This window comes from Excalfactoria chinensis, chromosome 1 (genome assembly GCF_039878825.1).
Source record: "Excalfactoria chinensis isolate bCotChi1 chromosome 1, bCotChi1.hap2, whole genome shotgun sequence".
In the NCBI taxonomy this organism is placed as follows: domain Eukaryota; kingdom Metazoa; phylum Chordata; class Aves; order Galliformes; family Phasianidae; genus Excalfactoria; species Excalfactoria chinensis.
This window is the reverse complement of record NC_092825.1, coordinates 182,894,103-183,167,009: the sequence shown is the minus strand read 5'-3', so window position 1 is coordinate 183,167,009 and position 272,907 is coordinate 182,894,103. Positions and strand designations below refer to the sequence as shown.

General features: G+C 54.2%; 21 protein-coding genes across 56 annotated transcripts in view; 12 read left to right on the top strand and 9 right to left on the bottom strand.

The window, feature by feature from the left end:
* Positions 1-1,954, top strand: part of LOC140260551 (olfactory receptor 52K2-like) — a 2,818-nt gene extending 864 nt beyond the window's left edge. The window contains exons 2-3 of one of the 2 annotated variants that reach the window (XM_072353032.1): positions 448-573; positions 844-1,954. In XM_072353032.1, the coding sequence (XP_072209133.1) occupies positions 505-573; positions 844-1,833 (1,059 nt within the window). In that variant the 5' untranslated portion in view covers positions 448-504 and the 3' untranslated portion in view covers positions 1,834-1,954. Of the gene's footprint in view, positions 1-446; positions 574-843 lie in introns of those variants that run through there. The other variant, XM_072353041.1, reaches the window with a different exon arrangement.
* Positions 1,955-8,832: 6,878 nt separating this feature from the next.
* RRM1 (ribonucleotide reductase catalytic subunit M1) lies at positions 8,833-27,690 on the bottom strand. The gene is made up of 19 exons (XM_072341042.1): positions 27,554-27,690; positions 27,331-27,419; positions 23,164-23,341; positions 22,708-22,808; positions 22,069-22,128; positions 20,609-20,648; positions 19,628-19,790; positions 18,718-18,859; positions 18,481-18,564; positions 17,729-17,890; positions 17,175-17,254; positions 16,481-16,682; positions 15,466-15,615; positions 14,557-14,778; positions 13,571-13,647; positions 13,134-13,269; positions 11,449-11,544; positions 10,431-10,619; positions 8,833-10,103 (listed from the first exon to the last, which is right to left on the bottom strand). Exons 1-19 carry the CDS (start codon positions 27,570-27,572, stop codon positions 9,921-9,923), a joined length of 2,373 nt encoding a protein of 790 aa, XP_072197143.1. The 5' UTR covers positions 27,573-27,690; the 3' UTR covers positions 8,833-9,920.
* A 3,385-nt stretch (positions 27,691-31,075) lies between these two features.
* On the top strand, positions 31,076-37,501 carry LOC140257989 (sodium-dependent proline transporter-like). The gene is made up of 15 exons (XM_072347851.1): positions 31,076-31,141; positions 32,389-32,587; positions 33,290-33,421; positions 33,515-33,663; positions 34,294-34,343; positions 34,441-34,579; positions 34,649-34,783; positions 34,911-35,014; positions 35,142-35,266; positions 35,356-35,468; positions 35,838-35,972; positions 36,075-36,174; positions 36,440-36,558; positions 36,667-36,840; positions 37,367-37,501. Exons 1-15 carry the CDS (start codon positions 31,076-31,078, stop codon positions 37,499-37,501), a joined length of 1,875 nt encoding a protein of 624 aa, XP_072203952.1.
* Positions 37,502-37,954: 453 nt separating this feature from the next.
* STIM1 (stromal interaction molecule 1) lies at positions 37,955-73,876 on the bottom strand. Of its 9 annotated transcripts, XM_072327077.1 has the most exons (15): positions 73,235-73,476; positions 62,884-63,017; positions 60,179-60,293; positions 58,345-58,456; positions 57,390-57,505; positions 52,945-53,122; positions 49,959-50,136; positions 48,321-48,488; positions 47,605-47,705; positions 46,840-47,075; positions 45,459-45,539; positions 43,887-43,953; positions 43,575-43,645; positions 42,739-42,757; positions 37,955-39,631 (listed from the first exon to the last, which is right to left on the bottom strand). In XM_072327077.1, the coding sequence occupies exons 1-15, from the start codon at positions 73,341-73,343 to the stop codon at positions 39,112-39,114; spliced, it is 2,205 nt and encodes a 734-aa protein (XP_072183178.1). In that variant the 5' UTR covers positions 73,344-73,476; the 3' UTR covers positions 37,955-39,111. The 9 variants fall into 9 exon arrangements, with proteins under 9 accessions (XP_072183178.1, XP_072183175.1, XP_072183179.1 ...); XM_072327074.1 differs by lacking the exon at positions 42,739-42,757 and adding an exon at positions 73,860-73,876 and having other exon boundaries at positions 43,575-43,953; positions 73,235-73,440; XM_072327078.1 differs by lacking the exon at positions 45,459-45,539.
* A 1,145-nt stretch (positions 73,877-75,021) lies between these two features.
* Positions 75,022-80,187, top strand: RHOG (ras homolog family member G). The gene is made up of 2 exons (XM_072327073.1): positions 75,022-75,134; positions 78,221-80,187. The coding sequence occupies exon 2, from the start codon at positions 78,240-78,242 to the stop codon at positions 78,813-78,815; it is 576 nt and encodes a 191-aa protein (XP_072183174.1). The 5' UTR covers positions 75,022-75,134; positions 78,221-78,239; the 3' UTR covers positions 78,816-80,187.
* PGAP2 (post-GPI attachment to proteins 2) lies at positions 75,380-92,989 on the bottom strand. 11 transcript variants are annotated; one of them, XM_072327062.1, is made up of 7 exons: positions 92,874-92,989; positions 91,244-91,418; positions 89,152-89,404; positions 86,862-86,968; positions 82,016-82,124; positions 81,839-81,936; positions 75,380-75,466 (listed from the first exon to the last, which is right to left on the bottom strand). In XM_072327062.1, the coding sequence occupies exons 2-7, from the start codon at positions 91,406-91,408 to the stop codon at positions 75,395-75,397; spliced, it is 804 nt and encodes a 267-aa protein (XP_072183163.1). In that variant the 5' UTR covers positions 91,409-91,418; positions 92,874-92,989; the 3' UTR covers positions 75,380-75,394. The 11 variants fall into 11 exon arrangements, with proteins under 11 accessions (XP_072183163.1, XP_072183162.1, XP_072183166.1 ...); XM_072327061.1 differs by having other exon boundaries at positions 92,870-92,970; XM_072327065.1 differs by having other exon boundaries at positions 86,874-86,968; positions 92,870-92,970.
* A 451-nt stretch (positions 92,990-93,440) lies between these two features.
* Positions 93,441-126,029, top strand: NUP98 (nucleoporin 98 and 96 precursor). 3 transcript variants are annotated; one of them, XM_072327054.1, is made up of 33 exons: positions 93,441-93,575; positions 95,079-95,183; positions 95,713-95,814; positions 95,936-96,115; positions 96,789-96,928; positions 98,138-98,245; positions 98,859-99,042; positions 100,085-100,248; positions 100,806-100,943; positions 101,412-101,469; positions 103,201-103,293; positions 103,559-103,699; positions 104,182-104,315; positions 105,363-105,550; positions 106,178-106,294; positions 107,133-107,437; positions 108,520-108,633; positions 109,307-109,445; positions 109,737-109,914; positions 110,831-110,995; positions 114,558-114,734; positions 115,352-115,505; positions 116,218-116,635; positions 117,092-117,321; positions 117,609-117,878; positions 118,477-118,634; positions 119,402-119,545; positions 120,264-120,406; positions 120,836-121,057; positions 121,870-122,111; positions 123,229-123,383; positions 123,802-123,913; positions 124,789-126,029. In XM_072327054.1, the coding sequence occupies exons 2-33, from the start codon at positions 95,111-95,113 to the stop codon at positions 125,004-125,006; spliced, it is 5,364 nt and encodes a 1,787-aa protein (XP_072183155.1). In that variant the 5' UTR covers positions 93,441-93,575; positions 95,079-95,110; the 3' UTR covers positions 125,007-126,029. The 3 variants fall into 3 exon arrangements, with proteins under 3 accessions (XP_072183155.1, XP_072183154.1, XP_072183153.1); XM_072327053.1 differs by having other exon boundaries at positions 101,412-101,496; XM_072327052.1 differs by having other exon boundaries at positions 101,412-101,547.
* Positions 125,057-130,152, top strand: CHRNA10 (cholinergic receptor nicotinic alpha 10 subunit). 2 transcript variants are annotated; one of them, XM_072327055.1, is made up of 5 exons: positions 125,057-125,480; positions 127,924-128,078; positions 128,597-128,751; positions 129,090-129,622; positions 129,695-130,152. In XM_072327055.1, the coding sequence occupies exons 1-5, from the start codon at positions 125,057-125,059 to the stop codon at positions 130,150-130,152; spliced, it is 1,725 nt and encodes a 574-aa protein (XP_072183156.1). The 2 variants fall into 2 exon arrangements, with proteins under 2 accessions (XP_072183156.1, XP_072183158.1); XM_072327057.1 differs by lacking the exon at positions 125,057-125,480 and adding an exon at positions 127,193-127,259 and having other exon boundaries at positions 127,933-128,078.
* Positions 130,153-132,158: 2,006 nt separating this feature from the next.
* Positions 132,159-134,679, top strand: LOC140247407 (ecto-ADP-ribosyltransferase 5-like). Of its 3 annotated transcripts, none has more exons than XM_072327058.1 (5): positions 132,159-132,246; positions 132,492-132,579; positions 132,906-133,620; positions 133,752-133,846; positions 133,987-134,679. In XM_072327058.1, the coding sequence occupies exons 2-5, from the start codon at positions 132,532-132,534 to the stop codon at positions 134,545-134,547; spliced, it is 1,419 nt and encodes a 472-aa protein (XP_072183159.1). In that variant the 5' UTR covers positions 132,159-132,246; positions 132,492-132,531; the 3' UTR covers positions 134,548-134,679. The 3 variants fall into 3 exon arrangements, with proteins under 3 accessions (XP_072183159.1, XP_072183161.1, XP_072183160.1); XM_072327059.1 differs by having other exon boundaries at positions 132,216-132,246; positions 132,790-133,620; XM_072327060.1 differs by having other exon boundaries at positions 133,752-134,120.
* Positions 134,680-135,225: 546 nt separating this feature from the next.
* Positions 135,226-136,170, bottom strand: LOC140264196 (NAD(P)(+)--arginine ADP-ribosyltransferase 1-like). The gene has a single exon (XM_072359785.1). The coding sequence runs from the start codon at positions 136,165-136,167 to the stop codon at positions 135,226-135,228; it is 942 nt and encodes a 313-aa protein (XP_072215886.1). The 5' UTR covers positions 136,168-136,170.
* A 13,365-nt stretch (positions 136,171-149,535) lies between these two features.
* Positions 149,536-150,477, top strand: LOC140263886 (NAD(P)(+)--arginine ADP-ribosyltransferase 1-like). The gene has a single exon (XM_072359202.1). It carries the CDS (start codon positions 149,539-149,541, stop codon positions 150,475-150,477), a length of 939 nt encoding a protein of 312 aa, XP_072215303.1. The 5' UTR covers positions 149,536-149,538.
* Positions 150,478-152,724: 2,247 nt separating this feature from the next.
* Positions 152,725-153,621, top strand: LOC140263993 (NAD(P)(+)--arginine ADP-ribosyltransferase 2-like). The gene has a single exon (XM_072359406.1). It carries the CDS (start codon positions 152,728-152,730, stop codon positions 153,619-153,621), a length of 894 nt encoding a protein of 297 aa, XP_072215507.1. The 5' UTR covers positions 152,725-152,727.
* A 596-nt stretch (positions 153,622-154,217) lies between these two features.
* LOC140260230 (ecto-ADP-ribosyltransferase 5-like) lies at positions 154,218-156,734 on the bottom strand. 3 transcript variants are annotated; one of them, XM_072352330.1, is made up of 5 exons: positions 156,647-156,734; positions 156,313-156,400; positions 155,278-155,992; positions 155,114-155,146; positions 154,218-154,911 (listed from the first exon to the last, which is right to left on the bottom strand). In XM_072352330.1, the coding sequence occupies exons 2-5, from the start codon at positions 156,358-156,360 to the stop codon at positions 154,883-154,885; spliced, it is 825 nt and encodes a 274-aa protein (XP_072208431.1). In that variant the 5' UTR covers positions 156,361-156,400; positions 156,647-156,734; the 3' UTR covers positions 154,218-154,882. The 3 variants fall into 3 exon arrangements, with proteins under 3 accessions (XP_072208431.1, XP_072208417.1, XP_072208426.1); XM_072352316.1 differs by having other exon boundaries at positions 154,218-155,146; XM_072352325.1 differs by having other exon boundaries at positions 154,218-155,146; positions 155,278-156,108; positions 156,647-156,677.
* Positions 156,735-158,459: 1,725 nt separating this feature from the next.
* Positions 158,460-159,401, top strand: LOC140256564 (NAD(P)(+)--arginine ADP-ribosyltransferase 1-like). The gene has a single exon (XM_072345150.1). It carries the CDS (start codon positions 158,463-158,465, stop codon positions 159,399-159,401), a length of 939 nt encoding a protein of 312 aa, XP_072201251.1. The 5' UTR covers positions 158,460-158,462.
* An 877-nt stretch (positions 159,402-160,278) lies between these two features.
* On the bottom strand, positions 160,279-162,774 carry LOC140255019 (ecto-ADP-ribosyltransferase 5-like). 3 transcript variants are annotated; one of them, XM_072342288.1, is made up of 5 exons: positions 162,687-162,774; positions 162,353-162,440; positions 161,312-162,026; positions 161,148-161,180; positions 160,279-160,945 (listed from the first exon to the last, which is right to left on the bottom strand). In XM_072342288.1, the coding sequence occupies exons 2-5, from the start codon at positions 162,398-162,400 to the stop codon at positions 160,917-160,919; spliced, it is 825 nt and encodes a 274-aa protein (XP_072198389.1). In that variant the 5' UTR covers positions 162,401-162,440; positions 162,687-162,774; the 3' UTR covers positions 160,279-160,916. The 3 variants fall into 3 exon arrangements, with proteins under 3 accessions (XP_072198389.1, XP_072198370.1, XP_072198380.1); XM_072342269.1 differs by having other exon boundaries at positions 160,279-161,180; XM_072342279.1 differs by having other exon boundaries at positions 160,279-161,180; positions 161,312-162,142; positions 162,687-162,717.
* Positions 162,775-165,902: 3,128 nt separating this feature from the next.
* LOC140261615 (NAD(P)(+)--arginine ADP-ribosyltransferase 1-like) lies at positions 165,903-166,847 on the top strand. Its single transcript, XM_072355230.1, has one exon. It carries the CDS (start codon positions 165,906-165,908, stop codon positions 166,845-166,847), a length of 942 nt encoding a protein of 313 aa, XP_072211331.1. The 5' UTR covers positions 165,903-165,905.
* Positions 166,848-167,393: 546 nt separating this feature from the next.
* On the bottom strand, positions 167,394-169,916 carry LOC140255000 (ecto-ADP-ribosyltransferase 5-like). Of its 4 annotated transcripts, none has more exons than XM_072342246.1 (5): positions 169,829-169,916; positions 169,495-169,582; positions 168,454-169,168; positions 168,290-168,322; positions 167,394-168,087 (listed from the first exon to the last, which is right to left on the bottom strand). In XM_072342246.1, the coding sequence occupies exons 2-5, from the start codon at positions 169,540-169,542 to the stop codon at positions 168,059-168,061; spliced, it is 825 nt and encodes a 274-aa protein (XP_072198347.1). In that variant the 5' UTR covers positions 169,543-169,582; positions 169,829-169,916; the 3' UTR covers positions 167,394-168,058. The 4 variants fall into 4 exon arrangements, with proteins under 4 accessions (XP_072198347.1, XP_072198357.1, XP_072198332.1 ...); XM_072342256.1 differs by having other exon boundaries at positions 167,394-168,322; positions 168,454-168,629; positions 168,702-169,168; XM_072342231.1 differs by having other exon boundaries at positions 167,394-168,322.
* A 2,733-nt stretch (positions 169,917-172,649) lies between these two features.
* LOC140261905 (NAD(P)(+)--arginine ADP-ribosyltransferase 1-like) lies at positions 172,650-173,594 on the top strand. Its single transcript, XM_072355846.1, has one exon. The coding sequence runs from the start codon at positions 172,653-172,655 to the stop codon at positions 173,592-173,594; it is 942 nt and encodes a 313-aa protein (XP_072211947.1). The 5' UTR covers positions 172,650-172,652.
* A 3,275-nt stretch (positions 173,595-176,869) lies between these two features.
* DGAT2 (diacylglycerol O-acyltransferase 2) lies at positions 176,870-196,422 on the bottom strand. 2 transcript variants are annotated; one of them, XM_072327049.1, is made up of 8 exons: positions 196,306-196,422; positions 186,656-186,775; positions 186,354-186,461; positions 185,701-185,771; positions 181,279-181,483; positions 179,509-179,683; positions 178,820-179,022; positions 176,870-178,238 (listed from the first exon to the last, which is right to left on the bottom strand). In XM_072327049.1, the coding sequence occupies exons 2-8, from the start codon at positions 186,657-186,659 to the stop codon at positions 178,084-178,086; spliced, it is 921 nt and encodes a 306-aa protein (XP_072183150.1). In that variant the 5' UTR covers positions 186,660-186,775; positions 196,306-196,422; the 3' UTR covers positions 176,870-178,083. The 2 variants fall into 2 exon arrangements, with proteins under 2 accessions (XP_072183150.1, XP_072183151.1); XM_072327050.1 differs by lacking the exon at positions 196,306-196,422 and adding an exon at positions 191,222-191,419.
* Positions 196,423-204,678: 8,256 nt separating this feature from the next.
* Positions 204,679-223,090, bottom strand: MOGAT2 (monoacylglycerol O-acyltransferase 2). 2 transcript variants are annotated; one of them, XM_072327046.1, is made up of 7 exons: positions 222,878-223,090; positions 222,033-222,138; positions 216,993-217,171; positions 208,347-208,551; positions 207,588-207,762; positions 207,229-207,428; positions 204,679-205,930 (listed from the first exon to the last, which is right to left on the bottom strand). In XM_072327046.1, the coding sequence occupies exons 2-7, from the start codon at positions 222,124-222,126 to the stop codon at positions 205,776-205,778; spliced, it is 1,008 nt and encodes a 335-aa protein (XP_072183147.1). In that variant the 5' UTR covers positions 222,127-222,138; positions 222,878-223,090; the 3' UTR covers positions 204,679-205,775. The 2 variants fall into 2 exon arrangements, with proteins under 2 accessions (XP_072183147.1, XP_072183149.1); XM_072327048.1 differs by having other exon boundaries at positions 205,786-205,930; positions 207,233-207,428; positions 222,878-222,969.
* A 5,038-nt stretch (positions 223,091-228,128) lies between these two features.
* On the top strand, positions 228,129-262,499 carry MAP6 (microtubule associated protein 6). Of its 3 annotated transcripts, XR_011902649.1 has the most exons (5): positions 228,129-228,936; positions 249,672-249,885; positions 250,913-251,109; positions 256,552-256,797; positions 256,979-262,318. XR_011902649.1 is itself a non-coding variant. In XM_072327045.1 (4 exons), exons 1-4 carry the CDS (start codon positions 228,242-228,244, stop codon positions 262,393-262,395), a joined length of 1,176 nt encoding a protein of 391 aa, XP_072183146.1. In that variant the 5' UTR covers positions 228,129-228,241; the 3' UTR covers positions 262,396-262,499. The 3 variants fall into 3 exon arrangements, 2 of the variants coding, with proteins under 2 accessions (XP_072183146.1, XP_072183145.1); XM_072327045.1 differs by lacking the exons at positions 256,552-256,797; positions 256,979-262,318 and adding an exon at positions 262,326-262,499; XM_072327044.1 differs by having other exon boundaries at positions 256,552-262,318.
* Positions 262,500-272,907: the final 10,408 nt, after the last annotated feature.

Here is a 272,907-nt window from a genome sequence, read left to right as displayed (position 1 = left end):
CTGCAGGTGCTGCAGTGCCTGGCCCTGGGCTGGGAGCTGCTCTGTGCTGCTCTCACCGGGTTCCATATGAGCAGTGCAAACTGTGTCCCGGATGGTGAGGGGAAAGGCAAAGTCACACAGAGCAGACCTAGAGATGGACGGACCTGAGAAGAACCTGAGCTGCACCCCGAGGAGCTGGGTGGGCTCCCACTGCATCCCAGAGAGGAGGGGCTCCGAGAGCAGCGGGCAGCACCTCGGGGACCCCAAAGGCAGTGCAATTTTGGATGCACAGGGGGGAAATAAAGGTTGTATTTAAAAGAAATGAATAAATGGCAATCTTGTAGCTGTGTGGATAGCAATCCTCCCATGCTGTGATTCAGTTCCCCGGATCCATCCCTGCAGACACCTGAGGTCAGGGCATGGGGCTGTGAGCACTGATGGAGCTGTGGGTGTCTCTGTGCACTGCAGGGGTTGGAACATGCGGCCTTCGGGGGTCCCTTCCAACTCAACTATGAACTCACTGTGATGGGAAGTGCCTCTGTGGGTGAGCGTGGGAAGCCTGGACAGGGGGCTGCAGCTGGAGGGAGCAGACAGGTAAGAGAAGTGTGTGGTTATAACGGTGGGGATAGGAGCACCTGGGGCACTTGGCACTGGCTGCTGCTTGAGGTGTTGTTCCTGTGGCTGCAGTTCCTCTCTCAGCTCATGGACACAGCGGGAAGCACCGACCGCAGCATCCATTTAAAAACCTGCCTGTGTCTAACAGGTTCTGAAGGGTTTCCCCACACGGGGTGATGCTGAGCGAACGCAGTTTTATGGCCAACGAAATGGCAGCAAAAGCCCAAACTTTCTGTCTGTGTGTTGCAGGGAACTAAAGCCAGGAGCCGTGCCATGCCAGTCCCCAACCAATCCAATGCCACTGCTTTGCCTTTTCTCCTGACGGGAATCCCTGGCTTGGAAGATGCCCATGTGTGGATTTCCATCCCGTTCTGCTTTATGTACATCATGGCCTTGCTGGGAAATGGCACGATCCTGCTTGCTGTGAGGCTGGACAAGGATCTCCACAAGCCCATGTACTATTTCATTTCCATGCTGGCTGTCATTGACCTCATCTTTACAACTGCTGTAGTTCCCAAGATGCTGGCTGTATTCTGGCTGGGCTCCAGAGAGATTGCTTTCCAGGCATGCTTTACCCAGATGTTCTTCATCCACACCTTCACTGCCGTGGAGTCGGGGGTGCTCCTGGCAATGTCCTTTGATCGATATGTGGCCATCTGCAACCCCCTGAGGTACGTCAGCATCCTGACCAGCGCACGCACCACGCAGATAGGGCTGCTCTCTCTGACCCGGGGAGCTGCCGTCATGATGCCTTTAATGTGCCTCCTCACCAGCCTACCCTACTGCAGGGACAGGGTCATCCCCCACTCCTACTGCGAGCACATGGCCGTGGTGGAGCTGGCGTGTGCCGACCCATCTCTCAGCCATCTCTACAGCATCGTTGTGGCAACGCTGCTGGTCGGGATGGACTCGGTGTTCATCAGCTTCTCCTACGGGATGATCCTCAGGTCGGTGCTGAGGCTGCCATCCCGAGCGGCACGTCTCAAGTCCCTCAGCACCTGCGGGTCCCACGTCTCCGTCATCCTCCTGTTCTACACGGGCGGCCTCCTCTCCATGTACCTGCAGATGTTCTCTTCTGGTTTGGCACCTTACGCCCAAGTCCTGGTGGCTGATTTCTATCTGACGCTCCCTCCTGTGCTCAACCCGCTCATTTATGGCATGAAGGTGAAGCAGATCCGGGATGGGATTTTCCAGCTGCTGGAGCGGTTGCCAGGACTCGGGTTCTCAGATGCTCACTGAGGTGGTGCGGATGCTGAGCCAGCAAGGCATGCCCAGCAAACTGCTGCCCCTGCCTCGTGCTCTGTGTGTCAGTGAACTGACCCCATCTTTCTGCAGTGACTGCAAAGAGCCACTTTGAAGGGCCAGGAGACAGGAATGGCCACAGCTCGTTTCAGGAGACAGCACTACTTGCTAGTTGTGCATAGAGTGCCTGCGGGTTAAACCTGCTTTGGAGAGAGGGCGGGTTAGGCAAGAAACAAGAAGAAAACAGCTCCTGTAAAACGTGGTGCTTCCATCCATCTCTGCTCGCTGCAGTGCCTGCCCCCGGTTCCTCTGGACTCACCCAGCTCTGCAGAGCCCTGGCCACGCTCTGATAGCAGCAAGCAGACCTGAGCCTTGCAGACCAGAGGAGCGCTGTGCTGGGCTGCTCCTCCCCAGGGGTTCTGCACCGCTCCGGGTCGAGCTGCACGAGGCTCCTGCTGCCCATCTCTCCGCTGTAGGGTGAACCAGGCAGAGAACCATGGAATCATTAAGGCTGGAAAAGCTGCCCAAGTCCCACCCCAACCCACCCCCCGGCCATGCCCCATTGCTCCCAACATCCCCAGCCCTGGGGCTGAAGAATCCCAAGGACTGAGCCCCTTCCTTATTCACTGAGGAGTCTGCAGGATGAGCTCAGTCACCGCCAGCAGCAATTGATAGACACATCATGGCGCCAGTTCCCCTCGTGACACCTCCAACTATTAATCACACGTCACACATTCATTTGTCATTTCTCCTTTGCGTGCAACATCCAAAGCCAACAACAGCTTAACCCCGTGGCCGCTGGACCTGGTTGGATCCCTAGCGGGTTCTGCTGCTCACAAGCAGCCCCTGAACCAGCCCTGCTCTCTGCTGTCCCTCTGAATCAATGTGTTTTAACCCCAGCCAAGTGAGCACTTCCCAGCAGCACGTCTTACATCACACGCAGGAGGTGCTGTCCGGACCGGGGCTGCAGGGTTTGGACACCAAAGAGGTTTTCTCCTTTCACTTCTGCATTTTTCAGCCCCCGGCCCTGGGGATACGGGAAGGTGCCTTTAATCCTCACAGACCTCTGAGAAGTTTGGGCTCAGCTGTTGTTTGTCACACATCACAGCCGGATGCCAGGGGACACACAGCCCCAAAACAAACACACATCCCTCTGCAGAGGGGAAAAACTGCTGCAGGGAATGGAATGGAGGCGTCCCAGAGCCGCCAATGTGCCCTGCAGAGCTGGGCTTAAGGAGGAGGGGTGAGGATGGGGGCTGGCAGCACAGAGCAGGACCTTCAGGCCGGGGCTCCCCTCGCAGTGCAGTGGGGGCTGTGGGGATGTGGGCTGCTCCCCGCATAAGCAGCCACCGACTCACAGCTCCCCCCAAGAAAGCAATGCAGGATCCCCAGCACAACGGCAATGCCGCTAATTGGCCCCACCAGCAGCAGCCAGCAGTAATCAGCCCTCCTGTGACCCGTGCTGTAATTACCGTCCAGCTCGTTAGCGCTAATTGGGCCGCTCCCAGGGAAAGAAACCTAGTGAATAAATAAATATAAATAAACAAAGTTTAGTTGTGTTTAATTCTGACTTGTTCAAAAGCTCGGAAAGAAAACAATGAAGCCCCAAAGCACCATGAAGGGATGCTGGTGTCCCCAGGGCTTGGGGACAGCACGGGGCTGATGATGGCACGAAGGCAGATCCAGCCTGGTCCCTCAGCAGGCTGTGCTCATCTCACATCATCGCAGCCCTGCGCTCTGATGCTCCATAGCAAAACCCTGTTCCTGTCTGATGGTGGGCTCAGAACACGCCTCCCCCCGGGGGAGCTCTCGTGGTGGGGCTGTGGGGACACAGAGGGGGGTGGTGTGGGGGCAGCCCCAAAGGCTCGCACTGAACAAGGACGATTTCATGGCTCTTCCAGACAGCTGCACCACAGCCAGCTCTTATCCTTCTGCATCCCCAGCGCTGCTGTGCTGAGCATCCCCGCTGCACCCAGCACCAGCTGCCCTGCAGCCCTGCTGCGACACCTCCAGGGCCGTGGAGGTGGCAGTGTGGGCTGAGCGCATCCCTCCCATCCAAACTGCTGGACTGGGACAAGTGCACCGGGTCCAAGAGGGGCAGACAGGGCTGGATGGCAGCAGTCAGGGGTAGAGTTTGTACTGCAATATGTGTCCCATTTTCTGCATCCTCCTGTGCAGGTGCAACCCTGGGTGTCCCGGGTACCCTCAGGGCTGCACTGGGCTGTGCCAGCCTGAGCCCTGCGAGTAGGAAACGGAGCCTGGCCGGGGGGCGAGGGGCAGAGCAGCTGGTGAAGGACCTTGGCAATGGGCAGCGCTCGGCGGCGAGCATCCTCCGTGCCGCCCCGGTGCCGTGCATCCAGCTCAGTGCATCAGCCTGCAGTCTAACGGCCCTGCACTGCCATCAGCCTGCAGTCACCTCCCTGCGGTGCCACGGCCCTGCACCGCCATCTGCCTGCAGCGCTATTGCCCTGCAGTGTCCCCTGCCTTGCGGTGCCATTGCCCTGCACTGCCATCTGCCTGCAGTGCCGCAGCCCTGCACGGTCAGCTCTGCATCACTCCACACCGGATCGGTGCCACTGCGGGGAGATGGCAGTGATGAGGTTAGCGATGGAAAGCTGCAGGGGGTGGCAGTGCAATGGGACCTATGGGCCCTGCCTGCAGCATGGGGCTGTATGAGCTGCCCCAGCGCTGAGTGAGCTGCCTCCTTCCATACCTTCCCCATCCTTCCTATTGCTGTGCTGCGTGACAGAGGGTTAAATGCAAACAGCACGAGGTCCCCCCAGGACCCACAGACCCCCCCTCTGTGTGGGTGCTGCCCTCTGGGGCCGTGAGACTGCAGCACCCAGAGCTGGAAGCAAAGCAAAGAGGAGCTGGCAGGGCTGGGGTCGGTGTGGAAGAGCCAGCAGTTCTCCCCCTGTGCTTTGGAGAGCAGCGGGAGGCGTTTGTTCATCTCAAATCCTCAGCGGAGAATTAATGAGCGCCTGCCTGGCATTGAGCAGCAGCAGGAAAAGGAACACTGATGGCTTCTTCCAGCCACGGCAGCTCTGGGGCTGTGCATGGGAAGGGTCAGGCCCTTTCCCTTTGGGAGGGGATGCTTACAAACCCCAACCAGGACCTGCTTTTTGCCCAGGCTGTTCTCTGATGTGACTCATCCAATAAATGACTGCTGGCACATAGACTGGAGATGGGGTATAACCCACTGAGGGTGGATCCTAATGACTCCTGGCCATGGGAATGGGCCCAGCCCAGCAGCTGGCAAAGCAGCAGCACCCCAAGGCAACTCAGGAGGAGCTGGGACCTGCCAAGGAGCAAGGAGAGGAGCGGGTGGCATCAGGCAGCACCGGCAAGGGGCACACAGCTGGATGCTGAGGCTCAGGAGCAGCCAGGTTTGCTGTGCACATTAAGGGCCTCATCTCACCCTGCGGGGCTTGATGAGATCAGCCAACAGCCCGCGGCTGGGAGGCGTCAGCAGGACGGAGGGACATCCAGACCTCCTCCTGACAGCCAGATTGCTGCTGACAGCCTTAATTGTAGCAGGGCAGGAGCTGCAGCCCTCGCTGTGAACAGCCTTGAGGTGTCCTAATTAATAAGGCTGCCTCGAGCATCCCCAGTGACTCACAGGCTCTGAGTCCTGCTCCGTCCATCCCTCGCAGAGCAAAGCTGTCACCACGGCCTCCGCAGCTGTCAGAAACCCCAAGGAGACCCTCGTGGGGCCCAGCCCACACGTGGCCGTGGAGGAACACATAACCCTGCAGGAAACACGGCTGCTTTCCCTGCCAAAACCCCACACGTGCCGCCGTGAAGCCAAGCTGCCCCCAGCACCGTGCTGGAAGAGCCCTCAGATAACTCCTTCCCTTCCCCTGGGGCACAGCCGGGGCTCTGGGTACAGCTGCACACAGAGATCCCAAGCCCAGGAACGGCTTTGATTGTTGGCCATTGTCAAAGCACAGCAGGGACCACAGCAGCAGCCCGATGCTGCAGACAGCCCACCTGTAACACCCAGAGCCTCGTCAGGTTCCGTGTCAGTCTGCCACGAGCCAACAGCCACGAGCAAGTGCAGAGGAGCCCTGTGTGAAGATGGAACAGCTCTGTGCGGGCAGCAGCCACTCGTCACCATGGAAATGGAGCCTTGAACGCATCCTAGCAAAGGAGGAGAGCAGGCTTTGATGGCGCGAAGTTAATTGTAAAGGCAGGTCAAAGGAAAGGAAAGCATTAAGAGGAGACTGGATGTACCCAAACGCGCAACTCCCAGCTTCTCTGGACCAGCTGAACACTGTCAAGCTGTGATTCCCTCTCCGTGCTCAAACCGCCCCTCCAAGCATCCAACACAGATTGAGAGGAAGGATTCAGGCTGCCCAAACAGCCTCCCTGCACAGGAGGGAACAGCACACAGCGGGCTGCAATGAAACCTGCAATGAACAAAGGGCAAAACACACAGAGCTGCTCATCCCGAGCTCTACTTATTCACCAAAGGCACCTGCATTTGTATAGCACACAGATACCGAGTGTGCTTCAGAGCCACAGCAGATACTTCTGCTCCAACACAGAGCAATCTGAGATCTCTGCTCCTTCCCTGGGTCAGACCTGGATCTGCATTCAGAAGTGGGCTATAGGGCTGCAGTACTCACCCATGGCCAGAATGCATCACGCAGAGCTGAGTGGGCTGCTCCAAGCCTTCCTATTCAAGTGGGTGGAAAGCAGCAGTGGGATCTGGGCAGGGGCACACACACCTTTCTGTCTGCAGCATCAAAGGCTTTGGGTTCTGGCTGTGTGTCGTTTTTCCTTTTGAAAGAAATGTTTTGGTCACAGAATCCACTCAAAGAATCACACAGGCTGGAAAAAGACCATCGAGATCGTGTGTGAATCACTTGGGTCTTGATAACCACAACCAGCCAAGGGGAGGTGGGATGGAGTGGGGCCACACAGCAGAGATCTCGAGCAGGGAAAACATTGTCCTCGGGCAGGAGAAAAACACTAAAAACACTGCTGGGGTGAAGAAGGGAATAAGCAGCGGGGTGGACAAGCAGTCAGAGGTTTAAATAACCCAGGCAGGTCCAGCTCAGGCTTTAGGAAGGTGTGAGGCTCTAGGAAGATGAATGCTGGGCAGAGACGTAGGCACTGCTCTGTGTTTTCGATCTGATATTCCTCAACAGCATCAACAAACAGTTCATTGGGCACCTTCTTTAGTAAGAATGCGATACATTCCAAAACACCTGTTTTAAAATAGGAACATCAGACAAGGAGAGCCCTTAGGGGGAACCGCGAGCTCCGTGCTTTCCCACTGCATTGCAGCTGCAGTCGAGAATCACAGCTACACTCGGCTGCCTTAAATTAAGACGCATCAGCTCAAACACACATAGAGGCGATGAAGAAAGGCTGGGAGGTGAGAGCTGCAGCAGCTCGGTGTGGCTGAGCCTGAGGGCTGCACTCACCCCAGGGCTGGAGCAGAATTCAGATCAGTCTCATTGGGAAGTGGAACTGAAGCACTGCACACAGACCTGGAACTGAAGCACTGCACACAGACCTGGCGATCCTCAGCTCTGCAAGTTGCAGCTGCAGGCTCAGCACCAGGTTTGGGCCGGATGCTGCAGTTGCTCCTCCCCACGTGCAGGACCCCACACTTGTCCTTGTTGAGCCTCACTGGGTTCCTCTCAGCCTCTGACAAAGAAGTAAACCTGGACATTGTTTCTGGCAGAAAACAAAACATGTATAAGCATGCTGGGAATAAAACCCTCTCCTTTAGGCTCCAGGCTGCCTGCTGGACACTGCATCACCCACCAGTGAAAGCAGGAAGGACAGAAGGAACCCAAAGGAGTGATTGCAGAGGATGCAACTTCCCAGACCCCCAACCCAGCTTCAAGTTGTGCACCACAAAACCTCATGGAACAATGGTATGGGATTAGGTGGGATCAGGATTCAGGGTCCCTCTAGATGACCATCATTCGACTGTAAACTGAACCTGGGGCAGTGAAACCCTCTGAGCAGCAATGCTCCTGGGTTATGCAAGGGCTTTGCTAATGCAGAGCTTGCAGGCAGCTACCCCAGACCCTGCACAGGAGTTTGGATGCACAGCAGCCTGAAGAACACTCCTGGCTTCAGTGCCACTGAGAGCTGCTCAGGTGCTCCAATGCTGTGAAGGCAGAGCCAGGACAGAGCCCAGGCTGCTCCTCATCAGCCCCAGCTGTCCTGGTCCTTCAAACTGCCTCTGGGTCTGACTTGTATCAACTGTAACCTGGGGGCTGCTTCCATTATTACCAAGAGGCGTTTTTGTTCTCTGCAGCCCGGAGCTGTTTCCTAGAGCTCATCAAGCGGGGAGATGTTAAAGAAGGAAGGAGCCTCCTGAAGTGCTGCTTCAGTTCAACTGCAGCTGAGTTAACAGAAACCTGTGTCAGAAAAAGAACTGAGTCAAACTAACCCTGCTGAAGCAGTGACAGATTGCTTTCCTGGCTACTGACAGCAGGTGGGAGATGAAGCTCTCTCTTCCCCCAGGAAATCAGGTCAGGCTTTAAGTAAGCGCTGATTTCAACAGCTCTCACTTTTGGAAGCACCTCGGAGAGGTGGCAGCAAAAGCAAACTCCAAGGATAGGGACTTGTAGAGTGCAAAGCCAATAGGGAGCTACTCCTGGTTTCATGTGGGCTCATCAGCGTTGTGCCGTCCAGCTACAGGCCACCCCAAACCTCTCCTTGCAGTGCTCAGGAAGTAAAGGCGCCTCATAAATGGGAGCAGAAGAAATGGAACAAGTGCTGGAGAAACAAGACACAAGGGTCCAAACCTTTTCCACTGGCACAGACACAGCTTCGCTCCATGAGCTCAGCCCACCGCCCCTGCACGTTACTGAAACATGGACGTGGCATTACATGGCCTTACTGTCAACCCAAACATTATGAAGGACAGACACCACGCTGAGCTCAGCAGGGTACCCAAACACAACAGCAGCCCTCAGACACGGAACTGTGTGCAGTAGGTGCAGGGCTGACCAAAAAAGGCTCCTGTCTCCAGCTGCTACAGGACAAGTTTAATCAAAATACCCTTCCCAAGATGCCGCCCTTCGTTCCTTTGACATACCACATTTTATTGAGCTTTGTGGATTTGAGAGTTAGTTGTATGGTACAATCATTCAATAAATATTTAAGAACCGGGTGATGAAGCCCCATGGCATTAAAGCAGGGAATTAAGTACATAGAGAAGTAAAAAATAGGTTTCTAAAACTTCAAGTAACCAGCTGGGGTTGGGTGAATGAATGCAGCGCTTCAGAAGAGATGGCGTGTGCACCTTCAAGGCTCTCTGCTCAAGGACAGCAGGAATTCTATTACCAGCAAACCGATAGAAACTCAAGTGGGTTTTCAATGCAGAATGGAACGCAATGCAGCCATTCTGCCATTTCCCGTTCAGGGCTGAAACGCAGAACTAACTGAGTGCAGTGCCCTCCATGCAGGCTGAGCAGCAATGGAAGCCTCCAAGCTGCAAGGCACCCACCACCATTCTGCATCCTGGCAGAAGGAAGAGCTGGAGACGGGGATAATCGATGGGAGAAGGGCCTCACTGCTTGATGTGCACACAGCATCTTTTCAAGCTCAACTTCAATTGAAGCTTTGCCAAGGCAGGCTGCATATCAGGCACACCACACACCCAGCATAGGGTTCTTTCCCTGGTGTTTTATCACAGCATTGGAGAACACGTCAGCCAGGTTCAATGCTGTCTCTGGAGACGGAATATGAGTCTTTAGTCAGTGAAAAGAAGTATCTCCAGTCCCAAGGACAGACCTGTAAGTGGCATCAGCACTTTCCCTATCTGTTCAGGAAAAGCCCTTCCTATAGGGTTCAACCCAAGACCAGGCAAGAGGACTTAGGTTTCCAGGAAGCCCAGCTACAAAAGCAATATACAAACTTCTTATGCACTCTACCCATACATGTGCACCAACCCCTAATTCTCAGATGGGGAAGCTACCATACACTGCAGCCATCACCCTCCTGCCACAGGTCCAGCAAGCTCCTCCGCCCTGAAGTGACACTAAATGCACCTATCTATCTCAGATGGGATCCACGGGGTGGAGCAGCTCTGCTGGCGCTGCAGGGCCGGCCCGTTAGGAGCCGCACATCATGCACTCGTCGCGGTTCTCCAGGGAGCAAACCATGGCTGCTTTATTCCTCTCCTTCTCTTCCTCAGAGGCCTTCTCCCGCTCTCTGAGTTTCTCTTTGTTCAAGGTGAACTGGATGGGGTTAGCAGCTGGCTTTGTCCTTAGGTAATACATGCCAGTCTTCAGACCCTGCAAAGGAAAAGCACAAATCCAGGAGCTGGAACGGGCTGGCAAAGTGATACAGCCAAAAGGAGCTGCTGAATCTGCCCTCCTGCAGGCCACGCCACTGCAAATGGCCCACAGTGATGCCTTGTGGGCACAACTAATGGGAGCGATGCCACACCATCTGCAGCTTTATTGCTTAAGAGAGACATCCCACTGGTAACACTGGATTCTTGGCAGGAAATGGTCGTTTACCCTTCTAAGAGTCAGCGAGGCCAATGAAAAGCACTCGTCAAGCCCCATTTTTACTCTCTTGTTCCAAACGAACCTCCCAGCCAGCCCCCCCCCCCATACCTGCTTCCACCCATAGAAGTGCATGCTGGTGAGTTTGCCATAGTTGGGTTCTGCGATGTGGATGTTGAGAGATTGGCTCTGGTCGATGAAAGCTCCTCTGTCCGCTGCCATCTTGAGGACAGTTTTCTGGGAGATCTCCCACACCGTCTTATAGAGCTGCTTCAAGTCAGCAGGGATCTCAGATATATTCTGAAAGGAAGAGTTTTTCAATGCAGGACAAGCCGTGACTGCTCAAATGTTCACATTCATGCCTACAAACCCTTCACAAATCACTGATGTATCACAGTATTATTCCTGCAGCTGCAGCTCCCTCACTGAACCCAAACACTGGGGGTCTGAAAGCACTCGAGCACAAAGAAACCTCGCTTGCTCTCAGAAGGTGGTCTATGTTGGAGAACTCAAGAGAAAGAGCTGCTTTCAAATAGGATGTTCATGTTTCATCCTAAATAGCCGTGAGGCTTTTCAAGCACTCCAGCACTCCCACTCATGTCCAACTGCACGAGTAGGATGCACTTTTTTATAGCGTGCAGCTCCAAACACAGCAGCACTTCAACCCCCAGAGCACAAATAATCCACCCCATGCAGACTCTCCTACACACACCTTCCAGATCTGGATGCCATGGACTCAGCTCCTGCCTCAAACCCACTTGCTGCTACAGAATTACCCCTCCCCAGTCTCTGTGATAAAGGGGAACCCAAACAGTTGTGGAATCCGCATGAAGCAAAGCAGCTCAGCTCTCCATTTGTTCAAGTAATAATTAGCTGCATATTTCCATTGGAATTCTCTGTTCCGTGAGCAAGTTCCAGCAGGAACAAATTACAGTTCGGGCACATTCCCTCAACTTTATGAAGGAAATGTTCCAGACCGAGGCTTCTCCTCCCAGGCTGGTTGAGTCATTCATGCACAGCAGACCTTAAAATCACTACATAGCAAACCTGCCCCCAGCTGTCCCACCAGCATTCCTCATGCTGGAGGGAGTCCCAGCCGTCCTCCCCCCCCCCTCATTTCCCTGCATACCTGGATGGAGCCATTGTGGGCAATGATTTGGTTCTTCATCTCCTCATTCCACAGACCCCTCTCCGTCAGATCTTTCAACAAGTGTGGGTTCACAACCTGTAAGCAGCAAAGGCCAAGGAATGAGAGCACTGTATGCTCTAAGCTACGTGCCCTGCCTTACAGCACAGATGCACCTCCTAGAGGAGAAAAATCCACACCAACATGCAGAGAGATTTTCCAACATCTACACGAGACCTCGTGCAGCACAGCCAAACTTCCATTCCCCAGTTAGCACTAAGCAAACTTCTGCTTGCTGGGACTGCTGGGGTATCTCTCCAGAAGCCCTGCACCTCACTCAAGCAGCAGAGGCTGTCAAGTTCCAATTAAATGGATTGTTTTGTCCCAGAGAAAAGCAGCGTTTCCTTAAAATTCTGCATACTCCATTAGCAGCCAGCACACAGTCCAGGCACACTGCTTACAGGTTCTCCTCAGCATTTTTGGCTTTGGACATAAAGATCTGACTGAACTGAGTACCATATAACAGCCTGGGTTGCAAAGGCCCACAGTGCTCATCCAGCTCCAACCCCCTGCTATGTGCAGGGTCACCAACCAGCAGCCCAGGCTGCCCAGAGCCACATCCAGCCTGGCCTTGAATGCCTGCAGGGATGGGGCATCCACAGCCTCCTTGGGCAACCTGTTCCAGTGCGTCACCACCCTCTGCATGAAAAACTTCCTCCTCAGATCCAACCTGAACCTCCCCTGTCTCACTTTCAAACCATTCCCCTTGTCCTATCACTGCCCACCCTCACAAACAGTTGCTCCCCCTCCTGGAAGACTGCATAGAGGAAATGGATCTGGGAGTATTGATTGATGCTCAGCTGAACATGAGCCAGCAGTGTGGCCAAGAAGGCCAAGGGCATCCTGGTTTGCATCAGAAACAGCATTGCCAGCAGGAGCAGAGAGGTGTCCCCCTGAACTCAGCTCTGGTGAGGCCACACCTCGAATGCTGTGTCCAGTTTTGGGCCCCTCACTGCAACAAGAAAGACATTGAGGCCCTGGAGCGTCTTCAAGGAAGGGCAACAAAGCTGGTGAGGGGTCTGGAGCTTGTGATGAGCGGCTGAGGGAGCTGGGATTGTTCCGTCTGGAGGAGGCTCAGGGAGAGTCTCATTGCTCTCTATAACTTCCTGAAGGGAGGTAGCTGTGAGCTGGGGGTTGGCCTCTCCTCTCATGTAACTGGTGATAGGACCAGATAGGCTTCAAGCTGCACAAGGAGAGGCTCAGGCTGGACATTAGGAAATACTACTGCTCTGAAAGAGTGGCCAGGCACTGGAATGGGCTGCCCAGGGAGGTGGTGGAGTCACTGACCCTGGGGGTGTTCAAGGAACGACTGGATGTCGTGTTGAGGAACATGGATTAGTGAGAGCTATTGGTGATGGGTAGATGGTTGGACTGGATGAGCCTGTAGGTCTTTTCCAACCTCGGTGATTCTGTCATTCTGTTTATACGCTCCCTTCAAGTACTGGATGCCCACAATGAGGTCTCCCTTGAGCCTTCCCTTCTCCAAGCTAAACAAGCCCAGTTCCCTCAACCTTTCACCATAGGAGAACAGTCAATCAGTAGGCTCCATTTTGTCTTTTCCAATGATGAAAGTTATTGAAACTACAACTACAGAAAAGCTCTTTGGCAAAGCTGCCTCAAGTGCTTACCTGGAACTCTCCTGAAAGGACCCTGCGGGTGTAGATGTTACTGGTGTAGGGCTCAATGGATTCGTTGTTGCCCAGGATCTGAGCAGTGGAAGCAGTTGGCATGGGGGAAATGAGAAGGCTGTTTCTGACACCATACCTGGCAACGAAAGCCATGAGTTAGAAAGCTTCAACCAAGGGAGAAAGGAGAGGAAAGACCCAGGAACAATTCAGAGCTTCTCAGCTCACACACACAGAAATCTCAGCTAGAACAGAGCCCATGGGGTGGGCAAACCCTGCATGAGGCCACAAAACAAATACAGCCATCCACAAAGAAAACCTATGAGAGGAAGGAAATACCAGGGAAATATATAGGGCTATTCTTGGCAGCCAACCTTTTGTCTTCAGTCACAACATATCCGATGCAGTTTGCATTTAAACCTAACCATGCAGTTACTCACTTTGCAATCTTCTCCTTTAAAGCCTTCCAGTCCCACAGATCGGACGGGGTGACATTCCACATGTCATACTGGAGAATCTGAAGAACACAAATTATTTTCTCTGTACTTCATAAAGCACGCTGTAAATCGACCTGCTATTCTTATTAACTGTCTCTAAGGTTCAGTCTCAGCCAAGCTCCTGTATCATCATCTTTTAATGGCATGGAAGGGCCCCCAGCAGAGGCTGAAGCTTTTCTTTTGTCTTCCTCTTCACCCAGATTTACCTTATGCGTTTCTTAATAAAGTTCTTGACTTTAATAGTCAAATGATGGAAGAAATATAGCACATTTTGCATTGATGTATCCCTGTACTCCGCACTGGTGAGGCCTCATCTCAAGTGCTGTGTGCAGTTTGGGGCACCTCAGTACAGAAAGGACATGGAGGTGCTGGAGCAGGTCCAGAGAAGGGCTTGGAGAATACGGCCTATGAGGAGAGACTGAAGGAACTGGGGCTGCTTAGTATGGGGAAGAGGAGGCTGAGGGGAGACATGATTGCTCTCTTCCAATACCTGAAAGGTGACTGCAGCAGAGCGGGGCTGGTCTCTTCTCACTGCTGACAGGTGACAGGATGAGGGGAAATGGCCTCAAGGTGCACCAGGGTAAGTTTAGGTTGGATACCAGGAAAAACTTTACAGGAAGGGCTGTTAAGCACTGCAATGGGCTGCCCAGGGAGGTGGTAGAGTCACCATCCCCGATGTGTTTAAAAACCATTTGGATGTGGTGCTCAGGGCCATGATTTAGCAGAGGGCTGTTAGTTAGGGTAGGATGGTTGGGCTGCTGCTGTTGGACTGGATGATCTTGAAGGTCTTTTCCGACCTGAGCAATTCTGTGATTCTAGGATTACAAAGCTTCAGTCACACCTCTCATTCTGTATCGAAGCCCACAGCCAACCACACAACCTGCATTTCAAAGCCTTGGCCCTGACACAGGACACTTCCTGGCACTTACCCCTTTGCTGACAGGAGAACCCTCATACGTTTCGTAAGGCCCTTGCTCCTGGGCCAGCTCACAGCTAGCTTCCAGAGCACCATAATAAATGGTCTCAAAGATCTGCTGGTTCAGGCGCTGCGCCTCAGGACTTTCAAAGGGGAACCTCATCAGGATGAAGGCATCAGCCAGACCCTGCACACCAATGCCAATGGGACGGTGGCGTCTGTTGGAGCGCTCCGCCTGCAGGGGATTCAAGCAGAGGGAATCAGTTCTTGAGCCACGTGGAAACAAAGTAAGTTGGACGGAACCTCTTGAGGGAACTCTGACCTCCTCCTATCGCTGCACTCATTTTTATTGGCAGTCCATTCTGCTGCAATGATCCAACTGTGAGTTCCACCCAGCTCCCCACTGCTCAGTGTTTGGTAAGGCCCAGCCCTGCTGCTTGCCTTTCTGTGCCCCTGCAGAGCACGTAACTCTGCACCCCCTCCCCCTTTAAGAACTTCCAACCCTCCATCTTCCCTTCCACAGAACTATCCACATGCTCTCCCAAACATGTATGAAACCCACAGCTCAAGGCTGAGTTCCAGGCTCATCCCCTCTGTTCTGCAGCCCACTTCATGCCTTGTGCTGCTCGTTGCTTTATGAAGCCCACACACACGTAAACAAACCCAAACTGCAGAACCATCTCAAGGGGAAGCTTTTACTACAGGTGCTTCACTAAGGAAGCAGCCTGGAGGCTGAAGATGCCACAAACAAGAGGTCACAGCTGCAGACAGGCAGCCATGGGAGCCCCCAGCTCTGTGCTCTACAGAATCCCTCACTGATTCCTTCTGCCCAAGACCAAACTGGGACTGCAGAGAGCAGCAGGGCCTCTGCCACAGCTCCTGGGTTGCTGCTGGCTCCATAGCAGCGCAGCACAGCACTCACCTCTGGCACAGGGTAGTAGTTGATGTCAATGATTTTGTTGAGGTTTCGAACAATCACCTTAGTGACTTCAGCCAGCTTCTTGAAATCATACGTGTGCTCTGAAGTGACGTACATGTTGAGGGCTATGGAGGCCAAATTACAAACTGCCACCTGTGGAGAGGAAAACATTGAAAACAGTGTGCCAGCCAACACCCCGTGCAAAAGACACACCACCTCAATTCCAGAGCATGCTCTCTAGCCAAACAAAGCGGCAAGCAAGTTAAAAGGCTGCAAAGACACAGTTCTCACTTGTATGCTTCTTTACAGGCTGGAAAAAGGATAATAGCAATTCAAAAAGACTTAGTTGATACCAGTATCGCCATAAAAATCCTAGCCTGTAAGCTTTCCTTCCAGAAACTAAGCCCAACTGCTTCTTATTAGAATCAGTAGATGATCTCCATGAGATCCAGAGTATATCAGAGCACCGTACATATGCTTTTTTAACAACCACTTCATTTCCAACCCCAGGATAATTGGAACAGCTCAGCTCAGCTCGGGCAGCAGCAGCTGATGCTTTTAGTTTTAACAGCCTCAAGAGCTTAACTGCACTAGAAACATCCCATGTTGCATTAGCACTAACTCATCTCTGCATCCTTCCTGTACTTCTGTTAGCAATGCTGCAGTCCAAGCACAGCAACTCCACAGAGCACCTAAATGAGACGGAGAACTGGGAGGCGATTACTATTGAAGTTCAGGTCTGGAGGTAAGACATGCTCACACCATACCTGCCCACATGCCACAAAGCTCGTTTCTCTCTCAAGCTGACAGAGGTTTGTTTTGATGGGTACCTTGTTTTTATACCAAATCCTCAGCAGGAGTTGGAAAGGAGGGGACACCTCCCCTCCCCACACACACATAGATCCAATGGAAGAGCTGTGCACACTCAAGTCAAAACGTCCCCATGATTTCTCCTTAGCTACCTGCTCCCTTCCCCAGCCAAAAGTTGGTTATGTTCTAAAATATGCTCTCCTCTTACCTCATCTTTGCTGGTATACTCCACTATTTCTGTGCAGAGATTGCTGCATTTGATGGTCCCCAAGTTCTGCTGATTGCTCTTCCTGTTGCAAGAGTCTTTGTACAGCATGTAAGGCGTGCCAGTCTCTGTCTGCGATTCGATGATGGCGTACCAGAGCTGCTGGGCCTTCACCACTCTGCGGACACGACCTTGCTTCTCATAGCTGCAAAGGGCACACGGTGCTTTGGTGACTCCCAGACTCTCCAGAAGCAGCACAGGAATCAATCCTGTGATTCTATGATCAACCTACTCATTGGGTTCCCAAGAAGACACAACTCAGCTCCATTTCAAATTAGCCAGCAGAGCCTGAACAGCAAAGTACTGAGACTGTTCTGGATCAAGGAAATAGGAAGCTTTCCCTACAGCACCCTACACAACTCGCTCAAAACAGAACCACCTACTGCTTTCAGTAGGAACCATTTCAGAACTTCACTCTAAAATAACCTTTCATACACACCCTATACTGAGCAGCTCACATTTGGAAGGAGCAGTAATGGGATATCCCCATCTGTGCCATCGCTATCACTGTGATAACTGAACCGAGCAGCCTCTTCTAAGCCAGCGTGACAGCCCTGTGCTTTGGCTCCCAGATACCAGACAAGGGCAGCTCTGCAATCAGATGGCCATTGTATAAAAGCCTGCTCGCTTTCCTTACCTCTCATATAGTTTCTCAAATTCCTCTCCCCACACCTCATCTAGGCCAGGACACTCATTTGGGCACATTAAAGACCAGTCCTGTAAAAGAAGGAAAAAATACTCCAAATCTGTAGGTGCCTCATTAATTAACAGCATTCAACTTCATCAGCAGGTCCTGCCGTAAACAGAAACGTGACAGCTCACATTTCCCATCCTGAAAAAGCAGGAGCCAGCTTTTCTAGCAAGCACAGGGAAGGCGTTTACTGGAATAGTCTGATCTATTTAAAAATCAATTGTATGAAACTTTACGACAGACTTTTAATCCTGAATCAAGGAATAACGAGCAGTCAGATGAGGATCTAATTACTGAGAAGACTTTGATGCTATATGAAAAACATTAGGCATGTAAGTACGTAAGTGATTAAGCCCTGAAGCAGAGTATCCCACTGGAGTTCTCCACTTGCACAACCTAGTGCTCAGCTGGGGTACAACAACTTCCTCAGCAAGAGCTCTGCTTCTGGGACAGCTCTGCACCGCTTTGTCAACCTACTCTGCACTCAACAAGCTCCTCACCTGGTTGGTTTCAACCCTCTTCATGAAGAGATCAGGAATCCAGAGGGCAAAGAAAAGGTCTCTGGCACGTTGCTCTTCTTTCCCAGTGTTCTTCTTTAAGTCAAGAAACTCAAAGATATCCAGGTGCCACGGCTCCAGGTAGATGGCAAAAGCCCCGGGTCTCTGATACAGACAACGCAGTCAAGATCAGAACAAACCATCCTAAAAATGAAACCTCCCAACTTGTGCACACAATACCTTAAACAAACTAAAATCAGACCGATAGCCTCACCAAGGTAATTTCAATGCACTGTTTTGTATTACTGTTGCTCTCATTGGAGCCAGGCCATGCTACCAGTTTCAGGTTCTTAATGAAAATAATTTCCTCTGTGTCAACAGAAGAGCTTGATAATTCCTAGATTTACCTACTGAGCCATCCCTCCATTGGCTTCTGGACTACCTGAATGCAAAGGATGCAGAACAAGAAACCTTCTGCAGCCTTACAGCTTGATTCAATTCAAGCAGTGATTGATAACCTCTACAAGAGATGACCTTAATGCACATATCACACAGCAGACACATAGCAGAAGATAAACCTGCATGATAGAACACACAGAGAACACTAGACTATCCACAAGGAGGGAAAGAAGTCCTTTTACTAATAACGTGTCAACTACCACCGCATCACTGATGTCACCATTTCACCTTCACAGGTGCACCCTCCCTCTGGTGTGGATCCCCTCTTTCCCCCCAGTTTAATGGAAGGCCATTACCTTGTTACCACCTTGATCCACGTAGCGAGCAGTGTTGTTGTACACCCTCAGCATAGGAACAAGTCCATTGGAGTTCCCATTTGTCTGTAGAAGCACAGGAAAACCACCATTAGCAAAAACCAAAAGCAACTTTCAGCCATCAGCAGAACTCCTGTCTTGTGTTGCTGGAGAGAACCATCACTGCAGCCATTTCCCCACAGCAGGTTACTCTGCTGCATTCACCATCTGCACACTCACCCCAGCAATATAGCTGCCTGTGGCGCGGATGCAGCTCACGGCCAGCCCGATCCCACCAGCAGACTTGGAGATCAGGGCACACTGCTTCAGAGTGTCATAGATCCCCTCAATGCTGTCATCCTTCATGCACAGCAGGAAACAACTAATGAAAACAAACAGCTTTAGTACAGAAGTGTTAAAATAAAACCGACAAAAATCTGTAAGTATTTCATTAGGGCCGCAGAAAAATGATGGCAGATTCTGTAACCTTAACGTGCCATGCAAAGAACTTTGCTCAAGCCTTCATAAAAGAAAATCACAGCTCCTCAATTCAGAAGCTGTGACAGCATTTCATTGGAACAGACCCAGCCTCCACAACTTGGTCTTCCTCCAGTTACGCACTAAGAAAACTTGGAATCACAGAATGGTTTGGGTTGGAAGGGACCTCCAGGATCATGAAGCTCCAACCCCCCACCACAGGCAGGGCAACCAACCTCCACATTGAATACCAGCCCAGGCTGCCCAGGGCCCCATCCAAGTTTCAACACCTCCAGGGATGGACGGGGCATCCACAGCCTCTCTGGGCAGCTGTTCCAGCACCTCACCACTCTCTGTAAACAACTTCCCCTGACATCCAACCTCCATCTGCCCTCCTTCAACTCCAAACCATTTCCCTTGTCCTGCTGTTATCTGCCCTTTCACAGAGTTGACTCCCCTCCTGTCTGTAGGCTCCCTTCAGGTCCTGGCAGGCTGCAATGAGGTCACCCTGCAGCCTTCTCTTCTCCATGCTGAACAAGCTCAGCTCCCTCAGCCTGTCTTTGTATGGGAGGTGCTGCAGCCCTCTGAGCATCTTTGTGGCCTCCTCTGCACCCTCTCCAACAGCTCCCTGTCTTTCTTGTTCTGGGGCCCCAGACACTGAAGCCAAAGGTACCTGGAGAGCTGTGGCCGGTTGGTGCCTGCGTTGAACAGCGTGGGTGAGGCGTGGGTAAACCACCTTTCCGACAGAAGATTGTAAGTCTCAATTGCAGCATCGATGTCATTTTTGTGGATTCCCACTGCCACCCTCATCAACATGTGTTGAGGACGCTCAGCAACTGGACACAAAGCAGAAAAGGGAGAAAAGAATGTCACGGTTACATTACAATGAGTTCGGGCTAAGGGAACAAGATGCGATGTGCAATGGACCACTGAAGGGCTGTATTTTTCACAGGCCCATAGAATAGCTCGGATTGGAAGGAGCCTCAGCAGGCCTATAGCTCAGGAGTGAGCTCAGAGGATCAGAGCATCATGCTCAGCCTTGGAGGACTCCAGGGCTGAGACCACACAGCTCCTCACCACAACCTGTTCCACTGCTCTCATGAGCAATCCAATATCCAAAGCCAGCACCTAATTGCTCTCTATATTCATTATATTACAATTAACATCTCCATCACTGGTGTCCTGGGATTGTCAGGCTAAGGGCCTGCAGTGACAGGCAGTGATAGCACAGCAGCCCTTTCAAGTTACACTCATTTACAAGTGCATAGCATTATGGAAGAGGTTGTCAGACAGAAACCAGTATATCCTACATAACCAGAGCTTTCACAGCCCTGGGGTCTATCTGACAGACAGGTGAAGCCGTCCAGGCCACACAGGCATCATTTGGAACACCCCTGTACACTTGCCACAGTGCCGCTCTTCAGTGATCAGCTGTTGTTCATGCAAGCACAGCACAGCCACCAGAAGGATGGCAGATTCCTAGCCAAGAAGAGATGCTGCACGTGCTCACAGAGCATGTCACCTGGTTAAAGTCAGCACTCAGTGGGTTTCTGTATGGAAAGCCATCAGATAGCCTACCTACCTCCCCACCCCCCACTCTGTGCCACGGCTTTGATCTGAAATGATGCATTGAGCTGATACTGATGGTTCTTACCTTTGGAGTTGATTTTCAACAAGTAGGAGCGCTCTAAAGTCTAAGAAGGAAGAACATTTTAGTGGTCATTCATTCACATTTTCAGCTTAAAAAACATCCCATTAATACAGAGAGCTCCAACCCCAAGCATCGTCATGCTCTTCATCCCAGGTTTCAAGAGGCACCATCCTTGCACTGCGCTGCTCCTCTTGTTAATGGCACAGCATGTTGGGTGGCCAATGACTGGAAGAGAAACCCAGATGGAGATTCCAGCCCTGAGGACTCTGCTTTGGATGCTGGGAGGGGAGCATGGAGCAGCAAGGTTCATCACTGCCTTATAACACACAGTGAATTTAGATGAGATAACATGAGAGTGTTTGTCTTCCATCTTGCTGTCTCTCAGCATTGTTAATTGCGCTGTGTTAATGCTTTCTGGACAGCCTGTATCACAATCTGCTGTGCAGGGTGCTGAACACACAAACCAACAAATACGGTGATCTCACACTCCGAGCAGATGGCTATTAGAATTGTGGCTAATGAATTACAGCAGTAATCACAGGAGGGAAGGTCAGAAACTGTGTATGTATGTACACGCAGAAACACACAAACACCCCCTGAAGCTCCTTTCCTTCCACCTGTGGCCATTCAGCAGCTGCTCTGATCCACGCTGCAGCCAGCTCCCCCAATACTGAGGGCACCACATCACACGCGTTGGTGGAGGAAGCTCCCAGTCACAAGTGGACACAAAGATCACCAGTTCTGTTGCCCAAGGAGGCTGTGGATGCCCCATCCCTGCAGGCATTCAAGGCCAGGCTGGATGTGGCTCTGGGCAGCCTGGGCTGCTGCTTGGTGACCCTGCACACAGCAGGGGGTTGGAGCTGGGTGAGCACTGTGGGCCTTTGCAACCCAGGCCATGCTGTGATTCCATGATTCTACGATGAAAAGCCAAGTGCTCCCCAGCTAACCCTGCAGAGCCCACTGCATCGCACCCCAAAGCCATTCAGCACAGAACAGCATGCAGGGAGGGCAGCAGAAGCAGATGGCAGGGGCACAGCACACAGGTCTGGCTGTGGGGGAGATGTTCCAGCAGCATGGAAGGAGACAACGCGTAGGTTGGCACACTGAGAACCGTTACACAAAACAATGGCAAAAAGCAAAAAATCCACCTTTTCTGGGTTATTAAGAATTAGATTATGAGGAACAGCACGAGCTGGGAAACCTCCTGCCACATTCAGCGCTATTTGCTGCAGAATGCGATACAGCCACGGATACACTGCAAAGCCAAGAAGAAAGCACGTGAGTCATGCAGTTAGGCAACTCCTTGGTGCAGGTACTCCTTGTTTTTACCAACCTACTGATGCCTTTCTTGCTCAAACCTAATGGTTCTGTAAGGATTCCCATCCCTCCCAGGTGACTCAGCTCCAGGAAAGCATCAACACAGCAGGCTTGGTTATCTCGAGTAAAGTGAGTAATGCTCTTACCTTAAAGCCAAAGTAGTTGTAGGAGAAGTCTCTGTCATAGATAATAGCAGAATTCAGGCGCTGAGGGGAAATAACAGATTAAAATTGACCTTCTGATTTTGGTGGCCTCGTGTTCAGGTATAACAACGCTGTCGTTGTTTGAAGATTTCCAGCCCCCAAAATCCAACGGAACAGAAACTACATCAGAGGGAAGGAAGGAGGGAGCAACAGGTTCAAACAAACGCGCAGTGTTCGCAATCCCTCTCAAGTACAGCGCACAGCTGTTGGCTGCACCAAGAAATACAAGATAGCATCAAAACAGGAATGCAGCTTCCCCATAAAAACACGAGGCTGGAACAGCTTGAAATGAGACACCGAGGCTCACCTCTCCCTGTGCACAAACACTGCTGCATCACAAAGTAACTTTCTCCCAAATGAAGTAACTGAGCTGTCAGGACAAAGAGGACACCCAGGACAACAGCCCTACATGAAGGGAAGTCCCACACCCTCTTTTAAAATCCCCAGAGCAGTTACCATCTGAACTCGCTTCTATATTGTCTTTGTCCCCAAACAAACAGCTTACTTAAAAATAAGGGAAAGAAATCATCTGAACCGCTTCACTCTATTTCCAAAACATGGGGCTGGGGAGGCGTTACTTACATCTTTGTTGGCCAGAACTATGTCGAGTGTTTCCTTGGAGATCATTGGCGAGTGCTTCCCATTGTGAGGGTTTATGTAGTTGTAAAGATCATCCATCACATCTACAATACAGAATCACAGAATCACAGAATGACCTGGTTGGAAGGGACCTCAAGGATCATGTAGTTCCAACCCCCCTGCCTAGCAGGGCCACCAAACATACGCCTTTACTAGATCAGGTTGCCCAGAGCCCCGTCCAACCTGGTCTTGAACACCTCCAATAGAAACATATTTAATAAGAAATGCATTTGAGAGCTGATTTCTATCACATTCCTCACTCATCTGCTTTCATCTCCATGGCATTTTTCATTACCCTGGGTACTCTAACTTCTGTTGAAGAAACATGTGCATATTTATACCCTCTAAACCCCCTCCTCCCTTTCTAATTGCTATCTAAATGCCCCCAGGCACACTTACCACTGAATACTTTCTTAGTTTCTTTGTGCAGGTTGGACACTGCGATCCTTGCTGCCAGGATCGCGTAGTCAGGGTGTTTGGTGGTCAGGGTTGCAGCTGTTTCAGCAGCCAGGGTATCCAGCTCCACCGTTGTGACTCCACTGTACAACCCCTGGATCACTTTCATGGTGATCTGGGCCTGGAAAAGGAAAAGAGTGCAGATCAGCTACCTGTTCAAACATCCCTTCTTTCAGGATGTGAGACATTCTCCACTCTAAGCAAAACCTTTTCCATTCCTCCATTAGAAAAGCAAATCAAAACCAGTGAAACACCGGCTCCATCAATTTAAACCAAGAGACAGAGGGGCAGGAAAGAGAGCAAAGAGAGCAGAAACCGTTAACGCGGAGCAGAACCATTAACAAGCTTTTCTATGCAGACACTTTCCTGAAGGCTGGAATGAAATACAACAAAGTTCAGCAGAAAAAAAAAAAGCCACACACACACAAAAAAAAAGGTCAGTTTAAAAGAGTGTTTGTTTGGAAGCTTTGAAACTCCAGATGAAGCTTGTCTGTAAAATGAGACGTGGAAGTGCTACAGTGATACAGCGAGAGGGAAAAGAGCCAGCCCTGCTGGGATATGCTGGCTTTTGCACTGTGCCCAACCTCCTCCCACCTGCCAGCTGGGACCCCTCCTGGGAATAGCCCCCCCATTACTGCAGAGCACATAGGAGTGCAGCACTTTGTGTTAAATTAGCTTCATTGTTAAGGTGGGAGCGCTGGGGAGGCAGAGGAATCTTGCTTTTGTCCTCAGCACCAAATCCTTCCCATTGAGATCACAGCAGCATCACGAGATGAAAACAAGTCACCACTGCTCCTCCTCTTCACCTATGGCTGAAGAGCACTGCGCTTGTTGGTCAAGAATGCTCATGATCATACAGGTGCAAAGGAAGATGTGAAAACAGATCAGTAGATCTCAGAGGTGGGAAGAGCCCAAGATGGCAACTCCAAATGTACATCTGCATAAAGCTTCTCATAGCCATAAATGAGGAGTCACCCCTTGCACAAGCAGAGAGGAGCTTGTGTGAGTGGGATCAACGCACACCCCAAATCCTACACGGCTCAAAAGAGAGATATTACAGTGATAGGGGGGTTCTGACCGACAGGGCACCTTGTTTTAAGAGAGGGTTAAGGTCTAATTTCCACATAGCATTGCTCAAGCTTTGCAGGTTGGAAGTGAGAGCCATCTGCCACAACCAATAACTGTGAGTCAGAGAGACAGACCGCTCTTTTTGAGCACAAGAAGCTCAATCACTCCAGCAGTATTTGGGCCATCTATCCAAAGCACTTTAGAACAGGGAAAGCAGAGACCTTCCCACAGTTCTATCTCATACTTTGTGCCTGTGAAGCAAGAAGCATCAGAACACAAACAGTTAGAAGAAACGTGTTACAAATACAGTTGCCAACAGCTCGTGCACACGTTGCTGAGCTTGGCTTTTGCCAGGGTGAATAGCAGCTAACACCTCCTCCTTGCTCACAGCTGTTGGCTTTTGGCAGACAGCACTGCCAGCCCTGAAGGCCAACTGTGTGCTGGGCTGCATTAAAAAAGGGGTGGCCAGTAGGGAGAGGGAAGTGATCGTCCCCCTCTACTTGGCTCTTGTGAGGCCCCATCTGCAGGGCTGTGTCCAGGCCTGGGGTCCCCAGCACAGGAAGGATGTGGAGCTGTTGGAGCGGGTCCAGAGGTGAGTACTGGGATGGTCAGAGGGCTGGAGCTGCTCTGCTATGAGGAAAGGTTGGGGGAACTGGGCTTGTTTAGCTTGGAGTGTGTATAAACAGGAGAGGGAACGGCTGTTTGTGAGGGTGGGCAGCGATAGGACAAGGGGGAATGGTTTGAAAGGGAGACAGGGGAGGTTTGGGTTGGATCTTAGGAGGAAGTTTTTCATGCAGAATCATAGAATTACCCAGGTTGGAAAAGACCTTGAAGATCATCAAGTCCAACCGCAGCCCAACCAGTACCGCATCTCTAAAACAACCTCTGCTAAATCATATCCCTGAGCACCACATCCAAACGGCTCTTAAACACATCAGGGATGGCAATTCAACCACCTCCTTGGGGAGCCCATTCCAGTCCCTAACCATGTGTATCCCATTCCAGTCCCTAACCATGTGTATCCCATTCCAGTCCCTAACCATGTGTATCCCATTCCAGTCCCTAACCATGTGTATCCCATTCCAGTCCCTAACCACCCTTTCTGTAAAGAAGTTCTTCCTAATATCCAACCTAAACTTGCCCTGGCGCAACTTGAGGCCATTTCCCCTCGTCCTGTCACTTGTCACTAGTGAGAAGAGACCTGCCCCACTCTCACTGTAAGAACCTTTCAGGTACTGGCAGACGGCAATAAGGTCTCCCCTCAGCCTCCTCTTCCTCAGACTAAACAGCCCCAGCTTCCTTAGTCTCTCCTCGTAGGGCTGATTCTCCAAGCCCTTCACGAGCCTCGTTGCCCTTCTCTGGACCTGCTCCAGTACCTCCATGTCCTTCCTGTGCTGAGGTGCCCAAAACTGGACACAGTACTCGAGGTGAGGCCTCACCAATGCTGAGTACAAGGGCAGGATGACTTCCCTAGTCCTGCTGGCCATTCTTGATACAAGCCAGGATGCCGTTGGCCTTCTTGGCCACCCGGGCACACTGTGGGCTCATGTTCAGCCGAGCATCAATCAGTTCCCCCAGCTCCGTTTCCTCCACACAGTCCTCCAGCCACTCCGCCCCAAGCCTATAGCGCTGCCTGGGCTTGTTGTGGCCAAAGTGCAGGACCCGGCATTTGCTCTTGTTGAACCTCATCCCATTGGCTTCAGCCCAGCTCTCCAGCCTGTCCAGATCCCTCTGTAGGGCCTCGCTACCCCCAGGCAGATCCACACTCCCAGCCAGTTTAGTGTCATCTGCGAACTTACTGAGGGTGCACTCGATGCCCTCATCCAGGTCATCAATAAAGATGTTGAAGAGGACAGGCCCCAGCACCGACCCCTGGGGAACACCACTCGTGACCGGTCACCAGCTGGATTGAACTCCATTTACCACCACTCTCTGAGCCCGGCCCTCCAGCCAGCTCCTTACCCAGCCCAGAGTGCACCCATCCAAGCCACGGGCTGCCAGCTTCTGCAGGAGAATAGTATGGGAGACAGTGTCGAAGGCTTTGCTGAAGTCTAGGTAGTGAAATAGTCACAGAATCACAGAATCACCCGGGTTGGAAGGGACCTCAAGGATCATGTAGTTCCAACCCCCCTGCCTAGCAGGGCCACCAAACATACGCCTTTACTAGATCAGGTTGCCCAGAGCCCCGTCCAACCTGGTCTTGAACACCTCCAAGGACGGGGCATCCACAACCTCCCTGGGCAGCCTGTTCCAGGACCTAACCACTCTCCTAGTAAAGAACTTCCCCCTAACATCCAACCTAAATCTTCCCTCTTTTAACTTAAAACCATTTCCCCTAGTCCTGCTATTATCAGCCCTTTCGAAGAGTTTGCTCCCCTCCTGGGAGTAAGTTCCCTTCAGGTATTGAAAGGCTGCAATGAGGTCACCCCGCAACCTTCTCTTCTCCAGGCTGAACAAACCCAACTCCCTCAGCCTGTCCTCATAGGGGAGGTGCTCCAGCCCCCTGATCATCTTCGTGGCCCTCCTCTGGACCCTTTCCAAAATCTCCGTATCTTTTTTGTACTGAGGGCTCCACACCTGGACACAGTACTCCAGATGGGGCCTCACAAGAGCAGAGTAGAGAGGGACAATCACCTCCCTATCCCTGCTGACCACCCCTCTCCTGATGGGAGCCCAGGATCCCATTTGCCTTCCGGGCTGCCAGAGCGCACTGAACAGTGATAGGACAAGGGGGAATGGTTTGAAAGTGAGACAGGGCAGGTTTAGGTTGGATCTTAGGAGGGAGTTTTTCATGCAGAGGCTGGTGACGCACAGGTTGCCCAAGGAGGCTGTGGATGCCCCATCCCTGCAGGCATTCAAGGCCAGGCTGGATGTGGCTCTGGGCAGCCTGGGCTGCTGGTTGGTGACCCTGCACACAGCAGGGGGTTGGAGCTGGATGAGCACTGTGGGCCTTTGCAGCCCAGGCCGTTCTATCACTTCTTTTCACCTGGAGAACATGACATGCAGGACAGAGCACGGGCCGGCAGGACATCGGACACTCACTGGATCCACGAAGTCAGCGTTGAGCCCGTAGCAAAGCTTCTGGATGCGCGACGTGATCTTGTCGAACATGACCCGCTCCTGGCGTCCATCTGCCGACAAGAGGTTACAGACGGCTCCGGTGACAAGAAACCAAACGATTGAAGCGCAGGAGCCGCTCGGCCGAAGCCGTGTGTGATCTTACAGCGTCCCCCCATCCCCTCCCCGTCCCCCCGTCCCGTCTCACCGCGTTTCACGACGTGCATGGCGATGTTGGCGATGCTGGCGATGCTGGCGATGCTGATGGCGGCGGCGTCTCCCCGGCGCGGGCTCCCAACGGCTGCCGAGCGCCAATTCCCGCTCCCGCCAACCGCACTGACCCCGCCGAGCCGCCGTAAGCTCCGCCCCCCTCCCGGATGAAGCCGCGGTCGACATCTTGGATCCGGGCAGAGGCTCGTTCTTTCCTCTCCGCGGCCATTTCGGCGCTGTTTTTCGCCCTCAGCGGAGCCTCACCCCCCTGATGTACCCCCATGATGTGACCCCACGTTCCCCTCATAGCCTCCCGGGGAGCAGCAACCCCCGAAGGTACAGCGGGCTACGTTCCCGCTTCCAAGATGGCGGCGGTTCCTTCCTCCCCCCTCAAGGGCGGTTCGCGGCCGGGCGAGGGCGCGACGTACGGCGGCCGCAAAGGGCCAAAAAACCCTCGTCTCTCTGTATTCATAACCGCAACGCGGAGCCGATTGCACTAAATGATATTGAAACGTCATATTTCATGCGACTCTCCGCACGATTCTCCCTCTCCTTCCACAGAACACCAAAACACCAAGAGAAGGCCCTTTGGAGTCTCAGGTGGCCCCTCGGGTTCTCAGAAGGCCCTTTGGGGCCTCAGAAGATCTTTTGGGGTCTCAGGTGGCCCCTTGGGATCTCAGGAGGCCTTTTGGGATCTCAGGAGGCCCTTCAGGGTTTGAGAAGGCCCTTTGGAGTCTCAGGTGGCCCCTGGGGATCTCAGAAGGTCCTTTGGGGTCTCAGAAAGCCCTTTGGGGTCTCAGGAGGCCTTTAGGGTCTGAGGAGGCCTTTTGGGGTCTCAGGTGGCCTTTTAGGGTCTCAAGAGGCCCTTTGGGGTCTCAGGAGGCCTTTAGGGTCTGAGGAGGCCCTTTGGAGACTCAGGTGGCCCTTTGGGATCTCAGAAGTCCTTTTAGGGTCTGAGAAGGCCCTTGGGGGTCTCAGAAGGCCTTCTGGGGTCTGCGGAGGCCCTTTGGAGACTCAGGAGGCCTTTTGGGGTTTCAGGAGACCTCTTGGGGTCTCAGTTGGCCCCTTGGGATCTCAGAAGGCCCTTTGGGGTCTTAGGAGGTCTTTTGGGGTCTGAGAAGGCCCTTTGGGGTCTCAGAAGGCCCTTCAGGGTTTGAGAAGGCCCTTTGGGATCTCAGAAGGTCCTTTGGGGTCTTAGAAGGCCCTTTGGAGTCTCAGGAGGCCTTTTGGGATCTCAGAAGGCCCTTAAGGGTTTGAGAAGGTCCTTTGGGGTCTCAGGAGGCCTCTTGGGGTCTCAGGAGGCCTCTTGGGGTCTCAGAAAGCCCTTTGGGGTCTCAGGAGGCCTTTAGGGTCTGAGGAGGCCTTTTGGGGTCTCAGGTGGCCCTTTGGGATCTCAGAAGGCCTTTTAGGGTCTGAGAAGGTCCTTTGGGGTCTCAGAAGGCCTTCTGGGGTCTGCAGAGGCCCTTTGGAGACTCAGGAGGCCTTTTGGGGTCTCAGGAGACCTCTTGGGGTCTCAGTTGGCCCCTTGGGATCTCAGAAGGCCCTTTGGGGTCTCAGGAGGTCTTTTGGGGTCTGAGAAGGCCCTTTGGGGTCTCAGAAGGCCCTTCAGGGTTTGAGAAGGCCCTTTGGAGTCTCAGGTGGCCCCTTAGTATCTCAGAAGGTCCTTTGGGGTCTCAGGAGGCCTCTTGGGGTCTCAGAAAGCCCTTTGGGGTCTCAGGAGGCCTTTAGGGTCTGAGGAGGCCCTTTGGGGTCTCAGGAGGCTGTGGCCACCCTTCAGACCTTGGGAGAGGCAGCGCTGTGTGTCTGACTGCTGCCCCTGTGCTGTATGGCAGTTCCATGTTCATTACCAAACCTGCTGAGGATGCATTAAACTCCTGCATCCAGGTCACTGATGAAGATGTTGAACAGGACTGAGCCGAGAGGGGAGCCCCTAACAACCACCCACCAGACAGATGTAGCCCCACTTCATAGTCATGGAATCAAGAAGGTTGGAAAAGCCCTCCAAGATGCCCAGCTCCAATCCATCCCACCATGCATCCTCCAGCCAACCTGGGAGCACCGTGCACCAAGGCTGGACACCCAGAGAGCTCTTATTTCTGACACAGGAATATCTGGAACTGATCAGGAAATGGAAATAAACTGGGGGTTGTTTGTTTCTCCGCGTGGTTGGAAAAAGGGCTGCGGAAGGAAAAAACACCACGGCGGCTTGATTCATTGAAACCTGTGCTGTGCTTTGAGCACGGATCTTTGCCCTCAGGTGCTTTGCAATTTTATCTGCTCTCCTTTGCAAAACAATAGCAGGTGGAGCAGTTGTTTGGTGCTCTGAGGATGTGACTGTGCGTCACAGGTTAAACTGCTTGCAGAGGAACATCGGCCTCCTCCCCTCCAGCGCTGGCTGTGGTGAGATCAGAGCAACCACGATCAACGCCCAAGAGGCAAATTTGGAAGGAAATGTAACGACGAAAAGCAGACTTCCTGAGGCTGCACGGCTCTGTACCTCCACCCAACCCTGAGGCAGCTGTGGTTGGAATGGAGCTTCTGTGCTCACCGGTTCCTGTTGCTGTAGGTTTACATGGCAGGGGTTGTTTGAGCAGAGCTGCCTTGGCTGTGTGACTGAATGGTACCCAGCTGGGACGGGAAGGACCCAAAGCTGAACCGAGGTTGTTTCACCTCCAAGTCCCGCAGTGTGAAGCCGTGAAACAACAGCTCTGATTCTGCTGCGGTTAAAGGCCACAGACCTTTATCCCACCTCATAGAATCATCCAGCCATTAAAGTTGGAAAGGACAATTAAGATCGTCAAGTCCAGCCATCCGCCTCCTGCCCACCTGCTCTGAGCTGGTGTGAAAGCAGCTGGGAGCCTGGCACACTCTGCAGCCAACGATGATGGACCAGGAGGGAGATGCAGGGATTTGCATCCTACCCCACCCCAGAGCTGACCTATGCCGTGTTGTCCTAATGCGGAGCCCTCCCTGGACCAAGGGGTCTGAATGCCTCTGGGCTACAGGGGAAGTCGTGAGCATCTTATCTCTCGTGGGGTTTCTTATGGGATCTGCTCTATGAGCAGAAAATAGGATGGGAAATTCGATTCCTCCACTCCTTGGTTGTTCTGGGGTTGTTCAGGGTCACCAGCTTAGTGGATGCTGGGCAGCTCAAGTCCCATTCCCATCCCACACAGGTGCCCTTGGATGGAAAGAGCCAGATTTGTATTGGAGGTGATTCTCCTTTCTCCCTTCATGGTGGTGGTGAGGATAGTCCTGGCTCAAGAGGTATTTCCATGTTCTGAGGGACCTGCTCTGCTCAGGGGTCAGAAACAGCCCCAGATGGAGCTCCACGGATGTGGCCAAAGCGAGGCAGAGCCAGATCTAACCCGGTGTCCCTGGATTGCAGGTAGAGATGCTGAGAGCAGCTGGCTCCGTGCTGGAATGGGGTGCTATAGGAGAAACACCAGCAGGACCTGGGTGCACAGCGAGATGGGGCGGAGCTGCACCTGGCACAGGTGAGCACACCCTGCAGAAGGAAATGCCACACAGCGGGCACCTCCACACAACGGGGCTCCCGGCCCCCGCCGCACCAATGGAGCCCACGGTAGGACGGGGGCCCTGGGGACATCCTTGCCTTGTCCTGACCCTATTCCCAGCGCTGGGGTCCCACTGGGTGCAGGTTTCCCTCTCCTCAGCCCCATGGCGGCTGGGTGCCCCCCAGTGCGTTCTGCTGGGAGCAGGGCTGGGGACGCTCAGATTGCACGGGGGTTCTGCAGCATGTTGTCCCTCGGGCACTGCAGTGGTGGGAAGCCTTTGGGGCACATCAGGCAGTGCCCCCAGCCCCATGGGGCACAGCTGCAGAGAATGCTTAATGCTGGGTGTTGTGCTGGGTGCAGGGCAGGGCTCCCCAGGCAGGCTGTGCCTGCTGTGCCCAGCTCTGAGCACAGAGGAGCTGATGCACAGCAGGGGCCTGAATGCCTGCAGAGGGCTGAAGTGCCCCCACTGCTTTCCCTGCTGCCTTCACTCAATGGCTGTGGTCATGCCGTGACCCCACGGCTGGGATGTGGGTACGTTGGGTGGGTGTGCAAAGTGCAGGAGCAGCGCCCTGGGCTCAGACAGCCCCTGGGTTCCATGCTTGGGCTGGCTCCTGTAATCACACGGGGTATCCCCATGCTGTGCTTCCCGGACGGCTCTGACGCAGCACCAGGCAAAGGGCAAAGCCCTCCCTGTGGCCTTGTCCCGGTGGCACAGTTCCTGCAATCTGCAGTTTGTTTGTGTCACCCCAGACAGTCAGTGCAGCACTCTGTTATCCCATGGGCACAGGGGCGGCTCCGTTGTAGGGCACAGCCCCACACTGGTGCTGGCACTGAGGGGAAGTGCCCATGAACTTTGCACCAGAGCAGCCAGGAGCGCGTGCAGGGACTCTGAGCACCCCAAATGCCCACATCCTGGGGCACCCCACAGCATCACCCTGCAGCACTGCGTGATGCCACAAACACAGCTGCTCACGGCTGCTCTGCTGCCCAAAGGGAGGCCCGTGCTGGATTTTCTGCAGTGACTGCAGGGCTGAAGGAGTGCTTTCCGTGCAGCTGGATGCAGATCACTTTCCCTATGGCCCATCACGTTGTTAGGGAGGAGTGATGCAGACCAAGGAGCCCCAGCCCTTGTCCTGCTCATCCCAAGTCCTGCATGCATGTGAGCTGAGCACGGAGCAGCCCATGCACACAGCCTTGAACCCTTATCTTGGCACTGTGTGCACCTCGATGCTTCTTCCTCACCCCATCCTCCCCATCCTCCTCTGCTCTGGTGTCACCTTGGTCACGCGTTCCCAATTCTTTGCTCCCTCTGCAGGTGAACATCTTTGAGACACAGGGTCCCATCACCCCCCAGCCTTGGGCAGAGCCCCCAGCCCCAGTGAGGAACCCAGCCCCCAGCCCACCCCGTGACACGTGGGCTGGACGGCACACCTTCCTGCTCTCCTGCCTGGGCTACTGCGTGGGGCTGGGCAACGTCTGGCGCTTCCCCTACCTGTGCTACCGCAATGGAGGAGGTGGGTGCTGCCCCAGCACTGGGGCTCAGTGTGCTCAGTGGGCTCAGGCAGTGCTATGGAGCTCAGGGTCCCGTGCTGCCCTCTGGCCCCACTGCTTTAACCCCACTGCAAGGCTCAGGGTGCCCAGGTTGGTTCCATGGTGCCATGCAGGAATGGGGATGTGCCTAGTACTGCAGCTGAGTGGATGCGCCTGGGTTGAGCTTTGCACCTTGAGTTCACTGAGGAATTTGGCCCCAGGGCAGGGCTGTGGGTGCTGCTCTGCTTCAGGGCATGGGTGTGGGGTGTCCATCCCTGCATCCATCCCCAGTGTCTCCACTACCAGCATGCTGTGCTCTGTGCGGTGCAGTGGGGAAGTAGTGGTGCACTACTTGGGCACTACATGGCACTACATGGCACTACATACCACTACATGGGCAGCAGGAGCCCTCATTGCCCTTTGGGCTTCACACCAACAGGGCTCCTGGTCTGTGTGGGAAAGGACCTTGAATACCACCTGCCCCTGCATGGGCAGGAACATCTCCCATAGACCCGGGGCCCCAAACCCCACCCATGGCCTTGTGCAGTAACTGCTGGGGATGGGTGCTCACAGCTCTCTGGGCAGCCTGGGGGCTTTCCCTGCCCTGTGCCCATCTCCTGGGTTGTTGCAGGACCTGGTGTGTCCTCTGGCCACCCCCTGACCCACTGCTCCTCTCCTCCTCCCAGGCGTCTTCCTCATCCCCTACTTCCTCATGCTGCTCCTGGTGGGGCTGCCTCTCTTCCTGATGGAGCTGAGCCTGGGGCAGTACGGGGCCGCAGGGCCCATCACCGTCTGGAAGTGCTGCCCCATCCTGCAAGGTAGACCCAGCGCCAGGGGCACCTCTCCCCATGCCCCTCTCAGCTCCCAGCCCCTCTGAGGCAGTCACGGAGCAGCCCCTGTCCCCGGTGCAGGTGTTGGTGTGGGCATGCTGGTCGTGTCCTCCCTGGTGTCCATCTACTACAACGTCATCATCGCTTGGGTGTTCTACTACCTGGGCTCGTCCTTCCGCAGCCCCCTGCCCTGGTCCTGCGATGCCCCCCGGAACGCAGAGCTCTGCCAGGTCAGCAGCCCTGAGCAGGGATGGGGCAGGGGATACGGGGATCTGGATCCAATCAGGGTCAGGCTTTACCTGCAGCTGGGGAGGGGGCAGCAGATCAGGCTGGGGTTGGGGCCAGGGAGAGCTGGAGGGGGTGATGATGATGGTGATGATGATGATGATGTGGATGATGATGGTGAGGATGGTGGTGATGATGATGGTGGTGGTGATGGTGGGAGGGGTGGTGATGATGGTGGTGGTGATGATGATGGTGGTGATGATGATGGTGATGGTGGTGGGAGGGGTGGTGATGATGGTGGTGGTGGTGATGATGATGATGGTGGTGGTGGTGGTGATGAAGATGATGATGGTGATGATGGTGATGTTGATGATGGTGGTGATGATGATGATGATGGTGATGTTGATGATGGTGGTGATGATGATGATGATGGTGATGATGATGGTGGCGGTGGTGATGTTGATGATGATGATGGTGGCGGTGGTGAAGATGATGATGGTGATGATGATGGTGATGATGGTGATGATTATGGTGGCGGTGATGATGATGATGGTGATGATGATGATGACGGTGATGATGATGGTAATGATGATGGTGATGATGGTGATGATGATGATGATGATGGTATCTTGCAGAATGCATCGGGGAGTGCCACCCACGCCAGTGCCAGTGAGGCTTTCTGGAAGTAAGTTGGTGGAAGCAAGCTGGCTCCATCCCCCCGGTCCCACAGTGTGGGGGCTCTGGGGTTCGCAATCCCTGTCCCACTGACCCCCACCCCTCAGCGAGCAGGTGCTGGGGGTGACACACAGCTCTGGCCTTGGTGACCCCGGCCCTGTGCAGTGGCTGCTTGCGCTGTGTCTGCTGGCAGCCTGGCTCCTGGTCTTCCTCTGCATGCTAGGGGGCATCCGCAGCTCAGGCAAGGTGAGCAGAGTGGGGGCATGGCTGGGGGTGCTGCACCAACAGAGTGTGGCTGAGCTGTGCCCTGTGCAGGTTGTGTACATCACGGCCACGTTCCCCTACCTGATCCTCTTCGTCCTCATCATCCGTGGGGCCACACTGCCCGGCTCCCTCGATGGCATCCGCTTCTACCTCTCCTCGGATTGGAGCAAGCTGATGAGCGCGCAGGTAACGCCACGCCAGGGCCGGGCACTGTGAGACCCATGGGCAGCCCCGGATGGGGGCTGTGGGGGGGTGGGTGGGACCATACAGCCCCCCATGGACCCTACAGCCCCCCATGGCCTCATGCCCCCAGGTGTGGAGCGATGCGGCCTCGCAGATCTTCTACTCGCTGGGCATTGGCTTTGGGGGGCTGCTCTCCATGGCCTCCTACAACAAGTTTGACAACAACGTTGTCCGGTGAGCTGGAGATGGGTGCTGGGGGGCAGCAATGGGGCTGTGCAGTCCATAGGGATGCGTGGCCCCATCGGGGTGCCCCACTCCATCCTTCCCATGGATGTGGGGTAAGTGATGCTCTCCCTGGCAGGGACACCCTGGTCATCGCCATCGGGAACTGCTGCACCAGTTTCTTTGCTGGCTTCGCCATCTTCTCGGTGCTGGGACACATGGCCTTGAAGAAGGGCGTCCCCGTGGGCAGCGTCGCTGATTCTGGTATGGGTTTGGAGACACGGGGTGCTGTGTGAGGGCGCGCAGGTCAGCTCCACGGTGTTCTCCCTCATCCTGATGTCCCCATTCCGCAGGCCCAGGGCTGGCGTTCGTGGCGTACCCTGAGGCTCTCTCCTTGCTGCCTGGTTCCCCGTTCTGGTCCATCCTCTTCTTCCTGATGCTCTTCATGCTGGGAGTGGACACTTTGGTGATTGTCACACTGGGAAGCCCCATGTCCTGCCCTGTGCCTGGCCTTGAGGTGCCAGGTACACCCAGACCTTGGCATGCAGGAGGCAAAATGTGCACTGAATGTGGGGCTGGGGGGCTCTGAGTTTTGGGCTGTTGCTGGGGTGGGATTCAGCCACATCTCCACGGTTGGGGTCCACCCAGGGAGGTGAGGCAGCCATGTGCCCCCACTGGGGATGCACCCAGGGTTGTGGGGTCGGGATGCAGCCACCTCCCACTGACTCTGGGCACGGTGTGCTCAGTGCCATGGGGACAAGGATGCTGTGGGGACCGTCCTGGTGGAGGTGGGGTTCCTGACACCCCTCCCCCCAATGACATCCCTGTCCCTCAGTTTGGGAACATCGAGGCCATCACCACCGCCATCATGGATGAGTTCCCAGCCCTGCGGGAGCAGAAGAGGAAGACGACACTCCTGGGTGTGCTCTGCTTCTCCTTCTACCTCCTGGGGCTCCTCCTCGTCACCCAGGTGAGTGGGGCCCATGCTGGACAACATCCTGGGGGCACAGAAGGCTGTGCCTGCACCCTGCATGGACCCCACGTGCTGACCCCACACCCTGCCCACTCATAGGGTGGCATCTTCTGGTTCACCCTCATTGACACCTACAGCACCAGCTTCGGGCTGATCATCATCACCCTCCTTATGTGTGTCGGCATCACCTGCTGCTACGGTAAATGGAGCCGGGGGGCTGCAGGGAGTGAAGCTGGGGGCTCCAAGGAGCAGAGCTGGGGGGTTCCGTGGAGCAGAGCTGGGGGCTCTGTGGAGCTGGGAGGTTCCCTGCACCCTGGGAAGTGATTTCAGCACTGCCCACCCACATGTGGGGCCGCTCAGCACCCAGCACCATCCTGATGTCCTGGGGGGGCACAGAGGCTGTGGGTGCCCGGCACAGAGCCCTGCTGGGGTGGGGGCTGGCTGTGACCCCCCATGTCCCGCAGGCGTTGGGCGGTTCTGCCAGGACATCGTGACCATGATCTGCCGTTGCCCACCATGGTACAGCCGTGTGCTGGGCTGCTTCAAGGTGTGCTGGGTCTTCCTCACCCCCTGCCTGCTGCTGGTAAGTGCCGGGCATTGCCTGAGCTCCTCTTGGTCGGGGGGCAGCCCGGGTGGCCTTGGGGTCCCTATGGGGTCCATCATCACACTGCTGCCCGCTCCACCCTCACAGTTCACACTCATCTACACGTTCCTGGAGATGTACAGCGTTCCTCTGCACTACGGCAGCTACGAGTTCCCAGCATGGGGCACCAGCCTGGGGGTCTGCATGGGCGTCCTCAGCTGTCTGCAGGTCCCCATCGGTGCCATCGTGGCCCTCTGCCACCAGACTGGGACACTGAGTGATGTGAGTGTGAATTGGGCAGGGGGGGAGGATGGGGTGAGATGGGGATGGGGTGGAAGAGGGGATGGGCTGAGGGTGGGATAGGGATGGGGTTGAGATGGGGATGGGGATCGGGATCTGGGTTGGGGATGGGGATGGGGATGGGGATAGGGATGGAAGGAGGTGGGATGGGATGGGATGGGATGGGATGGGATGGGATGGGATGGGGATGGGGATGGAAGGAGGTGGGATGGGATGGGGATGGGATGGGAATAGGGATGGGATTGAGATGGGGATGGGGATTGGGGTGGGGACAAGGACAGGGATGCAGACGTGGGGATGGGATTGGGATGGGGAACAGTGGGAACAGGGATGGGAGTAGAGCAGGGGCTGCCCCACTGCTGGAACAGAGAGGGCTGTAACAGACTGGTGGTGATGCTCTCCCCTCACCAAGAGACAAAAGGGGCTGAAGCCACGAGGTCTGGATGCAGTGTGGGGGCCGAACCGCCCCTCAGCACCCACCCACCCACCCACCCTTGTGCACCCGCAGCGCCTCCATAAAGCCATGCAGCCCCTCTGCTCCTGGGGGCCGCCCACTGCCAGCACCGAGGCCGTGGTGGATTTGCCCTTCAGCATCACCCTGAGCGACAGCGACTTCAGCGCACCGCCGCACAGCGAGAGCTGAGCCAGGGCAGCCCGCGGTGCTGGATGGCGGCCGCTGACCCCAGCATGGGTATGGTCCCCTCCGAGTGCTCTGGGGCAGCTGTATGCACCCAGTGAGGCTGGGTAGCCTCCATGTAGCTCTGTGAACATCCTGAGCATGGAGCTGGATGGCCCAGGCTGAGCCTGGAGCTTCAGCACACTGCTCTGCAATGGGCTGTTCTGCAGCTCATCATCCCCACACGCTGCTGGATGGGGCAGGTGGGGATGAGCCCATGTGGCAGAGCCTCCCTTGAAGGCTGCCTGGCTGTCCCTGTGTGATGTCCTCAGCCTGCAGCTGGTGTCCATCCATCCTTCCTATGGACACCCAGCCTCGCACTGCAGCTTTCCCCACTCTCCCTCCTGCCCCGACCCTCCCAGCCGGGATCCCCACACCACCTCTATGGGGCAGGAATAGAGCACAGCTGGCGCCTGCTGCTAAAATAGACTACATGCTTTATTGGATTGAAAAGTTTTATGAAATGACCCCAAAAATAAAACAAAAAGAAACCGAGTTGGCAGAGGCGTCACCGCCGGCTCCGCTCCGTGGATCTCCAATCCCCCCACCCCCCTCCTCACCCTTCCCTCCCCCCCTCCGGGAGCAGCGCCCGGAGTGCAGCATTGGGCACTGCAGGCACTTAAAAAGTCATTGAGAGGAAACGGTTCACTTGTTTCAAAGCATCGGTGTCATTGGCGAACTACCACCTACCAAACGAAAAACACCTTTACAGCCCTTCCCGTATTGCCGATGTCTGTGGATATGTTACTCTGGCACAAAGCAAGGCCCCAAAGGCTGCCCCCCACCCGGCCCTCCCCTCATTTCTGCACTCAGTGGGTCTGGGTCGGCCCCGGGGCCGGGCAGGGCAGTGGCTGCCAGGGTAGAGCTCAGCCCCGAGCAGAGCCGGACCGTGTCTCCATCAGACCCACTGGGCCTCCGCTCAGCCCATCCACCCACACTTGTAGGGCACACAGCCCACCCCACAGTGCGGCCATCCATCTGCGCTGCCCCCAGCCCTGAAGCTGAGCCCAACCTGGTCCTCTCCGGGCAGACACACGGAGCTGGGTGCAGTGGGGGTTGCTGTGCCCCAGCCCCATCCATGGTGACCCCAGTGGGCAGCGGGATAACGCTGCGGGGCAGCACAGCGCCATAGGGGGGGGGCTCAGCGTGCTCTGCCCACTGGGAGCCAGGAGGGCATCCGTCCCCCCAACCCCCCAACCCCCAGCGCCCCGAATGTGGGGCAGAGGCAGAAGAACCGAAAAAAAGGTAAAAAAAAAAAAATAGAACTAAAAATACAACCGCATTGAAACCAAAACCCAAATGCCGTGCGGCCGAGCGGAGGCGGATAACTGGAAGCCATGCACAGCAAAGCTGGGGACTACAGCGACGGGGAAAGGAGGGGTGGAGGTGGGGAGGGGGGTGAGACAGGGCGGCTGTCGCCTTCAAGGGGAGCGGATGCCTTCTGGCTTCCCGGCCCGGCCAATAAATAAGTTTAAATAGCTTCTCCCACCGCGGGGACGCGGCTCCCAACGCCCGGGGCCGGCCGCGCTCCCCCGGTGCCAGCGGGTCGCTCCGTGGGGTTCCTCCGCCCTCCCCCTCTATTTCCTGGGCTTCTTGAAGATCTTTAGGGGGAATTTTTTCTTGCTCTGGCCCGGGTCGACCTCGTCGCCCGTCAGGCTGCCGTCCTCATCCCCTGCGCTCTTCTTGGCAGCCAGCTGCGGGATGCGGGTGCTCTTGGAGCTGTTGGGCCGGCAGTCAGAGATGGGGGACGGGGTGTCGGGGTCGGTGGAGCTGGGGCTGTGCGACCGCGAGGAATCCGAGTGGCTGTGCCTGGAGGCCGCCGGGTGGCCGATCTCCCCCAGGCTGGAGGACTTCTCCATGCCGTGGTTCACCATCATCATCTTCTTCATCACCATGGGGCTCTCGGACGGCCGCTCCGGGCCGGGGGGCTCCGCGTGTCGGCTGCCTCCGTTTGGGGTGTGCCCGGGGCCGGCATCCTCGATGGAGCGGGTTAGCAGAGCGGGCCGGGCGGCCAACAGCTTGGGAGCGGCGCTGGGCAGGCGCTGGGGCTCGCTCAGGTGCGGGATGGACGACTCGGAGTCGCAGCGCGTCAGGTCTCTGCATGGGGCGGACGGACAGATGGACAGACAGTTAGCAGTGCCGAGGAGCGATGGGAGCTGCGGCCACATCTCCCCCCCAGCTCCGACCTCCTGCACAGCCCCGCGGGCACTGCGGGTACTCGGGATGGGACCCTGCTGGTACCCAGGGATGGAGCCCTGCTGGTACCCGGGGATGGGACCCTGCTGGTACCCGGGGATGGAGCCCTGCTGGTACCCGGGGATGGGACCCTGCTGGTACCCGGGGATGGGACCCTGCTGGTACCCAGGGATGGGACCCTGCTGGTACCCGGGGATGGAGCCCTGCTGGTACCCAGGGATGGGACCCTGCTGGTACCCGGGGATGGGACCCTGCTGGTACCCAGGGATGGAGCCCTGCTGGTACCCAGGGATGGAGCCCTGCTGGTACCCAGGGATGGGGCCCTGCTGGTACCCGGGGATGGAGCCCTGCTGGTACCCGGGGATGGAGCCCTGCTGGTACCTGGGGAAGGGACCCTGCTGGTACCCAGGGATGGAGCCCTGCTGGTACCCAGGGATGGAGCCCTGCTGGTACCCAGGGATGGAGCCCTGCTGGTACCCGGGGATGGAGCCCTGCTGGTACCCGGGGATGGAGCCCTGCTGGTACCCAGGGATGGGACCCTGCTGGTACCCGGGGATGGAGCCCTGCTGGTACCCGGGGATGGAGCCCTGCTGGTACCCAGGGATGGGACCCTGCTGGTACCCGGGGATGGAGCCCTGCTGGTACCCGGGGATGGGACTCTGCTGGTACCCAGGGATGGAGCCCTGCTGGTACCTGGGGATGGGACCCTGCTGGTACCCAGGGATGGGACCCTGCTGGCCGCACGCAGACAGACCCCCAACCCACGGCAGCGGCCCTGAGCTCAGCAGTGCAGCCCCACACCTGCAGTTGGGCCCAAACCTCCCCCCCCCACCCTCAGCCCAGCCCCGCACCCACAGACTGACCCCAGCCCCATCGGGGGCTGTGGCCCAGGTTTTGCCCCCTGCCCAGCCCCGCAGCCCAGTGGTTTGTGCCCCCGCCCGGTGCCTTCCTCCTGCGGTGCCAAAAGCAATGCAATGCTGCTCTGCTGCCCTCAGCTCCTTTTCAAAGTGGGGAGGGGGGTCCGCAGGGCAGGGAAAGCCGCAGTGCTCTCCCACTGGCCCTGCTGACCCCCTGCCCTCAATGGGACCGAGCCATGTGCTGCTGCCCCACACCCTCTGCCCCCCAGGGCACAATGGGATGGGGGTCACCATCCCTGGGGGTGCTCAGGAACTGCAAGGATGTGGCACTGAGGGCTGTGGTGGGTGGGCACAGTGGGGCGGGCTGGGGATCGTGGGGGTCTTTCCAGCCTTCCTGGCTCTGTGAAGGTCACCAAAGCATCAATGCCAGCCATTGCGGCCCACAAGAAGTGAGCTCAGCTGCACCGCCTGCTGCTCTGCGCCTCGAAGCAGTGATGGCACCAAAGGGTTTCCCTTCTCTTCTAAAGCCAACCCGGGCTCTGTGAGCATCGCAGTGTCTGGTGAGGGCTGGTGCAAGAGCTGTCCTTTCAAACGAGAGGGATTCTACAGCAGGAATAAGAGCTGCACCCTGCAGCATCCACCAGGTGACAACAGCAACCACAGAGTGACGCAGCACCCGCGAGCTGACGCAGCACAGCAGGCGATGCACAGCCTCTGCTCCATCCTTAACCCAAGAGACAACGGCAGCCACAACAAGCGATGCCAGCAGATGGGGATCGTCCCCCTGGGGCCGCAGGGTGCTTTGCCTCTAACTGCACGCAATGGAAACCCGACCCGGGACAGCTGCTCTGCGCTCACAGCGGGGGCGATGCCGAGGACATGGTGGGGCTGGCACCTCAGGGTGTCACCTCGGGGTGTCACCTCCACCGGGGGCACCGAGGGGCGGATATTGCTGGGGTTCCATTGCTGTCAAGCACCCTGTGGGCTGGGAACCATGGGCAGGAGGAAGGAACCTGGTATGGCCATGGGGAACAGTGCCAGAGCTGTCCGCGGGGATGTGAGACCAGCACCATCCATAGGGATGTGACACCAGGCAGTATCCATAGGGACGCAGCATCAGGGCTGTCCATAGGGATGTGACACCAAGCACTGTCCATAGGGATGTGACACCAGGCACACACTGCCCTGCCAAGGAGGAGGGCTGGCACAGAGGACACAGAGCTGAGGTTCGGCCAACGGGGCTGGCACAATTCCTGGTGCATCACAGGAACCTTCAGCTGCTGCCCGGAGGTTCTCTGCAGGAAACGCTGCCTGCAGCTGTTAGCACAGCGTGCTGCCAGGGCCAGGCACAGGGCACAGAGCTGGAAGGTGCCATTGGGCAGCCCTGTGCTATGGCAAAGCCACCACATGCTGCCCCCTCCTGAACTCAGATCTGAGCATGAGAGACCCGGGCAGCTCCGGTGTTTCCTTTCTGCACAGCCAGGCCTGTTTACATCGGTGGGATGGGGCAGATTTAAGGCAGGAGCTGCACGCTGCTCTGCTCCATCTGCCCTCCCTGCTCCCCACCTGGGCCTCCTCCATCATTGCTCCTGGAATCCAAACCGCCCCGCAGGGAAGGGGAGACAGCGGGGAGATGGGGATGCGTTGCATTCGGTGAGCGAAAGAAGCGGAGAGCAAACCATGGCAGAAGGAAGGGCTGCTGGGGGTGGGGGAAGAGGGGAGAGGATGGGAGGACAAGAGAAGAGAAAGAAGGACTTTGCAGCCCTGCAGTCCATGGGATCATCTCCTGCAATGGGCTCCTGCTCTGCCAGGGGCTGCAATGGTTCCTTCTGCTCTGGGACAGAGCAAACTGCAGCCCCCCCCCCCCCTTGCTTTTGCCTCAGCTGATGCCTCCCCTTCTTGTTGGGGTCCTACAGCCCCACCTCCCCCATTGCCCACTGCTACCATGGAGAGCCGGCACCGGAGAGCAGAAACCCCTGTGCACACACAGCCCTGTGCACACACAGCCCTGCACACACATACACACACAGCCCTGTGCACAAACAGCCCTGCACACACATACACACACAGCCCTGTGCACACACACACAGCCCTGCAGTCCCACGATGATACAAGACAGACACACACCAGCCTCCCAACAACAGCTCTGACCTGATTTGCACCGGATCCTCTGAAGCCAATTGCAAAAGAGAAGCAAACAGTGAGAGGTTGAGGGATGGTGGAGCTCCCTGGCAGGGCTCCGGGCTGCCCCCCCTCACCCCACAACCCAGCCATGTGGGGCTGAGCTGACCCTGCAGGCTTAAACTCCCTCCTGCCCAGGAGCACCCTGCCACATACAGGGCCACCAACCTCCACACTGAATACCAGTCCAGGCTGCCCAGGGCCCCATCCAAGCTGGCCTTGAACACCTCCAGGGATGGACGGGGCATCCACAGCCTCTCTGGGCAGCTGTTCCAGCACCTCCCCACTCTCTCTATGAACACCTTCCCCCTGACATCCAACCTCCACCTGCCCTCCTTCAACTCCAAACCATTTCCCCTTGTCCGAAGCCATTGCACTGCTGCTGCTCAGAGGTCCCTCAGTTGGAACCACAAGGCAGTGCATCCCCAGGTGCTGTCAGCACTGAGCTCACATTGCCCAGCAGCTCCAATGGGAGCTCACAGCACCCATCTTGTTTCCTTTGCAGCTCTCCTGCCAAGCCCCCAGACACACAAAGGCTTCCTGCAAGGTCAGTGTTTGCTCGGTGGGTTGCAGGCTCTGACCCCTGGGTTTCCCTACAGCTGTGCTCATGGGAACAGACAGCAGAGCGCTCCCTGGGACCCCCTGAAATGGGAAAGAGGGAGGGGGGAGAAACACAGCTATGGGTAAACCACAATGCAGAGACCCCAAAGGAAAGCAGGGAGGGATGGAGGAGGGAGAGCAACCCTGCAAGCAGCAGCCCTGGGACACAGCAAGAGAGAGGGAGCGAGAAAAGAAACGGCATATACCCAAAGCTCTCAGTGCCACAGCGAGCTCCGGAGGTGACATCAGGAGGGGGCAGGTCGGGGTTGGAGTCCATCTGAAGGAAATAAGAGGTGGTGTGATGGTGATAGAGAGGGTGGAGATGGGAAGCAGGTACAGGAGAGGCGGATGAGGAGCAAGAGGTGGCTGTGGTGGATGACGGAGCGGTGCCAGGAAGGTCAGAACTGAAAGACTGTCCGGAGGAGAGGCTGTGCATTCGACGGAGGGACATTCGACCCGCCGGGTGCTGGGCTGGCTGGCCCGGCTCATGCTGGCTGTGCACGTAACTCTCTACCAACCTCTGAGATCCGTGGCCGTGCTGGGGATCCACCAGGCGCTGGCGAACAGTGCTGGGCAAAGCAGGAGCTGCAAAGGAGAAAAAGGGAAGAGGGGTTGAATGCTCTGAGATGGGAACCCGATGGCTTTGCTTTGGAGCTGAAGCGTTAGGTTGGTGCCGCCGCTTCAACGTGCCGCGTTAATGGTTGGCTGGTGAGAAGCTGTGCCCAACGTTCCCAATGCAGCTGCTTTCTGAACACCTTATCTGACCATCCTGTTTGCATCTGTGTGCCTCATCCTGCCCAGCCCCACCTGGCTGCTCCCTTGCAGCACAGCAACACCTTCAACACCTCCAGGGATGGAGCAATGGAGCCTAATGGGGCCTATGTTAGAGATGCTGTCACAGCTGGAATTACAGGGCTGGTCCCAAAGGGGATGGATATTACAGCGCTGGCCCCAAAGAGCAGCATTTAGGTCACCCAGAGCCAGTGAGCTCAGCCCATCAGCTGTGCCCCAAACCCTACGCTGCACATTATGGAGCAGAGCTGCTTCCATGCAGTCCTCTCTCTGTCACATCCACACCAGGCGTAGTTCCCCTCCTGCAGGAGATAAGGTGTTCAGGATCACATACACAGCGCGAGGAGTAGAAGTGCAGTCGGTTACGGAGGTGAACAGAGAGGAAAGCTCAGAAGTGAGGCAGAAGGAGAAGCTCTTTGGGAGTCGAAGAACCAGCACATCGCTGCATAACATCCCTCCAGGCCGTCAGATCCTCCCGCTGCTCTGCTGGCAGCAATGCAGGATCCCTGCAGGGACGCCTCGACTGGGAGAAGGAACAAGAAGCGCTCAGGCTGCTTTGTGCTATTCACATTGGTGGCCATCTCCAGTGTGATCCCACGGCTGTCTGCCTGTCCTGGGATGCATCTTTACCCCATGGGGTCTTTCCTGCTGTGATCCCCATTTACCAGCTTGCCATGCTGACAGCTCTGTGCTCGCCTTGGAATGAGCTGAGCTTTGCCCTCCCCTGCTGCATCATAGAAGGACAGCATGGCCTGTGTTGCAAAGGCCCACAGTGCTCATCCAGCTCCAACCCCCTGCTGCGTGCAGGGTCACCAACCAGCAGCCCAGGCTGCCCAGAGCCACATCCAGCCTGGCCTTGAATGCCTGCAGGGATGGGGCATCCACAGCCTCCCCCAGTTCCTATAGCAGACAACCACCCTTCTCAAAGCATTGAGCCCAAGGATCAGGGCCTGGGCACAGAATGGCACAGCACAGCTCAGCGTATTTCATTACACATGAGAGCTCTGGGAGGGAAAAGCCCATCTGCCACCCATGGCAGCGCTCTGACAACCCCAACCAACAACAGCCCGATGGATTTCTGCTTCCTAAACCCAAAGGCGGCTGTGGTTCTTCCTCATCCCACCAGGCTCCTCCCTGGGGTTAGTGAGGTTGACTCCATGAGCAGAGGGACGTCCGTTAGTTGTTCCGTGCCAGAGAGTTGGAAAATCCGTGTATGTATTTTTAGTCCAGAAAAAAAAGGGGCAGAGAGAGGGAACAAAAATAAAGTGGGGATAATGAAAAAACAAAAAGGAGCAAACCAGGGTATTTCCACAGGGACTGATCCTCCGAGGACAGAGACGAGCGATCGCTGAACCTGCGCCCAAAGAGCCAGGCTGCGTCTGGGGGGGGTGGGGGGAAGAGAGAAGTGACTGTGGGGAGCAGCAGCCCTGAGCATCCTCCTGGTGCTGCCTGCTCATAGAAACAAGGGTTGCAAAGGCCCACAGTGCTCACCCAGCTCCAACCCCCTGCTGTGTGCAGGGTCACCAAGCAGCAGCCCAGGCTGCCCAGAGCCACATCCAGCCTGGCCTTGAATGCCTGCAGGGATGGGGCATCCACAGCCTCCTTGGGCAACCTGTTCCAGTGCGTCACCACCCTCTGCATGAAGAACTCCCTCCTAAAACACATAAGCCCAAGGCTCCATGCTCTGCACCTGCTGATCCCATGGGGTGCCCACAGCCCAACCCTCCTACATCCTGCCCAGCTGCTGCAGGTCTCTCTTCACCTCTGGGTGCTCTGCATTGCTGCCCTGAGCTGCCCTGCTCCAAACCTTTCTTCCTTCCCTATCCCTGAGCAAGGCTGACCCCAGGGGAGGGAAAATCACAGCATCACAGAGTGGTTGGGTTGGAAGGGACCTCAAGGATCATGAAGCTCCAACCCTTGCCACAGGCAGGGCCACCAACCTCCACACTGAATACCAGCCCAGGCTGCCCAGTGCCCCATCCAAGCTGGCCTTCAACACCTCCAGGGCTGGACGGGGCATCCACAGCCTCTCTGGGCAGCTGTTCCAGCACCTCCCCACTCTCTATGAACACCTTCCCCCTGACATCCAACCTCCATCTGCTCTCCTCCAACTCCAAACCATTTCCCCTTGTCCTGCTGTTATCCCCCTTTCAATGGGCACTGACAGCTCCTGCAGGGCAGGTGGGCAACACGGGGCCCCTCTGCTCCTCCTCCCACCTCCTGCCACTTACAGACCCAGCACTGAGGACCCGATCAGCAAGTCACCTCAAAGAGTCTAACCAGAAAGCTTGCTGCATCCAATGCTGTCAGCACGGGCTGCTCTGCTCCCAGCCTTGCTCCTGTCAAGGCTTCCCTTCCTCTTACACAGCTACAGATAGGGAACTGCATGCAGACAATGCACACCGGGAGTAGCAAGGCCGGGTGTGAGTGTGGCTGAGCTGGGTGCTGCAATCGGGGCTGATTCCCAAAGCTCTTCCAGCCAAAGAGATGGTCCCCAACATCACAGCAACCCGCAGCGAGAGGCACGCAGTGCCCCAGGCTCTGCCTTTCCCCTATGGATGTGAGCACTGCCAACCCCAGCACCCAACCACCTCCCTCCCACCCTTAACACAGCTCCCCCAGCATGCAGCATCCATCCTACAGCTCCCTCCTATAGGTTCCCCCTCCAGCCCCGCGTACATTGCATGGACATGGGGGACACGATCTCCTCATCCAAGTCATCCACGTCGTCGGTCATGATGAAGTGGGACGGGTTGGGTCTCGGGGTGCCCATCCAACCGGGGTCGATGTTGAGGGCGGATGCCAACGTGTGGATGCCCGGGTTGTTGACGATCTGGAAGCCGCAGAGCAGCTCGATCTGCTGCCAGCGATGCAGGCGCTCACGCAGCGCCGCCGTCACCTCGCTCAGCGCCTGCCTGCAACAAACAAGGGGGGCTCGAAGGAGAAGCACAAAGCCAACCCGAGCTGCTCTGCAATGCTATGGAAGGCTGCTTATGGGGGACTTGGTCCTGGAGGCATAGAACGGTCTGGGTTGCAAAGGACAACAATGATCATGTAGTTCCAACCCCCTGCTGTGTGCAGGGTCACCAACCAGCAGCCCAGGCTGCCAGAGCCACATCCAGCCTGGCCTTGAATGCCTGCAGGGATGGGGCATCCACAGCCTCCTTGGGCAACCTGTTCCAGTGCGTCACCACCCTCTGCATGAAAAGCTTCCTCTAAGATCCAACCTAAACCTCCCTTGTCTCCCTTTCAAACCATTCCCCCTTGTCCTATCACTGCCCACCCTCACAAACAGCTGTTCCCCTCCTGTTTATTCACTCCCTTCCAGTACTGGATGCCCACAATGAGGTCTCCCCGCATCCTTCTCCAAACCAAACCAGCCCATTTCCCCCAGCCTTTCCCCTTAGGAGAAGCAGGACAGGGAGGCCTTGAGGAAACACTCACTTTGCAGTTAAGATTTTATGATCCACGTCATCCAGGGACGAGCTGTGAGCGACGTGAAACGTCCCGAACAAGGTGTTGCGTTTCTTCTTAATTTTTTCAGCCTGGAATGTTAACACAAAGAAGGGAAGGTCAGAGGAAGAAAAGAACCTCGTGTTTCCTCCTGGACAAGAACATCCTGGAGGGGCCGGGACAGAAATAGCGCCGCAGCTGCTGGCACACACGGATGGTGTGAGATGTGTTGGATAGGAAAGTGACCCCCAGCCCACGGGGTGAGCAGGGCAATGCTGCTCTGCACCCCCAGCACTGTGGATCCCCATAAGTCAAAGGGACCCCCAAGCAGCTGCTCTGTGCAGAGATGGGCTCCCACATGTCCCAGCCATCATAAGAGTGCATTAGGGCAGGTGGGACTCCCAGCTCTGGTTGCTATACACATCCACAGAGCTGAATGCATGTTACAGCAGCTCCCCTGCAGCTCTCAGCTCCTCGGCTGGCACAGAAAGCTTGGAACAACTGGGAATACAGAGAGTGATTCATTGCTACGCTGTGTGTGTGCTCATAATAAAACGGTGCTGCCTGTGCATGTAGGACAGCCAGAACAGGGACTGCGTGCATGAGATGAGGACACAGAACACACTGTGCAGGTTCCCTTCCCAAGCCTTTCCTTCCCCCCGGGGCAGCGATGGGAAGATGTCAGTGCAGGATGCTGAGATGCTCACCCCTTCTTTGGCCACCAGGAGCTGCTTCTCGGCGTTCTGCTTCTTGATGTTGTAGTACTGCACCTCCACCTCGTGGGTCAGCTGCAGCCACTTCTGCAGGGCCTCGGGGGCAGCCCAGCTGCAATGAGATTCCAGCTCCTTCTCGGCGTTCTTCAGAGCCATACGGACCTGAGGAGAGGCAGCAGGGCTGTCTTATGGGAAGGGAACGGCTGCTGCTGTGCTGCACCAATGGAATGGGGGCACTGGGTGGGAAAGGATGTGGGGCTGACCACGAGCCAGCGGGCTGCCCAGGTGGCCACAAGGCCAATAGCAGCTCCTGGGAGGAGGTGGTGGTGAGGGGGAGGTCGGTCTCTGCTCCTGGGTAACAGCCGTGTGTTATGAGCTGTGTGCTGCCTGTGCTGGAACAGGTTGCCCAAGGAGGCTGTGGATGCCCCATCCCTGCAGGCATTCAAGGCCAGGCTGGATGTGGCTCTGGGCAGCCTGGTCTGCTGCTTGGTGACCCTGCACACAGCAGGGGGTTGGAATGGGATGAGCACTGTGGGCCTTTGCAACCCAGGCCGTTCTATCATTCTATGGTACCTGCTGCCTGTTGCCTGCTGTGTGCTGCCTACTATGTGCTGCCTGCTGTGTGCACCACATCCATAACAGGAAATGAACCCAAACAAAGCCTATATGGTCTATGCTCCCCTGTGATGACCTCTAAGGTCCCATTCTGACCACTAAGTGTCAGTTCATAAAGCAACGAGTGCCTTCTGACCCTGTGCTGTGCGCTCACCCCTCTGGGCACAGCACGACCCATTGAGGACAGGTTTGCTGCACACCCCGCACTCTCAGCACCACTTGCTGTGCTCCAGCAGGAGCTCCCAACCCCCACGGAACCATTTGGAGTGTTAAGAACCAACGGGTGCAAAAGAAACTCTCGGTTTAATATCCACGGCACCAAACAACAAGTTGTACGGTCAGTGGGAGTGATGGGTTACTGTGCTGGGGGGGGCGCTGGGATGGTGGCTGTGTTACAGGCACACGGTGGGGGCAGGAGGACGATGCCAGTACTCACCCTTTGGAGGCATCCCTCATGAAGGCCTCTGAGAAACAACAGAGAGGTTAAATCACCTCTGGCTGGCAGCTCTCCTTAATGGGTGCCAAGGGCAGCAGTGGTGGATGGATGAGTGCCCTCCATTTGGTGGGGCAGGAAGGCTTGGAGAGCTCTGCGCCCCATAGAACAGCCCCAGCACTGCTGCGCAGCTGGGCACAGACCCCCATGGGCTCTGAAACGGAGCTCAGTGCCTTTGTGGAGAGGTTGTGTGACCAACGTGGCTCTTGGATGGGGCCTGCAGGCGTCAGAGCTGCTCACATTGCAACCAAGAGCAGGAGGGGATCTTGCTGCCTGCTGGCTGAGCTGCAGTGCTGCACGGCTCCCCCGGCTGCCTGCTGGCTGAGCACTGACCTCTCCCCATCCCATGCAATGCCTGGGCTCTTCTTGCCTCTCCTTCCTCCCCCCATGGAGGTGGATTGGATGGGACAGAGCCGGGTTGGGGCTCCATGGAGGGCAGGCTCAGTGATGGCTGCGTGCTGCTCCTATGGCATGTGTGTGTGTGTGTGTGTGTGTGTGTGTGTGCACCATGGGCCACCCCTCACCTGCTCCAGCTCCTGCTCTGCGTACTTCTGCCTGCTCAGCTCGTTCTCGGTGCCCTCCCGCAGCTCTCGCAGCCGATGCGCCTCCTGCTTGGCGATGCTGATCTCATCCTGCAGCTTCTTCTCCAGGTGCACCTTCTCCACCTCCACGGAGCGATGCTCCTCCTGAGCCTTCTGCAGCCTGCGGGACACGGAGATGGGAGCTGTGAGGAGCAGGGCTTGCTGTGCATAGGAGCCCATGGTGGCCTCCCCATCATCCCCACTCCTGTTTGCACTGTGCCAGCAGCCATCGAAGCTGGAAGGCTGAGAAAGCTCACCGTGCTGAAAGGAAATCATCATAGATGGAACCATCTCAGCTGTAGCTGCTCCTGCCCGTCCCACCTCAATGGGCACAGACAAAAGGCCACAGACCTCACTCTGTGCAGCACACAGGGGCTGTTCTGCAGCCCTGCAGCAAACACTGAGCTTGCAGCTTGCACATACCAGGGGAGATGTGTGCAGCACACGAGCAGAGCAGGGAGAATGGATGCACTAAGCACAGAGCAGAGCACAGAGCAAGGATGCACTGAGTACAGAGCAGAGCACAGAGCAAGGATGCACTGAGTACAGAGCAGAGCACAGAGCAAGGATGCACTGAGCCCAAGTGCAAAGCACAGAGCAAGGATGAACTGAGCCCAAGTGCAGAGCACAGAGCAAGGATGAACGAAGCACATAGCAGAGCACAGAGCAAGGATGCACTGAGTACAGAGCAGAGCACAGAGCAAGGATGCACTGAGCAGAGCACAGAGCAAGGATGAACTGAGTCCAAGCGCAAAGCACAGAGCAAGGATGAACTGAGCCCAAGTGCAGAGCACAGAGCAAGGATGAACTAAGCACATAGCTGAGCACAGAGCAAGGATGAACTGAGCCCATGTGAAAAGCACAGAGCAAGGATGCACTGAGTACAGAGCAGAGCATGGAGCAAGGATGCACTGAGCCCACGTGCAGAGCACAGAGCAAGGATGCACTGAGCCCAAGTGAAAAGCACAGAGCAAGGATGCACTAAGCACAGAGCAGAACACAGAGCAAGGGTGCACTGAGCAGAGCACAAAGCAAGGATGAACTGAGCCCATGTGCAAAGCACAGAGCAAGGATGCACTGAGCACACAGCAGAGCACACAGCAAGGATGCAGAGCCCAAGAAGCACTTGCTCTGCAGGCTCATCCTTGGCACCCAGTCAGCGATCGACACAGATCTGGCCTCTCAGCAGCCGCGATGTTGGCTCTCCTCTTGGAAAAGGTTTCTTTTCAATGTGCAGCTCTGTTGAGAAACTGCACTGTTTTTCTTCCCAATTAACAGAGGGTTTTGCCAAGGCGTTCCAGGCTCTCAGACAAACCCACGCTCTCTGCCCTGAGCTCATCGCTAAAGCTCCCCCAGTAGGGCCTTAAGAATTCCAAAGCACCCAGATCTCTCTATTTAAAGGAGCTATTTCCCCGTGCGATGACGAACAATTCCCTTCAAAGGGATTTTATCCTCAAGACAATCTCCAAGTGTGCCCTGCCTTTGCATTTTCCCTTCCCGTTGGCTTTTGCTCACGGCAGAGCTGTGCTTTCTGATGCTGGCCATGGACAAAGCCGCCCTCTGTGCCCTGTGCATGCAGTGAGGATGGAGTGCAGCACTGCATTGTGCCATGGGCACGGATGGACCTACAGCTCAGCAGCAGTGAACTTATCTGCTTGGTGGGCCACTCAGGGGACTGGGAAGCATCAATGCTAATGGATGGTCCCAAAAGATGAGCCACAAATGGCCCTCGGTGCCTCTGTTTCCCTCTCCAATCTCCAGGCGTGCAGCAGAAAGAGGAAGAGCAGCAGCAGCAGATGGGGCTGTCCTGCAGATGTGCTCAACAATGAACTTCCATCAGTGGGAACAGCTCTGGTTTGAAGTCAAGAAAGGAGTTCTTAGAAAGCAAATTGCTGAACAGAACTGCCTCACTGCTGCCCAGGCCCACGGGGACCTGACATGAGAGCTGGGATGAGAGAAACCTGAGGGCATCCGCCATGGCCAAGTGTAGGGTCCTATAGTGTAGCTGGGGAGGAACAACTGCAGCATCAGCACAGATGGGGCTGAGCTGCTGCAGAGGGGATCTGCAGAGGAGGACATGGGGGTCCTGGTGGGCAGCAGGTGACCGTGATATAGTGTACCCTATGGCAGAAAGGGACCTGGGGCTCATTGCATAGAGCGCAGCCAGTAGGTTCTTCCAAGCCCTCCAATTCTGTGTGATTCCCTGCTTACGTTGGTGCCTCCTCACCTTCTTCTGAGCTCAGGTTAAGCTCCCTAAATCCACCTGCTGCCCCCTGGCACAGCCCTGCCCGTCCCCTGCCCTGCATGATGCCATGGATGAGCAGGAGCTGCACCCTCAGAGGTTCCCTGTTTCTCCAGGTGATATCCTGGCTGTGATGGAGGACGACACACAAAGCTGAGTGAAATGAGCCGTGGGTCACAGCCTGCTCCTTGGCACACACACACACAGGAAAAGCCTCCGAGTCAAAAAGAAAGGAGGTCACACATCTCCAAGTGCTGACGTGGACGTGCTGCGTCGGGCACCGCCTGCCCGGTGCACTTCTAAGTGCCCTCTCATCATGCAACTGATGTGATCACAGCAAGGCTTTCCAACACCTCGCATGCATGGATGGCTCCCAGGCAGGGCAGCAGCCTTCCCAGAAGATAACAAGCAAACCGGGTTACTTCCCATCCTTTATGAGGCTCTTTTAACCCAGCGAGGTTCACATCTGCATTATAGTTCTGTGTCTCTGGGGGATGTTCATATATGGCCTGGGTTGAAAAGGACCACAAGGATCATCTCATTCCAACCCCCTGCTATGTGCAGGGTCGCAGATCAGGCTGCCCAGGGTACCCACACTGCACTGAAGGGGAGAGCTGCAAAGCAAACCAGGTGGGAGATCCCAATGAGGAACCAGCAGCAGCACAATGGGGGACACACAGCTCTTACCTCTCCTGCAGGTCGTGGAGGGACTGCTCAGCCCTGTGAAGGCCTTCCAGGTCCTTCATCATCTTCTTCATGTGCTCCTTGGAGTAGCGGTTCTGGATGTAGGCAAACCAGCAGCCGCCCACCCCGATGACGATGGACACCACCAGCATGAAGTCCTTCAGGTGGTTGTGCCGCGTCACTGCCGGAGAAGGAAAGGCTGCTGAGGGCACAGTGTGGGGAGGTGCAATGTTTGCCTTGGGGGGAGGCTTTGAGCTGGGATATTTAATGTAATGCCACCATCCCCCCCCCAATAGCAGGTGTGCTTTGGAGATGGAGCTCAGGAGCGGCGCTGTGCAGGGAGATGAGCTCTCCTCCTTTGGTCAGTGCTGCAGAGGAGCCTTCCTGGTGCAGGGCAGCAGCACAGCCACCATCTGCTGCCAGATTTCATACACTGACAGCACGGCCTGGGTTGCAAAGACCCACAGTGCTCATCCAGCTCCAACCCCCTGCTGTGTGCAGGGTCACCAACCAGCAGCCCAGGCTGCCCAGAGCCACATCCAGCCTGGCCTTGAATGCCTGCAGGGATGGGGCATCCACAGCCTCCTTGGGCAACCTGTTCCACCCTCTGCATGAAAAGCTTCCTCCTTATATCCAACCCAAACCTCCCCTGTCCCCCTTTTCAAACCATTCCCCCTTGTCCTATCACTGCCCACCCTCACAAACAGCCTCAAGTGCTTCCTTCAAACACGAGCTTTTTTTGGGGAGGGGAAATCAAACCAAACCATAAAACATCCTCCCTCAAAATGACTGAGCAAGCACAGGGCTTTCACTTCCCCTCCTTTCCATTTGTGAGCTCTTAATGCTTTCAGAGCTGGCAGGAGGGCCCCCAGCAGCAGGGATGCTTCCAGCTCTGCCACCACGCACAGCTCTGCGCTCTGATAAATCCCCATCATCTCTCCAGAGCTGAAGCAGAAAAGCCCTAAGATGAGAATCCAGACTAATTCCTGTGCTGTGCTGCTCGAAATGAGGCCACCATCCCACCGAGGTAGCTTCAAAATGCGGATGGAAAAGCAGATGCTTAATAGCAACAAGCACAGTAAAGCTGCTGTTAGGACAGCAAGCCTTGTGTTTGACCTTGGCTCTCTGATGCATTTCTCTTCTAAGCCAACAACAACTGCCGTGTGCCATAAGTGGGAAAAGATGAGGTTGTTAAAGGCTGGCGTCCCCCCAGCAGCACATGATACACACGGCCCCGACCTCTCTCCCTGCATCCCAATTACAGGGACTTCCATTACCACTGACATCCTCTGCCCTCGCTGCTCTGTGGCCAAGCACTGCAGCCTGACCCTGAGCACTGTCACCGCCTCTCCCACGGCCCTGTCTGCTCCTGGTCCTGCTCCCAGCCCTGCTTCCATCCCTGCCTGCTCCTGCTCCTGCTTCCATCCCTGCTTCCATCCCTGCCTGCTCCTGGTCCTGCTCCCAGCCCTGCTTCCATCCCTGCCTGCTCCTGGTCCTGCTCCTGGTCCTGCTCCTGGTCCTGCTTCTGGTCCTGCTCCCAGCCCTTCCCTCCCATGCACTTGGCCCCCAGTACAGCAGGACTCCTTGGTACTACAGACACACGTGATCCCAACTGCAGGTGCTGCAGCCTCTGGAACATGTGGGTACCCCAATGGGTTCCCCTGTGTGAGCCCCCCATGAACCATCCCCTGATGGCATCTCTCTTGCTGGGCTGCATTACCATCAGAAAGCAGTGCCTGCAAGCAGCCCTATTCCCAACCTGAGTTATAGCATCACAGAATGGTTGGGTTGGAAGGGACCTTAAGGATCATGAAGCTCCAACCCCTGCCACACACAGGGCCACCAACCTCCACACTGAATACCAGCCCAGGCTGCCCAGGGCCACATCCAACCCGGCCTTCAACACCTCCAGGGCTGGACGGGGCATCCACAGCCTCTCTGGGCAGCTGTTAAAGCACCTCGAGGTACCTCTGCATGTGATGCACTGCACTCCCAACTCAGCTTGCCGGACTAGGAGATAAGGAACCAGCACCTCTCATCCATCACAAACACATTAACAGAAGTTCAGCAGCAACTGGCTCAATGAAAAGCACCTCTTAGCGACGCTGCCACCCTTACAAAGATGAGCATCCCCTCCTTTAGGACAACGCCTCCGTTCTGCTTGTTTGTTTTCAATCCACGTTGACATTTACCCCCCGGGATCGGATCGTTAATGCAGAGCTGCAAAACAACCCGTGCCAGCTGTCACTGCCAGCACTCTGCCCTGCCAGCAATGGAGGAGGGAAATCACACCCCTATCCCAGCAGTGCTGCACGACCCTACCCCAGCTGGAGGGACAGCAGAGCACCCCACACCTCCACCCTGCCCTGCAGCAGCATCACAAGGCTGTGGCCCAAAGCAGCCCTCGCACAGCACCCGGTGCAGCTCTGCAAACGCTCCCTTCCAAATGCGACACTAAATAATCAGGATCCTCTTTGGCTCCACTTCCCGTTCCGGATGGATTAGCACAACATCCTCTTCCCAAGGAGCAGCTCCTGGCACGTTGCTGCGCATCCATCATTTCCACTCCCTCTGTTCCATGCATGGAGGTCAGCGTTCACCCCCAGCTCTGCACTGACAGCAGGAGGGATGGGCAGACAGGCAGAGCCCCCCCCCTGAGGTGTAACCACAGCCTCATTGCTCCTGTAAGGATCAAACCTTCAGTGCTGGATCAGTGCTGCTGCATGGGATGGAGCTGAACAACACCAGCAATGGGTGCTATGCAGCGTCACGCAGAGCCCAGGCAGTGCTGCAGCTGTTGCATCTCACACTAAAATGAACAACACCCCTGTCATCAACTGCAATGCCTTCCCCACTGCAGGAGCCCTCCGTGCTATTCAATGAGCAGCACAGAGTTAATTCGCCCTTGTTGGAGCCAATGGCTTTCGGTCCATCCCTCTGCAGCACCCGTTGTGCAGTGCAGAGCATCACCCCCTGCTGCCAAACAGCCCAAAGCAAGCAGCCCACCCACGCTCCCAGATTGCCAACAGAGCTGTGGATGAATGAGCACCGTGGCAAAGAGAATGAAGCTGCATTTCAGTGCAACCCAGGAGGGGCTCTGGGGGGGAGGGGGGGGGCTGGGAACACCAGCTGTACTGCTGGGAATGGGACCACCAGAGCCCCCCAGGCCAAACCACAGAGCAGTTCCCTACAGTGCAGCCCTGCAGCACAGCCCTGCAGCACAGCAGCTGCAGCACAGCCCTGCAGCGCAACCCTGCAGCGCAACCCTGCAGCGCAACCCTGCAGCACAGCCCTGCAGCTCAGCCCTGCAGCACAGCCCTGCAGTACAACCCTGCAATGCAGCCCTGCAGCACAGCCCTGCAGCACAGCCCTGCAGCACAGCCCTGCAGCGCAACCCTGCAGCGCAGCCCTGCAGCTCAGCCCTGCAGCTCAGCCCTGCAGCTCAGCCCTGCAGCGCAGCTGCATTAACAAGGCTGGATGCAGTTGCAGAGATGGGAAGAGGAGAAGCTAAAGGCGCAGCTGTGGGATGGCACAGCTCTGGGAAGGTGCAGCTGTGGGGTGGGCACAGGTCAATCCATTCAGTTTGCTACTACAACCCCCAGCTTGCCTTTAGGAAAGCCGCGTAGGACGGATGCAGGCGGTGCAGCCATGCATTGCTCAGGGCTGCTCAGCTCTGTGATGCTATATGCACAATTGGAGCTTGTGACATGAGCCAGGACGGCTGCCCAGCAGCTCCTCAAACACAGAGAATAACCATTAATCCAAAGCCATTAAAAGCAATTTACTTTGCCATTACAGCGCCTGGGAGGCTGCCATCCAAATTCCTCCTCGGCGCTGGGATGTGCCAGCAGGAACCGGGGCAGCTTTAACCACAGGCTCCTGATACAGCCAGGCCTCAGATACCTCACCAAAGAGCCCTCACTTAATGAGGACAACATGCCTAAGCAGGAGGGACTCATCACAGTGAGACTGCAGCCGTGAGCCAGGCGCAATGCATGCAAAGGAGCGCCCCAAGCTGCAGAGAGAAACATCAGAGGGGCCTCCAGATCATCAGCAGATGCCCACAAGCAGCTCCAGAACCGGCCCTCCTTCAGCACGGTGCCATCCCAATGCTGCCTTCCCTCCGGCTGTGCTCATGGCTCAGTGCAAACCCAGTGCTGCCCTCCAGCTCAGTGCTGTGCTATGGGCACCGGGTCCCGGCAGGCAGTGTGGTTTATGCCTTCCAGCTGCAATGCTCATAGCAACAGAGCCCCAGGTCAAGGCTGGAGCCCTGAGCAGACCTGGAGCCCTGAGCAGACCTGGAGCCCTGAGCAGACCTGCTGGTTCTGCTACATTGCAATCACCCAGCAGACTTCATTCAGCATAAACCCTGGGCCACGTCGATGGATCTTTGCTGCCTGATGCTGAGCAGATGCAGCTCCTTGCACGTACAGTGCGGTGTCACTTACAGAGAGGAGGCCCAAAGAGCACCGTGTCCAAAGCCTTCAGCTGCAGCTTCTGCCTGTGGCTGCGGTCTGTCATCTTCAGGACCGTCCCCATCATGGTGGCGTTGTTCACTGCCAACCTGTGGAAGGCAAGGAGGAGGCACATGGAGTCACATCCATCCCAGTTCATAAGGGAGCACAGAGCTGCCAAGGGCTAAAGGAAGCCCCCAGATCGTGGTGTTTCTGCTGCAGATCATAGAGTCACAGCGTGGCCTGGGTTGCAAAGGCCCACAGTGCTCATCCAGCTCCAACCCCCTGCTGTGTGCAGGGTCACCAACCAGCAGCCCAGGCTGCCCAGAGCCACATCCAGCCTGGCCTTGAATGCCTGCAGGGATGGGCATCCACAGCCTCCTTGGGTAACCTGTTCCAGATCTGTAGCAAAAGCAGCATCCCTGCCTTCAGCAGCACAGCAAAGCAAAGGCTTTCCATTCATCCTGACTGCTCACGCTCCTTCCTAAGAAAACTGAGCCTGTCAGCGCCCTGCTCTCCATGTGTGCATCTGTTAATCCAACCTACGCTGCCAGCTGAACCTCAGGGATTGCAGAGCACATCTCTCACGTGGGACGCAGCCAGCAGAGACCATCCCTGTGCTGAGGATGATGAGTTACAAAGGAAGCGTGGGTAGAGCTGGGGCACTGCCTGGACCTGCTCTGCTCCAGCTTAGCTCTGAGCACACAGCTTCAGGCTGATGACGTGTGCGCTGTGCAAGCCAGCACAGCAGCACTGACAGCCACAGCACCTGGCCTACCTCTCTGCTTGCAAAGCAAAGGCTGCAGCACATCCGCACGCCCAGAACCAAGCTGGGCTTGGCACAGGAGTTCCCCACACAGCTCTGTGTGTGTGCACTGGGATGGATCACACGTGTTGCTGCCTCGGCTCTGCTCCATCCCCAGCACACATCCATGGGCTGAGCACTGACCTGGGCATGGCGTGGCCGCTCAGCTGCAGCTTTCGGAAGGTCTCCTCGTACTGCGGCAGCTCCACGTAGGTAATGAGCCACTGCACCACCTCGTCCACAGTCCAGTTGTACACTGCGGGCAAGGAAACACACGAGCAGCTCAGCATTCTTAGTGCAGCAGGATGGACAGGAGCAGGGCCAGCACTTTGGCAGCAGCCTTCAAAGGAAGGCATCGTCTCCAGCAAACTTGTGAGATGACTCAGACCCATGTTAGCAAACTGGCCCAGCTTAAGGAAACTCCCCGTAGTTCCCATCCCTGGCCCTCAGACTGTAGGAAACTCATTTCTGTGCCATGGGAAGGTGCTGGGATGGAAGCCAGCACCCAGCAGGAGCCATGTCCCAGGGCCCGAGGCACTGCTGTGCAGACATGGCCTGAGGGAGCTCCGATCGACCCAGGGCAGAAAGCCAGAGCCTGAGCTCCCTGCTGGGAGCCACTCAAGGCCTGGGATGAGTTAGCACAGATCCCACAAGTGTTTCCTGACAGCCTCAAATGATGCTTCAGCTTGTTGCTGCTGCTGCTGCTGTGGGTACAGACACTGCTCAACCCCTGGGCACCCACCCCACAACCTGCCCAGCCCCTCTGCACTGCTCCTCCAATGGAAGGGATGGACGTTCAGCATCCCAACCATAGATGATCTGCTTCTGAGAGTCACATGCATTGAGAGAGACTTATCCAAGGCCCCCAGTGCACCCGTGAGCCAGCAGTGTGCTCCTGCAGCTCGGAAAGCAAATGGGATCCTGGGCTCCATCAGCAGAGGGGTGGCAACAGGGACAGGAAGGGGACAGAGAGGGGATTGTCCATCTCTGCTCTGCTCCCATGAGGCCCCATCTGCAGTGCTGCGTCCAGGTCTGGGGTGCCCAGTACAAGAAAAGCTGCTGGAGAGGGTGCAGAGGAGGCCACAAAGATGCTCAGAGGGCTGCAGCACCTCCCATACAAAGACAGGCTGAGGGAGCTGGGCTTGTTCAGCATGGAGAAGAGAAGGCTGCGGGGTGACCTCATTGCAGCCTGCCAGGACCTGAAGGGAGCCTACAGACAGGAGGGGAGTCAGCTCTGTGAAAGGGCAGATAAGAGCAAAGGGAAAAGCGATGCCGAGTGCTGACCAAATTCTCTGCCACCCGAAGTGGTGCTGCACACAACTGCGCCGCTTCCTGCACATGTCACCAACAGGAAGGGAGCAAAAGCAAAAGCAGAGAAGTTACTAAAGCAGAACGATGGTGCAGAGCAGCAGGGGGAGTTTGAATGCTTCTCGGTATTGCAATCCGAACATCCGGATTGGGGATGAAAGTGAAACTGTGTCACAAAGTGGCAGCGAACCCAAAAGCTTCCTCAATGGTTCAGCAGCGCCAGGGGGTTCCCATCAGGGATTGAACATCCCCAGCCCTGGGGAAGCTGCTGTGCCCAACACACCCGGGACAGCTCTGGGTTTAGGGCTCCATTTGAGGGTGCCTCCGGGGTTCAGCAAACATCTATGGGCAATTCTATCAGTAAACAAACTGCCACGCAGCTCTGATCCACACATAGGGTGCTGCTGTCCCATAGAACAGGACCTCGAGGAGGAGATGGCGCAGGGCAGCACGTGGCCCTATTCTAACACATGGTACAGGGATAGAGAAATGAGACCACTTGTACACACACAGAATGGTTTGGGTTGGAAGGGACCTCAAGGATCACAAAGCTCCAACCCCCATCACCACAGGCAGGGCCATCACATCCACATTGAATCCCAGCCCAGCCTGCCCAGGGCCCCATCCAACTTGTGTTGGTTGGGTTGGTTTTGTGGGGGGGGGTTATTACCTTCAGAGGTCTTCCAGGCCTTCCAAAGATCCTCCACGCTGATGAGTTTGTCTTCGCCATGGAAGGTGCTGTGCTTGACGGTGGGGTCGTGGTAGTTCAGGTCCTCTCTCAAGAACTAGGAGAACAAACAGCAGCAGCCCTATGTTAACCCAGCCAGCAGCAGAGGCAACATGGAGCATCCCATCCACTGCCCTCCCTGCTATCCCAATGGATGTCACAGGGAAGCACTGCAGCTCAGATTCCTGGGACATCCAGCATCACCCAAAGACAATTCCTGGCTGAAATCCCCACCAATACGATACGGTCTGAGAGTCAAGTCATGCTGGGGGACGGCCAGGTTGGTTACCAGGGGAATCCCTCCTCCATAGAGCAGCATTGGCACAGATTGCCCATTGAGGGGGGGGTCACCATGTCTGGGGTGTCCCAGAGCCTTGGGGATGTGGGCACAGTGGGCTGGGGGGTCTTGGAGGGCTCCTCCAGCCTTCTTGGTGCTATCACTGAGCACCCAGGCTTGGATTTGACTTCAGCCATGACACCGATCCTATGACTTGCAAGCAGTCTTAGTGAGTGGCCTCCTCTGGACCCGCTCCAAGAGCAAGAAGAACGTTACCAGTTCTCTCTAAAGCTGCCCATAGAGAAGGAAATGGTGCTTTAATGGAAGGCAGAGCACTAAAACCACGCAGCGTTCTGAGCTCTCAGGGCACATTGAGCAGCAGCAGCAGCAGCCCAGGCTGCTCCCAGCACACAGCTGAGCACCGTGAGCTCCCAGCTCCGTGTCCCACAGCCCTGACCTATGGGACATGGCAATGTCACAGCGGGGCCAGCTGCTGCCCGGTATATTTAGCTCAGGGAGCACAGAGGGAAAGCGATCGCTCAGCGCTCCCTGCCACCGGGGGAGGGATGGGGGGGGGGGGGGGGAAGCAGGGACTGGAATCATGGCCACAATGCTGAGCTGGGGGGGCAACAAGAGCGGTGCTGAGTCCTGCTCTTTGGCCATAGCAACACCATGCAGTGTTAAAGGCTTGGGGCTGAGCATGAGCCAGCAACGTGCCCAGGTGGCCAAAAGGCCAACAGCATCCAGGCTGTGTCTGTAGCAATGCAGGCACTGTGGGCTGGGGGATCTTGGAGGGCTTCTCCAGCCTTAAGGACTCAATGAGGTGCACATTAACACACAGCATGGCCGTGGGACCCCCAGCAGCACAGCCCCACGCTGCCCACCTGCACCAATGCTGCAGTGCCCCACGCTGTGCATCACTCCCAACCTCTGCACGGAGCACAGCAGCCCATAGCACTGCTGGCTGTGGGACAGTCAGGCTGCAGCTCCGCTCAGTGCACAGGGTGGAGGTCCAACGTGGGGGGAATCCCTCCCCAGCAGGAATGCCCACGCATGGAGGTGGCTGAGGGTCATAGGATGAGAATGAAGAAGGATGGGCAGGGTGGTGGGACACCTCTTGGTTCCTTGGGAATGCAGGCTGACAGCACCCGGTGTGCCCAGCAGCCCCATCTGAGCACCGCACCATCACAGCTGCCTTCTGGGTGAGCAAAGGGAGCAGAAATAGATTGCTAATTAGAAGCTCTCCCACAAGGGACGGGCTCTTTGGCTTTAATTGAGGTCATGGATGTCATCTCCTGCTTGGCTGAAAATTGGCTCCCGGGAAGGAAGGAAGGAAGGAATCAAGCAGTGAGGATGGAAGAGCAGCAAAGGACAGGGCAGGATCTGGGGGTGGAAACACACCTGAGTGGGGCTGTCCCAGCACTCTGTGCAATCCCAGAGCTGATGATGCGCAGCCCACAGGGCTCCTGCTGGCATCCCAAAGCAGGGCAGGGTTTGCTGGAGGTGATGCTGCCTCTCAGCCCCAACCCAACCCAGCACAGCTCCAGGGATGGAGGCAGAGCTGCAGCCGCCGCAGGGGAAGGCAGCTGAAAGCTTTGCATTTCTTTGGCTGGGAAAGGTTTCCATTTGTTTTAATTGCTCCGCCCAGTGGAATTTAGGCTGAGGGAATGGCACTGCTGGATGGGAGCACCGGGCTGAGTGCGTCCCATAAGCACTGCTCTGGGAGGCTGCTGTGCCCACGTAGGGACACGGACCTGCAGGAGCAGCAAGCTGCTCTTCAATGAGCTCACAACACCACGCTGGCATTCTAGAGGGTTCCCCATCAGCCACAGCCTCACCGAGCCCTCAGAGCTCACCAGCATCTCTGCTCAGCCCTGTATCCCACCATCCTGTGCTCCCGGCCCACACTGAGCCCCCTGCCCTCTACAGAGCCATGAATGGGGGAACTGGGCTCCTATGGCCTCTTGGAGCCCCTCGGCCTGCCTTTTTCCAACACCTCAACTGTGTTGGTTCCATTTGTTGCCTTAGAGGAGAGCATCCCTCATGGAGGAGCTTCTTTGGGTGCTTATGTAGGCAAGCGACCGTTTCCTTTCTCTTTAATGAAGCCATAGGCTCACATTACAAAGGCCAAGACAACAGAAAGGAGCTTTCCTTTCCTGCAGTGGGCACAAAGATGAAGCACAGGAGCCTCCAGAACAGCCCACACACTGCAGGGACTGCAGAGCTCAGAGACACAGCTGGGATCAGAGCTCAGACTGATGGGATGCCATTCCCTTCCCAGGTGAGCAAAGCGCAGCCCCAGAATGGCACACCGGGCTGCAGGCAGCCCTGCATGGCTGTAGGGAAAGGCAGGGAGACACGGAGCACCCACCTCATCGCTTTCCTCCACGTCCACGTTGCCGTTGGCGTCGTCGTCCATCTGCTTGTGGATGTTGCGGACGGCCTCAAAGCTGAGCTGCTCGTCCTCATCGTGGCACAGCGGCTTGTCGATGCGGCAGAACTCTGCTGGGAAGGAGGGGGTAAGACACCAAGGTGAGGCAACCCATGGCACAACCCATGGCACAGCCCCATTACAACCCATGGCACAACCCATGGCACAACCCCATTACAACCCATGGCACAACCCATGGCACAGCCCATGGCACAGCCCATGGCACAGCCCCATTACAACCCATGGCACAACCTCAGTACAACCCATGGCACAACCCATGGCACAGCCCATGGCACAACCCATGGCACAACCCCATTACAACCCATGGCACAGCCCCATTACAACCCATGGCACAACTCCAGTACAACCCATGGCACAGCCCATGGCACAACCCATGGCACAACCCCATTACAACCCATGGCACAACCCATGGCACAACCCCAGTACAGCCCATGGCACAACCCATGGCACAACCCCAGTACAGCCCATGGCACAACCCATGGCACAGCCCCATTACAACCCATGGCACAGCCCATGGCACAACCCATGGCACAACCCCCAGCCATGCACAAAGCATCATGGCTGCCAGAGCCCATCTTTCTCCCCTCAATGCAGTGCCCATTCGCAGGGTGTTTCTGCAGCACGCCAACTAAGAGGAGTTTATCCTTCTTCCTGAGCAGGAAATGTATTTTTCTGGCTTGTTTTCTCTGTTTCAAGGAGAACGCTGGAGATCCTGCTGTGCGCCCAGGTCCACACCAGCACCATCCATCCCATCCCTATCCAATCTTATCTCCCTCCCTACCCAATCCCCTCCCCATCCCAACCCATATCCCCATCTTCACCTCAACCCATCCCCATCTTCACCCCAACTCATTCCCATCCCAACCCATTCCCATCCCATCCCCATCTTCGCCCCAACCCATTCCCATCCCAACCCATCCCCATCTTCGCCCCAACTCATTCCCATCCCAACTCATTCCCATCCCAACCCATCCCCATCTTCACTCCGACTCATTCCCATCCCAACCCATCCCCATCCCAACCCAACCCATATCCCCATCTTCACCTCAACTCATCCCCATCCCATCCCCATCTTCGCCCCAACCCATTCCCATCCCAACTCATTCCCATCCCAACCCATCCCCATCCCAACCCATCCCCATTCCCATCTTCGCCCAAACCCATTCCCATCTTCACCTCAACCCATCTCCATCTTCGCCCCAACCCTTTCCCAACCCAACCCATCCCCATCTTCACCCCGACTCATTCCCATCCCAACCCAACCCATATCCCCATCTTCACCTCAACTCACTCCCAACCCAGCCCTATTCCCACCCCTGGTGAGACACCACACCCCCACACCCCCAGCCCAGGCACCCCATTCAAGACATGGGGGTCCTGTGAGCTCAGCACTGAGCCCCTGCCCAATAGATGCTGTGCTGGCCTCACTGTAAGCACATACAGATTAAGAGATTCCAAGCAGTGACTACTTGAGATCAATGGGAGATGAGCCTAAGAGTCACCAGCCCTGCTCCCATTAGGAGCTGTGAGGTTCAGACTGAAATCCAAGGAAATGAGGCAGAAAAATCCCCTTGATTTAAGGGCTCAAACCAGTGACGGGTCCCCCCCAGGACAAGGAGAGGACACTGAAGGGAATTTGCTGCCGCATGCTTTGGATGTGCAGTGAGCAAAGCAGCACTGATTGCTGATTACCCTCCATGCATCCTGCCCTGATGCTGCCCAGCCCCAACGCCAGGCGGTGCTGATTGCAGCCCAGGTGCTGCTGACTAATTAATTGCAGCCTGGGTATGAAGAAAGAAGTGCAGATTGAAAGGCTGGAAGGAGCAATGAAGCTCGTGCTGATAAGGCAAACTGATAAGGATGAGACCCCAGGGGCCACCCTCAGGCACAGCCAGCCCCCAACAAGGAACACAGGGCTGGGTGAGCAGCCCTGCCCAAGACTGATGGGAGATTAAGCAAGAATGCATTCAGAACAGCCCGTGCATATCACAGCCCTCAGATCCTACAGGTGGGCACCCCCTGGGGGCACTGCAGACAACAGCCATCCCTTCTATGGGGGATATTCCAGACCCGTTTGAACACCAACCCATTGCAGGAACCTCCTTTAGCAATAGAGATCCCTTCCAACTGCTCTAACTCCACAACTCGGCGATGTGGGCTGCAGTGATTCCTGCAGCCACACACAGACCCTCACCCTCGTATCCATAGCACCCATACCAAGAGATAACCCCGTCCCACCCCCAGAGCTGCCACCACCCCACTGACTCATCCTCCTCTTGTCACCTCATCCTCCCTTATCTCCCCTTCTATCACCCCCAGGACACATCACCCTCCCCACCCCCCAGAAGCAGGGCAGGCACTCAGCTCTATTGCTTCCAAGCTCAAGGAGGAGCAACCCCACCAACAGGACCCCCCCCCCAAGGACACCCCATTGGATGCAGCAGGGCAGGAGGTGCCATCCACGAGGGCAGCTGCGGGGATGGGATTTGATGGAGCTCAATTAGAACAGCTGTGATTTATACGGCCCGCTTCCATCAGCACCGAAACGGCAGCCAAAAAGAAAGTGTATCATATTTAGGGGGGGGGGGAGGAAAAAAGAACTGTTTACATAGTTGTGTTAATACAAACAAGGGCTTCACACGACCTTCCTGCCTGCGCTGCTTCCCACACCACCAGGGTTCAGCTGCTGAAGCAGAGAGCTGGGATGTGAGGATCGTGTTAATGGCTTTAAAGTGAGACACAGGAGGTTCAGGTTGGATCTTAGGAGGAGGTTCCGACACAGCAGAACCTGACCTGCAGTGCAAGCACCACAACCCTCTGCCGAGGAGCTCCTGCAGCAATCAAATATTTACTCTTGAACAGATTGCACAAGGCACAAAGGAAGAAAGCGGCCCAGATAAGATGCCAACAAAAGGCACGATTAGATCGTTTGATCTTTGATACACTCAGCGACGCCCTTGGGTGCCTCTGCAAGGAGGGGCACCTGCAACGGGGGGGGGGGAGAGCAGCACAGCAGCACAGCAGCACAGCAGCACAGCAGCACAGCAGCACAGCAGCACAGCAGCACAGCAGCACAGCAGCACAGCAGCACAGCAGCACAGCAGCACAGCAGCACAGCAGCACAGCAGCACAGCAGCACAGCAGCACAGCAGCACAGCAGCACAGCAGCACAGCAGCACAGCAGCACAGCAGCACAGCAGCACAGCAGCACAGCAGCACAGCAGCACAGCAGCACAGCAGCACAGCAGCACAGCAGCACAGCAGCACAGCAGCACAGCAGCACAGCAGCACAGCAGCACAGCAGCACAGCAGCACAGCAGCACAGCAGCACAGCAGCACAGCAGCACAGCAGCACAGCAGCACAGCAGCACAGCAGCACAGCAGCACAGCAGCACAGCAGCACAGCAGCACAGCAGCACAGCAGCACAGCAGCAGCTGTGGGTCCCAGTGTGCTCCAGGGGAGCCCAATGCAGGCAGAGGGGACAGCACAGCCCCCCTGCATCCCACCTGCTGCAGCTTAGGGGCCAGGATGGGGCTCAGCAGCGCTGTGCTGTCAGTGGGCACACAGCTGGGCTCCTCTCTCTGCCCTCAGTCCCTCATTGCTGGTGGCACTCAGGTTCTCCAGCTCTACCAGCAGCAAAGCTGCATCCCAGCCATCCCATCACCCCCATCCTCCTCCCAGCACCTGCAGCCACTGCCCCCCACCTACTCTGCCGTCCCACCTCTCAAGTGCTTTGCATCAGCCCCCCACCCCCCCATTTCCATCTCCCAGCCCATCCCAATGCAGCCCACTGCTTTTACAATCAGTTCCCCACTTCTTGGGGGTCGCTGCCATCCCAGCCCATTCCCTGCAGCCCACACAGATCCCTGCTTGCTTCCTGCCAGGTAAGCAGGCTGCTTTCATCCAACCCTATAAAGAAGCACTGGGGCTCCTGCTGGAAAAGAGCAACGTCAAAACGGGCTGCAAAAGGCAAGAGAAAGTTCTAAAAGGGTCGAAAGGAGCGAAGCTGGAGTGACTGCGTAACACCAAAGCAAATAACCCAAGTGCTCCTGCATTCCTTCCCCTCCGTGCTGATGGCAATCGAACCATCGCAGCTCTCCAAACTGGGAGGGCCTTTTGGATTTAAGGAAGTCCTCTGCTCTGCTCGGCGCTGCCTGCACGTCCTGCAGGAGAGGGTTCCTTAATTACATTCAATATCGCAGTGCTGATCATTCGCAGAGCGAGAGATGGGGCGGCCCAGCACTGTGAGCAGCCAGGCTGGCAAGCAGTGAGCTTGCATAGGGGTGGCTGTGTGTTGGGATGGCACACACACACATCACAGCACGTGGGTGCCAGCAGCACCAACTCCTGCTTGCATTTGTTCCTTGGGAGCCCCATTTCCAACAGCCCCGGCTGTGGGCAGCGATACGTCCCCATAGAGCGCTCCTCCATCCAATGTGCTTTCCAAGCTGCATCCAAAGGCAGCACCCCATGGGCTGCATACAGCAACCAGCTCCCCCCACATCGATCCCACTGCGTGGAAACCAAACGTCCTCATGGCAGCCACCCCAGAGAAGCAAACAGTGAATGGAAACACAGAGCTGTGCACAACAGCGGCTTTCCCAGCCTTTGCTCCGTGTCCATGGACACACCATGATGGTCATCCCAGCACTGTTAGCAACACGAGGTTGCACCCCCAACACAACGTCCCACCAATAAAACCGAGTGAGAGGGCGTTCCTGACATACTTTCAGCATGAGGATACTTGGAGCTCAGTGTGATTCACGCTGCTCAGGTCTGGGCTGCTGCAGTCCAACGTTCCCTCCTGTTTATAGGCTCCCTTTAAGTACTGTGAGGCCGCAGCGAGGTCTCCCTGCAGCAATCCCTTCTCCAGGCTGAACAACCCCAACCTGCCCCCATACAGGGCTGCTCCATCCCTCTGATCATGCCTGGACCCTCTGAGCATCCCCTTGTCCTCCTCTGGATCCAATCCCACATCCCTGGGGGGTCCAGGTCTGGACACAGTGCTCCATATGGGGCCTCATGAGGGCAGACGGGGGGGGGGGGGACAGTCCCTTCTTTCGTGCCTGCTGCCCCTCTATTGGTGCAGCCCTGGGGCACTGCAATGCAAATCCAACCAAAGCGAAAGCGACGCTGCTGAAAGCCAGGAAACCACAGAGCAGGAGCTCAATGAGTCACCAGTGCCTGAGAAATTGCACCATGCCCAAGAAAGCTGAGAAGAAACCAAACCTGAGCCACCACAAGCCGACTGCCAAGGGATCTAACCCTCCTTGCATCACTGCAAGGAAGCTGGGACCTCCAGCCTGCAGCTCCGAGTGACACCGGGAGCAACCAGAGCAAGGTGTGCCACCATCCCCCTCCGGCTCCCAAAGAGCATCCATTGAGAAGCACTAACGCAGCAGCCTGGCATCCAGCTGCAGCAGGACGGACTGCAGAGCAACCTGGGCACGGTGGCTGTTTGGCAGAGCCGTGCTGGGATCAAAGGAGATGGATGGGATGCTTCAAAGCGCCGATGGAAGCCCAGCACTGAGCTGTGCCAGCAGCTCTGCCTGCAAGGAGCGTGACGGCAGCGCAGCTCAGCATGCACAGTACAGCATGCACAGCTCAGCATGCACGGCGCAGCATGCACGGCTCAGCATGCACGGCTCAGCATGCACAGCATGCACAGCTTGCCTTCCTCACCACCCTCAGCTGGGTGCCCTGTGCAGCACATGGGATGCTCCAAGCAACCTGCTTTGAGTGCTGGGCTCTACCCCTAAAGGCCAAGGGGCTTTAAAGTGAGACAGGGGAGGTTTAGGTTGGATCTGAGGAGGAACAGGTTGCCCAAGGAGGCTGTGGATGCCCCATCCCTGCAGGCATTCAAGGCCAGGCTGGATGTGGCTCTGGGCAGCCTGGGCTGCTGGTTGGTGACCCTGCACACAGCAGGGGGTTGGAGCTGGGTGAGCACTGTGGGCCTTTTCTCTGCAGCCTGAGCAGCTCCTGGGTTGGAGCTGTGAGATGCAGCACTGGAAGGAAGTGGTTAAAGCAGCCCTCCATAGAAAGCATCTCTTCCTCGTCCCTTATCTCTCTCTTCTTTACGGAATACCCAACAGATAAGAGAAGCACCCATGGGCAAACAGAGCAGCTCCAGCAGCCTGAGTGGGTGTGCAATGAGCCACAAAGCATCAGCCCCTTGTGGTGGTCCCTCGGGTGCTGGGCTGCTGCTTCTCCCCATCAGGAACAGAGAACGTCCCTTTACAACACAATTCATTCCAGGAAGCATCACCAGCCCCACACCGCCATACAAGGGCATCTTCTCCCCATTTTAACCTTATTTATCCCTCTGATCTTACAGAGATTCGGCAGTTCTGCTTTTCACCAAAGCTTTGGCTTGTGGGAGGATTTGGGTTGCCCTTGGGGGGCAACACTGCTGCCTGCAGGGGATGCAGGAGCTCGTGGAGGGGCAGCCCACCATGGGATCATAGAACAGCCTGGGTTACAAAGGCCCACAGTGCTCATCCAGCTCCAACCCCCTGCTGTGTGCAGGGTCACCAAGCAGCAGCCCAGGCTGCCCAGAGCCACATCCAGCCTGGCCTTGAATGCCTGCAGGGATAGGGAGCATCCTTAGTTTAAAACCATTCCCCCTCGTCCCATCAACTTGACATAAACCCACATGGCATCACCCTCAGTGCACGCAGAGCAGCTGGGCTTCCCTTGCTGGGGTATATCCGTGGTGCAGTGAGAGCATTCAGCACATCCCCCAACCCACGGAGGGTGGGCACAGCTCCCAGTGTTCCATAGGGAACAGCCCTGGGGGTTCCCATAGACCTCACAGGGCTGAGCTCCTCGTCACAGCAGAACACAAAGCCAACCCCAGCATGAACCACAATGGCCAGGCTGAAAATCAATCTCCCTGTTGAGAGGTGAGGGCTGTGCCCGGTGCAGAAAGGAGCCCTTTGTCTTTTCCTCGCCAACCAAAGCGACGTGGCAGCGCCGTGCTGACGGCAGCTGGAGCCCTGCAAAAGGAACCTGAGGTTGCAATGTGGCACTGCAGGGCAGGGCGATGAATGCAGGTGAATGGGGCGAGCAGGGATGGAACGGTGGGATCAATGAACCGGAGGATGGCTTGGGATGGAAGGGACCTCCAGGATCATGAAGCTCCAACCCCCCCATCACACACAGGGCCATCAACCTTCACATTAATACCAGCCCAGGCTGCCCAGGGCCACATCCAAGCTGGCCTTCAACACCTCCAGGGATGGACGGGGCATGGTGTGAGATATGGGGATGAAGCACTGAGCTCAGTGGGCTCTTGGATGGCTTTTCCAGCCTTCACGATGTGATGGTTCCAATCGAGTTGCCAACACCCAGCTCTCCTAGGAGAGGCATTGCCTCCTTCTCCATCCATCATTTCTAAGCAGCAAAGACACAAAGTGCTGCCGTCCAAAGCCCCGTGGGCACAAAGCCACCCAGCTGGCACCAACCCGTCCCCAAGGCAGCTGAGCAAACAGCCTCCTGCAGGGCCCTGTGCTGCTGAGCACCATGGCTGTAAGACAAGCACAGGAAGAGTAGGATGAGAACCACAGCACCTGCAGGGCAAGGGGCAGAACTAAAGCAGCCCTCGTGCTCCTGGTACCCCCCATTATACAGGTTGGGCTCAGAGCTGTCTGCTATGGGGACACACAGCCCTGGTCCCCCACATGGGGGTCCACAGCTGGAGCTGCCCCCACCGTGGCTGCTGCTTGCAGATGCTCCTATAGAGCACTCAGGTGCCGACAAGAGATGTCAGCAGTGAACAAGAGCCCTAAAAGGCCCCTTTGCAACAGTTGATGAGCAGCAGCGCTAATCAAATTCAAGTGCCCCATTAGCTCAGTTTAGAGCCAGACCACTTAATTTAAGTGTAAGCTAATTACGGACCAGCAGCTCCCAACAACAGCAGACAGTTCCAGCCTGCGTTCCCTGGTGCTGTATGGGGCACAGAGATGGGGGGTGGGATATGGGGGGGGGGATGGCTGTAAGCTGAAGGAAGGAGGGATGGGTTGGGATGTGAGGGGCTGCCCTTCACCCCATAGCACTGCCTGGGGCTGTGGGTGGGCATTGGGACCCTGGGCTGAGGGCACACACCTATGGTGAAGGGTAGGGGGGGGGTCCCAACCCAACAGTGCTGGCTGCCCTTTGGAGAAGGGATCTCCCCTATCCCCAACCTGACCCCATCACCTCTCATCCCATCTGGACCCCCCCCCCCCACAAATCCATTCTCCTCCTGCCCCCCCCCAATTCAGGTTTCTCCCACCTCTGAAGGGGGGGGGGGGGGGGAAATAAACCCAACACAACAACTACTTCTGCTTAGTCACAGATGAATTATGCGCTGGCAGCCTTACAGATCTAAACACAGGCGATGCTGAGCAGCCTTAATCCCGTGCTATTTCCCCCTTCCTGCAGTGGCTGCAGCTCCGGCACAGTTCAGCTGTGGGACATTCCTGACGTTCCCCCCCCCCTTTCTCTCTCTCTGTGTGTTCCTGTGCACCAAGAACTGCACACAGCCCTGCACGGGAGCTGCAGGAATAGGAAGGAATCAATTGATCTGAGCTCACAACGTGGCCCTATGGGCCATATAAAAGCATTGGGCCCACAGAGCAAAGCCTATCTGGGAACACAGTGGGTGTTGGGTCCGCATCCCCATCCAGCTGGTGCAGCCGGGGTAGGACTCACCCCCAGCCGCGTCCTTTTCTAAGTGGAAAAAGTAGGTTGCTTAAAAATAGGCCTGGAAGCCAACGCAGGCACCCAGTGCTATGTCCGAAGGATAAACAAGCAGGATTTGTGTACAAAACCCACGGGCAGGGTAACGTAATGACTCTTAACGACTTCCTTCTGCTCCTCCTGGGCTTCCATAGCTGCTGCAGGCACGGCCTGAGGCTGCCAAAGCTCCACACTGAGCATCCCAGCATCAGCCTGAGGGCGAATGGCTTTAAAGTGAGACTGGGGAGGTTTAAGTTGGATCTGAGGAGGAGGTTTTTAACCCAGAGGGTGGTGACGCACTGGAACAGGTTGCCCAAGGAGGCTGTGGATGCCCCATCCCTGCAGGCATTCAAGGCCAGGCTGGATGTGGCTCTGGGCAGCCTGGGCTGCTGGTTGGTGACCTGCACACAGCAGGGGGTTGGGGCTGGACGAGCACTGTGGGCCTTTGCAAATCCCATGCTGTGATTGCTGCCGGGCATGGGAACAACCCTCTGCGGTGGGGGCTCCACTCTTGCTTGTTGCCACAACCAGGTACAGAACACAGGCCCAGAGGGACCCCCGCATCCCCCACCCCAACCCTGCCCTGCAGCCACAGGCAGCAGGGAAGGACCCAACATCCCCTCTGTGCACACCGAGCTGACGGTGCAGCGATACCAGCCTCCCTCCTGCTTCCCACTCGGCCGGCTCCAGCCCCGCATCGCCGCTCTCCCTTCCAGCCCGGAGCATCCCAAGATCGCCCTGCGATCCCTTCATTCCCCCATGGGACGTTGTTCCGACCCCGCCGCACGTGTGACGGCCGAGCGGCGGCTCATCGCGGTGTCGGTTTGGAGCCCGTCCCGCTCCGCTCGGAGGCAGCAGCTGAATCGTCCCGAGCCGCCGCCGCCTCCAAAAATAGCCGGCCCGGAGCATTCCTCGCAGGCACGAACCTGCCCGTGGCCGCGGCGCAGATCACTTTCCCAGCCGGCCCGGGGGGCTCCAGCCGGCACCGCAAAGCGCAGCGGGACGGAACCGGACCGGCCCTCGGACCGACCTCGACCTCCCTCCTGTTCTCTCCTTCCCCTCCCCCATCCCGGCACCGCGATGCGGGCCGGTTCCGGGCAGCGCCCCGTGCGGGAGCGGCTCTGCCCGTTCCGGCGTCCCCTCGGCGGCCGCTCCGCCCCCCGCTGACCCCGGACTCCCCCCCTGGAGCCGCCGTTCCCCTCCGCCCCCAAACAGCGGCCGTTTCCAGCACGGCCGGCCCGTGGCGGCGCTGCGGCCGGGACCCGCTCTGACCCCGCCGTCCCTCCGGGGCCCAGCGCGTACCGGCCCGGTACCGCCGGTACCGCAGGCAGAGGCGCTTCCAACGCGGCCCGGGGAACTTCCTGCGGGCCGAACCGACGGCATCGGGCCGAACCGACGGCATCGGGCCGGGCTCGGCCCCCAACACGGCCCGCGGACCGCCCCGATCTCACAACATCCCCCCGGACCTCCGTGGCTCTCGACCCCCATCCCGAGGCCCGGGGACCCCCCCGAGGCGCCCCCCCCCACCGCCCCGGCCCGGCCCGTCCGTACCTGCGATGGCCGTCTCGTCCAGGTGGGAGCCCGGCGGCCTCTCGGGCCGAGCCGGTTGCAGAAGGAACCCGCACAGCACCCACAGCGCCGCCGCCGCCCGCAGCTCCATTGCCCGGCTCAGCTCCCGCTCCGCATCGAGGCCTCCGCGATCTGCGGGGCAGCGCCGGGTCAGCGCCGGACCGGGATCCGAACCGACGCCGTCCGCGCTGCCGGTAGGGGGCGGGGCCACGTTATGCCACGCCCCCTCCACTCAAACAACTCCCTCCCCAAACCACGCCCCCTCCCCTTAAACCACGCCCATTTCACTCAGACCACGCCCCCTCCCTCAGACCACGCCCCCCTCAAGCAAAACCACGCCCCCTCAAACCAAACCACGCCCCCTCAAAGCCAAACCACGCCCCCTCCCTTCAAGCCACGCCCCCTCCCTCAAACCACGCCCCCCCGCCGGCCCGGCGCCGCTCCCCGCCCCGCTCCCCGTCCCCTCCGCTCCGTTCCGGTCCCTCTCGGTTCCCTCCCGTTCCCTCCTCTCCCCTCACGGTTCCGTTCGGTCCCGTCCCCCCCCCTTTCTCCGTTCCCCCCCCATCTCCCCCCTCCCGCCTCCCACCCGCCCGCGCCGCCGCCGCACCTCGCTGACAGGGGGCGGGGCCTCCTCCGCTCGGCCAATCGGAGAGCGAGATGTTGGCCACGCCCCCTTCTCTTGGCCACGCCCCTCCCTCCCACCTCCGCTGAGCCGCGGCGCCATCTGCTGGACGTGAGGAGGAACTGGGGCCGCCGGCGGGACGAGGAAGCTAAGCAGGAAGAGCTGCGTGCGGCGCTTGGATGGGTGACCAGAATGGGGCGTCGGGGAGCTCAGAGAGAGGAGGCAAAGAGACGACGGCGGGAAAAGAGGAGCCCCTCCCCCACCCCGGAGCAATGGGGGATGGGAGGGGGGTGGAAATAGGATGGGAATGGGATGGGATGTGAGTGGGGTGGGGATGGAAGTGGGGTGGGGATGAGTGGGGATGAGGTGGGGATGGAGATGGGGATGGGGATGGGAGTGGAGACAAAGATTGGGATGGGAATGAAGATGAGCAGTGTGTTGGAAATGGGATGGGATGAGGATGGGAATAGGATGGGCTTGGAGACAAGAACTGGGCCTGGAGATGGGGACAGGGACAGGGGATGGGGTGAGATGGGAATGGGGTCTGGGGTAAGGAATGGCGGTGGGGATAAGGATGGCTGGGGGTGGGATGGGGATGGAGGTGGGATGGGATGGTAATGGAGATTAGGATGGGGAAGGGAAGGGTTGGGGATGGGATGAGGGTGGAGGGAGGACTGGGATGAGATGAGGATTGAGATGGGGTGAGGATGGGAACGGGATAAGAATGGGGATGGGAACAGGCAGAACTCGGGTGTGAGGATGGGGGTGATGAGGATGGGGCTGGGATGGTGACTGCGACGGGTCAAAGGACAGGAACTGGGGTGGGGATGAGAGGGGGGACAGGGACCGGAATGGGGTCAGCAATGGGGGGGCAGCCCCCAAAGGGCACCATTGTGGAGCTCCTGCCCCAACCGGGGCCTGGGGACGCCCATCCTTCCTATATGTGCCTGGGGTGGGGGCTCAGTGGGGTTTGGGGGCGACGCTTCGAGGGGACGATTGCAGCCCCCCCCCCCCCCCCCGAGGGGAAGTTCCCCCCCCGCGTTCCCACGCTCCCCCCCCCCCCTCCCTAAACCCTCCACTTCCCCACGCCCCCCCCCGCCCTGTGACACCCCCCCACTCCGGGCCGAGGCAGGAAGGAAGCGGCGGGGGCGGGCCGGGCTCGGCGGGAGGAACGGTCGGGGTCGGGAGGGACCGAACGGCTCGGAGCGGAGCGGAGAGGAGCGGAGGAGCCCCCCATTGTGCCCCCCATCATGGGCCGGGGTGAGAGCGGGGGGGAGCGGGGTGGGCTGTGAGGGCGGGGTCTGATGGGGGGAGCGGGCAGCAGAGGCAGGAGATGGGCGTCCATCGGTCCCGATGCGGCACTCACCCCCTGGTGCCCCCAGTGTGGGTCCGGGATGCCGGGGGATGGGGGGGGTCCGCAATGAGTTGCACCCACAGCTCAGACTGGGGTGGCTGAGGGCGCTGTGCTGCTGCCCCGGTGCCACATCTTCCTCCATTGGGGGGATCTTCCATCCTCTTCCTCACACACAGGGAGGGTTGGTGCACTGTGTGGCTGTGTGGGGTCCTGCTGCCTCACCGGCCGGCCTGAGGGGCTGAAAGACCCCCGTGTGTCCTGAAGGGCTGTCCTCATCTCCAGCCCCATCCGTCCACCTCCATCATTTCCATCCCCGCCTCATCCCATCCCCATCCCATCCCCATCTCATCCCATCCCCATCCCATCCCATCTCCATCTCATCCCATCCCCATCTCATCCCATCCCCATCTCATCCCATCCCCATCTCATCCCATCTCCATCTCATCCCCATCCCATCCCATCTCCGTACTTGTCCCCATTTCCATCACCTCCACTCCCATCCCCATTTTCATACCTCCATCTCCACCTTCATCTTCACCATCCCCATCCCATCCCATCCCATCCCATCCCATCCCATCCCATCTCCATCTCATCCCATCCCCATCTTATCCCATCCCCATCCCATCCCATCTCATCTCATCTCATCCCATCCCCATTCCATCCCCATCTCATCTCCATCCTCATCTCATCCCATCCCATCCCATCTCATCTCCATCCCATCCCATCCCATCCCATCCCATCCCATCCCATCCCATCCCATCCCATCCCATCCCATCCCATCCCATCCCATCTCATCTCCATCCCCATCCCATCCCATCCCATCCCATCCCATCCCATCCCATCCCATCTCATCTCCATCCCCATCCCATCCCATCCCATCCCATCCCATCCCATCCCATTCCCATCCCATCCCATCCCATCCCATCCCATCCCATCCCCATCCCATCCCTGACTCTACACCTCCATCCCCATCCCCATCTCCACACCTCCATCCCCACCTCCATCTGAACATCCGTCCCCATTCCCAGACCCCATTCCCTCCATCCCCATCTCCATCCCTGTGTTCCGCGAGGCAAATCACGGCCACATCCCCCACCACTTTCCCCTACGCTGCGTCTCCAAAGTGCCCCCGGTGCATGTATGGGGCTAAATGTGCTAATGGGGCTGTGTGTGCCGATGGGGCTGTGTGTGCCAATGGTGCTGTGTGCCGATGGGGCTGTGTGTGCCGATGGGGCTGTTAGTGTAAGTGCCCCGGAGTTCCGAGGTGATGCACAGTGTCCGATCGGACCCTCAGCCTCCACGGCAGCGGAGGCTCCTCCGCTCCGGGGACATCGTGTCCCATCGGTGCCACCCGCGGTCATGCGTGGGGACCCCGCGTCCTGTTCGGTGTCCCCCCGTTCGGAGATGGGGGCAGCGGAGGCGGTCGCGGGGCGCACAGCGCACGCCGTAGGGCGCACAGTTGGGTGCCGCAGCCGCGCTCTCCGTAGCGGCCCGATGCCGGTGCAGCCCCGCAGCGGAGCGGCCCGCAGCCCCACGGAAAGCCCCAGGTGGGAGGGGGGGATGCCCCGGGTGAGCGGCCGGGGGAGGTTTTGCTTCCCCTTTCTGCTCGGCCCCACAGCTGCTCCGTCTCCCCCGCCCCGGTGATGCGGTGGGTTATGAATCACCCCGCGCCCCGGCGCCCGCACCCAGCGCAGCGCGGCGGGACCGCGGCTCTTCCTCTTCCTCTTCCTCCTCCGCTTCCCCTCCTCTTAACGGGGCCGGGGAGGGGCTGCCCCGTGGGGCTGAGGCCGGGCTGTGGGGCAGAGCTTCGCCTCGGGGTCCCGCACGGAAGTTCTTCCCGAAGCCCCCATCGCCTCCGCTGGGGGTGGCCGGGGCCAGAGCGGGGCGTGGGCCGGGGGGGGGGGGGGATGGGGATCGCCGGAGGGGATGGGGGCGGTGGGACGCTGCCGCCCCTGCCCTGCGTTACCCGGGGGACGCGCCGTGGGGCTCCTCGCGGCCCTGATGGCATTGGGGGCAGAAGGGGTTAAGGAGCGGAGGGGGCTGGGAGGGCAGCGGGGGCGGCCGGAGCCCTCCTGGGAGAACAGAGCAGCGCTGTGCGGGGCGGGGATGGGGACGAGAGGATGGGGACACGGCGCTGAGCGCTGCGATGGGGCACAGATAGGGCAGGGATAGAGCCGGGTGTGCCAGGGGGGCAGCAGCACATGGGGCACATGTGGCATCCCGGTGCTGTTTGATTGGGGACAGTGGCATCGGGAGCACCTTTGACGTGGGGTCCCACACGGCTCCATCCGCCCCCATTGGGACACAGCGGTGCCATCACCTCTGTTTGCACTGAGACCCCTTTGGTCAGCCCCTCGCGCTGTGTGTGCACCCAGTGCCACCCATGGGTGTCCCTGTGCCCCTATGAGGTGCTGCCATGGGGAGGATGAACCCAATGGGCCCACAAACGCTCACCCTGTGCCCACCCCAGGGGTCTCACAGTTCTATGGGGACCCTCCTTGTGGGCGCTGCCCTGGTGCCACCCGTCCCTATGGCAGCGATGTGCTCATGGCCACGAGCGTTTCCACTTCCCCACTGCCCTGACTCAGTCCTGGGATGGGGACGGGGATGGGGATGGCACATGGACACAGCAGGGGATGTGGCAGAGCCCTGCGGTCACCCCACAGCCCTCAGCTGCCCCTCCACCCCCACCCAATGCTGCTCCCCAGCCCCATCTCAGCTCCTCCCCATATGGCACCCTCAGCCCTACACAGGGCTCAGCACCATGGGGCACGGTGGGTAGGGGGCACAGCACCACTCCCATGAGCAGGAAGCCACTGTCAGCACAGGAAGAGGAAGGGTGACTTCCCCATGGGAGAGGGCCCCATGCACCCCATGGTCCCTCTGGGGACCCCCCCATAACCCCCATCACAGCTCCAAGCTCCCACCCCATCACCGGGGGCTGCAGGCGGTAGCTCTGAGCGCCCCCAGCTGAGCCCATCTCTCCCCACAGGCCGCTGAAGCCGGCAGCGATGCAGAGCATCAAATGCGTGGTGGTGGGCGACGGCGCGGTGGGGAAGACGTGCCTGTTGATCTGCTACACCACCAACGCCTTCCCCAAGGAATACATCCCCACTGTCTTCGACAACTACAGCGCTCAGAACACGGTGGACGGGCGGACTATCAACCTCAACCTGTGGGACACGGCCGGGCAGGAGGAATACGACCGCCTGCGGACGCTCTCCTACCCTCAGACCAACGTCTTCATCATCTGCTTCTCCATCGCCAGCCCTCCTTCCTATGAGAACGTCAAGCACAAGTGGTACCCCGAGGTGTGCCACCACTGCCCCAGCGTGCCCGTGCTGCTGGTGGGCACCAAGAAGGACCTGCGCACGAACCCCGACACCATGCGCCGCCTGAAGGAGCAGAACCAGGCGCCCATCAGCACCCAGCAGGGCCTCAGCTTGTGCAGGCAGATCCGGGCCGTCAAATACTTGGAGTGCTCGGCGCTGCAGCAGGAGGGCATTAAGGAGGTGTTCACCGAGGCGGTGCGCGCCGTGCTCAACCCTGCGCCGGCCAAAGCCAAGCGGCCCTGTGTGCTGCTGTAGGGCAGAGCGGGGCTGCCGTGCCCATATGGACACCACCACGGCCACGTACCCTCCTCTGGGATCAGCCCCCACTCGCTGCCACCACGCTGGGCACCCCGGGCTGTGCTCAGCCCCACATGGCCCTGCCCGGCCCCACGCTGCCCCAGCCCCACACAGCTCCGGCTCCCAGCAGCCCCAACACACCTGGATCTGAGAATCCCCGGCTCTGGGCACCTCCAGCTTTGAGCATCCTTTGCTGAGCACCCCCAGCTCTGAGCAGCCCCAGCCCGGAGCATCTCTTGGCTCTGAGCACCCCCAGCTCTGAACATCACTGCACAGCAGATCCAAGCATCCCCGATGCTGAGCACCTCTGGCTCCGCGCACCCCCAGCTCTGTGCACCCCCGAGCTCTCTGCCTCCCATGGAGTGCAGCGTGGCCAAACTCAGCCAGCCCCAAGCTGTGAGCTTCAGTGCTACAGAGCCCAACTGCACTACCTGCCTGCTGGCCTGGGGCCAGCTGGGTTCCCTCCTGTTCCCTTCATCCTCATCCCCATCCCCATCCCATCCTCATCCCCATCCCATCCCCATCCCATTCCATCCCATCCCATCCCATCCTCATCCTCATCCCCATCCCATCCCCATCCCATTCCATACCATCCCATCCTCATCCCCATCCCCATCCTCATCCCCACCCCATCCCATCCTCACACCCATCTCCATCTCCATCCCCATCCCCATCCCTATCTTCATACCCATCCCTATTCCCATCCCCTCCTGATCCCCACCCCCATCTCATCCTCATCCCCATCTCCATCCCCATCGCCATCCCATCCTCATCCTCATCCCATCCCCATCCCATCCTCATCCCCATCCCTATCTCCATCCTCATCCCCATCTCCATCCCCATTCCCATCCCAATCTCATCCCCATCCTTATTCCCATCCCCATTCCCATTCCCATCCCCTCCTCATCCCCATCTCCATCCCCATCCCAATCCCATCCCCATCCTTATCCTCACCCCCATCTCATCCCCATCCCAATCCCATCCCATCCCATCCCATCCCATCCCATCCCATCCCATCCCCATCCTTATCTTCAACCCCATCCCCATCCCACCCCCTCCCACCCCACCTTGTCAGTCAGCATTCACTTTTTGGGTGACACCTCTCCAGCTCTGGCACAGAGCAACAACCTCCTGAGAAAGGGCTGCCCCATGGAGCCGAACCCCCCGGCCCCTGCCTGAGCACCCCCCGCCCCTTGGGGACCCACCACCATCCCACCCTCCACTGTCACCCCTCAAAGTGCTGCAGAGTGGTTTGTCCCATAGGACCCCCGTGGCACCAGGATCCCCTCACCCAGCTCCCTCCAAGCTGCTTTTAATAAAGCCCCCCCCCCGGCCCCACGCCTCCTGTGCTCTGCTGTCTGGCCCCATCCCCTGAGCTGCTGCTGGGACACCAGAGCCATCCCTGTGCCCTGGGGTCCCTGTGATGGGGGGGGGGGGGGGTACCCAACTGGCACTGCACCCCTGGGTGACACCAGGCTGGCACAAAGCTGCTCTGTGGGGAATGTGGGGTGTGGGGAGACTGGGGGACATGGCAGGGAATGGGGAGCATGGAGGAGATGAGCACAGGGATGAGCATGGGGATATGGCACGGCGTGGGGATAATATAGGGATGGGGACACTGCGGGGATGGGGACACTGCGGGGATGACCACTGGGGTCTGCAGGAGGAGGGTCTCTTCCCCACAAGTCCCCACAGCTCATGCTCTGCCCCTCCTGGCAGCCCTATGGCAGCCCCACGGCTGTCCCCATTGCAGCCCCATTACAGCCCCAAGACGTGGGGTACGGGGGATCCGGGCACTGCAGCCCCCCACGGGTCGGGGTCAGCCGCGCACAGGGGCCCCTTGTGTGGCCCCACAGCCGGACGTAGCCCCACACAAACGGCCTTTGTTCCCCGCAGCCGCTGGAGGGGGGGGAGCCCAAAGGGTGGTGTGGGCGGTGGTGCCACAAGGCAGCGCTGCCCCGTCCCCATCCCGTCCCCATCCCGTGGTCGTGCCAAGGGCGCACGGCCGTGACGCAGCGCTCCGGCACCCGGTGGGGACGGGTGGAGGGAGGGGGGGGGGGCTGGGACAAGGCGAGGACGGAGCCCAGCCCTGGGATGAGCTCACGGCTTCCTCTTCCCTGCGGTATGAGGTCAGGGGGTGTGGGCAGCACCGGGGGAGCCCCGACGTCCTGAGCCGGTCCAGCCCCACGAGCCACCTCCCCCATGTGCCATGGCCACCCCAGCGGCATCTGCAGCCACCAGCTCCCATCCAGCCCAAAGCCCGGATCCCACACCGCCTCGGGGTCCTGCAGGGAACACTGTGTGTCCCCACCTGCCCCGCTGCCCTGCTCCAGCAACCCAGCACTGCACCCACGGGACCCCCAAACGGTGGGGGCACAGACAGCTCCGGGTGCAGCAGAGACCCCACAATGGGGGTTGGGGAGGAAGAGGAGGGCAGCAAAGGGCTGCAACGGGCCCAGAGACTGCAGAGAGCTCATAAAAATCCTCAGTGCTTTATTTCATCCTCCAAAGCCAGGAGAAGGTGCTGCAAGGACGGGCTGTGTGCCCACCTGGGTGGGAGATGGGGGCACACGAGGATGGGGATGTGGGACCCCCATCCCAGCACTGCACCCAACCCTGCAGCAAAATGCCCACAGTCCCAGTGCTGTTGAGGCAGAGAAACCCAAGCTGCTCACTTTTTTGGACCACAAATTCATTTTGGGGGCTGTGGATGAAGGGACCCCAACAAACCCCATTAGCCTGGGGGGGTGCAAGCGGCACACAGGGAATGGGTCCAACACCACGAGCTGCAACTGCTCTGCCCAACCCACTGCAAAGAGGCAGCGACTGTCAGCCCTCGTGTCCCACAACCACGAGGTCCCACCTGCACAGCTCAGCATAGGGGGCAACAGCAGCCCCCAGGCCAGGCTGTGGGGCAGCAGCACCCATAGGAGCCCTGTGGCACCCAGTTAGAAATGCTTGTCCTCCAGCACCGAGCTCACCACCAGCTCCTTGTTGCCGAAGTCCCAGAAGGCTGTCATGTGGAAGGCCATGTTGGAGAAGACCACCACGTACTCCAGGAAAGCAAAGATGGTGTACACTGTGGGAGGAAGCACGGTGGGTCAGCGGGCAACGCTTGGGCCCCATGGCTGCCCCACAACCAGCTGTGCCCCCCGTACCTCCGGGTCTGCAGTACCAGTTGTGGTGGAAATAGACACAGACGGCGATGGAGAAGGTGATGAAGGTGATGAAGAAGAGCAGCTGCTTCCACTTGTAGGATTTGCGCTCCTGGAAGAGAAGGAAGGCACAGTTCAGCACGGCTCAGCACAGCTCAGTATGGCTCAGCATAGCTCAGCACGGCTCAGCATGGCTCAGCACTCAGCCCCTCCTAATGTGGGCTCTGCCCCCCAACCCCACAGCGATGGCCCCACCGGATCCCCCAGCCTGGGTGGCTGTGGGGAACCCACAGCACAGGAGCACGGCGGGGATGAGGGGATGCCACCCACAAAACCCAACCCGGTTGTGATTCCTGGCTCTGAGTGGGAGGGGAATTTCCCCCCTGTGTCTGTCGGTTCACGTGAGGCAAAACTCTCCATCCTCAGGGACTGCTGAGAATAAGGAACATGTAAACGGCCCCATCACACTTTCCATGACCCCACGGGCACAAACGCAGGCTGCGGTGCAGAGGAAAACCCAGAGAGGAAAAGCGGCCCCACGGTTTCATGGGGCACCTGGGGCTGGGGAAGCTCAGCCCCCCATATACACCCCATAGGCCACCAGCACTGCTCCAGCCCCATTGCTCCCCTGTAGCAACAGCCCCGCTCTGCTGCCAACAATGCAATGCAGCACAGTGCTGCACTGCAATGCACCACAACCCATGGCACTGTGCTGCGCTGCACCACGCAGTCCATCACCACGCTGCACTGCATGGCAGCACGCTGCACTGCACCACACTGCTTTGCTGCACTGCATGGCATTGGCTCACCCCCTCCAGCAGTGCAGCCATGCAGGAGGCTGCTGCTTGCAGTGCTTCAGGCACATCCCGATGGGGCTGCAGCACACTGAGGATAACCCAGCCTCAGGCAGCACCTTGTGAGCTGTTTGCATCCACCACCCATCCTCAGCCCAAAGGCTCACCCAGCTTTTGCTGCAGTGGGGCTGCAGGCCCCGTCCCCCTGCTCTCACCCCACAGTGCTGTGTTTGGATGTGGGTCCGACCCGGCCGGCCGCAGCGTGTTATATCTGGCCATGCAGCACATTGGCTTTGTGCTGCAGCACGTTTCCTCGTGCACATGGAGCTGAGTCAGTAGCAGAGGAGAAGCAGAGCTGCAGGTGCACGGCGCTGTGTGGGGCTGTGTTAAACCCCAACCCCCCCCCAGCGGTGCTGTGGGACCCCCGTGTGGGCTCACGGCCCCCATGGGGCTGCAATGGGGCCACACCACAGCTCAGCCAGCTGGCATTAACACGGCAGCCCCACTGCTCTGCATTGGGTTTGCTGGGGCTCCGTGCTGCTCACCTCGCTCTGCTGGCCTCCCTGCAGTGAGTGCTGCAGTATCTGCAGAGCAATGGGGGTTGGGGACCCCCAGCACACACTGCTGCTGCACCCACCCCACAGCCAGGCTCGGTGCTTGCACTGCTGGTAGCTGTGCATTGAGCTGAGCTACAGCACCCTGACAGCAAAGGGTTCGAGCCCTCAGCAAGGAGCAGGAGCTGCAGCCCCACAGCTATGGGGTGAGCAGTGCAGCCCAGCCATGCCCCAGTACACAGCCTGCAGTGACAGCAGCTGCAGGGAGATGTTTGCAAATGAGAAGTGAAACCAGCAGCCCTGCTGTGCTGTGCCCTGCTGCTGGGATGGGAGGGCTCCGTGCAGGGCTGTGCCCCCATGCCATGCCCTATGCACGGTGCTCAGCACACAGCTGGGGCTCTCAACTCCATCCCCTCTTGCCCCAAACCCACTTTCCCTTCCCCCCACACCCGCAGGGCTTCGTTTTCCTTTCTATCCCCATATGCCACCTTGCAACTGGAAACCATCCTCACTTCCCCATTGCGAGCAAGTTCCCCAGCACCTTCCTGCCCTCGCAGCAAGGCTGTTGCAACACCGGCCCCGGTGAATGTCAGGCTTTTGCAAGACCAATTCCTGTCACACACACACACGTGCTCTGCTGAAAGCACAGCTCGGCCACAGAGCAGCAAGGAGGCAGCCCAGGGGCAGACAGCACAGGTGATCTGATGGCCACCGTTACCAAGGAACTGTGGGATACCCGGAGCTGCCCAAACCCAGCCCCACACAGAGCCTGGCCCTATGGCACAGTGCTGTCCTGCCCCCCCTGAGCTCAAGGCTGTGCCCATTGACTGCCTCAACCCCAGCTGACCCTCCTGGCCCCAGCTCTGAGGTCCAAGCCCTGGGATGCTGGCTGTGCTGTGCCCTTTTGCCCTGATGGATACTGTGAGAAACAGCACCCAAAGCTCTGCTGAGACCCAAAAAGGCAGCATCAGCTGCTTTCCAGCTCACTCTAAGTTCCCAAAACAGGACCTTCCCCTTATATAGACAGGATCAGAGCCCACTCACTGCCCTCAGTGCCACATCCCCACTGCTCTGAACACCCCCAGGGATGGTGACCCCCCAGCAGCCTATGCTGGTGCTGCAGAAGGGACCATTCCTGACACCACAACCTTGTGCTGGTGGTGACGGCCTCATCATCCTTCAGGTGTTTCCCAATAACATCCAGCCCTTCTGGGGAACTGGGAGGTGTGAAGCTTCCCACCCGCTGTACAGAAGGGCAGGAGCTCACACCACGATGCACAACAGCCGTGCAGCAGCACAAAGCTTTGTTCTCAGCATCAGCTTCCCACCACGGAGACCTTCCCCTAAAATAACCCTGCGAGGCGACCAGCAGCTCTGAGCAACTTCCCTGCTCAGCAGTGGGCTGGGGGGGGGGGACACAGAGCACAGCACAGAGCACAGCACAGAGCACAGCACAGAGCACAGCACAGAGCACAGCACAGAGCACAGCACAGAGCACAGCACAGAGCACACAGCAGCACACAGCAGCACACAGCAGCAGCAGTAGGAAATCCCCTTGCAGTGCTGCCTGGTGCAGAGCTGAGCGCTGTGTAGGAGTGCACGTGTGAAGGATGCAATGGGGCAGGCAGGGCTGTGGGCAATCACAGCACAGCCACCTACATGCAGTTTTCTGCTGCAAAGGAGATGCTGGGTGCTCTGCCCGAGCCATGGCTCCATCTGCTGCCACTGTATGGGGACACCCAGCTCTGGGGTGGAGGATGGGAATTGTAATCAGCCCCAGGGCTGCACCACGTCTGATAGCAGGGGGAAATTCTTCTCCAAAGAGTATTAATGCACTGGCACGGGCTGCCCAAGGAATAGGGGGAGGTCACTGTCCCCGGAGGTGTTGAGGAACCATGGGGATGTGGCACTGAGGGATGCAGTGGGGTGGGACTGGGGGTTTCAAGGGGCTCCTCCAGCCTGTTCCATATGGCCCCATGCACAGTGCCCCTCTTGCTCCATATGGCCCCAGACCCATGCACAGCACCTGTCCTGCTCTGCACAGACCCAGTCCCAGCCTCAGCTCCCATCCTGCTCCATATGGCCCCATGCACAGTGCCCCTCTTGCTCCATATGGCCCCATGCACAGTGCCCCTCTTGCTCCACATGGCCCCATCCCCATGCACAGCACCCGTCCTGCTCTGCACAGACCCAGTCCCAGCCTCAGCTCCCATCCTGCTCCATACAGACCCATGCACAGTGCCCCTCTTGCTCTATATGGCCCCATGCACAGTGCCCTTCTTGCTCCATATGGCCCCAGCCCCATGCACAGCACCCGTCCTGCTCTGCACAGACCCAGTCCTAGCCTCAGCTCCCAGCCTGCTCTATATGGCCCCATGCACAGTGCCCCTCTTGCTCCATATGGCCCCATGCACAGTGCCCCTCTTGCTCTATATGGCCCCATCCCCATGCACAGCACCCATCCTGCTCTGCACAGACCCAGTCCCAGCCTCAGCTCCCATCCTGCTCCATATGGCCCCATGCACAGTGCCCCTCTTGCTCTATATGGCCCCAGCCCCATGCACAGCACCTATCCTGCTCTGCACAGACCCAGTCCCAGCCTCAGCTCCCATCCTGCTCCATATGGCCCCATGCACAGTGCCCCTCTTGCTCCATATGGCCCCAGCCCCATGCACAGCACCTGTCCTGCTCTGCACAGACCCAGTCCCAGCCTCAGCTCCCAGCCTGCTCTATATGGACCCATGCACAGTGCCCCTCTTGCTCCATATGGCCCCATGCACAGTGCCCCTCTTGCTCTATATGGCCCCAGCCCCATGCACAGCACCCATCCTGCTCTGTACAAATCCAGCTCCAGGCACAGCACCCGTCCTGCTCCATATGGACCCAGTTCCCCTGAGCCAGCCCCAGGTCAGTGTCCCAGGCAAACCTGCACATGCAAAAGGCACCGCAGATGTTCAGAGCTCCTGCACACACAGTTTCAAAGCTGAACATGCTGCCCTGTGCTGTTGCTCGTGGCTCATCCCAACAGGGCACCAATCACAGCTGGGTGCACATGATGGAGTCTAGATCCTCTGCCTGATGTGCAGCGTGGCCCAGCAGCTGCCCAAGCCTGCAGCCTCTTGCAGAGAAGCCCCAGAGCCTGCATGAGACCCACAGCCGCCTGCAGCTGCTCCCTGCTTGCAGTACTGCTCCCCAACACAGAGCCCAGCTCAGCTCCCCCAAGCAAGGGGAGAAGGGCAGCAATGCGGACCCCAGGAGATGGCATTTGGAGGATCGGCTCCACGTGAAAACTCCGGAAGAGGAAATCAAAAGATTCCTCCACTGTTTGTTGTGTTAAATTGGAGCGAAATGTGAATTTTGGTGACCAGAAACCAGATTCACCCTGTATCTTTAATACCTTCAGCACCCAGATCTGGTCATTTCAGAAGCAAGCAATAGATGAAGCCCTTCCACCGCCAGCCCCAACCACAGCACCGAGAGAAGAAAGGAAAGTGTCTGTACCTCGGGACTTACTGTGTGTTTCTTAGTCATCCTCCAGAGGATGCACGTCAGGAGCATGTGGCCCAGAGCTGACGTGATAAAGACGATGAAGGCATTTTCGTGGATTGCTGAATCAACAAGACAAGAGGTTTCCTGTTAAATCTAAGCACGGAAATGAGACAGAAGTACCAAGGGAGGCTTTGGGGGCAAAGGATGGTGGGTACAGCACTGCTGGCAGCCCCAGCAGCATGGCAGCCATGCAGAGCTAATGACAGCTGTGTGTCCATGCCTTGTGTCTTCCCCTAGGGCTGAGGCTGCAAACTGTGTGCATAATGTGTTGGGAAGCACAGAGAGGGCTTCTACTTGCCTTCTGGTCTGGGAGCCCCAATGGTTGCAAACAGATTTAGGAGCAGCTCCTGGGATGGATGGGGAAACTGAGGCCCAGCAGTTGGCTGCACATTGAGCCTGCCCAGCACGTCCTGCTGGCCTCCTGCATTTCAGCTGCTAGGTAACAGCTGCCAGCAGCCTTTGCACCAGCACCAAGGCCGTCCAGCACACTGCTGAACCCACACTGACTGCAGAGCAGGCTGGAACTATCACTGCTTGGAGTGGTGTGGAACTGGGGCAGCACTCAGAACCCAGAGCCACACACAAAGGCCGGGAGATTTCGGGCCAAATGCTTTTCTTTGTACTTCTTCCCAAAGCATTCCCCAAGCTTTTCTCCAGGAACGGAACCCACAGGCTGAATTTGCAACCACGACACCTGACCGTAAGAACCACACTTCCCTCCTCTTCTTTCTCTTCCTTGTTTCAGGGGAAGGAGAACAACGTCCCCCAGCACGGAGCTGAAGGCAGCAGCTGAAGGTAAGGACGTGGCAGTGCCCTGCAGAGGTGATGAGCCGGAGCCCTCCTCTGCCTGCTGCAGCTGGGTGAGGGCACCCATGGGCGTTCTGGATGCATCCTGCCCCACAGCCCTGTTATGGCATCAGTGCAGGGCCCAGAGAGCACGGCCTGTTTCCAAAGGCAGCCAGCAGGCTTGCAATCCATGCTGCAGCTCTGCCCTCAGTACAGGACCAGCTCCAGCCCATCCTCACCCTTCCTGCAAGGAGACAAACTAGCTTCCTTTTGTCAGCCCTGCTCCAAACCTGCTCTCCATGCAGCAATGGTCTCTCCCTTTGCAGTGACTACAACCCCCACATCCCATGGCTGTACCCAGCATTCACCACCAAGTCCCAGGCAGCTCCGTGCCCTCTGCAGCAGCACCACCTGGTGACTGCCACTCCATGCTGCCACCACCACTGGGCCCCACTGCTTGCAGTTAGCACAGATGGGACCCACGGATGAGAAGCACCTCTGAGCCCATTGCTTCACACGCTCTGATGTAACCCGAAAGACTCTCATTTATTGAAGTCAATACAGGAAATTAACCCTGCTGCTAAGAGGCAGTAGGCAGGAACCATCTCAGTGCCACGGCCACAGAGGGGCTGTGCTGACAGCAGGAGCAGCACTGAGTGATGATGAGCAGCATTAAGCACATCCTCAGCACAGAAATGGGAACACGGCACTACAGCTGGATGGCAGGCTGGGCAACGAAATGCAGCCACCAGGAATTCATGTAAAGGCACATGAGGGATGAGGAGGTGATCTGTATGGCTTCACCAAGGGCAGGTCATGCTCAATTCAGCTGGTGACCTTCTGTGATGGAGCGATGGCATTGGTGGATAAAGGGAAGGGCAAAGGATGTCATCTAGCTGGATGTATGCAAAGCCTTTGACGTGGTCTCACACCACATCCCTATCCCTAAATTGGAGTGATATGGGTTCAAAGGGTGGATAAGGAGTTGGCAGGAAGGTTGGAGCTGGAGGGCTGCTGTCAATGGCTTTAAAATGGGAGATTTAGGCCAGATGTGAGGAGGAAATTCTCTACTTAGAGAGCAGTGAGGCTCTGACACTGCTGCCCAGAGCTGTGGGTGCCCCATCCCCAGAGATCAGGGTTGGATGGGGACCTGGGCAGCCTGAGCTGGTGTCTCATTTAGTGGCTGGGAACCCTGTCCACATTTGGGGGTTGGCATATCCCCATCCCTACAGGCATTCAAGGCCAGGCTGGATGTGGCTCTGGGCAGCCTGGGCTGCTGGTTGGCGACCCTGCACATAGCAGGGGGTTGGAACTGGATGAGCACTGTGGGCCTTTGCAACCCAGGCCGTGCTGTGATTCTATGATATAAATCCTACCTTTTATAGAACTCAGCATCCATGAGCTTACCATGCTGGGGTTTGCCATGAGTTTCCATGAGTGAGAAGGAGCCACGTACCGTAGTTCTCTGAAGAGGACACATAGGTCAGAACGAGGAGGGCAAAGTTCTCGAGCACGTTGAGCAGCAGGTTGAAGTGGCACAGGCGCAGGTAGCGAGGGTGGGAGCAGTGGCAGCTCTGGTAGTGGTTCCAATAGGCAACAGCCACCAGGAAACGTGGAGCTGAGTGCAGACCAATGCAGAGCCGCCAGACGTAGCGCTGCGGGGTCTCTCCTCCGATGGCAGCACTGATGGAGGGCAGGTAGTTTGGGACCTGGAAGAGATGGGAAAGTGGCTTGTTATGGCAAAAGTGCCACGTCAAAAGCCAGGAAACGGACATGGTGGGGCTGATCTGGAAGAAAGGACCTCTGCAGAGAAGGACCTGGAGGTCCTGATTGAGCAATGGGTTGAGCTGAGCACCCTGTGGCCAAGAAGGCCAAAGGGATATATGATACATTGCACAGAGTGTGGCCAGCAGAGTGAGCAAGAGGATCCTCCCCTCTGCTCTGCCGTGGGGAGGGCATAGCTGCAGCACTGCATCCAGTGCTGGACTCCCCAGCTCCAGGCAGACTGGGTACTGCTGGGAGAGCATCTCGTGATGGGGACAGGCTGAGTGCCCTGGGGCTGTGCACCTGGAGAAGGCTGGGGGGAATCTAAGCAGTGCTTATCAGTGTCTGAAGGGCTGGGGGATGGGGCTGGGCTCTGTTCCGTGGTGCCCAGTGCCAGGACAAGGGGCACCAGCACAGAGTGCAGCCCAGGGAGTTCCATCTGTGCTGTGATGGGGCAGAGCTCCAGCACCGCTGCCCTGAGAGATGGGGATCTCCCTGCAGACATCCAAACCCATCTGGGTGCTCTCCTGTTCCAAGACTGTACAGAACTGCTTTGGGGGTAAGGCTGGACTGAGGGATCTCCAAAGGTCCCTTCCAAGCCCAGTGATTCTGTAACACAACAGCAGCCTGCAGGGCCATCCAGCCCCCAGCACTGCCGCAGCCTATTGAGAAGGCTCAGCAAGCTGGGAACCCTGCTCAAGTTTCTCATCTTGACATCCTTAACCCTCACTCCTTCCTGTTGTACAGCTGTTGTACCCCACGTGCCTTCTGAAGCAATGGGACGGGTGGTTTAGTGAGCACGGTGGGGATGGGTCAGGTAGAAGGATCAAAGCTAGCTCTTTTTTTCCCCTATCTAAAACTAATTAGATATTGGCACTGAATCAATAAGAGAAGCAAGGATGGAGGTTTCCCTTGCCCAACAACTTCAGCTGAAAGCTCTCTTTACCATCCTGTAATTAATGATGATCTTCCCCTGCCCGGAGGGATGGACTCTCAGTCCTCAGCAGACAAAAGAGTTTCAGTGATCTAAAGAGCCCCAAACAGCACCAGAACCAAGTGCTGATCCAGCAGATTTGACTGGCTCCTTTGGAGATCATTCCTTTGATTGAAGCCAAGACAACCTGGTGCCCCAGAGGCTCTTAGAGCTGCCCCGAGAGCTCTACAATCCTGGATACAGCTTGGTCTGCTCTTGACAGTGTTGATGGTGGTGACATGGAGTAACAGCCAGGAAACCGAAGCTCCTCAGACCAACTGCTGTTTGCTTGAGGAAACAGCTCCTTCTCACTTGCTTCACACACACTGCTTCATGATGTCCCTTGCTTCTCACACTGGCACAGGCAGCAGTGGGTCCCTGCCTGCCCTTCACCCAGCCAGGACTTTGGAGGCCTCCACCTTCCTGCTTTCATCCTGGCATCTCCATAAGCTGAAGCTGAGGAGCCCTCACTTCACATCTGGAGCTGCAGGACACCTCAGAGCATCCCTGCTGCACTGCTCAATGTGCCTGTCCTGCAGGACAACATCCCACAGGGAGGGGACAATGTGCACGTGTCATTTCTCTCCATCAATCACCACTGGGATCCCACTGCCCTCAGGAGTCCACGTCACCCTTCCAGCTCCAGCTCATCACCATCACCCACCTCTATCACCCCACTGTGTCTGGGCAGGAGGAGCAGCATGGATCCTGTACAACCCCAGGGTCACCCCCTCTCTTAGCTCTACACCTGCTCCTTACTGATGTAAGTAAGCAGAGGAGCTCAGCAACGCTGCAGGCAAACATCACTTACCCCACAGTGGGTGGCTGTTGTCTCCTGGAAGTGGAAGAGCAGAGACCAGATCACACAGAAAAGGAAACCAAACAAGGGGCAGAACACAGTCCCAACAGCCAGAGTGGTGAAACGGAGGCGGAACAGGATCCCATCGCGATCCAGGGGCAGCGGTACCTGCAGCATGCTGATGGACCTGAAAGCAAAAAGCACACGTTGGGAGGGAGGGATTCGCTGCCCTTCGGTCCCCAACAGCTCCCAGCGTGAATGCATCAAGCTATAAGTTGTAAACAGAGAAACCTGAGCACAGCTGGTGTTTCACAGCAGCCTGAGAGCTGGATGGAGGCACCAGCAGCTGAAAGCAGCATCAGCTGCGTGGGACATGCTTCCAGCTCTGGAGCACGAGGCTGAGAGACACGCGATTGCATTTCTGCTGGGTAGAGCCATCCAGATCGTTCCTCGGCTGAGCTCGGAGCTGCTGTGCTGACAGTGCAGCGTGCTGCCCCAGACAGGGCCCTGCGAGCACAGCGCAGCCAACACCACACCTCAAGGAAGCTGCAGGACCACAGCATTCAGCTTGAATGATTAGAAGCATTGCTCAACAACACACAGCTCAGGTCAGGCCAGTTATTAAGCCTGGCAGCTTGCCTCTGGCTCAGTGTCCCAGCAACAGCCAGGTGCACTCAGTGCTCTCAGGCACTGCTGTTTGTATTGCATGCCTCAGGCTGTGGTGGACAAAGTTGCATGTGGCATAAATCTCTCCCATCCACACCGGCTCCCCTCCACCTGGGGACACAAAAGGGCCACGATGCTGAGCTCTGGCATCCTCTCTCACCTCGGGCTCTACGACAAATCCTCCTCGCAGACAATCCCCATTGAAGCCAATTATCAGCAGGACCAAGGGCAACACAGGGTCACATCCTGCACTGCGACCTCGGGCTGTATCCCAAAGAGCTGCTGCTGTCTGAGGGGCACAGGGCAAGATCTCACGCAGGGCCTGCTGCTGCTACCACGGAGCAGCAAAGGGTGATGTCAAACAACGTGACCACCTCAGGGTCTGCTGATCTACTTGGATTCATTTATTATGGGATGGAAGCTTTAGAGATGCAGCTACAGCCATGGAAGTGAGGACAGAGCAGGACCCCCTTCCCAGCCAGCCACACTGCTGATGCTCTGAATGAAGGCTGGGGTGCCTGAGTCACAGCACGGCCTGGGTTAAAAAGGACCACAATGATCATCCAGCTCCAACCCCCTGCTGTGTGCAGGTCACCAACCAGCAGCCCAGGCTGCCCAGAGCCACATCCAGCCTGGCCTTGAATGCCTGCAGGGATGGGGCATCCACAGCCTCCTTGGGCAACCTGTTCCAGTGCGTCACCACCCTCTGCATGAAAAACTCCCTCCTCAGATCCAACCTGAACCTCCCCTGTCTCCCTTTAAACCACCCCCCCTTGTCCTATCGCTGCCCACCCTCACAAACAGCCCAGGGAGCCCCCAGTCATCCCTGCCCCATCGCGGACAGAGGGCATAACAAAGCGAGAGCCCGCAGCTCCCCCCGCTCCATGGACCCCCCTGACACCCCCGGATCCCAATGGCCGCCCCCTCCCCCCCCTTGCTCCGGTGCCCCCCCCACTATCGCCCCGCACCCACCGACCCGCCTCAGACCGTTCGCCGCTGGTCCATTCCCACACCGGGCCGCCCCTTCCTGCTCGGCCAGGCCGAGCACCTGCTCATCCCTCCTCCCCTTCGCCCCACCCCGTTCTCGTTCCCGCCCCCCCATCCTCCCGCAGCTCCTCCCCAGCTTCCCCTCCGCCTCATCCCCGTAGCGCAGCCGTTAGTGCCCGGCCGGAGCGGCCCCACCAGGCCCAGGCCTGTGCCCGGCCCTAGTAGGCCCGAAGCCTTCCCGTGTGGCGCCCCCTGCCGGCCTGGAGGACCCTTTGAGCGGCACACGCAGGCGGCATAGGAGCTCTCTGATTGGTCGAGCCGAGAGAAGCCCCGCCCCCTTCGCCCCCGGATGCCGGGCTGAGCGGCGGGAGGGATGTTCTGGACTCTTCCGCAGCATCAGCCCCGCCCCCTCCCAGGCTGGACCAACCGGTGCTCGGAGTTCGGTTCCACTTTAGCCAATAGGAAAAGGGAAAGAGCACAGAGTGGGTGGGTCAATCGACCACCTCCGAGGAGCGGCAGCCAATGGGCTGAGGGCTGAAAGGGGGCGGGGCAAGACGCGGGGGCCGCTGGGAGGCGCGCGGAGCGGGTTGTGACGCAGCTTCCTCTGTGTGAGGCGGCGGGAGTGGCGGGGCTGGATCGGGCCGGGACGGGCTGGACCCGGTCGGACCGCGCCGCTCTCTTCCCTTGGACGGTAAGATCCGCGTCCCACGGGCTGCTCGGGGGTGTCTTTAAGACGTGCCGTGGCCTTCGAGCTACGGCGCTGCCTTGGAAACCGAAGGTTGGGCCGCTGCGGCCTTGCGGTGGTGGCGGTGGGGCTGAGCGGGGGCTGTGGAGGGATAGCGGTGTAAAATGGCGCTGTGAGGGGGATGCAGGTTGTATGGGGGGGGTCTGCACGTTGTATGGGGGGGTCTGCACGTTGTATGGGGGGGTCTGCACGTTGTATGGGGGGGTCTGCACGTTGTATGGGGGGGTCTGCACGTTGTATGGGGGGGTCTGCACGTTGTATGGGGGGTCTGCACGTTGTATGGGGGGGGTCTGCACGTTGTATGAGGGCTGCATTGCTGCCCTGAGGAGGTTACTTGATGTGGTGAGTGGGGATGTTGGTGTCGGCCAACATGGGGGTGTAACGGGAGGGCTTAGTGCAGGAAAGCACCGCAGGGCTGCATGCAGTGGCTGTACTGTGTGACTGTGGTGCTGCTGAGCACCTGTCGTGGTTTCATTCCTGTGTGACCTATTCACACAATGGTCCGGGTTGGAAGGGACCTCAAGAATCATGAAGCTCCAACCCCCCACCACACACAGGGCCACCAACCTCCACATTGAATACCAGCCCAGGCTGCCCAGGGCCCCATCCAGGCCCCATCCAGCACCTCCAGGGATGGACGGGGCATCCACAGTCTCTCTGGGCAGCTGTTCCAGCACCTCCCCACTCTCATAGTAACCATCTTCCCCCTGACATCCAACCTCCATCTGCCCTCCTTCAACTCCAAACCATTTCCCTTGTCCTGCTGTTATCTCCCCTTTCAAAGATCTATTGTAGATGCCCCATCCCTGCAGGCACTCAAGGCCAGGCTGGATGTGGCTCTGACTGGCCCGATCTGGTGGTTGTGGTGACCGTTCACACAGCGGGGGGGGGGGGGGTTGAAACCAGGTGATCATTGTGATCCTTTTCAACCCAAGCCATTCTATGATTCTATGATCCTCCTTCACCAGCAGGGCCAGTTGGTCTCAATGATTTCTTGAAGTCCCTCTGTGATTCTGTATCCAGTTTGATTCTTGCTAAAGAAGTGGATTTTCCTATTGTGTTAGGAGACATGCTTGGTGTTGCTAAACCTACCCTTAAGTAAAACAACACGAGGTATAAGGGTACATCACACCCTCACCCTGGTCAGCAGCTGCATTGAGCTGTTCAGAAGGTTGGATTAAGGATGGCTTGGTGAGCCCAGCAAGCAATGAAAGCAGAGCTGGAGGAAGGTGTGTTAGCGCTGCATTCCCTTGTGTTGTTGAGAAGCTGGAACAAATGGGCTCTGAAGTGCTCTTGTCTCTATAGGGGTTCCGGCTGTTTGCAGTGTCTGTGGTTACATTTGTGCTGTCATGCAACTGAAGTACTCAGTTTGCTGAGTATCAACAGTGAGGAAGATGCCAAACATCATTTAATGCTTACTTTGAAACTCAACTGAATTCTCCTTTCCAGGTTTAAGGAAAGAAAGCTGATACAGACTGAAAATGTTTAACAAATCCTTCGGAACTCCTTTTGGGGGTAACACTGGCTTTGGAACAACATCAACTTTTGGACAAAGTAAGTCGTGCATCTCAATCTGTACTCTGGATTTCTCCAGTGCTTGGTGTGTTCTTTTCACTTGCTTGAGGATCACACAGAGGTGGGGTTTCTCTCTATGTAATGGGAGCAGAGTGCTGCTGTGGGCTGCCCAGCTCACTTGCTTGGCTGTGTTAGCAGAGAATCAGGACCCCAAGCCTGGTTCACAGGGTCTTTGTTTCAGCAGACACCAGCTCTTCTCATATTGCTTCCAAACTGAGATGGGTGCAGAGCAGCTTCCAGGTGCCCCAGTGGGTGATGGAGGCCTTGCAGGCTGGTGTGGGACTGAGCATCCTTGCCAGGTGTAGCAGTAGCTGACTCAATGCCACAGGCTCTTTCTCTAAGAGCTGTGAAAGCATTAATGGTGCTGCTTTGTGTATCTCAGATGCTGAGCTCTGGCTGGTCAGGTGCAGACTTTGGTTTGGAAGTTAGAAAGGCCATATCAGTGTTTAGTTTGTAGTACATGTGTTTAGAATATGCCTTTATCTTACCTGTGGTGCTGATTTTCCAGATGCTGGCTTTGGTACTTCAGGTGGAGGAGCGTTTGGCACATCAGCCTTTGGGGCAAACAACAACACTGGAGGCCTCTTTGGGAACACCCAGGCAAAGCCAGGTACTGCAATGTTATGACTATAGGCGAAATTCTGTCCTGAAAGCAATTCCTTTTAACACCAAAACCTCAAACCAAGCAGTGAAATAATTGCAAATGATTCACTGCTTGTTTCTGTCTGCAGGAGGGCTCTTCAGTTCGAACGCCTTTAATCAGCCAGCCACCTCCTCTACCAGCACTGGCTTTGGGTTTGGAACATCCACTGGCACATCCAGCAGCCTGTTTGGTACCACCAGCACCGGTGGAGGCCTCTTCTCATCTCAGAGCAATGCCTTCGCACAGAGCAAGCCCGCTGGCTTCGGAAGTGAGTCAAACACTTGTATATCTCCATGAGATGAATTAGCTTGACTGAAGGGCATGGAAAATTGGATGTGTGCGTGGACCTGGTACAAGTGTTAACGTGGAGTGTTAGTGTTTGGTTTCATTGTTATGGCCCACAGTAGGCAGGTGCCAATGTGATATGCTACAAAATCCATAGCTGTGATTCTAGCCATGAGTTTTAAACTAATTCACACGTAGTAACCAACTGGTGTTTCCTATTCTTAACTAGCCCTTGGCTTTACATGATTGTAGCTTTTCGTTCTGCTGCTGTAGAGTAGTGATGGTTGGTTTTGCTTCTGGGGCAAGAATGTTTGAAATGCCCCTTTAGCACTTCTGTAATTCCCTGAAGCAGAAACTTGTGAGGAAAGGAAAACCTCACTGGTTGCTTTTGGGCACATCCATTTAGGAGCGCTGCTGTCAGCAGGATGGAACTGGCTGCTGAGGTTTCTCTGGGGTGATGAGATGGAGAGGGGGGGGGAGATCTACACTATGTTAACAGACAGCAGGTTTCAAACAGTGCTGTGTTTATTTTTCTCCCTTGCAGTTTATTTCATTTCCAAACTGTTTTCTGATTCAAATGGGATGTTTGGCATTAAGTTTTGAATTAATGGCTGTTTTAGTGCTTATCTTTCTGTTCCCATCTGTTTTTTTTTTAGACTTTGGCACAAGTACCAGCAGTGGAGGTCTCTTTGGAACCACCAATACCACTTCCAATCCCTTTGGAAATCCATCTGGCTCTCTGTTTGGCCCAACCAGCTTTACTGCTGCTCCAACTGGCACAACCATTAAGTTCAATGTAAGTTCTGCTTCACCCTCCTAATTCAGCCTCTTTGCTGTAGGAAGTGTTACCTTTTGCAGTTCTTTGTGTGAAGCGCTACCTGGATCCCTGAGCTTAAAATAAGAAAGTAGGTAATGCACAAGTATGCAGTGTTTAGAAATTGCTTGGAATTGCCTTTAGTCAGACTGCTGCAGTGAAAATGAGGTGTGTAATTAACTGCAAAGAACCAGACTTTCCTTTTGTTCTAATTAAACATCTCAGAGTAATACCCTGTGTAGGTGTGAGATGTTACAGGGTGGGCCTTCCTGGACAGGTGATCACAGCTGAATGTATTCTGGAATGTGAGTCCAAATAAATGCTCCTATCAGTCACTGTTGCGTTGGGAATGTAAATGAGATTTGAACAGTGATTCCCTGTGTGTTTTATGGATGAGTTCCCTTTAAGAGGGGGGGGGGTCCTTGAAGGTTCCATGGCAGTTGAAAATGGAGGACGGCCTGGAAAAAGAGCTGTTGGAAATGGGGTAACTAATATCTGCCCAAAAGGCTTCTTTCTCCCCAATAGCTGTTCAGTTTAAGGGTGAAGTGAGCTGGGAATTACGTTAACTGATGTGACAGAGCAGGGCCTTGCCTGGTTGAAGGCACAGCTGTGATGATCAGCTTAGGCAGTGCTGGAGTGGCACTGTGTACTTCTTCCCTGTTTCCATCTTACTGTACTAGGCTGGAAGATAATCAGGGATAGTGAGATCCCTGTGTGCAGCTGGGGGATTTGTATCCTGAGCTTAAGTAAACTGCTTCACAAAGTGAAACTGAAAGCTGATGACTCTGCGTTGTTCCGAGGGTTAGCAGGGTAAATTCCTCTACTGCTTGTCACTTTGTTACAGCTCTAAGATAACAGACATACGCAGCTTCAGTTCCTGTATTGAATTTAGGTTTTCACAGAATGACTTGGGGTGGAAGGGACCCCAAAGATCATGAAGCTCCAACCCCACCACTGCAGGCAGGGTCACAAACCTTCACATTGAATACCAGCCCAGGCTGCCCAGGGCACCATCCAAGCTGGCCTTGAACACCTCCAGGGATGGACGGGGCATCCACAGCCTCTGTGGGCAGCTGTTCCAGCACCTCCCCCACTTTCTATAAAGAACAGCATCTGCTCCCAAACAACTACAACAATCAATAGACACCTCTCTGGATTTTACATCTGATAGTTTAACTTCTTCTCTTGCAGCCCCCAACTGGTACGGATAGCATGGTCAAGTCTGGAGTTAGCACCACTATCAATACGAAGCACCAATGCATTACTGCTATGAAAGAGTATGAGAGCAAATCTCTCGAGGTCAGTCCATGATGTTCAAACATCTTTATTTGGTACAGCTGTTAATGAGTGTTGTTTTAGCAGAGCTTTTTTGGACTGTGATAAATATTGTATGTGCTTGTAACAAGTGCAGCTTTCAGTATCTACATCATGCACAGAAGTGGCATGAAACAAAACGCGTTGCTGTGTTGGTTTTTAATGTGTTCACTGCAGTTTCTGAAGAGCTGAAATTGCATCTTGCTGTGTCTCAGGAGGGTGAGGTCCTGCTGGGAGCACTTGTGCTGATGAGATAACAGCAGAAGCCACAACAAAACTCAGTTGTTTTGATGTAAACCACTGCTCTCAAGGATATAGCCAGGAAACCCTCCTGTTCCAGTTTGCTTAACTGACACTTGAAAACAGGTGTACTCTGAAAAAGCCATTAGAAACAAAATTGAAGCCCAGGCATAACTGCAGTGATGCATCATCTCAGCTCAGGTCTTGTTGATGCAGTTCTTTTTTTCCCCAAATGTGGAGCTGTTAGCAGCTGTTGTTGGTACCTTTGTCCTGGAGCAGGCTGGGAGCTGTGTGAGCATATTTATGGCGTGGCTTTCACTTTATTCTTTGCAAAGAGAAATGGGTTTTCCTTTCCTAGGAGCTGCGTTTAGAAGACTACATGGCGAACAGGAAAGGGCCCACGAATCCTGTGGGAGCAGGAGCCACAACAGGCTTGTTTGGGACTTCCACTGCTACTTCAAGCACAGCTACAGGACTTTTTGGCTCTTCTACCACTAATACAGGTTTCTCATATGGACAGAATAAAACTGCTTTTGGAACTAGTAAGTACTACCTGCATGCTGCTCAACTGTGACTGGATATGCCAATGTTTTATTAAGCTATTTAAAATGCAGAAGGATGAGGAAACACTGGTGTGAGCTTAGACTTTGGCTGCATTATCAACATTCCATAATCAGGTGTTTGCCATAGAGATGTGCATTGACCATATTCAGGGTTTGTATGCTTCTGCATCCCCATTGCTTTGCTGGCTAGAAGTTCATTAGAGTATCTCTTTACAAGGCACTGTGATACAGTTACAAGTGGAACCACCAGGATGCTGCTGTTCACTGGAGGGATAGCATCAGTGGGCTAAAGATGAAATCAGGGTTCTCCTGCTAATGAGCAGACGTGAATTCTCAGGCCACAAACCTGTACTTTTCTAATGACCTAATGAGACTTTGCCAGGATCTGTTCTCTAGACCCTTGTGTGTTGTGCCAGCCTGGTTTCACATCATTCAAGCATTCTTGGACGGAACGTAAAAGCCAAATGTGAAGTTAACTAGGATGATTTGTTGCTTCTGAGGTTAGAATGTGTCTGTCCTTGCTGGCAGGCCCTGCTGGGCTTTATCTTTAGGTTTGCTGTGGGGGCTGATCTAAGCTGCAGTCCTTGAGAGAGATGGACCTGCAGGAGGCTGTCTGTGCAGCCTGCCCACTGAGGCAGACCTTCCTGTGCTTGCCTTGCAGTCAGCTTGGAGGAAAGCTCTGCAGAGATAGCAAGGAGAGCTGACAGATAAGAACTTGTCTATGGGCAAAGCTGTGAGAGTTACAGAACACTGTTAGCAGCATAGGGAACTCTGGCTGCCTATCCTTTTCCTGCCACCGGGCTCTTTTTGCCTGCAGGTGGCACAGCTTTCCTTGTCCTGTGAATAACCAGTGGACCATATAAAAACTGGTGTGTTTTTGATCAGATTTGTCTGTTAGATTAAATTTGCTGGTAATTCTGGGCGTTAATTATAGAATCATAGATTGACTTGGGTGAGAAGGGACCTAAGGGATCATCGAGATCCTACCACTCTGCCAACCTCCAACTTGTTTGTGTTGTAGCTACGACTGGCTTTGGAACAGGAACGACAGGAGGTCTTTTTGGGCAGCAGACTCAAACTACAAGTCTGTTTAACAAACCTTTTGGTCAGGCCACGACGACTCAGAACACAGGCTTTCCCTTTGGGAATACCAGCACTCTAGGACAGCCAAACACAAGCACAATGGTAAGATGAGTTGTTTAAACCCTGTATGTGCTGTGATGTGCCTGTTCCAGCTGGAAGGGGTGGGGGGGGGGGTTTGTGATGCAGTAACCCCAGTTTTCCTTCAGATAATGAAATTCCCATCATTGTTATTGGTTGGTTAACATTCCGTGCTGTAATTCCTGGTGGCTATTGAGCATCATTGGTGGGTTCATTTGTTGAAGACACACTACGTGGCTGTAATGCGTTGCATAGCCAGATGCCTACGTATGTGCTTTATTCCTTGGTATGCCATGACTTCTCTCAGAAAACCCTTTGGAATGGTTATTGCCCATCTTTATAGCTCACAGTGGGGGAGGAAATTATGGGATGGAGCACAAATTCCTCTGTTTGTTTTCCTTACTGTAACTAATTGCCTGAATGAATAAAGCTCCTGAAATGTTTCTCTCCTGTCATTTCCCATTGTCAGAAGGAAAAATCCTTCAGTATTTACCCACACGTTTTGGTGCTTGTTCTTTTGTCATCAGAGCTGGACTTCAGAAAGCTTTGTGGCATTATCTTAATGGGGTTCCTCTTTCTAGGGTATCTTTGGGGCCACTCAGCCCTCGCAGCCCGGTGGCCTTTTTGGAACAGCTGCCACTACTAATGCTGGCACTGCATTTGGAACGGGAACCAGTCTTTTTGGACAAGCAAACACAGGATTTGGTGTTGGCGGTTCGGTACGTCCATACTTTTTATAAATAAAACTAATGAAAATCAAATGCAGTGGCATCTAGAGTCCTCTTACTGTGTGTTGACCTCACTCAGAGTAGTGGTGTCAATGTTAAGGTGCTGGAAGTGCAGAAGTAGTGCAGTTCCTTCTAAGCAGATCTAGTCAGTAGAGTTAGCAATGCCTTCAGTGATGCAGGGCAGTAAGAGAGGCCACATGTGGCTGGGGGTGCCTTGGAATGCAGCTGACAGTACAGGCCTTTATGTTTTGGTGTTTGGAATGAACTTGATTCTCGATAGCCAGTTATTTGGGTTTTAATGTGTTCACTGTGGGGAGAGGAGGTGGTTGCATATAACGCCACGGCTGGGAGCTGGGGTTATGCTTGGCTTTAGTTCTGCTTGCTTACTTGCAATCAAACTCTTACAGGCTTCTAATATCATGCTGTCAAGTTTCCAAATTGATGTTTTCTTTCTTCCAGACCCTGTTTGGTAGCAAACCTGCTGGATTTGGAACCACCACGACCAGTACCTCGTTTGGTACAACCACTGGCGGCGGGCTCTTTGGTAACAAACCAACCCTGAGTTTAGGAACCAATACAAACACTTCCAATTTTGGTACATATAAAAAAAAGTGGGATTCAATCACTTAAAACTGTACTGCATATACCACACACCTGGCTGCTGAGTGTCGCATGCTAATGGTTGGGTATTAGAATCCTCAGGTAAGCTGTCCTTCTGATGGGTGTTGCTGCAGAGGAACACCTTGGATCCTGCTTTGTACCTTTCCTCTGAGGTGCTCCCTGACTTATGACATAGATAGTTAAGGAGAAGTCCCACCGTTTCAATTAATGCTTAGGAAGGTGTATCCTGTAATTAAGAACTATTGAAATCCAAGAACTTATACAACATTGTGCGTCTACAGCCTGTTACACACCTGTGGTTGCAAAGGAGTGCTCAGGGACAGAGTGCTGTCTGTGGTTTGATGGCAGATCTAAGAAATATATGAGAGAGAGAGAGAGCAGCTGTCTTTCATACTTTGAGAATCTCTAGTTCTGAAGGCTGAGATCCTGCATTACTGTTTGCCTCTGACACTGGTGGTGTTTGTTGTTCAGTGTGTGATCAGGCAGGAGAAATGTCCAGGGCTGGATGTGGCTCTGGGCAGCCTGGTCTGGTGGTTGGCAACCCTGCATGTAGCAGGGGGGTGAAATGAGGTGATCATTGCAGTCCTTTTCAACCCAGGCCATTCTATTAAATGTGAACTTGTTCAAGTCACTGTCAGGTTGCCTTTGTCTGCTGACACGGAGAGCAGCAGAACTGCATTCCTCAAAGGGAGCAGGACTGGGTTTACAATGTTGGAGATCCTGACATCTTTCCTGTCTACAAAAACAGATGAAAAAAGGGATATTCTGCCATATTCATCTTCTATAAAGAGGAAAGGACTTGTCCAGCTCTTAGGCTGCCAGGGCAGCACTGCATTGCACTGCAGTCCCATTGTGGTGACTTCCAAATCCCTTGTTGAACTGAGAGCCAGATAGCCATGTTAGTTAGGGCTCTGATGCTGTGTAGTAGAGAGCAGTAGCAGTTCCAGTGTCCCTGTTAATTTCCCTGCATTGTTTGCAGCAATACAATGCATAGGAATAGTTTGGGTGCAGGGTGCTTCTGATGTCAGTTTGTGACTGTGGTTTTCTAGCTTAATTCTGTCCTTACACTAAATTAATGGCTGCATAATTAACCATTAACAGAATGGTTTCACAGCCTTCAGTTTGCAATCTAACCTGTGTAGTGGTAGCTTGGGGTGACGTTTAGAGATGTGTTTTTGAGCTGTGCACTCTTGTATCGGAGCTGCTCCTTGCTTTGTCAGTAAGAATCAGGGGTGTGTGTGTGGTATAGGCAGTGTGCAGTGGGTATGTTCCCTTGCAGGCAGTTCAAGAAGCTAAATGTGCTTTATTCTGTTGCCTGTTAGAGCATCGTAATGTCCTTTTTGGCTTCATAAAGTACTGAGTTTTGTAACAGATTTAAAAGCATTAGAAAGCAAGACAATACATTTCTAAACTAATGTGTTCAGTTGTATATTCATGACTCGTATACGTTCTTTTTTACCACTAAAGTCCCTTCTTGCTCTTTGTTTAACATGCATTTTTGGGAATGGCGTGTTAAATTTGACCTTAACTGTAGCGGAGCTGTCTTTGAGTGGCTAATGCTTATTTATGTTTGAAATTTCATTGCTAATAGCTTTAGATTAATGAGCTCCTGTTTGTGTCCTTGAAGGTTTTGGTGCCAACAATGCTGGAAATAGCTTGTTTGGAAACAAGCCCGCAACGGGGACTCTGGGAACTGGGCTTGGGACAGGATTTGGAACAGGTAAGCAGTTTGCTGGCTTGTTTTGTGTCTGCTTAAACATAGTCCTCAAACTTTGGTGAAGTCTTTGTATCACTCACTAACTCTGGTTATACAGCAATGGCTGTGTAACCAGGTGACATGCCTTGAAGGCTCTGCTGGTCTAATTGCATGTGTCTGGGTTGTCTGTAGCATTCACGCACACCTCGAGCCTTGCAACTTGAGAATGGATTCTTTATGGGCTAAATTGGTTATTCAGATTGTTATAGTGAGTTTTCTCATGCCGTAGCACTCGGGGCAGGACAGACTTCGTTATTTGGAAACACCCAACCTAAACTTGGTGGGACGCTGGGAACAGGAGCCTTTGGCGCACCAGCATTCAATACCTCCACTGCTACTCTGGGCTTTGGAGCCCCTCAGCCTGCTGTAGGTAAGTGTACATCAGCCTGAGTTCGGTCACTGCTTCCTTCCTGGTTTCAGACATATGTGAGCATGGAAGGACACCCTGCTCCAGTACCTGTTGAAAGATTTCAGTTCTTGGAATTAAAAATAAGATGCTTTATGCTCTTAAATGTCTCGTAACGTGATCTCTGTAGGATCTTAATGGGAACTAAAATGAGATGCTGTAAGATGGGCAGATGGAAGAGGCCTTTTCTGCAGAGAGGACTTTAGATCTAGGTTTGATCACTGCAGCAGGAATGGCAGAGTTGCAGCCAAGATTTTTTTCTTTTCCAAAGCATTAACATATTAATGCTTCAAAAATCCAATGTTTGAAGTAAAGATGGTGGAAGGCCAGGCTTGTTCTGCTGTTGTAGCTCCCTATGCTCTCAGAGACCCTGTGGCTGAGGGGTTGTCTTTTCTGTCTACCTTGTTTCTATCCATGTTGACTGCTGAAAACTGTTCTTTTAACAGCACTGACAGATCCTAATGCATCGGCTGCTCAGCAGGCGGTCCTCCAGCAGCACCTCAATAATTTGACTTACTCACCCTTTGGAGATTCTCCTCTCTTCAGAAACCCCATGTCAGACCCAAAGAAGAAAGAGGAGGTGAGTGTATTAAACTCAGTTTTCTGGGAATGGTTTGAAATGACTTCAGTTTATATAATGTGTTCTCCATCTTCACTCAAGTACGCAGTGAGCAGCGTAAGGACTTGCCATCCATATGCTTGTACTGATGCAAGATAGGCCTTTTCTTTCCTTAATGCTATCCAGGACAAACTCCTTGTGCTGGGGTTTCATCTACTTCTCTTGATACATCATTACTTGACTTTGGAGTCCCTGCTGAGAGTCGTGTTGTGTGACTGTCTGTGTTTGGCATATTTGTAGCATCTTGCTTGAGCTTTGCTTATGACAATCTTCTTGAGCTGTTGTTTGGTTTAAAAACCACCAATACACACTTCTCAGACTTGTGAGGGATAAGGGATGTATAAATGGCTGCTGTCCTTCCATGTTCTGGAGGGTGAGTGTTCCTGCCTAGTTAGTGGAACCTATCGCAGTGCTCCCAGGTGTCTCCTTCCCAGGCTGAAGGACACAGAAGCATAGAATGGCCTGGGTTGGAAAGGACCATAATGAAGGGACCATAATGATCATCGAATGGTGGCTGCTGCTTTCCTGTTTGCAGACTTAGCTGTTTGTGAGGCTGGGCATGGATCACAGATATGCACATGCAGATGTGTACCTACACACAGTGTACTGAGGCACTGCCTTCACAGCACCCACATAGAGCACCACGGGGATTCACAGGGGTGGAGCAGAGACAGCCAAATCACTTTGTCTTTGGCTGACAAGGGTTGAAGGTCCATAGTGAAAGTGTACAGACTCTGCCCTGTGGGCTCACCTGTATATTTGTGTGGAGTTTTAGAGCTTTAGCTTTGTCTCTGTCTGCCCAGATCCTGAACCCTCCCAGCTGGACTCCTCTGCCTGGTATCCTTACCAGCTTCAGCCAGCTTTGTGTCTGTTCATGTTTATTGGTGTCCCATCATATCTTTCACTTCTTTAAGGCCCTTGTCTTGGTAACAAAGCAGGTACTGTCACCTTCCACCTATCTGTACAGTACATGGTATGGAAATGCCAATTCTCCTTTTTCTTTTCCAGCGGCTGAAACCGACCAACCCAGCAGCTCAGAAGGCCTTAACAACACCCACCCACTACAAACTGACTCCACGTCCAGCAACCAGAGTGCGCCCAAAGGCTTTGCAGTCTGCAGGCTCTGCCAAGTCTCAACTCTTTGATGGCCTCGATGATGATGAGCCATCCTTATCCAATGGTGCCTTCATGCCAAAGTTAGTTCTTCTTTTCTGCATATTGGAGGGTGGAGGTGCAGGAAGAACCGTAGTATGGCTTCATTTCTGATCAGATGAAGTCCTGAATTCCATCAGTTCTTGTTACCTGTTGTAAATAGGAATAGCAGTAACAGGGTTTGTTATACTTTGGAGATAAATATTTTCTATAGGGGAGATAAAAATGGTCATCTTCAACTACTAAATGCAAAGAAGCTGTGAAAGTAGGCGATCATTGGAAGTTAGTTAGAAATTAAACAAGGGAAGTTTGTACAGTATGCAGCTCTATGTTACACAGATAGAAGGGCTGCTAGGGTTGCTAATGCTGTCAGTGTGAAGGAGGATTGATGATGATTTCATGGCCTGTCTGGTTCTGTATCAGATTCTCAGTGTTGGAATGGAGCAGTAATGCTGTGCATGTGTCCTACTGAAGCTTTTGGTTTCAGCCTTTAGGGATGCTGGTGGCAATCCTGAAAAGGGCTTTAGACAGTTTTTGTTCTTGTTTAATTAAATGGAGGTACTTTGGAGGAAGATGAATCAGATACTGAAAGACCCTCTAAGCATGAACAAAAAGAGAAAGTTATTTTTGAGCTTAGTTTGCATTTCTCTTTGCTTTGTTTTCTTTGTTAGGAAGAGCATCAAGAAGTTGGTTTTGAAGAACCTCAGCGGCAGCAGTCTGTTCTCTCCTGTCAATCGTGAGAATGATGACCTGGCATCTCCATCGGAGTACCCTGAGAATGGAGACAGGTATGGTGATAGGTGACGTGCGTGTGTTTAAGCTTGAAAGAAGTACAGACTGGTTGTTCCCCTCTCTAGATGATGGTTGAGAAAGGAGGTAGTTATTTCTAGGGATGTCAGACATTGTTTTAGAATGACTGTAACAAACGGTGCCTTCGTGTTTGGTCATGGTGTCTGCAAGATTTAATCGTTCCATGCTTCTAAAGCAGCGTATTTGGGGCAGAAAGGGAGTGTGTTTCCTTAGAATCACTGCATCTTTCAGGTTGCAAATGACCTTGGGAGGTGTATCTGTTCTGCAGAGTCAACACTGAATTCAGACCGGGTTGTTGAAGACTTTATCAGTGTGGAGCTCTGTGGATGGAGATCCCACAACCTCTGCTCCAACACTTGGCTGTCCTCATTGATTTCCTTGTTATTATTTGACTATCGTTTCTCACCTTCCTGCCATGCATGTCAGTGCAGACCCTGACTCCTGGCTTTTGCTGTTGGAAAGCTGCTGTTACATTTCCCTTATAGCCCTTTTCTCCAGGCTGAGCAGCCCATTTCCCTCAGCCTCCTCTATGGGCACCCTGAGGGCGTTGTGCTATGCCAACACTGAGCGTCTCAGTATCTTTCTTGCATTGTGAGGCCCAGATGGGATGCAGAATGCCAGGGTGCTGAGCAAAGGCAGAGTAAAGGGGAATGAAAAGTGCTTTCCCTTTACCTGCTGCCTCTGCAGTTCATTGAGGAGTAATTTTAGTACAGAAAGCATTGAGTTGCTTTTTGTACTGAAAGACACTGAAGTTTAATGCTGACGTGAGCGCATTAGGACTAACTGATGCCATTTTGTTTGTTCTTCATCGTTCAGGTTCTTTTTGTCGGTACCTCCTGATGAAAACCACAGACAAGATGGTGAGCGTGAGGAGGAGGAGGATCACCACGAAGTGACGAGGTTTTACACCAACCCCATTGCCAAGCCCATCCCACAGAGCCCTGAGAACACTGTGCACAAACACCAGAACAGCGTGGATGACACCATCGTGGCCCTCAACCCACGGGCAGCCCTGCGGAACGGCCTGGAGGGCAGCAGTGAGGATGCCTCATTCCATGATGATTCCCTCCACGATGAACGTGAAGAAGAGACTGAGACGGTGCACCACGTCCATCCTGCAGGTTGGATTGTTGGTGGGGCAGGGGTTGTCCTCTGTAAATCTTGGTGATGTTTAACGTGTGCTTCTTGTGCTGTTTTGGATCCTCAGCTCTTAGTTTCACTCCCTGCTTTCCGCAGGGTACAAATGACGTTTCTCACTCTCATGTCACACATATGAGAGTTACTGAGCAAACTGCATTTCATCACTCAGTGTTGAGTTAGTGGTGTAGTGAGATGTGGAAGGGAGAAGAAAGGAGCCCAGTCTGTAATTCTCCCATAGCAAACACTTGTCTGCAGTCCTGACCAAGGACTATCTACTAATCTACTTAGACTCGTGGTTCATAGCAGTGACAAAGAACATTATAGAAGTATCCAGGAAAGGAGTGGGCCCACATGGTTGTGCCTCTCAATGGATCTATATTGCATCTGTTCAGTACTTTCAGTTCTGGTTTAGTGTGGAGTGAAACTGGAAGACGAAGGCTGAAGGGCCTCAGGTCACTTCCATATAACCGAGGCTTTACAGCTTCACAAGTGGAGAGGTGGAGGGTTGTCTTGGCTTGTTAAACTTGTGAGGGTCTGGAGAAGCTGGTAGAGGAAAAAGACTTGTTCACCTTTTCATTTTATATGGCGCACCTTGTAAAACCAGGAAGTGCTGCGTTCAGAGTAAACGTTTTCAGAAGCCTCAGCAGCAAGAAATTGCAAATGCAGAATGCTTACAGATGGTTTGAAAAGTCGTGAGACAAACTAATAGCTGAAAAGAGCATCAGGGGGTGCTGAACGAGAAGTGCTGCATCTGCTCATAAGGAGCTGCCAAATTAGGTGCTGGAAGAATGTCTGTCAGGCGTTGCCATGTGTATTTGTGTTTTCTGGTTTTGCCTGTCTATCCGCTGCTGTTCTCTGGTAGAGATGGGCTGTGATGCTGAGGAGCCTGCCATGGCTCTGCAGGATGTGGAACTGGGGCATTTCCCTGCTTGTGTTGCACTGATTTGCAGTTTGCTAAGAGCCATCACTCTGTTTCTCTCACAAGCCTGGACAGCTGAGTCACCAGCGGTGTTTAAGCTGAGAGCTTTGCCATCAGCACAGTTCTTTGTTCTTCCTGTTGTAGGAATTGTTCTAACCAGAGCTGGCTATTACACCATCCCACCTATGGAGGAACTGGCCAGGTTTACCAATGACAGAAATGAATGTATTGTGACCGACTTCACCATAGGCCGTAAAGGTGAGCACCTAAAGCATTTTCACATTGGAAACGATCATTTTTAATGCTGTGCCAACTGAATATGAGCTCCATAATTCGGCTTAATGGCAAGCAGTGCCTCTGCATTGTGAACAGCTTGCACTGAAAGGAGAGATCTTTCAGATTGACAGTGCTCAGCTGGTCTGAAAGCTGGAGTGGGAAAACAAACTAAACCAGCTGTAGCTTTTAGGATGCCTGCCATCCTTGAGCAGAGAGATGGTTAGAGGGGAACTTGCAGGAGCAGAATGCAGACCTGATGGTCGTTTCACTCTTAATTACTGCCTGCACTGGAGCTGGCTGGGCTCTGATGCAGAGCCTCAGCTGTATTCTTTATTGCTTCTATTAATAATTAAAACTACGTATAGCATGTACTGCTTTTAAACACTCAGTCCAGTCACGCCATACAACCGAGGGTGTGGTTGGCAGCTGTTGGCAATATCAATACACAAAGCTTTCAGTGCCAAAGAATTGGCAGCTAAGTCGATGACATCTTCAGTATGTTCATACTGGGAGGTGGGAGTCACCTGTGCTCTGTTCTGAGGTGTGGCAAAGCTAGGTGGGAAAAGAGAAATAGAGCAGGGACGTAAGCTGCCTGTCAGGAGATGTTATTCAAGGGCAAATTGTGATGCTTGGCTATCTTTGTTTTGCTTTCCAGGTTATGGATCGATTTTCTTTGAAGGAGAAGTCAATCTAACTAACTTAAATCTGGATGAGATCGTCCATATCCGGAGGAAAGAAGTTATTGTCTACCCAGACGATGAAAGGAAGCCACCTGTTGGTGAAGGCCTTAATAGGTAATGCTATGCATGTGTTTTGGGGGGGGGGAGCAGTCTATAAGGATGTTTTTAGTGTGTTGGCAGCGTTTGCAGGCAGCTACTGGGAAATGTAAATCTACAGAGGGCGATCAGGCTGCAGCACTGTGCAGTTGCTGGGTATCTGCAAGGTTCTTAACCAGGAATGTGGTTATAAACCTCTTCTGAGGTTCAGCAAGTTAATGAAGAGGCCCAACGTTCAGCTCCTGAGTGTACTCTGATAGCCCTGTGTGAAACCTTGTTATCTCTTGTGCTTTTGTCCTCCTCTAACAGACGAGCTGAAGTTACATTAGATGGAGTTTGGCCTACTGATAAAACTTCTCGTGGCTTGATAAAAAGCCCGGAACGACTGGCAGAGATGAATTATGAGGGCAGGCTGGAGTCTGTATCTCGGAAGCAGGGCGCTCGTTTCAAGGAGTACCGCCCTGAGACTGGATCTTGGGTGTTCAAGGTAATGGTTCTGTTCCCACTATGGGCTAACTTGAGTATCAGAGGCAGTCTGAAGTTAGAATCTTCCAAGAGCTGAATTCAAACTGTGCTGAAATCTCAGGTCCTTTCCTGCAGCGTAAACTGTCCTGACTGAACTGGCCCAAACTTCTCTTGAGTGGCAGAAAGCATTTAGTGGAAGTGCTTCCTTACTTAGTGCATGACTGAGCACTGGCAGTGGTACTCAGAGAGGCTGAGGAATCTCAGAGCACCAGCATAATGCTGGGCACCCTGCACTCAGTGTTTCACACATCCAATCACAGAGTGGCCCAGATTGGTAGGGACTTCAAGGATCATGAAGCTCCAACCCCCCACCACAGGCAGGGCCACCAACCTCCACATTGAATACCAGCCCAGGCTGCCCAGGGCCCCATCCAAGCTGGCCTTCAACACCTCCAGGGATGGACGGGGCATCCACAGCCTCTCTGGGCAGCTGTTCCAGCACCTCACCACTCTCTCTATGAACACCTTCCCCCTGACATCCAACTTCAATCTGCCCTCCTTCAACTCCAAACCATTTCCCTTGTCCTGCTGTTATCTTCCCTTTCACAGAGTTGACCCCCCTCCTGTCTGTAGGCTCCCTTCAGGTCCTGGCAGGCTGCACTGAGCTCACCCTGCAGCCTTCTCTTCTCCATGCTGAACAAGCCCAGCTCCCTCAGCCTGTCTTTGTAGGGGAGGTACTTCAGCCCTCTGAGCATCTTTGTGGCCTCTGCACCCTCTCCAGCAGCTCCCTGTCTTGTGCTGGGAGCTCCAGACCTGGATGTAGTACTCCAGATGAGGCCTCATGAGGGCAGAGCAGAGATGGACAATCCCCTCCCTTTGGAGGTGATTGCTGCCCTGCTGGCCAGCCCTTTGACGTGTTTGTCCTTCTCATTGCACAGGTGGCACACTTCTCCAAGTACGGCTTACAAGATTCCGATGAGGAAGAGGAAGAGCATCCTTTAAAAGCAGAAGCAAAGAAGTTAAAAACCACACCGGTACCACCTCCAGGGCATCTACCACCCCAGCAAATGACCTTAAATGGCAAACCAACGCCTCCAGCTCAGGTAGAAGGAGGACAGTGACAAAAAGGGAATTGGAAAAATGCAATGTGAAGAATTATCTGGTGCCTGGGGAGGGGTTATTCGAGTGAGAAGTAGCCTGGAAACCGAAGAGCAAAACAGTATACAAACTTTCATAAACTCGGTAGCTCTTCTGACCTCTCAATGAGTGTTTGCATGTTCTTTTTCATTAAGGCACTTCATACTGGGGATGTAGGGGGGCTGGGAATGCATTCAGCCTTTGTTTCTCGAGCCTCTTCTAGACTGAACTTGGCATATTTGCCAACGAAGGAAGGAAAGCTTGTTTTTGTAAATAGTGATTATATAATTATAATGCCTTGTGCTGTCTGCCTTGAGAATGACGTTGTGCATTGCTTTGATTTGACAGTCATTTAGTAAGTGAGACTGTATGCTTCATATGCAAAGAACGTGCCCTATTTTTATTAAAAACTTCTTTTTGAGGCTGTATTCGTAAGCATACTGAAGTTGGATGTAATGGCTTCTGAAGCTTTGTGATACACCTTCGGTGTATGCCTGTGTGTAGGGGAGGCAGCACTCTGTCCCTTTACTGGTCAGCTCTTATGATCTAACATTAACTGCCTTCATACAGCCTCACTGCACCCGATACACTTGCATTATCCATGTGTGGTAAGCTAAACTAGTTTGGATTTTGTCACCCATAGTTGAACAGCTCCCATTTGGAAGGCAGTGTGGCACTGATGGGATGTGATGTGCACTTAATGCCGGCTGCTGAGGGCGTTTGTGAATGAGCTGTGGTTCTTATGAAGCAACCTCTCATAAAACAGCATAGAAGTGCAGAACAGGAGACTTCTCCAGAGCTTGTTGTGGGGTAGAAAGCACCCTTCAGCAGAAGGGCTGAGCAGCAGAGGATCCAGCATTTGGACAGGACTTGCTGGAAGGCTCTGCCAAAGCTGGTTTTGTTTTCCCCTTCAGTAATCTGTGAGTGACTGCAGTGAAAGCAGATCTCTAAGCTTGCAGCTCACTGAAGCACAGATCCTGTGCCAAGGCGCGTGTGCTGTTGCTCCTGACACCTTATATCATGGGGAAGCAGAGGAGTTCAATTTCTGTGCCTCTAAGGTCAAAACATGAGAGCATCTTCAGAGACAGTGATGTCAGATAGGTTGAACACTCATCTTCTGTAGCAGCACCTGGAGCTGGTCTCTTCATTGGCCAGTGGCTTTGGGTAGCTTGAGGATGAGGGTCTGCTCACTGCATAGTGAGAAATAGCAAGTTGTGCTTGTTCACTGCTTACACAACAGAATGATTTCATTACTTCTGTGATAGGAATTCTCATTCAATCAACCTGGAATGCGTTTCTATTTTATCTTACGCAGTCTGTGGTTTAATTTCAACTTCTGGAGAAGCACGTGAGCCTTTGCAGCACTGCCACCTTAGGTTATAGGGGCCTGGGCACAAATGCTTTTCAGTACAGCCAGCTCTGCTGCATTGTGGGAGCACAGAATGATAGAATGGCCTGGGTTGCAAAGGCCCACAGTGCTCATCCAGCTCCAACCCCCTGCTGTGTGCAGGTCACCAACCAGCAGCCCAGGCTGCCCAGAGCCACATCCAGCCTGGCCTTGAATGCCTGCAGGGATGGGGCATCCACAGCCTCCTTGGGCAACCTGTTCCAGTGCATCACCACCCTTGGGCTAAAAATCTCCCTCCTAAGATCCAACCTAAACCTCCCCTGTCTCACTTTAAAGCCATTTCCCCTTGTCCTATCACTGCCCACCCTCACAAACAGCCATTCCCCCTCCTGTTTATTCACTCCCTTCAAGTACTGGATGCCCACAATGAGGTCTCCCCGCAGCCTTTTCTTCTCCAAGCTAAACCAGCCCAGTTCCCTCAACCTTATAGCAGAGCTGCTCCAGCCCTCTGAGCATCTTAGTGGCCTCCTCCAGACTCTGCTGTGTGGGAAGCTTTCAGGAACTGGATTTGTGTTTTTCTGCTCTCACTAACTTGACTATTAATGATTTTATTAGTAGTGTGAGGTGCACAGCAGACAGATGTGCTGTGACCTTTCTGTATTGATGCACAATGAAGAGGGGCAGCAAAACTCTTGTTTATAAACGTGTTTGCACTTGTGAGTCTGTTCTGCTTACGGCAGGCACTGCTCCCTGCTGCCTCCATCTGCTACAAGTGCTGTCCTTACTGACTCATTTTTGCCTCCTCCGATGACCTTTGTGGCATTTCTTGGCTGACTTTAATGAGCTCAGTAGCAGCCCAATGGAGTATCTTACTGTATTACTTGGTGTGGTTGCCTGTGGGACGTGTGCCATGGGTTCCTTGCTCATCTATGTGCATTGTTCCCAGCAGTGTGTTGTACATCACTGCATCTGGGAAGCAGGCCAGCTGTAAAGATGCATCTTCCTCAGGACAACCCTATCTAAGGACATAGGATGGACTGGAGCTGGAGCCTGTGTTAGAAGCACATCAGGAGAGTTAAAGGGCTGGAACCTGGAAGATGCTCAGCTCATTAGGCACACACTGGTTATTATTGGCCAGGTGCTGCTTTCAGTCTGACCCATTAACTGCACTGTGCCAGCAGTGGATGCCCTTCTCCAAGGGTTTTGTCCTATCAGACTATTTTGCTAGTGAGGCTGGAAGGCAGCTGAGCAGCTTTGCAGAGCTGTCACATTCCATGCTGCGTGTGGGGCAGCTCAGCACACAGGTGGGCTTTGGGCTGGAGCTGATGGCACTGCTGGAGCACCATTCTGCTGCCTGTTTCTCTTGGGGACTGGCTGAACGTTCCTTGGCCCTGCCTGGAAGGTGAAGCTGAGTTCTTGTAAGCAGCTGGAGGTGATAGAGCTCACTTCAGGATCGTCACAGAGATGATGCCATGCGAGGGCCTTCAGAAACAGCCATGCATTGGGTTCTTCCTGCCTTGGACTGGAGCAGATGTGAGAAATGTAGCTACAGCTTGACGGTGTGACTTTCCAATCCAGTGACACGTGTCTTGGTTTACAATAATAATAATAAACTACATGTGCACACGTACTCTGTGAGCCAGTATTGTGTGACCATGAAGGTTATTGTGTCTGCTTGTAGAACATGGCCTCGTATTACACTGCATCCCAGCTAGGGAGGCAAAGCAGGTATCACAGTGTGATGCAACCAGTGCTGCACAGTCCCTGGTCCTGAGCTGGCTGCTGCCATCTGAAATGGCCCAGGTTCAGTTTTGGTCCAGGGAACTCGTTTGTGTGATAGCACTGTGGGGCAGAAGGGGATGCACAAACACTGCTTCTTTCCCCTGTCACCTGGAAATGGCAAGCTGAAGCTTCTGGCACTGAGTGGCAGACAGTGGTAACCTGCAGGAGGACACAACTAAGCTGTGACTTCACTTTAACTTGCGTTGTTACGTTGCAACGCTGAAGAAAATGGGAACGGGTTCTATATTCCTCCCTAAACTTAAATGGGAGTCTTGACACGAGCAAGGCAGCGCTCCGCTTCGCGTGCAGGTGATTGTGGAAGACATGAAGCACTTTTTCTTAGCGAGGAATTGTTGGAATCTGTTGTTGTCTGATGTGACCTCTGCCTGTATCTGCAGAGCCCCGAGGTGGAGCAGCTGGGCAGGGTCGTGGAGCTGGACAGTGACATGGCAGACGTCACCCAGGAGCCTCCCCAGGAGCCAGCTGTGGAGGACAGCATGGCAGAAGAGCAGGAGGCAGTGCCTGCTTCTGCTCACATCGCGTCGACGCTGGGCATTAACCCCCATGTCTTACAGGTGAGCTCTCGTGCTTTCCTCTCTGACGGAGGTGCTTTGGCCGTACCTGTCAGTGATGCTCGGTGTGCCTCTCCTGTCTGTGTGCTTCTGTGTTTGTGGGGGACCTTCAGAGGTCCAGAAAGCTCAATGAAGAAACACCAAAGCATCTTTAATGATATTAAGTTCTGAATTGGTGAGCTAATACCTAACCTGTGCTGCTTCAGACCCAAGGAAGGGACCTCAAGGATCATGAAGTTCCAACCCCCCCCCCCACCACAGGCAGGGCCACCAACCTCCACATTGAATATCAGCCCAGGCTGCCCAGGGTCCCATCCAAGCTGGCCTTGAACACCTCCAGGGATGGACGGGGCATCCACAGCCTCTGTGGGCAAACATTGGTAACCAGAGCTAAGATCTGAAAACCCGTGGTTGTTGTAGGACCTCGTGCCCATCCATTTATCAATAACTGTCCAGCTTGCTTTCATTCCTCCTAGACTGAGGCATGCAGTACTTGTGGTCTGAGTACCTTTAGTTGTACACAGTATGTGAAATTGATCTTTATTGGGAGAGGAGCAGATGAGATCAGCTGTCTGCTGCTAATGATTGCTGCCATGCGGGTTTGATTTATGCCCTTGTAGATTATGAAAGCTTCCTTGCTTGCTGATGATGACGACCTGGATTTAATCCTGGACCATCACTCTGGGAAGCAACCTGCAAAAATGGACACTTCTCAGGAGATCTGTTCTCCAAGGCTCCCTATCTCCAAATCCCAAGGACAGAAGAGATGCTCAGGTACTGTGGCAAACCCCATGCATTGCACGAAGAGTTCACTTTTAACATCAATAAGCAAAACCCTATTGCTGTCTGAGTGCGTGACAGAACAGATGCGTGCTGTGGCTTTGGCCTGCCCTCCTGCTCTACAGCCATCTCCCCAGGCTGCTGCTCCTGCCTTCCTCCTCTGGCCTCACAGCACACACAGCTGGTTTTTAAACACATCAGGGATGGTGACTCAACCACCTCCCTTGGCAGCCCATTGCAGTGCTTAACAACCCTTCCTGTAAAGTTTTTCCTGGTATCCAACCTAAACTTACCCTGGTGCAACTTGAGGCCATTTCCCCTCATCCTGTCACCTGTCACAGTGAGAAGAGACCAGCCCCGCTCTGCTGCAGTCACCTTTCAGGTATTGGAAGAGAGCAATCATGTCTCCCCTCAGCCTCCTCTTCCCCATACTAAGCAGCCCCAGTTCCTTCAGTCTCTCCTCATAGGCCGTATTCTCCAAGCCCTTCTCTGGACCTGCTCCAGCACCTCCATGTCCTTTCTGTACTGAGGTGCCCCAAACTGCACACAGTGTTTAAGGTCAGACCTCACCAGTGCAGAGTACAGAGCAGGATGACTTCCCTAGTGCTGCTTACCACACCATTCCTAATCCAAGCCATATCAAATATCAGGAACCCCCTGATGAATGCATGTGTGCTTAACCATTCTTCCCCCTTCTTCCCTCTAGTCGCTGGGCTGCTGCAATCGAGGTTTGCTGATGCTATTTTCCAACCACCCAGCACTGCTCTGTATGACCTCAAGGAGCCGAGGCCTCGCAGCTCCCCTTCCCCTGCCTGCTGGTCAGCATCCTCTCCATTAGCATCAGCTTTCGCCATCCCTCCGTCGGTCCCCGAGGTGCAGATGAAGACGGTGGGTGTCCGCAGGCAGCAGGGCCTGGTCCCTCTGGAGAACTCCATCACTTATCAGAAGGGGAAGCTGCTGATGGACATGGCTCTGTTCATGGGGCGCTCCTTCCGCGTGGGCTGGGGGCCCAACTGGACTCTTGTCAATTGTGGGGATCAGCTGAGTGGGTCGAGTGGGACGGAGGACCTTCCGTGTGAGGCTGCGGAGTATGGATTCCTGCCCACTCCCGTTACTCCAAAACTGTGAGTAGCGTTTTCCTTCAGGGTGGTTCTGTTGTGCTCTTCGTGTTTGAAAGAGCTTTAAATGTAAGTCGGTATCATTTGGGAGTTTGGCTTAGGGTTCTTTCTGGGGTGTGAGATAGAAGGTTGTCGTAGCTGTTATAGCATCACAGAATGGTTTGGGTTGGAAGGGACCTCAGGGATCATGAAGCTCCAACCCCCCACCACAGGCAGGGCCACCAACCTCCACACTGAATAGCAGCCCAGGCTGCCCAGGGCCCCATCCAACCTGGCCTGGTATCCAACCTGGGTTCTTCATTCCCAGCCATTGACCTCCAGTCATACGTCTGTTACAGTTAGAGGGCAGTGTTACAGTCAGGGTGAGCTGTGCAGTGCAGCTGCTCCATAATAAGAGTTTATTCACTTGGAAAAGAACTCAGTGTTATTTACCTGTTTGTTCTCTTTGTTCTTTTACTGCAGACTCCCAGAATCCCCTTTCAAGGTTCACGTGGAGAAGCTGAACTTGGAACAAAGGAAGATGAACAGAGACAAACAGTTGTATCTTATTCCTCTGGAGATAAAGCTGAAGCACAGCACTGTCCATATGGACGAACAGTGTCCTCTCCTGGCTCCCAATCCAGGAGTTTCTGCTATCCATGACTATGCTGACTGGGTCCGAACAGCATCTGAGGATCCTGCCGTAATGGAGAGTGAGTAGAGAGTGCTTCTCTTTGCAGTGGTGGCAATGGATCTGGAGAGTTGGTCCAGCTCAGGTTACTTTTGGCTTGCATCAGAGCATTTGAGTGGGAATAAACCAGAAACTGGCTGTTCCTCCACGTTCTTTCTGAAAGCAGAAAGGTGGTTGATTGCAATTGGGTGGCTGACTGACGCGTAGCTGTAGGATACCCTGTAAGATGATGCTTTGACAACCTTAGGAGGCTTCTCTAAACATTCTCTTGCTTTTACTCCTCCTGACTGGCTAACTCTGTGCTGGCAGCTGTTGTGAAGCACTGGTCCTTGACGTGGACTTTATGTGAAGCCATCTGGGGGAACCTGAAGGAGCTGGAGGCCAGCCTGGAGGAGCCCAGTGAGTACGTCCTGGCCCTGGAGCGCAGGAGGGCCTTCTCTCGTTGGCTGTCGGAGACGGCTGCAGCACGGATTGATGAGGAGGTCGCTTTGACCCAACACCACAGTCACGTTGAGGCCGTGTTCAGCTGCCTCACGGGGAGGAGGATTGGCGAGGCTTGCAGGCTGGCACAGCAGGCAGGTAAGATGCTCACATCCACTTTTCTCTATGGGAGGAGGTGGGAGGGAGAGACATGAAGAGAACATTGGCACTGAGAGCTGGTGTTTTTTAATTGGGCTTAGGATTGTAGAAAGGCCTTGAGCACCTCCAGGGATGGACGGGGCATCCACAGCCTCTGTGGGCAGCTGTTCCAGCACCTCCCCACTCTCTATAAACAACTTCCCCCTGACATCCAACCTCCATCTGCCCTCCTTCAACTCCAAACCACTCTCCCTTGTCCTGCTGTTGTCCAGCTTTTAAAGAGCTGAATTTCTTTTAAGCCACTTATATTTGTTTTAAAAGCTAATTTTCAGACCTTAATGGCTGGTTTCATCCTGACCCTTTATGTCACCTCAACTCTTTAAACTTCTCCATTCCTTCAATGTTTTTTTGGGGAAGTCTGGCCTTCCCATTCCTTTGTATTCCACCCGTCCCATTTTATTAGGTATGTAGTTCATAAGGAGCCAGATAGTTGAGCAGCAGTAAGCTGAGCAAAAAGGCACTGTGCTTCACAAACAGGCAGCAGCTGTGGCTCAGCTGTCAGTGTGTTTTCCTGATGTGCTGCTGTCTCTTCTTCCAGGCAACCACCGGCTCGCCCTGCTCCTGTCCCAGCTGGTGGGCAGCCAGCCCACACGGGATCTGCTCACCATGCAGCTGGTGGACTGGCACAGGCTGCAGGCAGATTGCTTCATCCCGGAGGAGCGCCTGCGTATCTTCGCACTGCTGGCTGGGAAGCCTGTATGTTGTTACACCATTGCTTTGTCCTTTAGTTGTATAATCATAGAATGGTTGGGTTGGAAGAGACCTCAAGGATCATGAAGCCCCAACCTCCCACCACAGGCAGGGCCACCAACCTCCACACTGAATACCAGCCCAGGCTGCCCAGGGCCCCATCCAACCCGGCCTTCAACACCTCCAGGGATGGACGGGGCATCCACAGCCTCTCTGGGCAGCTGTTCCAGCACCTCACCTCTCTCTCTATGAACACCTTCCCCCTGACATCCAACCTCCATCTGCCCTCCTTCAACTCCAAACCATTTCCCCTTGTCCTGCTGTTATCTGCCCTTTCACAGAGTTGACTCCCCTCCTGTCTGTAGGCTCCCTTCAGGTCCTGGCAGGCTGCAATGAGCTCACCCTGCAGCCTTCCCTTCTCCATGCTGAACAAGCCCAGCTCCCTCAGCCTGTCTTTGTATGGGAGGTGCTGCAGCCCTCTGAGCATCTTTGTGGCCTCCTCTGCACCTTCTCCAGCAGCTCCCTGTCTTTCTTGTCCTGGGGACCCCAGACCTGAACAAAGCACTTCAGATGGCTCCTTGATTGGACACTGTTTCCTGACAGCAATCAGTTTAAGTTTTGATAGCCAATTCCAACACGATACATGGCAGGAAAGGAATACAAACTGACCTCTGGGTTTTCCTGTTTGTTTTACTGAGGAGACTTCTTACTGTTGTGTGCTGCCTCTTGTCCTGTATGGTGCCAACCTGTCTGTGACTTGTTTAACCCTCCAGGTATGGCAGTTGTCTGAGAGACTCAGCGTCAATGTGTGCTCACAGCTGGACTGGAAGCGCTGCGTGGCCATCCACCTCTGGTACCTCCTTCCTCCAACAGCTTCTATCTCCCAGGCACTTGCTATGTACGAGGCAGCGTTTCAGGTAGGTCAGTGTGCCTGGGTGAAAGGCCTTTCCTGGTCCTGGCTGGAGCTGTGGACTGCTGCTGCATGAAGCTGGCTGAGTGTTGTGAGCAGCCACACATTGCTGCTGAGGCTGCTTCCAGCCTATTGTAACACCATGATTCCTTCCCTGGTGTTAGTGATGCACTTGTGCAGCAGCTCGCATTGATACAGATCTTCCTTTTCCCTCTGTGAAGTCACTGAGGTTGAGCTTCCTGGTGATACTCCTGTCAAGTGTGGGCCCCCCCTCTTCTTCTTGCTGTGTCAGTGCCTTATTTCAAACTGATCTCCCACCTGCTTCCAGTGCTTACAGTGAGACAGAGGCAGGGAGGTGTGCAGTGACCACCAGCATAAAGGCCATCTGAACCTGGTGGCCGATCAGCTTTCCTGCTGTGCTGATTAATACCCAGCTGTCTGCTGAAGTGCTCCTTGCCACGCCACTGGCTCTGCTGCATCCCCAGCTCCTGCAGACGGTGTGTGGCTGCGTGTCATACAAGCTGTGTTGCTGTAAACAGGAAAATATGGTGCAAAATCATTGAACTGAAGGTAGTTTGACCCTAAAGGTAGCCCAAGCACAGCCTTGGGTCTGCCTTCCTAACGAGAGGTTTAGTGCTGCAGCAGTATGTAGTGTGAGCTTTGTACGTAGTGTGCTATTATAAGGTGTGCTGTCTTTAAACTCACCCATAAAACCATTTGTTTAGACCACATCAGAGTCTGAGAAATACGCCTGCTGCCCCCTGCCTCCCTACCTGGAAGGCTCTGGTTGTGTCATTGAAGAAGACGACAATGCAGGAAGACCTCTCAGAGATGTCTGCTTCCATTTATTAAAGCTCTACAGCGACAGGTGAGTGGGGAATGGTTCAAGCGTGGTTTGGAAGAGCCTTGGTCAGACAGTGCCCTCCCAAATGACATGTGTGTAATTAGCTTTGCTATTCCCCGAACTTAAAGTGGTGACAAATCTGCCTTGCCAGCATGGCCTTAAAGCGCGTGGTGCTGCTTGTCTGTAGGTGCTTAAACACTTAGGAACGTGACTTTGTTCTTTTCTGAGTGCTTCCTGCTGTAATCTTGCTGTCACTGAAGGCACAGAGCAGCCTGCAGAGGGAGCACGGGGACACCCAGTGGCTGTGGCAGTCTGGCTGCAGACTCAGAGGGGGGGAGTCTGTGGAAGAGCTGGAGGTGGTGGAGGAAGGAGAGGAACCAACCAGCACTGATTTCTGCTTTTGTGATGCTGGCACCATTAGCTGTAATTGTGGCACGTGTTGTTTCCTTCCAGGCACTACGATCTGGACCAGCTCCTGGATCCCAGGAGTGTAACATCTGACCCCGTGGACTATCGCCTCAGCTGGCACCTGTGGGAGGTGCTCCGTGCCCTCAACTACAGCCACCTGTGCAGGCAGGGGCAGGGCGTGCTGAATGCCAGCTATGCTGCCCAGCTGGAGAGCGAAGGCCTGTGGGAGTGGGCCGTGTTTGTGATGCTGCATGAGCCCGATACCCAGTAAGTAAACATAATTCTCAAGGCAAAAAGAAACCAACCAGTGTCTGATCTATAGGCCGTAGCTGTCACAGCTTCTGGTTGTGCTGGAGCTGCAGAGCAGTGTGTCAGGGTTACAGCTGTAACGCCATCATTTCTGCAAGGGTGACTCTTGCTGTTAGTGTTTACAGATGCAATTAATACATTTCAGCATTATTTTTCCAACCAGTAGCTTCAGTTAAAGCTCGTGTCTGACTTGAGGGCTGTGAGTTACGTGGGAATCATTCATAGCTGCAGTGCTGCAGGTGTTGCAGAGCATTGGTGGTGACCTCAGCGGTGTTCAGGCTGTGCTGAAGTAATGCAGTTCATCTTTTGCTGATCACTGGGTTTTTCCTGTTGGAGCCTGCTGAAGAGCTGGGCTTGCCATGCCTTACAGCTGTGCCTCTGTTGTAGCCAATAGCAAGGCACAGTGCACTGCTGCTCGTGTTGAAGCCCGTCTCCTGATGGTTTGGTTCCTCCCAGTACCTGAGGGCGGCTTGTCAGCAGGAGGGTGGCATTGTGTATGGACAGGTGATGGGATGGGAGGTGGGGGATGGCTGTAAGCTGAAGGAGGAAGTGTTGGGTGGGATGCGAGGGGAAACCCTTCACCCAGCAGTGCTGATTGAAGCTGCGGGCCCCATATCTGGAGGAACATGAGGTCATGGGTGGGCATTGGGACCCTGAGCTGAGGGCACACACCTGCTCTGGGGATGGGGTTGGGGTCCCTGAGGTCCTTCCAGCCCAGCACGCTGTGATGCAGTGTGATGGAGCAGCATCCTGTTCTCTGCTCCCACCAGCATACGTGAGAAGGCCGTGCGTGAGCTGCTGGGCCGGCACTGCGCTCTGTGTGAGACCCCCGAGTCGTGGGCCAAGGAGACCTTCCTGACACAGCGGCTCTGCGTCCCTGCGGAGTGGATTCATGAAGCAAAAGCTATTCGAGCCCGGATGGAGGGCGACAAGCATAAAGAAGCCCTGTTCCTGTTCAAGGCTGGGCACTGGAACCAGTGCCACAAGCTGGTTGTGCGGCACCTCGCCTCAGGTGAGCCCAGAACCACTTTTCCCATTCTCTTTCCAACAGTGTGTGGGAATACAGTGAGAACAGAAGTGATGGAGCCAGCAGCGTGCTCCTGCAGCTCGGAAAGCAAATGGGATCCTGGGCTCCATCAGCAGAAGGGTGGCAACAGGGACAGGAAGGGGATTGTCCCTCTCCACTGCCCTCGTGGGGCTCCATCTGCAGTGCTGCGTCCAGGTCTGGGGTCCCCAGTACAAGAAGGACAGGGAGCTGCTGGAGAGGGTCCAGAGGAGGCCACAAAGATGCTCAGAGGGCTGCAGCACCTCCCATACAAAGACAGGCTGAGGGAGCTGAGCTTGTTCAGCATGGAGAAGAGAAGGCTGCGGGGTGACCTCATTGCAGCCTGCCAGGACCTGAAGGGAGCCTATAAACAGGAGGGGAGTCAGCTCAGTGAAAGGGGAAATAACAACAGGACAAGGGAAATGGTTTGGAGCTGAAGGAGGGCAGATGGAGGTTGGATGTCAGGGGGAAGATGGTAACCATCTTACTATGAGAGTGGTGAGGTGCTGGAGCAGCTGCCCAGAGAGGCTGTGGATGCCCCGTCCATCCCTGGAGGTGTTGAAGGGCAGCTTGGATGGGGCCCTGGGCAGCCTGGGCTGGTATTCAATGTGAGGTTGGTGGCCCTGCCTGTGGTGGGGGGTTGGAGCTTCGTGATCCTTGAGGTCCCTTCCTACCCAAGGCATTCTGTGATGCTGTGACTGTGGTGTCAGTGTTTTGTAGGGTGCCCTGCACTGTTCCTGGCAGGGGGGTGAATTCAGGACAGCTGGCTGTTCCAGTGTAGCTCATTTGGTCCCTGGGATGGTGGTTCTTCACCACGACTGTGTGAGCAGAGTGGTGCTCAGCCTTCTGCACACCCACCTTTGGGTGCCAGAGTGTCTCATGGGGGGAGCACTGACCCACGGGGGTTGTGGTTCTGGGGAGGTTGGGGGGTTTTGGGTGGCCTGAGGCTCTGTGTGTCACAGGTCAGGGCAGCACTGCCAGCCCCAGCCAAGGCACTGTGACACAAAGGGCTTTCCTGCAGCAGCAGATGTCACAGACATACAAAGAACCTGTTTGCTGAACTGCTTGTGTTTGTTCCCCTTAGATGCCATTATTAATGAAGACTACAAATACCTGAAGGGGTTCCTGGAAGATCTCTCCCCTCCGGAGCGCAGCGCACTCATCCAGGACTGGGAGCTGGCAGGGCTGGTCTACCTGGACTACATCCGAGTCATTGAGATGGTGGACAGGATTCAGCAGGTAGCAGCCTGTCATGAGTTGTTTTTCTCCTGTGGGGTTTCCTGCAGCTCGGACAGGACCTCGTTCTTAGAATAACCTTGCTCTGTTCCATGCCAATGTCAGCGCACGTCCTTGCGATGTGAGCACCTCTGCAAGCACAGAGCTGGTAGGTGATGTCAAACAAGGCGTGCTCTGCCATGGCAGCACATGAGAGCTTAGTGGAAGAGGAGGAGCAGAGCGAGGTGCTCAGTGAGGAGCCTCCATCTCAGTCCTGCTTAATTCAGTTCCACGGTTCCCCTTTAGCGCTTCAGGCGCTGAGCTCAGCTTTTAAGGTGCATTTGGTGGGACAGATGTGGCTGAGTGGAGCTGGGCGGTTGGGGTTTTCCCTGCTGGAGGCTCTGGGTGGCTCTCAGCTGTGTCTGTTCTCCTTTGCTTCCAGCTGGATTGTTCCACATACGAGCTTGAGCGTTTGCATACCAAAGTGACGTCGCTGTGCAACAGGATAGAGCAGATCCAGTGCCACAACGCCAGGGACCGCCTGGCTCAGTCAGGTATGGGGGCACTGAGGGGAGCACAAGTGGGTGGTGTGCTGGGGAAGGATGGTTGGGTGGTGCTTAGCAGCTCTGTGTGCCAAATGGGACCACTGCTGTCCCCCAGAGGTCTGTCTTGGGGTCAGTGCATTGCTACCAATGGCACAGGCAGTTTGCTGATGGCACCGAGCTGAGCGGGGTTGTCATACAGTAGAAGGGAGGGATGGCATCCAGAGGGACCTGGGCAGGCACCAAAAGTGGGCATATGAAAACCAGTGAGAACCCAAGGCTGAGTGCAGGCTTTGGGTTGGGGCAGTCCTGATAGAAACATAGATGGGAGCAAAGCTCCACAGCAGGGCGTGGGTTTAAACTTGGCTCAGAAATCCTTATTTAGTTGTTGGAGTGCATTCCTCAGCAGGGTGTGAGCTCAGGGGTGCTCACAGCATCACTGACAGGCCTGGGTTGGAAGGGACCTCAAGGAACATGAAGCTCCAACCCCCCACCACACACAGGGCCACCAACCTCCACACTGAATACCTGCCCAGGCTGCCCAGGGCCCATCCAAGCTGGCCTTCGACACCTCCAGGTGTCCCCTTGTCCCGCTGTTACCCACCGTCTCAAAGAGCTGACTCCCCTCCTGTCTGTAGGCTCCCTTCAGGTCCTGGCAGGCTGCAATGAGCTCACCCCGCAGCCTTCCCTTCTCCATGCAGAACAAGCCCAGCTCCCTCAGCCTGTCTTTGTAGGGGAGGTGCTGCTGATCACATCCAGCCGATCCAGCCCCCTGCTCGCATGCAGGTTCCCATTCCAGAGTATGGGGTAAAGCCCTCTGACTGTCACATCCTACCTGCTGTGTGAAGCTGACCCCATTCCCTCCCCCTGTTCTCTCCCCTTCCCAGACATGGCCAAGCGCATCGCCAACCTGCTGCGCGTGGTGCTCAGCCTGCAGCACAGCCCGGAGCCGCTGGCTGAGGGCAGCCCCGAGCTGCACCGTGTGCCCCTCCGCCTGCTGGCACCGCACGTGGGCCGCCTGCCCATGCCTGAGGATTACGCCCTGGAGGAGCTGCGGGGCCTCACACAGTCCTACCTGCGGGAGCTGACGGTGGTCACACAGTGAGTGATGGTCACACAGTGAGTGATGGTCACACAGTGAGTGATGGTCACACCATGATTGATTCCCACCTGCATTTCTCGCGGACGCTTGCAGTGTTTCCTTGCCCTGCGGCTGCCTCCGGCCACACACAGGTTTGTCCATGGAGCCGTGGGCAGCTTTACGGTGTTGTTTGTGAGCCGGGGCGGCCCTGGGGTCTGCGTGGACCTCACTGGGCGGCACTTGGACTTGACGGCTCTTTCCTAGAATCAATAAAATGCCTCTTTGTGCGACCAGGTGGGACTGTGCTGTGCAGGGGGTGCCCACGGGATTCGTCTCCTGGCAGCTCCGCTTTGCTCCCTCGGCAGCGCGGAGGGGACTGCGGTGCTCTGTGGGGACTGCGGTGCTCTGTGGGGACTGCGGTGCTCTGTGGGGACTGCGGTGCTCTGTGGGGACTGCGGTGCTCTATGGGGACTGTTGGCCTCATCCTGTTGGCACTGTGGGTGTTCAATGGTGACTCTCCAGCACCAGGACCGGCCCAGCAGGAGCGCCAGGCTGAGTCTGTGTTTGTTCTCTGGGTTGGGGGGGAGGAACCCGACTTGGGGAGATCTGCACTGGGGAGCTGCGCGGCTCCTTCTGCTCCAGCCCCAAACACCAGGAGAGCCGCTTCCCCAACACAGAGCGGGGGGAGCCACCAGCTCCATGTGTGCCTTAGGCTGGGCCGGGGGGGCTGCTGAGCGCTGCCATGGAGCACAGCAGGTCCTGACCTCAGCGCTCTGCAGTCCTGCACCACTGCTGCCCTGTGCGCTCCGTGCTCCGCGCGGTCTGTCTGCGTTGAATGAAAACCCACCTATTTTTGGATGGATACTAAAGGAGAGCGGGGCTCTGTGGCTGTGCTGGGTGCTGCCAGCTGCTGCTCTGCCCGCTCTGCGGCCTCTCGCTGTGTCCTTCAGCACCGGGGGGTGGCGGGAAGGTTTTTATGGCGAAGTTCTACGATTAGATTATTTTGCTGTCCTTTTGAAAACGAGAAATAAAATGTTTCTAGTATAACCCGCCGCTTCCTTCGCTGCTTCACCAGCCTGCAGGGCCGCGGTTGGGGATGGGGGGGAGCGGATGGACCCACGCTGTGGGAGGGGGGTCCAGGGGTGGCCTGAGGATCGACCCACAGTGCTGCTGTAGTAGGGCTTCTCTATGGACACCAAGCCCTGAAATGGGACTGATGGGGCCCCGGGGCAGCGGGGCAGTGCTGAATGTGACACCTGCCTGCGCTGAGCCAGGTCACGCTGCCTTCCATTACCCTAATTGCCTCTCCAGGAGCCCAGCTGCCGTCCTGGGATGAATAATTCACCACCTGGAAACAAAACCTCCGGCCTTAAAACCGATAGGGGTCTGCTGGGCACCTGCTGCGGTGCCGCAGGATGGGGGAGAGGCGCGTGGATGCTGCCCCCAGTAGCAGCCTGTGGGCTGTGCTGAGCCCTGAGGTTGTTGGACCCCATCGTCTCTGTAGGTCCCTTCTAATGGATCCGCTTTATTCTGTTTGGTTCTCAGCAGCCAAATAGGAACAGCCGCGCCATCCCTGTCCCGCACTCTGCCCAAAGCCACCTGCATCCCCTGCAGCATCACCGCCTCCATCATCACCTCCAGCACCTGCACATCTCTGCATCACCTCCTGCATCTCATCCACCTCCATCGTTTCCATCATGCATTGCCTCCACCCATTGCCTCCAGCGCCTCACCCACCCCCATCCATTGCTTCCATCACCTGCATCGCCTCCATCTCCTTCACCACTCGCATCCACCTCTCCAGCACCGCCACCCCTGTGGGCAGCCAAGGTCCCATCCCCAGGCTCTGCTCTGTTATGGTGGCACATCTCCAGCTGCCCAGCACCAAATCCCCCCCCAGGGGGCTCAGTGGGGGCACAGACCCCACAGACTGCAGCCAGGACTGCTGAGAGCAGCAGCTGCCCACAGGTTGGCCCCCACTCACGGGTCCACAGCCATCCCCTCCCCCTGAGCCCCCAGCAGAGCCCTTTGGGGCGTCCCTCTCCCACCCTGGGCTGTGTGCCCGCCTCGAGGCCGCCGCCATCCCCCCCCCTGACGTCACCCTGGGCTGAGCTCTTAAAGGCCACCCCAACCCCTCCCGGCCCCAGGAGATGCTGTGCAGGTGACACCGGCGATGCCTCCAGCATCTGACTCCTGACGGCCCCACTGCAATGGGGAGCGCTGCGCTGCCCACCTGCCTGCTGGCGCTCAGCATCACCAGCACCATCCTGGTCCCAGGTAAGCGCCGGGCTCAGAGCAGAAGGGACAGAGGGTGATAGTGCCAACCTGGGTGGGACATCGCCCAAAGAGCCCTCATTGAACACCAGGGCTGAATGCAAACCCCCGTGGGGAGGGTCTGCCCTAAGCCCCCTCACCTCCCAGTCCCACCCCAGCTCCAACACTGCGCCGTGAGTGAAACGCAATCCCACTCATCAAGCATTCAGCAACGCGGGGCCGACAGCGATCCCTCTGCCCTGGGGATCCCTGCGGGCAATGAGGGGCCCCGAATTGGGGCTGGGGGCTCAGATGCCTCCACCTCCATCCTGGGGCCGGGACGTGTCCATCTGCTGGGTCAGATGGAGGACAACGATGGGGAGAGTGGAAAGAAAGGGAACAGAGGAAATAACGGGGTAATAACGGGGTCAGTAGGAATAGTGGGTGTAGAATGGGATCAACAGAGATGATGGGAATGGCAGGAACGATGGGAACAGTGGAAATAAAAGGATTCATAGAAATAACGGGAGCGAGAGAAATTAGAGAGAGGAAAGCAAGCCTGGCGTGGGCTGCTGGAGGTCGAGTGCTGTTGGGACGGATGGACCTGGAGCAGGGATGTGTCAGCTCCTGGCTGTGGGGGTCCCGGTGGGGTCCCACCTATGGGGTTCCTGGTGTCCCCACCGCTGTGGTCCCGCAGGCTGTGGGGCCGCTCAGGGCCGACTCGCCCACAAGCTGCTCCACGACCTCTTCGCCAACTACTCCAGCGCCCTGCGGCCCGCCGAGGACACGGAGCGGGCGCTGAACGTCACCCTGCAGGTCACCCTGTCCCAGATCATCGACATGGTGAGCGCTGTCACACCCCCCTAACAGCCCAGATCCCCCAAACCCCTGGGAATCAATTTAGAGCTCCCCTGGAAACCAGCCCGGATCCCTCCTAGGATGGTTCAGCCTCCTCCAAATCAGCCCAGATCCCACCCCAAACCAGCTCCAAACCCTCAGCATCGACTCAGACCTCTCAACACCAGATCCCATAAAACCAGCCCAGTTCCCCACAGAACAATTCAAACTCCCTAACACCAGTCCAGATCCTCCTCCACAGCAGCTCCAAGTCCTCAAAACCAGCTCGGATGCCCCTTAAATATCCCCAGCCTCTCAAGAGTATCTCAGATAGCCCTAAAACAACCCCAAACCCTTCACATCAGCTCTGACCTCCTGAAACCAGCCCAGCGTCCCCCCAGCCAGCTCAAACCCATAACCCCCAGCACCACCCCCTGGAGACCCTCTCACCCTATGGCCACACTGGGCTCACCCCATGGAGCCGCAGGTACTGCCAGGGCCATTGCCCACCCTGTGCCCCACAGGACGAGCGGAACCAGGTGCTCACCTCCTACCTGTGGGTCCGCCAGGCCTGGCTGGACGCCCACCTGGCCTGGGATAAGGACGCCTACGGTGGCATCGACAGCATCCGCATCCCCAGCAGCTACGTCTGGAGGCCGGACATCGTCCTCTACAACAAGTGGGTCGTGCTCACCCCGACCAGGGGGATGTAGGGGAGCAGTGCAGGGCGGGGTGAAACCAGCAGTCCTGGGGCAGGGAGGGTGGGGAGCTGTCATCTGTGCTGGGGGAACATCATGGGGTCAACCCAAGGGACGTGGTTGGGTCGTCATGGGGTGTTGTAGGGCGATGTAGCATGTGGGGATGTGGAGGGGACACGGCACAGAGATGCAATGTGGGGATGCAGTGCTGGGGACATGGCATGGAGGTGCACACTGGTGCCAGCCTGCAGCCCCTCACCCCAGAAGGGTTGGGGTCACGGTGGCCACCCCCCCATCCCTCCTGGCCATCTCTGCCCAGCGCTGACGAGCGTTTTGGTGGCTCCATGGAGACCAACGTGGTGCTGCGCTCCGACGGACACATCATGTGGGACACCCCCGCCATCACCAAGAGCTCCTGCAAGGTGGACGTCTCCTACTTCCCCTTTGATGGGCAGCAGTGCCTCCTCACCTTCGGCTCCTGGACCTACAACGGGAACCAGATCGACCTCCACAACCGCCTGGATACGGGCGACCTGACCGACTTCGTGGAGAACGTGGAGTGGGAGGTGCTGGGCATGCCGGCCACGCGCAATGTCATCACCTACGGCTGCTGCTCGGAGCCCTACCCCGATGTCACCTACACGCTGCTGCTCCGCCGCCGCGCCTCCTTCTACATCTTCAACCTGCTGCTGCCCTGCATCATGATCTCCTTCCTGGCACCGCTGGGCTTCTACCTGCCCGCCGACTCCGGGGAGAAGGTGTCTCTGGGGGTGACGGTGCTGCTGGCGCTCACTGTGTTCCAGCTGCTGGTGGCGGAGAGCATGCCGCCCTCGGAGAGCGTGCCGCTCATCGGTGAGCCCAGGGGAGGGCACGGGGCGCCCGGCGGGGAGATGCATGCCCCTCATTGACCCTCTCACCCCATAGGGAAGTACTACATCGCCACCATGACCATGATCACCGCCTCCACCGCGCTGACCATCTTCATCATGAACATCCACCACTGTGGGCCGGGTGCCCGCCCGGTGCCGCCATGGGCACGTCGCCTCATCCTGCACCACCTGGCGCGCGCCCTCTGCGTCTGCGAGGTGGGAGAGAGCTGCGGCCGCCCCCAGAGAGACGGCACGGGAGGGACGGGGCCGCAGGACCCCCCCGGGGACGGCGTGGAGCCGGGGCTGTGCCCCCGCAGCCGCTGCCTCTGCCACCACCACGCGGTGCTCAGCAGCGTGGCGTACATCGCCGGCGTCTTCCGACGGCACCGCACCGCACAGCGCCGCGCCGCCGAGTGGAAGAAGGTGGCCAAGGTGATGGACCGCTTCTTCATGTGGGTCTTCTTCCTCATGGTCTTCCTCATGAGCGTGCTGGTGATCGGCAAAGCCGCGTGACTGCCACCCCGTGCCCAGTGCCCCTGGACTGCCCATCCCCACGGTGCCCACGGAGCTCATGCCCAGCACACACTGAAGTGCAGAGCGTTCAGTGCCCCGGCTGGGAGGAGTGACACTGGGTAGGAATAAAGCTGGAAGTGCATCCCCTGCATCCCAGCTCCTGCCCGGGCTGTGCAGAGCCCTTCCATGGGGCTGGGCACATGACCATGCATGGGTGTGTGTATGGATATCTCAGAGCAGAGTGGGGCTGCAGGAACCCTCGGGGGGTGACAGAACAAGGAGGAATGGCATAAAAGAGCAGAGATTTAGGTTAGAAAGAAGGTTATGGGGAAACCCTCCAATGGTGTGAGCTGGAGGGAGCGCAGCGGGGCTGTAGCGGTGCCAGGCCCCACAGTGGGGCTCAGAGGGTTTTCTTCCCCACGTAGGACCAGTGCTGCCAAAAGGGCTGTGCACAGCAGTGCCTCCAGCGCTCCTGCACCCACTGCCACAGCCTGCAGCACCAATCCTGCAGGCACTGCCCGGCCCAGCACAGCCCCGGGGTCACCCGCTGATGGGCTGTGCCCGTGGGACCCCAGCAGGACCCTGTTGGGTTGGTCCTGCCTGGGTCCATCAGGACTCTCTGGTTCAGTTCCTTTGGGGCACTCCCCTCAGCTTCCTCTTCTATGTGCCCATCTGTGTCCATGTTCTTGTCTACATCCATGTCCATATCTGTGTCCCCCTTCCAGAACCAAGGACATCCATTTCTATGTGCAAATGGATACGAGGGGGTCCTGGGCTGGGGGCTCTTGGGGTGTTCCCTGAGGGTCCTGGCTGCCCGCCCACCACTCCAGCACGATCTCTCTCAGCTGACAAGTTCTCACACTTTAATCTGTATCGATGCTGTCCCCAACCCCACAGTGGGCAGTGAGCAAACGGCAGAGTGGTGCTGAGCTGCTGCAGGGTTAAACCACAGGTGTGAAATACCAACAGATCTGACCAGAGAGCAAAGACATTTCTTTACACTGTGGTATCTTCATTATTATCAGTGAATGACATCAGTCACGGCCCCGCTATTTCTCTCTCCATTTCTGACCCAGCACAGAGGCTTTATCTCCTACCAGGAGCTCCACTTCTTATTCTTCTCTGTTCCAATCCTCTCCCCCATCCCAATGGAGGGGCAGTGAGGAGGGACTGAGCTCCTGGCACTCTGTTGCCCTGATGTGGAGCTGCAGGGTCCCAGCTCTGACCCCACTGCTGGGCTGGGAGCACTCCAGGTTCGTCTGGGGGCTTCCCTTCCCTTCCCTTCCCTTCCCTTCCCTTCCCTTCCCTTCCCTTCCCTTCCCTTCCCTTCCCTTCCCTTCCCTTCCCTTCCCTTCCCTTCCCTTCCCTTCCCTTCCCTTCCCTTCCCTTCCCTTCCCTTCCCTTCCCTTCCCTTCCCTTCCCTTCCCTTCCCTTCCCTTCCCTTCCCTTCCCTTCCCTTCCCAATTCCAGTTGTTAACTCCACTCTGACACCATTTCCCCACAGTCCATCTTGTGCCAGCTGCCGCCATCCTGTTGTATCCAAGACATCTCAGTACCCTTCCTATGGTCCTGCCGAGCTGATTCTGTCCCAGGCTGTTCCTTTCTGCCCCAGTGATGGTTCTGTGTTGCACCCCAGGCCGACGGGAGCAGCCCCTGCCCATGGGGTTGGCACAGGGTGGGCTTTGAGGGCCCTTCCCACCCAAAGCGGGCTGTGGTTCTGCAGGTCTGTGCTACAGCCCCGGGATGGGTGCAGCCCCATCGCTGCTCGGGGGCACTGCAAGGCTGTGTGAGCCCCGGGACGGGAAGAGATCAGCAGCACCAGGGAAGGGAAACCCTCCAATGGTGTGAGCTGGAGGGAGCGCAGCGGGGCTGTTGTGATGCCGGACCCCACGTTGGGGCTCAGCGGATCTTCCTCCCTGCGTGGGACCGGCGCTGCAGCACCTCCAGAGTGCGGAAAATGAAAGCAAACTGAAAGCAAACAGACACTTCTGGTTCTGCCCCTTTCCTGTTTGGCTGCTCGGGTTGCAGGGCCCCCAGAGCCTGCTGGGCAGGAACAGCCCCACCGGGAACAGCAGTGGGACGGGGACAGCACTGGTATGGGGGCACTGCGGGGGGGACAGCAGGACGGGAGCGTGGGGCTGCTGCCACCCCTGGGTGCTGCAGAGCGGGGATGGCTCTGTGGAAGGCCCAGGGGATCAAGGCTGTCCCTGGGGGGGTTGGGAGGGGCTTCCATAGGGACGACCCTTTGTGGGTCCCTTTTGGAGCCGACAGCCCCCGTCCCTTGGGGGTGAGCGGCCCCACATTGGCACACCCCAAGCTCTCCCTTGTGGCCATGGCAGCGCTGAGGTTTGGCATCGCTCATCCCTGTGGGACCCGAGGATGCTCCGGGCCTGGCTGTGCCTCGGGGCTCTGCTGGCTGCCCCCCATGTGAGTGGTGCTGCTGCGGGGGCCCTGCGTCCCGGGACCCCCATCCCCGCTGCCTTTGGGGGAGGTTTCCACTCTGCCTTTTGCTTCCGCTCCGTGTCGGGGCTGCTCTCCCTGCTCTGTGGCTTCTGCGGGATGCAGGGTCCCCTGCCGCCCCATAGGGGAAGCGCTGCTTCCCGTTGCTCACTTCCCCGGCGCAATCCCTTGCATCAGCCCCGAGCTCCTGCTGAGCTCCACGGCGCTGGGGAGGAGGGACGGGGACCCACAGCCAGGGCTCGGGGACGGCACGGGGACGAGGGGCCGCAGCTGAGCCCGGCGGCATGGCGCAGGACGGGACCCCGCAGCTGCTGATGGACATGAGCCGCGACGCCTTCGACGATCAGTACGAGGGATGCGCCGAGGCGATGGAGGCGGCGGGGCCGGCGCTGCTGGAGCGGGAGCGGGCGCGGGGCGAGTCCCGTCTGTTCCGCAGGGTGTGGGGCCGGGCCGGGGAGCGCTGGCAGTGGGTGAAGGGGGCTCTGTCCCCCCGCCTGCCCCCCGGCTTCAAGGACGAGCACGGCCAAGCGGTGATCGCCTACACCGACAACGACCTGCACCGCGTCTTCAACGCCGCCGTGCGGGCGGCCGGCCGCTCGTGGGCAGCCTACAACGCCAGCTTCCCCTTCAAGGCGCTGCATTTCTACCTGACCAGAGCCCTGCAGCTGCTGCGGGTTCCCTGCGAGGCCGCCTACGGCACCGCCGTGTACCGGGGCATGGCTCACGCCCGGTACCAGCTGCGCGGTGCCAGCCCGTTCAGGTTCGGCTCCTTCGCCTCCTGCTCCTTTAGCAAGGAGCGCGCCGAGAGCTTCGGGCAGGACTCGTTCCTCAGCATCCGCAGCTGCTTCGGGGTCCCCATCCACGCCTTCTCCCTCTACACGGAGGAGGAGGAGGTGCTGATTCCCGGCCACGAGATCTTCTGGGTCTTCCCGGACAGCGGGACTCACCGCTTCGTGCTGCGGAGCACCAACAGGACCTGCAGCCACTTCAACTGCGCCTTCCTGGGCCGTGAGTGGGGGCACAGGCATCCCGATGGCCAATGCTGAGGCTCAGTCCCACTGCGGCGGGGCTGTTTCCAACCCCATCCCTTCTGCTGCCCCCAACCCTTCCGACAAGCACAGCCCTTCTCCATCCCGCAGGTGAGAAGAGCCCCGAGTGCAGGAGCAGCGCAGGCAGGAGCTCCGCAGGGACCATCACAAGCGATTGCAGAGCTCATTGCAGTGCTAATTGCTGGGTTCGGATTTAGACCTCTCCCTGCGTTATGGGGTCTCGGTGCAGGGGAAGGGGCTCCAGCCTCGGTGGGGTCATGGCAGACCCCACGCTGGTGCCAGGCTGGGGGCCGGCAGGTGGCTGATGCCCTCCCTCTCACCGCAGCCACCCCCAGGCACGGAGATGAGCTGTGAGGGGCAGAAAAACGTGGGCAGGAAGCTGCACATGCAGGAGGGATGCATCAGCACAGCCTGCACCAGGGCAGAGCTGCTCGGTGTGCCATGCAGTGCCACGCTGTGCTGTGTCACAGCCTGGGGACAGAACGGGGCTCTCCCTTGTTGCTGGGGGACCCTGTGGCTGTGCCCACGCAGGATGTGGCGCTGTGGCTCCTGCTGCTCTCAGCAGCGCTTCCAAACCCGCGGGGCTGCCGTCCTGGTGCCAGGGCAGCTCTGCTGGTGCTCAGCCTGCAGCGTGTGCCCAGCAGCACCCGGCCCTCAGCACAAGGCCTGCTTTCCCCATTTCCTCATCCTTTCAGATCTGGTCACGCTCCCATTTTCAGCGCTTCTTCAGCTCCTGGACTCAGCCCTGAATCCCCTGTGGGTGGCTCTGCTGCCACGGGGGGCCCAACCTCGGGCAGCACCACAGCCCACAGCCCCTCACCAGCACACGGCCCGGGGTCTGCGGGGCTGTCGGCTCCAGGATGGGGCCGGTGCTGGGGAGTGCTGAGGGTGTAAAGGGGGAACGGGGAGCTCGGCATGGAGAGCTGCAGGGATTGAGGCAGAGTGAGGGCGAGAGCCCAGCGGGCACAGGAGCCGTGCAGAGGCAGGCACTGCAGGGAGCAGCCTTGTCCAGAATGCATTAAAGCCCAATTCTTGCTCTCCAAAAGCTGTCTGAGCTGTTTGTGCTGAGGGGCCCAGAAGCCCACGTGGTGCCCACCAAAGGGCCACCGCTCCAGCACCTGCAGCACGGCCGGACCCGTCCTCAGCCGCACAGCACTGGGGATCACAGCAGCTCAGCGCTGCACAGCGGGGTCGGGGCAGCACTGTGGGTTGGAGCTGCCCCACAGCCCGGGGCCCACACACCCACCCCAATCCCACAGCAGACCCGGCTCCCCACACCTCCCAGGTGCCACCAGGACCGCAATGCAGCACAGCAACACAAACAGCACCGGAATGCTGACACTCGAGGTTTAATGAGAGAAATAAGAAGAGGACACACGTCCTGCACACCACCGGCCCTTGGGCACACGTCTCTACCCATCCCCACACTCGGTTTCTGCTGCTGCCCTTCCCCTGCACACCCCACGGCTTCACAGAGCTCTAAGTTGCTCAAGCTTCCCATTCCCCCACCTCCCACCTCCCCACAAACAGAGACGTTCCCTTCACCTCCACACTCCCCATCCCCTTACAGGGCTGCTGGGATGGGGCCATCCTCTCTGTGCCCCCATCCATTCGAGAAAGGTCTGGGGCCGGGCAGGGAGTGCAGAGCCAGCCCAGGGCTGAGCCCCAACCCCACCTCCTGGTGGCTCTGATCCCACTGCCCACCCAGAGACTTCACAAGCTCACAGTTGTGGAAGCTCTTTGTCCCCCTAGAGCGGAGTTGGATTTGGGGACTGCCACTGATTATGGTGATTTTGGTGACCTTGAAGACTTCATAGGGTGGGACGAGGACTTCATCCACACTGGGGAAGAAGGACACTTTCTTGATGGGGACGCCATAGCAGGTCTTCACCTCAAAGAAGGTGTCGTTGCCAAATATCTTTGTGGGAGCCTTCTGTAGGGAGGTGGAGGTGAACTGGCCAAAGCGCACGTCCGTGCCTATTTTAGCAGTGAAATGGATGCCCCGAACACCGCGATAGACGTGGTAACATTTCTTGGGACCAGATCTCCGCAGGGCTTGCACCGCCTGGGTCAGGAAGAAGTGCAGCATCTTGAAGTGGTACGACTTGATGTAGTGCTGGTGGGAGCGCCTGCCCTGACGGGTGGCTGCATTGAACTGCTTATACATCCCACCCGCAGCACTGTACGCCAGCACGGCAATGGCCTGCTCCCGGGTCAGATGCGGGCAGGTAGAGGGATGGCTGCAGAGCTGCTGCCATTTTACAGATGCTTTCATCCAGATGGCAGCAAAGAGCTTGTTCTTGGCAATCTCCATACGGCCCACCTTGGGTAGCACAGCCTTCATCTTGTTCTCACAGCCCTTGTATTGGTCATCAAAGGACTGCGGGGCCATGTCCATCCGCACCGTGGTGGGGCCAAGGTCTCCTTGGCACATGGCGCTGCTGGTGGCCGACATGCTGAGCAAGGTGCCGGCCAGCAGCACCCAGCGCAGGGCGAGGAGCTCCATGGCTGGCAGCGGCTGCAGGGGCTGCAGGGAGAAGCGGAGCAGATGCATCGCGGTTACCTCCAAACCCACCTGCACCCACCCTGACACCAGAGGGAAGAAGCCCCCGTCTGCGTCCCCATCCAGGGCCGCCGGGCTCTTCCCCACCCCGCTGCCCCCGGCCTCCAGCCCGCGGCTGCCATTCCCTGCTGCAGACAAGAAGGTTCCCAGCGCAGCCCCAGCAGCCGCTGTGCTGCAACGCCTGTGCCGGGAGCAGCCCTGGAGCTGCAGCACGCTGTTACCTTCGCTCTGTCTCAGGCAGGACCCACGGCGTGATGCTGCTGCAGGACACCCAGAGCTGCCTGCTCTCACTTTATAGAGCAGCCCCAGCCTGCGACCCTGCGTAACTCACATGCCATCACCACAAAACCCACCATTGGTGGCCAGGTGATTGCAGTGTCTGACAGCAGGTCACGTCCACGTCTAGCCATCCCCCTCACCTTGGTGCATGTCTGGGGCCAGTCCCACGGGCACTGAGATGAACCCAAGGTGTATCTCGGACCACAGGGCCCTGTGCTGAGCTGTGAGGTGGCCCTGGGGTCTGCTGCTCAGGGATGGCCATCAGTCAGGACCTACTGAGCAATTGCCTTGGATATCCCTTTCTTTATCTACTTCTGTTCATCTTTCTTATCTCTCTCATCAAACCGACCTTCTCCCAACTGACAAGTTCTTACAGCTTTATCTGTATCAATGCTCTGACCTATCTCCTGTTGGGTCAGTGAGCAAACGGCAGAGTGGTGCTGAGCTGTTGCAAGGTTAAACCACAGCAGCGCTGCTGCTGCTTGGTGTGCATCCCAGAGGGCTGAAATACCAACAGATCTGACCAGAGAGCACAGACATTTCTTTACTCTGTGTTATCTTCATTATTATCACTGAATGACATCAGTTTGTTTCACCACCAGCAGCATGCAGCTCAGCAGGAGCAGTGCTGGGTTCTGCACCTGGGATGGGACTCAGTTCAGCTCTGGAGATGAGCTTGGTGTGGGATGTGAAAGATACCAGGAAGGGCCAACAGCACAGGAAGGATGTGGAGCTCTTTGAGCGGATCCAGGAGGGGGACAATAGGATGGTCAGAGGGCTGGAGCAGCTCTGCTATGAGGAAAGGTTGAGGGAACTGGGCTGGTTTGGTTTGGAGAAGAGAAGGCTGCAGAGAGACCTCATTGTGGGCATCCAGTACTTGAAGGGAGTGAATAAACAGGAGGGGGAACGGCTGTTTGTGAGGGTGGGAAGTGATAGGACAAGGGGAATGGTTTTAAAGTGAGACAGGGGAGGTTTAGGTTGGATCTTAGGAGGAAGTTTTTCATGCAGAGGCTGGTGACGCACTGGAACAGGTTGCCCAAGGAGGCTGTGGATGCCCCATCCCTGCAGGCATTCAAGGCCAGGCTGGATGTGGCTCTGGGCAGCCTGGGCTGCTGGTTGGTGACCCTGCACACAGCAGGGGGTTGGAGCTGGATGAGCACTGTGGGCCTTTGCAACCCTGGCCATTTGAATCGTCTACGATGTCACAGATTTGTCATTAATGCACATAGTGCCATTGTTTTTGGCCCTGTACCCTTCACTTTTTAATAACAAAGAAGAAGATGTTGGGGTTGCAGACAATGTTCAGAACGGAGGCTGAGATTCAACACTGACAGGAGTGTGAGAGGACACGGAGAGGAAAGGCTGTGTGCAGGAGAGCAGAGCAGACATGGACCATAACTCCATGTGGTGACCTCCATGAGTGGAGGAGCAGCGTGGCAACAGAAGCAACGTGTGGCTGTGATGGGACGGGCACTGCGTGGTCTGTGGGTGTGCAGACGTGGGGGAGACTTGTTAAGTGTTCTATGGACACACAGGGGGATGGAGAGCGACTGGAGGGAGCTTGGAGATGTGTGTAAGACTTGCCAGAGCCTGCAGTGGAGGGGTTGGGTTTCAATTTCGATGGTTCCTATCTCAGTCTGTGCCTCAATTGCTACAGCAGAGCAGTGGCTTTAAGCTAAAAGAGGAGACACCAGGGGGCGGTGAGGTCCTAGCAGGGAGAAGCGCTGGTGCACATCACTACAGAGCCCAGTGCCACAGAGGTGCTGGAAATACCCAATCATTTCTCATAACAGTGTCTCTAATAAAAGCAGACTTTATTTGCAGTTGCAATAGCAGTTGCCCCGCAAGCAGAGGATTTACATTTCCAGTTGTTACCTCCATTCTGACACCGTTACCCCACAGTCCATCTTGTGCCAGCTGCCGCCATCCTGTTGTATCCAAGACATCTCAGTACCCTTCCTATGGTCCTGCCGAGCTGATTCTGTCCCAGGATGTTCCTTTCTGCCCCAGTGATGGTTCTGTGTTGCACCCCAGGCCGAGGGGAGCAGCCCCTGCCCATGGGGTTGGCACAGGGTGGGCTTGGAGGGCCCTTCCCACCCAAAGCGGGCTGTGGTTCTGCAGGTCTGTGCTACAGCCCCGGGATGGGTGCAGCCCCATCGCTGCTCGGGGGCACTGCAAGGCTGTGTGAGCCCCGGGACGGGAAGAGATCAGCAGCACCAGGGAAGGGAAACCCTCCAATGGTGTGAGCTGGAGGGAGCGCAGCGGGGCTGTAGCGGTGCCAGGCCCCACAGTGGGGCTCAGAGGGTTTTCTTCCCCACGTAGGACCAGTGCTGCCAAAAGGGCTGTGCACAGCAGTGCGTCCAGCGCTCCTGCACCCACCGCCACAGCCTGCAGCACCAATCCTGCAGGCACTGCCCGGCCCAGCACAGCCCCGGGGTCACCCGCTGGTGGGCTGTGCCCGTGGGACCCCAGCAGGACCCTGTTGGGTTGGTCCTGCCTGGGTCCATCAGGACTCTCTGGTTCAGCTCCTTTGGGGCACTCCCCTCAGCTTCCTCTACTATGCTCCAATCTGTTTCCATGTCCTTGTCTGCATCCGTGTCCATATCTGTGTCTGTATCCATGTCTGTGTGCCTCTTCAGCAGCTGCCAAATGTCATTACTAAGGACATCCATCTGTATGCGCAGGTGGAGCCTGGGGGGCTTCTGGTCTGGGGGCTCCTGGTCTGGGGGCTCCTTGGGGTGCTCCCTGGGGGTCTCGGCCTCCCCCCGCTGCTCCAGCACTGCCTGCAGCATTTGGCAGCGGCGCTCAACAGCCACGTGGTTTTCATGGATGGCTTGGAGCAGCTCCATGATGAGCTCTGAGTGGGAGCAGTGGGGCAGGGAGGGCTCTGTGGGGCTCTGTGCTCCATCCTTCTGCTCACGTGGCCCCAGGGAGTGGAGGGGGCTGGGGGCTGCTGCCAGGAGAGCTGGGCTCTCAGGGCTGGGAATCAGGGCTGGCTCTGGCTCCACCTCTACCTCTGCCTCTGGTTGTGGCTCTGAGGCAGTCTGAGGGGTGAGGGCGGCCAGCTCTGCCATTGCCCCGGGCCAGGGCTCTGGGAAGGAGTAGAGGGAGGAGAATGAGGAGGAAGATGCAGCCAGGGAGCCCAGGGACGGCATGGATGCCAGCGGGGCAAAGGTGGGCTTCGTGCTCCTTTTCTCTGGGCTCGTCCTGCAGGAGGAAGTGGAGGAGATGAGGGGACCCACTTCCCCCATGCCCGCAGGTTGGCCGTGACCCCATCAGAGCCCCCACCCAAGGCCCTGAGCCCAGGCCCTGCAGCAGTGGGGAGGCAGGTCTGTCCAAGCAGCACTCACCGCAGTTTGCAGGTTGGCGACGGCGTCCCCGCTGCTTTGTCCTTCCACCCCGCATCTGCCAAAACACGAGTGTGTGAGGGGCTGAGACCAGCTGCTCAGCCCCACACTGGGCTGCCGACCCTTTGCAGGGTGCTCAGTGCTGGCACCAGGGCTGCTCACCGCTCTTGTCCTTGGTCTGGGTGCTCTCCTTCCTCAGCCTCTGACAGAACTTCTGTATGAGCAGTGAGTGGGTGGGTGAGGAGCAGCCCGTGTGCCCCTGTGCCCCCCAGCCCTCCATCCATCACCTACCTGCAGCCACTGGAAGCGGAGCATGACTGGAACCACGCTGAGCTGCAGCAGCTGTTTGGCCATCCCAGCTGGTTCTGGGTGGCTGGGGCTCTCCATGACCACAGTGATGCTCCTCCGTTGGCGCTCAGGTGATGTCCCGTTGCTTCCACAGGAGGAATGTGTCCCGCTCTCCTCATGCCCCGTGTGAACAGACCCCTCTGCAGGGCCCACATCTGTGACACACGTGGACCCCTCTTCGTGATGCAATAGTCCTGATGTTCCACTCCATCCCTCCGGCCTTCAGCACCAGATGGAACTTTGGGGTAACCAGAGCCCCTCCATGCCGAGCACCAGGGCTGGGACAAACCCACCCCACAGCTCCTCTCTGACTGCTGGCCCTGGAGCTCCTGGGCTGCTGGAATTGGCCGCACTGGGGCTTTGCTCCTGCACAGAGAGCAGAGGTCTGTGATCCCACTGCAGCACCTCCAGAGTGCGGAAAATGAAAGCAAACTGGAAGCAAACAGACACTTCTGGTTCTGCCCCTTTCCTGTTTGGCAGCTCTGGTTGCAGGGCCCCCTGTGCGGTGCGGAGCAAGGATGGCTCTGTGGAGGGCCCAGGGGATCAGGACTGTCCATGGTGGGGGATGTGGGGGTCTGCCATAGGGACGGCACTTTGTGGGTCCCTTTTGGAGCCGACAGCCCCCGTCCCTGGGGGTGAGCAGCCCCACGTGTGGGGGAAGATGATGTGTGCGAGTCGCCAGAGAGCTGATCAGACTCTTTGATAGACCCTATCACTGTGAAAGCCTGGAAAAGCAGAGTGTGAGGCAAAGAGCAAGCAGTGCCTGTTTGCTTCTGAGGATGCACAGGAGGTTCTTTTGATACGTGTTGTTAACCCTGTTACTTTTAAGATAGCTTTCTTCCTTTATCACTGTTGTTTGGGAGAAGCTGAGGCCAATTCACTGACTAGAGGAGCTGTTAGGAGGACAGGGTCTTCTTGTTTGAAGTGAATGGTAAAGAAGATGCATGTTGATGACAATAAAGGAGAACCATTCTGATGCTACAAGAAACTAAGAGAGCTCTAACTCGACTGAGCGCAACGCCGTCCGCTCCCATGATTGCACCATCGGATGAGGTTTTTACTGCCTCACCTCCCAAGGATCCTGGCTTTCCTTCTGATCCCAACCTCATAGACCCCGAAGAAGAGACTGATTTGTCCCCTCCTGATGGAAATAACACATGAAATAACAGTGGCGCAGTGGTATGAAGTGCTGCTTGCGGCACCGAAGGGCCCAGGTTCGAATCCCCCCCTGTGGAGCAGGGGGTAGAAGTGCCGCTTCGCTACACAGGGGGCTCGAAACCTGGGAGTTGGACTCGATGATCTCTAAGGTCCCTTCCAACTCGCACGATACTATGATACTATGATACTATGATATGATAAAGGGTGGGGGAAATGAAGGAAGGAATTGCAGCAAAGCGTGGGATTTGTAGTGAATGCTGAAGCAACTTATTGGGTGTTGAATCCTTCTCTAACTCCAGGAAGTGATCAATTTGTAACCACAAGGGAAGCCACTGGCCCTAAGTGAGGAAGTTTACTTTCTTAAGCCTTTACAGTTTAGTGTAGGTGAGCAGGTAGGGATGCACACAGTTCTGCATGTGCCAGATTCATCAGAACCTTTCCTAGGGCAAGGCTTTCTGGAACAACTGGAAACTGAAATAGAGCTTAAAAGAAAAGTGGGATCTAAGGGCACAAAGGAACATTTAGTAACGGTTCTTAGCTTAGCGTTAATCACTACCCTTGCTGGAATCAGCATTAGAAAGAAAGTGATCAGTTGTATCCCCAGGTGGGAGTATTAGAAACCCCAGGCAGGGCTAAGAATGCAGCACCAACAGCATTCAGATTGAAGCAGGGAGCCCAGCTAGTTCAGATCAAACAATAAACCCTGAAACTGAAAGGCATGGATGACCCGATAGCAACCAAAACAAAAGAAATAATGCATAACATGGATAATTCCTTTACTGAACGTTCTCAGACTTAATGGCTATTGAGTTTCTCCACATGGCACGGCCACCAGTGACCTGTGTGTGTAATGGAATCACTGCTAGACCCCAGCTATTCCTTAGGGAACAGCAAGGAAGGAAACCTCAGAACTCGGGAACCTCAAACAGCCAAGGAGCTCCAGACGTTCCTAGGGATAACGAGGTGGTGTCATCTATAACTATGGAACACTGGAAAAACCCTTTTGAGTCTTATACAGGTTGAGAAAAGAGATTAAGATCAAGGATTACCTGCGGTAATTAGGGAAACCCTCCAATGGTCTGATCTGGAGGGAGCGCAGCGGGGCTCCCCTCAGCTTCCTCTTCTATGCACCCATCTGTGTCCATGTCCTTGTCTGCATCTGTGCCCATATCTGTGTCCTTATCCGTGTCCATATCCAAGTCTTTGTCCCCCTCCAGCAGCTGCCACCTCCCAGAACCAAGGACATCCATCTCTATGTGCAAATGGATACAGGAGGGTTCCTGGTCTGGGGGCTCCTGGGGTGTTCCCTGAGGGTCCTGGCTGCCCCCCCACCACTCCAGCAAGATCTCTCTCAGCTGACAAGTTCTCACATTTAATCTGTGTCAATGCTCTCCCCAACCCTCCCTTGTTGGTGGAGGACCCTGTGGCTGTGCCCACGCAGGATGTGGCGCTGTGGCTCCTGCTGCTCTCAGCAGCGCTTCCCAAACCCGCGGGGCTGCTGTCCTGGTGCCAGGGCAGCTCTGCTGGTGCTCAGCCTGCAGCGTGTGCCCAGCAGCACCCGGCCCTCAGCACAAGGCCTGCTTTCCCCATTTCCTCATCCTTTCAGATCTGGTCACGCTCCCATTTTCAGCGCTTCTTCAGCTCCTGGACTCAGCCCTGAATCCCCTTTGGTTGGCTCTGCTGCCACGGGGGCCCAACCTCAGGCAGCACCACAGCCCACAGCCCCTCACCAGCACACGGCCCGGGGTCTGCGGGGCTGTCGGCTCCAGGATGGGGCCGGTGCTGGGGAGTGCTGAGGGTGTAAAGGGGGAACGGGGAGCTCGGCATGGAGAGCTGCAGGGATTGAGGCAGAGTGAGGGGGAGAGCCCAGGGGGCACAGGAGCCGTGCAGAGACAGGCACTGCAGGGAGCAGCCTTGTCCAGAATGCATTAAAGCCCAATTCTTGCTCTCCAAAAGCTGTCTGAGCTGTTTGTGCTGAGGGGCCCAGAAGCCCACGTGGTGCCCAGCAAAGGGCCACCGCTCCAGCACCTGCAGCACGGCCGGACCCGTCCTCAGCCGCACAGCACTGGGGATCACAGCAGCTCAGCGCTGCACAGCGGGGTCGGGGCAGCACTGCGGGTTGGAGCTGCCCCACAGCCCGGGGCCCACACACCCACCCCAACCCCACAGCAGACCCGGCTCCCCACACCTCCCAGGTGCCACCAGGACCGCAATGCAGCACAGCAACACAAACAGCACCGTAATGCTGACACTCGAGGTTTAATGAGAGAAATAAGAAGAGGACACACGTCCTGCACACCACCGGCCCTTGGGCACATGTCTCTACCCATCCCCACACTCGGTTTCTGCTGCTGCCCTTCCCCTGCACACCCCACGGCTTCACAGAGCTCTAAGTTGCTCAAGCTTCCCATTCCCCCACCTCCCACCTCCCCACAAACAGAGACGTTCCCTTCACCTCCACACTCCCCATCCCCTTACAGGGCTGCGGGGATGCGGTCATCCTCTCTGTGCACAAATTGAGGCTAATAAATCGAACAAAACAGATAGAGAGAGTCCCCGAAAACCAAGAGGCCTACCGTGAACTCTAGGCAACATGGCTGGAATGCATCCCTCCGAGAGTCCAAGAGAGAGAGAGAGAATTCCAGCCTGGGAGGTAGATTATATGTGTCCTCCTCCCATGAATTATCTCTGGTCACGACGTTCTCTGCGATATGTAGTTCTCCTCCATGAGCAGAGTACTCGGGACGCCGCCAATCTATGGAACTGGAGCATGAGTGATTCATACTACACATGTTGTTATGATGTGGAATATTGACAGCAACATCACAAAACCGTGACAGCAGGGCAGGGAGTGCAGAGACAGCCCAGAGCTGAGCCCCAACCCCACCTCCTGGAGGCCCCGACCCCACTGCCCACCCAGAGCATTCACAAGCTCACAGTTGTGGAAGCTCTTTGGCCCCTTAGAGTGGAGTTGGATTTGAGTTCTGCCATTGATTGTGGTGATGTTGGTGACCTCAAAGACTTCATAGGGTGGGATGAGGACTTCATCCTGATCCTCAAAGAAGGACAGTTTCTTGATGGGGACACCATAGCAGGTCGTCGCCTCAAAGAAGGTGTCCTGGCCAAACTGCTTTGTGGCAGCCTTCTGTAGGGAGGTGGAGGTGAACTGTCCAAAGCGCACGTCCGTGCCTATTTCGGCTGTGAAATGGATGCCCCGAACACCGCGATAGACGTGGTAACATTTCTTGGGATCAGATTCCCGCAGGGCTTGCACCGCCTGGGTCAGGAAGAAGTGCAGCACCTTGAAGTTGTACGACTCGAGGTAGTGCTGGCGGGAGCGCCTGCCCTGACGGGTGTCATTATTGAACTGCTTATACATTCCACCATTATCAGTGTACGCCAGCACAGCGATGGCCTGTTCCTGGGTCAGCTGCGGGCAGTCAGAGCGACGGCTGCAGCGCTCCTGCCATTCTGCAGATGCTTTCTTCCAGGTGTCAGCATAGAGCTTGTTCTTGGCAATCTCCATACGGCCCACCTTGGGTAGCACAGCCTTCATCTTGTTCTCACAGCCCTTGTATTGGTCATCAAAGGAGTGTGGGGCCATGTCCATCTGCACCTTGATGGTGCCGAGGTCTCCTTGGCACATGGCACTTCTGGTGGCCGACATGCTGAGCAAGGTGCCGGCCAGCAGCACCCAGCGCAGGGCGAGGAGCTCCATGGCTGGCAGCGGCTTCAGGGGCTGCAGGGAGAAGCGGAGCAGATGCATCGCGGTTACCTGCGAACCCACCTGCACCCACCCTGACACCAGAGGGAAGAAGCCCCCGTCTGCGTCCCCATCCAGGGCCGCCGGGCTCTTCCCCACCCCGCTGCCCCCGGCCTCCAGCCCGCGGCTGCCATTCCCTGCTGCAGACAAGAAGGTTCCCAGCGCAGCCCCAGCAGCCGCTGTGCTGCGGCGTCTGTGCCGGGAGCAGCCCTGGAGCTGCAGCACGCTGTTACCTTCGCTCTGTCTCAGGCAGGACCCACGGCGTGATGCTGCTGCAGGACACCCAGAGCTGCCTGCTCTCACTTTATAGAGCAGCCCCAGCCTGCGACCCTGCGTAACTCACGTGCCATCACCACAAAACCCACCATTGGTGGCCAGGTGATTGCAGTGGCTTTGGCCTTGGATATCCCATTATTTTCTTCTGTTCATCTTTCATATCTCTCTCATCAAACCGTCCTTCTCTCAGCTGAGCAGTTCTCACACTTCTATCTGTGTCAGTTCTCTCTCCTATCTCCTGGTGGGGCAGTGAGCAAACAGCCATGTTAAACCAAAGCACCCCTACTGATAATCACAGCATGGTCTGGGTTGCAACGGCCCACAGTGCTCATCCAGCTCTGACCCCCTGCTGTGTGCAGGGCTGCCCACCAGCAGCCCAGGCTGCCCAGAGCTCTTCTCCTGTGTTTGTTTGGCCCAGAGCGCAGGAGGCAGAGGGGAGGATCATGGTGGATCTACAGCCCCTCATGGTCCTTCAGCTCCTTATGGTAGTGCTGAGTTCTGCTCTCTGACAACAGTGAGAGGCTCCAGTGGAATGGTATGGAGTTGCATCATGGGAGGGTCAGGTTGGGGTAAGGGAAAGGCTGTGCCCCACTGGGCAGTGGGCATGGCACAGCTCCCAGGGTGGTGGGCATGGCCCCAAGCTGCCTGAGCTCAGGGAGTGCTGGGACACCTCATTGCAGCCTCCTGGGAATTAAAGGCAGGAGCAGCCTCCTGGGAATTAAAGGTTGTCTCATTGTGCCGGGCATGATGCTGTGCTTTGGGAACAGTGGTGGGAACAGCGGGCTGTTGAACTTGTTGCAGAGCAGTGCTTACACAAGTGAGGAACTTCTCTGCTGCTGTATCTCATCTGCATCCCTTTATTCTCTTTTGTTTGTCTTTCCTATCTCTGTCATCAAACCGTCCCTCTCTCAGCTGAGAAGTTCTCACACTTCTATCTGTGTCAGAGCTCTCTCCTATCTCCTGGTGGGGCAGCAAGCAAATAGCCGAGTGGTGCAGAGTTGCTGCAAGGTGAAACCACAGCAGCACTACTGACCACCATAGAATGGCCTGGGTTGCAAAGGCCCACAGTGCTCATCCAGCTCCAACCCCCTGCTGTGTGCAGGGTCACCAACCAGCAGCCCAGGCTGCCCAGAGCCACATCCAGCCTGGCCTTGAATGCCTGCAGGGATGGGGCATCCACAGCCTCCTTGGGCAACCTGTTCCAGTGCGTCACCACCCTCTGCATGAAAGACTTCCCCCTAAGATCCAACCTAAACCTCCCCTGTCTCACTTTAAAGCCATTCCCCCTTGTCCTATCACTGCCCACCCTCACAAACAGCCATCCCCCTCCTGTTTATACTCTCCCTTCAAGTACTGGATGCCCACAATGAGGACTAACCCAGAGCAGCACAGTGCCCCGGAGCCCAAAGGGCAGTGGCCCCCTGGGGAGCATTGTTTGAGGGGATGGGCTGCCCCTCTGCTGTGCTGTGTGTCCCCACTTCCAGCACCGCAAGGTCAGAGGGACACGGAGCTGTCGGAGAGCAGCCAGAGGAGGGCTGTGGGGATGCCAAAAAGTCTGGAGGGCAAAGTGGGTGAGGAGCAGCTGGGGTCCCTTCGGGTGTTCAGCTCAGAGCACAGGAGGTGGCGGGGAGCATCATGGCGTCCCTACAGCTCCCCTTTGACCCCACACCCCACAGCTTGGGGTCATCAGCAAACTCACTGAGGCTGCACTCTACCCTACTGTCAATGTCACTGATGAAGAAACTAAGTAGTATTAACCCCAGCTCCAACCCGTGTTGACACCACTCATCACTGGTCTCCATTGACACACTGGGCCATTAACCACCACTTTCTGGACTCAATCCTGCAGCCAGTTCTTCATCCAAACAGTCTACCCATTAAAATCCCAGTCTTTCCAATTCGGAGAGAAGGATGTTGTGGGGTATTGTGTCAAAGGCCTTACTGAGGTCCAGAGAGCTGCCATCAGTGGTTCTTCCCTTGCCCTTTGGTGCAGTGACACCATCACAGAATGCCTCCAGGTTGGTCAGGCAGGATCTGCCCTCGGTGAAGCTGTTCTGGTTCTCCCTTATCACCTCCCCACCTTACATGTGCCTTAGCATTGTGTCCAGGAGGATCTGCTCCGTGATCTTACGTTTTCTCATTGTATCACAGAATCCCAGATGGGAATGGGGCCCTCCCAGCCCCAGCCCCTGCCATGGGCTGCATGTCCCCCAGCTCGAGCTGCCCAGGGCCCATCCATGGCCTCAGCCACCCGCAGGGATGGGGCACCACAGCTCTGGGCTGCAGTGCTGGGGCTGCATCGCCTCTGGGTGGACAATTTCTCCCCATCATCAAACCTAAACCTCATCTCCTTCCACTCGAAGCCCTGTGCGCATCCCTGACCTGCACCCCATCTGCACACAGCACCCAAACACAGCCCTGTATCAGCCTATATCCCTGGGCGTCCTGGTCCAGTGCTCCTTCATCCCCAGTGTGAAGAAGTTCTTTCTCATATTAATGCGGAACTTCCCGTGCTCCAGTTTATGGCCGTTTCCCCCTCTGCTGTCCCCACAGAGCGCTGAAAAGAGCTTGGCCATGTCCTTTTGACTCCCACGCTTCAGATATTCACAAACATTGATCAGATCCCCTACGAGTCTCCTTTTCTCATGGCTGAACAGACCCATTTTGCTCAGCCTTTCCTCAGAGCTGCCCTTCTGCTCCCTGTGAGGGCTGTAGGGCCATGAGAGGCCTTAGGACCTTGAGGGGCTGAAGGGTATTAAGAGGTGGTAGGGCCCTGAGTGGCTGTAGGGCCATGAACCTCAGTTCCACCTCTGCTGCTCTAAGTCAAACAACCCAAGGGACCCCCAGCTGCTCCTCACCCATTTTGCCCTCCAGACCCTTCCCCATCTCCACAACCCTCCTCTGTCCTGTCCTGCACTGCGTGCACAGAACCCAGCACTGCTCCCGCTGAGCTGCAGGCTGCTGGTGACTGAACAAACTGATGTCATTTACTGACAATAATGAAGATACCACAGTGTAAAGAAATGTCATTGCTCTCAGTCTCTGGTCAGATCTGTTGATATCTCAGCCCATTTGGACGCACACGGAGCAGCAGCAGCACTGTAGTGGTTTAACCCTGCAGCAGCTCAGCACCACTCTGCCATTTGCTCACTGCCCACTGTGGGGTTGGGGACAGCATTGATACAGATTAAAGTGTGAGAACTTGTCGGCTGTTAGAGGGACAGGTATGTGAGAAAGGAAGACGATAAAGGAAATAAGGTTTGTGGTGCAGAAAGAAATGACTCACTACCTGCTGCTTGGAGCCCAGCCCGTCCCAAAACAGCAGCAGCCCCCCAGGTCCAGCTCCCCACCTCACAGCTCAGCACAGTGCCCTGTGGTCCGGGATACCCCTTTGGCCATTGGAGCAGCTGCCTGGCTCTGTCCTGCAGCTCCTGGCACAGCCCAGAGTCCCTGCAGGCAGAACAGTGCACACCTTGCTGGAAGCACTGCTCACCCCAACACAACACACAGCACCCGATCAGCCCCTAGGAAGGTTGTCAGCTCCATCCCACCCAGCACAGCTCACTGGGGCCAGAACCAGTGCCTGGGAGCCCCTCTGCACCGAGAGCTGCAGAGCGAGACCTGCTCATCTCAGTGCCCATGGGACCTGCTCCAGACGTGCACCAAGGTGAGGGGGATGGCTGAACATGGACGTGACCTGCTGTCAGACACTGCAATCACCTGGCCACCAATGGTGGTTTTTGCGGTGATGGCACGTGAGTTACGCAGGGTCGCAGGCTGGGGCTGCTCTATAAAGTGAGAGCAGGCAGCTCTGGGTGTCCTGCAGCAGCATCACGCCGTGGGTCCTGCCTGAGACAGAGCGAAGGTAACAGCGTGCTGCAGCTCCAGGGCTGCTCCCGGCACAGACGCCGCAGCACAGCGGCTGCTGGGGCTGCGCTGGGAACCTTCTTGTCTGCAGCAGGGAATGGCAGCCGCGGGCTGGAGGCCGGGGGCAGCGGGGTGGGGAAGAGCCCGGCAGCCCTGGATGGGGACGCAGACGGGGGCTTCTTCCCTCTGGTGTTGGGGTGGGTGCAGGTGGGTTCGCAGGTAACTGCGATGCATCTGCTCCGCTTCTCCCTGCAGCCCCTGCAGCCGCTGCCAGCCATGGAGCTCCTCGCCCTGCGCTGGGTGCTGCTGGCCGGCACCTTGCTCAGCATGTCGGCAACCAGCAGCGCCCTGCGCCAAGGAGACCTCGGCACCAGGACGATGGACATGGCCATTGAATCCTTTGATGACCAATACAAGGGCTGTGAGGACGAGATGGAGGCTGTGCTACCCAAGGTGAACCGTACGGAGTTTCGCAAGAACAAGCTCTTTGCTGCCACCTGGAAGAATGCATCTGCAGAATGGCAGCAGCTCTGCAGCCATCCCTCTGCCTGCCCGCAGCTGACCCGGGAGCAGGGCATCGCCGTGCTGGCATACACTGCTGCGGGTAGGATGAGTAAGCAGTTCAATGAAGACACCCGTCAGGGCTGGATCTCCCGCCAGCACTACCTCCAGTCGTACAACTTCAAGGTGCTGCACTTCCTCCTGACCCAGGCAGTGCATGCCCTGCGGGAATCTGATCCAGAGGAATGTTACCCCGTCTATCGCGGTGTTCGGGGCATCCATTTCACAGCCAAAATAGGCACAGCCGTTCGCTTTGGCCATTTCACCTCCACCTCCCAAAAGAAGGACATCGCCACAAAGAAGTTTGGCCAGGACACCTTCTTTGAGGTGACGACCTGCCATGGTGTCTCCATCAGAGACTTCTCCTTCTTCCCCAGGGAGGATGAAGTCCTCATCCCACCCTATGAAGTCTTTGAGGTCACCAGCTTCACCAGAATCAATGGCAGACCCCAAATCCAACTCCGCTCTAAGGGGACAAAGAGCAGGCGCAACTGTGAGCTTGTGAAGTCTCTGGGTGGGCAGTGGGATCAGAGCCACCAGGAGGTGGGGTTGGGGCTCAGCCCTGGGCTGGCTCTGCACTCCCTGCCCGGCCCCAGACCTGTCTCGAATGGATGGGGGCACAGAGAGGATGGCCCCATCCCAGCAGCCCTGTAAGGGGATGGGGAGTGTGGAGGTGAAGGGAACGTCTCTGTTTGTGGGGAGGTGGGAGGTGCGGGAATGGGAAGCTTGAGCAACTTAGAGCTCTGTGAAGCCGTGGGGTGTGCAGGGGAAGGGCAGCAGCAGAAACCGAGTGTGGGGATGGGTAGAGACGTGTGCCCAAGGGCCGGTGGTGTGCAGGACATGTGCCCTCTTCTTATTTCTCTCATTAAACCTCGAGTGTCAGCATTCCAGTGCTGTTTGTGTTGCTGTGCTGCATTACGGTCCTGGTGGGACCTGAGAGGTGTGTGGATCCGGGTCTGCTGTGGGATTGGGGTGGGTGTGTGGGCCCCGGGCTGTGGGGCAGCTCCAACCCGCAGTGCTGCCCCGACCCCGCTGTGCAGCGCTGAGCTGCTGTGATCCCCAGTGCTGTGCGGCTGAGGACGGGTCCGGCCGTGCTGCAGGTGCTGGAGCGTTGGCCCTTTGGTGGGCACCACGTGGGCTTCTGGGCCCCTCAGCACAAACAGCTCAGACAGCTTTTGGAGAGCAAGAATTGGGCTTTAATGCATTCTGGAGAAGGCTGCTCCCTGCAGTGCCTGCCTCTGCATGGCTCCTGTGCCCGCTGGGCTCTCGCCCTCACTCTGCCTCAATCCCTGCAGCTCTCCATGCCGAGCTCCCCGTGCCCCCTTTACACCCTCAGCACTCCCCAGCACCGGCCCCATCCTGGATGGGATCCGTAGCGGATTCGAATGGCCTGGGTTGCAAAGGCCCACAGTGCTCATCCAGCTCCAACCCCCTGCTATGTGCAGGTCACCAACCAGCAGCCCAGGCTGCCCAGAGCCACATCCAGCCTGGCCTTGAATGCCTGCAGGGATGGGGCATCCACAGCCTCCTTGGGCAACCTGTTCAGTGCGTCACCACCCTCTGCATGAAAAACTTCCTCCTAAGATCCAACCTAAACCTCCCTGTCTCACTTTAAAAAAATTCCCCCCTGTCCTATCACTTCCCACCCTCACAAACAGCCGTTCCCCCTCCAGTTTATTCACTCCCTTCAAGTACTGGATGCCCACAATGAGGTCTCCCCGCAGCCTTCTCTTCTCCAAACCAAACCAGCCCAGTTCCCTCAACCTTTCCTCATAGCAGAGCTGCTCCAACCCTCTTTCCATCCTATTGTCCCCCTCCTGGATCCGCTCAAAGAGCTCCACATCCTTCCTGTGCTGGAGGCCCTTCCTGGTATCTTTCACATCCCACACCAAGCTCATCTCCAGAGCTGAACTCAGCCCCATCCCAGGTGCAGAACCCAGCACTGCTCCTGCTGAGCTGCACGCTGCTGGTGGTGAAACAAACTGATGTCATTCAGTGATAATAATGAAGATAACACAGAGTAAAGAAATGTCTGTGCTCTCTGGTCAGATCTGTTGGTATTTCAGCCCTCTGGGATGCACACCAAGCAGCAGCAGCGCTGCTGTGGTTTAACCTTGCAACAGCTCAGCACCACTCTGCCGTTTGCTCACTGAAACAACAGGAGATAGGTCAGAGCATTGATACAGATAAAGCTGTAAGAACTTGTCAGTTGGGAGAAGGTCGGTTTGATGAGAGAGATAAGAAAGATGAACAGAAGTAGATAAAGAAAGGGATATCCAAGGCAATTGCTTGGTAGGTCCTGACTGATGGCCATCCCGGAGCAGCAGAACCCAGGGCCACCTCACAGCTCAGCACAGTGTCTTGTGGTCCGAGATACACCTTGGGTTCATCTCAGTGCCCGTGGGACCGGCCCCAGACGTGCACCAAGGTGAGGGGGATGGCTAGACATGGACGTGACCTGCTGTCAGACACTGCAATCACCTGGCCACCAATGGTGGGTTTTGCGGTGATGGCACGTGAGTTACGCAGGGTCGCAGGCTGGGGCTGCTCTATAAAGTGCGAGCAGGCAGCTCTGGGTGTCCTGCAGCAGCATCACGCCGTGGGTCCTGCCTGAGACAGAGCGAAGGTAACAGCGTGCTGCAGCTCCAGGGCTGCTCCCGGCACAGGCGCCGCAGCACAGCGGCTGCTGGGGCTGCGCTGGGAACCTTCTTGTCTGCAGCAGGGAATGGCAGCCGCGGGCTGGAGGCCGGGGGCAGCGGGGTGGGGAAGAGCCCGGCGGCCCTGGATGGGGACGCAGACGGGGGCTTCTTCCCTCTGGTGTCAGGGTGGGTGCAGGTGGGTTTGGAGGTAACCGCGATGCATCTGCTCCGCTTCTCCCTGCAGCCCCTGCAGCCGCTGCCAGCCATGGAGCTCCTCGCCCTGTGCTGGGTGCTGCTGGCCGGCACCTTGCTCAGCATGTCGGCCACCAGCAGCGCCATGTGCCAAGGAGTCCTTGGCCACATCACAGTTCGGATGGACATGGCCCCACAGTCCTTTGATGACCAATACAAGGGCTGTGAGAACAAGATGAAGGCTGTGCTACCCAAGGTGAGCCGTATGGAGATTGCCAAGAACAAGCTCTTTGCTGCCACCTGGATGAAAGCATCTGCAAAATGGCAGCAGCTCTGCAGCCATCCCTCTACCTGCCCGCATCTGTCCCGGGAGCAGGCCATCGCCGTGCTGGCGTACAGTGCTGCGGGTGGGATGAGTAATCAGTTCAGTGCAGCCACCCGTCAGGGCAGGCGCTCCCGCCAGCACTACCTCCAGTTGTACCACTTCAAGGTGCTGCACTTCTTCCTGACCCAGGCGGTGCAAGCCCTGCGGAGATCTGGTCCCAAGAAATGTTACCACGTCTATCGCGGTGTTCGGGGCATCCATTTCACTGCTAAAATAGGCACGGAGGTGCGCTTTGGCCAGTTCACCTCCACCTCCCTACAGAAGGCTCCCACAAAGAAGTTTGGCCAGGACACCTTCTTTGAGGTGAAGACCTGCTATGGCGTCCCCATCAAGAAATTGTCCTTCTTCCCCTATGAGGATGAAGTACTCGTCCCACCCTATGAAGTCTTTCAGGTCACCAAGTTCACCAGAATCAATGGCAGATCCCAAATCCAACTGCGCTCTAAGGGGGCAAAGAGCTTCCACAACTGTGAGCTTGTGAAGTCTCTGGGTGGGCAGTGGGGTCAGAGCCACCAGGAGGTGGGGTTGGGGCTCAGCCCTGGGCTGGCTCTGCACTCCCTGCCCGGCCCCAGACCTGTCTAGAATGGATGGGGGCACAGAGAGGATGGCCCCATCCCAGCAGCCCTGTAAGGGGATGGGGAGTGTGGAGGTGAAGGGAACGTCTCTGTTTGTGGGGAGGTTGGAGGTGTGGGAATGGGAAGCTTGAGCAACTTAGAGCTCTGTGAAGCCGTGGGGTGTGCAGGGGAAGGGCAGCAGCAGAAACCGAGTGTGGGGATGGGTAGAGACGTGTGCCCAAGGGCCGGTGGTGTGCAGGACGTGTGTCCTCTTCTTATTTCTCTCATTAAACCTCGAGTGCCAGCATTCCGGTGCTGTTTGTGTTGCTGTGCTGCATTGCGGTCCTGGTGGCACCTGGGAGGTGTGTGGGGAGCCGGGTCTGCTGTGGGATTGGGGTGGGTGTGTGGGCCCCGGGCTGTGGGGCAGCTCCAACCCGCAGTGCTGCCCCGACCCCGCTGTGCAGCGCTGAGCTGCTGTGATCCCCAGTGCTGTGCGGCTGAGGACGGGTCCGGCCGTGCTGCAGGTGCTGGAGCGGTGGCCCTTTGGTGGGCACCACGTGGGCTTCTGGGCCCCTCAGCACAAACAGCTCAGACAGCTTTTGGAGAGCAAGAATTGGGCTTTAATGCATTCTGGAAAAGGCTGCTCCCTGCAGTGCCTGCCACTGCACGGCTCCTGTGCCCGCTGGGCTCTCCCCCTCACTCTGCCTCAATCCCTGCAGCTCTCCATGCCGAGCTCCCCATGCCCCCTCCGCACCCTCAGCACTCCCCAGCACCGGCCCCATCCTGGAGCCGACAGCCCCGCAGACCCCGGGCCGTGTGCTGGTGAGGGGCTGTGGGCTGTGGTGCTGCCCGAGGTTGGGCCCCCCGTGGCAGCAGAGCCGCCCACAGGGGATTCAGGGCTGAGTCCAGGAGCTGAAGAAGCGCTGAAAATGGGAGCGTGACCAGATCTGAAAGGATGAGGAAATGGGGAAAGCAGGCCTTGTGCTGAGTTCCGGGTGTTGCTGGGCACACGCTGCAGGCTGAGCACCAGCAGAGCTGCCCTGGCACCAGGACAGCAGCCCCGCGGGTTTGGGAAGCGCTGCTGAGAGCAGCAGGAGCCACAGCGCCACATCCTGCGTGGGCACAGCCACAGGGTCCCCCACCAACAAGGGGGAGCCCCATTCTGTCCCCAGGCTGTGACACAGCACAGCGTGGCACTGCATGGCACACCGAGCAGCTCTGCCCTGGTGCAGGCTGTGCTGATGCATCCCTCCTGCATGCGCAGCTTCCTGCCCTCGTTGGTCTGCCCCTCACAGCTCATCTCCGTGCCTGGGGGTGGCTGCAGTGAGAGGGAGGGCATCAGCCACCTGTCAGCCCCCAGCCTGGAATCAGCGTGGGGTCTGCCATGACCCAACCGAGGCGGTAGGCCCTTCCCCTGCACCGAGACCCCACAACGCAGGGAGAGGTCTAAATCCGAACCCAGCAATTAGCGCTGCAATGAGCTCTGCAATCGCTTGTGATGGTCCCTGCGGAGCTCCTACCTGCGCTGCTCCTGCACTCGGGGCTCTTCTCACCTGCGGGATGGAGAAGGGCTGTGCTTGTCGGAAGGGTTGGGGGCAGCAGAAGGGATGGGGTTGGAAACAGCCCCGCCGCAGTGGGGCTGAGCCTCAGCATTGGCCATCGGGATGCCTGTGCCCCCACTCACGGCCCAGGAAGGCGCAGTTGAAGTGGCTGCAGGTCCTGTTGGTGCTCCGCAGCACGAAGCGGTGAGTCCCGCTGTCCGGGAAGACCCAGAAGATCTCGTGGCCGGGAATCAGCACCTCCTCCTCCTCCGTGTAGAGGGAGAAGGCGTGGATGGGGACCCCGAAGCAGCTGCGGATGCTGAGGAACGAGTCCTGCCCGAAGCTCTCGGCGCGCTCCTTGCTAAAGGAGCAGGAGGCGAAGGAGCCGAACCTGAACGGGCTGGCACCGCGCAGCTGGTACCGGGCGTGAGCCATGCCCCGGTACACGGCGGTGCCGTAGGCGGCCTCGCAGGGAACCCGCAGCAGCTGCAGGGCTCTGGTCAGGTAGAAATGCAGCGCCTTGAAGGGGAAGCTGGCGTTGTAGGCTGCCCACGAGCGGCCGGCCGCCCGCACGGCGGCGTTGAAGACGCGGTGCAGGTCGTTGTCGGTGTAGGCGATCACCGCTTGGCCGTGCTCGTCCTTGAAGCCGGGGGGCAGGCGGGGGGACAGAGCCCCCTTCACCCACTGCCAGCGCTCCCCGGCCCGGCCCCACACCCTGCGGAACAGACGGGACTCGCCCCGCGCCCGCTCCCGCTCCAGCAGCGCCGGCCCCGCCGCCTCCATCGCCTCGGCGCATCCCTCGTACTGATCGTCGAAGGCGTCGCGGCTCATGTCCATCAGCAGCTGCGGGGTCCCGTCCTGCGCCATGCCGCCGGGCTCAGCTGCGGCCCCTCGTCCCCGTGCCGTCCCCGAGCCCTGGCTGTGGGTCCCCGTCCCTCCTCCCCAGCGCCGTGGAGCTCAGCAGGAGCTCGGGGCTGATGCAAGGGATTGCGCTGGGGAAGTGAGCAACGGGAAGCAGCGCTTCCCCTATGGGGCGGACCCTGCATCCCGCAGAAGCCACAGAGCAGGGAGAGCAGCCCCGACACGGAGCGGAAGCAAAAGGCAGAGTGGAAACCTCCCCCAAAGGCAGCGGGGATGGGGGTCCCGGGACGCAGGGCCCCCGCAGCAGCACCACTCACATGGGGGGCAGCCAGCAGAGCCCCGAGGCACAGCCAGGCCCGGAGCATCCTCGGGTCCCACAGGGATGAGCGATGCCAAACCTCAGCGCTGCCATGGCCACAAGGGAGAGCTTGGGGTGTGCCAATGTGGGGCCGCTCACCCCCAAGGGACGGGGGCTGTCGGCTCCAAAAGGGACCCACAAAGGGCCGTCCCTATGGAAGCCCCTCCCAACCCCCCCCAGGGGCAGCCCTGATCCCCTGGGCCTTCCACAGAGCCATCCCCGCTCTGCAGCACCCAGGGGTGGCAGCAGCCCCACGCTCCCGTCCTGCTGTCCCCCCCGCAGTGCCCCCATACCAGTGCTGTCCCCGTCCCACTGCTGTTCCCGGTGGGGCTGTTCCTGCCCAGCAGGCTCTGGGGGCCCTGCAACCCGAGCAGCCAAACAGGAAAGGGGCAGAACCAGAAGTGTCTGTTTGCTTTCAGTTTGCTTTCATTTTCCGCACTCTGGAGGTGCTGCAGCGCCGGTCCCACGCAGGGAGGAAGATCCTCTGAGCCCCAACGTGGGGTCCGGCATCACAACAGCCCCGCTGCGCTCCCTCCAGCTCACACCATTGGAGGGTTTCCCTTCCCTGGTGCTGCTGATCTCTTCCCGTCCCGGGGCTCACACAGCCTTGCAGTGCCCCCGAGCAGCGATGGGGCTGCACCCATCCCGGGGCTGTAGCACAGACCTGCAGAACCACAGCCCGCTTTGGGTGGGAAGGGCCCTCAAAGCCCACCCTGTGCCAACCCCATGGGCAGGGGCTGCTCCCCTCGGCCTGGGGTGCAACACAGAACCATCACTGGGGCAGAAAGGAACATCCTGGGACAGAATCAGCTCGGCAGGACCATAGGAAGGGTACTGAGATGTCTTGGAAACAACAGGATGGCGGCAGCTGGCACAAGATGGACTGTGGGGTAACGGTGTCAGAATGGAGGTAACAACTGGAATTAGGGAAGGGAAGGGAAGGGAAGGGAAGGGAAACCCCCAGACGAGCCTGGAGTGCTCCCAGCCCAGCAGTGGGGTCGGAGCTGGGACCCTGCAGCTCCACATCAGGGGAACAGAGAGCCAGGAGCTCAGCCTCTCCTCACTGCCCCTCCATTGGGATGGGGGAGAGGTTCAGAACAGAGAAGAATAAGAAGTGGAGCTCCTGGTAGGAGATAAAGCCTCTGTGCTGGGACAGAAATGGAGCGAGAAATAGCGGGGCCGTGACTGATGTCATTCACTGAAAATAATGAAGATATTACAGTGTAAAGAAATGTCTCTGGTCAGATCTGTTGATATCTCAGCCCATTGGGACGCACACGGAGCAGCAGCAGCACTGTTGTGGTTTAACCCTGCAGCAGCTCAGCACCACTCTGCCGTTTGCTCACTGCCCACTGTGGGGTTGGGGACAGCATTGATACAGATTAAAGTGTGAGAACTTGTCGGCTGTTCAAGGGACAGGTATGTGAGAAAGGAAGACGATAAAGGAAATAAGGTTTGTGGTGCAGAGAGAAATGACTCACTACCTGCTGCTTGGAGCCCAGCCTGTCCCAAAACAGCAGCAGCCCCCCAGGTCCAGCTCCCCACCTCACAGCTCGGCACAGTGCCCTGTGGTCCGGGATACACCTTGGGTTCATCTCAGTGCCCGTGGGACCATCCCCAGATGTGCACCAAGGTGAGGGGGATGGCTAGACGTGGACGTGACCTGCTGTCAGCAACTGCAACTACCTGGCCACCAATGGTGGTTTTTGTGGTGATGGCACGTGAGTTACGCAGGGTCGCAGGCTGGGGCTGCTCTATAAAGTGAGAGCAGGCAGCTCTGGGTGTCCTGCAGCAGCATCACGCCGTGGGTCCTGCCTGAGACAGAGCGAAGGTAACAGCGTGCTGCAGCTCCAGGGCTGCTCCCGGCACAGGCGCCGCAGCACAGCGGCTGCTGGGGCTGCGCTGGGAACCTTCTTGTCTGCAGCAGGGAATGGCAGCCGCGGGCTGGAGGCCGGGGGCAGCGGGGTGGGGAAGAGCCCGGCGGCCCTGGATGGGGACGCAGACGGGGGCTTCTTCCCTCTGGAGTCAGGGTGGGTGCAGGTGGGTTTGGAGGTAACTGCGATGCATCTGCTCCGCTTCTCCCTGCAGCCCCTGCAGCCGCTGCCAGCCATGGAGCTCCTCGCCCTGCGCTGGGTGCTGCTGGCCGGCACCTTGCTCAGCATGTCGGCCACCAGAAGTGCCATGTGCCAAGGAGACCTCGGCACCATCAAGGTGCAGATGGACATGGCCCCACACTCCTTTGATGACCAATACAAGGGCTGTGAGAACAAGATGAAGGCTGTGCTACCCAAGGTGAACCGTACGGAGATTGCCATGAACAAGCTCTATGCTGACACCTGGAAGAAAGCATCTGCAGAATGGCAGGAGCGCTGCAGCCGTCGCTCTGACTGCCCGCAGCTGACCCAGGAACAGGCCATCGCTGTGCTGGCGTACACTGATAATGGTGGAATGTATAAGCAGTTCAATAATGACACCCGTCAGGGCAGGCGCTCCCGCCAGCACTACCTCGAGTCGTACAACTTCAAGGTGCTGCACTTCTTCCTGACTCAGGCGGTGCAAGCCCTGCGGGAATCTGATCCCAAGAAATGTTACCCCGTCTATCGCGGTGTTCGGGGCATCCATTTCACAGCCGAAATAGGCACGGACGTGCGCTTTGGCCAGTTCACCTCCACCTCCCTACAGAAGGCTGCCACAAAGCAGTTTGGCCAGGACACCTTCTTTGAGGCGACGACCTGCTATGGTGTCCCCATCAAGAAACTGTCCTTCTTTGAGGATCAGGATGAAGTCCTCATCCCACCCTATGAAGTCTTTGAGGTCACCAGCATCACCACAATCAATGGCAGACCTCAAATCCAACTCCACTCTAAGGGGCCAAAGAGCTTCCACAACTGTGAGCTTGTGAATGCTCTGGGTGGGCAGTGGGGTCGGGGCCTCCAGGAGGTGGGGTTGGGGCTCAGCTCTGGGCTGTCTCTGCACTCCCTGCCCTGCTGTCACGGTTTTGTGACGTTGCTGTCAATATTCCACATCATAACAACATGTGTAGTATGAATCACTCATGCTCCAGTTCCATAGATTGGCGGCGTCCCGAGTACTCTGCTCATGGAGGAGACTACATATCGCAGAGAACGTCGTGACCAGAGATAATTCATGGGAGGAGGACACATATAATCTACCTCCCAGGCTGGAATTCTCTCTCTCTCTCTTGGACTCTTGGAGGGACGCATTCCAGCCATGTTGCCTAGAGTTCACGGTAGGCCTCTTGGTTTTCGGGGACTCTCTCTATCTGTTTTGTTCGATTTATTAGCCTCAATTTGTGCACAGAGAGGATGACCGCATCCCCGCAGCCCTGTAAGGGGATGGGGAGTGTGGAGGTGAAGGGAACGTCTCTGTTTGTGGGGAGGTTGGAGGTAGGGGAATGGGAAGCTTGAGCAACTTAGAGCTCTGTGAAGCCGTGGGGTGTGCAGGGGAAGGGCAGCAGCAGAAACCGAGTGTGGGGATGGGTAGAGACGTGTGCCCAAGGGCCGGTGGTGTGCAGGACGTGTGTCCTCTTCTTATTTCTCTCATTAAACCTCGAGTGTCAGCATCCTGGTGCTGTTTGTGTTGCTGTGCTGCATTACGGTCCTGGTGGCACCTGGGAGGTGTGTGGACCTGGGTCTGCTGTGGGATTGGGGTGGGTGTGTGGGCCCCGGGCTGTGGGGCAGCTCCAACCCGCAGTGCTGCCCCGACCCCGCTGTGCAGCGCTGAGCTGCTGTGATCCCCAGTGCTGTGCGGCTGAGGACGGGTCCGGCCGTGCTGCAGGTGCTGGAGCGGTGGCCCTTTGCTGGGCACCACGTGGGCTTCTGGGCCCCTCAGCACAAACAGCTCAGACAGCTTTTGGAGAGCAAGAATTGGGCTTTAATGCATTCTGGAGAAGGCTGCTCCCTGCAGTGCCTGCCACTGCACGGCTCCTGTGCCCGCTGGGCTCTCGCCCTCACTCTGCCTCAATCCCTGCAGCTCTCCATGCCGAGCTCCCCGTGCCCCCTTTACACCCTCAGCACTCCCCAGCACCGGCCCCATCCTGGAGCCGACAGCCCCGCAGACCCCGGGCCGTGTGCTGGTGAGGGGCTGTGGGCTGTGGTGCTGCCCGAGGTTGGGCCCCCCGTGGCAGCAGAGCCGCCCAAAGGGGATTCAGGGCTGAGTCCAGGAGCTGAAGAAGCGCTGAAAATGGGAGCGTGACCAGATCTGAAAGGATGAGGAAATGGGGAAAGCAGGCCTTGTGCTGAGGGCCGGGTGCTGCTGGGCACACGCTGCAGGCTGAGCACCAGCAGAGCTGCCCTGGCACCAGGACAGCAGCCCCGCGGGTTTGGGAAGCGCTGCTGAGAGCAGCAGGAGCCACAGCGCCACATCCTGCGTGGGCACAGCCACAGGGTCCCCCAGCAACAAGGGAGAGCCCCGTTCTGTCCCCAGGCTGTGACACAGCACAGTGTGGCACTGCATGGCACCCCGAGCAGCTCTGCCCTGGTGCAGGCTGTGCTGATGCATCCCTCCTGCACATGCAGCTTCCTGCCCACGTCGGTCTGCCCCTCACAGCTCATCTCCGTGCCTGGGGGTGGCTGCAGTGAGAGGGAGGGCATCAGCCACCTGCCGGCCCCCAGCCTGGCACCAGCGTGGTGTCTGCCATGACCCCACTGAGGCTGGAGCCCCTTCCCCTGCACCGAGACCCCACAACGCAGGGAGAGGTCTAAATCCGAACCCAGCAATTAGCACTGCAATGAGCTCTGCAATCGCTTGTGATGGTCCCTGCGGAGCTCCTACCTGCGCTGCTCCTGCACTCGGAGCTCTTCTCACCTGCGGGATGGAGAAGGGCTGTGCTTGTCGGAAGGGTTGGGGGCAGCAGAAGGGATGGGGTTGGAAACAGCCCCGCCGCAGTGGGGCTGAGCCTCAGCATTGGCCATCGGGATGCCTGTGCCCCCACTCACGGCCCAGGAAGGCGCAGTTGAAGTGGCTGCAGGTCCTGTTGGTGCTCCGCAGCACGAAGCGGTGAGTCCCGCTGTCCGGGAAGACCCAGAAGATCTCGTGGCCGGGAATCAGCACCTCCTCCTCCTCCGTGTAGAGGGAGAAGGCGTGGATGGGGACCCCGAAGCAGCTGCGGATGCTGAGGAACGAGTCCTGCCCGAAGCTCTCGGCGCGCTCCTTGCTAAAGGAGCAGGAGGCGAAGGAGCCGAACCTGAACGGGCTGGCACCGCGCAGCTGGTACCGGGCGTGAGCCATGCCCCGGTACACGGCGGTGCCGTAGGCGGCCTCGCAGGGAACCCGCAGCAGCTGCAGGGCTCTGGTCAGGTAGAAATGCAGCGCCTTGAAGGGGAAGCTGGCGTTGTAGGCTGCCCACGAGCGGCCGGCCGCCCGCACGGCGGCGTTGAAGACGCGGTGCAGGTCGTTGTCGGTGTAGGCGATCACCGCTTGGCCGTGCTCGTCCTTGAAGCCGGGGGGCAGGCGGGGGGACAGAGCCCCCTTCACCCACTGCCAGCGCTCCCCGGCCCGGCCCCACACCCTGCGGAACAGACGGGACTCGCCCCGCGCCCGCTCCCGCTCCAGCAGCGCCGGCCCCGCCGCCTCCATCGCCTCGGCGCATCCCTCGTACTGATCGTCGAAGGCGTCGCGGCTCATGTCCATCAGCAGCTGCGGGGTCCCGTCCTGCGCCATGCCGCCGGGCTCAGCTGCGGCCCCTCGTCCCCGTGCCGTCCCCGAGCCCTGGCTGTGGGTCCCCGTCCCTCCTCCCCAGCGCCGTGGAGCTCAGCAGGAGCTCGGGGCTGATGCAAGGGATTGCGCTGGGGAAGTGAGCAACGGGAAGCAGCGCTTCCCCTATGGGGCGGCAGGGGACCCTGCATCCCGCAGAAGCCACAGAGCAGGGAGAGCAGCCCCGACACGGAGCGGAAGCAAAAGGCAGAGTGGAAACCTCCCCCAGAGGCAGCGGGGATGGGGGTCCCGGGACGCAGGGCCCCCGCAGCAGCACCACTCACATGGGGGGCAGCCAGCAGAGCCCCGAGGCACAGCCAGGCCCGGAGCATCCTCGGGTCCCACAGGGATGAGCGATGCCAAACCTCAGCGCTGCCATGGCCACAAGGGAGAGCTTGGGGTGTGCCAATGTGGGGCCGCTCACCCCCAAGGGACGGGGGCTGTCGGCTCCAAAAGGGACCCACAAAGGGTCGTCCCTATGGAAGCCCCCCTTACTCCCTCCCAGGGACAGCCCTGATCCACTGGGCCTTCCACAGAGCCATCCCCGCTCTGCAGCACCCAGGGGTGGCAGCAGCCCCACGCTCCCGTCCTGCTGTCCCCCCCGCAGTGCCCCCATACCAGTGCTGTCCCCGTCCCACTGCTGTTCCCGGTGGGGCTGTTCCTGCCCAGCAGGCTCTGGGGGCCCTGCAACCCGAGCAGCCAAACAGGAAAGGGGCAGAACCAGAAGTGTCTGTTTGCTTTCAGTTTGCTTTCATTTTCCGCACTCTGGAGGTGCTGCAGCGCCGGTCCCACGCAGGGAGGAAGATCCGCTGAGCCCCAACGTGGGGTCCGGCATCACAACAACCCCGCTGCGCTCCCTCCAGCTCACACCATTGGAGGGTTTCCCTTCCCTGGTGCTGCTGATCTCTTCCCGTCCCGGGGCTCACACAGCCTTGCAGTGCCCCCGAGCAGCGATGGGGCTGCAGCCATCCCGAGGCTGTAGCACAGACCTGCAGAACCACAGCCCGCTTTGGGTGGGAAGGGCCCTCAAAGCCCACCCTGTGAAAACCCCATGGGCAGGGGCTGCTCCCGTCGGCCTGGGGTGCAACACAGAACCATCACTGGGGCAGAAAGGAACAGCCTGGGACAGAATCAGCTCGGCAGGACCATAGGAAGGGTACTGAGATGTCTTGGAAACAACAGGATGGCGGCAGCTGGCACAAGATGGACTGTGGGGTAACGGTGTCAGAATGGAGGTAACAACTGGAATTGAAGGGAAGGGAAGGGAAGGGAAGGGAAGGGAAGGGAAGGGAAGGGAAGGGAAGGGAAGGGAAGGGAAGGGAAGGGAAGGGAAGGGAAGGGAAGGGAAGCCCCCAGACGAGCCTGGAGTGCTCCCAGCCCAGCAGTGGGGTCGGAGCTGGGACCCTGCAGCTCCACATCAGGGGAACAGAGAGCCAGGAGCTCAGCCCCTCCTCACTGCCCCTCCATTGGGATGGGGGAGAGGATCGGAACAGAGAAGAATAAGAAGTGGAGCTCCTGGTAGGAGATAAAGCCTCTGTACTGGGACAGAAATGGAGCGAGAAATAGCGGGGCCGTGACTGATGTCATTCACTGATAATAATGAAGATAACACAGTGTAAAGAAATGTCTCTGGTCAGATCTGTTGATATCTCAGCCCATTGGGACGCACACGGAGCAGCAGCAGCGCTGTTGTGGTTTAACCCTGCAGCAGCTCAGCACCACTCTGCCGTTTGCTCACTGCCCACTGTGGGATTGGGGACAGCATTGATACAGATTAAAGTGTGAGAACTTGTCGGCTGTTCAAGGGACAGGTATGTGAGAAAGGAAGACGATAAAGGAAATAAGGTTTGTGGTGCAGAGAGAAATGACTCACTACCTGCTGCTTGGAGCCCAGCCTGTCCCAAAACAGCAGCAGCCCCCCAGGTCCAGCTCCCCACCTCACAGCTCGGCACAGTGCCCTGTGGTCCGGGATACACCTTGGGTTCATCTCAGTGCCCGTGGGACCATCCCCAGACGTGCACCAAGGTGAGGGGGATGGCTAGACGTGGACGTGACCTGCTGTCAGCAACTGCAACTTCCTGGCCACCAATGGTGGTTTTTGTGGTGATGGCATGTGAGTTACGCAGGGTCGCAGGCTGGGGCTGCTCTATAAAGTGAGAGCAGGCAGCTCTGGGTGTCCTGCAGCAGCATCACGCCGTGGGTCCTGCCTGAGACAGAGCGAAGGTAACAGCGTGCTGCAGCTCCAGGGCTGCTCCCGGCACAGACGCCGCAGCACAGCGGCTGCTGGGGCTGCGCTGGGATCCGTAGCGGATTCGAAAGGCCTGGGTTGCAAAGGCCCACAGTGCTCATCCAGCTCCAACCCCCTGCTGTGTGCAGGGTTGTCAACCAGCAGCCCAGGCTGCCCAGAGCCACATCCAGCCTGGCCTTGAATGCCTGCAGGGATGGGGCATCCACAGCCTCCTTGGGCAACCTGTTCCAGTGCGTCACCACCCTCTGCATGAAAAACTTCCTCCTAAGATCCATCCTAAACCTCCCTGTCTCACTTTAAAAAAATTCCCCCCTGTCCTATCACTTCCCACCCTCACAAACAGCCGTTCCCCCTCCTGTTTATTCACTCCCTTCAAGTACTGGATGCCCACAATGAGGTCTCCCCGCAGCCTTCTCTTCTCCAAACCAAACCAGCCCAGTTCCCTCAACCTTTCCTCATAGCTGAGCTGCTCCAGCCCTCTGACCATCCTATTGTCCCCCTCCGGGATCCGCTCAAAGAGCTCCACATCCTTCCTGTGCTGGAGGCCGTTCTTGGTATCTTTCACATCCCACACCAAGCTCATCTCCAGAGCTGAACTCAGCCCCATCCCAGGTGCAGAACCCAGCACTGCTCCTGCTGAGCTGCACGCTGCTGGTGGTGAAACAAACTGATGTCATTCAGTGATAATAATGAAGATAACACAGAGTAAAGAAATGTCTGTGCTCTCTGGTCAGATCTGTTGGTATTTCAGCCCTCTGGGATGCACACCAAGCAGCAGCAGCGCTGCTGTGGTTTAACCCTGCAACAGCTCAGCACCACTCTGCCGTTTGCTCACTGACCCAACAGGAGATAGGGCAGAGCATTGATACAGATAAAGCTGTAAGAACTTGTCAGTTGGGAGAAGGTCGGTTTGATGAGAGAGATAAGAAAGATGAACAGAAGTAGATAAAGAAAGGGATATCCAAGGCAATTGCTTGGTAGGTCCTGACTGATGGCCGTCCCTGAGCAGCACACCTCAGGGCCACCTCACAGCTCAGCACAGTGCCCTGTGGTCCGAGATACACCTTGGGTTCATCTCAGTGCCCGTGGGACCGGCCCCAGACGTGCACCAAGGTGAGGGGGATGGCTGGACGTGGACGTGACCTGCTGTCAGACACTGCAATCACCTGGCCACCAATGGTGGTTTGTGCGGTGATGGCACGTGAGTTACGCAGGGTCACAGGCTGGGGCTGCTCTATAAAGTGAGAGCAGGCAGCTCTGGGTGTCCTGCAGCAGCATCACGCCGTGGGTCCTGCCTGAGACAGAGCGAAGGTAACAGCGTGCTGCAGCTCCAGGGCTGCTCCCGGCACAGACGCCGCAGCACAGCGGCTGCTGGGGCTGCACTGGGAACCTTCTTGTCTGCAGCAGGGAATGGCAGCCGCGGGCTGGAGGCCGGGGGCAGCGGGGTGGGGAAGAGCCCGGCAGCCCTGGATGGGGACGCAGACGGGGGCTTCTTCCCTCTGGTGTCAGGGTGGGTGCAGGTGGGTTCGCAGGTAACCACGATGCATCTGCTCCGCTTCTCCCTGCAGCCCCTGCAGCCGCTGCCAGCCATGGAGCTCCTCGCCCTGTGCTGGGTGCTGCTGGCCGGCACCTTGCTCAGCATGTCGGCCACCAGCAGCGCCATGTGCCAAGGAGACCTTGGCCCCACCACGGTGAGGATGGACATGGCCCCGCAGTCCTTTGATGACCAATACAAGGGCTGTGAGAACAAGATGAAGGCTGTGCTACCCAAGGTGGGCCGTATGGAGATTGCCAAGAACAAGCTCTTTGCTGCCATCTGGATGAAAGCATCTGCAAAATGGCAGCAGCTCTGCAGCCATCCCTCTACCTGCCCGCATCTGACCCGGGAGCAGGCCATTGCCGTGCTGGCGTACAGTGCTGCGGGTGGGATGTATAAGCAGTTCAATGCAGCCACCCGTCAGGGCAGGCGCTCCCACCAGCACTACATCAAGTCGTACCACTTCAAGATGCTGCACTTCTTCCTGACCCAGGCGGTGCAAGCCCTGCGGAGATCTGGTCCCAAGAAATGTTACCACGTCTATCGCGGTGTTCGGGGCATCCATTTCACTGCTAAAATAGGCACGAAAGTGCGCTTTGGCCATTTCACCTCCACCTCCCGACAGAAGGCTCCCACAAAGATATTTGGCAACGACACCTTCTTTGAGGTGAAGACCTGCTATGGCGTCCCCATCAAGAAAGTGTCCTTCTCCCCCAGTTTGGATGAAGTCCTCGTCCCACCCTATGAAGTCTTCAAGGTCACCAAAATCACCAGAATCAATGGCAGACCCCAAATCCAACTCCGCTCTAGGGGGACAAAGAGCTTCCACAACTGTGAGCTTGTGAAGTCTCTGGGTGGGCAGTGGGGTTGGGGCCACCAGGAGGTGGGGTTGGGGCTCAGCCCTGGGCTGGCTCTGCACTCCCTGCCCGGCCCCAGACCTGTCTTGAATGGATGGGGGCACAGAGAGGATGGCCCCATCCCAGCAGCTCTGTAAGGGGATGGGGAGTGTGGAGGTGAAGGGAACGTCTCTGTTTGTGGGGAGGTGGGAGGTGGGGGAATGGGAAGCTTGAGCAACTTAGAGCTCTGTGAAGCTGTGGGGTGTGCAGGGGAAGGGCAGCAGCAGAAACCGAGTGTGGGGATGGGTAGAGACGTGTGCCCAAGGGCCGGTGGTGTGCAGGACGTGTGTCCTCTTCTTATTTCTCTCATTAAACCTCGAGTGTCAGCATTCCGGTGCTGTTTGTGTTGCTGTGCTGCATTGCGGTCCTGGTGGCACCTGGGAGGTGTGTGGACCTGGGTCTGCTGTGGGATTGGGGTGGGTGTGTGGGCCCCGGGCTGTGGGGCAGCTCCAACCCGCAGTGCTGCCCCGACCCCGCTGTGCAGCGCTGAGCTGCTGTGATCCCCAGTGCTGTGCGGCTGAGGACGGGTCCGGCCGTGCTGCAGGTGCTGGAGCGGTGGCCCTTTGGTGGGCACCACGTGGGCTTCTGGGCCCCTCAGCACAAACAGCTCAGACAGCTTTTGGAGAGCAAGAATTGGGCTTTAATGCATTCTGGACAAGGCTGCTCCCTGCAGTGCCTGCCTCTGCACGGCTCCTGTGCCCGCTGGGCTCTCGCCCTCACTCTGCCTCAATCCCTGCAGCTCTCCATGCCGAGCTCCCCGTGCCCCCTTTACACCCTCAGCACTCCCCAGCACCGGCCCCATCCTGGAGCCAACAGCCCCGCAGACCCCGGGCCGTGTGCTGGTGAGGGGCTGTGGGCTGTGGTGCTGCCCGAGGTTGGGCCCCCCGTGGCAGCAGAGCCACCCAAAGGGGATTCAGGGCTGAGTCCAGGAGCTGAAGAAGCGCTGAAAATGGGAGCGTGACCAGATCTGAAAGGATGAGGAAATGGGGAAAGCAGGCCTTGTGCTGAGGGCCAGGTGCTGCTGGGCACACGCTGCAGGCTGAGCACCAGCAGAGCTGCCCTGGCACCAGGACAGCAGCCCCGCGGGTTTGGGAAGCGCTGCTGAGAGCAGCAGGAGCCACAGCACCACATCCTGCGTGGGCACAGCCACAGGGTCCCCCACCAACAAGGGAGAGCCCCGTTCTGTCCCCAGGCTGTGACACAGCACAGCGTGGCACTGCATGGCACCCCGAGCAGCTCTGCCCTGGTGCAGGCTGTGCTGATGCATCCCTCCTGCATGTGCTGCTTCCTGCCCTCGTTGGTCTGCCCCTCACAGCTCATCTCCGTGCCTGGGGGTGGCTGCAGTGAGAGGGAGGGCATCAGCCACCTGTCAGCCCCCAGCCTGGCACCAGCGTGGGGTCTGCCATGACCCCACCGAGGCTGGAGCCCCTTCCCCTGCACCGAGACCCCATAACGCAGGGAGAGGTCTAAATCCGAACCCAGCAATTAGCACTGCAATGAGCTCTGCAATCGCTTGTGATGGTCCCTGCGGAGCTCCTACCTGCGCTGCTCCTGCACTCGGGGCTCTTCTCACCTGCGGGATGGAGAAGGGCTGTGCTTGTCGGAAGGGTTGGGGGCAGCAGAAGGGATGGGGTTGGAAACAGCCCCGCCGCAGTGGGGCTGAGCCTCAGCATTGGCCATCGGGATGCCTGTGCCCCCACTCACGGCCCAGGAAGGCGCAGTTGAAGTGGCTGCAGGTCCTGTTGGTGCTCCGCAGCACGAAGCGGTGAGTCCCGCTGTCCGGGAAGACCCAGAAGATCTCGTGGCCGGGAATCAGCACCTCCTCCTCCTCCGTGTAGAGGGAGAAGGCGTGGATGGGGACCCCGAAGCAGCTGCGGATGCTGAGGAACGGGTCCTGCCCGAAGCTCTCGGCGCGCTCCTTGCTAAAGGAGCAGGAGGCGAAGGAGCCGAACCTGAACGGGCTGGCACCGCGCAGCTGGTACCGGGCGTGAGCCATGCCCCGGTACACGGCGGTGCCGTAGGCGGCCTCGCAGGGAACCCGCAGCAGCTGCAGGGCTCTGGTCAGGTAGAAATGCAGCGCCTTGAAGGGGAAGCTGGCGTTGTAGGCTGCCCACGAGCGGCCGGCCGCCCGCACGGCGGCGTTGAAGACGCGGTGCAGGTCGTTGTCGGTGTAGGCGATCACCGCTTGGCCGTGCTCGTCCTTGAAGCCGGGGGGCAGGCGGGGGGACAGAGCCCCCTTCACCCACTGCCAGCGCTCCCCGGCCCGGCCCCACACCCTGCGGAACAGACGGGACTCGCCCCGCGCCCGCTCCCGCTCCAGCAGCGCCGGCCCCGCCGCCTCCATCGCCTCGGCGCATCCCTCGTACTGATCGTCGAAGGCGTCGCGGCTCATGTCCATCAGCAGCTGCGGGGTCCCGTCCTGCGCCATGCCGCCGGGCTCAGCTGCGGCCCCTCGTCCCCGTGCCGTCCCCGAGCCCTGGCTGTGGGTCCCCGTCCCTCCTCCCCAGCGCCGTGGAGCTCAGCAGGAGCTCGGGGCTGATGCAAGGGATTGCGCTGAGGAAGTGAGCAACGGGAACCAGCGCTTCCCCTATGGGGCGGCAGGGGACCCTGCATCCCGCAGAAGCCACAGAGCAGGGAGAGCAGCCCCGACACGGAGCGGAAGCAAAAGGCAGAGTGGAAACCTCCCCCAGAGGCAGCGGGGATGGGGGTCCCGGGACGCAGGGCCCCCGCAGCAGCACCACTCACATGGGGGGCAGCCAGCAGAGCCCCGAGGCACAGCCAGGCCCGGAGCATCCTCGGGTCCCACAGGGATGAGCGATGCCAAACCTCAGCGCTGCCATGGCCACAAGGGAGAGCTTGGGGTGTGCCAATGTGGGGCCGCTCACCCCCAAGGGACGGGGGCTGTCGGCTCCAAAAGGGACCCACAAAGGGTCGTCCCTATGGAAGCCCCCCTTACCCCCCCCCAGGGACAGCCCTGATCCCCTGGGCCTTCCACAGAGCCATCCCCGCTCTGCAGCACCCAGGGGTGGCAGCAGCCCCACGCTCCCGTCCTGCTGTCCCCCCCGCAGTGCCCCCATACCAGTGCTGTCCCCGTCCCACTGCTGTTCCCGGTGGGGCTGTTCCTGCCCAGCAGGCTCTGGGGGCCCTGCAACCCGAGCAGCCAAACAGGAAAGGGGCAGAACCAGAAGTGTCTGTTTGCTTTCAGTTTGCTTTCATTTTCCGCACTCTGGAGGTGCTGCAGCGCCGGTCCCACGCAGGGAGGAAGATCCGCTGAGCCCCAACGTGGGGTCCGGCATCACGACAACCCCGCTGCGCTCCCTCCAGCTCACACCATTGGAGGGTTTCCCTTCCCTGGTGCTGCTGATCTCTTCCCGTCCCGGGGCTCACACAGCCTTGCAGTGCCCCCGAGCAGCGATGGGGCTGCACCCATCCCGGGGCTGTAGCACAGACCTGCAGAACCACAGCCCGCTTTGGGTGGGAAGGGCCCTCAAAGCCCACCCTGTGCCAACCCCATGGGCAGGGGCTGCTCCCCTCGGCCTGGGGTGCAACACAGAACCATCATTGGGGCAGAAAGGAACAGCCTGGGACAGAATCAGCTCGGCAGGACCATAGGAAGGGTACTGAGATGTCTTGGAAACAACAGGATGGCGGCAGCTGGCACAAGATGGACTGTGGGGTAATGGTGTCAGAATGGAGTTACCAACTGGAAATGTAAATCCTCTGCTTGCGGGGCGACTGCTATTGCAACTGCAAATAAAGTCTGCTTTTATTAGAGACACTGTTGTGAGAAATGATTGGGTGTTTCCAGCACCTCTGTGGCACTGGGCTCTGCAGTGATGGGCACCAGCGCTTCTCCCTGCCAGGACCTCACCGCCCCCTGGTGTCTCCTCTTTCAGCTTAAAGCCACTGCTCTGCTGTGGCAATTGAGGCACAGACTGAGATAGGAACCATCGAAATTGAAACCCAACCCCTCCACTGCAGGCTCTGGCAAGTCTTACACACATCTCCGAGCTCCCTCCTGTTGCTCCCCATCCCCCTGTGTGTCCATAGAACACTTAACAAGTCTCCCCCACGTCTGCACACCCACAGCCCACGCAGTGCCCGTCCCATCACAGCCACACGTTGCTTCTGTTGCCACGCTGCTCCTCCACTCATGGAGGTCACCACGTGGAGTTATGGCCCATGTCTGCTCTGCTCTCCTGCACACAGCCTTTCCTCTCCGTGTCCTCTCACACTCCTGTCAGTGTTGAATCTCAGCCTCCATTCTGAACATTGACTGCAACCCCAACATCTTCTTCTTTGTTATTAACAAGTGAAGGGTACAGGGCCAAAAACAATGGCACTATGTGCATTAATGACAAATCTGTGACATCGTAGACGATTCAAATGGCCTGGGTTGCAAAGGCCCACAGTGCTCATCCAGTTCCAACCCCCTGCTGTGTGCAGGGTCACCAACCAGCAGCCCAGGCTGCCCAGAGCCACATCCAGCCTGGCCTTGAATGCCTGCAGGGATGGGGCATCCACAGCCTCCTTGGGCAACCTGTTCCAGTGCGTCACCACCCTCTGCATGAAAAACTTCCTGCTAAGATCCATCCTAAACCTCCCCTGTCTCACTTTAAAGCCATTCCCCCTTGTCCTATCACTTCCCACCCTCACAAACAGCCGTTCCCCCTCCTGTTTATTCACTCCCTTCAAGTACTGGATGCCCACAATGAGGTCTCCCTGCAGCCTTCTCTTCTCCAAACCAAACCAGCCCAGTTCCCTCAACCTTTCCTCATACTGAGCTGCTCCAGCCCTCTGACCATCTTATTGTCCCCCTCCTGGATCCGCTCAAAAAGCTCCACATCCTTCCTGTGCTGGAGGCCCTTCCTGTTATCTTTCACATCCCACACCAAGCTCATCTCCAGAGCTGAACTGAGCCCCATCCCAGGTGCAGAACCCAGCACTGCTCCTGCTGAGCTGCACGCTGCTGGTGGTGAAACAAACTGATGTCATTCAGTGATAATAATGAAGATAACACAGAGTAAAGAAATGTCTGTGCTCTCTGGTCAGATCTGTTGGTATTTCAGCCCTCTGGGATGCACACCAAGCAGCAGCAGCGCTGCTGTGGTTTAACCTTGCAACAGCTCAGCACCACTCTGCCGTTTGCTCACTGACCCAACAGGAGATAGGGCAGAGCATTGATACAGATAAAGCTGTAAGAACTTGTCAGTTGGGAGAAGGTCGGTTTGATGAGAGAGATAAGATGAACAGAAGTAGATAAAGAAAGGGATATCCAAGGCAATTGCTCAGTAGGTCCTGACTGATGGCCATCCCTGAGCAGCAGACCCCAGGGCCACCTCACAGCTCAGCACAGTGCCCTGTGGTCCGAGATACCCTTTGGGTTCATCTCAGTGCCCGTGGGACTGGCCCCAGACGTGCACCAAGGTGAGGGGGATGGCTAGACGTGGACGTGACCTGCAGTCAGACACTGCAATCACCTGGCCACCAATGGTGGGTTTTGCGGTGATGGCACGTGAGTTACGCAGGGTCACAGGCTGGGGCTGCTCTATAAAGTGAGAGCAGGCAGCTCTGGGTGTCCTGCAGCAGCATCACGCCGTGGGTCCTGCCTGAGACAGAGTGAAGGTAACAGCGTGCTGCAGCTCCAGGGCTGCTCCCGGCACAGACGCCGCAGCACAGCGGCTGCTGGGGCTGCGCTGGGAACCTTCTTGTCTGCAGCAGGGAATGGCAGCCGCGGGCTGGAGGCCGGGGGCAGCGGGGTGGGGAAGAGCCCGGCGGCCCTGGATGGGGACACAGACGGGGGCTTCTTCCCTCTGATGTCAGGGTGGGTGCAGGTGGGTTCACAGGTAACCGCGATGCATCTGCTCCGCTTCTCCCTGCAGCCCCTGCAGCCGCTGCCAGCCATGGAGCTCCTCGCCCTGCGCTGGGTGCTGCTGGCCGGCACCTTGCTCAGCATGTCGGCCACCAGCAGCGCCATGTGCCGAGGAGACCTCGGCCCCATCAAGCTGCGCATGGACATGGCCCCGCAGTCCTTTGATGACCAATACAAGGGCTGTGAGGACAAGATGGAGGCTGCGCTAACAGAGTTGAACCGTACGGAGTTTCGCTCGAACAAGCTCTATGCTGCTACCTGGAAGAATGCATCTACAGAATGGCAGAAGCGCTGCCGCCGTCGCTCTGACTGTCCGCCGCTGACCCAGCAGCAGGCCATCGCTGTGCTGGCGTACAGTGCTGCGGGTGGGATGTATAAGCAGTTCAATGAATACACCCGTGAGGGCGGGAGCTCCCGCCAGCACTACCTCAAGTCGTACAACTTCAAGGTGCTGCACTTCCTCCTGACCCAGGCGGTGCAAGCCCTGCGGAGATCTGGTCCCAAGAAATGTTACCACGTCTATCGCGGTGTTCGGGGCATCAACTTCACAGCTGAAATAGGCAAGGAAGTGCGCTTTGGCCAGTTCACCTCTACCTCCCTACAGAAGGATGCCGCAAAGGAGTTTGGCAAGGACACCTTCTTTGATGTGACAACCTGCTATGGCGTCCGAATCAAGAAATTGTCCTACTATGAGGATGAGGATGAAGTCCTCATCCCACCCTTTGAAGTCTTTCAGGTCACCAACTTCACTATAATCAGTGGCAGACCCCAAATCCAACTCCGCTCTAAGGGGGCACATAGCACATACAATTGTGAGTATGTGAAGCGTCGGGGTGGGCAGTGGGGTTGGGGTCACCAGGAGGTGGGGTTGGGGCTCAGCCCTGGGCTGGCTCTGCACTCCTTGCCCTGCCCCAGACCTGTCTCAAATGGATGGGGGCACAGAGAGGATGGCCCCATCCCAGCAGCTCTGTAAGGGGATGGGGAGTGTGGAGGTGAAGGGAACGTCTCTGTTTGTGGGGAGGTGGGAGGTGGGGGAATGGGAAGCTTGAGCAACTTAGAGCTCTGTGAAGCCGTGGGGTGTGCAGGGGAAGGGCAGCAGCAGAAACCGAATGTGGGGATGGGTAGAGACGTGTGCCCAAGGGCCGGTGGTGTGCAGGACGTGTGTCCTCTTCTTATTTCTCTCATTAAAGCTTGACTGTCAGCATTCCGGTGCTGTTTGTGTTGCTGTGCTGCATTGCGGTCCTGGTGGCACCTGGGAGGTGTGGGGAGCCAGGTCTGCTGTGGGATTGGGGTGGGTGTGTGGGCCCCGGGCTGTGGGGCAGCTCCAACCCGCAGTGCTGCCCCGACCCCGCTGTGCAGCGCTGAGCTGGGAAGTGGCAGGAGCAGCTCTGAGCCTGAAGGTGCCTGGAGAACATGCACACCATCTCCTCTGCAGCAGCAGCAGAAAGGCAGAACCAGAGGGGGAGGATGGTGTTGGGCTCAGGTCTGTCTCACAGCTGCCAGGATGAGCCCCCGGGCTTCCCCAGCTCCTCCAGCAATCCAAGCTCTCAAAGAACATCAGGCTCCTCGGGTTCCCCACTCCCCAGTGATCCCAGTCTCCCTGTGCTCCCCTGCTCTCCACTCTCCCTACGCCTGCCAATCTCCCCATGCTTGGAGAGGAGGGGAGGATGTGGGGCAAGGGAAAGGCTGTGCCCCACTGGGTGGTAGGCCTGGCTCAGCTCCCAGGGCGGTGGGACGGCCCTGAGCTGCTGGAGATCAGAGACACCACTATGACATTGCGTACTGTGACAACCAGGGATGGAGTCAGATGTGAACGATCCAAATCCTTTATTACAGGCTCTCTCATCACTTACATACATTCACAGGTTTCCTTCTTTAGCTTTCCCACCAACCTTTACAACTCTCCCATCTGCCTTTACGTGTCAACAAAGCAATCCACAAACACTCCATATCCGTGCCTGCAGGCACTCATCCAATCAGAGCCATGAGTTCCTTTTGCTTTTCTCCCCTTCTGGAGATGTCCTTGGTTCTCAGCTTTGCTTTCTCACGCTGCTTATCTTGCTCCACAGCGTCTGCTCTGAGCAGACTTTCTTGTACTCCCATAGGGTTGGGTTTGGGGTGCTGTGTGGGGCTGGGAGTTGGACCTGGTGTTCCCTGTGGGTCCTTTCCAACTCAGAATGTTCCCTATGATCCTCAGAAAGCAGCTGTATGTCTGTTCTGCACATGGGCTACATCACCCCCAGCCATGCTGATAGATGGAGAAGAGAAGGCTGCGGGGAGACCTCATTGTGGGCATCCAGTACTTGAAGGGAGCGAATAAACAGGAGGGGGAACAGCTGTTTGTGAGGGTGGGCAGTGATAGGACAAGGGGGAATGGTTTGAAAGGGAGACAGGGCAGGTTTGGGTTGGATCTTAGGAGGGAGTTTTTCACCTAAAGGGTGGTGACGCACTGGAACAGGTTGCCCAAGGAGGCTGTGGATGCCCCATCCCTGCAGGCATTCAAGGCCAGGCTGGATGTGGCTCTGGGCAGCCTGGGCTGCTGGTTGGTGACCCTGCACACAGCAGAGGGTTGGAACTACATGATCACTGTGATCCTTTGCAACCCAGACCATTCTCTCATTCTATCATTCAGGGACCATTTCACAGCTTGTAAAGGATTCGAACTGCAGAGAATAGTGTGTTGTTCCTCCTGTCAGTGCTTTCCTAATAAAAGCCTGGAGGGGGCAGCAGGACCGCTTTTGTTTTGCTCTGCCTTCAGACATAAGGAAAAGAAGGTTCAATCCAAACAACCAATGCTGCCAACACTCTCTGCTCAGCCAGGTGTTACAGCCGGGGGTCTCCAAGCAGGCTGGGGGAGCCTGATGTTTCTCATCTTCATATGTTGGCTCTGGGACCATCCTGCTTTCCAGGCAGGGAGAAATCAGCAGAAGGTAAAACCAGGTAATGTGGGCCAATGCAGGAAGTGCTGCAGGCGGCCACATCCTCTTCTCGTGCTTTTCCCATAACATTGTGCATTCACCCTTTTGCTCCAGCTCTGTTCGTTCAAGGGAGAGCTCTGATTTGAGATGGATGGGATGAAGCTATTCAAATGCTCAAGGAAGAAGAGGTTAGAGGGAAAATTCTCCTCTTTGATCCCATAAGGATTAAAGGGTGAGAGGTGACAGCCTCACGTTACAACAGGGGAGGCTCAGGTTGGGTGTTAGGAACATTCCTTCCCCAAAGAGTGGTGATGCAGTGGCACAGCTGCATAGAGAATGGGGGTGACTGTCCCTGTGGGTATCCCAGAGCTGTGGGGAGGTGGCACTGAGGGATGTGGGTAGTGGGCATGGTGGGGTGGGCTTGGAGATCTTGGAGGGCTTTTCCAGCCTTTGTGGTTCTAAAGAACAGCAGAAGGAGGGAAGGATGCTTAGCTGAAGACCCTGTTTCTAAAGGACCGTAAGAACAACTTTATCTGGGCAAGTCTATGGCCAGCAGGAGCCCAGCCCACTTATGGCACATGAGATGCCCGGACAACAGGCAGGACAGAGCTCACCTCACGCTGTCCCCATCCTCCCAGCAACTCACAGCATGTCCCCACTGAGTCAGGGGCAATTACACCACATCCATCAGCACAGCCCTGTGCAGCAGCGGCTGCTTGTTTGGAACAGTTCAATCCCTCCTCCGCTGGAAGGAATTGGTGCACAGCAGCTGTGCTTTGATACCAGACTTGATAAGCGAGCAGACAGCTGTGGGAAGGCACTGAGAGCTGACCTCCCCCGGGTCACTGCTCCCAGAGCTTCCCTTTCATCCCACACAGCCCCGGGGATCCGGCCTCACCAAATGGATTTTAATAGGGGTGAGGAAAAGGGCTGCTGGGCAGACAGGCTTATCTCGCCAACCAGAGCGCTTGCAGTGCCCGCAGACTGAGAAGGGCAACACGCATGTCTGGCTGTCCCCATTGCGAGCTGTGACGGTTGGCCAGCAGTGACAGAGCACTTCTACAGCTCAGAGGTCACCCCCAGCCCACAGACAACGGGTTCAGCCCTCGTCCATTACTAAAATAGCACATGAACTTTACAGCCATGCGGGCTATTTCTGGAGCGCTTTGCACCTCCAGGGCAGGACGGCTGGGGGTCGGGGAGGGGGCACATGGGGGGACCTCCTCAGCCCTGAGCCAGGGATGCAGCAATGGAGCCATTGGCTGCAATGATACCAGCAACTGCTGTATCACCAACCTACCCCCGCACGGCACGACGCCGAAGCAGCCCATTGGTTTTGCCCAAGTTTATTTCTAGAAATCTGTACAAAAAAAACCAAAAAAACAAAACAACAACCAACCAAAAGGGGTCCTCTGTGAGATAACAGTGAGATAACAGTGAGATAACAGTGAGATAACAGTCCATCAGATGGAACAGATTCCAGGAATGTGAAGGACCGTCCGCTCGCGTGGAAGAAAGGCACATTTCAGAGCTTGGAACAGCTGCAGCGCGGAGAAGGCAGACATGCAAGTAGTGCAATGTTTCAGCTTTACACACAGACGCGCTGTACTCCGAAGGAATCTCACTACAAGCAGCGTTAGCATCCATGTAAACATCAGAGAAACACTTTAAAATCCACTCACTGCACATCCTATGCGTGAGAAGGCTACTCCTTTACATTCACTGGACAGAAGAGTTAAAAGCCGTCTTAGGGCACACTTAGCTTTCCCCAAATGCTTTTAGGCTCCAAACCACCAGCAGCCCCATTGCATTTATCCCAACTGGCTTCCCATGGGTCTGCAGCACCGGCCCACACCATTGCACCACCCCGCTGCCCCTGGAGCTCTGTGGCTATGGAGGAGTCCCATTGCTCCTGCAGCACAGCCCGGCTCCTAAAGTGACATTCTGAGCACAGGTGGTGAAGTGTCAGCCACCACGGCATCCCACACAGTGCAGACCCACTGGGCTCCAACATCCTTGGCATTCCTGCACCTCTGCCCTGGGGTTCTGGCTCTGGTGCTTTCAAAAGGGCTTTTCCAAAGCAGAAAAGCTCCTGTGCTGTGTGAGCACATCTCAGCACAGCTCTCGTGCAACAATAATACTGCTCGCAATCCAAGCACTGCTCTGCTTGTTGGTTGGAAACCAGATGGATGCTGCTCTCCCCCCAGAACAGCTCGCACAGCAGATGCAGCAACACTTCCAATCCACCTCTGGCAATCCAACAGCAGTATGCAGCAGGTGACAAAGGCGATCATTTCCCCCATCCAAATCCTCACAGCAATGGGGAGTTGTGCTCTTTTGGACAGAAAGAGGTTTGTCATGGGATCGATCCAAAGGAAAGCTTTTCTTTTTTTTAGGTCAGTGTTCACATGTGGCCTAGCAATACTTTAAACATTGCCTTTAGAAGGACACGTACACCCACACACGCTTCCAGATACGCAATGACGGTTTGGACTCCCGGACAAGATGCTTCTGAGGGAAGGAGGTGCTGCTAATTCGGACCCTTCAGTTGACTTCCAGCACCTCAGTCTCTGGCAACCCAAACTTGCCTTTGTACTTGTCAAAGAGTTTGATCAGGGAGTCCACGTACACACTGTGGTAGAAGTCCACTTCCTTCTGAGATGGGTTTTCGATCTTTGGGATGGTGATGGGCTCACCCACTGATGGAGAAAGGAAAAAGGAGAGAGACACATGTTAGGATGAGCGCTTCCATAGAGATCTGTCCTCTTGCACTACCAACGTCAGTTCAGCACAGCCAGGCTGCCATAGCACAGCTTGCCGTGCTGGGCCCAGCAGTACAGCCTTCCACAGCTCATAGGACCAAGACCTTGGATGCTTTCAAGGCCAGGCTGGATGTGGCTCTGGGCAGCTTGGGCTGCTGGTTGGTGACCCTGCACATAGCAGGGGGTTGGAACTGGATGAGCACTGTGGGCCTTTGCAACCCAGACTATTCTATCCTTCTATGACCCTATGATTTTTTTATTGGGTTGTCCAGAACCAGAGGAGGGAGCAGTCACAGTTTCATCCAAAATGTGCTCATTTGGTAAAACTGCTAGGAGCAGAGTATGACAGAGGTCTTGCAGACTCTGGAAGCTATGGTAGCTCACTCTTGGCTTCATATAGCAGGAAAATGGGCTTGTATCATCAAGACCCCAAGACCAAGCTAGAGCAAGGATATGGCACAGATTCAGCCATGCTGGTACCAACAGAAGCACACGGTATATTTATCCGAAGACCTTACCAACAGTGGTGATGGGCTTGGAGTATGGCAGCAAGCCCCACGTGTTTGAGGAGAAGAGCCCACGGCCATGGAAGATACACGGAGCAAAGCCAATGTGCTTCTGAAACTTCTTCTGAACCCATCTTCCCCAGGAGCCCTCCTCAAAGATCACCTGCTTGTACACTTCGTTCTCCCCAAAAGAGTAGACAGGAACCAAGTCGGCGCTGGAAAGATGGAGAGCTGTTATACCCCACAGCCCAGGTTTAACACTTGCAGATGTTATTGGATGTGATACAGTTTTAAAGTGAGACAGGGCAGGTTTAGGTTGGATCTTAGGAGGGAGTTTTTCATGCAGAGGGTGGTGACGCACTGGAACAGGTTGCCCAAGGAGGCTGTGGATGCCCCATCCCTGCAGGCATTCAAGGCCAGGCTGGATGTGGCTCTGGGCAGCCTGGGCTGCTGGTTGGTGACCCTGCACACAGCAGGGGGTTGGAGCTGGATGAGCACTGTGGGCCTTTGCAACCCAGGCCGTTCTATGGTTCTATGATTCTTTCCCAGGCAGCTTCCTACCCCTGCCTGTGCTCAGAGCATGCAGACAGGACAGGGTGATTCATCTGAGGCTTTGGGCACGCAGTCATGCAGCACAGCAGGGGATGGCAGCCCCTTCCATGCGCTAACAGTGCTGCTCTATGCTCTGTGCCATCTCTTACCCGTGCCGCAGTGCCAGCTTCACAAATCCCTTCCTGTTTCTCAGCGTCACCGAGTTCTTCCCAGGGGTGCAGTTGAGGGACTCTGCTGCTCCTCCCACCACGATGATGATGGCGTTGCCGCTGCCATTCTTGGACAAGATGTAGTCTATGCTGTCACGGTTCACGGGACATATACCTGCAATAGTCAGCGGAGAGATGAAGGTCATGCTGCAGCCCAAACCTCGCCTGGATGGCCCCAGGGCACCAGCAACACCTGTGGGCTTGGCTGCAAGTTGAACTGCAATCCCAATGTCCCCGTGGCCATGGAGAAGTGCTGGGTGTATTGGCAGGTTCCCTGTTCTTTGACTATGCTGTTAATCTGCTTTAATGCTGGATAAAATACATGACCACCAGCTCTCAAGTAGCTGTAGGAGCTGGCTTAGCCTTGGGGTGGAAGCAAAGCAGCTGCATTATTTTGATGGCTCCAAGGCTGAACCCAACCAGTTTCTCAGCAGAGCAAGAGGTGAAATAAGCCATCCAGTGAGGATGCCTTGGTCATACAAAGAACTGAGAAGCCTTCCTGAGGTGGATCCATCCCCTTCCATGTGGCACTGAAGTCTTTGCAGTGATACCCTCCAGGTCCGGTATGGAACTGTAGGGTATCCCAGGTTGTAAGGGCAATCCATAAAAAACACCGGGCCTATTCATCCAACAAGTCTGGGGGTTGGACTCAATGATCTCTGGAGGTCCCTTCTAACCACTGCAATTCCATGATTATGTTCTAACCCCTGTGACCCATCTGTAAGAAGACGTCCATGGCTGTTCTGAACAGCTAAAGCCACGCAGTACCCCCAAACTGAGAATTCTGACGATGATCTGAAATTGTGATTGGATGAAGAGCATCCATCATAGGCATAAAACCTATCTGTGTGCCACCTCATGTTATGAGGTGCAGAAGTGGACCATGTTATACTGCTATTGACAGGCTGAGGGAGCTGGGCTTGTTCAGCCTGGAGAAGGGAAGGCTGCGGGGTGACCTCATTGCAGCCTGCCAGGACCTGAAGGGAGCCTATAAACAGGAGGGGAGTCAACTCTGTGAAAGGGAAGATAACAGCAGGACAAGGGAAATGGTTTGGAGTTGGAGGAGGGCAGATGGAGGTTGGATGTCAGGGGGAAGTTGTTTACTGAAGTGCTAGAACAGCTGCCCAGAGAGGCTGTGGATGCCCCGTCCATCCCTGGAGGTGTTGAAGGCCAGCTTGGATGGGGCCCTGTGCAGCCTGGGCTGGTATTCAATGTGGAGGTTGGTGGCCCTGCCTGTGGTTGGGGGGTTGGAGCTTCATGATCCTGGAGGTCCCTTCCAAACCCAACCATTCTGTGATTCTATTATATCTGTGTTTCAAAGATTAGGGAATTGGTTTTGGAGCACTGGACTTGATGATCTCTGGAGTTCCCTTCCCTACAATTCTGTGATCCCATATGGCTGCCATAGCCCCGTGACCCAAAGATTAGGGAATCTATGGCACATTCAGACAGTTGTACCTTTATCTGCCAGGACCTCCCACCGCTGACTGGGATGACTCACTTTTTACAACTGCAATTCCAAGTGCCAGATATCTTTAATATGCCTTTGGAACACCGTGTCTCAGAGCTAAGGATGAATGCAAAGCAGCAGCAGCTCCAACTGAAAAGCCATCCAGATCCAACCCCCATCACCTGCAGGGACATCTGCCCTGATGGAGGGACGGACCCCTCGGAGGCTGAGCCACGGGCAGGGGAAGCTCTTGCACTCACCCCCAGACATCAAGTAGTCCCTGAGGATGGGCATCCTGAAGTTCCCAGCCAGGGTCGCCAGGTACGGCCGGATCCCGGGGAATTTCTGGCTGACTCCCGTGGCTTCTGTGCTGAAGTTGCAGAAGGCTCCCAGGCCCATGATGCCGTGAGGATGGTAACCGAAGATGTAATTCCTGCTGGTCAGCAGGTTGTGGGTTTTCACCAGCTGCGAAGGTAAGAGTGAGTTTGCATGAAGGCAGATGTGATGCGGTACAACAAGAAACAACAACCAACAAATGCACGGTACAGCCCTGCTGCTTTTGCTCCCCTTCACCCCCAAGAACAGCACAGTGGGCTGCTCTGCATTTTGGGTTACGCTGAGGGTTGCAGCTCAGACTTCATGAATAAACAGACGGATCTCAGTCGCCAGGAGGACAAACAGCCATGCAGGGACAGAGGCAGCCTGCAGCAGCCTGTGCCCTTTGTTCCTGCACTCCTCCCAAAGGTGTTGCTGCAGGCCTGCAGCCCAAACCAACCCATTTCCTTGCAGCGCTACAACCACATCTACGCCTCCCTCCCAGCCCATTGGCTCGACGTCAGCTCACACCCCGCTATGAAATGGAAGATCAGCCTCCCATAGCGTGAGCAAGTTTGTTTAGCAGCTGAAAAAAGTCATTGTTCCATCCTCCTGCTGGGCACCTTCCAGGAAGGAAGAGTGTTGGCAGGGTGGCTCAGCATCGCAGGCGTTCAGAGGATGCTGTGCTGAGCTCATAGGACACCTCCGCCATCCCCAGCTGTGCTGTTTGCTGCAGGATGTGCTCCAAAAGCAGAGAGCACGCTGCTCTGGGGGTGCAAACATCCCCTAAACACTCATCTGCATTGACATCAAGGGCACCACGAAGTGTCCATGCCCTCCAGCACCACGAGCCAACCAGCTGCACTGCAGCCTCCAGAGGGGCACGCAAAGGTCCATCCATGTCAGCTCCCACTGGAAAAGGCTCAGCTTTCCGAGACGTCACACCGCTGTCCTGTCCAAGAAGTCCTTTGGCAGCAGCCAAATCTGTGCTGTTGAATCACAGAGCTTAAGTCCAATTGCAACATGCTGGTCCAGTGCCCAGAAATTGGATTCCTTCCTCCTGCTACCCCGCATGCACTATTTCAGACCACAGCTGCAGCATGGCATGACAGGACAAGGAAGAATGGTTTTAAAGTGAGTCAGGAGAGGTTTAGGTTGGATCTTAGGAGGAGGTTTTTCATGCAGAGGGTGGTGACGCACTGGAACAGGTTGCCCAAGGAGGCTGTGGATGCCCCATCCTATTTGGAGGCATTCAAGGCCAGGCTGGATGTGGCTCTGGGCAGCCTGGGCTGCTGGTTGGTGACCCTGCACATAGCAGGGGGTTGGAGCTGGATGAGCACTGTGGGCCTTTGCAACCCAGACTATTCTATGGCATGACATGGCAGTGGGCTGAACAAACTGACCACCCCCCACCATGCTTCCCCTGAGCTTGGAGGTCACTTGAGGCACTTTGTGATTGTTGTAGAAGCTCCGTAGAGCCCTGTGCTCCATCACACCCAGCCATCCTTTATCCCCTTTCCATTTTTGCCTAATGAGCAGATGACTTCCCTCCAGCTTGACCAGGTAGGGCTCCAAGACTGATCAGAGGAAAAGAAAGCAGTGATGTGGTAAGTGGGGGTCACCCCCTCCATCCTCAGTTCTTACTCAGTGGTAGGAGAGACTCAGAATCCAGCAGCTAACCACACTATGGCTGTGGTTGGACCAATCATAGAAGGACAGAATGGCCTGGGTTGCAAAGGCCCACAGTGCTCATCCAACTCCAACTCCCTGCTATGTGCAGGGTCACCAACCAGCAGCCCAGGCTGCCCAGAGCCACATCCAGCCTGGCCTTGAATGCCTGCAGGGATGGGGCATCCACAGCCTCTTTGGGCAACCTGTTCCAGTGAATGCAGAGCCTCTTCTTCTCCAAAGCTCTTCTTAAAGCCAAGGAGAAGAGCCCATCCTCTGCCTGCAGCAAGTTCTGTGGCTTTAAGAGGAAACTGCCTGCCTGTTGCACTTGTCCCCCTGGAGCACAAGCTGAGCTCAGTCAAGCTGGGGTTGGCTCCGACCCCACCATGCTCTGCTGCTGCTGCCAGCCCAGAGCAGCACTCAGCTCCAACCCCTCAGCCACGTGAAGGACAGGTGGTCCCCATGCAGAGCCCTTCACTGCTATACCCTACATGCACCCAGCCAGGTCATAGCCCAGCAGCCCAACTCCTTCCAACAGGTATAGGGTTACACTCCTCTTGGCAAGGGTACCCCCATAGGGCTGGCATAGGACAGGAGGCACGCAGGGAGCCAGCTCATCTGTTACAAGGACAAGGGAAATATCTGCTGTTCAGATATGCTTTTTCTCAGCAATTTTGCCCCATGCAGGATTGCCACTGCCCTCCACAGGCTGTCCCTTGCCAGGTGGGTTGGGAAGTGTCAACCCCCAGGAGACTGCATCTTCCTCCTGCTCATGGAATCCAGGGCAACCAAGCACCACCAGGCACCAAATGATTATGGCTGCGCAGCAAGCTGTGCTTAGAATGGAATCGTGAAGGCTGGAAAAGACCATTAAGTCCAACTCCAGCCCACCCCACCATGCCCCCTGCCCACACCCCACAGTGCCATATTATCCCCACAGCTCTGGAACACCCCCAAGGATGGTGACCCTCCCCACCCACCCAGGCAGCCTGTGCCAGTGCCTGACCTCCATTTGGAGAAGGGATTTTTCCTCTCAAAGTCTCTTCTCCCGCCCTGCTTAGTTCCCCATAGCCTCAATGCACCCATGGCAAGACAAAGGCAGTGCATCCCTTCTGCATCCCATCCCACCCAGCTGGAAGTGAAGCTGGACCTTCACCCCGCCGTGCTAACACACCTATCCCAGCTTGGGACGGAGCACATCTCACCCAGAGCAAAGGTCCCTTCCTCTGCCCCACTGTTAACACAGGCGGATTTCCTTAAACAGATCTAAACCTGCCCACTGAAGCAGTAAAGCAGCACAATGAAGAAAGAACAGCCTACTGTTAAATACATTGGGTGCAGGTTTGTCTCTAGACCAGCCTCTCTCACACTGAAAGAGGGATAAGTAGGTTATCCAAGGAACTCCTGTGCCCTTCACAAACCCAAGCTGCTCAGGTGGTTGGTACCACTCCCTACAGCAGATTATAGGGATGCTTTATTCTGCAGGAGTTGTTCCATAATTGCACCTCCAGCACCTCCCAGCCCCACAACCCCTGCAGCAAGTGTGTTGTTTCCCCACATTGGATACACGAGCAACCCCATAGCTCTCTCATCCCTCAAGTTCTGCCCTCTGCGTAACACCTCCTGTGGGGTTCTGTGAGCCTTGGACAACTCTACCCCCATGGCCACAAAAGAATTGCAGCCATGTGAGCAAGCAAGCATTTATCTCACAGCAGAAGTTCAGCTTATCCATCTGCATCTGCCCCATCTCACTTCTAAACACACTTCACCAACCCAGCTGTGTGCTCTGATGAGGAGATGCATCGTGACAGTGGCCCCTTTGAATCGCATCCCTGGGACAGAACAGCTCTCTTTAACCTTCAGCTATAACAAGAAGGCAGGGCTTGCTGCAATGCAATTAAGACCTTTCTCCTCCATTACAGCATACTCTTTTCTCCATGACTACAAGACCTGAGGTGGCACTACAGGAGCAGGGGGGTTCATTCACAAGCCATGCCGTGGTGCCTCCTTTTTGCTCAGCCTGAACGAGCACTTGCCAGCAGCCTTATGTAACTGCCCTTCCACCTGCATGCCTTCCCAAAGAGCACGGAGCTCCCTCCTGGCTCCATTTGCCCTCTGCTCATTCCCAGCTCCTTTGGGTAAATGCAGCCCTGCAGCCCAGCCTCCTGCTGCAGCACACCCGAGATATCAGGGGAGGAGCAACACAAGCAGAGAGCAGAAGCTGTTCCTGCTGCTGGGTGCCCACAACCACAAAGCAGATGGATGTCACAGCTAACGCCACTGCTCCCCATGAAGCAGCTCTGTTGGTGCATGGCATTCGCAGCTATCCATCCCCATTATATGGCTGTCAAAGTGGAATAACTGGAAAACAGAGCAGATTTATGAGCAGGGAGCAGGGATGGTGGCAGGCACAAAGCAGGAGCGCTGCACTTGGGACAGGGAACCCCACTGCTGCAAAGCAAGGCTGCCTCAAGGAGTTTGGTGATGAAACCATCAGAAGAACCCCATGCAAACCGTACCACCACGATTATTCGCGTCTGATTTCACAAGCACAGCTGCTGCAAGCTGCTCTACTGCAACATCCTGCTGGTAGGTCAATGGCACAGATAGAACCGTGTGCCCAAAGTCATCTCCGATGCGGATATTACAGCTGTGTCTAAAGCATAAGTCCCATAGCACGGAGTTAAGCTGTTACTCACTCTTATTGGAAAATAATCCCTGAAGTACCTCCACATAGCCCAGTTTCTCACCCACTGGGATCTTCTTCCACCTGAAGAGAAAAAGCTGTGTTATTAAAGCCATTGGAACAGGTTGCCCAAGGAGGCTGTGGATGCCCCATCCCTGCAGGCATTCAAGGCCAGGCTGGATGTGGCTCTGGGCAGCCTGGGCTGCTGCTTGGTGACCCTGCACACAGCAGGGGGTTGGAGCTGGATGAGCACTGTGGGCCTTTGTAATTCAGGCCAATCTGTGACTGTACAATTTGCAGCAGTGCAGACCCCCATGGCAGAGCCCCATCCGAGCTGCCATGCTGTCACCTGGGCTGTGCAAAAGGACAGCAACCTACTGGATCTCAGTGTAGAGATTTCCAATTCACAGTTAGACCCGAAACCTCATAAATTCATTGCCACAAACCAGCAGTGACATAACTGAACATTGTGACTTCATTACCATCAGCACCAATGAAGCCGGCCATCACTGCTTCTGGTGGGGGCGTTGCACAGAACAGTGCCTTCAGGAAGAGACCCAGCTGATCTCCACCAAGAAGGGAAGGCACACATCACAAGGAAGGGCAGCTCTGCCCTAACAGGAAGACAAGGACACAGATATCAGGGGCCGAGTCGGAATCATTTACCTTTTATTGGTGTGTTCCAGTCAAACACCAGCCAGGCTAAATACAGAGCAGCGATCGCCCAGCAGTCTGTGCACAGGATGTACATGAGGATTAAAGTGCAAGCAATACCTGGGTACATGGAAGGAGAAGGTGATGTCAGGCTGTGGTCTGCAGAGAGCATTCCTGCTTGCATTAAGAGCCCCATGCCCAAGGACCCGTCATTTCATACCAATGCCTACATAGAATTCACCTCATATGCACTAACATTGCCCCAAAACTAGAAAGCTAAGAAGCTTTGCTCCGGGTCAGGGGGCATTGCTTACCCATGACGAGGAAGGTGAGGACCCATTGCAGCACGGAGATGATCTGCAGCTGTTTCTCTACTTTGGATTTAGACAGCCAGAACAAGTCTTGCAGAGCAGAAAGAATGCTCGACCCCGTACCTATGGGCAAAGCAAAAAGCAAATCCCATTACGTGCTGTGAGGTTTTCCTTCACATCTCGTCATTGCTTTTACTATCTGTAAGCACCATAATTGCTGGCTGGAATGCAAACCAAGCTGCCAGCCTGGGAGCAAATGAGAAGGTGTGCTGACATACTTCCTTCTCTTTTTAAGGATCAGCCTGTTATTAGGAGGGATGCTGTGCTGCTAAGCAGCTATTATGCTGAATGTGTGCACCCTTGGCTAACAAGAGCCGCTGCTGCGGGTCTTTAGGCAGCACAGCACCTAAGCAGAAAGGCTCAAATCCTTCAGCAAACAGGAGCAAAGCCCACCTCATTTACCCTTGGGGCACCTGCAGTTACAGTGCTGAAACATCCATGGCTGGAGGAACCCAGCACTCCAGGCCCAGATCAGCTAAGCTGTACAACCTGAGCCACCCTATGGGGCACCAGCCCATGGGCCATGAGGGACTGTAGGGCCAAGCAGAGCTGTAGGGCCATGCAAAGCTGTAGGGCCATGAGGGGCTGCAGGGTCACCATAATCCTCCCTTCTACCTCCGCTGCTCTGAGCTGAACAACCCAAGGGACCTGAGCTACTCCTCACACTCCAGACCCTTCCTCATCCCTGCATCCCTTCTCTGGATGCCCCTGAATAGCTTCAGCCCCATGGCCAGGTTTATAAGGCCTGTCAGACTTACTCATGATGAAGGATGAGGCAGACAGACTCCATACACCCCAGCCTCTGCCATCCATTTGCATCAGGCTTTCCCCAAAGGAAGATGTTTAATCCTGCAGAAACACGGACCCCCCCATTTTCTGCTGCTGACAGCTGTCTACATGCTGGCCACTCTGTTCACCCCAGAGTGTTTTCTAGTGTTCTTATGGCAACCGGTTCCAGAACTGAACAGCCTGGCTGTCTGGGGTCATACCCATAGCAACCCACTCTTGTGTGTAGGGATTCCAACCACTTCCCTGGTCTTATGTGAGATGCTGAGCCTCTCAACTCATTTCACAGCTATCAAGTTGGATATTAGGGACGTTTCTTCTCCCTAAGAGCAGTGATGCAGCGGCACAGCTGCCCAGGGAGGTGGTGAGGTTGTCATCCATGGGGGTGTTCAGTGATGTGGAGATACGGCACTGGGGATGTGGTCATTGGGCATGGCGGGGTGGGCTGGGGATCATGGTGGTCTTCTCCAGCCTTAATGATTCCATGATACCATGGAGGGCTGATGGGACACGAGGCCATATGTGGCTCTGATGATGCCACCGAGCAGCTCCTGGAGTTGCTGAAGGGTCTGAGTAGCTCAGATCCCTTGGGTTGTTCAACTCCCAACTGCAAGAGGGAACTGCACCTGATGTTCTTCCAGCGTGGTTTGTTTCAGGTTAATCTGGCTTTTAATGTGGTTTATGTAAGCAGGGGGGCAGACCCAAAGGCTCCAGGAGAAGAAATAAGCAGGACGTCACGCTCGGGCACCAGAAAGTTCAGTCTACAGCACAATAACAGCAGCCAAACAAATGAGCCATGAGGAAGTACAGATGTTACAAACAGTTACAAGCTGGAAGCTTGCTAAAGCCAGGCTTTATCTCATGCATTCACAAGATAACTTATTAACACATTAACCCTCTGCCAAGAACCACACTTCACCACACAGCTTCCTTAGATGAGAACGGATGCTTATTTAGATGGAGGATACGGCGTCGGTTGGTGGACATGGTGATGTTGGGTCAACAGTTGGACTGGATCACCTTAAAGGTCTTTATAAACGATACCATGAAGGCTGAGCCCCTCCAGAGCACAAGGCGCCCTTCCATATCAGAAGTGAGATCTGCCTGACCCCAGCTATGTGGTAGAACCGACTCTGAGGTACAGCCTTCCCCACCCCAAAGTATTCTACACCATAGTTCCATACGGCTAAAGTTCAATCTCAACTGAAGCTCTTAGCCACAGATCAGCCAAAGCAGAGGAGCAAAGGTACTTCTCTAAGATGAAATGGGATAAGGAAGGAAACTACAAAGGACGACCTTTAATGCTTTGACGCCAGGATCCTTCCTGCTGCCCCAGAGAAGCAAGGCAACACCTCAGCAGCTTATGGCCAAAGTGGGTCAGGTCAAGATAAGACAACAATCCCTCATTGAATCATTCAGCTCGGAAAAGCCCTCCAAGATCCCCAACCCCACTCCACCCCATCATGCCCACTGCCCATGTCCCTCAGTGCCACATGAAATGGCCCAGGTTGGAAGGGACCTCATGAAGCTCCAACCCCCACCACAGGCAGGGCCACCAACCTCCACATTGAATACCAGCCCAGGCTGCCCAGGGCCACATCCAAGCTGGCCTTCAACACCTCCAGGGATGGACGGGGCATCCACAGCCTCTCTGGGCAGCTGTTCCAGCACCTCCCCACTCTCTGTAAACACCTTCCCCTTACATCCAATCTAAACCTTCCCTCCTTGAGCTTAAAACCATTCTCCCTTGTCCTGTCGCTTTCTACCCCTGTAAAAGGTGGATTCCCCTCCTGTTTACAACCCCCTCTTAAATACTGGAATGCTGCACTCAGGTCTGCTCCACATCCCCACATGCAGGGATGGGTAGGCAGGGAGGTGCCATCATCCGGGCTTTCATTGTGTTGTTCTGTTAGTTCTGTTGCTGTCAGAGCACGCCGACTGAACCACATATCCCGTGCACTGGAAGGATACAGCCCAGCAGCACCAGAGCTCCCTTGCATGGAGCGCTGCACCTCTTTGCCCTGCCCCATCTTTGAGCTGCAGGATGCCACCTGAAAGCCCCAGACCAGCTTTGGCAGGAGCCCACTGCTCACTCTGAACAGGTTCTCAAAGCAGCCCCACGTTGTATTGCCTGGGACAGGTGATAGAGCTGCATGACAGCTGCATGTCTCCCATCTCCAGCCATGCACGGCGCATCAAAATGGGTAAATCCACCCCAAATCACTGCAGGACCCCCATGAGCTGCCCCAGAGCAAAACTGGCCCAAGGAGAGTAAAGAGCTTTCCGCCACTAAGCGGGATTATCTAGAGATGAGGCCAATCACTGTCCCTAACCCACACTCCATTTTGAATTATGCACGTGTCCTAGATCCATGGCTAACACGGCAGGGCGGCCGCTGAGGGCTGGGGTCAGCCCTACATATTTTATAGGTCTCCTGAATGATTTATTCTCAGCCCTTGGCTCGCAGTTGACTCTCAGTTTAACAGCTTGCACGCTCTTAATTCATGTGACCCGTTCGGCCTCTGCACGTCACATCCAAGTTGCCCTAAGGACCGGAGATGGGCACGGGGAACACAGGCAGATCTGTGGGATCAGCTGTGAGCTGCTGGGAAGGCAGACCTGCCGGCCCCACACCCACGGGCACCACATCTATAGCGGAGATTTAGACATGGATGTGTCCAAAAGCAAGAGCACGGGGCTTAACTCACCAGGTTCAGCACCTCTAAGCTCTGCTAATGAGTCCCTTAATCAACAAGCCAAGACATTTCCCATCTTTCCAGCCCAGGAGGAATTACTATCCTGCTCTTTTGGGGCAGGAAGCAGCGCAGACTCAGCCACTGTTGAAGGCCCTTCTCAAGGCACGGGGGTCAATGCTCTGTGAGTGCACTCCACAGTGCCCTGTTTGCAAGTCCTGACACATGTGCCACAGCAGCAGAGCGTGGCTGCACATCTCCATCACGCAAATACTTCTCAGCACTCCTGCGAGACGCCTTGAGCTGCAAGCTCTACTTCCTATTCACGTCCTTTGAGCTCCCCCAGCATCTCCACCCGCCCGGCAGCAGGAAGCAGTTGGTGGCTGCTCGGTGTCACCGCGGTCACCCAACTTGCTCTGCTCGCCCAGGAAGTCCCTTTGCCAACACGGCGCTGCAGGAGCGAACGTTCAGCTGCACTTTGCAACGCAAACCTCGGTTCAGAATCACACGGAGCCATCCACTCCCTCGCCGTAAAGCAATAAGAAACGGACACACGTTTTGCTGTCTTTCCCGCCCTCCCCCCCTTCAATGTTTAACCTGTTGCTGTACGGGTGGGGAATCCAGCATCGCTGAGCCAAACCCGCAGCCGCCAGCCGAATTCTGCCGGCATGTTGATAAAACGCTTCACCACCACCAGGAAGGGGGGAAAAAAAACCCAAAAACGCAAAACAACGAACCAAAAATAAAGGAGAAAAAGCTCATTTTTAAGCCAACGCCACACGCCCACGTTCGCCACCTCGATCCACCAGAGCCGCCTGCAGCAGGGAGCTCTCCCAGCTCTCCGCGAAGCGAAACCTGCGCACAGAGCTGCGGCAAAAGCCCGCAGCCGCACCGCGCTTTCCCCATCCTCTCCCTCTGTTGCACGTAGATGTGGGCACGCACTTCAGACCTCAGCCGACCCCCCCCCTCTCACGGGGTCGCCCCGCTCCTCCCCCCGGCGCAGCATCCCCCGGCCCCGCAGCCCCCGTACCTCGCAGCACCCCCGAGTATGCGGCGATGATGGTTTTCATGGCGGAGAGGATGCGGGGCCCGGCCCGGCCCGGCCCTCGGGATGCAGGGATAGGGGTACGGGGGAAGGGGGGCACACAGCTGTACGGCCCCGATGCTGTGGGTGCGTGGGGCGGGCGGCGAGAGCGCGTCCCTATATAGCCCGGCAGGAGGAGGAGGAGGAAGAGGAGGAGGTGGAAGGCGGGGAGAGGCGGGGCGGCACTCTCGGTCCCTCCGCCCCAATGGGGGCTCTGGGTCCTGGCCGTGTTGTTTGCATCACGGGGTACCCCACGGCCGATGTTTGTAGGGTGAGGGGGAAATCCCTATTAGCAAAGTGCTGGGTGGGATACTGTGCTGTCCTTCTTGCCCCACTCGGCTCTGTGCTGGTTTTTGGTGCCCCGGCAGGACTGGGGAGGTCTGGCTCTCTGGAAGCAGTGTTAAATTAGAACAAAGGAGAAAATCCTAGGAATGTGGTTGCCTTCCTGGCTTTGTTCAGTGGGAGTCAGGCCGCAGGTTTACCTGAACCACCCACAAAACCTCATAGGGTCACGGAACCTCTCAGGTTGGAAAAGGGCTCTGAGATCATCCAGTCCAACAAATGATCCACACACCACCAGCACCGCCCCATAACGGCATCCCTCAGCACCACCTTCATCCTGTAGTTTGGAGGAAACAAAAAGAATCTCCAGCAGAGCAGCACTTGGAGATCCTACAAGGAAAACCCTATTGAAAACAGTGAGCATTTGGAGGAGGGACAGTAAGAACCACTGAAAGCACTTCAACTTTGGCCTGGCTTTTGGGGTGGGAATGGGGCCGTGCCTTGCTGAGGCGGCAGTTTGCCCTATTGCTGCTGCAACAGCCGCTTCTGCTGTCCCAAAGAAACAAGTCCACCAGTGTTTTGCAAAACGTGGCCTTTTCAGCCAGGGGAGAGCTCAAATTGCAGAGTCAGGAGTGAAAGAGTTTTGTATTTCTTTTTTCAGTCCCCTCTTTCGGAGCCGAAAGGAGTCCCATTGGGCCGAAGGCGCCTTCCAGCAGTTGGAAAGGCCTGTTGAAATCCGTATAAAAATGGAAAATTACAAGAGCCTGCCTGAGGAAAGGGTCTTACCCAACAGCTCTTGGATATGAGCTCCATAGGAGAGCCCAGAATAGAAGTCATTACCATTGAACTACTGCTGAGCAAAAGGGGAACGACCTGCTGCACGTCTGCGTCTTCTATTGGCTTAGAGACCCCCAGAAGCAAAGCAAGGCCGGGGTACTTTTCTTATCATAACCAAGATAAAGAATCATAGAATCATAGAATTGCTCAGGTTGGAAAAGACCTTAACGGTCATCAAGTCCAACCACAACCCAACCATCCCACCCTAACTAACAGCCCTCCACTGAGACAGGCAGAAATCAGGCTGCGAGTTGGTGACAGCATGGAATGGTGGGTACGTGTTGGTTTGGTGTTAGTGTGCCTAGACCACTGTCTGTCCTGAAGGTTAGGGGTGACCTGTAATGCTCTGGATGGATACCCACCATGCTGCACAGTTGGGTTCTGAATATTCTGGATCCCAGTTGTTGCCTTACTCCACATCCACAGTGGGATCCCTGCCCCAATGGGGCCGTGACCGAGGAAAGCTCAGAAATGCACTGCCATGAAGGGCAATAACAAAACCCTCAGTGCTCCACAGAGCAGCATGAACATCAGCACCACCACCAGGCTGGGCAGCAGCTTGGTGCATGACTTGCACGTGCAGATTGCAGCACTGCTGTCCTTGGGAGGAAGGAAAAGTCAAGCCTGGATCCGCGAGGACGCGGCTGAGCCCTGGGATGGCGGCTGCCGCCCGGCTCTCATTTCACCCCTATGAACTCTGTGACTTCTTTTCCTCTCCCCTTCAGCTCAGGGAAAAATCAGAAAGCCGTCCTGAATGGTGAGAAGCATCTTGGCTCCGTTCCCCACCAGGATAAGTTTTCCCACCGGGAGGACTCGCGCTGCGGCGCTCGTTCAAAGGTTGTTTTTGCAAATGCCCCCGGTTTGTTTTGCTCGGTGCTTACATTCCTGCCTTGGCACAGCAGGCATACGGCCCTGTCTGTCATTAACCCGCACGTCTGGCAAGATTAATCTTCAACAATAACATCCTTTCAGAGATCCTACTTCTCCTGCACCTGCAAAACACGGTCAGGAGGCCGCCCGCAGCTCTGAGCACACAGCAACAGAGCACAGTGCCTTTGGATTCCTTAATTCCTGCTTCTGCTCAGCAGCACTCGAACCGCTGAGCAAAGCAGCAATGCACCCTTTTGCAGCTGTGTTTTTTAAGGCAGGTTGGTTTAGGTTTATGCCAATGGAAAGGTTTGGAGGGTGCGAGTTATTTTTCTCTCCCCACTTCCATGTGGGGGGTTGGGAGATACAGGCAAGGTGTGGAGCGTGTCCCAGTGCTTGGCTGTAGCGTTATTCCTGTATGCTCGTGGATCAGGAAAATGACCTATTTTCAAAGCCTGTCGAGGTTCAGAGTTCAGCCTTCACCCAAAGGCCACATGTTTGGGTGTATGTACGTGTTTGGCACGTGCTCAAGTTGAGTTTCTCTGTCTTAGTAATTTTCCTTCTCCGGCTTAAAGCACGGAGTCCTTCCCTCTGCTGTGGCAGCCCTCTGTTCAAGAACTCTTAAATGCTCTCTTTCCAGACACTCCTATTTTCTTATTTCTTACTCCCCAGGGCTGTGGGCACAGCCCTGAGCTGATGGAGCTCATGGAGCATTGGGACACTGCTCTGTCATGGGTTTGGGGTCTGGGGGTTCTGTGTGGGGCCGGAGTTGGGCTCAGAGGTCCCTGTGGGTCCCTTCTAACTTGGGGTTTATAGCTGCCAGGGTTTCCCCATTGATCTACCTCCATTTCCCCTTCACAGGCTTCAGTCACAGCATCTGAAAAAGACCTTTTTCCTCAGGTTCTCTCCTGTGACACCTGCCATAGCTCAGGCAACACAGTCACATCCAACCTAGCCTATATTTCTTCTGATGTCTACAGTGTAATGAATTTGGGTTGGGAATAAGGGGCTTCCCCAGGTCTCGTTGCAGGAGTGGGGGAGTGCTGTGTGAGAGGTGTCTGAACGGAGATGGTGCTGAGCAGGACTTAGTTGTATGTACAATGTACACACTACACGTGCAGCCAAGTCACAGAGTCATTCATGTTGGAAAAAAAGACCCCTAGGATCCCCAAGCCCAACCCCAACCCATCCCCACCATCCCCTCTAAACCCCGTCCCTAAGTAGGATCATAGTCATTACGTTTCATAACAAGGATGTTGTGGGATTAAGGTTGGAAAAGACCTCTCAGATCCCCACCCCCATCCCAGCCCACCACACTCACTGCCCACGTCCAGGGACGGTCATCCCCCACTCCCTGGGCAGCTGTACCAATGGGAGTCTTATAATGAGCAACGAGCCAGGTGATAAGATCTGGGATTTCGTTTTGAACCCAAGTCACCTAGACATTGACTTTGTCAACTTTCCAAGCCAACAAAGCAGCAAGAAAACCCCTCCTGAGTCTCACAGGGGTTGTTTTTCCACTTGCCATGTACATGGCTTAGGCTGAGCTCACTTTGCAGAGCAAGACTTTCCCTTTCAGACCTCATATCCTCTTCCTCTGCTGCTAACTGTGGGCGTGGGAGCCCTGGAGCTTCTCACATCAGCCCTGAGCATAACCTGAGCCTCCAGATGAGAGGTTGCCTCCATCCTTTCTCCTGCCTTGATGATGACAGTTCACAGTCCAGGTGTTACATATGGAAGTGTGATGTTGGCTCATACATTGCCCGACTGATGAATGTGAACTCTGAGCCAAGGGTGACAGCCAGGCTGGGGAGGGGAGGTGTGATCCCAAATCCACACACGTCACTTGCTTCTACAGAGCTTCAGATAAGATGCAGAAGCTGCGTAAGACCTCAGTATAAAGGTGTAAAAGCTGTGTATGGAGATTATGTAAACCAAGGCACAGCTGTGGAACCAATCCCATATACCACCCCATATCCTTTTGGATGCGGTACTGCAGATTCAGGTGGTTGTAGGAATCCCATACTTATCCTTCACCCCTTTTCTTAGAATTAAAATTCATCAGCTACAAGGCTCTCCGTGGTCTCTCTTTCTTCTTCACTGTGGCTTGTAGTGTGATCCTGCAGAACCTGTTTGTTAATCTGTGTTGGGAAGCGATTTGTCACCCTGGGTGCAGTGCCAGTTACCAATGCTGGGCGTACTTTGGAGGTGTGTGTTCTGATCTTCGGAGCCTGGGCTGCTCCTTCCTGATGCTCCATCCTCGGATAGCTCTTTTCTTATGGGCAGAAACCACCCCCATTCCCATTATGTGACAGCCAGGGCTCTTCTGACCCATCAGCAAACTGCACATCCCACCCCTCCCCGCACCAACAGCACAAACAGCCGCGGGTCATTCGCTCCATAACCGGAGCGTGACGGAGTGGGCGCATCCAGTTGCTTTGGCGAAGACCATCTGCAGAGTTCAGCAGTCCCAGATTTTACCAGGGTTCAAAGGCATCGGCACCAAGTCCGGAGCTGGAAAGAGCTGAGTGAGCACAGAGCAGCACCTCCTCCCCAGGAGAGCTCACCCACACGTCTCAGCACCGCCACGCTCATTGCACATCTTGACCTTTGCATCCGGAGCAGAATCCACCTAAGCAGCATCAGACTTGCCCAGGCCCAAAGGTTTGGTTTTCACCTGGAGCTGTGCTTTACCCCCTGCCCCCAGACCCTGGTGTCACACGGAGCTGTTATCTCACGGGTATTTATCAGCTTTGTCTCTCAAAGAGTTTGCCTGGGAAGGGGATGTTTGCATAGCAAAGCTTTGCAGAACCTTTTCTCCGGTGATTTATGAAGGTAATGAGGGCACCTCGGGCATGTGCAGGCTCATTCCTGGGTGTTTTCATCCACCATCCCAGGAAAGAGGCAAAGGAATGAGGAGAGCTTCTCCTCTAAAGCTTCACGAGGGGAAGAAAATTTGGGCCCAGACTGCAAGAAATCGTCACAGCGAGCTTCGTGCTGGAGGACACTGAGAAAAAGGGTATTAGAAATAATGAAATACTCACCGCACCCTCGCTTGTTCCTGCAAGACAGGAAGATTCATGCAAGTCACTGAGCGAAGCCAGATTTTGGATGCTGGCAGCAGCTCGGGGCCTGGCTGCCTAGATACAGTCTAAAATTAGAGCACCTAAAAATTAACTGTAAGGCTAAAGAACTTCGGTCCCTGCGCCCAGTGAGCGCTGGAGGATTGGTGACAGGCAGCAAACCAGCTCTGCTTGTAACGCATTGTGACTGGGAGGCTTTTTCAGAACCACATCAGGCACGTGAGAAATGGGGAGGATTGGTGCTTTTTGCAGTTATGTTTGCAGCTTTTATTAAGGACACGGACAGAATTACAGTCACAGAATGGTTGGGGTTGGGAAGGACCTCCAGGATCACGAAGCTCCAACCCCCACAGCAGGCAGGGCTACCAACCTCCACATTGAATACCAGCCCATGCTGCCCAGGGCCCCATCCAAGCTGGCCTTGAACACCTCCAGGGATGGGGCAGGCATGGCAGTCTGGTTATAAATACAATGGGGTAAAATAGCATTTCCCATTGCTGAAAGATGGCAGAGCTCTTCACTCAGGGCAGCAGCTCTCCTCTTGGCCTTCCTGCCCCCACCATGTGATTCAACACCAGGAGAATCCCTGATGAAAGCTTCTTATTCCCTCTGTCCCCAGGGCTCGTCCCTGTAATGCTATTAGCCAAGGCTGCCTGCCCCACACTGACCTCTCTGCCAGCCCTCCAGGGCACACCATCTCCCTGGCCTCGACAGCTCCATCCTCAAATCCCTCACGGGATCCATCATCCCAAGATAAGGAGAAAAAACGTATTAATAAAAGAAATCTGTGCTATGACCAGAACTTACATGGAAATGGCCAAGACCCATCCCTTGGGATTCACCCATTTCTTTCCAACCCTGAAACATTTTGCCATTTTGCCAGCTACCATCAAACCCTTTGAGACCATCAGACAGGCGCACCTATGTGCGCACAGAGGAAAGGAGGGCAAACCCTCCCTTCACCTCGTCCTACTGCTCTCCTCCCTTAGGATTCCAGCCCTGCAGAGATGTTAAGAGACTCCTTGATGTTAAGGCCATTCCCATACCCACACCCAGGGATTCGTCTCCAGGGGAGGGGATGAAAACTGCACAGCGATGACCAAATCTGCCTTGTGAGACAGTGGTGCCCCCCCATCCCTGGGGACACCTGAGGTCAGGGGACCTTTGTGGCTTTGTTTCTCCTCAAAAGAATGAATGCTGCATGGTTGAACATTCCACCTTCTGATGAATGGAGAAGGAGATCTTGGAGTAGAAGTGCATCTCTTTCCTTTGGGAAGTCAGCTGAGCCACACTAATGCACTGCCCCTATGGCACTCTACAAGCTGTATGGCAGAAGGGGATGGTGGATGTCCTGCAGGATGCTGGTTTCTGACTGCTCCTATCTCAGCCCATCTAAACAACAGCCCGAGCCTTCCTGTGGTGTTGGATAGCTTGCAAATGATGTGCAGTCAGAAGCACATCCTGAAAGTCCTGCAATTCCAGGGCACGTGGTATGGGACAGACCTATGGTCTGAAGGGCTGAGTTCAGTCCCTCACAGTATTAAAAGCAGAGACTTTTAATACAGAGATTAATACAGAACAAGTCAGAGATAACAAAGTGTGCAAGGAAAAGACACCAGCCTGATTTCACAACCCTTGTGGGTCCCAGTGGAGCCATTCCATAGATGCTTGTGGGCATCAGGCACCAGACAGACCCAACCCTGCAACCCTTTACTTACCCAGGGAGTCCCATTCATTGCAGCAATAACTCTTCTGCAAATGATCTCTGTGCAACCCAGGGCTGCATGATCAGGCCAGGAAATTCAGAGAAAGAGTGGTACCCATTGCTCTTAAAATAGGCATTTGCAAGATGGGGGTCTCAATCAGGTCAGTACTGATTTTCTCTACTACCTGTGCAGCCTCTAAAAGGCTCTTTGTCTCATCCCATGACACTGGGGTGTCTAAGAAAGTAGATAGGGTAGGGTAGGGTAGGATAGGATAGGACAAGATAGGATAGGATGAGATAGAGTAGGGTAGGGTAGGGTAGGGTAGGGTAGGGTAGGGTAGGGTAGGGATGGGATGGGATGGGATAGGATAGGATGGGATAGGATAGGATAGGATAGGATAGGATAGGATAGGATAGGATAGGATAGGATAGGATAGGATAGGATAGGATAGGATAGGGTAGGGTAGGGTAGGGTAGGGTAGGGGAGGGTGGGGTAAAATAGAGTAGTGTAGAGTAGAGTAGAGTGGAGTGGAGTAGAGTAGAGTAGAGTAGAGTAGAGTAGAGTAGAGTAGAGTAGAGTAGAGTAGAATAGAATAGAATAGAATAGAATAGAATAGAATAGAATAGAATAGAATAGAATAGAATAGAATAGAATAGAATAGAATAGAATAGAATAGAATAGAATAGGTTTCAGTTTCATAAACCATCAGTTCCACCATTCATACTGCTTTGGGGCTGACCCAAGTGCTGGGCTGAAGAATTATAGGTATATAGGAAGAGGGAGAAAGAAGAACATCAGTCTAGAAAAGACCAAGTCAACAAGTTGAAATCAAGCAAGCAGAATTGCTACATTCTCATTTAAAAAGTGAGAAATAAAGAGATGATGTCCGGATTTAACACACATTTACAAGGATAAAGCAATAGGCCTCTCCATTTTAGCCCTTTTGCTACATAATCCCTAGGGCTTCATCTCCTCCTGCGGCGGCCATGTCTGCTAGTCTCTGTTAGGAGGACAGTGGGACTGGATGATCTTGTAGGTCTTTTCCAACCTTGGTGATTCTATGATTCCATGTTTCTATTTCCCCTCTTGTTCTTTTTTAGTCAGCCAGAGTAGTTGGCTTCAGCTCCCTCGTACAAACTTGCAATCCTGTTACATCAGAGCTCCTTGTCTGGGATATCCACATCTGCCAGACAAGGACTGAGATGAGATGGATTTTACATCTAGCTCAGAGCGTCTGTGCAGGGCAGAGGTCAGTGCTGCCCTGACCCACCACACTGATGGATCTGCATTGCCAAACTCTGGGCATGGCCAAGGCAGCAGCAGGAGAGGTGGCACAGCAATAAAACAAGGAAGAGTGCAGCCACCAATACGTCTCAGCACAGGTCTGTGCTAAGCACAGAGATGACAAAGAAAACTACTCCACGTTTTTAACCTGTGGCTGGGAGGAGACATGTGGAGGTGGAGCTGAGGCTGGAAATGCTCTACATGTGTTGGAGAAGCAGTGTATAAGTCAACGGAGCCCATCTGCATCTTGCCAGTGTAGGAAGAAAAGAGCTCTGGGCAGCGGCCAATTCCCTGCAGCACTGAGTCCCAGAGCACAGGGCACGTCTTTGGAAACCCTGAGACAGATCCAGACCACGGGGCAAGAGCTGGAGGAGCAGAGACAGCAGCAAGTCCTTGAGGCCACGTGCCTTCACCTCCCACACTGAGAGCCTGCATTCAGGACTTCAACCCATAAATAAACCACAAATATTTACTGAAGGGTTTATCTTGGTCAAGAAAGCTCTCATCCCTTTAGTTTCTCATGTATTGATCAGAGGAAAGAACGAGAGAAGTGACAAAACCCAGTGATAGGGAAAATGTTGGGTGTTGGGGTATTGATCACTTCCTAGCAGGTCACGCTAAAGCTGGCCCCACAAAAGATCTGTTGAAGCCTATTAGCTAAGGCACATCCTGGGGGAAATCCTCTTAGAGTAGTGGAGGTGAGAATGGAGATGATGCTACCATTCCCAGTGCTGCCAACAAGGAGATGGGGCTGAGAAGGGGTGCTAGGAGGTCAGCAAGGCTGTTCCCTTTATTTAACAGGGAAGATCAGACACAGCCGTGCTCTGTGTCACCTGGCAGATAGGGTGCTCAAACTCTGTTAGGGACCTTCTGTGATAAAGAGGCCACAGCCTTTCCAGCCTGTCTGTTCCAAACCAGATTCCTGGCAGTAATCACATCCATTGCTGTTTCCCCCATCTACTATGGATGTGAAGACAAGATTATTCCCTTCTCTGTTACTGCCTGCTGCTATTAGTTCTAAATCCACACTTCTGCAGATGTACCACATTTATGTGGGACCAGATGGCCTTTAGGGATCCCTTCCAACTCAAGTCATCCGGTGCCTCTGTGATACATGTGGATATCTATCTACATTTTGATTATCAACACATCTTGTTACCATGAGCCTGAAAGTGCTTCCAACAGAAAAGAGCTGCTGGGTGTTGGGCTGTGATAGGAGCACGTCCATCTCTTCCCTTACGCCCCAAGCTCTTTGGCATTCCCAAAGCACTGCTCCATTCTGGGCAGCCTGGGCTGCTGGTTGGCGACCCTGCACATAGCAGGGGGTTGGAACTGGATGAGCACTGTGGGCCTTTTCAGCCCATACCATTCTATCCTTCTATGGCCCTATGATTTTTTTATTCCCAAGAAATTTCCCACATGGCCAACCCCTGCAACAAAAGGGCGGGTAGCAGATGGGGATGTGGTCAGGAAAGGACCATTGAGGTACACAGGACACTTTTCTACTTCTTTCCTTCATATATTTGTGAGCCAAACCCATTCTCATCCTCCTGTAGGACATCGTTGGGGTTGCTGTTATTTCCATCCTATTCTGCTTAAGTCTCCTCCAGTGCTGTGACCCGGGGAAGATGACTGGGTGTTGACACACAAGGATTTGGGCCACGGTGCTGATGATGGCTGGCTGTGATGCTCATGGGTTCAGGCTCAGAGCATCACTGTTGGGGTTACAGGAGCTCCTGTGCTGCTGCTCTGGGGATTATGGGTTGCATTTAAGCATAAAGTGCTCGGCAGTTCTTGGAAGCGAGGAGCCCGGTGGGATTTGTAGGTAATGCCACGGCCTGATATAAAACACAGCCCTGAGAAAACCTTAACCCTCATTCCTTTGCCTGAGGGACATGGGTTAAGTTGGTTGAGGGCATCACATGCTTATTGCGGGTCTGTCCAGGGGAGACCTGGGGCTGGAGGGTAAAATAAGGTGCCGAACTCAGGGGATCCTCTTTTCAGAAGGGGGAAGTTAAGCACTTTATAAACACTTCTGAGAATCCCGACCTCCCGTATCTCCCTGCTGGAAGAACCCTATAGCTGTGTGCACACGCTCCTGGCAGTGCAGGGCTGTTCTCTGAGTTCAAAGTACTCCGTGATGTGGAGCTGAATTCCTCCAGCACCCACACGTACCCTTGGCCATGAGGCTGTTTGCAACCAGCCACTGCGTTCTGTCCTTGCAAATGCCCCGATGGAGGTGAAGATAAAAGTACTGCTTGCTTGCATTTGTTCCTCTTCAGTTCTAGGTGATCAAAACAGCCCGGATCACTGCCTTCCCTGGGGATTGGCCATGCTTCCATTTTTGTGCATGCGTTTTTTTCTGGGCGCATATATATATATATTATTTTTCTGTGCACGTGTGATTTTATGCACAATTTTCTGCATGTGTGTCTTCAGCAGGTGCGTTTTCTGCAATCGTTTCTTGAATCCCAGTGCTTCCAAGCCATTCCCGCAGTGCTTTTGGTCTGTAAGTCCCAGTTCACACTGAGCTGCACACTTGGTCTGCTTTCAGTCTGATATATCAACCCCACCCAATCCAGTAAATCACAAATCCATTTATCTCAGAGCCATTGCTTTGTACTCCAGAACCAAAATGTCGGCTTGTGACAAGTTGCTGTCACAGAGATTTCCCCCACTGGTGAATGTGTGCTTCCTGCTGAACGTCTTGTGTGATCTGAAGCATGGGACCCTTGCATGCCCCGGAGATGCTCTGCTTTAGCAGGTTGCTAGCATGGAATCAGATGGCTCAGTGCTTCCAAGCCACATAGAGTCAGCTGGAGATGGACATATCCAGGTTTCAAGTTGAGTATTAGGAACAAATCCTTCTCCAAAGAGCAGTCAGGCACTGGCATGGGTTGTCCAGGAAGTGGAAGGTGGGGGGGGGGGGGTCACCATCCCTGGGGGTGTCCCAGAGCCATGGGGATGTGACATGCAGGGACGTGGGCAGTGGGCACAGTGGGGGGGTGGGTTTGGCCTTGGGGATCCGAGAGGTCCTTTCCAGCCTTAATGTCTCTACCATCCTATGAGTGGAAATGGCGGTGACGGGTTGACTGTTGGACTTGATCTTGACGGTCTTTTCTGTGATATGGGCAGGGCCAGGAGTAGGCACAGGCTTAAAAAATGAATCAGATGTCCCCAATATGGAGCACGTGGGTCGCTGCGGGTTATTTCTCTGATGGTGATCTTTCATAACCTGAGCAAGGCAGTCTGAGTAATAAAGTCAAAACCTCATCCTAGACAGATCCTACCCAAGAGGTACCCAAATGGTCACCCCAAGATGAGGTGCACTGAAAGCTATAACAACAGGGTGTGCTTAACAGCAGCATTACCACCGCCTCCTCCTGCTGCGGCCTCTTGGTTGGTCTGTAAGTGCTTCAGTTCATTTTGAAAACAAAGTGATGGGTTTCAAATGCTTTTGCAGTTTTATTTCTCCTCTTGGAAAGGAAATACTGTGTGGTGGAGAGGAGGGATGTTTCACAAACCACATCTGGGGACTTCGCTGAGCTCAAACCAGGACGTCTTCCAGTGAGTGTAAAACCAACATTTTCTCCCATATTGTTTTTTGCAGCACCAAGAAAACTTCCAGCCTTATTTTGGGGCCAGTGTGGAAGAGCTTCAGAAGGACAAGCCGTGTTTTGCTTGGCTTCCCTCCTCTTGGGGAATTAGCCCGTATTTCGTATTCATCACTTGTCAGAGGTTTTCTTTTGAGCCTCGTGATCTGAACCCGCTAAGTAAGGCAAATCCAGATTAGAGCCTCTCGCAACAGAAATACTGGGGAGATCAGAGGCAGCTGGGTGGAGGCAGGTGAGGAGCACCAACTCACTGCACTCCAAAATGTCACCATATTTTCTGATTCGGGATTTCCATAGAAGTCCCAGATTGCTGCAATTTATTACTCTGACTTCATTCAGTCTGCGAGGGAGGCACTGAGCTGAGCCCTCCTCCTTGGGCTCACTTCTCAAATCAAAGCAGCGAGTGGAATTGCTGCAATTAAACGTGCTCTGCTTCTTTCAGATTATTTTGCGGTCACAGCTTGGATGACCCTTTGTGTCTCAAATGGAGCCCGTCCTGAGCTGCAGAGCCCAAACTCAAACATAGCCGCAGTCTGGGAGGCCTCTGACTGACCCAAGCTCTTGGCTTTCCTTGCTGTTTATCTTGTCTTGTGTTGTGTTGGAGGAGCTTTAATCCTCCAGACATGTGCCAAAATAGCACAAAAGCTTCTTGTCTTACAGCACTTTGCTCAGAGGCAGCTCTGGTCCCTCAAGAAGTCGAGACCCTGCACTGCTCTGAGCCCCCAGGACAGCTCCCAGCAGCAAGGATGCCTGTGAATTATTATTCTCCATGTTATATTTAACACAAGCCCCAGCCACTGGCCTCTCCTGGGCTATACAGGTCCCTGAGGAATCAAGGACACGTTCCAGCCTTGGAGATAAAACTGACCTCAAGTGAAGCCAATTATATATAGACACTGCCCTTCTCTGACCCTTCTCCTCCAGCTCCACCATATGCTGGCTTGGGGTCCTGTGTGTCTCCCATTGCCCCAGAAGCCCTCAGGCAGCTCCAGCATCCTTTTCCCCACTTCCTCCTGTGGTATTTTCCCAATTACCCGTTTTCTGCTTTTTCTGTCTCCAGGGGTGGACCGTCCCATCTCTCAGACAGGTTCTTCTCTGGCATCAGAGGCATCACACAGGTGGATCCACAGAGGGAAGAGATGGACGGCTGGGGATTCCATCCTTTAATGTGAATCCTCCATCAGGCTGGGGCAAAGTCATGCCACTTCTACAGAACCAGCCCTTCCTGTCTGTACCCATACCTGTGGTCTTTTCCATGCCATGAACAAGACCTCATTCCCTGCTTCCTCCCCATTTCCTCTGTCTCTACAATATCACCGTCCCAACCACCCATCCAACATCTCCCCAAATCCCTCAAGCAATCCCTCTTCTCTTCCCATTGCATCAAGATCCCGGCTCCTCATCCCTACCCCCAGAGCCCTCTCCCATCCCCAGAGCACCCCATCTGTATCCTCAGGGACATCCCCATCACTTGACATCCCCATCACTTTACTCCAGCACCAACCCCTGCCAGGCTGCTTGCAGAGGTCACAGTTGCTGATAGGAGGACCAGCACGAGGGAAGGCAGGGGGAAGGATGGGGAAGAACAATAATATTTGGCTGCTGACAAACAGCAAAAGAAAAGGGTGGGAGATAATTACTGCTCTTTTCCTAATACATGAATCTTCCTCCTGCTCAGGCACCTCTGCCCTTAATTAAGGACGAAAGAAATATATATATATATATCTATTAATAGAAAACGAGCAAGAAATCATAGCAGGTGACCTGCTTTATTTGACTGGATTAAGTGGGGGATTACAGGAGCGGTTAGCGATGTCAGTAAGGGCTCCGTATGAATTTTTCTCCTATTGCTGCTGGTTTTCTGGGAGCTGGAGGGATGTGCAGCCGGTCATTCGGGTGGAGCAACTTCACTGAGGCTGACACAGGGAGAAGCTGAAAATCAGAAACCCCACAGTGGTGGCCCCAGGAGCAGAGCTGTGTGTTCAGCTCATTAAGTGCAACCCTTACAGTAAGACAAATGCTGGGATCCCTGGCAGCTCCTCACAGGTGGGAAGGAGAGAAAGGAATGAAGGGAGGGAGGGGGTGTAATCATTGTATAAGGGCTCTCTGAGGGTAAAATAAAGCTGATCTGAGCAGATGGCTTCCTGCCACCTAAAACTTCCATGCTGCAAAATCCCATTAAGCGCAGAGTTTAATAAAGTTCTGGATATCAAGGAGCAGCAGCTATTTAAAGCCTTGAGCACCTGCCAAATGTGGCCTTGCGAGCCATATTTCTTGTCCCAGATCACTTCTCCCATCAGCTGGCCATGCTCTCACCTTAGGAAACGCCATCATTTGTCACACAGAGTGCTCAGTGCTGGTGCTGCTCTGGCATTCCCACTGGAGGGGTCTGAGGTTCGTTATAAGCAGGGCTCCTCACACGAGAAGTGATTTTTTTCCAGCAAAGGTCTTTATATCCTTTCAGATATCTTTGAGGATTTGACTTTTTCCAGCACAAACTTTACCCATCTAGCCTGGGAAAATGAAACTTTGAACTAAACGCAAAGGGAACAATAATTCATCTCTGCCTGGAAATATCTTGGCATGGAGGCCAGCTGGGAGCTTTGTGCTGGGGAGTTTCAGTGGTGTGGAGTCAGTCAGATGGGATTTTGTTTGCTTATCATCTCCTGTGTGTCCTACAGGGAGGAGTGATGGAAAGGCTGGGAAAACCAAGTCCTTCTCCCCACGCTGTATGGACCGTGAATTACCCATAAATGAAGTGTAACTGTCCCAGGGACAGGGAAAACTTGGAGCTCGATGTTCACACCTCCACCTTCCACAAGGAGCTCTATATAAATTCAAGGTGACTGTCTTCTGGGACGTTATATTTAGCTTTGTGTTCCTCGAAGAGCTTGCTCAGCTCTTCCAAGTATTTCTGATGGACTCGATCAACCTCTTCCTCCGACGGTTTGTGTTTCTTCAGCACGGGAATTGGCTTCCCAACTGGAAAACAAGAGCAACCATTAGGCCAGGTCTCTATGGACGCTTTACATGTGTTAGCACAGAGATGGAGCCCCACCTTTCCAAAGGTGTGAAGCTCACATTGATATGGTCAGTCATGGTCTGGGAGGCAACACAGCCAAGGAGGTGAGAAGATGGAGGTCCATCCCAGTGCAGCTCCTGCAGCTGCTCCTAATATCTCAGATGCTTTTTTCAAGGGCAAGTCTACATAATGTGATTCCAGCCCCTTCCCATCTCCCGGAGCCGCCAGCAGTGGGACACTTCTCCTGCTCTGCCCGCTGACTCTAATTGTGTTTGTCAAGCATCATCATTGTGTAACACTGTTCCTCATCGAACTAATGAGGAGTCCTTCTGATACTTTGCTGCTTGTAAAACCATTGAGTCAATCCAAACAGGCTGTAAAACAATTAGAAGTAATTGCTGACTGTCAAACCTAATCAGCAGGGTGAGCCCTGACCTTTCCAAACAGCCTCTTTAATTACATTAATTCGGACCATCAGCTGTACTGCGGGCCAAGCATGGAGCTGTTGAAACCAGGTGGAACTTCATCACAACCAACACCTTTCTTTTAATCTGGTCTCCTGTTGTGTATGATCTCCAATGAAACCAGCCTGACTTGCTGGTGTGCAGATAGGTTGGGGCTTGTGCCGGCATCTGCATGAGATGCTGAGCAAATCCTGTAGGTCCTGTCTTACTTACGCTTGTGGGATTGGCTTGGAAGCTCAACCCAATGCCATTACAGGGGTTTGTACAACTTGTTTCTTGTGGGACTGAGACTGGATGCATCTCATGAAGGCGATGGAGCATCTCAATTTGCTCTGAGTCTTTCTCAGCACTGTTCAGACCACTTGGGTTCTGCAGGATGACCAAGACAGAGTCCCAGACCGGTGTGTTCAGGGAACCCTGTGTTATCCTTTCTCTGTGCTAACCTGTTTGCACCAGAGATGCTCCAAAACCACATTCAGCTGAGCGTGTCACACCACAGCTTCCAGAGCTGCCTGGACACTCAGGCAATCTTACCCAATTATGTTTTTTAATGTATTCCTTCCATCCTAGGGGAACTTATCCCAAATCCAAGGACTTCTTAAAAAAACATATATATATATATTTAAGTAAAAAAAGGGGCACGAGAGGGGCGTGCGAGCAGTGGGAGGTGCTTCATTGCTAAGAAGTTCCCAGCCCATGTCAGCTCATGTTCCTTGACTCAACAGAAAGAAGACACAGCCCAGGGACCATCCATGACCATACCTTGGCCAGGCTTTTGCTGAGGGGGGACTTACTCACGGTGTTGATAGGCCGGCGGTAGGGGACCAGCCCAAAGCTGTACTGGAAGATACCTCTTGCGTGGAAGAGGGGCAGGGAAATGCCCATGATCTGCTGGAGCCGGTGCTGGATCCACCGCAGCCATGAGCCCTTGGGGTTGCTCACCTGGTCAAAGAGCTCATTCTCCCCAAAAGAAAAGGCAGGGACCAGCGGGGTGCTGCAGGGAGATGAACACAACACACAGCCATAGTGATCAGTGAGGCCAGCCCCGAAACACCCTCATTTCCCCCCAGAATTCACCTGGAACATCCTATTGACCACCCATAGACCAGAGCATCCCTTCCCAGGCACCCTGTATCCCCACCCTTTGCATCACCCCTGCTCGATGGCCACGCGGATAAATCCCTTCCTGTTCTTCAGCAGCAAGGTGCAGGATCCTGGCCGGGCATCCAGAGCCTCCTGAGCCCCACCAACAATGATGGCCAACAGGTTCCCCCCCTCCGGCTTCCGCAGCACGTGGTATGCGCTCTCCTTATCAGAGGATACAAGTCCTGGGAGGTAGAGAGGAATTAAAACTGAGCATCTGTAAAACCTGCACCAGTGCGGTTTATTCCCACTTTCCCTCTTCATCCAACTCCAGGGAGGTGCTCAGTGCTTCACTTTCAGTTTTCCTACATTCTGGAAATCTCAGCCCAGCTCCTCAAAATGGTGAGCTCAGCTCATGCAGAGCTCTGCCACATCACAACACATCACATCAGCTGCAGTTAAGCCCCAGCCACCCCACGAGCAGATTCAGATGGAGAAGTGGGTGTACTTCGAGGCCACCAGTGAAAGATGGAGGCCAGGTCTTCACAGATTAATCTGGAGCCCTTTTCCCTATCTGCATTTAATTTCTACCTACTCCCTTTCCTTTCTGCTTCCTGTCCTGTTGTGTATTGTGCAACTCCATGAGCTGCCATTGGCAGCTTCTTTGTTTCAGAGAGTTCTTGGTGCCAAATCCAACGCCTACAAATGCCACTCATTAAGGACTCCTTGACCTTCTCACGCCTCTCTGATGTTTTTCCTCTTTGCTCCCTAAAAAACCCCTGATTCACCCACTCATCCCACCGCTCATCAGTGCTGCCACCCTGCTTACCTCCACTCATCAGGTAGTCCCTTAAGAAGGGGACACGAAACCATAAGGAGAGCATCATCAGGTGTGGGGTGATGCCTGGGAAGATCGTGGAGAACCCTGTCGCCTCTGTGCCAAAATTGACGAAGGCTCCCACCGCCAGGACCCCATGGGGGTGAAATCCCACCAGGTAGTTCTGCCTGGGGTCCAACTCTGCTGTTTTCACCAGCTGGACAAGGGAAGGAACAAGAGTTTAATGCCGTCACCTCAGCACACGGAGAGTTGGCTATGGAGAATAGAGGGGATTCCTGGCATCCATTCCGCCTTCTGCTGGGAAAGATCAACTGGAACAGCTCGTCTTGTTCAGTGAGATGCGTTTCATTGCCTGTTTTTGTATCTCACCCCATTTTCTGGCCCAAAAATGACGTTTCCAATTCTACAGTTCTTTATAGAGCCATAGAATGGGCTGGGTCCAGCCCCATACCATGGACAGGGGCACCTTCCAGTAGATCAGATTTCTCAAAGCCCATGTTGCTTTGAGCTGGTCTAGGTGTTGTTAGGAGCCAACTTCCTTTAAAACTTCCTCCAGCACATTTTACAATATGGGGAAAAAAAAATGCACAAAGTGTGATAACCCCCTGTGTAACCCCTTATAGCCCACAGCCAGAACCACCATTAGTAGTAATCACCTTGTCCTAAAACACATCGAGTAATTGAAGAATGCTTTGTACATGATTAGGTGATAATCTCAGCTCCCAGGGAAAAAAAATGATGGATTTCTTTACATTATGGGCTACCCTACAAGAGCCCAGCAGCTTGTGCCTTTGTTAGTTACCTAAAGTAACCTGCAGGTCCACCAGGAAGCAATGGATTTCTGCCCAAGGTTGTTGCAATTTTACCAGGAGGAGGCAATTAAGGATAGATAATGGGCAAGATTTGGCCTCTGTGGGCTACAGTTGTGATGGCCTATCTGGAATGGAAGGACCAGTGTGTCCAGGTCAGTGTCCAGGTCAGCCTTGAGCTGTGCCACTGAGATCCTGCAATCCCAACCTCGTACAGACAGGGCATAACCCTCCCAGAAGCATCCAACAGCCAAACTCTGATGTCTTGGTAACTTTTAAATCGGTGCCGAGGATTCTCTCAGCCCCAGGGCTGCCCATTACAAAGCCATCATGGATTTCCAGACAGCTCAAAGCACTTATGTACAAGCAGAAACAAAGCCCTTTGTGCTTCAAGTACTCTGGTTCTGTCCATATGCAGGGAGCAGCTAATGGGGCATTTGTTTTCCTAGAAGCAGCCATTGCCCTGAGTTCCATTTTACTTTTTGACATCATGGCTCATTTCCCATCTGTCCTAAAGCACTGTTGACTGTACACATGTGCCCACTGAAGCGCCTGCTCCTAATGAGAGGAAGAGACAAACAAAGTCCCCATCACCACCCATGTGCAGGAAGAAGGGCAGATGGCTGAACTGCTGAGCCCCCGCCACGATCTGCTGAGTTTTTTTGAGTAATCTCAGCTTGCATCAATGTATCCTGCATTTATCTTCAGCTTCCAAACAACCTTTCATCTCTGCATGATTTATAAGCAGGGTGAGATGCTGGGATGCGTCACAAGCCACTAAACCTCCTGCTGTGTGAGAAGGGAGGGCGGCAGCGGGCTCAGCACCTGGCTGCGCCCCAAGGTCGTGTCACCCTCCTTGCTAATGAAAACTGGACTTGGGCAAGCACCCAGCCCTGCAATCTGCTCCAAGCCACGTTAGGATACCTCCCATCCCTAAAAACCTTCCCTAGGAGATGCTGTTTGCTGCTCACCTCAGTGAAAGAGGATGGAAGATCAGTGTTCAGTGGAGCTTGCAGAAGGAACTGCTTCTGCTACATGATTTCTTGTACCTCTCAGTGGCCTCAGAGCCACCAATATCTGGAGTCCTACCAACTGAAGTTGGGTCAGAATTGGGCTTTTACATGGCTTCACGTGTTTTCTGGCTCAATCATGAGCTAAGTACCCAGAGCCCTGCTCTAAGCCAAGGATAACTTTTCTGAAAGAGTGGCCAGGCACTGAAATGGGCTGCCCAGGGAGGAGTGGACTCAGTGACCCCAAAGGATCTCAAGCAATATTTAGTGGTTGTGTTGAGGGACGTGGTTTAGTGAGAACTGTTGGTGATGGGTGGGTGGTTGGACTGGATGATCTTGTAGGTCTATTCCAATCTCAGTGATTCTGTGATTCTATGGTTCTATAATAGCTAGATGGTAGAAGCCTTGATGTTCAAGGTTTGATGGCCTGGTCAAGGTGGAGCCCCTCCAGCACCAACCATATCTTAATGACACTGTAGAAGTAATTGCCTCTTTCAGCTTTGCAAAGGAAGGGAGGGTCCCTGCCTTTGTCACGGGGCTCATGATTTGGCCAGAGCCTGCAGAGAAACCATTTCCTTGCAAAAGACCAGGAAGGAAATCTGTAGCAGAGGAGAGACTTGGGTGATGTATCTTAAGCCATAGGTCAGCCTCTGGATGCTAAACCACTCTTCTCCTCCTTGAAACACTTAAACACAGCAACTCAATCCACCCATCTGGGTTGTCCCTGCTGTTTGTTCTCTCCTTTCCCTCTTCCTCCCAGAGTGCATAATGGGGTTCAGGTGCAAGAAGTGAGAATCTCGTTCCTCCTGGCTTGATTGAGTTGTCACCTCTGCTCCTGCTGAATGGCATCTACTGCTCTGCTGTTTCTGGGTGAGTTGAACATTAATCATTGACTTGAGGGTCTGGCCGAGCTGGTCTGTGTGTAAACACTGAAGGGAGACACATTCTTGTCCTGAAGTTTTTCTTGGTAAGGCATGACTAGTTTCTCAAGTTACAGGGGTGACAAATTAATGCACAGGGCCTTCATCCCCAAAGCAAAGAGCTGTTATCAGCTTGGGGTCATGCACTCCAAGCTGAGCCATTGGTGTGTTGGCTTGCGGGGCTTCCCCTTGTCGTGGCTGGGATGCTGGCTTATGTCTGATAGCAGCCCTGACCCCTCATCAGTGTGTTGTGAGTCCTGGTGGCAGGGCAGAAAGATTCTAGATCCCAGATATGGGGTGATTGGGGCCTTCCCAACCCATAAATTTGAATTTGAAGGGTGAGGTCTACATTATCCTTCATCATGGATATCATCGCTGCGGATGTTCAGTGCTCCCAATGACTTCTTGGTTGTAGAAACCTCCCCCTAATCTATTGACCCAGAAGTGGGTCCAGAACATTGGAAAGACCCCGTCCCCAAGCTCTGGTGAGATCTGCTCCATGCAAGGTCACCATCCATGTTAGGGAAATGCATGCACAGGCTTTTAGAGGCTCCAGTAAGAGACCATGTAGGGTGAGGATCTCAAGCAAATTTAATTTTAAACTGGATTAGCTAAACCTCGTTAACATCACAAGTAGATGCTCTCAGCTGGAATTAAAGAGGCCTTCATTTGTTTGTTTTGTTTTTCATTTCATTTTGCAACTGGATTAAACTAATTAGGGCTTCCAAGGGACTGTATCAGCACAAGATTTCAGCACTGGTTTAATGTGGCTGTTTTAACTCACCCTTTTGAGGTGTGGCTGGGGTTTCTTTTATCACCTGTGTGCTGGATGGTCTTGCTCCAAACCATAGGAAAAGGGAGGAAGGGTGATTCCCCATGTAAAACTGGTGCAAAAGTGCTTGAAGGAAGCGTAATTCTCTGTTTTACACCAGTATATCCTGGGGTCAAAGCAACACCTAGCCCCCAGCTGGCCTTGTTTGTAGGTCTGGAGGGATCTACAAGCAGTTAAGTGGTGAACTGGATGGAGTCAAGTTGAGATGAGCTTGGTCAATGCACAGTGCTTGCTGTGCCAGCAGGCAGACAGACAGGCAGTGTGCTGACTTGCCATGTCATCACATCCTAAGGGACAGAGGAACACATGGTGGGAGACGGGGATTGGTCAGCAAAGCTGGTCAGAAAAGTTGTGCCTTCTTCATTTAGTCTCCCAAACTGAATTGCTGTTGTATTTCTATCACCCTCTGGCCCTAAACTCACTTCCAATGATGTTATGTTCATTAATCCGCTCTTAAGTAGGATAAACTTCAGTTTCACCCTAAGCAAATCCTCAGGTCCCTTGCTTTCCACCCAGGCACCTCCATAGAGCATCTCGTGCAGGAAGAAGCATGCAGTCAGGTTCTCTATGGGATGTCAGCAACCAATGAGCAAGCCCAAGGAAGAAGAAATTGTACCAAGGAGAAGTCAGCACGTCACCCAAGGGTGGTGGGAGACAAAGGGAAAAGCAAACATCCTCAGGAAAGAATGGGGTTCTGGTCCCAGCAATGGAAGGAGTCTGAGAAAATGTCTCATTCACTGAACTGTATGCTGCTTTGGCCTGAACAATCTTTTTTCTCTCCCCCAGCCAACAGAAGGAAGCAAAATGAACAGCCAGAAGTAGTGGAAACCAGAAGTGCTGTTTAACGTCATGGGCCAAAGCACAAGATCCCCAGTTACAAACAGTACCGTTCTGCTGTGAAGAGTAAGAAAATATTCCCGGTAGAGCTTGGTTCATGTGCACTTGGACCACGCTGCAATGCCATGTGCTTACCCAGAACCACAGCACACGCAAACAACCCCCGTCATGGTTTATGCAATTACGAGAATGAATGAGCTCCTGGAGGTCCACTAAGTCTCCAGTGGCACATTTTAGTTAAGCTAGCAACAAAAAGAAACCCAACAAGAGCCCAAGAGGTTGGGACTCTGCCAGTTGCTATAGATAAAAAACATCCAGCTGGCACTCACAGAACCACAGAGTCATCAAGGATGGAAAAGACCACTAAGATCATCTAGTCCAACCATTGAACCCTCAAAGATAACCCCGAGGGTGATTAAAAGTGTCCTGTGGCTCTTCAAGAGGGGAAAACAGTGCCTCGAGGACTGCAGGAACCTTCTGCACACAGTCATTTATCAGGTTGTCCTGAATAAAGCTGGTGAGATGACACCTGCTGGGCTGCTCTGATGGAGGACAGCACCTGAAGGCAGGATTTGTTGAAGGCCTTCCCCTTAGGCCTGCCCATGGTGCTCCTCAGCTGAGCTTACCAGAGCACCTCGGCTGCAGGAGGAAGGTTGGTGAAGAGCAGTGAAGATGTGATGCTTCTTGGCCACATGGGAGACTCACAGAATCACGAAGGTTGGAAAAGACCACCAAGATCATCAAGTCTGACCATCAACCCATCAGCAATGGAGGAAATCTAATGCTGGGTGAACTCTCACCATGATGGTAGTGGATGCTCCTTCTGGTGGGGAAGGATGTATGTGAAAGGAGGCACGAGTTTGGGCAGAGACCTGGCGGCAGCAGACCAGCTATTGACTGTTCATTGAACACAGCTTAGGTAGAGCTGTGCACGGTATCCAGCATCTCTCTTGGAGGTACCATCAACCCCAGCAGACACTATAGGATATCTGCTCAACCAGAGAGATCCGTTGTGCATTTCTGGGGATATCCACCCCAATTCTAAGGCCCAGGTGAGCTCAGCACAGTTTGCAGGCCTATCGTGGTTGTGTATTAGTGATAGGACCAGAGGGAATGGTTTCAAGCTATGGCAGGGGAGATTCATGCTGGACATTAAGAGGTATTACTTCTCAAAAGGATGGCCAGGCACTGGAATGGACTGCCCAGGGATGAGGTGGAGTCACCGACCCTGGGGGTGTTCAAGGAAGGACTGGATGTTGTGTTGAGGGACATGGGTTAGTGGGAGCTATTGGTAATAGGCGAACAGTTGGACTGGATGATCTTGTAGGACTTTTCCAACCCTGGTGATTCTATGATTCTATGTAAAAATGAAGGTGAGAATATGGTTGAAATACAGGGGAAAAAAAGCCTTCCTGGGAAAGATGCTCCTGGGAAGATGCCTGGGATCTCAGTGCTCGTCCACCTTCTACAGTCACCCAAACTCACTCAGGTCCTGGCAATCCCCTAACAAAAATAAAGCAAAAGCAAAGAGCAAAGCAATTCTGCACGACTGGGATCAGCAGAGGGTGCTCCTCGCACATGTTTGGAGCTCGAGTGCTCCTGCACGGCAGATCCCTGCTGCAGCAGACTGCAAATTCACTCCGCCTAGATCTCTGGAAAGCAGATGCTCATCCCAACCTCTTGTTGCTTCTGCAGCAGCAAACATGCTCAAGGATCCCATAGGAGCAGCATTTAAATCCCTTTCCTGAAATACCCAAGGGCAGAGCAGTGCAGCCGGCTCTTGCTGCCTCCCGGCACTGACGCTTGACCACAATAAGTTTGCAGTGGGGATCTGGGAGGATTAGGAGCCACATTTAATCTTCCCAGAATAACTAATCCTCCAGGGCTGAACGAACTCTATCTACACGCAAATGCAGCCCGTGGTGCTGGATCCACGTCCCCCAGGTCCTGCTGCTCATTTACCTTTGTTCTGGATGGGACTTTCAGCAAGCAGGAGTGTGCAGCTCAGGCCAAAGCTCAGCTCAGTTCAGCTCCTTGTGAGCTTACAGGATGGCTAAAGCAATATCGCATTGCTTAACGTCTACGCTGTTAGGAACAGATCATTTCTCATTCCCAAATAGTTTATTCGAGCCCATGCTTGAAGGACATGAAATGAAATGCCTTTCAAGCAAGGGAAATGAATGATATCTCACAGAGCAGCGAGGACAAAGGCTGCTCCAAACCCTCCCTGTGCACCCCAGTATGCTGCAAGCAAAACCAGTAGCTAGGCTCCCTCTGCTGGTCTTTCTGCCTGGCAGTGCCACCTGGTAGGGAATCACAGGGTCAGAATTAGGCTGGAAAAGATCACTAAGATCATCTAATCCAACCATGAACCCATCCCCAACCATCAGCTCATCCCCAACCATCAGCTCATCCCCAACCATCATCTTATCCCCAACCATCAACTCATCCCCAACCATCAACACATCCCCAACCATCATCTTATCCCCAACCATCAACTCATTCCCAGCCATCAGCTTGTCCCCAACCATCAGTTCATCCCCAACCACCAACACATGCCCAACCATCAGTTCATCCCCAACCATCAGTTCATCCCCAACCACCAACACATGCCCAACCATCAGTCCATCCCCAGGACAGATGGGCAGCCCTGGTCTCTGCTCAGGAGGGAGTGTGTATGGGGCAGGCAATGAGGTGTCACTGGGCTTATCTGGCCTCCATGTTTTAGAAGACAGATCAGACTGACACTGCTTTAGCTGAGCTTTATGGCCAGAAATAAATTACAGACCGTGTGTGACGTATGATCTTTACAACCACATAAACAGCGTGCAGCATTTCCAGCATTTTCTACAGCAACCTTGAGAATAATGACTTGGGAGTTTGGTGATTCCTGATGGATGTCCTAGAATATTACCTGTCTCATATGGTAAAAGCCACCAGGAGCTCTCCTGGGTTGTGTTCCCATTGCTACCCAGGAGACTATGATATACATTCTGGGGCGCTTGCTTTGGAGTGTGGCCAGGAGCCTTTAAATCATTGCAAAAGCTCTGGAAAGAGGCCTTGGGTAAGACAAGAGAGCAACCAGAAAGAGAGAGGGTGGCTTTCTCAGAACATTTCCAATAGCATTTCCAATAGCTTTCTACAGAGCGGGCTCCGAAATCAGCCACGAAATAAGTCAAGTCTGCTGATGGAGCAAAGCTGGGAGGAGTGGCTGAGAGCCCATAAGGCCATGATGCTGTTCAGCAAGACCTGGGAAGGATGAGAGTGGGGCAGGGGAAAACCTGATGAGGTTTGACATGAGCAAGTGTAAAGTCCTGCACCTGGGGAGGAACAACCACAGCATCAGTGCGGGTCAGTGCTGAGCTGTTGGAGAGGAGCTCTATGGAGGAGGACCTGGGGGTCCTGGTGGAAAACAGGTAACTATGAGCCATCTCAGATTCATCTACCCTTGAAAACCACCCTGCTGCATGGCTCATGTATGCTCCTGGATGATGGCTCGGGGCAGGTCTTTGGTCCATGCAGTCATGTCAAGCCAATGGGGAACTAAATAAAGACCAAGGACAAAGGCCCACCACATGCATTACAGTAAAGAGGAAATGCCATGGAAGTCCTTCTTGGGGGTAACAACATCTCAGTGAGACTGCCATGAGCACACTCAGCTTAACACATCCAGCCCTTTCTCCAGTGGAAGGGGATGTTGGTCTTGCAGGGAAATAGCGCAGGGAAACCTCTTAGATTTTTGGTTAAAATGTGGCTCTGTGTTCACTGTTTTAATACTAGGCAGCCAGAAGAGTGGGAGCATTGCAGCATATCTTAGAATCATAGAGTGATAGAATGGCCTGGGTTGCAAAGGCCCACAGTGCTCATCCAGCTCCAACCCCCTGCTATGTGCAGGTCACTAACCAGCAGCCCAGGCTGCCCAGAGCCACATCCAGCCTGGCCTTGAATGCCTGCAGGGATGGGGCATCCACAGCCTCCTTGGGCAACCTGTTCCAGTGCGTCACCACCATATCACGGCAAATGAGCAGGGGGAGATGGCCACAATGAGGTGAAATGGTCGCACATAAAGCAGGTGATTAAAGGACATGTTGGGAAAACATTTGGGTCACACATTGACTCTAAGCTGGGAGGACCGTTCTGCCTTCAGCACTGCACAGCTGAGCTCCGGGGTTGGCCCTTAGGAGGATGATCCCTGCAGTGTAAGCATGGAGGGCACAGAGGGAGCTCACCGTGACGGGGAAGAAGTCCTTCATGTGTCTCCAGACTGCGCTGTTCCGCACCATGTGGATCCGTCTCCCACCCCTGAGCGGTGCTTCCCTGTCTGTGAACCACCATGCGGCGTAGAGGACGCTGAGCAGCCAAAACCGGGTGAAGAGGAGGCCGATGAAGGCAGCGGTGCAGCACTGTGCTGGGAGAAAAGGCAGGCAGTGAGTGGTAAGGGAGGTGGGAAAGGGATGGCTCATATGGAGGGACCTTCTCTTTGCAGCCCTGCGATGGAGCCCAAGCCTTCCCTGTGCTCACTGTGGGATTATTCTATCAGTGTGAGGGCAGCTAGGATGCCAACAAATGGTTTTCTTCCCATCTTCCCCAAGGACCAGAAGAGCAGCTTAACCCCAACCCCTGGGAAGCCGCCCTTTCTCCAAGGGCCACCATATCTGCCTCCCCCATGGAGGCTGCTGGACCTCATTTTGAATGGCTGTCCATGATCTTTAATCTTTCATCTTCCCATATAGAAGAATTTTACTCTTCATTGATTTTTTTTTTTTTCTTTCTTATTGATTCTGGACCTTTTCCTCCTCCGTTTGGGTTCACTTTAAACTCTAATCCTATCCAGCAGAGGATTTTCAGCCTTTTTGCCATGGTGTCATCACAGATTTTATAGGCACGCTCTATTTCGTTCCCAAAGTCATTAATAAGTTGGGCCTTTCCCAAGTCATTAAATACCTTCCTGAGCTGTTTCCAGTCAGTACTCAGCTTTGTCCTCTACCCTCTGCCTCCCTCATGCCCCGTGTTCTGGCAGGAGAACAAGAGAAGGAAAGTCTGCATGCAACCACGCATCACTGGGAGCATCAGATCCCACCCAAGCCCAGCTGCTCTCACCTAAGGCCTATCAGAGAAGATGTATATGATGCTCTCACTTCAGACTTCTTTGCTTGTTTTTACCACAAATGGTCCAACAGATGAGCTTTAATGCATTTACCCTAAAAGAAACTGTGCTTTTTCTATGATGGTGCACATGATGCTCAACCTCTTTCAGGCTTTGGGAGCATTTCAAATGTTGGTGTTGGAAAGCAGTATCTTGATAAAGATAAGTAGATCTGGTAGTAGAAGGAAGGAAGGAAGGAAGGAAGGAAGGAAGGAAGGAAGGAAGGAAGGAAGGAAGGAAGGAAGGAAGGAAGGAAGGAAGGAAGGAAGGAAGGAAGGAAGGAAGGAAGGAAGGAAGGAAGGAAGGAAGGAAGGAAGGAAGGAAGGAAGGAAGGAAGGAAGGAAGGAAGGAAGGAAGGAAGGAAGGAAGGAAGGAAGGAAGGAGGGGGGGTACCTGGTGGGGAGAAGGGAAGGGAAGGGAAGGGAAGGGAAGGGAAGGGAAGGGAAGGGAAGGGAAGGGAAGGGAAGGGAAGGGAAGGGAAGGGAAGGGAAGGGAAGGGAAGGGAAGGGAAGGGAAGGGAAGGGAAGAGAGGTTGGCTTAGGATGGAGGAGCACTGGGGTCTCTGCACAGCTGCAGGTCTCACATGCAATGCAAATCTCCAGCTCACAACAAACCACTGCTCATGCCCAGTGCTGCTCCTTTGAAAAGCGCCACAGCTGCACAGCTCTCAGACAGAAGAGCATCCAGCATGAAACCAAGCTCCGAGGTACACACAAGACATGAGCACTGCTTGAGGAACACTGCAGAGGTTGCAGTTATTGCTCCTAACAGCCAGGTCATCGGGTTTGCTGCAAAGCTGTGCAATGCCTAACTCTCTTTTTATCACACTGTGCAAAGCTCAAGGTGTGCCCTGCAAAGTGAAGGTGTTGTTCTGGTCCATATCTATCCACTTATCACCCAGGTGAGGCATTTATCTTGCATTACATAGTTATTAATGCATAGATATTAATTTTACCCTCAATCCATTTGTGGGTGAAATTAATAACATTTGCTCTTTGATTCAGCTTTTTTTTTTTTGAGCTGCATTAAGAAGGGGTGGCCAGCAAGGAGGGGGAGATGATTGTCCCCATCTACTTGGCTCTTGTGAGGCCCCATCTGCAGTGCTGCATCCAGGCCTGGGGCCTCCAGCACAGGAAGGATGTGGAGCTGTTGGAGAGGGTCCAGAGGTGAGCACTGGGATGCTCAGAGGGCTGGAGCAGCTCTGCTATGAGGAAAGGTTGGGGGAACTGGTTTATCTTGGAGAAGAGAAGGCTGCAGGGAGACCTCATTGTGGGCATCCAGTACTTGAAGGGAGTGAATAAACAGGAGGGGGCAGTGATAGGACAAGGGGGAATGGTTTTAAAATGAGACAGGGAAGGTTTAGGTTGGATCTGAGGAGGAAGATTTTCCCCCAGAGGGTGGTGACGCACTGGAACAGGTTGCCCAAGGAGGCTGTGGATGCCCCATCCCTGCAGGCATTCAAGGCCAGGCTGGATGTGGCTCTGGGCAGCCTGGGCTGCTGGTTGGTGACCCTGCACATAGCAGGGGGTTGGAGCTGGATGAGCACTGTGGGCCTTTGCAACCCAGGCCATTCCCTCATTCTGTGATTCTACGAACCCAACTTGCTTGCAGAGGTCTCTGTGTCATGTCTTCAAACCCTTCCACAAAATCTCAGCAAAGCAGTGCAATGCCATGGGTAAAATACCAAGCCTTTCTGGACCAGCAGTGTAGGATTCATCTCCCAGAGGCAGAGCAGCAAGGACAACTCGAGGCCACATCCCTGTCCCTCCGTGCAAGACAGGGGAGAACAGAAAGTCTTCATGCAGCAGTGTTTGCTTATTGTGACACCACCCCTGTAATCACTGCTTTCTTCCCATAAGAAAAATGGGGAAAGCCAAGACTTCCTTGTCTGCCCTTCTCCAGAACAGCGACCGTGTCAGAGCTGCCCAGCCATTTTCCTACAGACAGCTGTCATTTTCTGGGCTACCTGCCAGGCAAACACTTTAAAGGATATAACAAAAGAGGCATTAAGAGGGAATCCTGGCAGACGTCTCCTTCTCAGCCCAAACTACAAGTCGCTGTAGAATCACAGAATCATGGAATCATTAAGGGATGGAAAATACCTATGAGATCCCCATGCCCAAACCCAATGTACCCCACAATGCCAACTGACTGTGCCCCTCAGTGCCACATCCGCATGGCTCTGGAACTCCTCCACCCACGGGGAATCCATCACTATACCCACCAAGGATGTGGGGCCAGGTGAGCAACCTGATCTTCATCTCCTCCTCCTGCAGGTCTACATTCTTGCATGGGAAGCCAACACCAAACTGTTATAAAGACAGTGTTTTCTGCAAATATTGCCCCATGGAAAACCCAGAACTTGCAGGATACAGAAATGGCTTGAGAGTTCATGAGACCTCTCAAAGCAGGCATTGCTGCAGGTCCGAGGGCATCACGCATGTCCTCACAAACACATCACTTATCTGAAAATAATTATAGAATCCATCAAAAGGTGGGAAAAGACCTCCAAGGTCATCTGGATAACCCTACACGGGGTTGAGATTGTCTGCAGCGTTGCTATGGAAGGTGAGGACAGATCCCTTCAGCCTATAAGCAAAACCAAACCAAAGGGCCCTTGTCAACAGGGAAAGCTCTGTACCCCAAACCTTACTCATTCTGCTCAGATCAGAAGCCGTGGGGTTTCTCTTTCCTCATTCTCTCAAAGAAGCTTAAAGCCAAAATGAAGCATTTGGTGGTGGGCACCTCGTGCTAAGAAGTTCTGTTGTTCCTCTGCAGGAAAGCAGGGACCAGAGGAGGATGAAATGCAACAGAGATGGCTTTGTAGGGAAGTGAACCCTGATGCACAGCAGCCATGGACACACCACAGACGTGCCATGGTCTCCAAGTGAGCTGTGGGCTCTCAGCATGTCCATTACAAGAACCATGTCCTATCAGAGACCTGCTGGGCTCAGCACTGCTGCTCCTCTGGAGTTTACTACTGCAGCCTGAAACGGTAGCAGCTCCAGGGCAGGTGAGTTTTGCACTGCATTTGCCAGGAGCATTTGCAAGATGCACATATTGCTGTCCTCAAGGCCAGCCCAGAGCCTTTAGCAGAGCCAAGCTAAGGCTGTGGACTATGCTCAGCTACCAGATTGCCTGACTCACACTGGCACCGCTTGAGTCAACCTTGCTGATTGAAAGGGTTCAAAGGCTGGCTGCCCATGCTGGGTGTGCAAAGACAGTGTGCGCAGAACTCCTGCCCCTTTGATCATAGAATCATAGAATATCCCATGTTAGAAGAGTCCTACAAGGCTCAGGTTGTGCTGAGTTGCTTCATCCAGCAACCATCAACAAATAAAGCAAGGAACAGCCCCTGGAGAGGATGCATTTGCACAACCATAGCAACAGCAAAAGGCCACGCAAACGCCTGGGAGGGTGGCTCCAAATTACCCTCTGACCAATGGAGGATTCCTCCCCACTACCCACTTCCTGGCTTTCAGCTGCCTCTATCAGTCAACCTCATCACTGAAAAGCCAAGTGCCAGCCCGACCCCACTACTAAGAAGGGCTGAACATACTGGGTAAATTGTTCTGCTGGAAAACCCCTCCATCCTCCTTAAACCTTAGATACACCCATGCTGCAAACAGGACCCAGGTAGAGTTCGACAAAGCATTACTTAGCATGGGCTAAAGTTGTGCCACAGAGCATGCAAACAGCCAGACACCCATCTGGACCAGTGTAGCCCAGTGCTCCAGGCCTGCAGACACTGCTGCAGAGTCCATCCAATCCCAGATGTGTAGCAAAGGTTTGAGCCATCTGAGAGACTTAATGAGGTTCTAAAGCACAACTTATACTTTCTTTGCAGATACCAATTTGGAGATGAGTGTGTCCCAGGATCTATATATACCCCCAAACCTGCTGCTGCTCTGCTGGGACACTCATCCACTGTCCTACCATGGCCAAGCAGAAGCTTTACACAGTCTTCAACCCAGGTTAAGAAGCCAGCTGGCACAATGATGGCAAACCCTGGGATGTCACCTTCCAGCTCTTGGCTCCTGGACAGTTTGCAGACAGTGTTCACCCTCTGAAAACTGGCTCTGGATGCTCAGAGGAGGAAAGAGGAAGAGGAGCTGTCTCTTACCTAGACATAGGAAGCTGAAGACCCACTGGACCACCGCCGCAGTCTGAAGTCTCCTCTGCAGCGGCAGGGAGAGCGGAGCAAACTCAATCTTCATCCTGAGCTCTGCCTGCAGGTCTCAGAAGGAGGAGGAAGCTCAGCAAGTGGTGAATGCAAAGTGCAAAGTCACCCGTCAATATTTATGCAGCTTTACAGTATAAGGGGTTGTGCAACATGCAGGGGACGGTGCTGGGATGTGTCACTGACTTTATGCCAGTGTGAAGCTTGACATGTTAAGTGCTGCAAGTATCCTCCAGCTCTGCAGCTCCAGAAAAGCAAAATCCATCACTCCTTGTGCTACAGCAACTACAGGAGAGAGCAGGAGGGAAAGGCGAGGAAGGAGCTTGTGAAACAGCATTGGCTGGGGAGGGAGGAAAAAGGCTTTGCAGAGGAGTGGCTTTGCAATTCAAAATGTATATTGTGTAGATAAAGCTCAAGGCTGTGTCTGCTGGGTGTGGAAAGGGCTGGGAGCCGAGAGGTATGCAAAGTATGCATGAGTGTTTCAATGCCCAGCACAGGATGTAGGAGCAACCTCATGCCTCAGCTAGGGGTAGATGGATGGATGGATGGACAGACAGATGGATGGATGGATGGATGGATGGATGGATGGATGGATGGATGGATGGATGGATGGATGGATGGATGGATGGATGGATGGAGATGGATGGAGATGAATGGGAGGATGGATGGAGATGGATGGATGGATGGATGGATGGATGGATGGATGGATGGATGGAGATGGATGGATAGAAGGATGGATGGATGGATGGGACAGACACGTGTCTATGTGCCTCCTCGCATAGACTTACATGCCTGCACGAGCCTGGAAACACTACCTCCTTTTTGCATTTCTATCTGTACTGTCTGTACCTTTGAAAAATCACACGCATCAAATTCCAGCTGAAAAACAAACAAACAAAACTCCAAGATTTGGGGAAAAACATCCTTTGAGAACTGACAAGCTGCTCAGGTAAACAAAGGAGCCATCTGAGAATACCACGGGGCTCGGCAGTAACCAGGATACGGAATTAACCATCCATTGGGCTGAATGAAACAGTGGGCTGACTGCGCACATACAAAAGCATCCTTTGCTTCTCGGAGGGCACTGCAAATCCCTGCACTCACCCTGGCCAAGGATGACAGAACAAAAGCAAAAAGACAATCCTTGGCAAAAGCAAATCAGAGGTGCGAGCTGGAAAAGAAGCCCTCCTCTTTGTCAGGCCCTTGGAACATGACAAGATGGGAAGGACAGACAGCTTTCTGCCTCCATCTTCTGGACTCCCTGACCCTGGGGGCTCTTTTCCTAAAGACACCGGTTGCTTTAATTGGGTTAAAATGGACTCTGATCTCGTTTGCATCTCTCCTCTTTGTCTTCTGGCCCTGTCTGCTCTGGGAAAGCTTTTAACTCTTTCAGCTCCATCACTTGGAAACAGTTCCTGGCAATTTCCACCAGCAGTTTCCAAAAGCACCAACAATTCCCAAAGCAAACCAGCAGCAATAACAAAACAAACCACCCTGCAGAGATCATGGGATCACAAAGGCTGGAAAAGCCCTCCAAGATCCCCAACCTCAACTCCAATCCATCCCACCGTGCCCACCGGCCACATCCCCAAGTGCCACATCTCTACTCAGGTCCAGGTCCTGCTGGGCTGTGGGTGGTCACTGAGGCACAGTGGGGACCAGGGAGGGCACATTCCTTGCAGGGACACTCTTGGTGCATGGGTGATGCTTAAGGTGTGTCTCACTGGGCAGCTCTTTACCTGGGCTGCTAGGAAGGATCCTACCTGAGCCCCATAGGAGATCCAGATATTGGGAAGAACCTATTGCCCCCAGAATTGTCGTGCCAACCCCTGCAGCTGCTGTATGACTGATTCCCTGAGCAGCTCTTATCTTGTGGTTCATTATTACAGGAAAAAATATCATGTTCTGGATTTATTGATGTACAAGTTGGCCCTGTAGAAAAGCTGACCGAGGCTCAGCAGGGTAATAAATATTGATGTCCTGCTCTGTCATGGGCACGCCATTTGCCTTTTGTATCTGTTTCCTTAAATCAGGAGAGAAAAATACTTCGTAATGGTTTTGAAATCTTCCAAAGCCTGAAAGGACTCAGAGGTTTCCAGTTAGTCAGGGAGAGGGATGTAGATACTGCTGTGCATTGGTGAAACCACATCTGTGCTACAGGGGAGCAGAGCCCTGCACTATGGGGTCTTCCAACAATTAGATGTTCTTTGCATGACTGCTGCTGGAAATTTAAGCTGATGCTGGTCACAGAAGGGGAAGATACTTATTCATGCTTAGGGGATGGAATAGGATGCATGGGATGGGATGGGATGGGATGGGATGGGATGGGATGGGATGGGATGGGATGGGATGGGATGGGATGGGATGGGATGGGATGGGATGGGATGGGATGAGATGGGATGGGATGGGATGGGATGGGATGGGTTGGGATGGGATGGGATGGGATGGGATGGGATGGGATGGGTTGGGATGGGATGGGATGGGATGGGATGGGATGGGATGGAATGGGATGGGATGGGGTAGGATGGGGTGGGAATGGAGGGGATGGGATGAATTGGAGGAGAGGGGAAAGAGGGGAGGGAGGAGATGGGATGGGAAGGGATGGATCGACTGAACATCTTCTGCTTCTTTCTTTAAAATAAAGAGGTTTCAGTCTTAGATGGCGGGCCAATGGATCTTAGTCAATTAGCTAGAAAGGGAAATAGTGTTATAACAGCATTACAGAAGATCACAGATAAGCTACTTGTACATGTACTTGTTACAGATGTAAGCATACTTCCATCCCAGCTCTCCTGCACGTTTCTCTGATTGCTTTCACATTGTCCTCCTGTTCTCTGCACTGACTTGGGTTTGGCTGTGGGGAGGCTGGAGGGGAGCATCAGTGAGATACCACTGAGCTGTGATTCCATGCACTGGTGCCACCCAGTGCTGCTCGCTCCTCCTCCCTGCCAGTCCCATGGCAGCACCTCCAGGGGAATTTGGCTGCTGTTTCATTTACCCAATCACTTAATTCTCAGTCACTGAAATCTCATTTTCTCACCATTCCTCCTTCTCCATGTGCTCCATGATCCCCCTCTGGTGACATTCCCCTTGGCCTTTTCCTTCTCAGGTATTCATAGTCAGTTATTGGATCTCCAATGGCTTGTATTCAGCTCGGGAGCAGAAAGCCCTTTAATCCCTCAATAGGTTGTTCCCTGTAATCCCTTTATCAGCAGCCCTTGTGATGGGGTTGATCAATGTCCATCTCTGAATGCCAAACCACGAAGCCCTGAGTCACCCAGCTGTGGGCTTTGCGAGTCACTGGGCTTTGCACAGCAGAATAGTGGGGTGACCCCACAGAACCCCATACCCAGAATGGAGCAGGTTGCATGTGAGGAGCTGGCTGTGCTCCAGGAACAAGGACCCAAAGGGTTCCCTGCAAGGAGTGATGCAATGACATACAGCCAGTGGGAGGGAAGTTATCAGGAGGAAGCTGAAAGTGTAATGCAGTAATTATCTGTTGGTTTCTCCTTCCTGGAGGTGCCCAAGGCCAGGCAAGATGGGTCCAAGGAAGCCCGACCTGATGGGTGGCACCCAACCCACAGCGGGAGGCTGGAAATGGATGGGCCTCAAGGTCCTGTCCAACTCAAGCCATTCTGTGACCCTGACTATGATTCGATTCCTCTTTCACCATTGATATCCATATAGATCACTGAGCTCAACTCCTGCCTCCACACAGCATCCCTCATTATTAGTATTATTATCATTATTAACGTTCATTTTTTAAAATGATTTTAAATCAAACCATCTTCCCTTCCATAAGGTCTTACACCGAGCTTTGCTGCACTGCTCCTACAATAGCATGACATTATCACCTGCAGCAACTGGTGGGTATGTCTGTATGGGAAGTAACCTTGCACACACAGCACATGATGAGATGTCAGTTGGTGATCAGAGACAAGGAGCCAATCCCTGTTTGTCATCAGATTAGCAGAGAAAAACAGAAATCTGGTGTGCAGCAGCAGAAGCAGCTTCAGACTTGGCCCAGGATGGGCAACACCAGCTGTAGCTCAACTGGAAGTCATCCTGATTTCATCTGAGGATGCCTAGGAAAGATTCGACAGCTCCTTGTTAATTAGCTCCCAAACCATTCCTGCTGTCATTGTGTAGCGGATGCCTGGAGCTATTCCTTGCCTCTGCACCAGGGATGGGACCCAGCACCACCTCCTGGGCATCTACAGAAAGCCGGCACTGATTCGGGGTGCTGCAACATTCAGGGTTTGCTCTGCTTTCCTCCCCAATGTGATACCCCCAGCACCATGCAAACCAGCTTTCTTGGGTGGCATCAAACCCCACTGGGCAGATCCCAATGCAGTGACAGTGGTGTCATTCCCAACGCAACGGTGTCCTTGGTCATTCCCAACCCAACTCAGCATCCCACCATGACACCATGGCCAGGAGAACAGGATACGCTATTCTTCAAGCCAACCCAGTGTCCCATCGTGGCACCACGGCCTTTATCTAGGAGAAAGGGGAAAGCCATTCCCTGACCCAGCCCAACCCAGCAACCCATCACGGCACCACAGCCAAAACCATTCCTGCTTTCTGCTGTAATTTGAACTCTGAGGCACTTTTTGAACTCCTGTGCTTTCCAAGAGAGGTTTGCAGCCAGCAACTCCATTGGGCTAATGAGAACTAATGGATTTGACTTGACGTAAGCGATTAGATTCTTTCTGTTGCTGATTCCTGAAAGAGAATGAGCAGCCGTGCTTCAGGATTTATATAGAACCACACAGTTCACTCCGGGAGACACCGAGTGATTTGTTCTTTCTGCAGCTTCCAGCTTCATCCAGCTCTGCTTGCTATCTGCAGAGCCTCCTGACCCCGCCAAACCTTGCAGAGCTCAGGAAGAAGCAGAGATGGGGGATGCGTGACTGTGCGCTTTCCTGCAAAGCCAGCCCATTGCTTCGTGCACATGTAAAATCCCAGACCCCAGAGGGATGCAGGGTGCTGTGCAAACCCCCAGCGAGCAAGTTGGATCCATGTGCACGTGGATTTGCAAGTGTGAGCCTGCATGTGTGTGATTGTGCATGTGACAAACATACGTGCACACACATCTGCACACACGTTTGTGTGCACTGGCACATGCATGCACACTCACACCTGCAGACAAATGTGCACATGCAAGCAAACGTGGTTACACATCTGTGCATGCACCTACGTGCAAACATGCACATGCATGCAGGTCCACACATGTGCACATACACGTGCAACACACAAGTATTCAGACATGCATAACCACATGCATGCATCCACACGCACAGGTATGCACACATGAACAGCTGCACAAACACACAGTGAACTGAATGCACACAGCGCTGTGCATGCATGAAGAGGTATGCATGCACATCTGCAGTCACACATGCATATTTACATGCAGGCACAGGCACATGCAAGCACATTTACACCTGCACATATCTGTGCACAAGCAAACACATTTATGTGCACACACATACATACACACACAAGTGATATCACATGGATGCAGGCTTGTGCACACGCAGGGATACACTTGCAGCAACACACCCCTATGTGCAAACATGCACACGCATGCAGGTACACACATGTGCACATACATGAGCAACATGCAAGAATTCATGCATGCATAACTCCATACACTCATCTGCATTCACAACAGGTTTGTACACATGAACACACACACATACATGACCTGAGTGCACGCAGCTGTGTGAATGCATGGTCACACACATACCCCCAGGCACACGCTTGCACATACATGTCTACCTGCATGCACACACACAGCCCTCCATGCAAACGGAAACCCACATGCAAGGCACATGCAAGGCACATGCATGCAGGTACATGTGCAAGCATCTCCTGCTGCGTGCACACACATCTACGTGTTTACATATATACACCCAGCACTGCGCGTGTGCGCATGCGCGCAGGTGCGCGACCCTCCCCTGTCTGAGCCCCGCCTATGATAAGCCCCGCCCCCTTTAGGCCCCGCCCCCACTCGAAGCTCCGCCCCGTGCCGCCCTGCGCTGCGCGGGGGTTGCGCGGGGCTGTGCGCTCCGCTCCCTGCGCCGCTCCGCTCTGTGCGTGCGGCCGCTGCGCGGAAAGTGCGCGGAGCAGCGCGGAGCGGGGCCGCCATGGCGTGGCCCTGCATCACCCGCGCCTGCTGCATCGCCCGCTTTTGGAACCAGCTGGATAAAGCCGACATCGCCGTCCCTTTGGTTTTCACCAAATATTCCGAAGCCACCGAGCAGCCCCTCCCCGCGCAAATCCCGCGCAGCGCGGCGGCGCCCATCGATACCCAACCCGGCGGAGATGCCGCGGCTGCGGGCGGGGGGGACGCGGCTCCCGGCCCCGCACGGCCCGGCACGGCCCCGCACGGCTCTCCGCCCGCGGACTCGGTGATGCGGCACGACTACAAACCCTGGAAGGTGCAGCGCCCCGAGCCCAGCTGCAAACCCAAAAGCGAGTACCAGCCGTCCGATACGCCCTTCGAGAAGGAGACGCAGTACCAAAAGGATTTCCGCGCTTGGCCCATCCCTAAAAGAGGGGACCACCCGTGGATCCCCAAAGCGGGTCCTTCCCCCGTGCTCGGCCCTGAGCGCGGATCTCCCGAGAAAGCGGCTCAGGAGAAGAGGAGGAAGAAGGAGGAGGAGGTGGAGGCGGACGAGGAGCATCCCAAGGCGGCCCGGCCCGGGGATGGCCGAGAGAAGGGGAGGCAGAGGGGCGATGAGGCGGGCGGGCAGGAGGGCCGGGGCCGGGCGGCCGCCGATGCTCTCAACCGGCAGATCAAGGAGGAGGTGGTGGCGGCGGGGGTCAGCTCGTCCTACAGGTGAGACCCCCCTTCTGCCGTCCCATCCGTCCCCGGGGGGGGCGGGGCGGTTTGGTTCCCGAGGATTTTCGCTGTCTCTTTGTCACCCCGTTGTTGTCAGCTCTCGGCCCGTTCCGCTTTATTGGGATGCGGGGAGTGAAGGTTCGGGTCCTACGGGGAGGGTCTGCAGCGAGGCCCCCACCCGCCGTGATGGGGCTTTGGGCATTTCTCTGCCGTGTGTAAAGCTCTGCCAGTCCCTTCCAGGAGGATCTCTGCATGCTCAGAGACCTCACTGCATCCCAACAGCATCCCTGTATCCCAGCAGTGAGCCTATATCCCGACAGCATCCCTGCATCCCAACAGCATCCCTGCATCCCAGCAGTGAGCCTATATCCCAACAGCATCCCTACATCCTGACAGCATCCCTGCATCCCAGCAGTGAGCCTATATCCCGACAGCATCCCTGTCTCCCAGCAGTGAGCTTATATCCCGGCAGCATCCCTGCATCCTGGCAGTGTCCCCGCATCCTGAAAACATCCCTGCATCCTGAGAGCATCCCTGTATCCCGACAGCATCTCTGAATCCCAACTGCAGCCCTCTATCCCAAAAGCATCTCCGTCTCTTACTATCCGGAAGCCTCGCTGCATCCTGACATCATCCCTGCATCCCGACAGCATCCCTGCATCCTGAAGCATCCTTGTCCCTGACTGCACAGACCCCTTTACATCCCAACAGCATCATCCCCGGCCCCCAGACATGCTGGACCAGCAGCATCCCCAAGACAAAGCATCCCAGGGCCGCGTTGGGATGCGGGTGACGCTCGCCCTGCGCTGCTTGGGTGGGGCAGCCTTGGGATGCTGCCATGTTTAACGCGGCGCAGTGTGGGGTGGCACGTCCCTTGTGTTTCTCCCCCCCCCCCACACTTATTCCCCTCCCCAGCCTCAGTGCCCTGATTTCACCCCTTTGAGCATTCGCAGCGTTAATCTCCTCGCTTTGCTTGTATTTCTCAGCGGGGTCTGATGCGTCGGGAATGCAAAACAAAGTGGCTGCTGCCCTCTGCACGGCTGTTTGCAAGGAGGGTTTGCTGCGATTGTGTTTTCCAGAGCTTTCTTTGGCAGAGCCCACCTCTGCTGAGGGTGGGGATGGCAGAGAGCAGAGCTGGGGGGGCTGCTTTGTGACCTAGGTGTGGCTGCAGCTTTTTGCTTGTCTCTGTGCCTGTTTGCACAGCGGTGGGTTGGGGAAACACCAGTTTTCTTCCCTAAGGTTGGGTTTGGAGATCGTGCTCTGCCACCAAACAGGTAGTAAATCCTTGCAGGTTTAATGTGAAGCTGGGTTTTCTGTCCCACTGCCCCTATTCTCCAGGTGGGAAATGGGTCAAGCAATGGGATTTAGGGTTTATATTTTGCTGTATTTTGGAATCACATCCGTCTGTTTGGGGATGAGGCAGTTCAGGTGCTCTGAGATGGCAGAGAATGGGCAGGGATATTCGAGTTGCCTGTTTTGGGGTTGGGAATGGAGCTGCAGAGCTGCTACAAAGGATAATTAGGTTTATTTACGTAATTATTTAGATGCAGATTGCTTGCCATTCCACCCCTATGTGCACCCCATAGTCTGCTCCCAACAAGTCTCTACAGCTGCATGTTCCCCTGTGCAGAGGGGTCAGATGGGTTCAGGTGCTGGACTCAATAGGGACGTGGAGGCTTGATGTTGTGGCTAATTGCTCTCGCCTTCTGTTCAAATCAGGCATCTTTTAATTGTTGCTTCTTGTTTGGGTTTCTGAAAGCCAGACTCTGTGAATCCCTGTTACTATGGAAAACCTCACTGCTCTTGGGTCTCCCTACTTATATAGGATTTGAACATCTCCAAGGATGGAGGTTCCACTCTAAGGATGGGGCCACCCGGCAGCCAGAATGACCCCCTAACAACCCAGGGGTGGCTAAGATGGGGCTTTGTCCTCTGTGCCCTTTGCTGGTATGTGGCTGCTGGCTGGAGGCAGAGCTGGGGGAGATTTCCTTCCAGTGCTACCAATCAGCGTAATGTGATGCTCCAGGGCTGGGAAGCGGCCTTTGGTGAAATCAAAGAACAGAGCACTAATGGCTTGTCAGTGGGCTGCGTTGTTGTGTTGTTTACTGGGCGCGGGATGTACTCAGCAATGAGCCCAAGGTCGTCACTGCATGAAAAAGAGAGGAATTCCCTTTTTCTTTTTGCCTTCTTATAGAGAATATTGCAGGGACCGTGTGTGACCTCTTGGGTCTGCCCAGACTGGATAGGGAGCTAGGAGATCTGGTTTAGTGGTTTTCTGTAGGTATGGTAAAGGGAGGATGGTTGGACTAGATGATCTTGTAGGTCCTTTCCAACCTTGTGATTCTATGATTCTATGACTGATGGAGCAGAAAGAGTTCCTGATAGTGCTGACCATGGAGGATGGAGGCTGCTCCCAGCCCTGATGCTGGAGGATTATTTGGCATAATAGAATCATTAAGATTGGAAAAGACATCCAAGAGCATCTTGTCCAACCACTGACCCATCCCCACCATGCCCACTCATAGAATCATTAAGGTTGGACAGGAACTCCAAGATCCCCAAGTCCAGCCATCACCCCATCCCCCCCCGTGCTCACTCAAGCCTTCAGCAAATCCAAAGCAGCTGTGGCAGCACTGCATGCCTGCAGGAGACTCAACGTGCCCACGAGATCCTATAGAATAAGTGGGAAAACCATTTATGTAGGGAAATGACCGAGCGCGTGTCCAATCCTAATGGTTTCTGTAAGTGAAGGACTCCCAGGACAGTGTGTTGTTTGAACTCCTTGGGAGCAAGTTGGCTTGAAGGTGATCAGGTTGAACACATTGACATCTGCTTGCCATGTAGGGTCTTATTTCTCTTCTGCGGTGGGGAAACAGAAGCAGGGCTGCCCAGGGACCACCTGATCCCTTCCCAAAACACGGGCTGCCCAGGCAAAGCTATGGGGCCAGTTTGCACTGCTTTCATCACCCTCCTCTCTGCTCCCTGCAGACCTTGAGGGACCACACAGGGACATCTTTCAGCAAGGAGGAATGCTGGGTTTGTGTATTTTTCCCTGGAGATAAAAATAAAAGGGAAAGGGGAAATCCCACGTGAGCAACATCGCTCCCTTTGTATTGATGCAAGTAATAACGCAATGAAGTTCCCCATGAGAAGCAACACTGTGAGGCTTCGTTTTCAGATTCATCTCCAGAGACATATAGAATCGTAGAATCATAGAATCACAAGGTTGGAAAGGACCTACAAGATCATCTAGTCCAACCGTCTTCCCTTTACCATACCTACAGAAAACCACTAAACCAGATCTCCTAGCTCCCTATCCAGACGCATAAATATATATATACATATATATATATACACACATATATATATTGACCAAAGGTTTATTTATTTTTTTCCTACTAATTTATTTTCCTATCAGAGGAAATGAGAGGAGTGTTGACTCCTGTAGCGTGAACCAAGTGCCTGTTGCTCATGCGCCCATCTCAAGCCCTGGAAGTGCTGAAAATTGTGGAACAAATGGGAAGTGTAGGAGCTGCAGGGATGAATGAGTCAGTGCTGGAGCTGCTGTGTGCTTTGTGAGACACAGAGGAGCTGACTCAGGAGGGATGTCCTCCCTGGAGTCGCTCACACAAGGATGGGGAACTCAAACTCCATCACTATGGAAGTGGGAATGTAGGGTTGGAAGGACCTCCCAATGTCATCTGGTCCACATCCCAGTGCTGAGATAGAATGGAGGAGATAATAAACCACAGCTTTTCTGGGCAGAGTTAATCTCCCAACGTCGTTTAGCTATGACCTCTCATCTTGCATGGGAGTGATGTTAAATTAATCCATATGGATGTGTGGATCCAAGTTTGCTTTCAGCCACAAGGAAGAGAAAGGAGAGGGGAGTTTTCATCCATCCAGCAAAGGAGGTTCAATGGGAGATGCTGAGTGGCTTTGGCTCTGTGCATATCCTTAGTAGATCCTGCTGGTGCTTCAGGAACTGTTGTGTGGGATAATGGCATGGAGAAGGCTCTTGTAGTGAGGCATGAAGAGGACTGAAATGAGTGTTGCAGCTGTTTTACCACGCTCTGCATCTTAGGTGTTCAGGAAACGTGTAGATATGGAACTTGGGGACGTGGCTGGTGGGCACAGTGGAGTTGGGTTGGGGATCTGGGAGGTCTTTTCCAACCTTAAGAGTTCTATGATTCTGCAGTTTTATGATTGCTCTCCCCTGGATGTGGTCATTCCATCAGCTGGAAGAGATTCTTGATGGCATCTCCAACCTTAAAGTCATATGGCCTGCACTCACCCCAGAGTGGACAATATCCATCTCAGCAGTGTAGGCAGAGCAGAGTTTTGTGGCTGTGTGTGCTGCAGGGTGGGCTGAACAGAAGGTGGCATTCTGCTGATGGAGTTGTTGATGAACCTGAGCAGTTTTTAGTCTGCCCCTGCTCTGCTATGGTTACATTGGCAGGGACTTCAAGGCATAGGATTGGATGGAACCCACTGGACCATTAAGTCCAATTATAGGCATCCTATTGCTTAGTCTTTTTCTGTTCCCCAGATTAGCTGTTCTTCTCTCCCTCTTCTGGGGGAAACCAGCATTTCTAAAATGTGGATCCAACATGCTGCTTGTGGGTTTGGGGAGGAGATGCCCATCTCTTCCCAACCCCACCACACCACCTTTGTGGCCATCCCTATCTCCACTGACCCCATCATTTTCCTTCGGGACTTCCAGCTGCCACCCTATAGCAAGAAATCCCACTAATCAGAGCCCAGCCTGGAGCTTCATGCTGGATTTTCACCCCATTTTGAGCATGGCAGTCAAGGTCAATCTCTTTCTTCCTCCATGCTATCCCCATCCTCCTCCCTGCCGGTGCTGCCTACAGTGTTGTGCCATTAGGAGGTCTCATCAGCACTGCCCTACTTTTGTGTGCCAGAGTCAACCTCAGCACCGTTAAGCACTGCTAACCTCCTTCCAGGCTGCAGCTCAGCATGCAACACTTTGCATTTCCATTTCCCATGCCCAGTTTCTCGTTCTGCTGATGTTCGTATTCGCTGGCTTAATTAACAATCTCCCACGTGGCACGGTATCAAATGCTTTAGATAGATTTTCACATTTTCTTTGTCTGCTAAGTCAGTTATAGTATCAAAGGACGTGTCAGACATCCTTCCTCCTCCCCTCCCCATCACTGCTGTGCCTGTTTGGACCACCGGCCTCCTCATGCAGGAGCAGATGCTGTCGAGCAGACCCCAGTTCCACATGGCAGCTTCAGGCTATTGCTGTAGAGCAAACAATAAATAAAGATAAGAGGAGAGAGATCGTCTCATGTAGACAGCGGGACTCTCTCTGCCCTTCCTTTGCCAAATAAATCACAAATAGCTGTTGTAAATTTGTCTCCTCTCACACTTGGAGCACGACCTTTGCTTTCCCTGTCTCCTACCAGCAGAACAACCCTTTGATTTCTCAGTCCTTCTGCACTCTCCCCTCCATCAATCTTGCTCTCCTTTGCTCTTTGCTGCATGTGAGCATAGCACTGGTGCTGGTATCTGCAGGTGAGCCTTGCTGCGCTGGGCTGAGCAGCAGGGAAGGGCAGCTTCAGGGAACCCTTAGAGGATGCAAGTTTAATTTCCTTGGGCTGGTAACTCAGCGCCTTGGATACCCTTCAGATGTCCTCTCTCTCTGTGTGTTTATATATACACCCACACGGGGCTGCTCAGTGACTGCTTCAACCTCCGTGTCATTTCCCCTCCCCAAGCCCAGCATTGCAGGTGCTCTGTAGCAAACACGTTTTGCTTTCCTATTAATAGCTCCTTTTCTTACACGGTGCCTTCACCTGAGGAAACCCTGCAGCACTGCAACAGTGCGTGCATGCAGAGGCTGCTGCTGCTTTGGGATCCCAGGGGTTTGCATGGGCTGGTGCAAAGCAAGCAGCAATACACAGGGTGCTCCATGTCAGGGCTGCTGTGTATCCCCACACCCTGCAAGACATCACGTTGTCGTGCAGATCACTGCTCTCCTGCGGGTTTGTTGAGGATTTAAATCCTCATTATGATGCCTCAGATTTGCTTTTCCACGCTCGTTCTCATCTTGCTACCTTGGTAAACTGTGTGCTTCCTGTGGGAGTGCTTTGTGTAAATGCGAGCTGTTGATGAAATGGTGCTCACATGCATTTAATTTTTAGGTGAACCAGTGGATATTTTCCTCTTCTTTGTCCATTTTTCTCCCAATTCATAAGACTGTAGAACCATAAAGGCTGGAAAAGACTTCTGAGATCCCCAAGCTCAACCCTACCCACCCCACCATGCCCACTGCCAACATACTCAGTGCTACATCCCCACAGCTCTGGGACAGCCCCAGGGACAGTGACCCCTCCACCCCTTGGGCAGCTGTGTCTGTAGCTGACCACTTCCTTCCCATTAATCCAGCTACACAAGTAGGGGAGGGAGATGGGGAGAGAACTCATGTCCCATAGAAAGCAAGCTGATGTATTTCTCCTAAAGCAAAGACAAGCAGGCGTCTTAGAAAGCATGCCTTTATGGGGAGCTGGGCAGGTTGGGTTCAGCCAGAAATCCAGTGTAACCAGCTGAAAAATGGACTTGAGAAGGTCAGAGTTGGGCAGGCCAGTGTGCTGCAGAATAGAAACCCAAGTTTCGTGGCTGAGTGTTGGGTGAAGGGTGAGAAAGTCCTTCAGGACCAGCCCTCATTGCTGAGCTTCAGCCTTCCTCCAGCATTTCCCTTTGCCTCTGCCCATGGAAGCAGGGCTGGAAACGCAGGCAGAGCTGCAACTCTCAGTTTTTCCCATTCCCCAGTATGGGAAGCAGTGGGGCTGATGGTTTCTTGGCAGAGACCTTCATGGAGCAGGTGCCAATAGGATGCCATTCGCAGCAGAGCAAGATACCCTTTCCCTTCCCACCTGCACTTGATGGATTTGGGGGCTCCATCAACCCTGATCTCTGCCAGGAGGTCACCTTGCAAGGTATCTTGCACTGTTCTTGCAGTTTGAGCCACTCTTTTGCTGCCAGTGCAATAGAGTGAGCTCTGTTTTGGGCAAGTTATTTAAACTAAGGGGGGAAATTGATGCAAAAGTCTGATATTTCCACTGCTTTGCTGGGTTTGTGGAAGCCAGGAAACATCTTGGGGTTTAAAATGTTGAAGTCCTGACAGCGCTGTTGTAGAATCACAGTTTCAGGGAACATCCAGAGTTGGGAGGGATCCATGAAGATCATTAAGTCCAGTATTAGAGTCAGCCATTGCAAAGCCTGGCTCCTGGAAGTTTGGACTGAGAATGGTGGGAGATATGAAGATGGAAGTGAACAACTGGAGGATGATGTCTCCTTAAATGTGAAGTGCTGTTGCTTTGAGCAGGGGAAAGACTTGTCTGTTCAGCCCTTCCTATCTCAACATCTACTACAGTCTACAATCTAATATCTACTACAGTATCTCTACATCTGCTTCTCCAAAAGAGTGGTCAGGCAGTGGAATGGGCTGCGCAGGAGGTGGTGGAGCCACCGACCCTGGAGGTGTTCAAGGAACGTTTGGGTGTTGTGTTGAGGGACATGGTTTAGTGGGAGCTATTGGTGGTGTGTGGATGGTTGGGTTGGGTGATGCTGTGGGTCTTTTCCAACCCAACTTTGGTGATTCTGTGATTCTATGAGCTGGTCTTCTAGTATCTCTTCAGGCATTTCTAGCAGTCTTGGTTCTTCTACACAATGCTTTCAATGTGATACAAAACGAAGGCTTGTGTTATTCTTTGCAGTGGGAAGGGTGAGGATGTCTCAAGGTGATCTATTTCTGTACACGTTGCTTTCGTAGCCTCTCCACTCTACTTGCTTATTTATTTACTGAAGTACAGAAAGGCTGTGTTTGCTCTTGAAACACAGGCAAATACTGCTGATTGATGTGGTCTGAGCTCTGGATTTCAGCAGACACCAAGTCCTTGCCCATATGAATATTACTTGCTGTGAGACCAGAGTCTGGTAGCATCCAAGGTTTGGGGCTATGCACTTGATGTAGAAGTTATATGGTTGCGTTATGCAGAAGGCAAAATGAGAGGAATCACTGTGGCCCTGATTGCTGTGGGCACTCCATCCCTCTGCTGCATTGGGAGACATGGAGACATCCCTTGGGAAGAGGAAGGAGTGCTGCAGATGTGTTCAGAGCTTCTGCAAGGGCAAATGAACACACTGCTATGATATGATATATACAGGATGAGTATGCCATAATAGGAGGGCAGTGTATAAAGTTCTGTGTGAGACCATATGGAAAGAGAGGATATTTATATAGAAAAATATATGAATATGTTGGTTTTACCTCTTTCTTGTGTAGATTTTATTCATTTACATTCATTCCATACTCTCAGGTACCAATATATTCAGGTGATCTGACCATTGATGTGCAGCACATAGGCCAAAAGGCACCAGCTGCTGAGTCCTTACTGCACCTCCTGGTTTCCCTCAGCTGATGACAGCAAACTAATTTTTGGACAGATGTTTAATATCATTTAGAACGTACCAGTTGATCTGTGTGGGCTTTTGCTCTGGTATGTCTTGTTAGTGGGCTAAAGGATTGGAAGAAACACCATATTTTGGGGGTTTGGAACTACATGGTCTTTAAGGTTCCTTACAGTCCAAGCCATTCTATGACTCCATGACCCCATGACTCCTTGTCTCCTTGACTCTGTGGCTCCATGGCTCCATGACTCCTTGACTCTGTGGCTCTACGACTCCTTGACTGCATGACTGTATGTAATGTGCTGCAGCCATAGTGCTCTCCTCCTGCTGTGAGAGCATCGATCTTCTGGCCTTGGTGGAAATAACTAAGTTCACAGTTTGATCAGCTGGGGAAGGCAGCCTCTGTTTGTTTTTCTTCTGTTTTCCTTGGTATTTGGACACGTATTTTCATTACTATTTCAGTCACGCCTAATCTTAATATTTTCATTGCTCACCTCTGCTTCATCCTCCATTGTGCATTCACCCTCCATTGTGAGGGTTGTGGAGCTTTGGAGACACCTTCCAGGAGCTTGATCCAAATCTCAATGGAGTTGAGGAAAAAAATCCCTCAGTACAGCATGGAGCATGGATGTATTTCTGCAGGAGTATCACAGTTTCAACCAGCAGTAGGGCTTGTTGAGATCCAGCACCACATACACCCTGCACTGGTGGGTCACATCTGCTTCTTCCCATCAGTATAGGATGCAGCCAGTCTTAAATATCCCATACAGTTGTTAAGGTTGGACATCCCCAATCCACCCCAGCATGCTCACTGACCATGTTCTTCGGTGTCACATCCCCATGGTTCTGGAACCCCTTCAGGGACGGTGAACCCTCACTCCCTTGGGAGCTGTGCCAGTGCATCACTGCTCTTTGGAGAAGGAATTTTCCCTTATATCCAACCTGAACCTGCCCCAGCATGATGTAAAGCCATTACCTCTCATCCTATCACTAATTATCCGTGAGTTACCATGGACAGCAGAAAGGGACTTTAGGACCACTCCATCTGACTGCTTGTACAGTGCTATATTTCATCTGTATGTTGAGTCCATCACGTGTGTTTGGTGAAATCATTTTGCATGCTGGAATGGGAGTTCAAAGACATCCTGACACAGTGGTGAAACAGCCTGAAATAAACGTGAAGGGGGAAGTTCTTTACTCAGAGGGTGGTGAGGTGCTGGAACAGCTGCCCAGAGAGGCTGTGGATGCCCCATCCATCCCTGGAGGTGTTGAAGGCCAGGTTGGATGGGGCCCTGGGCAGCCTGGGCTGGTATTCAATGTGGAGGTTGGTGACCCTGCCTGTGGTTTGGGGTTGGAGCTTCATGATCTTGGAGTTCCCTTCCAACCCAACCATTCTGTGATTCTGTGAAGTGGTTCAGGAGAGATGGGAGTGTGACAAACAGGGAGAAATCAACAGTGGTAGCTCAAAAAAACAAATGTCAGAAATATTATTGCATTAAAAAAGAAACTCTAGAAAAAAAACAAAACAACAACAACAAAAAAAAACAATTAAAAAGCCACACCAAAAGGAGTAATGTGCTGGTATGTATGTAATGTGGTGCATAAGATGTGTCATCCTTACACATTAGTAAAGCCTCAGGTTGACTCTTATTCAGGATTTGGCTTTGTATTTTGGCAGGGCTGTGGACCAAAGGAAGTGCATCAGGGAGGTGAGGGGTGCAGAAAATATGGTCAGTAAAGATGGGGAAGGTGTTCAGTTACTGTGGGCAGGATGCAGAGCACGAAGCAAGCGGATAAGGAAGGAAGGAAGCAAGTCTTTGCAGAGATACAGCCTTCCTTTGGGATGCTCCAACCCATGGAGAGGAGCAGGGCTTGGGTGCAGAATGGAAGAACGTGCCCCATGTTTTGCTGCAGCAGGGCTGAGAGACGTTGTGGTCTCTGGAGATGGCAGCAGGATGTCTCCACAGTCCCCCCTTTTTGAAACTAGGGGGAAAGAAAGTCATTAGCATTCATTCCCCGCATTGATTTTCTGCCTGCAGTGACCTTGGTGCCGCTTGCTTTTCTTTACGTTCCCCAGGGCGCAAGTTGGATCAAGCAATTAAAGGTTTAATAAGAGCTGCCTGGGTGTATGCACGATGACATTTGATTGATGTTATCAGCCATCGCCCCACTGCTCTCCCTGCCTGGTTCCTCATCCTATTTCCTGTGCTGAGGTGCAGCTGTTGGAGGCTGATGCCGTGTTGGACCTTGTGTTTCTCCATGACCAAAGACCAAATAACCCATTAATGGGCTTGAAGCCGACCAGCATAGCTGGTGGTTTGAAGCCAAAAGTCATTGCTCAGCAGTTAATAGGGTTAATGTGGGACTGCTGACCCTGCCCAAAGCCTTAGCATGGAAAACTACACAACTTCCATACATGAAAACAGATCCATGTTCTCCTCCCATGAAGATCAATGGAAAAAACCCATTTGTTGGGAAACTGCCCCTTTAACTCTGCAGAGAAAACCCGATGTGACAGCTTCAGGGCAACCACTTCTCCCCACCCTTCTTCCTGTCTGCAACCTAAGCTATTATTTTTTTTTTTTAGGCAATGCAATATTTAATTATTACTTAATATAAACATTTTATGAACTGTTACGATGGGTGAATTATTTATGGAGGGGGAAGGAGTGCTTCTTCCGAGCCTTTCTGCTCTGTCAGTTGCAATAAATATCAATCCAGGAGTGTGCTTAAAGCACACGTGCTGTGCCTGAGAGACGGCGCCTTCATCTCTCGTCTCGGCTCTCAATTAAGTACCTGCTTAATACACTTACCCCGTGTATGTCTTATTTCTTGATGAAGCTTGGAACAGCTCCAAAAGAAGAAGTATTTGCACATCATCTGCTTTCCAAATGCATATTATATACCCAGTGGAGAGGCCGTAAACCTCTGCTACGCACACGGCGGTGCTTAGCAATAACGAATCCTCCTTCCTGCTCATTGCAGATGAGCTGCAAATGTGTGCTTTTTAATTTTTATTCCACCAGTTTTTGTTGGTGTCTGGTTTGTTTTTGCTTTAGGAAGGGGATAGCAGCGCACCTTTGTAGATCTGGGTTTGCAGAAGACGCAGATCTACGAAGCTTCCCCAGCCCTTCTTGCACTCTTCTATTTATGACAGCTTTGGTGCAGTCAGCATGGGTCCAGAAGTGCCTGGTAATTGCTTTGTGCATTTACGCCAGCCCTCGTTTTGGTTAATTAGGAGGAGATGTGGCCATGCAGCCATCTGCCACGCTGCCCCTTTCCCAGCCTCCCCCGAGATGGTCCCAGTGTTTGCAGATCCAATACTATGGGACAAATCCTACAGCGGGGAGCTGGAGTCAGCGTGTCTTCCCCTCACATCCTCATCCATGCCCCAGTGATGCTGATGGCTCCCATGCTCACACTGGGCGCTTTTAACACATTTTCTACAGTTTACCCACTTTTATGCCTTTTGCAAGCAGGGATATCTCCTAAGGAAAGGCTAGACCATAAACCGCATAGACTGAGTACTGCTCCATTAAAAATGATGTGTTTTACAAGTATAATATCTTCAGAAATAGGCACCAAATTCTGCTCTCCATTACACAAAGCAAATTCACACCTTAGTTCTGGGTCTGTTAAAGGGTCAGGGCGGGGGGAATGTGACTCAGCCCCACATTGCTTTCCCTTGGCTCCATCATCATAGGACTGTAGTGTCATGGAATCATTAAGGCTGGAAAGACCAGTAAGGTCATCATGATTACAGTGTTGTAATTTTAACTCAATGGCTACATTGCACGGGAAGGCATGAAAGAGAAAGCAGAATTCAGCCCTTTCTGTCAAATCCAGCAACTCACCATATGTGCTAAAAAAAAAAATAATCTTGTAAAGAAATACCACAAGCTCAAACACGTGCTCAAACATTGGCACAGAACAAGCACGTGGTCAGACCGAATGTAGGTTAATCCTGCTCTGGTCTGCTTCATGTTGCATTACTTGTAACTGTGTAGTTGTCATGCTGCATATGTTGTGTGCAGCTTTCCTCCCCGTGCATGACTTCACCTGCTTGTGTTGCACGCTTGGGACACACAGCTCATTGAGCTGTGGAACTGTTTGCCCTGAAATGCACGTTATACTGGAGCTGGCACCCTGATTCAGTGCTGTTCTACTCAGTGGTCCTTATTCCTCAGTGCTTCCTCTATGAATCATAGTATCATAGGATAGGTTGAGTTGGAAGGGACCCCTAAAGGCCATCGGGTCCCACTCCCCACAGTGCACAGAGACACCCACATCAGTCCTCCCCTGACCTCAGGTGTCTGCAGGGATGGGGCTCCACCACCTCTCTGGGCAACCTGTGCCTCACTGCCTTTATTGAACACAGCTCCTTTTCTATATCCAATCTAAACCTCCCCTCTTGGGTTTGAACCCCCTTGTCCTATCACAACAGACTCTGCTGAAGAGACTGTTCCCTTCAAATATTCAAGGGGATCCCAACCCAAGCTCTCACTTTTCCTTGTGTGGTCACATTGCTGTTGATTTTGCCTTGTCTTGTACACCTCTTGGAATCAAGAAACTGCATCTGACATGAAAGCTGACACCAGCGTGGCATTTTTATCATAACTGAAATTCAGACTTACTCTCTCCTTCATTTTTCATGTGTACCATTGAGTACAGAACACCTGGTGCACAAATAGCATACGAAGGATATTCAGATGCAGGCATATAGTAGCTCCTGTGGTGAGCAGCCTATGACCAGATTCATCAATGCAATGGCAAGCCAATAGCTGCTGTCTGAACTGCGTGCTGCTTTCCCTTCACTCCCTTCACCACTGGATCTGTTTCTGCTCCCATGTCATGGTGAGCAATTACCCTGTCATGCAGATGAGAAAGGCAGTCCAAGTGCAACGCTAATTTTGAACTGCATTAGAATCACAGAAAGAAGGGAAGTAATGATTCCCTGAAGGGAGGAGAAACACACAGTGACTCGAATAGCATTGCTGCAGCAGAAAGCCAGAGCTTCCATTTCATTTCCTGACCTTCCTTTCGAGACACACATTCTTCTGCACCAGGATTTGTGTGACCATTTCAACAAATCCTTCCCTGCCATCCCCAGTACTGCCTGTCTGCATCTTCTGCCTCAAGGACAAACCTTGCGGTTCTGATGCAGCTGAACTGCAGCACCATTAAAGCATGGCTGGAGAAGGGCCAGGATCTCGGGAACGGGAGCTGGCATGGAGCTTATGGGGCTTCAGCCAGAGCTTCCCAGAAAGTCAGGACAGGAGTTTTCCCAGCAGACCTGGCTTGGGGGACCGCAGGGGTCAATGGACTTTGTGAGCCCTCCCTCAGCAGCTCTTCATCCCGGACCATTCTTGCTGAATGGGGATGCCTTTGGATTCCCACCCTGTCATGCTGTTGGTTCTCTGGGTGGACTGATCTTATTACGGGTTCATGAAACGCAACTATAAAACCTTAGAATCATTAAGGTTGGAAAAGACCTTTCAGACCATCTAATCCAACTGTCCACCCAGTGCTGCCCACTGAGCAATGACTCTCCCACCTCCCCAGTCAACCCATTCCAGTGCCTGACCACTCACTGGGAGAAGTTTTTCCTAATAAGCAACCTGAATTGCTTTGCTTGACCCAAAAAACTTCATTTTCCTCAACTTCAGGTAGCATTTCGTGCTGAGTTAGGTTCCCTTCTTCAGATTCACCCTGTAGATTCACGTATAGCTTTTTCAATGTGGTCTGCCACACTGTGATTCAGAATGCCCGTATTTACATGTAAGAAGCAACAGGAAGCCACTGTTCATGTAATAAAGTGTTTCGCTGAACTGAAATAATGTGTTTTTAAGTCATATAAAAATGCTGGAAACTTTTCTCCACCAACAGCCTTGTTAGTGTGTGTATCCATTACTCAATGCAATTGTCTTCATCTTGCTACCCTGCCCTGTTTGTGCTGCTCTTGTGTCAGAGCATCCATACCATGAGCTGTTTTGTTTGCTTAACCTTGCGGCAAATTTCGCACTCCCATGCCCATTGGGAAGAGAAATGGGATGAGACACCACTCTTGTTCCAACCAGCTGGAGAATAGCCGTATAGGCCATTAAGGAGGATGTCAGCAGTGCTTTGACCTGGCCCTGACCCATTTTCCAGGGGTGAATGTGACATTTACAGACGGGTTACTTCTGCAGGCTTGCTCAGAAATGCCAGGCTGTGATCACCCTGGGAACTTTTCTTAGCAGCCTTCACCAGTGACATTAAATTCATTGACTTCAGAGGCTTGAGCGTGCACAGTGACAGCGCAGCAGCTTCCAGAAGGTATGGCCAACATGTGGACCATTGGTGTGGGATATGGCTGTGGCTGCCAGAATGGGATACTGAGACCATGCCTTATCTTTCTGTTTGAATGGAGTTGGGTCTTTGGCTCTGAGTCTCCCAGTGGAACGAGGCGTGCTGTGGGTAGTCACCTTTTAGACCCTGGGAAAGTCATCTGTTACAAAGTGAGTGTTGGAGTTGCGTTGAGTTGGATTGCAAATAAGATTATTAGAAACCCAGTATTGTTTTCACATCTTCTTCCCTTTACCCCTTCCTCAGCAGAACCCATGAGCTTGTAACATCAAGGGAAGTTCAGGCAGGAATAAAGTAGCAAGTCTCTGTGAGGTTATGATTCACAACAGGGAGGTTGCTGAGGTCTCAAAGCTGTTGGGTTTAACCTCTTCCCAGATCTCTAGATGAACATTTAAACAGTGGGATGTCCCGTTATCTTTCCACAGAGGTGATCACAGGAGTGTTGGCCCACAAGTAAGTGAGCCTTGGGTGCCCAGATGTGCCCTCAGCTCTGAATTTAAGGTTCAGTTCACCCTTTTCTATCTTACATGGACCTCTCCATGTTACTTAGTGTCCCGGGACTGACTGTTCCTTATGGAAAGTCATCAGCTCTCTTGGACATCTCTATCCTAAGGCATGAGCAATGCCAAGGCTGTTAGCATTTGGGTTGGTCTTCAGCAGCTCTGTGACTCTTTTAGCTTCTTGGCCCTTTGCAATGTTCACTGTCCCCTTCAGTCATATATTTGGGACATTTTGAACATGAGCAATAATTCTGCATCCTTGGAAAACCATGCTATGTGGCCCTCGAGCAGTGCAACATCCATGATTTGTAGGCTGCTGATTCAAGCAGCTTTCATAAATGGATTGCAGCATGGTTCTGTTCTGCCAGAAGACTTGACTTCATCCCTTTCATTAATCATGTCTTGCTCACAGCCTGCTTCAGCCAGCGTTGAAGTTGTTGGAGGCTCAGCACATCCCTCTCTTCTATACCAGTGCTGTGTGTGACAAGGCTTACCCAGGGATATATGGATTTTCACCCCTCCTTGGGCACCAGGAGCTTCGTGGCACCATTCACATCTCCCAGCGCAGCTTTACAGTGAATTATTGTGTACAAAATAATAGCGTGGGCATTAGAGGATAAAGCTGTCTTTAAGCACACACATAAGAGCTGCAGACTTGGTGCACTGAGGGACATGGTCAGTGGGCACGGTGGGGTCAGACTGGGGTTGGGCTTGGGGATCTTGGAGGACATTTCCAACCTTGATGGTCCCATGATTGTATGAACGTGTTGCTGAAATTTCCTTTGATAACACTAAATATTCTCGATGTCCATCTATGCAGGCAGGACTTAATTAAACCTCACCATCTGCTGCGCTTTGGCGACATTCTTTAGCTGTGTGTTCCAAAGGCTGACCAGGCATTGTCCTTGTTTGTAGGTTTCCCACTGCTTCACTCCAATGGATATTCTTTTCCCATGTTAAAAGAAAGGAAGGAAGGGAGCTGGAAATCTCTTGGGAGAGATAATTTGAGAAAGGCAAGATAGAAAATCCCAGAATAATTCAGTACTTAATTTGGCCAAAATGTATGTTTTTTTCACTTATTTCTTTTTAAATTTAAAGGAATCTTAAAGAGAAATGTGACGTTCTGAAGTATTCCTTCTAAAGCACTTTACTTTCAAAGTGGTATCCATTGCCATTTCACATCGCCGTGATCAGAATGAGCCAAACAAAAGGAATGGAAGAGAACTAAAGAGACTGAAAAAGAAAGTTAACATTTGATTTTAGAGTGAATTGAGCCTTTTGTAAAGGAGTTTTGTTTCTCAGTGGAAAATTGGACTGTTTTCCATCTGGGGATGAGCTGCCATTTTCCAGATTAAGCTGGAGATCTCCCCTTGGGGAAGTTCCCCACCTCCTTGGCTTGTGCCATTGGCTGTTTCGTACTTGCACACTGGGAGGAGGGAATCGGGTTGGGTCAGCACCAATAAAACTGCCATCAGCAGAATTCGTTTGGCATTGTGGGCTGATTTGGAGCAAATGGAACCTCTTCTTAAAGTCCTTTTTGAAGTGGTTGAAGCTGACCCTGTTTCCCCTCCCATCCTCCTTTTGCTGGAAGCCCCCAGTCACCTCCCCAGCTGCTGTCATCCCCTAAGATGATCTGCACCCATTGATTTGCAAGGTTGCCTTCCTGTCCTGAGATGGTTAAACTCCCATTATCCTTGCTGGAGTTTTTCCTGTCGCATTTGGTTTGCAAGAGGTCATCTAATGTCTCATCTTTCTTTTTACTGATGAGTTTAATTTCGATTTCCATTTGAGGTCAGCACTGAGTTCCTGATTGATTCTGATTATTCTTTACAAGGCCCAGAGCTGGGCAGAAAATCAGGAGACCCAGAGTTTGCTGCTGTTTCAGCTCAACCCCTTCGTGCTGTGCAGAGATAGCGATGCTTCAAACCTTCCTCAGCAAAATGAGGAGCAACAAAGATAAAGAAAGCAGAACTGGGTGTGTTGGGTATGGCCATACTGACACCAGCCCATACTCGTGTCTCACCATACAGTGTGAACAAAGGGCTTTTCTTAGGGTGTAAGTGAACTTTAAGCCTGAGCTCTGTGCTCCTTTAGACTCTTCTAGGAGTGATGACACTAGAACCAATAGGTCACCAGAGAGAGGATGAGAAGTAATGGCCATAAGTAACTCCAGGGAAGGGTCAGGTTGGATATGAGGGAAAATCTGTTCTCAGAAGGTGTGGTGATATGCTGGCACAGCTGCCCAGGGAGTGGGGGGCACCATCCCTGGGGGTGTTCAGACCCATGGGGATGTGGCACTGAGGGATGTGGGCAGTGGGCATGGTGGGGGTGGGCTGGGGCTGGGTCTCTGGGAGGGCTTTTCCAACCATTGTGATTCTATGATTCTCAAAACAGGGAAGAATGATGTTTTCAGTCCTCCTTGAGGATTGCAGCTGGAATTTGCAACTTTTTGGCACCCTGTGCATAATAGGGATGTTGAATAGTCCTGGGGGAGGGACCACATGGGACCACGTCAGACCCTGTGGACATGTGATGGGGAGACACCAGGCCTGTAGAGCAGCAGGCACAGCCCTGATCCGCCAGAGCTCAGCGAGCATTGGAACACTGCTGTCAGCCATAGGGTGGGGGCTGGGGGTGCTGTGTGGGACAGGGGTTGGGCTCCGTGATCCCTGTGGGTCCCTTCTGACTCGGGGTATTCTGTGGTTCTGTGATTGGTTGATTGGCAGTAGTAAGATTGGTTGTAGCTCTGAAGACATCACATCTCAGCTCTACGCTTGAGCTCTTGCTTTAGCATTTTGGCAGCCCATTTTCCCACCCCATGTGTCTGTCTTGTCTATAGAGAACTTGGGCTTTCCGGGAGCATCCGTTTCTTTCTGTGTGTTTGCATAATGCTGTGCATAATGAGGATACCAGACGCTATGGCAACAAACACGGTCACGCTGCTTCCAAGCTTTCTGTGAGCAGCAGAATGAATAAACCCTGGCTTGTCTTCCACCTTTGGGGTCCAGCCCTTGTGTGCATGGAACTGCTGCCTCCATCCTTTGTCTCTTATCCATTTGTTGGATGCAGTAAGCGATAGCTCAGGTTTACTGGTTGGCTTGTTGCTATGCGTGGGTTGGTTGACCACCTATCTGTGGCCTGAGAGTGGGTAGGAAAATGAATTTTGCCTGGCATTCCCTCAGCTGAAGAGCACCATTTGGACGTTCCTTCTGTTCATTGTAATGCAGTGTATTGTCATTTTCACCTTTGGGCTTTCTGCTGCAAATACAATTGAAAAGATAGAATGTGTTCAGGAGTTTCTGGGAAGGGATCTGAGTGACAGACAGACTTCAACGTGGATAAATGTTGTATGATTTTGTTTCCTTTAAAAGCAATTGAAAATGTAATCTACTTATAGACCAAAAGTGGGCCTTAGGAAGAAGCTTACTGTCTTCTTTAGGAGCTGCAGCTGGACTTTATCAGTAAAACCACATCTTTAATCCAGCTCTTTAAAGATGTTTCCTATCCTTTTTTAATCAAGCCTTTGTTTGGAAGAGGTATTTTAACAATGGGCTGCAGAGGGATATCTGTAGATGAATGGGTGACATTTGGTGAATGGCAGCCGTGGGGACACAGATGAGCCCATTCATGTGTTTCTGTTCAGTGCAACACAATTCCATGACGAATAGCATCCTTCACGCAGGCAGTGTCTGTGGCCCTGTGGTACTATTATCCAAGCTCAAGAAGGGCTCAGCAGTAACAGACTGGGGAGAGATACAAAGAAATTGGGGGAAAAAAATAGATGTATCTGGAATCAACTCTAAGGAAGGGTGGAGAGATGGACATGGAATTTGGTTCATCAATATAACTGTCTAAATGAGCCCAAGGAGCCATGCAGGTCATACTAAGGCAATCTCCCACCTCTGGCATAGGAAGGGCTCTCCGGACTCTGCAGACTTTGTGTCTGTGTTAAATACAAGGATGTAGTCATCCTGCAGATGTGGTGAGACCTCAATGCAGGCATTCCATTAATTGAAGGAGGAATGTGCGTGTATTGAAGCTTTTCCTGAGCCTTTGGCCTCAGTCCAGCTGCCGACTTTAATAAAAGTAAAAGCTGAGCATCTTCGGGACCGTTTGTCAGATTTTGTCGAAGCTGATTAAGATGCTCAAAGCTGTTACGGGAAGGACTGACTGGCAGGGATGCAGTACCCTGAGATGGGGCTTGGTGATGCATCCTATGGGGCAGCTAAATGGAAGGGATGGTGTCTGCAACACCCCCCCACCCTTGCCTCAGAGGTCACAACGTTAAGAACAAAGCTTTGTTCTCCAAGGAAAAAATCACTCCTTTGCAGAGGGCTTCTGCCACTGCTTTTGGAATAACTCTTGGAGCTTGTGCTGGAGTCTTCAGGATCTAAAGGGACCATGCCTGGGCTGGATGTGGCTCTGGGCAGCCTGGTCTGATGGTTGGTGACCCTGCTTTATAGCAGGGGGTTGAAACAAGATGATCGTTGTGGTCCTTTTCAACCCAGGCCATTGTATGGTTCTATGATTTCTGTGATGATTCGGTGTCATTGCACAATCTAAGGCAGCAGCACACTGGGGCTTCTCCATCTCCATTCTCTGATGAATGGCAGCTTTTAGAGACAAAATGAAATGGTTTGCTTCAAAACCACAAAGATGGTGGTGCTCTGCTGGGAAAATGCAAGAGAAAGGTGGGGATCAGAATTCGTCCAGCAGATTTGAAAGACCTTTGAAATGTGTTTTTGTTTTTGTTTAGTTTTGTTTTCAGAAAGCTGCAGCTCCGTCCAAAGGAAATGAAGGACTAATTTTTTTCAGTAACTCTGGGATTCCCCTTCAGCTAATAAGGAAGAGGCCATAGCTCACAATGCGTTATAAACGCTGCATTACCTCATCTGCTTGAGTTTGCATCAGAGACAGCTCCATCTTCTATTACTCCCTTATAGGGCTGACAAAAGTTGTTGACCATAATTTGGTGAAGTGTAGATGTGATGCAGTTTGGTACTTGCAGTCCTGGGTATGGGGTAAGCTGCAGGAAGTTTTGTCTCCTCACTCTTCCACCTTGCTTCTGGGGAAGGTTGAGACTCTTGAGTCCAGTGTTGAGCTGCTGGCAGCGTGGAGCAGAACACGGGTTTTAATGTTTTTGTCTAAATAGTTATTTTCACCCTGGGAGGGTTGGGAGCTGTTTGCAGGTAGCTTCAGTGAGGAGGTGACGCTGTACAGCCAAAGGAGCATCCGTGGTTTCAAACAGAAGTAGCCGTGGGTTGTGCAGGGCCTGGGACTGGCTGATTTCAACTTATCAAATTTCATTTGGATTTTGCCTAATGTAGTGAAAACTGTAAGGGCAAAACCCCTTCCATTAGACCTTGCTGAGCAGCAGGTTGTGTTCCCACACCACCACTGCTCCTCCCTTGCATTGACTCATGAAACGTTTTCTTTCTCAATCTTCAGAAACGAGTTCAGACCTTGGATAGACGTCAAGCCCGTGAAAGCTATAAAAGCAAAGGCTCAGTACAAGCCTCCAGAGGAGAAAATGACCCATGAAACCAGTTACAGCGCTCAGTTCAAGGGGGAAACCAGTAAGCCTGCTCCAGCTGATAACAAATTCCTGGAGCGCAGAAGGATACGCACTCTCTACAGTGAACCTTACAAAGAACCTCCAAAGGTGAGGAACACATCAGAGGGGCCCCAGGACCACCCCTGCTCCTGGTAGGACATGTCCAACACAGTAAGGTTGGGCTGAGCACCGCTTGTGTTCGTTCCTCATATGTGGCATCTCTATTTCTGTCTAATGGGTGCATCCTCGGGGCTGGCTGAGAATGGTTTAGGTTGGAAGGGACATTAAAGGTCGGCTAGTTCTGTAGTTGGGGTCTAAGGCCAGCTGATGTACTTCGGAATCAGAACTGTATGAAAGTGAGGGTAGAATCCATATGAGCTGTATTTGGCGTTGTTATTTTCCAGGTCATTAATCTAGATGGCTTTCTCTTTTTCCGTTTAAAGCTGTTGACACATCATGTTACACTTTATCCCAGGAACAACCTGGTGAGAGCCAGATCTTCATCTGCAGTTAACACAGAGAGCTTCACGGATCCTGGCATTAAGCCCTTTTTGCTTTGGTTAGATGGAAGGTCAAGGAGGGCTTGGGCTGAAATCTCACCCAGCCTCTGTTTTCTGCAAGTAGCAGAGGGTTTGCCTGTAAATGGATTCAGTTTTTAGCCTGGGATCATTTTCCTTCGCGCAGTTTGTAACTGCTTGGATTTGTGAGGTCTTGGTGGGACAGCAAGGCCAGCGTGGAAGAGCTTAAAACTTCTGCTCCTTCTTCTTTTTGAAGTAATCTCCCCTGATTTTGGGGCTGTAGAAACAGGTGGATGCAGGACACTGCTGTAGACTTCGCTCAGACGCCACTCAGTGTCCCGCACCCCAACTATCCCCAGGTAACTTGGGTTTGTACCTGCCTCTTTGTTCTGAGCACTGTTTTTTGGCTTTCAACCCAGACAAACAGCCCATTTTGGGCTTACAAATCCCTCCTGAAGTCAGAGAGCTGATCCCCTCCCTTCATGGCAGGGCATAGCTGAATAGATAAACAACATTCACTATGGCTCCCATCTAAATCCTATTTTCCACCTGTCCCTGTGTCTTTCTCTCCCTCTCTCTCTGTCTCTGTGTTGTTTGGCATGTCACCCTCCCTGCAGGTGGAAAAGCCTAGCGTAAAGCCTTCCAAACCAAAAAAGACCACAACAAGCCATAAACCCCTGAAAAAGGCCAAAGACAAGCAGATTGCATCTGGACGGGCTGCCAAGAAAAAGAGCGCCGAGACCTCCAACACAACAAAGCCAGAGGACAAGGAGAAAAGTAAAGAGATGAACAATAAACTGGCTGAGGCAAAAGAGTAAATGTCACTGCACTTTCCTTTCTTTCTCTTTTTTCTTTTCCTTCTTCCTTTCCTATTCTTTTTTTCTTTTTCTTTTTCTTTTTTCCTTTGATTAAATAAAGGCCACAAAATTAATTAGAGGCTTCTAATCTGCTTTTTGTTCTGACTGTATTAGAAGCTTTTCTGTTTTATTTCCAAGGAGGATTAGCGAATCCTTGTTTCTGAGGTCAGGTTGTTCTGCTTTGCCTGCACAACACGGCTCTGCACAGAGTGAGGATGAGCGCAGGAGGGATGTGGGAGTGCATGAGGATTGTAGGAGAGGGAGGTTATGGGTCAGCCGCCATTGTGTGCAACAGCCTGTCCCTGTCCTTGGTCCTTCAGTGCCCATCGTGCTGCCAAGGGGCTGTGCTCTCATCCCACAGGGCCCTTTTTGGGGTCATCTCCCACTGGTGTCAGCAGGCCTTTGAACATGGAGAGGACCAAAGTTCATATGCAGTGCTTTGGATTTGCCATCAGTCCATTAGAATTGGTGACATGGCCAAGAGCCATTTCTCCTGCTGACACCAGTTGGAGTTTTGCTCCAGCAACGGGGAAGGAGATCCCATTGCAAATAAAGGGCCAAACTATCCCCTGGCATAGCTGTGATAGATGTTGCATCAGGGCAGCTTCGCTTATCAGAACCACTTGAAGGCCTTGATATAAGATAGGAGTGAGGGAAGGCATGGAGGTCAGTTGGAGACTTCCCAAGTGTGTGGCTGGTCAGACCAGGTTACCTGCAGGCAGTTCTTCCCGATTGTTTAGCTTAGGATGTGCATCTTTTTGATTGTCTCTGGTTTGTTTTGAATCTTGGTCTGTTTCCTTTACTTCTAGAGTGCCAGTAGGCAGAGCTAGAGTCCAGAACAAGGTGTTGTTTGCAGATGTGGCTTTCCAAAGGGTAGAAAGGAATGACTCTACAAGGTTGGCTGGAGCCAACAGACTCTGTTATTTTGACTCTGGCTGTTGGAGCTCATGTTGGCTTGCAAGCAACCTACCAGGACCATAAACCAGTTACTGGGATCCTCAGAGTCCCTTCAAGCAGGATCTCAGGTTTTTAGTGCTATTTACTGTTCCCAGCAAGGCTAGTCTGGAAGCTGCATGCAGAGTGGGACCATTTGTTAGTATGAAGTAAGCCAGCACTCACATGTTGAGGAGATCGGGCAGATTTCTGCATGCTGGTGGGCCAGACTGGCATAGCACAATCCAGGATTTGGGTCGTGGAGCCATTGGGAGCCAGATGAGGTGTGGTCCCAATCCAAATCTGCACGCGTAACTCTTGGATTTGGTCGCAGTTGTATCGGGATTAACTCTGATCTGATCAAACTGAGCTGTGAAACTCTCTCGCGGCAACTGCACAGAGAGGGTGCAAGTCGAGATGCACGGTCATTCTTTGTTTTTGCAGTTCTACATTTCCATCCTAGTATGCAGAAACTCTCAGAGAGCAGACAATTGGGAAGAACAAATAGAGAGGGATGGGAAGTGGGGCAGGGCGGTGATAGAAGAGGAATTTCAGAATTGCGTTGCAGTAGAGATGTTGGAATGAGGAAAGTCTTGCTGCTGGGATATCTTAGAGATGTGAAACTATCCAATAGGAAAAGAAATGGGCTGAGAGGGTAAAGAGTCTCAGTTTTGGAATCTCACCCCATTAGAATTGGATCTTTTGGAAGCGCGTGTGAGTGATGGGCTACGAGGCTGAGAGAAAGTTTCCAAGGAGGAGGTAAGCTCTGTGGTATACAGATAGTGACATTTGCTGGCCTTAGTAATGAATAAATGCCAAGTTCAGTGTATTGTGTGATGTGTCCTGTTTGCCTTGCGCTAACAGCCTGAAGCTTTGAGTATAAGTAAGTGTAGTGTTCTGAATTCAGTGGTGTATTTCCAAGCTTAGCTGTGTTAGAACTGTGTGCTATGAGCTAGTCAGGTTGTGTATGTGGAAAATATATATTCATATATAGAAAAATATATATTTAAGCCTCCGATATTTAGGAGGAAACCAGGGAAATCCTCCAGGAAGTAAAACTGTGGAAATCTTTGCGAATGTAATGCATTTTTGATGTGCATGCTCCATGGAGACGCTGACCTGTCCATAGCGGCCATTGCTTTTCTGAATGCTCAGAATCCCCCACAGCACTGCTGGAGTGCAAAGCTCAGCTCTGCCTGCAGAGCAGCTCAGCAAAAGGCTTGCATTGAGCTTGCAGAGGGGAATGCTTTCCCCAGCCCTTCCCACCCCGGCACATGAGGGACAGCTGGCCAGAGGAGCCCGAGCTTCCTGGACTCTGTGTGGTTTCCTGGCATTTAGATGCTCCAGCCATCATCACACTCTACAGTAAAGTCCATTCTTGTCTCAGGATGTAGCAGCAGCTGTGAAGATGACGTGTCACAGCAGGCAGAAAATGTCAGGGAGGCATGTAGACAGTTATCAATAGCCCACCACGCCATAAGAAAAGACCATGAAAAACCATTTTTTGTCCCTGAGTGTCACACTGGAAGAAATAGTGCAGTTACCACCACTTTGATTTGAATTCAGTGGGAACTTACCCCTTGATTCAACAGGGACCAAATTTTGCCCAAAGGAATGTCAGTAAGAGCCATGCTCAGACCACCTACTGCAAACATATCCACGGTCTGGATCAACTGCTTGATATCCAGGTCTTCAGGATTACTTCTTCACAATGAACACCATCCATCATGGTGTTTGCATTAAATATGCACAGCGAGTGGTCAGAATATGGCTTCACGCTTCCTTAATACATGATGGTTTGGGTGGCATCCAACTACAAAGCTAGATGTGAAGGGTTAGCCAGCCAGAGCTCCTGCAGTGGAGACACCTTCCAAGAGCCATTGATCCATGTGCTTTGGACGACCATTGGAAGGCTTCCATTTTTGCAGAATTAAACTGAGAGACTCTCGGGGCCTCCATCTCCCATAGCCACAAAGTGGAGCTATAAATTCTGGCTGTTGTTCCCAGGTCTTCAGCACACATCTGAGCACAGAGTTTAGCTGTATGTTTGATGCCAGGAACAGCAGCAGTCAGGCCTCAGGCTGAAATCCCACATTGCTCAACCTTCCGCTGACTTCGCACCCATCCGAACCACTCAGGTTTATCAGAAGCGAGACCAAATCTCGGCCGTTTCAAGTTCACTTTGGACTCTGAGCTTGTCAATCCCATTGGGAAAGAGTGCTCTGCTGTTCTGTGTTTCCAGCTACCACGATGCTGATTCTGTTTCACCGCTAACTTGTAATATGTTTTGCTTTCCTTGTAAAAAGACAAAGAACCCAATGTCTTGCTTTCTACCCTGTGAAAGTTCCTATGCTGTCGGTTGCTTGCTTCCTCATTTTCACTGTATTGTACTGTTACTCCTTTCTGCAAAATGGTGCTAATTGCTTAACTGAGCTCCTGTTTTCTGACTGCTTTGCACACCGATCACCTGCTTCTTCATTTGCAACGCGTCTGCTGAGAAAACATGGCTCCCATGAATTCCACAAACTCTTGCCTCTTGGAGGCAGATAGGAAGTGTCTAATTAATATTTTGTGGCCTGGGTTTGGTTGCATATCACAGATTGTCTCTTGTAACGTGTGAAGCACACCTCCTCGTGGTGCTTTTTCATTCTTGCTGTTCGTATGAGAATGACACACACACACACACACACACACACACAAATTAATGTATAGCCAATTGATTGTGACGTGCTTGTGATCTTTGCTTGCTCAAAGGGTTTTTTTTTCCAATGATAAATAAATGCTAAAGACAAATACCACCTCCTTGATCTTGTTTTCTCGATAAGAAGCACAGTTAAGTGAAATACCCTTCCAACCATAATCAGATTTGTGTTGCTAGAGCCTCCACTTCCATGCCTGCCATAGGGACAACTGAGCTGTTGCAGCCTGGCTCCCTTTAGAGGGCTGCTACCCTCAGCCTAGCCTGACCCGAGAGCTAAGCGTTTACAAGGGTGAAGATGGACAGTGAAGTCGTGTGGACGGAGCAGGTAGTTTGCTTTCATTTTCTCTGTACCCATGGCGTGTCGAGCTGAGGGTTTGTTTGGTGAGTGCCATACATGCAGGCTTGTTCCGCGTTGCATCGCATCAGGGAGCAGAAACCACCAAGAGCTGGAGGGAGGGGAAGATGCTGTGGCCGTGTGGGATTTAATGACTTGCCTTTTCCCAACTGCCTACAGCTTTTGCTAGTGCCCCAGACCACCTGAAAGACCCACAAGGGGCTGAAAGGCTGTAAGTTCTTGCTGGAAAGTGATGGGAAATGCTTGGGTTGAGCCCTTTCAGCATATGACAAGCCTAGCCACCTCTGGTCAGGCACTTGGCAGCCTCTGCGGAAATGCAAAGTGCTGATGGATGTGCAAATGGCATGGCTGACTGTATGGATAAAGTGTTGACTGAGAGGAAAACAGGACTGAGGGTGCAGCTCGGTTTCAAATGGTGAAGTCTGCTCTTAGATTCATCTATTTTTTTTTCCCCTTACCTGTAAACTCCTACCTGCAGTTTTTATTTTCAGCCATGTTTTCTCTTTCAGTGGATATTCCAATAACATCCCCACTCACCTGGGAATAATTCTCTGCTTTGGGGCTGTCTCTTGAAATCTCTCCTCCAGCATTGCACTGCTGTCTTCCATGGAGCACCAATTCTTAACCATATTTCTGTTTCTGGGTGCTATTTTCCATCTCTCTCTGGTTTACAAGCCACTTTCTGGCTCCATTCTACCTGTGACTACATGCTGTTTTCTGATGTCGTGCTGCATCAATATGCCTTCCCTCTCCCTTCTCCACCTGCTTCATCCGCTCATCTATCATTCTCATCTACATGAGTTCTGGAGCATTTCAGTCAAGCTGTAGGTCCTGAGATTCACCATTTCATCCTACCATAGCTGGAATTGGAGAAAATGTTCACATTTAAAGGCCGGTCATTGATGGGGCTTGTCTGTGAATGCCTATGTTGGCCAAAATGTTTCCACCGAGATGCAAAGGTAGAGCGTGGATACGCGATCCACCTGGTCCCACCCAGCCACCCACTGTAAAACCTGCCCTCCCTGCCCCGTTGCTCTTTGAACTTGCTCGTCATCACCAAGCCTGCACCTGGAGGGCAGGATGCTTTGCTAGGAGACAAGGACTGATAGGGATGATGATGGGCACGGAGACCTAGGATCCCTGTTCTTCAGTCGTCCCTGTCTGCATTCACCGCTGCCATCTAACTCATTAATCTTTGCCAGGTCGTTAGTGACTGGCACTGCCCACCAGTCTGCAAAGGCTGTTGTAAGGTTGTAGTGTTGGTATCACTACAAAGTGCTGGGAATGAGTTACTAAAAATTTGACCGAGGTCAAAGGATGAGTAGGGATGTTTCATCTGCTGATGTGTCAGCCCTTACACCAACACAGCCTCTTGTTTCTCAGTATCCTTTGGATTTCGGGTTTTTTTAGAGCTGTGCCACTGCAGCGACCTTTTAGGAAGATGTCTCTGCCACAGCTGGTACCTCTGGGCAGCCAGGGAGTAACCACCAACCCCAACAGCACACTGACATGGAATGAAGAAGAGGAGAAGTAAAGAAAGGAATTCCTTGGTATGACTGTGAAGACATGACCGTGTTCAGCTCTAAGAACAGCTTAAAGATTTTCTGCATTGTTGCAAAATATGGTGATGTGCAGACACCGACTTCAGCTCTCTTGGTAAGTTTAATCCCACTGGGGTTTTAACAGCCTACTTCCACTTGCCCTTATTCATGTGAGCTTTCTGGGTGGGTCAGTGATTCCACTGATGTGGCTGGGTCTGCTCCCACACAGCTCTGAGCCTGGACATTTTCTGTGGAGTGGGGAGATTGCTTGTGACCAATGTTATTTTCTGTTGCAGGATACCCTGGAAACAGCTCCTTAATAATAAGGGCTGTCACGTGGAGGAGATGTGAGCCCAAAGATAAAAAGGAATCCCTTTAATAGATGGAAGGCATCTTCATGCTCACTAAAATGCCAGTTCTCCCTGCAGGACGTCTGCTCCACAGAAACCAACAGCAAGGACCAGCTGCCAAAAAAAGGATGGATGAGGAGCAGTGGCAGACCTCAGGGGTGTGTGAGAGCACAGAGGCATCATAACCATTCCCTTAATGTCAACAGTTTATTGAGTGAGAGATGGAAAAAGGGAAACATTTCCAAACTCCTCTTATTGCCATCAGCCCACCTCCTTCCCTCCCCTAACCTGAGTCATGCTGCAGTCCCAAACCCCTTTGAAAAACCAGCTCTGCCCATATTTCTTTGGGAGTCAGAGACCTATGTGCCTTTCCTAGCTCTGGGGTCTGGGCCCCATCCTCCATGGGACATGGTAGAGAGGAGCTCATCACACAGAGGCAGGCAGGCCTGTCCCAGTTAACCAAGCAGCACCCAAGAGCGCTTGATGGTGCCAGTACCCAATGGACAAGATAATCTATCCTGAAAGCAGTCCCTGGTTGTGGGTCTTACCTGCTCCCGAGCCTGGCTCAGGATTTATTACCCAACTGAGGACCAATCTGGCTGTGGCCACCTTGTTGTGTTCCAAAAGATCTGTCAGCTGTGACACAACCAGCAGTCACCTTTAAAGGATTAGTGCTTTGGGGCAGTGGGCGTCCAATCCTGTGGTCCTTCGAAGCTCTGGAACGGGCAGCCCAAGGGAAGTAGTGAAGTCTCCATCCTTGGAGGTGTTTATAAGATGTAGATGTGGGGCTTGGGGGCATGGTTTGGTGGTGGATAGCAGTGCTGGATTAATGATTGGAACTGATGACTTTAGAGGTCTTTTCCAACCTTAATGATTCTATGATTCTATTTTCCCTACATCTTTTCACTGTCTGTCCTACAACAGCTTCCCCAACCCTTTGCTCTCTCCCACTTCCAGATCCTATTTCCTCCAGGGCTTCCTAAATACCCAGCATCACCAGGAACCTTCTCCTTCCATCCTTCCCAAGTTATTGCTGTCTCATGTTTGGTCTCATCTCTTTTGCTCTGTAAGCCTTTTTCTTTGCTGTACTGTGCAGTAACGTGCTCTGCTTGGAATAAACAATACCTCACCAACCGGCTGCCCTTCCTCATTTCTTGGTGTGGCTTCAGTAGCTGTGTCTGCCGTTCATTTTGTCTGTCCTTGTGCCCAGTTCAGCAGTTAATCCTGTTACCGCAGCTCTATCTGTAGTCTTTTGGGATGGCTCTGCTCATCTTTTTCCGCTGTGGTACCTTTTTATTTAATTGTTATTATTTTACAGACACACTGACAAGTTCTGTTGTCTATTTGGGAGCCCATTGTGTTCAGGGCACCTTTACTTCCTGTCCTTTTCAGTTTTGGTGCATCTGATAAGAGTTTGGCTTTTCTTCAGCGCTGTGCAGAGATGTCCTGGGCTGGCAGGTGACACAACAAATGCAACAGCCTCGGAAGACAAGGGAGAAGCTCAGAGCAGAAGAAGCTGATGTTAAGCAAATACATTTTTTTTCTGTAGATCAGAAGTTGATGCGAAAGGAAACGTTTCCCAGCACGATACACAAAGCAGTGAGCAGAAGTGGAAAGCCAAGCAGATATAGCTCTCAGGGGAAGAAAGAGAAGCTGGCTGAGCAGCAGCAGACGTTTCAGAGATGGATGCACAGGAGGCTTCTTGAAGACCAGAAGATGCCTTGAACATCAGCTCCTTCCCTCCCAGGCCAGTGCTGGATCCATGTTCCCTTCAGCCTGTGAGTACAGCAGGAGCACAATTGAAGCCTGGAAATTTCATTGAGGACAAGTGAGACCTGCAGCTGTTTTGTGCTTGACTTCCCCAAGCCCTGGGGATTTTGGGATAGATACAGAACAGGCACAGAAAGAAAGAGGATCGCTTGTTCTTGGCAGAGCCTCCCATGTCTGCACACTACTGCTGTACTTTCATAGTGCCTCCTCTGCCTCCAGGCTCCTACTTTTGACTGCAGAAGGGGGCCAAGTTCTGGAGCAATCTTCTAGGTTAGATCTGGATCCATGCTGAAATTGTTCATTTGCTTGCTTTGACTTAGAGCTTCATCTCTCACTACCTGATGCTGTGGCCCTTTCCAAGGAATGTAGCTGAAACCATTATCGAGTACAATGCTATGGCTGCTTCCCAGGACAAAGACTTATTTCTGTCTCTTTTATCACAGAAAGCAAACTTTGTTGCACAAAGTGTAATAAAGCATTCAGAAGAAGTGATTTTCCACATTCTCTAACCTCACTGTCAAAACGTTTGGCAAGGAGCTGATTTATTCTTATCTTCCAGGCACCATGAATGCTGTTCTATTGGACAAAGGCCCTAAATAGAAAGTCAGTTATCCGGGAAAGAAGAGACCGATTTCTCTTAGTTCTTTGCAGAAAATATCCCTTTGACATCAGACTTCATAGACATGTATGTGCCTGGAGCTGTGCTGCTGTTCCTGGGACACCAGTAGAGGATCTCTTCTACTTGCTCTTGAAGGCAACTTCTAATTTTCCATGTGCATGGAGATGGCTCTGTTGGATCAGATGACCTTTCTGGTCATTTCCTACTTTAAGCGTTCAGTGATTCTGTATGGGCTCATTGCAGCTATCAAATAGTTGAAATGCTTTGAGTTAAAGTAATTTTTCAGATGGGGGTTAACATCATCTCCATCCCTGTTTTGATATGAGGTTACCGAAACGCAGAGTCTCAAATCTAGGGAGAAACAGGGATGAGCCAGGAGCAGATCTTCCACATCTGTGACCAACAGGATAACTGCTGGGGTCACCATCATTGGAAGCTGGTTTGGATCTCAAGTCAAAAGAGCAACAGTCCTTTGTGGGATGAGAAACAGCTCTCCAGACATCGGTACTGCCCCTGGGAAACCAACCTCTGCTGGATTTCTTGTGCTCTTTCTTCATCTCTGTCTCTTGGCTGTAACCTGAATAACAGTGTCATCTCCTATCCATGTCCATTTCTGACCCAGTCACATCACATAATTAACCTCTCCTACACAAATGGATTTCACCAGTTTGCCACAGACGGCCCTCATTGGTGTAAGGGTCTTCAGACCACTCTCTCACTTGGTTAAATCAAAGATCAGTTGTAAATGTTGCTGCTTGTGTGCTAGGATTTGTTGTATTTCATTATCAAGCTTCTTTTCAACCCACCAGTTTGCATCCTCCCACCGTGCTTTTCCCAACACTGGTATCCAGGGCTGGATTCTCTCCTCCTGGCAAGAGGCTGTGCAGTGCTGTGTTGTCTCTGTGTGCCAATTCCTAGGGAAATTAATGTAATTTCCTCCCCCTTTTACATTCCTTCCAGTTTAAAGCAGGTTCTGAATGAGCTTTGCAATCATACTATTATATGCATTCAATGCAAACAAAGAAGAAGGCGGGGGCTGGGGATGGGGCACAGCCTCTTTCTCCTCCAGTTACGTGGCTGAAGGATGCACAAACTCAATGGAAATAAGCCAAGAGATTGCCATGGAGCAGAAGCCGTCCTGCAGACATGCACGGCATGCAACAGCTTTCCTGGCTGCCTCTGAGAAGCGTGAATTCCTCAGATAACTCGGGCAGGGTTGAACACGAAGCAAAGAGAAGAGTTTGGGATTAATCTGGCACTGATCTGCTGCATCCTGGAGCATCATATGAGCACGGGCACAGGAAGACCTGAGCTCTGGCCTCATTGGGCCATCATTGACTGTCACTGACTAGATGTGGATACCTGCTTTGTTTCTGGGAACCTGGAACAGCTGCTGACAGCCTTGGGTCTGCCCTTTGGACATGTTGACTGCTGGAGAGGATATGCAGGCTTTGGACAGCTTTACAATGAGTTGCCCTCCTTTTTTCCCTAATCCCTTCCCCTAGGGTGCTGGGCTCACCTAATTCCCAGTTATGGGAACCTGTAGGCTGGAAGGACTTGGTAAGAACATTCCTACACAAGCTGCCTCCAAACAGTGCCTACTGGTTACGCTGGGAAAAGGCATTGCTGGCCTCTGCCAACAGCATCTGGCAACAGAAGTCTCTGCAGTGTAAGCATGAAGGGCAGGATGAGGGTGAGTACTGGAGTGAGAGCTGCCCTGCAGGAGCTCTCCACGCTGTGCAGTCCCATGAGCTCACATGGGCACGTTGGTCTCACATCTGGGTTGCAGGTCTTGTTGGCCAAGGAGATGATCACTGTTCTCTTGGCCCTGGTGTCATCCAATCCTTCCCTGCTTTAAGCTCTGGACTGGGGTTGCTCCCTATACAAACCCGAGGTCAGGGTGGGGAACTCAGGTTAACTCCATAATCCTTTAACGTAACCACCATGCCAAGCAACCATCTTAAAGCTGAACATGTTTCTGCTGCTTCTCCATTTGCTTTCTTCAGCTTCACAGACCCCTCCCCATCCATCCCATCTCTCCTCAGCCCTGAAGATCCTCTTTTCCAGCAAACACAGATTTCCCTATTTCCCACAGTCTTTTTTTTCTCTGTCTCTCCCTCTACACTCCCTCCACTCTTTCCAATACAACCCATCCTTCCCTTCAACACCCATCCAAAACTTCTGACAGCATCTGCCCCAAATCCAGAGCCGTCTTCTTTTGCTCCACCTCATGTTTACTTGTTGTAGTTTACCCATAGCATGTGTAGCATAACTGAAACTTGATGCTCACCTTGATGCATCCCTCCTATTTTACCCCAGGAACAGAGCTAATCCCAACAGAGATCCTACACCGTGGTGTCATCACCACCTCCTGGTGTCTTCTGGAGGCACTGAGGAGGAGGGATGCTCTCAGGTGGGGTTCAGGACGCATTACTTCTGCTTTCTTTTTTATCTGCTGTTTTAACAGGCACTGGGTACTTCCTGAGCAGCACAAGAGCCCTGCTCCCCTGCTCTGTAGGGCTTTCACCACCCACCTAGAGTGAAACAAACTGCTTCTTTGTGAGACAATTTTACAGCGAGGTGCTCTTTTGATGCAGGTTATAATCAATTGGCAAGCATTTTTCATGGCTGACGAGTGAGCCTGATCCTGGTCCGAAGTGGATTAGAAGCTCCAGCCCTCTCAGTGTAACGAGCATCTGTGGGTTTGAAAGCATCTGCTTAAAGAGACCAGGACCAGGATCACCAACCGTCTTAAGAACATACCAAACATGCAGGGCTGCATGGGGAGTGATCTGTAGAGTCAATAGTCATGGGGCAAATTCCGTCTCGGGGCTGGCATTTTGCTGTGGGACATGAGCCAGATGCTCTGACAGCTTTGCAATGATGCTCTTTCTCTGCTTACAGGACCCCTGAAAAAATCACTGGTGCTACAGACCAAGAACCAAGTACCTTAGTGCAGGAGCAATGCACGTGAAGTTGAGCAGTTTCTTCTGAGTTGGCGGTTGGAGCAAACATATAGTCTGCATGAAATGTGTATCGTCTGGTTGGCATACAATAAACCTGATGAGCAGAGCTGAATGATAATTTCTCTTGTCTCTCAAATACTGAGAAGTTACCGGGATCTGTATAATGCAGTTAGCATGACTGTGCCTTGATTTATAACCAGTAAAGTCAGAGAAAGAAAATGGGTCCGATGCTCCCTTTATTCATAGCTGTGGAATGGCACTGGTTTCACTGTTCTTTCCAGTTAACACGGGCAGCAGGGAACTCAGATTCATGTCCATAACTCATGGGAGAATCATTCTGGGTTTCAGACACTCCCCTGGAACTGCAGCTGGGAGGATCAGCAGGTCTCCCCCAAATCCTTCAAAGGCTGCAAGCTCTGCAGGACGTGGTTTAGGGGACACGGTGGAGATCAGTGGTTGGGCTTGATGATCTTAAGGGTCTTTTCCAACCATAATGTTCCATGACTCCATGATATCTCCATCTTCTTTTCTGGGTGAGGCTGTCTATGTCCATATGATGTATGCAGTGCATGATGAGAGGTGTACCCCAGCCCTACAGCCTGTCCCTTATAGATGGCCAATAGCACGAGGCATCCAGACTTACAGTAGATGCAGTCTCCTTCACCTGCAGAGACCCTTGGTTCTCCTGTTGTTTGTTGTCCATACTGTACCACTGCTAAGGCCCTCTGTGATGTCCAAAATCCCAAAGGTGGCAAAATGGTGGGAGCCACCCAAAAGTAACTTAAACACACCTTGAGTTCCGGAGATCTGTGGTGTGAGTTCTCCTTGGCAACAAGAAGGTTGGAAAGATTCCTCTCGTTAAAGGAATAAAGCACAGAGGAATATTCCTGGTGACATGATTTTCATAAGCCAAGAAGAAATCGGAGCAAATCCAGTCACCGAACCATAGCAAAGCACCTCTGAGAAGATGTGAATAGTAACTAATGAAATATTCAGCACAAAGGGAAGTAGATTACATGCCTGCGAATAATAGCGCTGAGCATGTGCCTCGCTTACTAGCTGAAGGCTCCTTGTTACACACGATTAAGTAATTACATTTTTTTGTGTCTAATTACCATGATCACACCGTTATTAGACAGGAGCTCCATCCAAAATGTTCATGCCAGATGTCAGAGGCCTGCAGGAAGATTTGCTCCAGATGCCCAGAGCTGCTGGTATCCCAGGACACTGGGACCCTGGCCATGGGGGCTGTTGCTTCCTGATGCCTTGGAGCCAGTCCTTGTCTCTAGATCAGATGTTCAAAGGAAAACGTCAGCTGAGAATCTTACCTAAATATGGTAAAGCAGACCTCAATGGTAGAAACTGATATTTCCTGGGCAGCCTGATCTAGCTAAGGTGTCCTTGTTCATTGCAGGGGAGTTGGACTGGATGGCCTTTTAAGGAACCCTGGAGCTGGATGATCCTTGAGGTCCCTTCCAAACCCAAGCCACTGTGGGATTTGATGATTTTGCCACAAGCAGGAATAGTTTATTAAGAAATGCTAACAGTTTCTGTGCCCCAATGTATTCTGTTCTCCTGTTCTGATTCTTCCCTCCTCTTCCTCCTGGTAACAACCACCTCACTTTGCTTCCCCTACCCAGTTCCCCCCACTGAACTCTCTCCCACTCTCATTACCAACCATCGTACTGCCCATCCAGGGCATTGTACTTCATTTCCTACCATGCTTTTCTCATTAGACTGTGAAGCATTTGAGCCAGGATTTTTCCTCGTTTGGGGCTTCTCACTTCTCTGCCCACCTTTCACTTACACTGAGGCATTAGTGTAATAGATGTCATTAACAGGAATTATGCTCCCAGCAGCAAGATGAATTCAGTGCACCTGAGTTCTGCAGGATTGCTTTCATCCCTAGTGTGCTTGGTACCTCTGTACGGCTGTGGCTGGGCTTTGTGTCAGCAGTGTAAGGCTGATGGAGGGGAGGGAATCCCTCAAGCGAGCAAAGCTGAGGCTAAAATAGGAACAACACAGGAGATCAGAAATTAGAGCAAGGAAAGGAAGGGAATATTTCCAGATCAGGAATGAACTGCAGCAGAGGGAGAAAGAGGCAGGAGGCAAAGCTCTTTGTTGCAACCCGGGGGCTGGGAAATAAAACTGGGCCACGAACAGCAAACCCCTAAAAGAAGAAGAGGAAAATGGTCACGAGCATGTTTCAGAATGGGATTCACTTTCTGTAGGACTCGGGATGAACAGCTTGGGGGCCTTGCACTGCTGTCCATGGAAAAGCATCCCCATGGCTGAGAAGCCGCATGAAGATCATGGGAGGCACCGAGGGAATTAACACAAATTAATGATGCAAAACTCCTAATCTGGATGGTTATTTCCTTTTAAAGAGGTGGTGGGAGAGGAGAGCTGTCAGGCAGATCCATTGAGGGGGGATTCCATTAGGATTTGAGGACCACAATTTTAGTGCTGTAGATGCTAAAACCGCTGGAGTTGCATCTGTTGGGTTTATGGGCCGCTTCCTCAAGAGGGTGCAGATGTCCCCAGAATGACCCCCTCGTTGCTGGTTTACACCAGTGAAGGTCTGGATGAATGGCCAAGACCAACAGCTGTTGCTAATGCTGTGAATAATGTTTCCTTGTTATGTGTTCCAATGATTCATAGGTGGCACGCTCCCTTGTTTCTTCAGAAATCCTGACCTGAATTATTAAACCTCCATTCGCTCTCCCTTTCCTCCATCGTCTTCTCCCTTTTGTTTCCATCGCCTTGATGTGTTTATCTCCCACTCTGTCATTTCAGTCACTTTCTTTTTCCAGCCTCATGCATCTTTCATCATTTACCCCTCTCCGCTCCAGTGAGGGGCAGGTTTTCCTATGTGGTGGCAATCAGTTTTTGTGACAGATCTAGGTTACTGTCAGGACTCCTTCTCTGTGTAAAACGTCTTTCATTTTTTATGAATCTGCTTCAATAATTTATCTCCTATCAATGATGTATAATGAAATCACCATCCAGAAATGGCTTTTCTGTGTTGGGGTAATGGGATGGGAATGGGCTGGAAGGTCCTGTCCCCAGTGGTGTTTTGATGCAAGATAAGCCACAGGTTTCAAGGGAAGAAGGAAGCTGAATTAGCTGACAAGATGCTACAGTTGGGTTCTTATCACCATCATCGTATCATGAATTGATGTTGCTACCTGTGAGACAAGTTTGGCAGGGGATGTGTTATTTTCATTACAAGAGGGAAGTGGATTTCACATTGAATGTCAAGTCTCGTAGCTCCATCAAACCAAATAATACTGTGGGGACAGTATTATATCCACAGGCTGCCCAGGGAAGTGGGGGCTCACTGTCCCCAGAGGTGTTCAGGAGCCATGGAGATGTGGCACTGAGGTACGTGGGCAGTGGGCATGGAGGGGTGAGCTGGGCTTGGGGATCTTAGGGATCTTTCCTGGGCCAAATTCATATAAACAAAGGTAAAGTTTCTATTGGTTTCCAAGTACAAATCCCGCTACTTTAAAGTAAGCTTTTAAATGGTCCTTAGTTAAGCATTTAAATGGTGTTTTTCCACTCGTGCATCTCAGTGTCCCACCTTTCCCCAGTTATTCATGGACTTTGGTCTCCATCCCTAGTGCACAAGTAAATACAACAGGCTGCCCAGAGAGGTGGTGGTGCCCCATCCCTGCAGATGATGCTAGATTTCCAGTGTGGGAAACAAAAAACAACCATTAAACTCTTGTTCACTTGCACGTGAATTCCCTTATAACCAGTGCAAGTAGCTGGATTTTGGACTGAAAACTCCCCTTCCACACTCCCCAGAAATCAGCAGAGTCCTGCTCACCTGCAGCATCTGAGCCTCCCACTTTGCCTGCTCCAAATGCTGAAGTCACCTCGCGTTACACACGGTAGAGTCTCCCCAGCTTTCTCCTGTAGAGACAATTTCAGCAGAGCAAGAATCATCGCTGGAGAAAAATCTCTCTCCTTATGCGTTTGTCACATTGGGAAAGATTGTCACAAAGCATCTACTGATGCATAAAGATGAAAAATGAGGTTTGTTACAGCCCTGCATCGGCACAGATGCCCCAACCTTGGGCATTCATTGATCATTTTTATAACATACTGTAGTATGAGCTGCATCTGGCTTTGCTTTGTGAAACAAGGCTCAGGTTCTGGAATGATTGAATATGGAAGAAATGTGACGTGTGACTGAGAGCACTCATAGTTTGGCTTTCCAGTCATGCACAAGTAAAAATAGGTTAGTGGGTCTGCAGGAGTGGGAAGCTCCCTGCAACCCCCATCATGGCCACACTTGACCAGATGGTCCATCTCTGGCAGTCTGTGGCCAAGGCTTTCCAGCTGTTCCCAGTTATGCCCTGAACAAAGCTCAGCGTTAATTCATCCCAGCCTGGAAGGTGTCTCATCTTTATCTGATGCACCAGGAGTTGGAGAAGTTACCATATGCCTTGTGAAGAACTTTTCTGGGATGCTTAAAAAATTCTTTGCTCTACTAGGTCTGATAATGAATAGTCCCATGGGATACTGAGGAGCTCCTCTTAGTGGAGGAAACTCTTTCCCCTTTCAAGGGCTTGGAGAATCAGCCCTATGAGGAGAGACTAAGGAAGCTGGGGCTGTTTAGTCTGAGGAAGAGGAGGCTGAGGGGAGACCTTATTGCCGTCTGCCAGTACCTGAAAGGTTCTTACAGTGAGAGTGGGGCAGGTCTCTTCTCACTAGTGACAAGTGACAGGACGAGGGGAAATGGCCTCAAGTTGCGGCAGGGCAAGTTCAGGTTGGATATTAGGAAGAACTTCTTTACAGAAAGGGTGGTTAGGGACTGGAATGGGATACACATGGTTAGGGACTGGAATGGGATACACATGGTTAGGAACTGGAATGGGATACACATGGTTAGGTACTGGAATGGGATAAACAGGGAGGTGGTTGAATCGCCATCCCTGGATGTGTTTAAGAGCCGTTTGGATGTGGTGCTCAGGGATATGATTTAGCAGAGGTTTGTTGTTGTGGTATTGTTTTGTGGTTGTTTTTTTAAGAGATAGGCTACTGGTTGGGCTGCGGTTGGACTTGATGATCTTCAAGGTCTTTTCCAACCTGAGTAATTCTATGATTCTATGATTCAAAAGATAGCACTAGACCCTTTTGCCCAGATGATCACATGGGTTGCCTGCCCAAAAACCTACTGCAGTCCTTCCTAAGAGATCATTTCTGGCCCTCACGCCATGACCTGGCCTAGTATTAAACATGGAGGTTGGCAGCCGTGCCTGTGGATGTGGTTGGAGCTTCGTGATCCTTGATGTCCCTCCCAACCCGAGCCATTCTGTGATTCTATGATTCCATGACCTCCTGCAATTTCCCAGCTATTGACTTAGCTTTTGGCTTTATTAAGATGCATTTTGGCGGCGCAGCCCCAAGCGATCCAGATTGCTCCGTGTGACTCATCGTATTCTTTGTGCTGGCTGCCGTTTGTGCTGTCTGACACTTATGTCAGCAGTGATTTGATATTTATTTTCAGATCATTGAGGAAAATGCAGAACGGCGTCGAGCCTTGTAGCAGGCTCTGTGGATCTCCCCAAAAGACCCGAAGGCCATCGCTGATTTTGGAGGCCATCCAGTTGGTACCTACTGGTTGAAATGTTTCCTCACTTTATTGACTAACACCTCCTTTGGTTGCTGATTACACTGAGATGTTTTGTGACCGCCATGCGGGGGAAATGCAGTATGCAACACTTTCTTTCTAAGGATTTTACTGTCTTTGTATATTGATGGCTCTAACCCACTGCAAGGATTCCTCCACCCCCATTGCAGCACCTCTTTGCTCTCCTTTCCCCAGTCACTATGCATTTTTGGATTTCATTTTAGCACTGATGTAAAACAAGCCAAGAACGCAGACAGGACTTCATTATCAGAAGAGCTGATGGCCACCTGAGCCACGGGTGAATCAGTGTGGAACAGAGGGGCTCAGGGGAGACCTCATGGCTCTACAGCTCCTGGAAGGTTGTGGTGAGGGTGGGGGGTTGGTCTCTGCTGCTGCATAGCAGTGATGGGGTGAGAGGTGATGGCCTGATGTTGTGCCAGGGGAGGATCAGGTTGGGTACTTGGGAAAATCCCTTCTCCAAAAGAGTGGTGATGCGGTGGCACAGCTGCCCAGGGTGTCATCATCCCTGGAGATGTTCCAGAGCTGTAGGGATGTGGCACTGAGGGACATGGGCAGTGGGCACAGTGGGATGTGTTGGGGTTGGACTAAAGGATCATGGATGTCTTTTCCAACCATGATGATGCTATGACGGATCTGAGGACTTCTGGAACATCAGGCAGCTGAATGAAGGTTGAGCTCTTTGGAAAAGCCATCCTGCCACATTTAATCATGGCAAACAAACAGGATGAGGGGATGCCAGCTGGTGCCACCTCCAGCTCTTTCAAAGTGCTCTGTAAAAAGTACGTTTGGAAATGCACCTTTGCCTTGGGCAATATTTTATGTGCTCATGCCGCAGATGACATTTGCATTTGGAAATCTGAGACTGTTATAGTAATGATATCAGTCAGGACAATCATAGAATCATAGCCACAGAATCATAGAACATCCAACCAGCAGCCCAGGCTGCCCAGAGCCACATCCAGCCTGGCCTTGAATGCCTGCAGGGATGGGGCATCCACAGCCTCCTTGGGCAACCTGTTCAGTGCGTCACCACCCTCTGCATGAAAAACTTCCTCCTAAGATCCAACCTAAACCTCCCCTGTCTCACTTTAAAACCATTCCCCCTTGTTCTATCACTGTTCAGTCATTAAGAACTATTGCCTTGCATGGTTTTCTTGCCACTTTCTTCACTGTGGTTTAGGTTAAGAGCAGAGATGGGTGCAAGGTTGGCAGTAGAATAAAGGGAGAAGAGGCTCTTGGGTTCTTGGAGTGGGGGAGAGACAGGAACAGGGTGACATCAGAATCAATGCCAAGGAATAGCACATCTCCAAAGGGGTCCTTGCCAGGACATGAGGGATAGGAATGGGACAAGATATCAATCTCTGCCAGATTAGGTGCTCTGAGTTTTCCCCTCTGATATTGTCTCAGTTAAGAAATAAGATATTTCCTCTGACATTCTTGGTTCAAGTATCAGACGTCTCCTTTAATAACATTTTGGCTTCTTTTCCCAGATCTTCTCTGATCTCAGTCCTGGAAAATGGCAGCTGATTTCTGGGAGGGTTGGCACAGCCTGAGCCCACCTGGGGCACATACAGAACTCCCAGCTTCAAATCAAGCCAGAGATGCTGGAAATGCTTCCTTCCTCTGGTGTCTCTGCATTCCCCACTTCCTTCCCAGCAGGTGTATCCTTGCAGTTCTGTTTCTCCTACATTGATGTGCTTCCTTTTTCTCTAATTCAGAAGCAGCACTACTTCCATAATACAAAGTCAGAAACGCCATTGCTGTTCCATTCATTGCATGCCTGGTCCTAGCCACAGTGTTTGGTATTTTCCTTCATTAGCGGTATGAACACAGCAGAGAAAATACCTTTTTTTTCTCTCAGCTATGGGATGTGGTTACGAAGATTTCTCAGTGTTTTAGACTGACAACTATTCTCAGTTATTCATGAGAAAACCACAGCATGGGGATGCCTGGAGTCTGTGGAAAGATCTCATTTAAAATCACCCATCCTCCCATTCCAACCCCTCTAAGAAATGGGATGCAGCTGCAGGAATTATCCATTGACACCAACACCCAGCCCAGATGCCGACAAACAGCCCTGCTCCCCTTGCTTCTCCCTCCACAGGTGTATCCTATACCCACTCCTGAAGATACAAGGGAGAATGGCTCTATCTTCACTTCTGCCCTATCAGGTATTTATTTTGCTAATCGATAAGGCTCTTCTCTCAGCTTTCTTTTCCCTGGCATAAGAAATCTCAGCTGTTCCTCATTGGAGAGATGCTCCAGTCTGTTTGGTGGCCTGACTGACTCACTCCTGTATCTCCATGTCCTCAAGTGCCCCAAATTGGACCCAGCACCCCACATGTGACTCACCAGTGATGAGCAGAGGAGAATTCCCTCCATGGGCCTGCTGGCAGAGGAGGTCTCTTCCAACCCAAGCTGTTCTATGACTCCATGATTTTGTGGTTGTATGACTGGGATTCCGTGGTTCTATGACATGATTCAAGTTTGCTGAATGCAATCTACCCATCATCCAGATTCCTAATAGTGTTTGAATAGTAATGGTCACAGTGTCAGTGGCCCTTAGCTGGGTGTTTTGGCACTGATACAACGCTCTAGGTGCCATTCAGTAGGTTTTCAGGCCAATTTACTGTTCAGTCACCTAGTCTGCACTTCAGCAGTTTGCTTATAAAATTGGACTCTATGAGAGACAGCACTGAAAGCCTTGCTGAAGTTGACGTAACCAGCATCCACAGTTCTCTGCTCATTCGAGCCAGTTATCTCATCAGAGGAGACCATAAGGTTGTTTAGATGCGATTTCCTCTTTGTTAATCCATGTTAATTACTCACCATCTTCCTCCCGTCCTTCACATGCTTCGAAATACTTACAGTTTACTCCACCATGGTGCACACCACCACTCCCAGCCAGCCTAAAGTTCCTCCTTCTTGCTCTTCCTGAAAAACAGGAGTGATATTTTCTTTCTTCCGTACCTCAGGAGCTTCCCCAGTCACCATGACCTTTCAAAGGTGGTCAGGAGTGGTCCTGCAATGGCACCAGTCATTGTGCTGTGTCTTTGGATAGCCCTCTGCAAACAAACCTGCTTACATCTGCCCCTCTCAGTTCTTTATCCTCCCCTGGGATCTCCTACTGTGCTCTCATTCTCTGCTCAGCAGGACGCTGAAAAGCTTTGTGGCAGCAGAAATAGGTGAGTTCTTGTTATTGATGATTCCGATGCACGGTCAGGACGAAGTAAGGAGAATTGCTGCTATTTCTTTAATAGATTTGGATTGACCCCAAATACCAAATTACTTATTCTTATTCTGAACAGCACAGCAACTTTTCCTGCATGCCTTATGCTCGATTTTGGCCAGGGTTTATGCACATAGATGTGAAGGACGCAGAAATAATTCTCCTTGTCGGAATCTATGCTTAACAAAATGTGATCGGGAGATGTCACATTAAATATTATTATTATGGCTATTATTATGTGCAGTGTTGTTCACTTTGAGAATGTCAAAACAAAATGCTTACTCCGTTCTAAAAAGCCAACCAATTGGAGACCACACCTCCTGCTTGGCTGAAATCATCTCCTGCAGCCTTTGATCCGGCTCTGAATAATCCTTAGAATTGCATTTGTGTTCCTGTAAATAAACTCTTGGGCCAAAAAAAAGTGTCGCTCCGCGCTTTATGGGGTTCAAATGCATCAGCATCAGGAGGAAATGTTTCTCTGACCGCTAATACTGGCAAAAATTCCCTAAATGATATGCAGTGCTGTGTAAACAGAGTGGGAATAAGCCAAGCCAGCCCTTCCTCATGTATTTGTACGTAGATTTTTTTGACTGAATTGGCCTTGGAGCTTGTTGGCCATCATAAGAGATGTTATGGGGGTACCTAATAGGGCCAGGAAGTAATTACTTGATGAGGATTGTAGAATCATAGAATATCCCGAGTTGGAAGGGACCCATAAGGATCACAGAGACCAACTCCTGGCTCCATGATGATGGAGTGGATGATGGAATGTTGAAGCCAAAGCATCCTTGGTTGAGGTCAGGCCATAGGTGCTGGGAGGTCCCATATCCCAGCGTTGCTGTAAGTTTTCATGGCGTTTGGCCATTCCCATCCAGCCTTGCTTAAAGAATCAAGGTCTTCAAATGACGCTTCTGTGAGAAGGAGACGGTCCTGTGCAATTATCAATCAAAATTAAAGCATGGAAAGAACACGAGAGACAGCCCAGCTCGTCTGTGGAGCAGAACAAGCTGCTCAGCCCTTGGCTGTTGGCAGAGCCAGCCAGACGAGAGCTCTTTGCTTCCTGAGCTGTGATGAATGGAGATGAGGTTCTGCTGATGCACAGCAGGCGGATGATTTACTGCTGAAAGTGCCTGGCTGTTAACTCTTCCATCTCCTGCATTTCCCATCTGGCTGCTGAATGTGTCTGTTCTGGGGGAAAGCACAGCCCACCATGCAGCCTCCTCCCTTTTGCACCACGTCAAAGAGCTGCAGATGAAGTTGAGAATCTGACCCAAAGATAAGAAGTTTCATCTGGCCCACGTGGTCGTGGTGATGTCACACTGAGAAAAGTCCCTTTTTAGTTCAATGTGACTGTTATAGAATGATGGAATCATTAAGGTTGGAAAAGACCATTAAGAGCATCGAGTAAAACCACCATCCCATCATCACCATGGCCACTAAGCCAAGTCCCCTTGTTCATACAGGAATAATACAGAGTGATCTGATTTTCTCTCTCTTTCCCTCACTAAAGAATTTCAATGGGTGCATTTCTATTTTGCATGATATATATATTTTTCCATTTGGAGAGCTGTTGTTTATTATTCAAAGCCATCAAACATCCTCTGAGATCACAGTACTTACATAAATGAA

Coding starts and splice junctions, on each gene's coding strand:
- RRM1 (XM_072341042.1), bottom strand. Junction 23,342..27,330: donor ACGCTGACTTCGTGGATCCA/GTGAGTGTCCGA, acceptor TTCCTTTTCCAG/GCCCAGATCACCATGAAAGT. Junction 17,891..18,480: donor TGGATCAAGGTGGTAACAAG/GTAATGGCCTTC, acceptor TGTCTGTATCAG/AGACCCGGGGCTTTTGCCAT.
- LOC140257989 (XM_072347851.1), top strand. CDS start 31,076: ATGCCACACAGCGGGCACCTCCACACAACGGGGCTCCCGGCCCCCGCC. Junction 34,344..34,440: donor GCCAGTGAGGCTTTCTGGAA/GTAAGTTGGTGG, acceptor CCCACCCCTCAG/CGAGCAGGTGCTGGGGGTGA. Junction 36,841..37,366: donor AGACTGGGACACTGAGTGAT/GTGAGTGTGAAT, acceptor GTGCACCCGCAG/CGCCTCCATAAAGCCATGCA.
- STIM1 (XM_072327074.1), bottom strand. CDS start 73,343: ATGGAGCTGCGGGCGGCGGCGGCGCTGTGGGTGCTGTGCGGGTTCCTT. Junction 63,018..73,234: donor GGACGAGACGGCCATCGCAG/GTACGGACGGGC, acceptor CCTCCTTCCCAG/CAGAGTTCTGCCGCATCGAC. Junction 53,123..57,389: donor GCTCTTTGGGCCTCCTCTCT/GTAAGTGACACC, acceptor CTTCTCCGGCAG/TGACGCGGCACAACCACCTG.
- RHOG (XM_072327073.1), top strand. CDS start 78,240: ATGCAGAGCATCAAATGCGTGGTGGTGGGCGACGGCGCGGTGGGGAAG.
- PGAP2 (XM_072327062.1), bottom strand. CDS start 91,408: ATGCTGCAGGTACCGCTGCCCCTGGATCGCGATGGGATCCTGTTCCGC. Junction 86,969..89,151: donor GTCCTCTTCAGAGAACTACG/GTACGTGGCTCC, acceptor TTGTTGATTCAG/CAATCCACGAAAATGCCTTC. Junction 82,125..86,861: donor AACACACAGTAAGTCCCGAG/GTACAGACACTT, acceptor CTTCTCTTCCAG/GAGCGCAAATCCTACAAGTG.
- NUP98 (XM_072327052.1), top strand. CDS start 95,111: ATGTTTAACAAATCCTTCGGAACTCCTTTTGGGGGTAACACTGGCTTT. Junction 99,043..100,084: donor TAAAACTGCTTTTGGAACTA/GTAAGTACTACC, acceptor TTTGTGTTGTAG/CTACGACTGGCTTTGGAACA. Junction 104,316..105,362: donor ACCCAAAGAAGAAAGAGGAG/GTGAGTGTATTA, acceptor TTTCTTTTCCAG/CGGCTGAAACCGACCAACCC.
- CHRNA10 (XM_072327055.1), top strand. CDS start 125,057: ATGATTGATTCCCACCTGCATTTCTCGCGGACGCTTGCAGTGTTTCCT. Junction 128,079..128,596: donor TGTCCCAGATCATCGACATG/GTGAGCGCTGTC, acceptor TGTGCCCCACAG/GACGAGCGGAACCAGGTGCT. Junction 128,752..129,089: donor GACATCGTCCTCTACAACAA/GTGGGTCGTGCT, acceptor ATCTCTGCCCAG/CGCTGACGAGCGTTTTGGTG.
- LOC140247407 (XM_072327058.1), top strand. CDS start 132,532: ATGCTCCGGGCCTGGCTGTGCCTCGGGGCTCTGCTGGCTGCCCCCCAT. Junction 132,580..132,905: donor CTCTGCTGGCTGCCCCCCAT/GTGAGTGGTGCT, acceptor GGCATGGCGCAG/GACGGGACCCCGCAGCTGCT. Junction 133,847..133,986: donor ATTGCAGTGCTAATTGCTGG/GTTCGGATTTAG, acceptor CTCTCACCGCAG/CCACCCCCAGGCACGGAGAT.
- LOC140264196 (XM_072359785.1), bottom strand. CDS start 136,167: ATGGAGCTCCTCGCCCTGCGCTGGGTGCTGCTGGCCGGCACCTTGCTC.
- LOC140263886 (XM_072359202.1), top strand. CDS start 149,539: ATGGAGCTCCTCGCCCTGCGCTGGGTGCTGCTGGCCGGCACCTTGCTC.
- LOC140263993 (XM_072359406.1), top strand. CDS start 152,728: ATGGAGCTCCTCGCCCTGTGCTGGGTGCTGCTGGCCGGCACCTTGCTC.
- LOC140260230 (XM_072352316.1), bottom strand. CDS start 156,360: ATGCTCCGGGCCTGGCTGTGCCTCGGGGCTCTGCTGGCTGCCCCCCAT. Junction 155,993..156,312: donor CTCTGCTGGCTGCCCCCCAT/GTGAGTGGTGCT, acceptor GGCATGGCGCAG/GACGGGACCCCGCAGCTGCT. Junction 155,147..155,277: donor CAACTGCGCCTTCCTGGGCC/GTGAGTGGGGGC, acceptor TCCATCCCGCAG/GTGAGAAGAGCCCCGAGTGC.
- LOC140256564 (XM_072345150.1), top strand. CDS start 158,463: ATGGAGCTCCTCGCCCTGCGCTGGGTGCTGCTGGCCGGCACCTTGCTC.
- LOC140255019 (XM_072342269.1), bottom strand. CDS start 162,400: ATGCTCCGGGCCTGGCTGTGCCTCGGGGCTCTGCTGGCTGCCCCCCAT. Junction 162,027..162,352: donor CTCTGCTGGCTGCCCCCCAT/GTGAGTGGTGCT, acceptor GGCATGGCGCAG/GACGGGACCCCGCAGCTGCT. Junction 161,181..161,311: donor CAACTGCGCCTTCCTGGGCC/GTGAGTGGGGGC, acceptor TCCATCCCGCAG/GTGAGAAGAGCTCCGAGTGC.
- LOC140261615 (XM_072355230.1), top strand. CDS start 165,906: ATGGAGCTCCTCGCCCTGTGCTGGGTGCTGCTGGCCGGCACCTTGCTC.
- LOC140255000 (XM_072342231.1), bottom strand. CDS start 169,542: ATGCTCCGGGCCTGGCTGTGCCTCGGGGCTCTGCTGGCTGCCCCCCAT. Junction 169,169..169,494: donor CTCTGCTGGCTGCCCCCCAT/GTGAGTGGTGCT, acceptor GGCATGGCGCAG/GACGGGACCCCGCAGCTGCT. Junction 168,323..168,453: donor CAACTGCGCCTTCCTGGGCC/GTGAGTGGGGGC, acceptor TCCATCCCGCAG/GTGAGAAGAGCCCCGAGTGC.
- LOC140261905 (XM_072355846.1), top strand. CDS start 172,653: ATGGAGCTCCTCGCCCTGCGCTGGGTGCTGCTGGCCGGCACCTTGCTC.
- DGAT2 (XM_072327050.1), bottom strand. CDS start 191,261: ATGAAAACCATCATCGCCGCATACTCGGGGGTGCTGCGAG. Junction 179,023..179,508: donor AAGCTGGCACTGCGGCACGG/GTAAGAGATGGC, acceptor CCATCTTTCCAG/CGCCGACTTGGTTCCTGTCT. Junction 178,239..178,819: donor CAAGCCCATCACCACTGTTG/GTAAGGTCTTCG, acceptor TTTCTCCATCAG/TGGGTGAGCCCATCACCATC.
- MOGAT2 (XM_072327046.1), bottom strand. CDS start 222,126: ATGAAGATTGAGTTTGCTCCGCTCTCCCTGCCGCTGCAGAGGAGACTT. Junction 207,763..208,346: donor GGACTACCTGATGAGTGGAG/GTAAGCAGGGTG, acceptor TCTACCTCCCAG/GACTTGTATCCTCTGATAAG. Junction 205,931..207,228: donor CCGGCCTATCAACACCGTGA/GTAAGTCCCCCC, acceptor CTTGTTTTCCAG/TTGGGAAGCCAATTCCCGTG.
- MAP6 (XM_072327044.1), top strand. CDS start 228,242: ATGGCGTGGCCCTGCATCACCCGCGCCTGCTGCATCGCCCGCTTTTGG. Junction 228,937..249,671: donor GGGGTCAGCTCGTCCTACAG/GTGAGACCCCCC, acceptor CTCAATCTTCAG/AAACGAGTTCAGACCTTGGA. Junction 249,886..250,912: donor CTTACAAAGAACCTCCAAAG/GTGAGGAACACA, acceptor CCCTCCCTGCAG/GTGGAAAAGCCTAGCGTAAA.